General features: G+C 40.3%; 16 protein-coding genes and 2 long non-coding RNA genes across 32 annotated transcripts; 10 read left to right on the top strand and 8 right to left on the bottom strand.

The window, feature by feature from the left end:
- Nucleotides 1–2,546: 2,546 nt before the first annotated feature.
- bud13 (BUD13 homolog) lies at nucleotides 2,547–6,189 on the bottom strand. Its single transcript, XM_085289014.1, has 10 exons — nucleotides 6,009–6,189; nucleotides 5,766–5,856; nucleotides 5,243–5,327; nucleotides 4,709–5,152; nucleotides 4,208–4,512; nucleotides 4,006–4,114; nucleotides 3,699–3,837; nucleotides 3,415–3,596; nucleotides 3,182–3,263; nucleotides 2,547–2,949 (listed from the first exon to the last, which is right to left on the bottom strand). Exons 1-10 carry the CDS (start codon nucleotides 6,149–6,151, stop codon nucleotides 2,856–2,858), a joined length of 1,674 nt encoding a protein of 557 aa, XP_085145140.1. The 5' UTR covers nucleotides 6,152–6,189; the 3' UTR covers nucleotides 2,547–2,855.
- A 13,222-nt stretch (nucleotides 6,190–19,411) lies between these two features.
- On the bottom strand, nucleotides 19,412–21,166 carry LOC146565683 (uncharacterized). 2 transcript variants are annotated; one of them, XM_085289009.1, is made up of 4 exons: nucleotides 21,032–21,166; nucleotides 20,415–20,503; nucleotides 19,979–20,305; nucleotides 19,412–19,871 (listed from the first exon to the last, which is right to left on the bottom strand). In XM_085289009.1, the coding sequence occupies exons 2-4, from the start codon at nucleotides 20,449–20,451 to the stop codon at nucleotides 19,774–19,776; spliced, it is 462 nt and encodes a 153-aa protein (XP_085145135.1). In that variant the 5' UTR covers nucleotides 20,452–20,503; nucleotides 21,032–21,166; the 3' UTR covers nucleotides 19,412–19,773. The 2 variants fall into 2 exon arrangements, with proteins under 2 accessions (XP_085145135.1, XP_085145136.1); XM_085289010.1 differs by having other exon boundaries at nucleotides 20,415–20,471; nucleotides 21,032–21,150.
- Nucleotides 21,167–24,192: 3,026 nt separating this feature from the next.
- On the top strand, nucleotides 24,193–51,487 carry nectin1a (nectin cell adhesion molecule 1a). Of its 2 annotated transcripts, none has more exons than XM_085289008.1 (10): nucleotides 24,193–24,560; nucleotides 35,764–35,876; nucleotides 43,131–43,389; nucleotides 44,723–44,840; nucleotides 45,399–45,580; nucleotides 45,682–45,799; nucleotides 46,660–46,811; nucleotides 47,003–47,135; nucleotides 47,239–47,299; nucleotides 48,768–50,586. In XM_085289008.1, the coding sequence occupies exons 1-10, from the start codon at nucleotides 24,503–24,505 to the stop codon at nucleotides 48,804–48,806; spliced, it is 1,233 nt and encodes a 410-aa protein (XP_085145134.1). In that variant the 5' UTR covers nucleotides 24,193–24,502; the 3' UTR covers nucleotides 48,807–50,586. The 2 variants fall into 2 exon arrangements, with proteins under 2 accessions (XP_085145134.1, XP_085145133.1); XM_085289007.1 differs by having other exon boundaries at nucleotides 24,194–24,560; nucleotides 50,444–51,487.
- Nucleotides 51,488–56,950: 5,463 nt separating this feature from the next.
- vsig10l2 (V-set and immunoglobulin domain containing 10 like 2) lies at nucleotides 56,951–83,237 on the top strand. The gene is made up of 22 exons (XM_085289006.1): nucleotides 56,951–57,074; nucleotides 57,637–57,912; nucleotides 58,160–58,456; nucleotides 58,565–58,822; nucleotides 59,742–60,017; nucleotides 60,784–61,059; nucleotides 61,307–61,585; nucleotides 61,684–61,941; nucleotides 62,660–62,935; nucleotides 63,269–63,544; nucleotides 64,692–64,970; nucleotides 65,069–65,326; nucleotides 75,412–75,687; nucleotides 76,046–76,321; nucleotides 77,377–77,655; nucleotides 77,754–78,011; nucleotides 78,090–78,380; nucleotides 78,588–78,923; nucleotides 81,309–81,431; nucleotides 81,515–81,539; nucleotides 81,638–81,738; nucleotides 81,919–83,237. The coding sequence occupies exons 1-22, from the start codon at nucleotides 56,951–56,953 to the stop codon at nucleotides 82,065–82,067; spliced, it is 5,247 nt and encodes a 1,748-aa protein (XP_085145132.1). The 3' UTR covers nucleotides 82,068–83,237.
- A 216-nt stretch (nucleotides 83,238–83,453) lies between these two features.
- chek1 (checkpoint kinase 1) lies at nucleotides 83,454–91,786 on the bottom strand. The gene is made up of 14 exons (XM_085289005.1): nucleotides 91,631–91,786; nucleotides 91,333–91,398; nucleotides 90,179–90,293; nucleotides 89,277–89,385; nucleotides 89,015–89,079; nucleotides 88,846–88,915; nucleotides 88,548–88,736; nucleotides 86,760–86,864; nucleotides 86,592–86,675; nucleotides 86,435–86,519; nucleotides 86,184–86,352; nucleotides 85,840–85,971; nucleotides 85,631–85,732; nucleotides 83,454–83,761 (listed from the first exon to the last, which is right to left on the bottom strand). The coding sequence occupies exons 2-14, from the start codon at nucleotides 91,395–91,397 to the stop codon at nucleotides 83,669–83,671; spliced, it is 1,383 nt and encodes a 460-aa protein (XP_085145131.1). The 5' UTR covers nucleotide 91,398; nucleotides 91,631–91,786; the 3' UTR covers nucleotides 83,454–83,668.
- A 2,534-nt stretch (nucleotides 91,787–94,320) lies between these two features.
- On the top strand, nucleotides 94,321–115,652 carry LOC146565678 (complement factor B-like). The gene is made up of 18 exons (XM_085289004.1): nucleotides 94,321–94,453; nucleotides 95,204–95,410; nucleotides 95,495–95,680; nucleotides 95,951–96,127; nucleotides 96,469–96,555; nucleotides 108,950–109,089; nucleotides 109,869–110,013; nucleotides 110,106–110,231; nucleotides 110,395–110,493; nucleotides 110,690–110,824; nucleotides 112,413–112,519; nucleotides 112,914–113,043; nucleotides 113,164–113,302; nucleotides 113,412–113,485; nucleotides 114,258–114,358; nucleotides 114,452–114,581; nucleotides 114,703–114,752; nucleotides 115,250–115,652. Exons 1-18 carry the CDS (start codon nucleotides 94,396–94,398, stop codon nucleotides 115,421–115,423), a joined length of 2,265 nt encoding a protein of 754 aa, XP_085145130.1. The 5' UTR covers nucleotides 94,321–94,395; the 3' UTR covers nucleotides 115,424–115,652.
- LOC146565679 (uncharacterized) lies at nucleotides 97,341–103,564 on the bottom strand. The gene is made up of 2 exons (XR_014894143.1): nucleotides 101,634–103,564; nucleotides 97,341–101,332 (listed from the first exon to the last, which is right to left on the bottom strand). It is a non-coding gene; the product is annotated as an uncharacterized LOC146565679 (long non-coding RNA).
- A 4,386-nt stretch (nucleotides 115,653–120,038) lies between the features above and the next one.
- Nucleotides 120,039–126,685, top strand: layna (layilin a). Of its 2 annotated transcripts, none has more exons than XM_085289003.1 (8): nucleotides 120,039–120,343; nucleotides 120,469–120,486; nucleotides 120,757–121,054; nucleotides 122,268–122,425; nucleotides 122,504–122,548; nucleotides 122,627–122,686; nucleotides 122,790–122,886; nucleotides 124,436–126,685. In XM_085289003.1, the coding sequence occupies exons 1-8, from the start codon at nucleotides 120,268–120,270 to the stop codon at nucleotides 125,145–125,147; spliced, it is 1,464 nt and encodes a 487-aa protein (XP_085145129.1). In that variant the 5' UTR covers nucleotides 120,039–120,267; the 3' UTR covers nucleotides 125,148–126,685. The 2 variants fall into 2 exon arrangements, with proteins under 2 accessions (XP_085145129.1, XP_085145128.1); XM_085289002.1 differs by having other exon boundaries at nucleotides 120,466–120,486.
- Nucleotides 126,686–126,750: 65 nt separating this feature from the next.
- On the bottom strand, nucleotides 126,751–135,418 carry alg9 (ALG9 alpha-1,2-mannosyltransferase). The gene is made up of 15 exons (XM_085289001.1): nucleotides 135,262–135,418; nucleotides 132,651–132,786; nucleotides 131,854–131,988; nucleotides 131,411–131,481; nucleotides 131,107–131,195; nucleotides 130,676–130,811; nucleotides 130,297–130,384; nucleotides 129,442–129,547; nucleotides 129,069–129,191; nucleotides 128,657–128,811; nucleotides 128,392–128,521; nucleotides 128,164–128,311; nucleotides 127,924–128,053; nucleotides 127,705–127,835; nucleotides 126,751–127,519 (listed from the first exon to the last, which is right to left on the bottom strand). Exons 1-15 carry the CDS (start codon nucleotides 135,399–135,401, stop codon nucleotides 127,396–127,398), a joined length of 1,842 nt encoding a protein of 613 aa, XP_085145127.1. The 5' UTR covers nucleotides 135,402–135,418; the 3' UTR covers nucleotides 126,751–127,395.
- A 1,564-nt stretch (nucleotides 135,419–136,982) lies between these two features.
- On the bottom strand, nucleotides 136,983–141,020 carry fdxacb1 (ferredoxin-fold anticodon binding domain containing 1). Its single transcript, XM_085288998.1, has 5 exons — nucleotides 140,543–141,020; nucleotides 140,193–140,349; nucleotides 138,778–138,981; nucleotides 138,508–138,666; nucleotides 136,983–138,414 (listed from the first exon to the last, which is right to left on the bottom strand). The coding sequence occupies exons 1-5, from the start codon at nucleotides 140,718–140,720 to the stop codon at nucleotides 137,193–137,195; spliced, it is 1,920 nt and encodes a 639-aa protein (XP_085145124.1). The 5' UTR covers nucleotides 140,721–141,020; the 3' UTR covers nucleotides 136,983–137,192.
- A 256-nt stretch (nucleotides 141,021–141,276) lies between these two features.
- LOC146565674 (mitochondrial import receptor subunit TOM40B) lies at nucleotides 141,277–148,892 on the top strand. 2 transcript variants are annotated; one of them, XM_085288999.1, is made up of 10 exons: nucleotides 141,277–141,434; nucleotides 141,866–142,065; nucleotides 142,443–142,510; nucleotides 142,598–142,690; nucleotides 142,809–142,910; nucleotides 143,138–143,243; nucleotides 146,869–146,991; nucleotides 147,125–147,201; nucleotides 147,280–147,382; nucleotides 147,475–148,892. In XM_085288999.1, the coding sequence occupies exons 2-10, from the start codon at nucleotides 141,882–141,884 to the stop codon at nucleotides 147,612–147,614; spliced, it is 996 nt and encodes a 331-aa protein (XP_085145125.1). In that variant the 5' UTR covers nucleotides 141,277–141,434; nucleotides 141,866–141,881; the 3' UTR covers nucleotides 147,615–148,892. The 2 variants fall into 2 exon arrangements, with proteins under 2 accessions (XP_085145125.1, XP_085145126.1); XM_085289000.1 differs by lacking the exon at nucleotides 141,277–141,434 and adding an exon at nucleotides 141,485–141,774.
- A 1,083-nt stretch (nucleotides 148,893–149,975) lies between these two features.
- bicdl2 (BICD family like cargo adaptor 2) lies at nucleotides 149,976–156,478 on the bottom strand. Of its 2 annotated transcripts, XM_085288995.1 has the most exons (10): nucleotides 156,157–156,478; nucleotides 155,049–155,524; nucleotides 153,102–153,317; nucleotides 152,856–152,972; nucleotides 152,179–152,325; nucleotides 151,878–152,024; nucleotides 151,082–151,156; nucleotides 150,625–150,707; nucleotides 150,426–150,540; nucleotides 149,976–150,323 (listed from the first exon to the last, which is right to left on the bottom strand). In XM_085288995.1, exons 2-10 carry the CDS (start codon nucleotides 155,286–155,288, stop codon nucleotides 150,159–150,161), a joined length of 1,305 nt encoding a protein of 434 aa, XP_085145121.1. In that variant the 5' UTR covers nucleotides 155,289–155,524; nucleotides 156,157–156,478; the 3' UTR covers nucleotides 149,976–150,158. The 2 variants fall into 2 exon arrangements, with proteins under 2 accessions (XP_085145121.1, XP_085145122.1); XM_085288996.1 differs by lacking the exon at nucleotides 156,157–156,478 and having other exon boundaries at nucleotides 155,049–156,034.
- On the top strand, nucleotides 156,306–158,004 carry mia (MIA SH3 domain containing). The gene is made up of 4 exons (XM_085288997.1): nucleotides 156,306–156,840; nucleotides 156,925–157,058; nucleotides 157,219–157,329; nucleotides 157,412–158,004. Exons 1-4 carry the CDS (start codon nucleotides 156,723–156,725, stop codon nucleotides 157,433–157,435), a joined length of 387 nt encoding a protein of 128 aa, XP_085145123.1. The 5' UTR covers nucleotides 156,306–156,722; the 3' UTR covers nucleotides 157,436–158,004.
- Nucleotides 158,005–158,603: 599 nt separating this feature from the next.
- LOC146565671 (uncharacterized) lies at nucleotides 158,604–163,354 on the top strand. Its single transcript, XR_014894141.1, has 5 exons — nucleotides 158,604–158,839; nucleotides 159,044–159,130; nucleotides 159,830–159,898; nucleotides 162,207–162,378; nucleotides 162,779–163,354. It is a non-coding gene; the product is annotated as an uncharacterized LOC146565671 (long non-coding RNA).
- Nucleotides 162,027–164,397, bottom strand: LOC146565670 (alpha-crystallin B chain-like). 3 transcript variants are annotated; one of them, XM_085288993.1, is made up of 4 exons: nucleotides 164,277–164,397; nucleotides 162,795–162,956; nucleotides 162,440–162,562; nucleotides 162,027–162,364 (listed from the first exon to the last, which is right to left on the bottom strand). In XM_085288993.1, exons 1-4 carry the CDS (start codon nucleotides 164,277–164,279, stop codon nucleotides 162,173–162,175), a joined length of 480 nt encoding a protein of 159 aa, XP_085145119.1. In that variant the 5' UTR covers nucleotides 164,280–164,397; the 3' UTR covers nucleotides 162,027–162,172. The 3 variants fall into 3 exon arrangements, with proteins under 3 accessions (XP_085145119.1, XP_085145120.1, XP_085145118.1); XM_085288994.1 differs by lacking the exon at nucleotides 164,277–164,397 and adding an exon at nucleotides 164,031–164,269; XM_085288992.1 differs by lacking the exon at nucleotides 164,277–164,397 and having other exon boundaries at nucleotides 162,795–164,013.
- On the top strand, nucleotides 164,283–187,375 carry cfap54 (cilia and flagella associated 54). Of its 2 annotated transcripts, none has more exons than XM_085288986.1 (57): nucleotides 164,283–164,535; nucleotides 165,261–165,366; nucleotides 165,666–165,815; nucleotides 166,062–166,227; nucleotides 166,399–166,457; nucleotides 167,060–167,203; nucleotides 167,509–167,622; nucleotides 167,844–167,945; nucleotides 168,280–168,472; nucleotides 168,570–168,662; nucleotides 168,762–168,874; nucleotides 169,038–169,152; nucleotides 169,740–169,825; nucleotides 169,957–170,058; nucleotides 170,198–170,345; nucleotides 170,534–170,589; nucleotides 170,730–170,858; nucleotides 171,005–171,245; nucleotides 171,474–171,607; nucleotides 171,727–171,924; nucleotides 172,042–172,134; nucleotides 172,231–172,419; nucleotides 172,507–172,625; nucleotides 172,727–172,874; nucleotides 172,972–173,127; nucleotides 173,223–173,345; nucleotides 173,818–173,940; nucleotides 174,036–174,156; nucleotides 174,931–175,020; nucleotides 175,112–175,238; nucleotides 175,361–175,463; nucleotides 175,679–175,767; nucleotides 175,860–176,057; nucleotides 176,304–176,479; nucleotides 176,568–176,716; nucleotides 176,995–177,204; nucleotides 177,355–177,554; nucleotides 177,980–178,115; nucleotides 178,755–178,884; nucleotides 179,098–179,208; nucleotides 179,299–179,508; nucleotides 179,695–179,782; nucleotides 179,956–180,126; nucleotides 180,236–180,302; nucleotides 180,792–180,977; nucleotides 181,063–181,149; nucleotides 181,237–181,356; nucleotides 181,945–181,992; nucleotides 182,300–182,441; nucleotides 182,805–182,965; nucleotides 183,305–183,459; nucleotides 183,544–183,613; nucleotides 183,786–183,945; nucleotides 184,168–184,325; nucleotides 184,965–185,111; nucleotides 185,236–185,356; nucleotides 185,966–187,375. In XM_085288986.1, exons 1-57 carry the CDS (start codon nucleotides 164,390–164,392, stop codon nucleotides 186,022–186,024), a joined length of 7,536 nt encoding a protein of 2,511 aa, XP_085145112.1. In that variant the 5' UTR covers nucleotides 164,283–164,389; the 3' UTR covers nucleotides 186,025–187,375. The 2 variants fall into 2 exon arrangements, with proteins under 2 accessions (XP_085145112.1, XP_085145111.1); XM_085288985.1 differs by having other exon boundaries at nucleotides 179,047–179,208.
- Nucleotides 187,376–187,532: 157 nt separating this feature from the next.
- LOC146565668 (dixin-like) lies at nucleotides 187,533–201,841 on the top strand. Of its 7 annotated transcripts, none has more exons than XR_014894139.1 (23): nucleotides 187,534–187,781; nucleotides 188,504–188,633; nucleotides 188,834–188,959; nucleotides 189,196–189,427; nucleotides 190,566–190,667; nucleotides 192,911–193,005; nucleotides 193,112–193,215; nucleotides 193,611–193,697; nucleotides 193,974–194,027; nucleotides 194,173–194,223; nucleotides 194,327–194,431; nucleotides 194,554–194,607; nucleotides 194,733–194,804; nucleotides 196,039–196,110; nucleotides 196,221–196,286; nucleotides 196,577–196,726; nucleotides 196,979–197,042; nucleotides 197,125–197,221; nucleotides 198,588–198,696; nucleotides 198,834–198,913; nucleotides 198,992–199,111; nucleotides 201,400–201,601; nucleotides 201,686–201,841. XR_014894139.1 is itself a non-coding variant. In XM_085288988.1 (21 exons), the coding sequence occupies exons 1-21, from the start codon at nucleotides 187,719–187,721 to the stop codon at nucleotides 198,999–199,001; spliced, it is 1,920 nt and encodes a 639-aa protein (XP_085145114.1). In that variant the 5' UTR covers nucleotides 187,534–187,718; the 3' UTR covers nucleotides 199,002–200,194. The 7 variants fall into 7 exon arrangements, 4 of the variants coding, with proteins under 4 accessions (XP_085145117.1, XP_085145114.1, XP_085145113.1 ...); XR_014894140.1 differs by having other exon boundaries at nucleotides 201,400–201,538; nucleotides 201,686–201,831; XR_014894138.1 differs by having other exon boundaries at nucleotides 201,400–201,839.
- A 2,383-nt stretch (nucleotides 201,842–204,224) lies between these two features.
- Nucleotides 204,225–213,171, top strand: LOC146565667 (dihydrolipoyllysine-residue acetyltransferase component of pyruvate dehydrogenase complex, mitochondrial-like). Its single transcript, XM_085288984.1, has 14 exons — nucleotides 204,225–204,662; nucleotides 206,251–206,352; nucleotides 206,429–206,553; nucleotides 206,961–207,120; nucleotides 208,684–208,810; nucleotides 208,931–209,106; nucleotides 209,202–209,349; nucleotides 209,431–209,498; nucleotides 209,783–209,869; nucleotides 210,173–210,280; nucleotides 210,370–210,488; nucleotides 211,717–211,879; nucleotides 211,974–212,110; nucleotides 212,191–213,171. The coding sequence occupies exons 1-14, from the start codon at nucleotides 204,408–204,410 to the stop codon at nucleotides 212,318–212,320; spliced, it is 1,905 nt and encodes a 634-aa protein (XP_085145110.1). The 5' UTR covers nucleotides 204,225–204,407; the 3' UTR covers nucleotides 212,321–213,171.
- The last annotated feature ends 1,388 nt before the right edge of the window (nucleotides 213,172–214,559 follow it).

The raw sequence follows: 214,559 nt of genomic DNA, 5'->3' as shown, positions 1-214,559 counted from the left end.
TAAAGTATTTAATACCTCAAATAGAACATAAGAAAGACCATATAAGGTTAAATGTGAAAATGCTGTTATAGACACAGAGCATCTGGAGGAGTGATATTGTTTTCTCTGCTGTGCAGTGAAATTCCTGCCACTCTTACTCACAGACACAGGATTGGATTGCCCTCAGCAGTAATTATTTGTGTATGTGTTCCCGTGTCCTTCACACAGCTCTGCGACATCCAAAGCAAATGATTTATATTCATAAGAACATTTCATCTCATTTATGTATAAAGTATTATTCTCTCAAGATTAAAATGAAAAAAGCAAATAGTGTAATACATGTAGTATGATCAAGAAAGTAAGAAAGTTTATTTATGGAAAGTGTGATTACTGTTGATGAAATTCTGCCTTTAGCAAATTTCTGATTACCCTTCAGCAGGCTGTAACACACAACAGGAATCTCACCATTCTCCTCCTGCATCCTCATGATAAACAGGAAGAGGAAACAGACGCGAGGACAGAGAAGTGAGAGGGAATGAGCAAGAAGGCAACCGTGATCACATGTCAGCAGCAGCAAAAAACGAACAGGAAACAGCCCAGATGCAGTCTCAGTATCAGAAAGACTTCCCTCCCCCATCCTCCTGCCACAGGAGGCGGACACCTGCTTTCCCGCAGCCTGACAACATTGGCATCAACCCTGCGTTCAGGTGAGAGCAGGTTTATCATCATCACAGTGTCCTTCATGTAGGGAGCAGCTACTCTGTGTCTGCGTGCTCTGATTCTTCTGATTCACAGGATCAACTTCAGCACGGTCCAAAGAGAGACTTACCCAGGCTGGCCCATCGTGAATGTCGGGTACGGTGGAAGGCAAAGACCAGCTAAGCATGACTTCTAAGTGGCAGTGGAAATCATCTTGCATGTTTGCATACATGCATGATTAATATTAAATGTCAAAGTCATATTTAACAAATGCTTGAAATTTGTCTTGTCCCAGCATGTATTCCCAATAATCATACAGTAATAAACACAAACCAGTGGAAAAAAGCCTCAGTTTTCAGTGTGTTTGACGTATATGTGTTTGCACTAACTTCATTGTCTCTTCGTATAAATAACACTACAATTGACAGCTTACTACTCAGAACATACTTGGAAATAAAAGTCAGTTCTGCCTCTTGTTTTTTTCTGGTACATTAGAGAATTACCTTTTAATGAAATAAGAGATTCATTTCCCGTCATCTTTCATATTGATGACTTCAGAAATACTTGTGCACAGTTTAAGAATCCACCCAGTGACCCATAACCGAAAGCTGATTGACCTCACTGGGCAGGACCGAGGATCAGATGGCTGAGTAAGAGCTGAGTAAGCATTTGATTCAAATTCCTGAGTTGCATGTATATGGAAAAAGGAGTAAATGTGTTTGAATACTGAGTTTTCTTCCCTCAAGTATAAATCTTGCACAACACATCATTACCAACTCTGAAAACAGGGGTCACATGAGGCTACACTGGAAAACAACCCAACTTGGGAAATCTTAAACATGTTGCAACACTTTGACAAACAGTAACACCTTAGATTTCAAAACAATGACGAATTTCATTGTTTATGATATAATCTGATTTACATTTTTTAAAAAGAAATGGGGCTGACAATGTGCTCTTAAACGTATGCTTTTTTAAAAACAAAACAAAACTGCAAACTCATTTTACATTGTGAGTCACATATAGCCTTTGACATTGAGTGGGCCGGACCAGCGAAACTTCCCTTTCTGTCAGTGAAAAGAAGTTTAACTATGCATTTAATCCCTGGAATATCTTAATATCAGAAAAAGAAATGCAGTTTTGTTTGTCTCAGTTTATCTAAATGATAAACAACATTCTGTAGTAAATGGGGAAAAAAGTCTGTTGGGACTTAAATTGCAAGAAATAAAATTTGAATTGTATATGTGGGGTAATAATATTTATGATAACTGTATAAAAGTACAGTTCCGATTTCCCAAAGCAATCCAATTGGACTCTTAAGCAGTGATTCTGGCTGCTGGCCCATGTTTTGATAGTGCTGGTGGAAAGTGCCTTAAAACTTTTACAGATGTTAGACTGAATCGGACATTGCTAGAAAAAATATTAGAGCCCAACCTGATTCCCTCACTGTGAGAGTCACAGCATCCTGTCAGTGTATGTACTCCCTGATTAATATGGCAAGGAATGACTTATTTGAATGCCGCTTTTTTCACATCTCTGTAGGTCAGTCTTTTTAGCTACACCACAGAACTCTCAAATGTGCATTTATCTTGTACACAAAACCCTCACAGCTATACCATACCATCGACAGTCAGCTGTGGACACTCTCTTTCAGCATTTGGTTGCTGTGCACTACGTTTCATTTTGGAGTCATGAGGGACATGTCTCTATTTCTATGTCCAGGACCAAAATATGTTGGTTGTAACAAGCGGTTATTTGAGTTACTGTTGCCTAATAAAATGGGTGGTAAGTGTATAAAATTATCTAAAAAGACTGAATGTCAAATGCTATCCAAGTTACAGGTGCCTGAACACTCTTGGGACAATGCATTACAAAAACATTCTTTAATAAAACACTGAAACCACAACAGCTTCTGCTCCACGGTGAATAACTTCTTACAAAAATTGTGAACATGCTTCACTTCATTTTTCTGTACAGTTCCATCTGATACACATGGTACAGTATCAAAAGGGTTTGGAAAGGTGAAACAAATTCTTCTATGTAGTTTATTTAAAAAAAGAACTTTTGCTGCGTAGATGCATCTAGTCTTGTTGTTCTAACAGCATAACAATTATACATAAAGGTTGAGAAGGTGTGCTCTTTAGCTCTGCTCCAGATTCATCATTTTCTGAAAGCCTTTACATATCCTCCACACTCCATTTATAGGCCGCTTCCTGCACAGCCTTTTTATCTGCCATCCTCTGGTAGCGTTTCTGTTCAAAACCATTTGACCTGCAAGACACAAATAAAATAACCCTATTAATTATGATACGACAAGCTAAAAGGCCAAAGACAATCCATTCAATTAGGCGCAAATTTAATATAGACGTGGAAAAAAATGATCACAATTTCTTTACCATTAATGTGCAAAATGACAAACTGATGTGTGTATTAAAAACATTCAATATTAAACTACAGTTCTGTCCTCAACAGTTTTCCTCTGTCACCGATGCACAAACTCTACCTGTCAACTCCGTCCCAGCGGTACCCCGGTGGAATATTGAACCGGTTTGGAGGTGGAGCAGGGCCTTTATATCGAGGTTTCTCTACAAAAAATCAAAACAAACATACAAATAAATAAAAATACAAACAGTAGCAAAAACAAAACTGCTGCTATTTAAAAGCTTCTTACAAGGATTGACCTGGTGAAATAAAATAAAGTCATAAATAAAATAAAAAATATATAATGTTAAACACCTTGTGTTTTTGTGCCACGGTCCTTTTTACGCCTGAGCATTGCAGCCATAGGATCGCCTTCTCTTTCCTGTTCTCTCAACATGCGGTCAAGATCCTCATCGTCACGGTGACGTGCCAGTGGCTTCTGGGCTTCGTGCAGCGCGTCCTCAAGTTTCTGCTGATGCATCTGGCTCTGTGCCAACCTATACATACATTTTAACATAAACCATTGAACCACTTTTATAATTTTTTATGTGGATATAATCACATAAACTGTGATATTTGAAATGATCATGCACATTTACCCTTTTCCCCACTGAGCGTATTTCTCGTCTCTTGCCGCTTTTTCACCAGCTTTCTTTTTCTGTTCATTTCTCTCTGAATCCAGATCCCTCCTTTTGCCACTTTTGTCTCTGAAAATCGTCTGAGCGTTACGCGATTCATCTGGTCAAAGGGGATGAATGGGTAAGTATGTAGAAACTTCATTATTTAATTTTAGGACTAAATAAAATACGACAATATAGATGATAAGCTGAAATGAGATGCAAAGCTGTATGAAGCTCTTCAATCAATGGGTGTAAAAAAATCTTAAGAGAGAAAAGTTGATGAAACCTTCAAGTGGCTGATTGTGTTTTTCTCTGCGTCTGTTCTCCTTTTGCTCTTTCCTTAAAATGTCCACAGAAACCAGGCCTGCCTTTCCACCAGATAGCATCCTTTGGCCCTGGTTATAAAAAAAAAAAAGACAATTGAAAAATATAACATTTGAGTGAAATCAGATTTGACATTAATCTTTGTTCCAACACAGTCTGCTTACCTGTGACTGGCCTGGCCTACGAGGTGGTGACAAATCTCCATCCGAGTCCCTTCCACTCGGTGGCTGCCCCCTGGGTGGAGACTGGTCAGAGTCTGAGCCCCGTTTAGGTTTTGAGGGCCTCCTTGGGGGAGATTGGTCGGAGTCTGAGGCGTTTCCCTTCAGGGGCCTTTTCCTCGGGGGAGACGGATCCGAGTCTGAATCATGTCTATTCTGACCCTTCTTAGCCACCGCTGACCGATGAGGATCCGGTGAGCGTTTTTTACTTAACAAGGATGAGCTGAGCTTGCTTTTGTTGGAGGCTGAATCTGACAAAGACACAGTTAATTTGTTAATTTTCATTTTGTAATGCCTTTTAAACAAAAATTAAAGATTTATTATTAGATCAAGCTATGTCTTTAAAATAAATTTCAATTCAAAACTCATGTTAAATGGGTCTCTGCTTTTTACTTTTATTCATATGCCACACCAGATTCCACTTTACAATTTAAATGGATCACTCACCTTTACTTTGCATTTTTTCTGACTTTCCTGAACACTGTCTTGGTGGTGACAAGTCTGGGGAGTCATGGCGTCTTCTCCTGGGAGGAGAGACATCTGGAGAGTCGTGACGTCTTCTCTTGGGAGGAGAGACATCTGGAGAGTCATGATGTCTTCTCCTGGGATGAGAGACATCAGGAGAGTCGTGATGTCTTGTCCTGTGAGGAGAGACATCCGGAGAGTACTTCCAACTTCTCTTTGGTGGAGAGATGTCTGGAGAGTCATGCCGGCGTCTCCTCAGAGGTGAGACATCCGGAGAGTCATGCCGGGTCTTTTTGACAGGAGAATCCTGTCCTCTTCTCTTTGAAGACAACTCGGGTGAGTCATGTAGACCTCTGCTTAATGAGCCAGCCTCTGTACTTTGATGTTCTTTTCCATTTCCTTCCTCTGTGTCATCATTTTGGTCCACTTTTAGGAGAGGAAGTAAAACTATAGTAAACAACAGTCTTAACTTAATATTGCACAAATCCCCTCCTACTTCTGTGACTTCTTATTTACCTCCAATTACTTTCCATCTGTTGCTGGTCCTAAAAACTTCCATCTGTTTCACTTCCTCAGGTCGATCATCAATCACCTCAGCAATCTGAACAGTTAACAAGAGATTAAGTTTTAAAACAGAACTTGTTGACATAACAAAATTACCCAAACTACAAGCATACCCATTTAATACAATAGATTAGATTTCAGCATTAAGTAAACGGCCTGTATTTGTATAGCGCTTTACTTAGTCCCTAAGGACCCCAAAGCGCTTTACACGTTCAGTCATCCACCCATTCACACACACTGGTGATGACAAGCTAAATTGTAGCCACAGCCGCCCTGAGGCGCACTGACAGAGGCGAGGCTGCCGGACACTGGCGCCACCGGGCCCTCTGACCAGTGGTGTCCCAAATCATCAGGCGCATTTTTATTGTTTAAAAGAACCCCTCATATACAGGAGCGTATATAGCATATGTTTCCGTAATCATTTCAACTGAATGAATGGACAGGTTAGCCAGGTAGCTAGCTAACGTCATCTTACCACCGGAGCTTCTTCTTCATCCTCTTCCTCAATCTCCGTCTGCTGTGTGACCATCTGTTTCCAATCTATGTCATCGTCCACTATTTTAAGTCTTGAATCAAAGAAGTAAACACGAGTAAGTTATTACATTAGGCAGTGAGGAAAACAGCGCTGCACAACAACAGAGTCGTTAACTAGCTTAACGGCTAACAAATACAGCTAAATCTGCGGCAAAAGTCGACTAAACCGTCGCCACCGGCTCACCCCTTCTCGGGAACCTTGCGCCGCTTCTTTTTTGCCTTTCCTTTAGATTTCAGGGAATCATCGTCGGCTGATAAATAACGTTTTAGGTACTCAGCCTTGGAGAGTTCCTGTCCTTTCTTACTGCCTGTGGAAGCAGCCATCATTGTGTTGTTAGAAACTACGGGTGGCGCTGAGGTTCAAGAATGCCAGTTCGGATAGAGGATGCAAAGGATAGACTGAGATTGAGGCAGCCAAGCAAGCATGCCTAAATTGTAAACAATAATATTATTAATAAATTCGAAATAAGGGCAGTATAGTTAGCAAATATAATAATACAAATAAATTAATACAAATAAATCATGAAAGGGTTTTGAGGAATTTACCATTGTTAAATCCAATTTCACTCCAGGTGCAGTGCTGTGAAAGTATTTGTGTGATAAACCACATTTTTTGCTGAGGTGCAAAAGCGAGAGTGAAATAAGTGAACACCAACTGTGTAGTTATATAGTTTTAATTGATATCAGTAAGAGGAAGTTAAACTATCACCAAAAAATTGTCAGTCATGTGTTGGTATTGTTTCTATGTCATCAAAACAATGGTGGTCCAGGATTACTGACACTTACTGACACCATCACTTTATCAATGCTGGTCATCATGCCCTTTTGCTGCTAAAGTATTTAGTATTTAGTATTTAGTATTTATTTATTTATTGTCATTGTCAAGAACAATGAAATTGCGTTTGGGGCTTCCATACAACCCCAAAAAAAGAAGAAAATAATAAATACCCCTTAAAACCCAAGTGTACATATTTAACCCAGTGTGACTCCAATGCAATAAGACAATCCTTAGCAATAATGTTCGTAGAAATTCAGACAAAGACCTGAGAAACATGACAAAATACAACAATGCAACCCATTCAATATTATTGTACTGTGAGATATGATATCAGATATGATAGTTATCTATTTAAGAAAGAGGGGGGGGGGGGGGCAGGAGGGGGAAGAGAATAAAGATATGATGCACCAATGGAGACCAGTTCATTGCTATTAAGAAGTTGGATATGGTTATTGTCCGTGAGAGGGGGGCAGAGAGTTCAGGAGCCTCACAGCCTGTGGATACAGGCTGTTGGCCAGTCTGGATGTTCTGGCCTGTATAGACCTGTACCTTCTCCCTGAGGGCAGCAGATGGAAAAGGTGGCGCGCAGGGTGATGTTGGTCCCGCAGGATACTGTGCACCCTCCTCAGACAGCGAGTGGGGAAGATATTACTGATCTCTGGCAGACTTGTTCCAATAATTCTGCCAGCTTCTTTCACCACCCGCTGGAGTGCTTGCTGATCGGCCTTGGTGCAGCTGGGGAACCACACTAGAAATCCATACGTCAGAACGCTGCTGATGGCACAGTTGTAGAAGTTCAACATCAGAGATCTGGGAATGTGTGCGCTCCGCAGTCTCCTCAGGTAGTAGAGGCGCTGTTGGGCCTTCCGTACAACTGAGGTGATATGGTTGCCCCAGGACAGGTCCTCGGTCACAGTTACCCCCAAGAATTTAAAACTGCTCACCCTCTCCACCGCCTCACTGCCAATGAAGAGAGGCAGATGGTTGTTATGACCCCTCTTCCGGAAATCTACAATGATCTCCTTGGTCTTTTTGGTGTTTAAGACCAAGTTATTGTCGTGGCACCATGACTCTAGTTGTTGCACCTCTGTCCTATAGTTTGTCTCATCATTGTTGGATATAAGTCCGAGCACCTACTTTTCTATACCTATACTCTAGGGGTGCAACGATACTCGTATCGATATTGAACCGTTCGATACAGTGCTTTTGGTTCGGTACGCATATAAGATAAGATAACTTTTATTAGTCCCACACGTGGGAAATTTGTTTTGTCACAGCAGGAAGTGGACAGTGCAAAAGTTGTGAGGCAAAAATTAGAATACAATAAGAATAAATACAGTACACAACTGTACAGAATAGAATAAAATACTATATACAGTAGAATAAAATAAAATAAATATACAATAAGATAAAAATAGAATACAAATACGAATACTATATACAACTGAGTAAAAATACAACGATGACAGAAAGGATTATTGCACTTAGTATTATTGCATATGTATGGATGTGTGTGCTTAATCAGTTAAAGTCTTTGTTGTGGAGTCTGACAGCAGTGGGGAGGAAAGACCTGCGAAATCTCTCCGTCCCACACCGTGGGTGCCGCAGTCTCCCACTGAAGGAGCTGCTCAGTGCTGTCACAGTCTGCTGCATGGGGTGGGAGATGTTGTCCAACAGGGATGACAGCTTAGCCGCCATTCTCCTGTCACTCACCACCTCCACTGGGTTCAGAGGGCATCCTAGAACAGAGCTGGCCCTTCGGATCACCCTGTTCAGTCTCTTCCTGTCCCCAGCAGAGATGCTGCCGCCCCAGCAGACCACACCATAAAAGATAGCAGAAGCCACAACAGAGTCATAGAAGGTCTTCAGGAGTGGGCCCTCCACTCCAAACGACCTGAGTCTCCGCAGCAGGTACAGCCTGCTCTGCCCTTTCCTGTAGAGGGCGTCTGAGTTATGAGTCCAGTCCAGTTTGTTGTTCAGATGAACACCAAGGTACCTGTAGCTGTCCACAGCCTCAATGTCCATACCTTGGATGTTCAGTGGTTGCAGTGGAGAATGCTTGTGCCTGCGGAAGTCTACCACCAGTTCCTTGGTTTTACTGGCGTTGGTCTGGAGGTAGTTCTGCTGGCACCAGTCCACAAAGTCTTGGGTCAGACCTCTGTACTCCTTGTCGTCCCCATCAGTGATGAGGCCGACTATTGCAGAGTCATCAGAGAACTTCTGCAGGAAGCACTGGGTGGAATTGTGGGAGAAGTCTGCAGTGTAGATGGTGAAGAGGAACGGAGCCAGAACCGTTCCCTGTGGGGCCCCCGTACTGCAGACGACCCTGTCCGACACACAGCCCTGAGTCCTCACATACTGTGGTCGGTCGGTGAGGTAGTCCAGGATCCAGGTAGTGAGGTGATGGTCCACTCCAGAGTTCTCCAGCTTGTCCTTTAGAACCGAGGGAAGAATGGTGTTGAAGGCACTGGAGAAATCAAAGAACATGATTCTCACAGTGCTTCCAGCGGTCTCCAGGTGAGCGAGGGAACGATGTAGGAGGTGAATGACGGCATCATCCGCTCCAATGCCAGGCTGGTAGGCAAACTGAAGTGGGTCCAGTGATGAGCTTATTAGGCGCCGAAGCTGAGCCAGGACCAACCGCTCCAGGGTCTTCATCAGGTGGGATGTCAGAGCCACCGGCCTGTAGCTGTTGAGGTCCTTGGGGTGTGAAGTCTTTGGCACTGGTACAACACAGGAGGTTTTCCAGAGCTGTGGGACTCTTCCCAACCTCAGGCTCAGGTTGAAGAGGTGCTCCATCACCCCACACAGTTGGTCCGCGCAGGACCTGACGACCCTCGAGCTGATGCCATCGGGACCCGCTGCCTTCTTGCCATTAATCCTCCTCAGTTCCCTCCTAACCTGGGTGGTTGAGAGAGACAGGCTGGAGCCTTGTGTTGAGTGTGTATTGGATGCTGCAGTTGGGGGTGGGGGGGAGTGAGCAGGGTGAATAGAGGAGGTGTGAAGTGTCTGAGGTGGAACAGCAGCAGTGGGGGTGGGTGAGTCTGCAGCCGATGTTGCAGACTGCCTCATGGCTGAATCAAATCTGTTGAAGAAATGATTCAGTTCATTTGCCCACCTCACATCCCTCCCAGGCAGTATCGAACAATACACAATTTTTAATTTATTTTATCAACTTTCCTTCTGACGATGCTGTCTGTGTTGAGCGCTCAGTGGATCTGCGCTCGACAGTGCAGCCTAGGCGGAGTAGTCGAACGCAGATTCACTGAGCGCAGGGCAAGCTAGCGAGACAGAAGTTAAACTCTCCTTGCAACATGGCAAATTGAACCTTCCCCACCCTAATTCAGAATCAGAATCAGAATCAGAAAGGGTTTTATTGCCAAATGTTGAGCGGGTTTACAACATTAGGAAATTGCTGCGGTGCTTCAGTGCAGACATATTGTTATAAATTAAGCTTAAATAGACATGAAAATAAAAATGGGAATAAGAATTAAAAGTGCTAAGTAGATAGATAGATATATACATGATATATACATGAGTGCAGGTGGTGATCAGTGCCAAACATGGAATGATGCAGTGAACACAGCGTAGGGTCATGTATTAGTGGTGGGAACAGTCATACGGTTATTGTTCATGTGTTCAACAGCAGAGGAGAAGAAACTGTACTTTTGAGTTAAAATATATATATATATAATTTTAATAAATGACAAATTAAAAAGGCATGAACATTTTTTTTGTATCGAAAAAATATCGAACCGTGACACCAAAGTATCAAACCGAACTGTGAATTTTGTGTATCGTTGCACCCCTACTATACTCCATACTGGTACCCAGGTTGTTGCACTGTATTTATTTGTATTACTTTATTACTTGTTATTCTGTTTTTTAAATCTGTTTTTTTTTTTAAATTCTGTTTCTTCATTATTCTGTTTCTTTTCGCTTTTCGCTCTCTGTACGTAATTTTCATTCCACCTCATGTAAACTTGTGATGCAAATGACAATAAAGCTTCCTTGGATCCTTGAATCAGCATTTGCGACTGACCTGTGATAATGTCTGAGCATCCAAGAAGTTGGCTAATTCAATTATCACTGGCAAACCAATGTGAGTAAACTGTAAACTAATCTGGCTAAACTAAATAGCAAACCTAACTTAAAAATGTATTTACTATATTCTATAAATTAATAAAGAAAAAACTTATACTGACTATTTGTTCTAGGAGAGAGTTTTATATAAACAAGCACATATTTGAGGACATTGCAACGTTATGACATTACAACAAAATGATTGGTCAGTACCAATGTTGATCCTGGATTAGCATTATTATACGGATGCAACACCAACACAAGGACATCAGATACACTGTCACTCATCATGAAAAACAGCATGCCAGAGTCATGCCATGGCCTCAACATAAAAGACAATACCTCTTACAAATACCTCTGTCATGAGAGTGATAAACACACAGTGCAACATTATAGATTACAGATTAAGTTACTAAACTGCTGATCTTTTGTCTTGATGCATGCTCAGTCATCCAGGTAATGAAATCCCAAAAAATGGATTCTGTTCATTTGGATGTAACATTTTGAGTGGGAGAAACACTTCGTAACTCATCCAAGTGACTTCTTCAGTCTCAACTGTCTGCAGGTTTCCTCAATCTCAAAAACCGTGCCTTTGCAGAATTACTAAAACTAGCACCACTGGCAAACAGTGGGTTGTGAGGTAGTTTCTTGATCATTAACCATTTATGACTGTCACTGCTCAGTGACAGAAATACTTATGAGCCCCTGAAACAAGCCCAAGAAGTGGTAACAGGAAGAGGGTGATAGATTGTCTGAAGCAGTTAGAACAACTGCTTCAGCCATTGTTATACACAGACACAAATTTTCAGAGGCTTAGAAGTAATTGAACAAATTAGCATTGTTTTAAATATAAGAAAAGTCAATGACTGAAGTCTCTCTCTGTCTTCATATTTCTCAGTAACTTCAGTAAACACATGTTCTGTTGGGCTGAGATCAGGTGAATGGCTTAGCTAGTGAAAAATATCTCATTTCTTTACCTCAAGAAACTCTTGGGTTGCTTTTACAGTAAGCTTTGGGTCATTATCCATTTGCACTGTGAGCCACCATTTGATCAATTTTACAGCATTTGGCTGAATATGAGCGCAGAGTATTGCGCTGTACAATTCACAGTTCATCCTGCTACTTCTATCAGCAGTCACATCATTAAAAAACACTAGTGAACCGGTTCCACTGGCAGCCATATATTCTCATGCCATAACACTGACTCCACCATGTCTGACAGATGAAGTGGTGTGCTTTGTCACCTCGCAGTTTCAGACATGCAGATTTTCAGTAAGGTCAACAAGTTGTTGGACAATGACAGACCTTTTAAAATTTCCCCTCTCTGCACGATATATAATTAAAAAACAAAGCAAACAAAAAAAAAACAACCGAGATGTGATTGAAGTCCATACCACAGGCTATACCCAGGGACAGTCTATATTGTGTACCTTTAGGACCAATTGTCCTAAAACTCGGTCACCTATAACACCTTAAAGTTTCTGGCTTTGATCCTCAACCCGTTGGTAGGCAACTCTAAACATTACATCCAGAACAGTTAGTTTCGGTCATTGTGCAAGGGTACTGTTTATTCATGTTACAGCAACTCATGAGTGAATGAACATGGTGCAATAAAAGTACTTTTAAAAGTAAATTTTTCCAAACTCTTACATGTACTTAAATTTACTGGAGTAGGGTTAGGGGTTGCCACTTCAGCATGCAGTGAAATTCTATACTCTTGCTAATAACCTACTAATTTTATTCAGGCGTGTTGCAACAGGGACACATGGAAAAGTTTCCGGACACCGGTCCTCGAGGACTGGAGTTTGAGACCCCTGCTCTAGTCTAACCTCCCTGGTACCTGTCCTAGCCTGTGTAACACAGACTTCCTCCCACCCGTAGGGTTGCAGCAATATCTAATGCGTGCATCACCTTTTGCCCTTAAATGGTGTCAAATTTGTAAGGAAAATGTGAGTTGAGCACCAGAGTTGAGTATGTGGGTTGCGGCCATGAAAAATTTGCCAATAACAAACAGTTTATTTTGCTATTGACACTTGTTGGGTGTCATTTATAGAATTCTGAAAAAACAAGCCACATCCACAATTTAAGATTTTATTCTTTTAACAAATAGGGGCGTCAATAACATGTGGAAGAACAATACGCAGCCACAACAGCCTGGTATCTCAGCCTCATGCTGGTCACCAGGTTGGCCACACACTGCAACTCAGCCAGTGTGTGACCAAGTGCTGTGTTGGTCACTCTGTTAAATGGGGTTGTGTCCTTGTTTTATTTTGTTACATTTTTGGAAGAACCAAACTGCAGGTTCAGAGAGTGTTTCATTTTGCAACAACAGTATGTCATTGATATCTATGATCAACTACTTATTCCAAGACAAAACCAAGTTCCCAAAGGATGTACTAAAATATATTCTGTAGATACCATCCAAGATGTTGGGTCTAAATACCCCCTTTACGAAGTTCTACCAGAGTACTGCACTCAAGCTTGTATCTTTTTCCGACTTCTACAAGTTCATTTTTTTTGTGATTAATATTTTATTGTGCTTTTAGAACACTACAGTCCACTGCAGAGACAGGTTACATCACATAAAAAAAAACATCAGCATAGCAGCAGAACAGTAGAGAATACAAAACCAAAATGAGGGGGGACAAACAAAGCAAGAGAAACAAAAAAACAACAACAAACAAACCAAAAAAAACAAAAACAAAAACAACAACAAAAAAGAAACAAAAACAGCCAGCCTTTGACTATGTGGGTCTCACTGCATGCCACACTCTGACATCCCTGAGAGTGCTTTGTCAGAATTCCAATGTCTGTCCCACTCTAAGTTCTAGTCTGATCCTTTTATTCTGGACAGATATGGATCCCACTTCAGATGGAAACTCTCCACTTTGTTCAGAAGCCTGTATGAGAGTTGTTCTAGTGCAGCGAGTCTCCCTAGTTGAATATGCCATACAGAGACAGGTGGGGTGGAAGGGGCCTTCCACTGGGAGATAATGAGTTTACGCCCCAGCATCAATGCAGTCTGTACCCACTCAGCAGCTTTAGGCGGAGCATATTTAAGGAGTGATGGGTCCCCCAAAACAAATATAGTCTTGGTGAAAAAGGAATATCCCATCGTATGGTTGATTTGATAAAGTCATGTATCTCAGTCCAAAAGATTTGGGTTTTAGGAAAGGGCCAAATCATATGGGTCAATGTGCCCACCCCAGTCTAACATCTCCAGCATTCAGGGGACTGCATGAGGTTTGTCCTATACAGTCTATGTGGCGACCAGTAAATTCAGTGTAGTAATATGAATTGGATTAGTCTCGTTCTAAGTTCCCTGGACACCTTTTTACTATTCTGCAAAATTGTAGTCCATTCCTGATCTGTAAAAACCACATCAAGGTCAGATTCCCAAGCTAACCGGAGGGTGGGTAGCCCTTTACTCGTGCCCTTAACAAGCACTGAGTAATATTTAGAGACTTCACGACCTCCCCCAAAGATTTATTTTGATGTAGTTGAGATATTCAATAGTTGGAGGTGGTGTGGAGGAGGAACCAAAGGTTTTCAGCAATAAGTGCCGGAGCTGCAGGTACCTCCAAAACTGACTCTGTGGCAACTGAAACTGTTCTTTAAGGTCGTTGAAGGACTTGAGAGTTCTCCCCTGATTAGAGATGAGTATTGATAAGATTTTCACGATTCCGATTCCATTTTCGATTCTGTTTAACGATTCGATTCTTTATTCTTTTTAAAAAAAGAGAACACTAAGGTCGCTTAGCTTAGAACTTTGTTTTATATCTTCTCTTTGAACAAGATAGAAATTTAGGAGTAACATGGCCTTACAAACCCAACAGTGAGATCTTAAGAGATCCACAGCCTACGGCTCTTCAATGGGTCACAGGGTCCCCAGGAAAAAAAATTGTAAATGTAAAATAATATAATAAATATAAAGTGTAACATAAATTATTCTGTAGCAATTACACAAGAATATCCAGTAATGTCCCTGCCTACAATTAATCACATTCACTTACCGAAAATCGGGGCCATATGCTGTGGCAAATGGGTGCAAGCCTTTGACCACAAACTTAGTCACTGCTAATATGCTAATATGCACTGTTAGTTGATTATTTACCTGCCGCATTAACGGGAGAGGATGGGCAAACATTACCGCTGCTTCTGGGTTGAGATTCACGAGTCCGGAGCGGAATTAAAAACACGACATTCATTTAAGGTTATCACGTGTTTTGTGAGCAAATGCTTTTGCATATTCGTAGTGTTTCCTCCCTTAAATGAAATATCTACTTTTCAAGTATTGCAAGTCGCCCTGTTGTCATCCGTTCTCGTAAAGTATAAACAAACTTTTGAGCGTTTGAGCCGCTTAGGCGCCGTGTTTCCTGCCAGGTAAATGAAGCTCCGCAACATGGTGACGTCATTCGGGGCGACTGGAATCGATAAGGGAATCGTTTGCAAAAATGGCAAACAATTCCAAGGAATTGAAACAGTGGAAACCGGTTCTCAACAAGAGCCGGTTTTCGATACCCATCCCTACCCCTGATACAGGTCTCCGAGAACAAGTATCCCTCTCTGGACCCACAGTCTCCAGAAAAATGGAATACAAGTTCATTTTTAGATAAAATTAAAATTTAACCTCAAGGCCCAAACACAGTCATTTTAACCTGTTTTCCTACCATCAAAATATTTATAAATACATTACACAGCACATTTCGACACCCAGACTGTTGAATGCTTTTATTTTCAAACTTTTCAATCCAGGAAAGCCAAATGGAAAATACAAAGTATAGATTTTATTTGAACAACAGAGTCTGCGTCTAACTAATCAAAAGGTTTTTAACCCATGAAGCAGTTCAGCAAACATGTAACGCAGCAAAAATACACTAAAGGTAGAAAAGTGTTTTAAATAATTAATTAATGACGGAAGACTCACTCTAGTTTACCTGAGTTAATTTATTTAAATTCAGCAAGAAAGGGAAAAAAATTCACTGTGGTGTGAACATAAACCAAAAAGCCAACAAATGGTGTCCACAACCTGAAAAATGGCGCCATCTTGTGGCCTCTATCTGTCCCCGTAATTCCTTCAAAGCTTTGTGAACAAAACTGTCCCCGCTGACAGTTTTGTTCACCTGCAGAACGTTGAGCGGCTTCAGTCGATGACGTCACACGAGAGTCAGAACGCAAAACTAGCAAGGAAACCTATAACGTTCATCTCTGCATCATTATATTTGGATGTAATTGGTGGAGAAATATCAGTTAACACTTAGCAGCGTTCCTCACAGCATTCACTTGGCTTACTCTACATTTACATCGTGTTTTTAAAAAGCTTGCTAAAACGTTTTCAGACAATTTTAAACGACTTTCGACAGTCTGAAAGTTTTAAACCAGTCAGCTTAAAAGTTGGACAACTGTACCGACCAGTTTCCTTCAGACTGTTTTCATAAATCAAATGGAGACAGGAGACGGAGAGCATAACGACCCCATTCGAAGTAAGAGCGTGATTTCTCTTTTCAGTTTTCAGATGGATTATCTGACAGTTTGTTAGGGTTGCAATTGCAATTCGCCCGATGATCCGCTGGCTGCAAGTCGGTCTTTCACGTGGTGTCTTGACTGAAGAAAGCCTCGTTGTTTTGAGTCAAGTGATTCTTCAAGTGTCGCAAGATGAAATTGACGACAATCTTTCTAACAATGAAGAAGAGGCTGATATTCTTGCAGGAGGAATTGAAATTAATCCACCTCAGGAAGAAGAAGGACCCTGGGAAAATATCATAGCAGAGATCCCAGCAGAAGAAATTGAATTAAACCTGGCCCAGCAAGCAGTAGATCCGATAGTGGGAGAAATGAGATGGTTCTGGGAAGACGAAGGGTCTGATAGTGACAACGAAAGTGTCCCTGAAAATGACAATGATGACAGTGACCCTGATAACAGTGACAATGATGACAGTGACCCTGATAACAGTGACAATGAAGACTCAGACAGTGGACAGGCTGCCCCTGTGTTATTGCCCCCCAGCCCAGTACCGGGGGGTTCCAGGAGGAGACCAAGAGAAGAGGAGGACGATGAAGAGGAAGATGGGAGAGACAGAAAACATTTCAAATGCTGAATTTTGCTGCTGGACACTCAGCATTGCACCCCATCTTCCAATCCCATTGTCCGTCTTGTAACTCCTAAGAGACTGAATCTTGGCTGGCCTCCTCTGACCCACTGATTTAATTCCCTGCCACCAGGGACCTTTTTACCCGTGGCACAATATGATTGTGCATACAAATGGATTAGCTTTTCAATACTACCCAAGAACGAGGACGGCTCACACTGGAGCCGACACTGAACTCATCAGTGTCAATCAAACTCATCAGCAACCAGCTTCAGGTATGTTGCTTTGACTGATCATTATACCTTACAGTGATATCACCTATGATTGTAATAACTTGTTTCAGACTGATTCACTGTTTATTAGAATATAATATACATTCTGTTTCTTTCTCCAGAGGAGCTTGCATCTGATAAAAGCAGCAAGGACAAATCCAGGAAACAAATGGTTAGACGGAAAGAGTGAAAGGGTACACCGTGCACAAAGTTTTGAACCTCATTACAGCGCCAGTTTAAGATGGGGTTTTGGTCCACTGATCTGGTCTGGATTCTGCTGACTTCAATGAAGGGATAGATCCTTGCCATGAAATGCAGGAATGTATTCATAAAATATAGTTTGAGTTAGAGTTAATGGCACCAAATGTGATTTAATAGAATGAATGAAAAACTGATGTGTGTATTAAAAACATTGAATATTAAACTGCAAATCTGTCCTCAGTAGTTTTCCTCTGACACCGATGCATAAACTCTACCGGTCAACTCCGTCCCAGTGGTACCCCAGTGGAATATTGAACCGTTTTGGAGCTGGAGCTGGGCCTTTATATCGAGGTATATTGTGGGAGTAGAAGTGTGTTTCCCTAGATCAGGGGTGTCCAACTCCAGGCCTCAAGGACCGGCACTCGAGGCCTAGAGTTGCCTACACCATCCCTGAGCATCTAGAGCAGGGGTGTCAACACACTTGAGTCAGATGATTAGTTCATTCCCAGGCCTCTGGAGAACTTCAAGACATGTTGGAGAGGTAATTTAGCCATTTGAATCAGCTGTGTTGGATCAAGGACACATCTAAAACCTGCAGGACACCGGCACTCGAGGCCTGGAGTTGCCTATCCTGACATAAACCAAACAGCCAACAAATGGTATCCACTACCTCAGGGGTGCCCAATCCCGGTCCTCGAGAGCTACCATCCTGTAGCTTTTAGATGCATCCCTACCCCAACACAGCTGAATCAAATGGTTTGATTACCTCTTCAGCATGCCATCGTGTTTGGCAAAGGCCTGATAACAAGCCATTCATTTGATTCAGCTGTGTTGGAGTAGGGATGCATCTAAAAGCTGCAGGATAGTAGCTCTCGAGGACTGGGATTGGGCACCCCTGCACTACCTGAACAAACGCGCCATCTTGTGGCCTCTTTCTGTCACTATATCTCCTTCAAAGCTTTGAAGTCTGATTTAGGAAAAAGCCCAATTTTATCTGCTTTGCTTTGGTGTAGAAAGCAATGAAACATTTTCCAAAGTCATGCCCTTTAATTCAGAAAAGCGCATTACAAACATAAAGTTACTAAAAATGTGACTCAGAAAATTCACAAAAAATAGAAACAAACAAACAAAGCCCCAACATAACAATAACAGGATCGCCAAATGTATACTGCAGTTGAAGCACAGTACTGAACACCAATAAATAGTATCAATAAATAAATAGTAACAGCTTAGAATAACAGTGGCAAAACAGATCAAGCAGAAAGGTTCTGTTCTGTTTATTTTAAATCACTACAGTATGAAGCAGAGCTCACATTACCTGGAAGGGCGTTGCAGAAAAGTGGAGCATAAAATTCAAATGTAACTTCTGTATGTTTAGTCTTGACTCTTGGAGCAGAAAGTAAACCTTTTGCAAGTGATCTGAGAACAGTTCAGGGTAGCAGCTATTGTTAAGAGATTGGTGGTTGAAAGAGGAGTTAAAGAAGCCATGTATGTCCACTGTGAGCGACCATTTTTTAATAGAGGCGGTGGTTTACGACACCGTCTGCCATCTATAATCCAGTTTTGATATCCCTTCCCAGACGCCTTAACGCCCACTCACATCCTGGGCCATCTGACCTCAGGAAATCACATGATAGGGTGGGGCTAGGTTTCACAATGAGCTCACCCGAAACCTTGGCTGATTGTGACCTACACCCATTTTCACACCTTGGCTCATGTGATTAGGTAGAGGATCATTAGGGGGTCCATTGTCCCTCTCGGTGGGTTACTCCCACAGATCTTAAATCTGGGACTCTCCACCATTGGACCCTAGAACTGAAGAAGCTTCTCGGATGAGAGGTGAAACGTCTTCGAGGAACTTAAAGAAGTCCAGACGCTTTTCTTTCCAAGCTCCTTAGAGTAAAAAGACAAGCTTCTTATGAATCCTTAGCTTTTTCTTTTAGGAGTCTTTAAAGACACCACTTGAGGTTTTTTTCTCTTTTTAAATCATGCCAAGACATGACCCCTTTAAATCATTATTTAGTGTCAAGATGAAGGTAAGACTGATTTTATAATTAGAACCCCCCCCCCCCCCCCCCCCACACACACACACACACATGTTCCATTTTCTTCATCTCAAACTCTATCTCAGTCCAGTGAGCTCTGACTTCACAGTAAATTAGAATCAGGTTTTAAGTTGTATCTTTATTGAAAACACAGGAAACAAATGCAGCATCTTCCAAAGTAATATTTACAATAATATTAATATTTACCCAGAGTACAGTTGTGTTTATGCATACAAATAGCAAATCGCTAAATATTTATGTTGAACCATATCTGAGTCATCATTATTACCGGAAACATTCCAATATTGTTTCATTGCTTCTTGGAAGAAAAGATTAGACAGAGAGAGACGGTTACATCTGTGCAGCATGTTGTTCAGCGTTTTTTATGCAAGGGGTGTTTGTGGACGTAGACAAAAAGCAGAGATGGGTTAGATGTGTGTGCTCGTGCACTAGCCTGTATGTTTTCTGTAACATAGCTTTCTTAGCTGTGTGTATGATAGAAGAAAAGCAGCAGGTAGACCATCCATGACCAGGAGTTCTTCAGAAGCAGGCTTACAGCTGAGCAGCTGAGAATATTATCTGCCAAAGAAGAAAAGTGGGTTCACACAGACCTCTTAATATTTGTCTTCCCCTCATGCCCACTGCTTCAGATCCACCCATACATGCGCACTTGCCAGTACACTTACCCTTCTGAACAGTGATGTTTTCACCCTGCCCAGATATTTTGCACAGGAAGGTGGTGTTGTCTGAGAGTTTATCTCTGAAGTCGGACAGCGTCATTCTGTAGCCGACGGGCTCCAGCTCCTCCACTCTGCTTTTGTCTTTGAACAAGTTATTTGCTGATTCACCGGACACATTGGTGTTAATGGTCTCCTGCCTGGGTCCGATAGACCACGAGAACTGATAGGTGTTGATTTTATTAGGCTTGGGCTCGATCAGACAGTCTACTCTCAGTTCCTCATCATCTTCCACGCACACGGTCATACGCTTAGATTTTACTGGAATGAGCATCACTGGGACAAAAAACACAAAATTACATACTTTGTGAAGCAGTTTCAAACCTAAGCATTCAAGTGCTTTTTTCCCTCCTCGACAGTAATATTTCCTAAAAATGTTTCTCACCTCCCAACACTCCATATACAAATAGAGACTTAAGCATGTTGAAAAAGTCCCATCCACCTTTAAACAAAAAAAAAGAAGAAAGAGGAAACCTGAGGACAAAGAAAGAAAGAGCAACACATAAATTGTAAACAAGCTTGCAGTGACGCATCAAATTGTATTATGATCTCTGTGGGTTGGGCTCTCTGGGTACATATGAGGTCAGGTTGGGTGAGGTCATAACAATATTTCTAGTATGGATTTTGATTTAAAAAACAAAAACAAAACAAGGTTAAAATGCTCTGTCCTCTGCCTACATCCACAACTTGATCCACCTGTGGCAAAATCTAATGATGATGCAGAATAAAAAGAGGATGACACGGTTCTGGTTTTCCCTTGTTTGTTTAGCTAAACTGTTTCTCATGCCTTTCCAATTACATTGAAACACTTCATATTTATCATTATCACAAGCATTATCATTTTAATCTTAAAGGTTAAAGCCTGTTTATCTCTGCTCGCAGCTTTTGCCTCCTATCATAATCTGGGTATTTCCACAGTCTTGCTCATCTAGTACCATCCAGTGACCCAGTCCTCACATATAGTCCCTGAAGGTGCAGATGAACATCTTCTTGGGGTCTTACCTCCTGCCAAGGCTGAATGATGCAGCAGCTTCTTCCTGCGTGGTCTCGTCTGGCTGTGGAGCTGCAGGAGGTCACCTCAATGTGCTGCACCGCAAAGCCCGACAAGTCTGAGAAGAGATGGAGCAGCACAGAAATGTGGAGGGAGAGTGGGAGGGATGATGGTTGAAGAGAGAGCGCTGATTCGTCTTTCTCCTCTGCAGTGCCTGACGAAGGACATCAGTGGGCAGGCTGTCTATGCATGGAAAGGAAAAACTCAGTCATCATTTTTACCAGCACAGTGTGAGGACAGTGAGTCTCCTCCTCTGGTCATCTCACTTTTCTCGTACATTCTGAGTCCTCTCCTCCTAATTTGTCCTTCATTTTGTTATCTTGTACTCTCTGTCTGATTTACTCTTCTGCAACATTAATGACTTTCAACATGATGAATAATTCTTTTAATGCGTTTTATGTAACAAGAATATGACTATAACCTTACTGTACTGATCAGAGGTATGACACAAATTATTTTGCAGTATAGAGAGAACACACACACACACACACACACACACACACACACACACACAGAGAGGCTAGAAATTTCTAGCACCAGTTACAGTGACTCAGGGTCTCCATCCAGAGGCCAATTCAAGGAATTGCACAGACTGATGCAGATTTTATATAGTGCGCTTCTAACGTGACTGTGCTGGGTTTCCTGTATATGGACTGATATAGAGACTGATTTGTGAAGGGCCCTGCTGGGCACGCTATATTAAATTGCCACAAAGTAGCTACAAAGAAATGTAAAACAACTGATATTAGACACATAATGTCATACAAAACACTGGCAAAACACACAAAACAACAAAGAAAAGAGTAAAAATGATCCAAATGAAACAAAAAGTGATAAAAGTGGGACAAAAAATAGGTGCAAATGACCACAAAGCTACAAAGATTTGTTACAGATGCAGAATAACCGAAGTGAGACAAAAACTGTGATGCAAAATGAGCAGAGATGGAAAGCAATTAAAAGCAAGTAACAAAGTAACTACGAAGACATCAAACTAATATTAGAGTACAAAAATAAGTTTAAAGAGATGTAAAATGATCCCAAGGTTACACAAAACGTGAACAAATACACAATGTGAAACATAACTCTTTAAGTGTGGGTGTCCTCAGTCGTTTACATGTTGGTTCCCATGTTCATTTAATCATCTGTGTACATATCAAATATCAAAAGTACTGTGTAAAAATGACAATATGGAAACCATCTGCATCATCCACAGTCTGATATTCAGAGAGTAAAAACATAAGGAAACTTCTAATCAAACTTCTAATATGAACATTTTTTTTCGATACTTTTTTACTCTCTTCGCCTGTTTTCATGATCACATGGGATTGTGCAGTTCCCAGGCTGTAAGAACACATCTGGACAGGTTGCTTGTTGCTCAGATGATAACACTGGCAGATTATTAAAATTCATACTATAGCTATAGTCCACTTACAGCTGCATGAGCTGAAAGCATTGACCTCACAGGACAGTGCTCCCTCTTTCCCTTAAATTTTCAATTGCATTCTCAGTCTTGCTTCCTTATATGCTGTAATGTTGTAGATTCAATTTCGGGTGCCTTTCTGGAGCTGCCCTCTGCAGCAGTCACCCTGGACATACAGGCAAGGGTTTAATACTTCATTTTGTAATCATTTCACCGTGATGCAGACTCGTTCATACAATTAATGTTATCATTAAATAAAATTTGTTAAAATTAGTTTATGTCATTTTCTATAATGCAGGGATGGGTATTTCAGCATATTCACATATGACAGGAAACTATTGAGTCATTTAGTCTTTCACATTCTCGCCATGAATTACTAGGATTTAAAGCAGTTTATTTTTTGATCTTGTCTGATATAATGCTGTGCAAAACTCTTAAGCCACCCATCATTTATTTATTATTGCACAGTTTTAAAAAACTTCTTGAAGGACATTCAAAGCTTCTTTGGATATTTGGTTCCTTTTGTCTTCTTCTCTGTCAAGATGATCCCACAAACTCTAGGAGTACTTTTGTACATGGATAATTCCACCAATTTTGACATGATATCCAACACTACATCCAGACTCAAACAATGACAGAGTCTCCACTATGCTTTACAGATGGCTGCAGACATTCACTGTTGTACCTCCCTCCTGACCTCCTCAGTAACTGATGATGATTTAAACTGAGAGTTTCAAATTTGGATTAATCACTCAATAAGACCTGCTACCACTGATTTTCAGATAAGTCCTTGTGGAACTTAGCACACCTGTTTTTTCTCCCTGTTTCCCTTCTTTAAGAATGATTTCTTGACAGTTGCCTTAAGATCATTTCTGACGAGGCTTCAGTGAACAGAAAATGGATCTGCTTAAGGTCCAGATGCATCCAATTTGTAAGGACACGTTGCATGTTGAGATGTACCAAGTTTTTGGCTAATAGCTCGTCTAAACTTATTGATGTGAAAATACAATTTTGTGTCTGTTAAACTATGATATCTTGGCATTTTTTTGTAGACTTGACAAAAGAAATGAGAAACAAATGATGTGTTTTTGACAGACAGTTAGTAACAAAATGCATAAAGTTGGTTCTTTGCTAAGTTGCCTGTTATGTGTGGACACAACGCTGGTTCATCCCCTGAGTTAGGTGCTTTTGTATGGTTGAACGATTCATTGTACAGTACACGGACTGGATTAAAATGGGTGAAAAAGAAGAAAGACTTTAGAAGAAGTCTGCCTTCTTAAAATATAAATATATATTTATATACATACAGGAAAATATAAAGTAAAATAAAGAGACAGCACAAATCAGTTGGAACATTTTTTTCCTGCAAAACCTAGGCTCCATTATTATTAACTGATTGCTTAATTCAAAAGGTAGCATACAGTATAGACTACAAATGTAACTGTGGCTGTATCAATGTGTGCGGTTTCAGCTCACTGTTAAAGGAGGGTTGGCAGGGGTAAGTCCCCCCGGACCACAATTGCTGAAGCTCTGCTTCTGTCCTAGCGCTTAATTGCGTCAACTGAGAGTGCTCATTTAAAATAGGATGTACACACTAACAGTTTACGCTGCTCAGCCCTCACACAGTGGCAGATATCTGTCAGGCGGGACTGGGGGTAGGCTCTCTCGGAAATAATCTGCCCACGCGTTAAGCTGCTTTATCCCCGCCAAGCCTCGGTCGGACAGAGACGCCGCAGCTCCGCTCGCAGTCACAGCCTCAATTAGAAGAGGGGGGCAGAGAAAGGAAAAGTGACCAAAGGTGCGGAGCAAGTTTGAGAAATCGTTTTCTTTTTTCAGGATAACTGTGTGAATCAGAAGTGTGCGCTGCTGTTTGCTCGGATACATGACTGGACTCAGACAGACGCTCCTGAAGTCGAACCTACTGCTGTCTGGGAGGCAGGAGGCGTAAAACAAGTTAACAGAGGGAATTTAATAGCCACAGCCAGACGCTGGCAAGGGTGGCATGGGCATGGAAAAGGCTGGAGTGTGGATATTCCTGATAACAGCTTTTTTTAATCCAGGTGAGCTACTCTGCTTTTACAAAAGCCCGTTAATTAATGTTAATGTGATCCCGGTTCTGCTCAACCAGGTGAAAGAAGTGCTGTGTGATCATGCGAATTTTGATGTCGATCCGCTACCTGTATTGCCGACACCAAAACCGATACTTTGAACCTGTAGAGGCAGCTGTAATTTAAGAGATGAATCAGTCAGTTTGCTAATTCTGAACACAATTTAATGACTACTAAATCACTGTGATTTTTACTTTCTACGATAATTAGTTAACAGCATAAAAGCACACATTTCAGGTTCATGTACATCACAGTCAACATAAAAGGGTTCATAAAGTACTGGACTGATCATGCTAATATCAATTCAGTACCAATACTAGCATTGGTTTCGATACTGCCGATTTTTGGATTGATCTGCCCAACTCGAGGTGAAAATCATGATTTCTCCGCTCTATGGCGATCCCAGTGAATGGGATGAAGTCAAAAAAACAAACTCATTTAATATAAACAGGTTAACCCAAAAGATAGAGAACTAACATGATTTTCAGAGCTTTATGATATTTATAAACCCTTTATAAAACAGAGAATTAACACATCTCTGTTGTTTTATTAATGCACTTTTATTTTGGGTTGCCAGGTTGTGGATGGTTATTACTTCTGCTAAATATTAGTGCATTTTTGTATGCGTATACACCAGGTGGATATATTAATACCCATTACCATTAATTCTAGCATCATAAAGAGTTTGCATGTTGCATTAAAGGCAGAAATAATCTAGACATATTTGTTGCACCCCGGATCTTTTTTTCCCCACTGTGATTGACACGTTCACAGCCTGAAACTCCACTCTCATCTGCCCGTTTAAGTCTTTTCATCTGTCAAACCACAATCAGCAGTGATCAACTCCACAGGAAGTTGTACACAATGTCAGCAGGTGCGCTGCTGCAATCACACTAAAAACACAGGTGCCAGCAGAGAAAGTGTGCCACATATAAATGTGTGTATGTGTTTGGATGAACGGAGTAACTCTTGCTTTACTGTAACAGGTGCAGCGGTGTAATCACACTAAGCTAGGGCCAAACATACAGCTGTCATAAGAGTTGTGGTCTTGTAATATTGAAGCAGAGGGTGGGTGGGACCGAGGTATATATATTGCGTAATGGCAAAAGCTATTGTGGCTGCATATGGACGCTGAGCTGCTGTGATTGCTTTTTTCGCTCGTTCAGTGATAAACCCCCCAACTCCTGTGTGAGCTGAGCAGTAGTTTGCCTGTGTGCATACATGTGTTATTAGTGAGTATGAGGCTGGTGCATGTGTGCAGGATTGTCATGCTGAAGGCCAGAGCTGTGGATTAGAGCAGGGAGCAGAAGGGTGTAACAAGTTGATTGCTGCCAAGTCCCAGCCGGCTGACTGTTGCTGCAGTGTATCTGTCTTTTCTCTGGGCTCATGCAGACTCAGAGCACCTCTGCAGGTCTGTCAGATGGTGTAGGATGTCACCAGGCTGATGTGAGTGCTGTCGCCACACTGTCCCCCCCTTTTGGAATATAAAAGTTTGAAATCCGTGTCTGCGGACTGACACAAAAAAAGGCTGAGTGAGACCAACAAATAGACATCCTCATGAATTCTAGCATAATCCACTGTCCACAGCTGGAACACACAGACGCTACCCCACAAAAATAATCCATCACAAACACACAGCCCGTCTGTTCCCTCCAGTTTTTTTTCCTTTCTCTTCTGTGTACCCCTTTCTCATTAGAGTCTGCAAATATTACGGCTCCCCCCCGCCGTCCCCCATTGTCTCTCAAACATTTGCTCTTCCTTCACAGTTATTTTCCTCATTTCTCAGCATCTACCTCCCCCTCTTGGCTCTGTGTTCTCCTTTCATGTCTCAAACACAGATGCAGCAGCCATCATAATCCTTCATGAACTGCCCGCTGAACACCGGCCAAGCGTACTCTCCACGTTCCTGCGCTGCCACAGGGATTACACACTCGCATAGACACAAACATGTGTGGGTGTGTATTACACGCGCACAAACACACGTGCACACAAATTCCAAACAAACACAATGAGAGCTTATAATCGATCTGGGGGGAAATTAAAGAGAAGTTGTTGTTTTTTCATTTCATATTAGACAGAAATGGGCTGGAGCTCACACAGTTTAGTAAATGGAGTAAATGGAGGTCTACAAGTCAGTTTGATGCTGTGCAACCTTTTTGTTGGTGCTGCTGTGTGAATTTACATATAGTGGCATATATCATATCATATATGTTACTGTCAGGCCACCTGTAGTATGCACAAGGCAGGCTTCGGTGTGAGTGTTGTGTGTTTTTGTGCATGAGCACTCTACCTTTTAAAGAGGGCCTCTTTAAAAGTCTCACTATATTAGTTTTTTAATATCTGATTGACTTGAAATTTTGAACTTTTTATAGTAAATTTTGGCATAAAAAATGGACTTAGTGTCAGTCAAACCCCCAAAAAGAGAGAGGGAAATAGTTTGGTTTTCCTCTTTTGCCAGTTTAATCAGTCAAATGATTTTACAATGTGAATATACAATAATAAAAAAGAGACACAAATAGAGTGTATAATCCCCGATCAATCACAGATTTGATGGCCTAAAGATTAAACTGCTAATCTGTCCTCTTCCTCTGTCACATCAGGTCAGTTTTTTTCTTCTGGGTAGCAAAACACTGCAGCTTACTGCAGAAATCTTTATTAACAGAACCACGGCAGGTGATGAGATCAGTCTGAGTTTTTTTTAAACTCTCAGACACATGTTTGTAGTTACTTTATCTCTTTGGTATTGAGTTTGATCTCTGTGAACCAGTCATTCACAGAGATCATTTCATGAGTTAACCATAAGTCAGAAAGTTGTTTAACTGCAATTGAATGTTTAACTTGACCAAAATTGTAAAATAATTTACTGCTACCATAACTACAGATTTATGGCTACTGGTTGCTGCAGAGGTACTTTAAATTTAATGTATTGTCACATTAGGTCATTGTTTTTCATTGGTTTTGTGGTTTCAGACAGACTTTAGGAGTTGTTTTAATTAGAGTTTCAATAATTAGCAATCTCTTTAGGGCTGTATTTTACTGGTTGCTTACAAAAGGTTGGTGGGTCACTTCCAGCCGGAGACACAAATCCCCTTTGGGGTTGTGTCAGGAAGGGCATCCGGTTTAAACTGCTGTCAGATCAAACATGGAGAGCGACCTGTTTGGGCGACCCCTTGTGACAAGGGAACAACGGGGAAAAAAGGCAGCTCTAAAGAAAACAGAGATCAGCATTTTTACAGGAACTTAAAGTAATTACAGCAACAACTTGTACAATAATAAAACTCATGCTTGAACTGTTAATTAAGAGATTGATCGTGATAATACTCTTCCTTTCTTCCTTATTTTTTAAAAGCCTTCTACAACACCTGCAGGCACCTCTATTTTGAATTGTCACACATACAAGAAAATGTTCAAATTAGCCTCTCACGTAATGGCGCAGAAAGATGGGGATATCCACTCAGGATGCGAGGGAAAGGTCCAGCATGGTCTGGCTGCACGTTGCACATTCAAGTGTGAAACAATATTGGTATTGTTTTGTGCTTTTCCCATGCTCTTCTGTTGCCCATGCAGTGCTGTTTATGGAGTATTGCCATGTGGAGCTGTGAGGTCATTTCCCATACTCTAAACAATGGAAGAATGTGAATGGACGCAATAGGAAAGAGGAACGTGGGAGAGATGTAGGGCAAATGAGATATGAGTGTGGTGGGTGTGTGTGTGTGTGTGTGTGTGTGTGTGTGTGTGTGTGTGTGTGTGTGTGTGTGTGTGTGTGTGTGTGTGTCAAGTTGGTCTATCGGTTCTTACCTTAAGCCCATAATGAGCTCAGCTGCTCAGCTCAGTAGGGGGTGCTATCAATGGGAGGTGTGTGTGTTAAAAAAAAATCCCACATAAGTGAAAGTGGGTCACGCCATGGATGAAGTTACAATTACACTTTTCAGTGTTACTCGCCGTGTTGTCTCATATTAACCAGATCTGATTAACAGTGAAAGAAAATTGCCCGGTTAAGTGAACTGCAAGAGCAAATCTTAAGCGGTGGGATAAGCAGCAGGTTAAAACTCACTGCTCGACATCTTTGGGGTTAGAAGCAGGAATAATAGGTACATTAAGCAGATCTGTGGGGTCAGGAACCTTTTCTCTAAAAGGAGTCATTTTCATGCATGGAGCTGCAAACTATATGTCGGTTCGACCCAGTATTTTGAGTTTCTTATGTTTTGGTTTATTTTTGCATTATGGATTAGTTCTTATTCTCTGGTGATACTGTTTTGATTATAATTATATTCTGATTCTTTAGTTATCCGATGATGATGATGTTGATGATGACGATGATGATTATTTCTGGTTTAGGTTTTGTTATCTTGCCCTCATGTTTGGTTTAGGTTGCCTGTGCTTAGTCTTCTCTGCCCGTATGTCCCTCTGTCTGTCCATGACATCATTATGCCTGTTTACGAGTCTGTGTCTCTGTCTGTCGTGTGCTTTATTTTGTAGGTCTGTGTCCTATGTCAGTGCGTTCAGCTTTGTGCTCTCCCTGTCTCGTCAGTGTAATCAGCGTCAGCCGTGTCTCCCAGCTGTTTCCTCTTCGCTTCGTTCACCTCTTGTATTTAGTGTCTGTCTTCCCCTACTCGGTGTCGCGTCGTTAACGTCTGTTCACCCTCGCTTCCTCTGTGTGTTCCGTTTGCCAGCCAGCCAGCCTGCCTACCTGCCTGCCTAGTTATTCTGTTCTTCCAGTTTTGTTAGTGTTTTTCTGTTCTGCTTCTTACCAGCAATAAAGCTGTGTTTTGAGTTACTTCCGCCTCAGTGAGTCCTGCATTTTGGGTCCTCTCTTCCTGCCTGCCTACACACAGACATGACACAGGCTTTTTCATGGCACCACCACCAGTGTATATGCCACAGGTTAACCTACCAGTATGCACAACCTCTTTAATCAAAATTATATTTTTAATGCTAAAATAGAATTACTGGGTAAAACTTTATAATAGTGTCACACCATTAAGTGCTATTAAGGTATTAGCAAGTGCTTTATTCATAATTCGGCTTTCTTAAAAGTCAAGTTTGTGACAGATTTCTAAAATATTTGTTTGTTTTTTTGACAGTTGGTCTAATAAATGTGTTAAGCAGTGTATAGTTAAGGCAAAGACTCCTTGTTATCTTTGGCATGAATAATTTCTTGTCACAGCTACTCGAAATGTGTTTCCGCTGCCACATTCGTTTCCAGTCCTAAATGTATTTAGCATACCTTAGCATAATGACTGGAAACAGGGTGCAAGAGTTTTCCTGGCTTATATAGCTGGCTTCCCAGCCCCTCTGTTTATGTACAGTATATATAGTTATGGTACAGTATATTTCCTGAACTGTCTGGCTCACATAAATGTCACCACACATTTCATTCTTCATGATTTTGCAGGCTTTTTCAAAGTTTTAAGTGTGAGTTTAAAGCGCTAACATATGATTGAGCACACCAAAAGATAAATGCTGTGGCATTAGTGAGTCACTTTAGGATCCTTTTAAATGCCATTTACATATTTGTTTATAATTCTTTAGCCATTAGTGGCATTTTTTTTGCGACAAGCTGTTATTTGTTACTTTTAAAAAGCTTTGACTTGAAGTTGAAGACAAATGCTCCATTGTTACCTTTCTGAGGTGCTATATCATAGAATTACATGAAGTAAATGTACTCCATAACCTGTACTTATTCTTGTCGTGCTGTCAGGCCACAAAAAAAATTAAATAAAAATTAAGGGCTGTCGTAGACACATTCTTAATATTGTCATGATCAAATTCTTGTCAACAGTAAATCAAAGAAACAGCAGTTCTAATAATGATTTTTTTTCATTTACCTAAAAACTGGACAGCCAGTGTTGTATCATAGTGATACAGATATTTCATTCTGCAAACACACAGCTTCTTTATTTCTGATGTTCATCTTCCACCAGCTGTGTTTCAATATGTTGATTACCTTGATTCAATATGTTTTCGGGGAAATAGCTTGCATTCACTGGCAACACTTTTGTTAAAATTGAATAGGAGGTGATGGCTGAAATATTACATATTACCATATTTAGAACAAGAATCATGCTTCAGGTTAATAATTATATATATATATATATATATATATATATATAAAAAGTGAGACTCCAGTTACTGTAAAACCATCCAGATAACTCTTGTCTTGACTAAATGGTTAGTTTAGAGCAGACTCTGAAAATAACTATGCATTACTTCAACCAAAGCAGGTTATAAAGATGAGCTGTCTATATGTACAGTAGTAAATGGGTCATAAATTATGTAATGCAAACGCACTTTAATATCCTGAATGCTGTAATCTGACATTGCTGGCCTTCCCCCCTCCTACAGACCCCCCACAAAAGCACACAATGAATTAATGAAAATGACCTTGCAAAGCGCAGTGAACCCCAGCATTAATACAAAACTTGCTAATATCATAAAACACACAGCTGTGTTTGACCATGGAAAGATTTTGTTCATATTGTGCAGTTGGGTCCTCCTAAGAGATCTGTCCAAGCTCTTGAGTGCATGTTTGCATGCAAATGCACAAAAGCCTATTAAATTCTCTGCGGATTGGTTTCTGTAACGTGACAGGAAAATGACAACAGCCTTTTCTCTGTAAATCTGTGTGATTTTGTGTCCCACAAATCAGTGTTCACAATCAAAATTCAGTCTGGCAACGGCTGAAATTGAACATTTGAATGAGGTACTGATTAAATAGCTAAGAGAGGACGGTGAAATTAGACAGCAAATTACCTTTGCTTTATCAACTGTCTTAGTTCCTGATCGCACTGATTCAGCAAGGTGCTGGAAGATGGCTACACTGAGGTCATAAAGGGATGACATGGTCAGCAACATTACTCAAGCAGGCTGGGGTGTTTAAATGACTCATGTGGTGCTCATTTATGCAAAATTTTTGATGCTAATATCCAGATGTTGCAGATGAGATTGGGATTCATGAGACCAGACAACGTTTTTGTTCTATTATCCAAGTTTTGGTGAGCACACAAGAATTATGGCCTCATTTTCCTGTTCTTAGCTGTTAGGAGTGGCATCCCATGTGGTCTAAAGCTGCTGTAGCCCATCTGCATCAAGGCTTGATGTGCATTCAGGGGTGCTCTTCTGCATACTTTAGTTGTAACAAGTGCTTATTTGAGTTACTGTTGCCTGGTGAGCTCATCACTGGACCCACTTCAGTTTGCCTACCAACCTGACATTGGAGTGGATGATGCCATCATCCACCTCCTACATCGTTCCCTCGCTCACCTGGAGACTGCTGGGAGCACTGTGATTTTGGACTACCTCACCGACCGACCACAGTATGTGAGGACTCAGGGCTGTGTGTCGGACAGGGTCATCTGCAGTACGGGGGCCCCACAGGGAACGGTTCTGGCTCCGTTCCTCTTCACCATCTACACTGCAGATTTCTCCCACAACTCCACCCAGTGCTTCCTGCAGAAGTTCTCTGATGACTCTGCAATAGTCGGCCTCATCATTGATGGGGACGACAAGGAGTACAGAGGACTGACTCAGGACTTTGTGGACTGGTGCCAGCTGAACTACCTCCAGATCAATGCCAGTAAAACCAAGGAGCTGGTGGTAGACTTCCGCAGGCACAAGCATCCTCCACTGCAACCACTGAACATCCAAGGTATGGACATTGAGGCTGTGGACAGCTACAGGTACCTTGGTGTTCATCTGAACAACAAACTGGACTGCACTCATGATTCAGAAGCCCTCTACAGGAAAGGGCAGAGCAGGCTGTACCTGCTGCGGAGACTCAGGTCGTTTGGAGTAGAGGGCCCACTCCTGAAGACCTTCTATGACTCTGTGGTGGCCTCAGCCATCTTCTATGGTGTGGTCTGCTGGGGCGGCAGCATCTCTGCTGGGGACAGGAAGAAACTGAACAGGCTGATCCGAAGGGCCAGCTCTGTTCTAGGATGCCCTCTGGACCCAGTGGAGGTGGTGAGTGACAGGAGAATGGCGGCTAAGCTGTCATCCCTGTTGGACGACATCTCCCACCCCATGCAGGAGACTCTGACAGCACTGAGCAGCTACTTCAGTGGGAGACTGTGGCACCCACGGTGTGGGACGGAGAGATTTCGCAGGTCTTTCCTCCCCACTGCTGTCAGACTCCACAACAAAGACTTTTTCAGCTGATCAAACCCTCACACGTGCAATAAGACTGCTATATGTGCAATTCTTGTACAATTCTTCTTCTGACGAAGTTGTACTTTTGTATTTTCTTACTCAGTTGTATATAGCATTTGTATTTCTATTTTATTCTATTGTATATATTATTCTATTCTATTCTATTTTATTCTATTGTATATAGTATTTTATTGCATTCCAGTGTTTTCTAATTTCTGCTACATAACTTTGCACTTTTGCTGTAACAAAACAAATTTCCCACCTGTGGGACTAATAAAGGTCATCTTATCTTATCTTTCTATCACCTCAAGTTAGTCTGGCTACTCTCCTGACCCATCTGACCTCTGACATCAACAACGCCTTTTCCCACTAGATATTTTCTTTTTTCTAGACCATTCTCTATAATCCTTAGAGATGGTGGCGTGGGAAAATCCCAATATATTTTTGAAATACTTAGACCAATCAAATTTCATTCCCATTCTGATGCTCGATTTGAACTTCGGGTGGTCTTAATCATACGTCAGTGTATTTAACTGCTGCAATTTCATTGGCTGTTAGATATTTGAGTTAACAAGCAGTACATAATAAAGTGACTTTTGTGTGCCACTAGGTGACAGTTGTTGTGAATTAGCATTAAATAAATAGAACAGAATTATTGAATTATTGCCCTTAATGTTACCATTTGATTTGCCAGAAACCAGATGTAGTAGAGATGCTACTATCTATTCTTTAATTACAAATTCTCCCCTTTGTATTGCATAATCATCTGTTAGACGAACAGGTGTGCCTAACAAAATCCAGTGAGTGCCTGTGGGATTGTAGCTGCTCAGTTTGTCTCCTTCGTTGTATTTTCTTGTTCATGATGCTCCAAATGTTTTCACTGGATGACAGTGAGCCAACAAACAACCATGTTCCTCCATACCATCGCGTTTGCTGGCTTTTGAACTGTGAGCCGTTAAAGAGTCTGTGCAGTGATTTCCATTGCAGACTCTGGTGATCTCTGGATTTTCTGAGTCCTTTGATGATTTTATGCACAGTAAAATGAAATTCCCAAACCAGCTCTGAAGTTATGTTGAGAAATGCTATTCATCAGTCGTTGAAGCATTTGGTCGCAAACTCTTACCCAGAGTGGTAGAAACGCCTCCCCATCTTTACTTCAGAAAGACTCAGCTTCGCTCAGCTCTGATATTTTTTAGTCTTGTTACACACTTTATCATGCAACAGACTGGCGACCTGTCCAGGGTGTACCCTGTCTCTTGCCCTACGACAGCTGGGATAGGCTCCAGCGCCCCCAGCATCCCTGAAAAGGATAAGTGGAAGCGAATAGATGGATAATGTAACAGCCTATGAAAAAACAAACAAACTGTGAGGTTTATACCAGCAACTTTTTCTATATCCCATTTTTTAAAAATCAGTCCTTAGTATGTGCTTTTCAAAACCCAACAAATTCAGTTGCAGCATTTTAATACATATGAAGATATGTCCAACAAATTATAGGGGTTAAAAGTTTTGCAAATCAGTTTTCTGGTTATCTTGGTCTTAGGCCTTAAATCTGAGCCCTTGCAATTTTGCTTTGCTGGAGATTTTCAGTGCTAAGTGAGTGATTTCCCATGATGCTTAAAGTTCAGAGAGTGGTAAAACTATTTGAAAAGATTCTTAACAGTCCTGATTGAGGCAATTTAGTTTTGAACAATGCTCTGGAGTTCACTTTATGTTGGTAATGAACTGTGTCTACATCAGCAAGATCTCTGGAATTAAATTAGAGATACAGCTGTGTGTTGTTAGCACAGCAATGATAAAGCATGTAACAAGACAGTGCAGTCCAGGAGTAGTAACGCAGCAAATATCACCGGAGCACTATTCGAGCCCTCGGGAGAACCACAAAGCTGTATTCAGTCCTATCAGTTAGTATCTTTATCATAAACCCACTCTACTTCCTAATTCACAGCCACCTCTTTAATCATAAACAGACAGTTGAAATTAAACCTCAGTTCTACTACTTCAATAGATCCAAATGCACACACTCTGAGACTGGCAAGAATAGAACAAACAGAAAGTAAGATTTTAATAAAACAATGATAGGAACTTACAAGCAAATACGAAAGTTATTAGATCCTATTCTGCGCTGCTCCCTTATTCAAAAGCTGGTAAATATGCAGCTGATAGCGCTGCATATTTATTTTGGATTTTTACACTGCACGCCTATTTTTGCATGCCTGGGGATGTTTCACTTATTAGGTGAATTTGTAAATGGTTATTCTTAAGGAGTCACCAAGCTAAGCTGATAATACGTCCAAAGTAAATAAGGAAACCAAAACTAACTAGACTAAGATAACCAAAGGCAGGGAACTGATGAAGATAGATTTTATTTAAAGTTCTAATTATTTTTCTAATGATACTACTCAAAGTGCTTTAGACTACAAGTCCATAACCATATATTCATACAGTACTGTATACACTCCAAGAACTGATTTATTAATTAATTTATTTTCTATGGTAAAAAGTAAACTAAAGCATCTAATGGGCTCTATTCATAACATGAAAATAATGGCCTGCAGAATGAAATATGGCACCTCGTGATCTTGTTTGTTTTCTTCTTCTTTTAATTATTTCAAACACGGAAAGCCCTCCATGTGCAAATTATGTCTACGGTGTCTAATGTACAATGATGGTTTGGTTAGTTAGTAAGTTCCACTAACTAACTTGTACTTGTGTATGTGGTGGGTGTGGCTCTGTGTTGGATTTGTTGAAGGAGATCAGTAAGTCAGTGGGAAAAGTAACAAATCACGCTTATTTTTATCTCTCTCTAATCCACAACCTTCGACCTCAGCTGACCCGTTACGCTGCTGAAATCACCTCTCACAGCTCAGCTCACTTTATGAGCTCAGCATATTTTCTGAGTGTGAACAACTTAAAGCACACCAGTCTAACGCTGTCAGCGTGTATGTTTGTGTGTTTGTTCATGGGAGTGTTTGTGTGTCTTTAACCTCTTCTGCTTCTCCTCTAGGAATAAATGGACAGACTGTGGAAATGGATGATGGGAAGTCAGGGTATGTTGGCTCAAGGGTGGATCTGCTGTGCCGGTTCATTAACAGCTCTCCGCCTGTCAAAATCTCCCAGGTATTAATTGCTCACCTAAATGAATGTACTATGCCAAGTGTATATGGTCCAAAACGTACTAAATCACAAAAACACAGTATATCTGGTCCAGGGGGTGCCTCATTTGTCACCCTCCCATCAAGGATGGCAGATGGCTGCCTCTACTTGGGCCTGGTTCTACTGCAGGTTTCTTCCGGTGAAAAGCTACTTTTTCCTTCCAGCTGTCACTAAATGCTTACTCAGTGTTGATCGTCTGGTTGTTAGCGTTTTCCTTCTATTATTGGAGGGTGTTTACCTTCCAAATAGAGCACCTTTAAATGACTATTAAATGACTATTATTGGCAGTCTTCAAAATTGAATTAAAGACTTTGACAGGTGGGATTGGCTCCAGTCCCCCCTGTGACACTAAAAATGGATCGATAAATGGATGGATGGATATAACAGACAAATAATAATTATCACTGAGATGACAAAACCACAACTATATTTGCAAAACTAAGGCTAAAAGTAGAGTTAGCAGAGGTATAATAAACTCTTAAAATAAGGTTTTTAGAAACAGCCTCTTAAACATTTTAGTAAATGGGACACAAATCCAGTAAAACCTGGAGTAATTCGCCTTTGCATGCAAGCGTGGTGGATATAATAATAATAGTAAACCTCGATCTATTTTCTAAACCGGTTATCCAACCAGGGTCATGAGAGGCTGGAGTCTATTCCAGCTGACATTAAGCAAGCACCAAAGTAACACCCTCGTCAGCCACTTACTCTCACATCCTCACCTATAGCTAATTTAAACTCACCAGTACAAGTATTTATTACGACACAGAACAGGTTCTTACATGGATTTCTCAGTGGTGGTTTTCACAAATAGTAGAAATGCACTAACATTTAACAATAAGATAAGATGTCAGTTTTGTAAACTGCTTTTTATCCTTACAACATTGTCTCTGTAGTAAGAAGTCAATCTAAATCTGTATTTGAAATCTGTATTTGGTTGAATAAAACAAATAAATAAACACTGCTAAATGCAGTCTGTTCCATAGGTATTTGGAAAGTGGTGGAGTTTTCACAACTTTCCGTCTCTTCTCCATCATAGTTATATTTAAATGAATAAGTCAAGATGCATTTGAGGTACAGTTAAGAATTACAGACATTTTTTTAACCCCACGTTCAAAGTTAACTGAGCAAACTGTCATAATTACGCTCATGGATTTTTGTAATCAAGGCAGCACGGTGGCACGGTGGTTAGCACTGTTGCCGCACAGCAAGAAGGTCCTGAGTTCAATTCCACCATCAGGCCGGGGTCTTTCTGTGTAGAGTTTGCATGTTCTCCCCGTGTTTGCGCGGCTTCCTCCCACCGTCCAAAGACATGCAGCTTGTGGGGATAGGTTAATTGGATAATCCAAATTGCCACTAGGTGGGAGTGTGAATGGTTGTCTGTCCCTATGTGTTAGCCCTGCGACAGACTGGCGACCTGTCCAGGATGTACCCCGCCTTTTGCCCTATGACAGCTGGGATAGGCTCCAGTGCCCCCCGTGACCCTGAAAAGGATAAGCGGATGGATGGATGGATTTTTGTAATCACGTGAAGGTAAATCATTTGCAGCCCATGACTGAAACCAAATGCTGATTTTCTTCCTCTGAGATGCTTTATCAGGTTGCTGCTTGTTTATGTGTATTTCTAAATTCAGTTTTATTGCTAGTAAGTGACAGACATGCTTAGTGGAGCGTATCTTGGTTAAAAACAATATATCTTTTCTCCCATATGGAAAAGATATATATAAATCTTATAAAGTTTTTATCTGTCTTGTATGAAACTTGTATGAAAAGCATACAAGAGTGAAAACACATATAAGATCCCTTGAAAAATTATATAATGAAACTTGTATGTTTTGTATACTTACTAAAAAATATATGAAAGTAATGAGAAAGTGGCCACTTTCATGAGTAAATCATGTAAGCCTTAAATGATTTATATATGATTTACTCATGAAAGTGGCCACTTTCATGAGTAAATCATGTAAGCCTTAAATGATTTATATATGATTTGCTCATGAAAGTGGCCACTTTCATGAGCAAATCATATATGTTTTTACTATTTCTTTTCCATATGGGCTAATTGGCTCAGTCATTTTGGGGTCATTATCTTTTTGCACTGCATTTGATTAAATCAGAAAGTGTCATTTCGAAATTCATCCTGCTACTTCTGCCAGCAGTCACATTATAAATAAACACCAGTGAAGCTGTCCGTTTGGCAGCCATACCTGCCCACAACCTCACACACTGACCTAGCAGGTGTGTGAGAATCTCGTGTGCTTCGGATAATGAGCTCTTTCTTTCCTTCTCCCTGCTTTTCTTTTCCCATTATTCTGGTTAAAGCCAGTCTTAGTTTAATCTGTCCAATGAGCGTTGCAGACATCCTGAAAGGTGACTCTAGTTCATAGAGTTTGACTGTAATAAGCATACCACCTTGAGATTGTTCTTGACTTTGTAATAAACAGGAAAACAACTCTACAGTCATCCAGGTCACTTGTGTTCCTGTTTGGTGTTACTGAATTGGCCAGTGTCTTTCAAATAGCTAATTTTAGACACTTCTTAAGTTTCTCTCCTGTCTTTTGTCTTTCCTGCCTAATTTCACCCCATTAGCATCTCTTTGGACCTCATATTGAGAGCATATTGAAATTAACTTCAGACCTTTAGTCTCCTGAATTTATTAGTACTTCTTAGTAGGGCTGGGAGTTGTTTAAAAATATCGATATATTTTTATACAAGATAAGATGTGACAATATCCTTTATATCGATATAGTCTATGTTACGTTATAATTATAGTTGTGGAGCCACAAGTTTGCCTCTCTTTCGTCAACTTTTGTCTTTACGCAACGTTACTCGGCCTCGCCTCTCCTTCACTGAACACAAATCCCCCTCCTTCCCCATCGCTTCACCTGCAGGCAGCGACAAAATGGACACGGCAAATCTCCGTTTGGAGATCCTTAAAAAATGCATCCACCTTGGTCCCTAATGGACATAAATGTCCATTCCCCAAAAAGTGCAATAAAAATATTATGTATTAATATTTTTTTCCACTTTAAATTGGTCAGTCTTTTAAAACTACTTCTCCCTGAAATATTCATATAAAGTTTTAATTATATTTTCGTTGTTTTAACCCTTTAAATCCCAGTTGTATTACATGAGCGCCCTGTTTTTTTAGCCCCAAAAAACAAAAAAACTAAATATTTTCCAAAAAAAACATTTGAAGTAATATTTGATTGTTATTATAATTAGGCCTTTAGATGGGTCAAAGATTGGCACCAAAATTCATTTTGACCTGCCATTATTTTTTTTGCAGGAGCACATTAAAAAATGCATGCCTAAGGACAATTCCCCAAAAAGTGCAATAAAAATATTAAATATTAATTTTTTTTTTCACTTTAAATTGGTCAGTCTTTTAAAACTACTTCTCCCTGAAATATTCATATAAAGTTTTAATTATATTTTCGTTGTTTTAACCCTTTAAATTACAAAAAAACTAAAAAAAAAAACTAAAAAACTAAATATTTTCCCAAAAAACATTTGAAGTAATATTTGATTGTTATTATAATTAGGCCTTTAGATGGTCCAAAGATTGGCACCAAAATTAATTTCGATCTACTTTTAATTTTTTTTCCCGGAGCCCAAAACGGTCTCCAGGCGGTCAATGCTGCTCTTCTAGGCCGAAAATAGTGCTTCTTCCCGGGGTAAGTCGCGACGAAGAACCGGGGCATGTTGCGTGGGACTCCTTTCTCCAGCAGACACGTGCGATACCACGTGACAACAAATACGTCATTTCCTGTTGACTAAAAAAAAAATGCACCCTCTCATGGTCCTAGGGACCAAAAAATGGTCCCGCCCGATCAGCGGGCGAAGCCGCTGCTGCACGCCGGAGATGAGGCTTCATTTCCGGCAGGTCTGTCCAAGCAGCCCGCTGTTTTCCAGCAGAGGTCAAATGTGAAGCAAGGGCGCCACCCGGTGGACAAATAAAAAAATTACAACTCTAAGGCCTGTAGTCCAAAACGAAACCTAAGCTGGAAACCTGACGATCCCTTTGACCGTAATTTTTCTGGCGTGAAAAATAGCGTTTATAATGGGTTTCAATGTGGACATTTTTGTCCAAAGGGACTAAGGTGGATGCATTTCTGTAGCTTAGCCATTTTAGGCTAATTCAATGAATTTACACCACAATTATAAAATATAATTAAAAAGAAAATTCTTTGACAAATTTGGCTATATTCCACTCAACACAGTGAAAATGGTTTAAAATTAAAAATGCAAAAAACAATAAATGTCCCTAAGGACCTCTGAGGGTTTTAACGAGTTACTGCGCATCGCTCCGTGCGTGGGGCTGGACGGCGTCAACGTGTTAACGAGCTAACCACGCTAACGCCATGAAGCCCACAGGGGCTGCACGGCCTAAAATCCTTTCATTCTCTTTAAAAGTTGACAGTGCGCCTTTTGTATGAATTCTGGTTGTGCTTGATGACCGCGAACCGATTTTATGTGGTACACAGCGCTCAGCAATCTGTCAAAAAATGTTTTAGTACGACTTTGGTAAGCTACGGAGCTGCACCGCTTGATGGATTGTCGGAGCATTATGGCTACCGAGGAGCCTCGCGTAGTAATACGAACTAGTGATGTGCGGATCGATCCTGAAATATCGATTCCTCCGATACCAGTTCTAGAATCGATTCTCACATTAAAATATCGATATTTTAGTAATTTAGGGTAAATTTGTAGTTTACCATTAACATGAACACAGTGGAAAGTAACTATATCATTCAGATTGTCTACATTCGAAGGAACTACTTCCTCTTCCACCTTTCATAGTCATGTGCAAAATACGGGTGCATAAATGTCTGCAGCCCCTTGGCGTGCGCACTCACAACAATGGCTGAGCGTAATTGGAGTCATGTGCGGACTATTTTACCTCCACAAACAGCTGAGCTGGTTTGCGATACATGTGGCAAAAAAGTGAGGTGTTGTGGCAACACCACTAACCTTGTCAAACACCTCAGAGTAAATCATATCACAGAATATGACAAGCGTATGTTGAGGCGAACTGAAGAGGAGGAGAGGGACAGGTGCTGCTAGGGCGAGACAGACGTCTCTCATGGAGTCCTTTAGTGCTGCAGGCAGGCAAGGTGTTCAAATAGCGCATAACTTCAGTTTTTTTATTTCTATATGATTAACTCTGCATTATTAAGTGATAAGAACAAGTAATCTGTTGTCCTTTAATCATTATGACACTTAAATTTGAGATACAGTAAATAAAATAAGTTTTTGTACAAAGTATCGGTATCGGATCAGTATCGTCGATACCACCCTGAATTCTACTTCGTATCGGATCGGAAAGGAAATCAGTGGTATTGCACATCACTAATACGTACTCTGCTTCAACGTAATATTACCGTATTGTGTGTGTATAAGGACCATAAATGGCACCTGTTAAGAGACATGCTTAGGAAGCGGATTTCAAACTCCAGGCTGTCAGTCATGCAGTAGAAGTTGGGAACAGAGCAGCTGTGAAATCTGTCTCTTTGTTATTATGCTCAGCGTCTTTTAGTTTATATTTTGACTGCACAATTGTGAGCTCTTTGTTATACACAAAACCAACATAGTTTTCTTTTATTTATGGAGCCTTATTATTTAATAAATGCTCACAATTTATTTTTGAGTAATTCTTTTCATGCACATCTATGCTGTATGTTAATAAAAGTGCCCGTGTGACATCTGGGACACAGCTTTGACTAAGAACTCTCTTTTTGTTCTTACTTTATGGCTTTAAAAAAATATCAAGATATGAATTTTGGGTCATATCGCCCAGCCCTACTTCTTACCGCTAAGTTGTTCAGTGGGTGTTGTTCCTGAAAAGATGGGGCACTATGTAAAATGGGTTTAGTTAACAGTTAATGTAATGTTATTGAATATTTTGATCACATCCTGATTATTTGGATCCAGATTATTAACTGGATTTTGGACCTCCTAACAGACTGACCACGTGGTGAGGATGGGGAGCAGAGTCTCCTCTGAGCTAACAATCAGCACAGGATCACCACAGGGCTGTTGTCTCAGCACTAAACTCTTCACAACACTGTCATCATCAAGTACGCTAATGGCATCACCATCCTCGGGCTCATAAAAGGTGGGGGATGAGTCTGCATATAGGGACTTGGTTAAAAACAATGTCTACAGAGAGGAGAATAACCTCCTCCTCCTTAACATAAAAAAAACATCAAATAATTGCAGACTTCAGAAAACACCCCCCGCTTCTATAGCCATCAATAGGACTGAGGTAATGAGAGCCGACAGCCACAAGTTCTTTGGTTTTCATGTGACATTGACTATGACTGTAAACATCACAGCAACAGTGAAAAAGCTCCAGCAGCAGCAGCTTTATTTCATCATGCTGCTCAGGAAGGCAGAAGTGAGCATTCATGCCCTCACTCAAGCTTACAGAGAACTGATGGACAGCATCCTGACTCCTGGCATTACTGTCTGGTACAGAAACACCACCCAGGCCGAGAGGAAGGCTCTCCAGAGAGTCATAAAGACTGCAGAGGGATTATAAGGCTTCATCTTCCATCAATGAAACAAACCACTGTAAGATAAGAGCACTTCATATCATCAGAGACATCCCCATCCTTAATAACAATAAAAAAACAATCAGCACACAGCCTGAGACGCAGCACAGCAGACACAGCACACTTCCACTACAGCTTCGCTCCTGCCACAATCAGAATGATGGCAAGAAACAAAATAAGGACTGACTAAAATACACACAAGTGTAATAAACATTTCCATAGCATGCAATATGTTTTCATACTATAGTTATTTAAGTGTTTATAGTAATTTACAGTGACTTGCTGTTCCTTAAACTTGGAATAACTTGAAATATTGCCCCTTAATTGATCTTTGTTTTATTTAGCTTTGACTCTAATCGCTGCTCAATGTCTCTAGTATGTGGCAAATAAAGATTTTTTAATCTATCTTTTCTGATTTGATTTAATTTTAAATACGTTATGATGTACAGGGATACAATTACAAAACTTGTGCCACTGTCTAAAAAATTATGGGCCTGACCCAAGTGGGATAAACTCATTTCCTACAATAGGAATGTTGCCTCAAATCATATTTGTTGTGTGACATCTGTGGCTCATCTAAGATCTTTCAAACTTGAGCAGTATGATGTTCTCCGTCATGTCAGGCATCTTTTCTCCATCGTGAATCATCCTTCTTTCTTTAGGTAACATGGCAGAAACTGGTGAACGGCACAAAGCAGAACGTGGCAATAGCAAATCCATCCCTGGGTGTGTCTGTGGCCCCGCCCTACAGGGACCGCGTTACCTTCAAGAACGCAGCGGTGAGGCGACGAACTCCCACTCTTGAAGACACCACCATCACTTTCTCTTCACTTCGCCTCTCTGATGAGGCCACCTACATCTGCGAATACACCACCTTCCCCGCAGGAAACCGAGAGAACACAGTGAACCTGACTGTCTACGGTAAGGCAGACCTTTGATGGATGATCTGTCGGTGTAGCACAGGTGGATTGCCATCCTCCATCCTTGACAGGAGATGCTGGACGTAAAATTGTTAGAGTTATGATAAGCATAAAAGGTTCAGGACTTTAGAAACTGTAGACTCATGAACAAAAACTTGTAACGTGAGGTCCATATTCAAATGCATCTACTCCTCATATTTCTCTAATTTTAACAGACAACATCAATCGCTGTCATCATGTATCTGCCAGCAGGAAAACCAATATGAATGTCAGAGATGATGTGTTTGGTTATTTGAATATTTAGAGTGCCAGTGTATTGCTCTCTTAAAAATATCAACAGTCCCACCGTCCTTTAAGCTGCTTATTACAGAGTTTTTTGATTATCTGAACACTCACAGTCAGACATGCCAGGACATTTGAAGACATCATATTCAAATCAAGAAACAACCCAACTATTTCATAATTTTGTTTGGCCTAAATAAAATTAAAAAAAAGTATCATCAGTGCACCGTTTAAAAAAAAAAAATCCTGTTTTACTAGGCGGTTCTTTATTCATCTGTAACAAGTTTAGTTTTTTTCAAGGTCGAGAATGCACTGTCGCACTCATTTCTTCATTCATATAACAGAAGTTTTCTTGATTGATTTTGTTACTTTCCTAAATATACAGTGTAAACCAGCTTTCAGGTGACTGCTGTCGATACGCTATATGAACGAAAGCTTTCGCTTAATCGTTAAATTCAGGTGTTTTCATCCATACACTTAGCCTCTGCAAACATTTGTGAAAGAATCGGTTGTTCTTAAGGTGTTAAGGAAACACAGCAACTCTGGAAAAAAAGAGCCAGACCACGTAAAGCAGGGGTGTCGAACTCCAGGCCTCGAGGGCCGGTGTCCTGCAGGTTTTAGATCTCACCCTGGGTCAACACACCTGAATCAAATGATTACTTCATTCATTAGCAGGCATCTGGAGAACTTCAAGACATGTTGAGGAGGTCATTTAGCCATTTGAATCAGCTGTGTTGGATCAAGGACACATCTAAAACCTGCAGGACACCGGCCCTCGAGGCCTGGAGTTTGACACCTGTGACGTAAAGAATCACAAGTCGCTGAGTATTGAGCTCCATAGTGCATAAAAGTTGCTGACTCAGTAACTCCAGAGCTCCAAACCTCCTCTTACATTGACATCAGCACAAAAACTGTGTGCTGGGAGCTTCATGGCTCCTGTACATGTAACGTGTGGCCCGGTACTTTTGTCTATACAGTTTATATAAGGTCAAAGCCATAGTTTTACTTATCAGCACTTTCATCAAACATTGTGTTGTATTACATTTTCACAGTTCGCCCAACAACTCAGATGAGTCTGTCCACACCAACACTGGTGGCTCGTTCATCCAACCTAAAAACTCCAGTGGCTACCTGCGTCTCTTCCAATGGAAAGCCACCCGGTACAATCAGGTGTGTGGGAATTCACTTTTCCTTTTCACAGCGTGCTGTCCTCTGATTAAGGTTTGCCTTTGTCATCTTCAGATAATGGTAAATAGCCTGTATTTATATAGCGCTTTACTAGTCCCTAAGGACCCCAAAGCGCTTTACATATCCAGTCATCCACCCATTCACACACACATTCGCACACTGGTGATGGCAAGCTACATTGTAGCCACAGCCACCCTGGGGCGCACTGACAGAGGCGAGGCTGCCGGACACTGGCGCCACCGGGCCCTCTGACCACCACCAGTAGGCAACGGGTGAAGTGTCTTGCCCAAGGACACAACGACCGAGACTGTCCAAGCCGGGGCTCAAACCGGCAACCTTCCGATTGCAAGGCGAACTCCCAACTCTTGAGCCACGATCGCCCCAGATAATGAGAGTGTTACTGCTAAATCTGTCTCATCTCCATGCTTTCCTCTTTTTAAAAACTTCTACTTTTTGTCCACTAAAATAAACATTTAGGTTACATTTACTGCATACACATGTATTTGTGCATCTCCATTAAGTCCTCACTGATGTGAGCAGGTGGGAGACCAGGGTACCTGGAGAAGTGACCACCCGAGAGTACAGGAACTCAGACGGGACATTCACGGTTCAGAGCGACTACATTTTGGTGCCCAGCAAAGAAACGCACAAAGAGACACTCACCTGCGTCACCACCTACAACGAGGAAGTCTACACTGACAGCGTCACCCTCGATATTCAGTGTAGGCCTCTTTTAAACCTAACAACCACATGACAGTACAGGCACTGAGAGCTTTTGTTGTGATAGTATTGCCAGCTAAATGTTTGTGCATGTGTGCGACAGATGAGCCAGATGTTTTAGTGGATGGGTTTGATGGAAACTGGTACCTGAACCGAGACAATGTTCAGCTGAGCTGCATAGCTGATGCCAACCCGGCCGTCTCTCTGTATCAGTGGAGAGTGTGAGTATAGCTCTAACATTTATTTTCTTACTTTCAGCACTCATGCAGCAGAGAGCAGATCATTTTCACTGGCTTCACCAGCGTGGTGTCTGAGTGTGATTCCAGCTTCTGCTTATGCATTATATTAAACTGCCATTTGACTGATTAATAGTCACAAACACCATGTAAACTCTTTATACTATTGACCAAATTACAATAGTGTCAATTTAATTCAGTTTAGCTCATTTTTATGCCATCTTGGGTGTAATGGCCGACCTAACAGCTCATTCAAGAGCTATATTTTTATTTGTCACAGAAACCCTGTCCCACAGCGATGTAAGCAGGCTTTTATATAAAGAACCAGTTCAAATAATATAGACTGAATGTAACTTTTAAACTCTTGCGAGCCCTGAAGTGAGGTTCCCTCTTGGTTTTATTTCTTTCCCTTTTAGCTTCCTACGATAAAAGCATTCTTTCTTCCTTTTCTGGGGAGAGTTTACGTAGTGGTCTCTGTTGTCCTACTAGTCACCGTTTTAGCTCCAGATAGCTCCAGGAGAAACCTGTTTTGATTCAACAAGTCTTCATTTTCCTGGGAGATTTCATATCCAGTGGCAAATAGTGGTAGTGAGGCTTATAAGAACAGAAGGTGTTTTTATAATTTAGCTTCCACATAGGGAGATCAGAATCCGCTTCATAATTAAAAAGTTAAAGCCTAACAGCTGCTGCTGAGTGTCTAAGAAACATTGTAATATCTGGTCGTAGTTTATCAGTTACACAGGAGTCTATTATTCCTAACGGCTTTATATATTTTTGTAGCTTCTGTTTTGTGGTGTACTCCTGGGTTTGTAAACTTTGATTTCACACCACTGTGTACTGTTCAGGATTAATGGCACCATCCCGAGCAATGCTGAGATCCGAGACAACGTCCTTACCTTTAAAGGGCCGGTCACATATGACCTGCAGGGAATCTACGTGTGCGATGCAACGAACAGCATCGGGACAAGATCGGGCTCCGTGGAGGTCAGCGTTTTAGGTAAGATTACATGAATTTGTCTGAAATTCAACATTACTACTTCTGATATTGTTAATGCTATTAATAATAGTAATATATAACACTCCTTCAGAAACAAGGTTTTGCTTACTGCTTTACACTCAAATTTTCCGTGCTGCACAGTTTTTGGAGCTTTTCCTTAAAAGTGTGTTGTTGGGTTTTTTTTTCTGCAGAAAAACCATTACCGCAGATCGCAACGAGTGATGTCATCAGCGTAATCGCCTTATTATTGGCTGCTGGAGTGCTCCTGGGCATTACTATCACAGTCCTGGTGCTTAAAATAAGAAGTAGAAAGTACGACGCCTCGTACGTAAACAGCTCTCCATCTTTTTGCTTCACACGTGCCTGTTTTTTACGACACAGTTTAAAACCTTTAATACATCACTTATTTTGTTTTCTGCTTGATCAGTGACTCTCCATCCAGAAAATTGTCCCAGCCAATAAGAAAAAGGCCAGCAGATGACGTCCAGGTAACGTTTGCACTGAGTGGAATTTAGATAGCACATATTTAAAAAGTTTGTAAAATGTCCACAGGGATTTGGCTAATCCACTAATAAAATAGAAATAAAAATAAAATTGTTCCGGGCCACTACTGAGAGGACAGAAACTTCAGTGAGGACTTTTATGTCGTAAAGTATGTACCTATAGTTCAGGATTTGTACTAGCTTAGATACAATTACCCCTTATTTCTTCATGTTTTCCTTCCAAGAAGACAGACTTGTTTTTTTAAGTAAGTAAGTAAGTAAGTAAGTAAGTAAACTTTATTTATTAAGCGCTTTTCACAGACAGACAATCACAAAGCGCTGTACACAAATATTAAAATAAACAATAAATTCAATAGACATTATATACAATGTAAAAGATCAAATGTAAAAAATGTAAAAAATATAAAATATGTAGATCAACAAAAGGCTTGTTTGAACAGAAGAGTTTTTAACTGTTTTTTAAAAGAATCCACAGAGTCAAGCAAACGTAATTGTAGTGGTAAACTGTTCCACAGCCAGTGGGCTTGAGCAAGTTTTCCAGGTTCATAAAGGCCTTTTAAAGCTTTTCTTTGCTGCTTTTTCCACTGTTCATGACCATTTTTAGAGGAATTATTTGTTTGTTTGTTAAACCACTTAACACCGACTGAGTCATTCAAGCTTAAAAAAAGTCACTTAACTCAAGGGATAAACCAGTGTTGAGTGTACACACTGGTTCAAAAGAAAGAACCAATTTTAAATTGTACTGTTAGACACTTTATTACCAGCAGCCCCCCCTCAATTTAGTTATTTGAATGTCAACCTTAACACAGTTTGACAGGCATAAAATAGTAATTTGGCATCTAGATGATCCCCAAATAGGTTTTAGCCAAAAACTTTGATTGGTGTGCAGTATGTTCTCAGGAAATTTCAAGTAACTGGACAAGTGGAAGACAACAGAAGACCTGAAAACTATTTACAGCAGATAAACAGTATCTGACGCCGCTTTCTTAAGAAACAGGAAGAAAAATCCAGCAAAAACATGACACAGGAGCTGGGAGATGCATCTGGCCCCTCTCTTGAATAGTTTTCTGTTCACTGACGCCTCATCAGGATTGGTCTCAGTGGAAGTGTGGATGTTAAGAAGCTATTCTTAATGAAGGGAAACAGGGAGAAAAGGGTGGCGGTATGCCACATTACACAAGAACTGGCCTGAAAATCAGTGTCAAATTTAAAAATGTCATTAGATATCAGGTCAGGATAGAGGTACAGTGACTGTCTTCAGCCATCTGTAAAACATTGTGGAGGTTCTGTCACGGTTCAAAGCTGCATTTCAGCCAGTGGTGAACATAGATTATAGTAGATAGAAAAACATGAACATAGCAAATGACCACAAACACACTTCCAATTCTATCAAAAGCATACCTGGATAGAAAAACACAGCGGAGCACTATCAGTCATGGATTGTCCTCCCCAGACCCTGGACATCAGCATTAGCCGCGTGGGGTCATCCTGACAGAGAACGGAGGAAAAGCCAGCCGACATCCAAAGAAGAGCTTTGAGTACCCTTCAAGAAGCTTAAAGAATTATTCCTGAAGACTAATTAAGGAAATTACAATAAAGTTTGACTGAGAGTGTTCAGGCTATGTTGAAGAGTAAAGGCAGTCATACTAAATACTGACTGTAAATCTTATTAGAATTGTACAAACTCTGTTTTTGCCTTATATGCCTTATTTATGTATTTCCATGTAAGTTTGTACCTGTTTCCCATCTTCCTTCACTGAAAAAAAGACCATGTTGGATTTACTTAATTCAATAGTGGACATTGGTGGCACACAGTTGTTTTGCTTTGGCAGAAACTTAAACAACTTAGTTAAATCAACATAACTTATTCATATTCAATAAACCTGTGCATTTTGTGTTGATTAAACAGGATTGAAACATGTGTAGATGAAGTAAGTTGAACTCCTGGAATATTTTAATCGTTCACAATTTTGTCATTTTATTCCAAAACTATTCAATAGCTTTTACCCCAGTACTATGTGGTCACTTAAATACTACATGTTATCTTCATATTATATAATGTTCAACAAAGTCTAGAGTCTGGTTAACATAAACATTAAATGGATTTAATGTGTGTTAGCCCTGCGACAGACTGGCGACCTGTCCAGGGTGTACCCTGCCTCTCGCCCTATGACAGCTGGGATAGGCTCCAGCGCCCCCCGCGACCCTGAAAAGGATAAGCGGAAGCGAATGGATGGATGGATGGATGGATGGATGGATTTACAGCAATTACCTTCCTCCTATCTTTATACAAGTTGGAGGGGTGGCTGGGGCATAACCTTGAAGTGATAGATTAAGAGGCAGGGTACACCTTGGACAGCTCACCAGTCTATCAAGTAGAGACAAACAACCATTCATGGGCAATTTGGAATTAACCTAACTCTAATAATTGCATGATTTTTAACTGTGGGAGGAAACCAGAATACCCAGAGAGAACCCAGTGCAAACTAGCCAGATTGCAGATTTGAACCCAGGACCTTCTTGCTGTGAGACAACAAAATTGACAAAAGTTTGAAATCTCATGTGATCTTGTGAATTTCATAAGTCCAGCAACTAGCCACTCTTACTAGATTGTATCATGTCATCTCAACAAGAACAAATTAAGGTGTTGAATTTCATACAAATCCTACATGATTTAATTACGTTCACCATAGAAACATGAAATTATTTTGTTCAAATTACAAGTTAGACTTTTGTAAATGTAACAATCACCCAGCCTTCAGCGGCTGCTCGACTTGACTGAGATGGATGCCTTCCTCAAACCACGATCCAAAGCCGTCGAGATGAAATCACATGCAGTGTCGCGAGATTTAACATTGCTATATTATTGACTTACTTACTCACTCGAACATGATATGAACAATTTAATATACCATCTCTGCATATAATGCAGTTTCTACACTATACTGTATCTACACTTCACTTTAAAGCATCAGGCAATTGTGTTGAATACACGCAAGATGCTTACATAAATCCAAGAGATGGGCAATCCCTTTTTTTCAGTGTAGTGAAATTTAAACCCCCCCCCACAGATGATTCACGACTCACAATACTGTAGATCTTTAATAAACACGCCTCCTTTCTTCACAGCATTCAGCACGGTTTTACGAAGAGCTTCCAAGCACAGCTGACTATGTGAGCTACAGACTGGCCTGTAACAAAGAGGATTACCCAGAGCCCTACTCCCCTCCAATCAACCCTCCTCTTACATTTCTTCCCCAGCACCCCTACCACTCTACTCCTCCAAACCCTGCAACGACCATCAGCAGCACCGCCGCATCAGGAAACACCTTCTCTCCTCCTTCACACACCACTGCCATCTTTAAATACCCCTCTGTACCAGGTCTGTCCTCTCCTCCCCCAGGAGTAGCAGCGTACACTTTTCCCAAAGAGCAGTATGTCTGAAACGACATCAGCGAAACGACACGAATGAAAAAAAACAAAAAAAAACCCAAACATATTTAACCTGACTGGACTATGGGGCAGTGTCTCTGCACCACTGAGGATAAGGACAATAAAGGTTTGGCTATTGGACTTTGAATTAAGGCCAGTTTGGAAACATTTTCTCTCTTTGTCCTGATTTATTGTGCTCTACTTGTTCAATGAAAAAAGGAAGGCTGTGACCCTTAAAGGTGAATTGAATTTCTTTTGAAAAATGTCTATTTCATGGTTGTATTAGATTTTGATTATATCAAACTGAATGGATGGGGTTATCTCTTGATGTGGTTGATTACTTACTTTATCCTCTATAGCATCATTTTGTAAAAAAAAAAAAAAAAGAAAAGAAAAAAAAAGGAAAAAAATAAAGAAAAGAAAAGAGGAAAAAGTAAATGGAAACAAAAAGAAAAAAGAAAATACAGTTTCCTACTTGATATTTGATTCCCATTGTCTTCATCCCGTGGAACAACAGATATTACCTTTTGATTTTACCTCTTGGTTTAATGTAATACTACTGCTGTGCTTGTATTTTGTATAATCTACCTTTTTTTCTATGTAAAGAAAAATGTTTTTATTTACTGAGGAGATTATGTGATGATTTGTAAAGTTGATGTTTTTATTTGTGGTATCTGTGGGTTTTAGCATTCATTGACACTGGTTGTTATTTTGTTAAATAAAAATGATCACATAAATGTGCTTCAACAGTCTAGTAGCTGGGTAAAACAAACTCACCGCAACATGGCTGTGATGGTAGGACCCTCTTTTGACATTCAGATCTGTTTGAGATCTTCGTGGCACAGATTCAACAAGGTGCTGGAAACACTCCTCAGAGATTTTGGTTAATACCGACATGGCAGCATCACACAGTTGCTGCAGATTTGCTGCAGGTCCAGGATGGGAATATCCGGTTCCAACCCATCCCAAAGCTGCTCTATTTAATTAATTAATCTAATAATGGTGTGTTATCCTGCTGGAATCAGGAGCCTCAAGACGATGGATACACTGTGGTTATAAAGACAACCTGCGGTGTTTCAAGGACGCTCAGTTGGCACTTAAGGGCCCAAAAAGAAAAATCCCCCACCATCACACCACCAGTCTGAGTCATTAATAAAATCCAGGATGGAGTCATGCTTTTACGTTATCTACACTAAACTCTGACCCTACCATCTGAGACCCTTCTGACCGGGCAACATCTTTCAAATTTTCAGTTGTCCAGTTTGGTGGGTCTGAGACGCTCTTCTGCATACCTTGGCTGTAACAAGTGGTTATTAAAGTTACTCTTGCCTACCTAACAGCTCAAACCAGTCAGGCCTTTCTCCTCTGACCTCTGGCGTCAATAAGGCATTTTCATTCGGAGAACAGCTGCTCACTGGATGTTTTCTCTTTTTCTAGTCATTCTCTGTAAAACAGAAAGATGGTTGTGCGGGAAGATCAGCAGTTTCTTAAAATATTTAGAACAGTCCATCTAGCCAATAAACGTGCCAAGTTCAAAGTCACTTTATTCACCCTACAACTCCATTGTAATGCAGGTCATCTCGACAGTGTCTACATGCCCAAATTCAGTGAGTTGCTGCCATGTGATTGGCTGATTAGTTAACCAATAGAACAGATCTACCTAATCAAGTTTCTATAAGTAGGCGGCCCATTTAAATAATTGTGTTACAAACACTGAAGTCTGCAATGGCTTTCTTTCATTTTGGATTAAAAAAAAAATCTCTAACATTAGTGACCAATTTACTTTTTAACTAGTGAGACTGAATAAAAAGTTATTAAAATTTAACCTGTCAATGCTGAAAGGGTAACTGAATTTGTTTGTGTGTGATAGTTTCACACACAAACAAACTCTCCCATGTACACAACTATGCACTTACTCTGTGATTTAAATCCCTCAGGGATTTAGCTAATTATTTCAAAGAAGCAGATTAACAGCGGGATCAAGAAGTGTCAGCCCCACTAATTGTAAGAACAACCAGAAATGACACTTTAGCTTCCTAATGCTGAAGTCCTGTTTATTTAAAATGTGGATTTGGGCCAACAAGGCTTAGCACTGAAAGGAAGAGGATATTAGCTTAGTAATAACATCAATGTTACAGCTTTAAACATGAATACTTAAATCACTTAAATCTTCACCATTATGACACTGGTATCATTAACTATCATTAACTGACTGACTACCTAAACCATGTTAATTAAAACATTTTTAATGCTTAATTTGTGTGTTTTGATTTAATGTTATTTCCCAGAAGATTATAATTGCCATTATATTTACAATCTAGATGTTTAAAAAAACAGATCTATTATGGATTCTATGTCTGGCTCATAGCTCCCTCTCTCGCCTTGTCAGCTGCTACTTTCAAATGTGCAGTTTTTATAGTGAAAGCGAGTGCATCGACTCACTCTTGAGTCTGCTGCTGCTGCCGCTGGGCTTTAAAGTTGATGAATATTGTAATCAGTTTCTGATTGTACCAAGGGAACGCCTTGTTCCTCTGCATAAATCTGATCAGATTTACTATTAAGCTCTCAGACAATAAGTATATAAATGCATACGTTGTACTTCCATAAAACAAAACTGCTCCGAGTGGCACCAGGCTCAGATTATTTTCTTTTGGATTCATTTTCTGATTTATTATGAACCTTAATATCTTGTTGGGATTTGATGAACTGAAGCTAAAACTGATCTCATCTCACATTACATGCTACCTAAAAGTCCCTCCTGCTCCTCTACAAAGATAAAAACTTTCTTTAAAAAGAAGGATTAGGAAAAATGGACCCCAAGACCGTGCATACGTGCAGGATCCGTTTTTTATTAACTGGAAATATACATCTTAGTATGTGCAATGATAAAGACCATGCTACGAGGAAACACGGCAAATGACTGCATGATGCCAGATATCTAAATCAATTTCAGTACATCAGTACAGGTTAAGCTTCCCATTTGCTCCTCATATGATCCGATGAAGAAATCTGAAGCCTTTGATTTCACTGTTTACCTAACAAAACAAAGATACAATAAAAAAAACATTGTTTGATCATACTTTGACTATACAAATGAATATTTTTGCTGAGATCCTCACCTACTAAATCATTAAAACCTCTTGTTTTTTGCACAAGATATTTTTGTATTTAAGCTGACACTAAAACAAAAACAAAGGACAAAGAAAACATAAGAAGATATTAATCTCTTTTAATCCCCCCCCCCCCTTTTTTTTTTTTTTTATCCCTGAGCTTTGAGTGCATCCTCTGCGAGGCTATATGAAAATGACTGTTGATAACATTGATCAGCATTCCCACTTTGGTCACAGCTTGAAGAGGATGATGTAAGAAAATAAAAGAAAAACTGCACTCTATGAATATGAAAAAAAAAGGATTTCATTACAGTAAAACCTTTGTGAGATTTTCACATGTGAAAGACGTGTAGAGGAATGTCAGCTTCATCCAGTGCAGCCTTGGCTGTATGAGTAGTTGCGTGAAAGGCTAACCCATCCACTCATGCATATATCTTGCATAATAGATGATTTTGGTATAACTGATATTCTAAACCAGCAGGAGAAACAAAGACGGACAGAGAGAAAGGAAAAACCCATTAATACTTCGGTCTAAATCAGTTTACCGATCCTCCGTCCCTTCCTGCTCTCAGTCTTGTGAAGTCAGTCTCTGCAACTGGATTCCCCGAGAAACTCGTGCATCAGAAAGACAGAACGACGAAAGCCTCAGGCACCTGAGGGCAGGCAATAACGTGCTATTTTCAGGGCCACGAAATATTCACCTTTCAATCTCAAACACATTTTTTTGGAGTAAAGAAGTTGTTGGACTCAAGATCATCATGATACCATGGTGGCACCACTGCTAGAACTGGCTGTTCTGTTTCTAACTACCAGTCTGGTCACTTTGGGGGCAAATGGTAAGAGTTTTCCAGTGTCCGTGGATTAATTTACACTTTTATTGTTATTGTCTACATAACATCAGACACTGATTATTATAACATCACCTAAGTAGGTACTTCAGTACCTGCAATTCTGTTGGAATTATTGCATAACAGACAAACTAGTAAAGACTTATTACAATTTCTATGGTATTTTTTACTCTCTGTCACATTTCAAAATTCGTTATGCTCAAAAAAATTTGAGATTTTGGAATGTTTTTTAAACAGAAAAACGGATAAATCTGTTTGTATTTGTCTCACATGGATCAAATGATGATATACAGAACCTTGCAGATGAAATTAAAAACAAAGAAGAAAGAAAATGTGTTTGAAAACTGAATCTGGCATTAAAAAAATATTAGAATTGCTTTTTATAACATTACACTGCCTCTGAAACTGACTGTGTAATCAATCCTGCAACTGAACACTGACCAGGCATTTGACACCACCGTCTCCTGTTGCTTAATAGACACTCACAAACAAAGTGTTTGTGTGTGGGTCCATTATTTTATGGACCCACACACATTGTACCCACACACATTGGCCATTGTATCCTCTGCCTCCTCCAGATGTGCAGATCAATCATAAAGGGGAGGTGGTGTACCAGGACACCAGTGTGTATGGGGTGGTGGACAACGCGGTGACCCTGGAGTGTGGTACCACCGTGCCTGACATGTATATATGGAGCTTCACCAAACCCGGCACTGAAGCAATAAAGGCTGTGGTGTATAATGTGGGTCAAGGAATAAAGACCCAGAAGTTGGCTGAGACACTCGGCCAACCAACAGTCATCTCAAACAGCTCAGCTTTAAAGATCGAGAAGCTCCCTCTGGCATCACATGGCTTATTCACCTGCCAGGCCTTCTATGACATAGCACAGGAGGCCAAAGTCTACTACTACTATGTCCATCTGACTGTTCGAGGTAAGAACTCCCCTCAGAAACAATGTTCTTCCTAAACACTCTCAGATCACGGCAAAAAAGAGCTAGTCTGCACAAGGTGAAAAACTTCAGCGGCTTTATAGAAACTAATATTTGAAGCAGTTGCAAAATAATCTTGGAGAAACAAAAAACCTTTGGGCCATCTTTCATCTTGGTGCCCTATGTGTTGACCAAACTTTAAAAACAATAGTTAATGGACATAATTTTAATTCTATACATATGTACATATAAAGACAGCATTAACCAAGAGTCACGAAAGAGAGAATAGTACACCAAATGTGGAGGCCAAGAAAGTGAAGGCATAAAGTGACACCTTGATGTCCACACAGGTGTGGGCCCTTTTTTCATATCACCCTACACACAGTTTTGGAGCTCAGTTGGTCAACACAACCTGCCATAAATTCCAAGATGCTTGTCAGTGTCACCTGCTGTGATCAGTGATTCTTGATTCAAGCTACTAGCCATCAATGGCAGTATTTCGCTTTGCTGCTCAACGTAGTGAAAGATGTTTTTCAAAGAAGTTTCCAAAGAGACTTGCAGTGGAAACGTGGTTTCCACTAAAGCGATACAAGAGGAGAGCTTATGTATTTGGTTGCTCAGAAAATTACCAAGAAGGTAACTGTGAGCCAGGCTGTTTGTCTTTGCAGGCAAAGACCAGATCCTCCTCCTTGTGCATGCAGCAGTTATCTTGTTTGTTGTACTTGTCTCAGGTCTCTACTACTACAAGCACAGATTAAACAGGAGTTGCTGTTGGCCTTGTGACTACATCGGAAGACACAAAAACAGGCCCAGGTCCCAGGCAGTGAAGTGCAGATGGAGACTCTGAAATATGTTAGAATCTGACACGTTCTCTTAAACATGCCATCAAGCATTCCTGACAGAAGAAAGACAACAGCCAGAGTGCATTAACAATCAAAAATGGTGTGATAAAGTATATAATGGAGTTGAAGGGTGTGATGTTTGTGACTGGCCTATAAGTGCAAAAATGAGGTCCTTGGTACTGAGGGGGAGGAGCCTTGGGAAGATTAACTGATATCAAAGCCTCTTCGAAGCTGAAGATTGTGTTATTTATTGAACACTGTGACTCATTTTCAGTGAAGACGGTAAACATACCTTCACGTGTGTAACTTTATCTTAACCACAGTGCCTGTCAGCAAGCCTTACCTCCTCGTGAACAATGCTCCTCCAGTGGAAGGATCTACAGTGTGGATGAACTGCAGTGTGGAAAATGGGACTGGACCGATCCTGTATGTGTGGCACTATGAAACCTACAATGGTAACGCCACAACCTTTGAAATGGGCAACAGCAGCATTATTAACATGAACAAAGTTAACCGCAATCACACCGGTTGGTACCGCTGTGTGGCCAGCAACACCGTCAACAGCGAGAGCTCCAAACGTCTATGGCTGGACATCCTCTGTGAGTATAATTAGATCAGGCAGACCTATTTCTTCATTCGTTATTCATTTCTTCATTTAACAATTAAAAGAAAGCATCAGTATGTAAAAACTTAATGCACTGAAGGTGTTTTGAGCATTTTTCAGTTAAATTTATTTACTTCTGTATTGTTTCCATCTAAAAAAAAAAAGTAATGCCCTGTTAAGAATTTGGCTTTTATCCCCAAATTCAAAAAATGCTGATCACAGTACAAAAATTATGCAATTATCTGAATTTTTAGGGAATTACACATATTAGGGTTAATTTAGCTGCTGTATGTCTCAACTGCTAATGTAAAACTAAGTAAGAGTCCTACTTTAAACTGGATTTCTTATTAGCTTTCTGTAATCTGCATTTAACACGCCTGTGTTATGTGGGCTTGGGCTTGAAGCTTTCCTTGTTGATAAAGCTTGTAGTTAATGATGGATCAAGTTAGAGTTAGTTTGCTTTCTGTCGCATAAAACAAAGATTTCTTTGTTTCACAGGCACATAACACGCCTGTGTCCCTTATTTCTTGATTTGCGTTCATATTCTTTCTCCTCAGTTGGACCAGACATTCCTCAGATAGACGTGACTCCGTACACTATGACCAGGCGGGGTTACACAGCTCTGGAGACGGAAGCTGTTTCCTTGCTGTGTCAGGCCCAGTCCAATCCAGCCAGTCAGTACGTCTGGTTCTACAACAGCTCCCAGGTCTATACTGGGCAGAAGTTCACCATCACCAAGATCCTCCGTATGCACACTGGTGACTACACCTGTTTGGCACAGAACACCTACCTCAACACCAGCTCCAATAACACCATCAGCCTGACTGTCTACTGTGAGTGTGACCTCTGACCTCGTGACCATGCTATTAATCATCTTACTCCTCTGTCAATCCTTGTATGCTGCACTGACCTGAGCTGTTCCATCGCTGTACTGCATTTACCAGGATTATAAAACACTATAATGTCATTAAAATCACAATTTCACATTTTTAATAAAACACTACAAACAACTTTTATTTTCATCTTTCTTGTTCATGAATATCCTACCAACTTCTAACTTCATATGTTCTCCCCCCACAGACCCCCCAGATGGCTCCCCGTCCTGTTCTGTGGAGCCGGCCCTGAATCACACCTCTCTGCGGCTGCTGTGTTCCTGGCCTGGTGGATTCCCCTCACCTTCCCTCCACTGGACTGGAGACCTGATACAAGATCAGTTCAACACACCCCAGCAAACAAGTTCAGCCTCCAGCACTACCATCCTCATCAGCACTGCAATCTCGCTGCCCTCTGGAGGCCCGACTTCTAATAACAGCTTGTTTACGTGCCTGGGCTCCCATCCTGCCTTGAAACAGTCGACACAGTGCAGCACACGCACATGTGGGTGCAGAAATGTCAACAAAGAACAACAGAAAGTTAAACAAATGAGAGAGTAAATGTGAAGATTATACACTTTCAACATCACTCATTTGATTTATCCTCCATCAGATATTCCCCCTGCAGAGCCAGTGTGTTTTGTTGACGTGACTAATGACAAACAGTACTTCATGATGTCCTGCTCCTGGGAAGGAGGGTTCCCTAAAGCCTTGGTGTGGTGGGAGGGACCTGCGGGCCAGAGCAGGGGTGGAAAAGAAAACTCCAACATCCTGATCCTCCCGTACGGGACAGCTCACAGCGGGAAACCTTACACCTGCTATGCCAGGCACCCACTTCTGGTTCAATCCAAGACCTGCAGCCTCACACTGGGTCGGTGCGAGTGATGTTCAGCTTACTTAATCTGAGAACCATGTTATCACTTCTACACAAACATTGCACAAAGATTTTAAAGGATCCTTAAATTTTTAAGCCTTTGAATTGTGACAACTTCATGTACAAATCCAGACATTTTTTAGACCTTTTTAATGGAAGGAATAAAACGTAAATGCCATTATTAATTTATTTGAATTTATATTTTCTAATTCAGGATGTTACATAGAATAAGTTAAAATATGTCACGTTTATCTGAGTGATGCTTCGTTATAACAAATGCTCATCATACGAATTTGCTCAACCACACGAATTCAATTTAGTTTTATTTATAAAGCACCATATCACAACAAGAGTTGCCTGAAAGTGCTTTACATTGTAAGATAGATACTACAATAATACAAAGAAAGCAGAGAAAACTCCAACAATCATATGACCCCCTATGAGCAAGCGCTTTGGCGACAGTGGGAAGGGAAAACTCCCATTTAACAGGAAGAAGCCTCAAGCAGAAACAGGGTTACTAAGGGTCGGGCATCTGCATCGACAGTTTGGGGTGAAGAGAGGAAGACAGGAAAACAGGAAAGCTGTCATGAATAGAGAAACTACTGCATCCATAGAGACCAAAAGAATTTATTTTACCAGTTTGTAAACATGCTTTATATTTCCTATTAAATCTGCATTTTAATATATGAGCAGGCCATTACAGATGTTGTCTGGTCAAACCAAGAACAAAATTATACTGGTTGAGAAAAACTTTGGGACAAATATTTTGAAGTCTTTGACCCCTTTCTTAGGTTTGAACCTGGATTTGACTAAAGCTTACATACCAGAGGTTAACATATAATCCATATTTTTAGTCAAAAATGTGACAATATTCTTCTTCAACAGACCTGCATGTATGATTTTGTCTTAAACACAGTGCCTGTCAGTAAGCCTTACATCCTGATGAGTAATGCTTCTCCAGTGGAAGGATCTTCAATGTGGATGCGCTGCAGTGTGGAAAATGGAACGGAACCGATCCAGTACACCTGGCACTATGAAACCTACAATGGTAACGCCACAACCTTCGCACTGGGCAACAGCAGCATCATCAACATGACCAATGTCAACCGCAACCACACTGGCTGGTACCGCTGTGTTGCCAGCAACGCCGTCAACAGCGAGAGATCTGACCGCCTGTGGCTGAACACTCTGTGTGAGTTTTAATATATAAACATTTTTAAAACAAGTTTTCAGTAAATACATTAAAAAACTACAAGCAATTAAAAGCACACAACTGTTACAGACCACAAGTAAGCGAAATTTTTGTTTTCTATACTTGGATTTTTTTAGTACCCAGCATGATTCAGTTTTTTCTTTGATATTTTATGTCTGATTAAATTTAAAGAGAATGTGCTGGTATCTGGCACCAAGATTTTAGCAACAGATCCTTTAATTCCCATACGTTGCAAGATAGGGCCTCCATAGATCTGACTTATATCGCCGACAAATCCCACAGATGCTCGAAAACACCTCAGACTTCTTGCTTTCTGTAATATCAGGAACCAAATTAAAAGTCCCTCTACTCACATATAGCCCTTAATTACACATTTACATAACATCCTCAAAACCTAACAGTAACATTTTGACCCGAAAGAGAGTGCTCTCAGAGTGCAGGCTTACTTGTTGTTCCTAGATTTTCCTAAAGTACACTGAGAAGCGGAGCCTTTAGCTATCAGGGTCTCTACTGTGCAGCTCCCTCTTTGGGTTTGGGAGACAGAGAGCTACTCTACTTTTAAGATTGGGCTTGAAGCTTTCCTTGTTGATAAAGCTTGTAGTTATGGCTGTATCAAGTAAGGGTTAATTTTCTTACTGTAGCATAAAACAAGATTTCTTATCAGACTAATATGAGTTTTTCACATAACACGCCTGTGTCCCTTATTTCTTGATTAAGGGAAAGAATTCATATTCTTTCTCCTCAGTTGGACCAGACATTCCTCAGATAGACGTGACTCCGTACACTATGACCAGGCGGGGTTACTCGGCTCTGGAGACGGAGGCTGTTTCCTTGCTGTGTCAGGCCCAGTCCAATCCAGCCAGTCAGTACGTCTGGTTCTACAACAGCTCCCAGGTCTACACCGGGCAGAAGTTCACCATCACCAAGAGCCTCCGTATGCACACTGGCAACTACACCTGTTTGGCACAGAACACCTACCTCAACACCAGCTCCAATAACACCATCAGCCTGACTGTCTACTGTGAGTGTGACCTCTGACCTCGTGACCATGCTATTAATCATCTTACTCCTCTGTCAATCCTTGTATGCTGCACTGACCTGAGCTGTTCCATCGCTGTACTGCATTTACCAGGATTATAAAACACTACAATGTCATTAAAATCACAATTTCACATTTTTAATAAAACACTACAAACAACTTTTATTTTCATCTTTCTTGTTCATGAATATCCTACCAACTTCTAACTTCATATGTTCTCCCCCCACAGACCCCCCAGATGGCTCCCCGTCCTGTTCTGTGGAGCCGGCTCTGAATCACACCTCTCTGCGGCTGCTGTGCTCCTGGCCTGGTGGATTCCCCTCACCTTCCCTCCACTGGACTGGAGACCTGATACAAGATCAGTCCAACACAGCCCAGCTAACAAGTTCAGCCTCCAGCACTACCATCATGCTGCCCTCTGGAGGACTGACTTCTAATAACAGCTTGTTTACATGCCTGGGCTCCCATCCTGCCCTGAAACAGTCGACACAGTGCAGCACACGCACATGTGAGTGCAGCAATGTCAACAAACAGTAAAAGAGAAGTTAGTGGCAGTTTTGTGATCATGTATCTGAATGTGTTTATATCGCTCCTCTCCTTCATCAGATATTCCTCCTGCAGAGCCACTGTGTTTTGCTTATGTGACTAATGACAAACAGTATCTGACGCTTTCCTGCTCCTGGGAGGGAGGGGCCCCGAAAGCTTTGGTGTGGTGGGAGGGCCCCGAAGGTCAGAGCAAAGGTGGAGAAGAAACCTCCAACAACTTTACCCTTCGCTATAGCACTGTACGGTTTGGGAGACCTTACACCTGCCATGCTAGACATCCACTTCTGGTCGAAACCAAGACCTGCAGACTCACGCTGGGTCAGTGCACATTTTCACTTCATTCTTTTTGATCGATGCTGATGCAGTGCAGAGTCACATTTGTATACACGGGAAATTATTTGGAGTGTTCCTTCCACCTGGAAACAAATTATCTATCTTTCAGTAAACTAACATGATTTTAAAATCAGCATCTGAGGTCCTTTGATACAACACATGCAATAACTGACCACCAGCTAAAAAATCTATATGTGATGTCTTACTACCCAAAATTATACAGCAGTACAAATATATTCAAAATGATCTTATCAGTGTTCATAAGCTGGGTTTTTTTTTTTTTTTTTTAATTTTTAAGGTTCATTGTGCCTCTAAAGCTGACCATTTAAGAGTTGTCTTTACTTGATCTATTAAAAAAAATCTCAGCGACAACAATTTGTCCTTTGAACTCTGCAAAACATGACTGGTTAAGTCTGAGCATAATGACAAATGGTATACACATGTCCCTTTATCTTCATAAAATAGTATCACTGCATCAGCATTTATTAGTCATTTTGTATTAACATGCCCACATCAGATTAAACCTATACTATTCGAGAAACTTTGAGCCTCTTTCTCAGTTTGGTGTCCTGATTGGCCAAGGGTTTACACATACTGGAAATGAAATTATAAGATCATCTTTTTAGTGTTTGTTTACTGCCCTTCAGTTCTACTACTGACTGTTAACATCCAGACACATCTGTGTTATTCATCTTCATTGTAGTCCCCGTCAATAAGCCTTACATCCTGATGAGTGATACTTCTCCAGTGGAAGGATCTTCAATGTGGATGCGCTGCAATGTGGAAAATGGGACTGAACCGATCCGGTATGTGTGGCAACGTGAAACCAGCAGTGAAGACGTCACAACATTTGCACAGGGCAACAACAGCATCATCAACGTCACCAACGTCAACCGCAACCACACCGGCTGGTACCTCTGTGTCGCCAGCAACAATATCAACAGCCAGACATCAGATCGCGTGTGGCTGGACACCATCTGTAAGTATTGAAGCTGAGGTAGGGAATCACTGGACAAAAGAAAAAACGACCAAAATCATGATATTTTGGTCAATGGCTTATTTTTTCTGATCAGACTGAGTGAGTAATTTTTGGCATTATAGCTGCTTTACAACAAATGACCGCCACAGTTGGTGACCTAATGGCAACAGGATGCAGTAATTTTGTGTGTGATCCTACATGGATCACATGATAAAACTTTTCATTGTACCCTGGTTTGAATTTTAGCTCTTAACAACATTTTCTTGCTCTGCTTTCAGCATAAGTTGTTTGTTTCTTGTATATCTTACATGCACTGCTACGTTTTCTCATCAGTTGGCCCAGATGTTCCTCAAATAGATGTGACTCCACCTCGTACAGTAAAGCAGGGCTACACAGCTCTGGAGACGGAGGCTGTTTCTTTGCTGTGTCAGGCCCAGTCCAATCCAGCCAGTCAGTACGTCTGGTTCTACAACAACTCGCAGGTCTACACCGGGCAGAAGTTCACCATCACCAAGATCCTCCGTGTGGATGCTGGCGACTACACCTGTTTGGCACAGAACACCTACCTCAACACGCGCACCAAAAAAACCATCAGCATGACTGTCTACTGTGAGTGTGACCTCTGACCTCTAACCATTACGATCATTTCACTTTCAATTAAACCTCTCCTGTAATTAAACCTCTCCGCCTCTGTCAGTGCGCCCCAGGGTGGCTGTGGCTACAATGTAGCTTGCCATCACCAGTGTGTGAATGTGTGTGTGAATGGGTGAATGACTGGATATGTAAAGCGCTTTGGGGTCCTTAGGGACTAGTAAAGCGCTATATAAATACAGGCCATTTACCATTTACCATAATGCAGAAATCCTCATAGGTTCCTTTGTTTTAATTCATCCTTGGCTGTGGGGATGAACACAGTATGGGGATGACGTCTGACTCAGATACTAATTAAAGATGTCAATAAGAAATAACAAGAAGCAGAAGTGCCACACCTCAGTTTCTACAAAGACAGACCATGCTCCATGTTTATTGGACAAATATGGTAGAGAAATATAATGGCCATTTCATTGCTATAGCCCACTCCAAGGCGACTCCTAACCCATTTTAACGTGTTTTGTGATTGTCAAATGTGAGACAAGCTTTTGTGATCCTTTTTGGTCAGGAGTGGTTTTCTCCTTGGAGCATTTTTGCCTAGTCTCTTTGCTGTTGTTAAATCATGAAATCTGACCTTTACTGAGGAAAGTGAAGCCTCGATTTCTTTAGATGTTTTTCTGGGTTCTTTTGTGACTTTCTGGATGAGTTGTTGATGCACTACTGGAGTAATTTTGGTAGGCCTGCTACATCTGGGAAGTTTCATCACTGTTCCAAGTTTTGATTTGTTATTTGTGGATAACTCGCTGGAATCCGAAATACTTAGAAGTAGCTTTGTAACCCTTTCCAGACAGATAGATGTCAGTGACGTTGTTTCTCATCTGTTCTTGAGTTTCTTTAGAACTTTGATGTGTTGCTAGCTGAGATTTTTTTCGCCTACTTCACTTTGTCAGACAGATTCCAGTAAAGCAGCTTCTGGTTCTGTCAGTAATCAGGCCTGGGTGTTGCTCATGAACCTGAACTCAGCTTCCCAAAATATGTGTATATAATCAAATAATTTTATAACTTACTCATGCCCAACATTGTAAATACACAACATCTTTCTTGGGCCTTGATTTCACCGCACTTTAAACATCATTACCTTGTTACCTCTATCATATGCCCACAGACCCCCCTGATGGCTCCCCGTCCTGTTCTGTGGAGCCGGCTCTGAATCACACCTCTCTGCGGCTGCTGTGCTCCTGGCCTGGTGGATTCCCCTCACCTTCCCTCCACTGGACTGGAGACCTGATACAAGATCAGTCCAACACAGCCCAGCTAACAAGTTCAGCCTCCAGCACTACCATCATGCTGCCCTCTGGAGGACTGACTTCTAATAACAGCTTGTTTACATGCCTGGGCTCCCATCCTGCCCTGAAACAGTCGACACAGTGCAGCACACGCACATGTGAGTGCAGCAATGTCAACAAACAGTAAAAGAGAAGTTAGTGGCAGTTTTGTGATCATGTATCTGAACGTTTTTATATCTCTCCTCTCCTTCATCAGATATTCCCCCTGCAGAGCCACTGTGTTTTGCTTATGTGACTAAAGACAAACAATACTTGATGCTGTCTTGCTCCTGGGAGGGAGGGGCCCCGAAAGCCTTGGTGTGGTGGGAGGGCCCCGAAGGTCAGAGCAAAGGTGGGGAACAAACCTTCAACATTCTGATCCTCCACTATGGCACAGCTCGCAGTGGGAAACCTTACACCTGCCACGCTAAACACCCACTTCTGGTCGAAACCAAGACCTGCAGACTCACGCTGGGTGAGTGCACATTCTCACTGTACAACAAATAGCAGATATAAATTGTTAAATAATTAGTCTGTACATTGTCACACGTAGAGGCACCAGTGCTGCAGACACAGCGCAGAGTCGTGTCTGTGTACGAGGGGAGCGACGTTCAGCTTACCTGCAGTCTGAGAGACAACTACCTTCCTGTCAATGAAATCACCTGGTTTAATAATCAGGGTGTCGGTGTGCAAGATACCTCAAAGTACATGCTTCTGAGAACGTCTGCATGGGCCAATCTGACTGTGAGAGACACAGATGAAACTCAAGACAGCGGCGAGTACAGGTGCTCCACTTCCAACGCAGTGGGAGGAACCGAAATCAATATCACTTTAGTCATCAAGAGTAAGGACCTGTTTTATTTTTCTGATCTTTTTTGGGCTTGTTGAATAATTTCCCTGTTGAGAACTGTATTACATTCCTTGAGTCTGTACAGCATATGAATCTCAGTCAGCTTAGAATAAAGATGTGAAGCGAGAGGGAAATGTGTCGACTTCTTCTCCTGATATTTTCCAGTTAAAAACACCTTAAATCAGAATTCAATACACAAAAAAACAACATGGAAAACTCATTCTTTCACTTTTTACTTTTGTGCAGTTTAGACAATGCTTTCACTGTCTAAATTCAGCCGAGGGGTTAATATCTCCAGTTTAATATATTGGTAATAGAAGTATTACTTAAAAGTAATTAGTAGTCTGAGAATTGACTACACATTATTTAATGGAAATCCACACATTAATTGATTAGATATACAAACTGGATTGATGTCATATCGAAGTCATATTTATTTATGTTTGTTTTATGTGTGTATAAGAGTACCCCATGCCACCCAATGCAACCCTGGTCAGAGTGATGTACACCAGCCGACAGCGTAATGAGGTGGAGCTGGAGTGGGTGGTGGAGAATGAGGAAGCAGGAAGTTGGACAGGTTTCTTTTTGGAGCACCGATGGTTGTCTGAGCGTCCACGAAGGAAAGGAAGTGGGAATGACTCTTCAAGTGAGCGGATGGAGGAGAAAGTTGGTCCCGTAGTCTGGTACCGTAACATCCTCCAGGATCCAGCTGTCAGGATTTATACAGTGGGGAGCCTGACGCCAACGGTTACCTACCAGTTTCGCATCATACCGGTGAACCACCGCACTGTGGGACACCCTTCTACTCCAAAGAAACCAGGTACAGGAAATGCGAGACATATGAGACTGGCAAAGAATTGGGCAAAGTGGGTGGGGGGCTTTAACAAAAATGTATTAAAATGTATCTGAAAAATTAACCCACAATACTCTAGTTCAACAGAGTTTACATTAATGTGGAACCTAGTAGTCATTCCTATTATGGGATAACGGTACGGTGAACGCTTATCACTTTGCAGATGTGTTTTCACAGAGCTCAGCTCCTTTGCAATGTTTAACTCTGATGTGTTTTAGTGGAACCACGCAACAATTTGTACCCCGCTGTGATTGGAGCAGCTATTGGTGGGATGATTGCAGCCATTGTCACTGTTCTGCTGCTCATGTTCATCCTCCGTAACTGCAGCATCAATCCTCGTGAGTCCTCCACACACATGACCACCACCAGCATCTTGCTGACCTGTGCATAAAGCAACATTATGTAGCTTTAATACTCTGTATCTTCCCCCAGGACTCCATGACTTGCTGTTTGGCTTGTAAGTATATGTGTATCTGTTGCAACCTTCACCCGGCACTTTATTAGGTACACACTGGTAGTATTGGGTTGGACCATCTTTTACTTTCCAATCTGTCTGAATTCTCTGTGATATTTTCTGACCTGAACCATTTCTGTTATGTTTCAGTCTTGTTTCCAGAACAAAACGGCTACATGTTCATCAGAAGTTATTGTGGGTAACCTCTGCTTGTACAGCTTGCAAGGGATAACCTCGGGAAAACACAGAATCTATTCTAATGATCATCAAACCATGTCTTTATTGATCATTACTCAGGTGTCAAAACTTGTTATTAAAGGTACTCGAGAGATGTTCAAGGGGTAACAAGTTAAGTAAGGTCTTGAAAACATCATCCAGTGCTTTTTAGTTCAATTCAGTCCAATTCTATTTTATTTATACAGCACCAAATAACAACAGCAGTTGCCTCGAGTAGCATTATATTGTAAAGTAAAGAACTTACAATAATAGAGCGAAAACCCCAAAATCAAATGACCCCCTGTGAGCAATCACTTGGCTACAATGGTAAGAAAAAACTTCCTAACAGTAAGAAACATCTAAAAGAAATTGACTCAGGTTGGGGGTGTTTCTACAGCTTATAGAGGTCACCTGCCCCATCATGTCAGGTCCTCCAGGGGAAAAACAAGGCATTCTGTACTCAGCAGATATATAATTTCTTCAGTTTTTTCTAGTTCTGTGCCTTCCAAATTGTACAAAACGCCACCGTCAAGAGATGCCCGAATGGAGCTCTTCATCCTGCATTTGTAAATATTAGTGAGTCTTTTCTGCTTATACTTTTAGCTGTCAGCTGATTCAAAACACTGCAGCAAGAGTAATAACAAGGACTGGAAAGAACGAGCCTGAATAATCAGGCTCTATTAAATTCTAAACTCTTTTTGTACTATATCATCCCGATAGAGGCCTTCAAGCTCCGTTTCAAGGCTTATTTCTGATTCTGAGAATTTCCAGAATCAGAAAGCGGACAACTGCTCTACCTCCCTTTTGATTAAGATTGCAGTAAATAAAGCAACCCTCAAGCAGCTCTTAGTTATGTTGCTACAGCCTGTGTTTATGTGCCGCTCTTGGATAGCAGGAATGTTTGCTTTCTCTTTTCTCTTTCCCCTCCACCCCTACAACCACTCAAGACAGATGGCTGCTCTTCCCTAAGCCTGCTTCTGTCAGAGGTTTCTTCCTGGTAAAAGAAAGTTCTTGCTCTCAACTATTGATATTGCAATATAAAGTTCAACAAGACAATTGATGTCAATACCTGCAAATGGCGGGCCCACTGGTGGGTGGTCCCATGTGGCTATTTACTAAAAGTCTCATAGTACGTATTCACAGTATTACTTATTTTTAAATAAGTAAACTTGGTAATGGACCCTCTGAACTTGAGATTCTTTCATTCTAGCATTTATTCCCAGTTACTTGCATAGTACGGACTAATAATTTTTTTTTTTTTTTTTTTAAAGACTCACCTCAGATTCCTGCACATTCAGTATTTTTCACATGTGAACTTGTTTTTGTAATGTATATATACACAGTATAAGTCTAACAAAAAGAGGAACTTTGGGGGAAAAAAAGAGGTCGACATCAAGAGACGATGAGCTGCTTCTGAAGTTTCTAAGCAGGAAAGTGGAACTGAGACTCAGGTTTCATGCAGTTCTCAAGAGAAGGGAGCAGCAGGGACAATTTCATGGTTTGATGCAGCAGTTGAAACTGCAACATGGACACTTTTGTATATATTTCAGGATGTCAGTGGCGCACTTTGAGTTCGAGTTAGCAGAGATGGGCCCAGATCTGAGGAGGCAGAGAAATCATTTTAGAGACGATTGACCCGAAGCAGTCAGTTTTGAGTTTAAAAGCGCACTTGTTGCCAAAAGCATTAATCTGACTGATGAGATCTGTTTATTCTATACTGAAAAATTAGAAAAATCGAGCTTGATCCAAAAAGACAAATGCAGAATATTCATCATATGAAATTAACGGCTGTGAACAACTTTAGTAAGACAGGCGAGTATAAAAACTATTTGGACTAACGCTGGAAACATTAGCATGAATTTTACTAGTTAGGTTTGTAAAGGCCTTTAGACACAGAGACAACACTCATATATTTTCCCTTTTTAGACATCTACTCCTTGCCTTTAATCATTAGCTTGACATTGTATTCTACTGTTTCTCAGCTGCTTCTACTAAAATGAAAACATAAGCATTAAGCGGGTCAGCTCTAACTCACACTTATAGCCACAAATGCAGCGGGGCTTTGGCAGGTATGGCAAAAACCTGTTTATGCACAGGTAAGGACCCCTTCAACAATAAGGTGAACAGGTGTACCTAATGAAGTGTCTGGTGACTGGTAATGAAACATTTCCAGTTCGCAGCGCTGATGGTAACGATTACTATTTGTAATGCCTTTTCATCTTTGATGATGACTGCAGGCAGCACAGCCAGTCGCAGGAAAACATCAACTTCCCAGAGGATTAAGTGTTTGGTGGGTCAGAGGGAGCAACTGGTGGATCACCCAGTCCAGGAAAGTTGAATAGACACATTTATAGATTCATAGTCTCGAGTCCAGATTAAATTATTTTCTATTTTTAATTAATGAAAAAAAATCCAATTCATTAGGTTCTATTTTATGGATTTTGTTGTTGTTGTTTATTTGATTGTTTTATGACTTTATCTTTTAGCAATAATCAATGCCAGCACTCTTAGTTACCTATCTGCATAGATGCAAATGATGAATTGGACTGAACTTCATTTTCTAATAGATATGTGCTCATTTTTCCCTCATTATGAGCTTTGTTGAAAAAAACAAAATGCCAACAATAGTCTTTGATGTTTGTCTTTTTCCAGGTCCAGCAACGGCTTTACCCCGAGCAGCTTCAACCCTCACCTCCTCACCTATGACTGCCACCCCCATCCCCGCCACCACCAGCCAAGCCCCTCCCTCTGGAGGCGATAACAAGCCAGTCAGCGTCACCATCACCGTCAAGGCGACGGGCTCATAGTCACACGCCCCTCTCTTTCAGCTGTAATTCACATGTGACTATTTTTGTTGACAGTTTGCTTTTGAGCTCTTTTAAAATACAGTAAAAAGTTACGAGTTCCCCACATCGACTTTTCACTGCAAAGCTCACAGTCATTTAAAGCATGTTCGACACAGTAAATTAAATGTTATACAGAAAACTCTGACCAGCCTACTGTAGTTTTTTATTTATAAAATAGGAGAAATATTTTGAGTCCATCCATCCATCCACTCATCCATCTTCTGCTTATCCAATTCAGCGTCACCACTCAGGACACAGTGTGGTTCATCGACCAATTAGAAACAACTCCTCAAGTCTGCATGTTGAAGCATCCTTGAGTTGCCCCCAGTGTGTCTATTCAAGTGTGAATGTGTATTTGTGAAAGAAATCCTAGTTTCAGACACTAGAAAAAGTCACTTTATAAGGCACATCTCTCATTCAGATCAGTGGATATGTGCATTTTTACACCAATAGCTTCTAATTACCTGAAAAAATTCTGTGATTCACCTTTGGAGTTCTTGTAGATGTTTTCTGCATCAACTGATGTTAGGGTGATTTGGATAGGGTGGCCAGTGCTGGACTCACCGACAGTAGTTTGAAATTTAGGCCAATTTTAGATGATTTCAATGATTTCCCTTAAAGTAAAATGATTGATCTAAAAAAAAATCTTTTTAAAACCTCTTTTTTAAGCCTTTATTCTGATGCCTTACAGATCTCGGCATAGTCACACTGCACACTACAGTAGCAAAGAGAACATTGTAGATATCAGGTGATGTTACTGGAGATGATCAAAGAAGATTAAGTGTTTGTAGTCCACATACGTAAAAAAAACCAGCTTTTTTTATTTATTGAGACTTACAACCCGTTTCGTATCATTCTACATAACATCAACATAAATTTGGTCATATTTGGTCAAGACTGAAGCTTTACACACAATATCTTTTATAGCTGTATCAAAAGGTGTCCATCACTGGGAATGACTGGACAACATGGAGGCAAGAACATCTTGAATGGCTCTGTACATAAATCATGTAACATCTTTCAAAATGCTGAATTCTGTGTTTAGAATGCTAAAAAAAAAAGACAAAGCAAACTGATTGGAAGTCACCATAAACGTATAGGTAACAGAAATATAACAACCAATAAGACACTTTATAATTTGTTTATGAACATGTATGTGGATCAAAATTGAAATTCTTTTTGGGAAAACATAGGCACCTTTTCCTTGGACCAAAGAGAAAAGGAACCATCTTTTTTTCAGTGCTTATCTTCTTTTCTTTTCTTTTCTTCTTTTTTTTTTTTTTAAAAAATGTATTTGTTGTTTGATGTGTGGACATGCTGCAAATCAATTTCCCACTGGGGACAATAAAGTCACTGACCATTGACTCAGCTTAAAAGCCTGCGTCTCTGATGGCATGGTGCCTACGAACTTGGCTGCTGAAAAAGCACCATCAATTCTGAGAGGTGTATACAGGTTTTAGAGCAACAGGTGACATCTTTTTCAGGGAAGGCCTGAATATTTCAATAAAACAATGACAAACCGCATACTGCATCTACTGCAGCAACATGTCTTTGTAAGTAGAAACGTCTAGATGTGAAAACATTTGAAGTATCATCAAGCAGCTATATCCACAAAACTCCAGCAGCTGCTCTCCTCAGCTCCCAGGTGTTTACAGACTGTTGTTAGAAGAGGGGATGTTACACAGTGGTAAACATGACACTGTCCCAACTTTTCTTGTCTATATGCTAAATATAATACAAAAACAAAACAAACCAACAAATAGAAAAGAGCTCTTAGCCAAATTGTTGTAGTGAAAGGCTGCATCTGATTTGAGAAATTATGATTCTGAACGGCACATTTCTGTGCCTGAGGAATTAATTGCACGGGACTATAGACGCCTTAATTTCCCTAAATAAATCTCACGCTGGGATAAAGCTGCATTTTAACATTTGATTAGTTTCCCCTAAATAAGGGAGTAACCTGCTGTATTCCATCATTCTGTTTGTCTGCCAAGTGAGGGAAACTGATCTGCGCCCTGCATTCATTCATGACAAACGTCTCACATTACATACTCACGGCTCCACCAAGCATTCTATTCTGCTCTTGTATAAACATAAAAACATGTTGAAAATGGTTACAATTACTGAATAAAAGTGTTTGATGGACAGACTGTGCATTCTTGCAGTCCACTTTAAAGTGGAGATTACATTTTTAAATGTTGGCATGCAATGAGAGCATGCTGTGAGGCAACATGACGGTGAAATACTGAATACTTTTACTGAATGATTTTAATCCCACTGGTAGAGTTTACTCTGCTCCTTGGATCCTCATAAAACCTTTGAAATCTGAAGCCTTTAATCTCACAAGTCACCCAAGATGACTGCACATTACAAATGCAGTTTAATCGTACTCTGACTGCATAAATGTTTTTGCAGAGCTCTCCACCTATATATTTTTGTCTTGTATATATTTATACATTTACATATATAGAGAGAGAAATTTTATATATAGATAAAGATATATGTTTATGGCATTCCAGAGATCTGAAATTTGTATGAAATTCCAGTGTAGAGGATTGTGGTATTAAGTCCGCAAATGACAGATTCAGCTGCAACTGTGACTGCATTAGTTAATGTGCAGGTGTGTGTGTGTGTGTGTGAAAGGCCAGCCCATCCACTTACGTGGCTTTCTTGTATAATAGATGGTCTCGGTGTCAGTGTGTTATTCTAACCCAGCAGGAGAAAGAAAGAAGGATAGAGGGATAGAGAGAAAGGAAAACACATTAATAATTGAGCCTAAATCAGTTTACTGACCCTCCGTCCCTTCCTACTCTCAGTTGAATGCACTGGAATCTCCAAGAAGACCTGCAGATCAGAGAGTACGAAAGACGGAACATCAGGCATCTGAAGGAGGGCTGTAATGGTCAGTTAGGCTTCACCTTTTGATCTTTTCCACATTTTTTTGGAGTAAAGAGGTTGTTGGACTCGGGATCATCATGATACCATGGTGGCTCCACTGCTAGGACTGGCCATTCTATATCTAACTACCAGTCTGGTCACTTTGGGGTCAAATGGTAAGAGTTTTCCAGTGTCTGTGGATTCATTTAAACCCCTACTTTTTAAACATCCTTTAAAACAGCAAATTAAGAGAAGTGAATTCTTCATGATCTGGAATGCTGTTGCAAAAATGTAGGATTTGAATACTTGCATGTCATACATTTACATTTTCTGAAAGCACATATCAGTATGTAGACTGTATAAATAATGCAAAGTATTCAATATAACATTTCAAAATTCGCCAAGAACATATATTTGGCATTTCTGTAATCAAATTTGGGGTGAGCAGCAAATACACTGATGCATCTACAGTTATTTGGTTCTTACTGATTTAAATGACGGGTCACAGGGCACTGTAGATAACAAGCAGAAAGGCTATGCTAGCAAAAGCTGTTTTAGAACCTGCATGTGGAAATTAAGGAAAAGAAATGCCTGGAATCACTTGTAACAATGTTACGCTGCCTCTGAGACTCACTGTGTAATCAATCCTGTGACCGAACACCGACGAGGTAAACAACACCAGCGTCTCCTGTTCCTTTACACTCATATCTTTGTATCCTTTCCCACCACCAGCCCTGCAGATCAACCCCAATGGAGAGGTTGTGTACAAGGACACCCAGATGTATGAGGTGGTGTACCAGGACGCCAGTGTGTATGGGGTAGTGGGAAAAGCCGTGATCCTGGAGTGTGGTCCTTCTGTACCTGACATGTACATATGGAGCTTCACCAAGCCTGGTACTGAAGGCATAAAAGCTGTGGTGTATAATGTGGGACGAGGACCGAAGATTCAGAAGCTGGCTGAGACGCTGGGACAGCTGACTGTCATCTCAAACAGTGCAGCTATAAGCATTGAGAAGCTGCCTCTGGCTGCACAAGGCTTATTCACCTGCCAGGCTTTCTATGACATAGAGAACGAGCCCAAAGTCTACTACTACTACGTGCATCTCATTGTCCGAGGTAAGACTTCCTGCTGTCATGAATGCTACAAATTTTTAGTCAGTTTATAGCTGAAACAGAGACTGACATTCAGTCTTGTTGCCCAATTTCTCCAACATGGCTAATTTGTCTTATGTATTCCAAAATAGGACAGTAGACTTGTTGTGTTTACTTGGGTGTATTATCCTAAATTATTATACAGTGTATTACTATCCCTGTTGCCATGTGCATTGGAGAGAAAGAGGAAGAGATGGAACAACTGAAAATAAAAATCTGTAGATATTTCTCTCTTTTTTTGACTTTTATCATCTAAGAAACTCTACTGTTCAGCATGTGCTGCTTTGTCTTTTGATTATTTGTTGGTCTTTTGAACAGAGCATTTTAAAACTTTATGAAATAAAGGCTTCTTTACTTTATTTGGCAAAGACGATTTAGATTATAAAAGTCTAAAACACAATTCCCTATAATCAGGAGATTATAGCTTTGTATTAAGGCTGGCCATAGAGGGACCATAGACTGCATACAAAAGATGAATACAGGCACTACCGATTATTTCTCACCCTTTTTAAAGGGTGAGCTTGTTTTTTCAAGCCCACAAAATAGGAATTTTAGGATAAGGGGGTGGAGGCCCAGCTTATGTAAACTAGCTTGTTTGGCAAGTGCCTCCATAAACGGTATTGAGGTTTTGCAGACAGGTGACCACTAACCGCACAATTAACTTGTCAGCAAATTTAAATGTTTAACAATCAAGTTTTCAATGTAGGATCACATGAAGAAGGCCTAAGTGACATAGGCCTTGACCAACTGCAACTTAGCTAGTAGTTAGTGGATACTTGCAGACAAACACAAAAAACTACAAGCAACTGTGGCACTCTGATAGCAACCAAAGCAATCACACAGAGGGTTTTGGTGTAGCACTTTCTTTGCAACCAGATTCCACAAGTGAGAGTCAGCAACCTCCAGGAAACATCACCAACCACCCAAGAAATATGTTTGAGAAGCTCATTAAGTGCAATATGGTAGACATGAAAGAACTATTGCTAAAAAATTCATTCACTTCGACTGGAGCAGAGACTGTAGAAAAGCTCTTAGATTAAATACCGAAAAGGAAACATTATTTTGTCAAATGACTGCATTGAAAATGTTAAATGCTAACAGTGGTGAGCTCCTGTTTTGTAATCGAAATTAGCATAAGTAAAGGCAGGAGAAAGTAAAAAATTAGCCATAGGGCCCCTTTGTAGGGCCCCTTTTGACACTGGTCTCATGTTCAATCTCCAATGTTGCTGCTTGTGGGAACTTGCAGCTTTGTTCTGTTTGTAAAATGATCTTTCCAGTTACTGAACACTGTGTTTCTTCGCCGCCAATGCAGTCCCCGTCACTAAGCCTTACCTCTCGCTGAGTGAAGTATCTCCAGTGGAAGGATCTACAATGTGGATGCGCTGCAATTTGGAAAATGGGACTGGACCGATCCAGTACGTGTGGCAACATGAAACCCGCAGTGGTAACATCACGATCATCGCACAGGGCGACAGCAGTGTTATCAATGTGACCGACGTCAACCGCAACCACACCGGCTGGTACCGCTGTGTGGCCAGCAACGCAGTTAACAGTGAAAGCTCCAACCGCTTGTGGCTGGACACCATCTGTAAGTTGAGGAAGTTGGATCAATATGGAGATTTTTGTAAAACTTTTTTTTTTTAAAAAGAAGCAAAAAGAATAAGACAGTGGTTTAAGTTACAGTCTTAAAGAAACAGAAATTGGTATGACTTTGATATTTTCTGTGTAATTTAAACTTGTCTTTGGCATTTTCTGTGTGAGTAATCAGTAAATTACAGGTAAACTGTGCATCATCAGCATTTGTCACTCTCAGAGAAAATGTCATCTTGTGAATCTAAACTAACTTGGATGAAACATTTTGTTATGAGTCAGCTTTTGTGGACAATTTTTAAATGAAGCAGAAGGTCCATCACATTAAATTTCACAGCAATGATTTTTCTCCTCAGTCGGCCCGGACATTCCTCAGATAAACGTAACTCCGTACAGTATAACAGAGCGGGGTTACTCGGCTTTGGAGAGAGAGACTGTTTCTTTGCTGTGTCAGGCCCAGTCCAATCCAGCCAGTCAGTATGTCTGGTTCTACAACAACTCACAGGTCTACAGCGGGCCGCAGCTCACCATCACCAAGATCCTCCGCATGCACACTGGCGACTACGCCTGCTTGGCTCTGAACACCTACCTAAACACCCGCTCCAAAAAAACCATCAGCCTGACCGTCTACTGTGAGTGTGACCTCTGATCTCTGATCATGCTATTAAGCATCTTACTCCTCTGTCAATTCTACCCTAAAGCCTATTGTTCTCTTGTTACTGCAAGGAGTGTAAAAGAGTCAAATGTGATCAAACTGTTCAGATTTGACATTTTCAGTACAATACTATCAACAGCTTAAACTCCTAAGACCCAAACTCTTCCATGGCATGTATTTTTAATTTCTCTTTGATATTTGGGCATATTGGGACCCGATGAATGTAAAAACAAAGAATCACCAGAATTTTTTGTTCCTAAGAAAAAGAGAGCCACATATGAGGATATTCGTTTTTAATTTTGATAAAACAGGGGCAGTATAATGTCCTCATAAGTGGATATCAGGCCCTTGTAGAGCAAAATTACGTTTTTTGGTCTAGACAACCCAAAATGTGATGTCCACATATGTGGATGCCAGGTCCTAGGAGGTTAAACATCTTTGATTTTCACCCAGGATCTCTGACCTAGAAACATCTCCCTGATCATTTCACTTAATGCAGAATCCTTTTCAGTTTCTTTTTCTGAATGTCTTCTGACTCCATTCAGCACATTCATCTGATATACTTATTTCAAAAGCTTAAACACCTTCAAACTCTGTCTCACTCACACACACACACACACACACACACACACACACACACATACAGCAGATAATGGAAAGCTTGCTGAGCTGTTCTCCTGTTTGGACCATCTTGGAAGTTGATGGGACTCTCTGGCAGGTATCTCACTGTGACGTCACAATCATGGCAAGCACGTCATTCACTCTCCCTACTTTTGGTTTTGCACACGTCTTATGTTTTTGCTATTTGCTAAGATTACATTTTCAGAAGAACTCCACCACCAACAAAAGAAAAAAACAGCAAAATCATAACAACATATCTCTTCTTCGATAATTTATGTATAGTTATTTTAACCAAACATCCTTAACAATGTAGCAATAGTTGGAAAAAAAAAAAAGGTTCCGGGCCCTGATGACATCAGTTTACTCCACTCGGCACATCATTACCTTGTTACCTCTATCATATCCCCACAGACCCCCCTGATGGCTCCCCGTCCTGTTCTGTGGAGCCGGCTCTGAATCACACCTCTCTGCGGCTGCTGTGTTCCTGGCCTGGTGGATTCCCCTCACCTTCCCTCCACTGGACTGGAGACCTGATACAAGATCAGTCCAACACAGCCCAGCTAACAAGTTCAGCCTCCAGCACTACCATCATGCTGCCCTCTGGAGGACTGACTTCTAATAACAGTTTGTTTACATGCCTGGGCTCCCATCCTGCCCTGAAACAGTCGACACAGTGCAGCACACGCACATGTGAGTGCAGCAATGTCAACAAACAGTAAAAGATAAGTTAGTGGCAGTTTTGTGATCATGTATCTGAATGTGTTTATATCTCTCCTCTCCTTCATCAGATATTCCCCCTGCAGAGCCACTGTGTTTTGCTTTTGTGACTAAAGACAAACAATACTTGACGCTGTCCTGCTCCTGGGAGGGAGGGGCCCCGAAAGCCTTGGTGTGGTGGGAGGGCCCCGAAGGTCAGAGCAAAGGTGGGGAACAAACCTTCAACATCCTGATCCTCCACTATGGCACAGCTCGCAGTGGGAAACCTTACACCTGCCACGCTAAACACCCACTTCTGGTCCAAACCAAGACCTGCAGACTCACACTGGGTGAGTGCACATTCTCACTGTACAACAAATAGCAGATATAAATTGTTAAATAATTAGTCTGTACATTGTCACACGTAGAGGCACCAGTGCTGCAGACACAGCGCAGAGTCGTGTCTGTGTACGAGGGGAGCGACGTTCAGCTTACCTGCAGTCTGAGAGACAACTACCTTCCTGTCAATGAAATCACCTGGTTTAATAATCAGGGTGTCGGTGTGCAAGATACCTCAAAGTACATGCTTCTGAGAACGTCTGCATGGGCCAATCTGACTGTGAGAGACACAGATGAAACTCAAGACAGCGGCGAGTACAGGTGCTCCACTTCCAACGCAGTGGGAGGAACCGAAATCAATATCACTTTAGTCATCAAGAGTAAGAATTATTAATCTATGTTTAATTCTAAATTACTTTCTTGCTGAGTGTAAGATCAGAATACTATAACACCTCTGATGTTTGTACAATTATTGTCCATAAAGTTACAGTCAGCATGAAAGTCGATGAGCTATATAAAAAGTTACAAGTGGTCATCACAAAGAAGTCATACAGATGAGGATATTTCTGTTTGTGTTATCTCTGTAGAGTACCCCATGCCACCCAATGCAACCCTGGTCAGAGTGATGTACACCAGTCGACAGCGTAATGAGGTGGCGCTGGAGTGGGTGGTGAAGAACCAGGAAGTTGGAGGCTGGACAGGTTTCTTCCTGGAGCACCGAAATATGTCTGAGCAACCACAAAGGAAAGGAAGTGGGAAGGAGGAGAAAGTTGGTCCCGTAGTCTGGTACCGTAACATCCTCCAGGATCCAGCTGTCAGGATTTATACAGTGGGGAGCCTGACGCCAACGGTTACCTACCAGTTTCGCATCATACCGGTGAACCACCGCACTGTGGGACACCCTTCTACTCCAAAGACACCAGGTACAGGAAATGTGAGACATATGAGACTTTTAGCAAAGAGATGGGCATTTTCAGCTTGTTAAGCTTAAATAAAAAGAGGCAAAATCACAAAGATGAAGTAATATAACATGTAATATATAATATGTAATATAGATGATGCATATAGATGTAATAATAACTGTTCTGAAAGGTGTGTTCAGTTTCAAACTTCTCCATTAACATGACATAAAACATGATCACGATGAGCTCTAAAAGTAGATAAGACCCCAATTAAACAAATGATACAAACATATTAATGATCAGTTCTTTACTGAGGAAGACGATCCAATCCAATTGTGACTGACAAAGGTATGTGAAACATTGCTTTCTGTACAGACCTAACATTATGCAGAAGTAACTGCACCTTAAACATCGGTCTGGCATACAAGAAATTGGCTTAAAATTGGGACTTTTACTTTACCCGTTAAAAAAAAACTAGCATTAAATCAATTTGTGATCGAACAGGATCCTCATCTTGCTGCAACTTTCTCATAACAGGCGGGAACGAAGTGATCTCTTTTCTCCAAACACGCAATTTACAATTAAAATACAATTAAAATACAGTTAAACCATCTATTAAGCATCTATTTTGTTCTCACACAGTGGGCCAAATATCACACTAACAGGACTCTTATGTGCTCTGGACAGAGTTCTTTTTGAACAGCCAAGCACACCATGATTGCTTATTTACTCATGAATGTGAAAGAGGGCGTTATTGCACAACATGCTTTGATGTTCAACCACTTCGATGGAGTAAAACAAAGACTTATTATTCCCATTATTTGTGTACTGTCTGTTCATTAGGATCTGCCTAGGTGGTAGATAATATTTTGTGTCATTTGCTTAACTGTGTTGTCTTTTTTTTACACTCGTGTTAAAATCAGATGATGCTTCAGGTTATTTTTATACAGGAATATAAAAGATTCTTTCAAGCAGCATTGCTAATTATGAGATACAATCTTTAATGTTGTGTTATGATTAATGTGTCTAACTGTGGTGTTTTTTTGTTTTTGTTATCCACTCAGGTGAAAGACTCAAACAAAAACACATGCAAACAACGACACATACCTCATGCTTACACACCTTTCCCTCACTTCCTTGTTACTTTCTTCTTTTCTGTCCTCCTGATCTTCCCTCGAATTCATCCTGTGTGATAAATGTGCCACTTTGTATTATATTATTGCAGGAAACTGTTCTGAATAAGCCATTTGTTTTATTTAGGTTGCAGAGAAACCTGTGCAGTTATGGTCAGATTTTCATACACTCATCATTGGCATGAATGTAATTTTGGGTTTCAGCAATTTCTTTGATTTTTTCTTTTTATAGGCTTGTATGATGGTGCAGCATATGTCTTTATTACTGATGTAATAAAGAATTATTACATCTGAGGGCACTCCCTGGGTTGACTAATACTCACAACAACAAGAAAGTCCAAGAAATTCAGTGAAGAGATTTGCAGTTCGGAAAGTCTCTTAGAGCCATTTCTAAAACAGATTCTAAGATCATTGGTTCAAACAAGAGTGCATAAGTACAAGTTATTCTGATGTGCCTCCACTTTGCCAAGGACGCAAAGAAAACCCAAACGGTCACCCTCAGATCAGAGGAAATTGGTTATGTTGTTCAGGAACAACCCAGGAACCAACAAGGCTCAAGCCTCCCATTAACTAGAAACTGCTGGAACACCAGTATCACTGTCCACACTAAAGGTAACTATTTGACCACAATGACTAAGAGGTATGTTTGGAGTAAAGGTGAGACTTTCAAAGCTAAGAGCACTGTGCCAGACGTCAATGGTGGCACATAAAGTTCATAAAGTGGGTGGAATAGTGAAGAAGGAGGACTACCTCCAAATTCTTTATTTTCATCATTAATCAGCAGCTACATGGTTGAAAATGCAGATGAAACAGGCTAACACAGGCTAATTTCTATCATCTGTTGATTACAGAAAAAAAGAAAATTGTGCACCTAATTCTTGTTTTTTTAGTCATTAAAGATGTATGCTGTACAATCCATCCACCCTGAAAAAAGAACAGTTCAAATAAATCATTAAAACCCTTAATTTATCATGAGATTCATGCCCCCGATGAGTAGATGTAAACATCTGACTAGAACTGTAACATGGTAGGATGGTTCAGTGGTTTTCAACCCTTGTATGAATGAATGAATGAATCCACGTTGTTCTGTTCAACAGAGCTCCTTTTAAAGAAGAACCTAAGCAACATTTATTTACAGGATAATAGTAAAGTGATGTTTTCAAATCATGACATACACTGACCTGGGTTGAGAACCACTCGAGCGCCTGGATGTAGCTGCGGTGTTCTGACAGATATGAACTTTTTTGCAATCTGTAACTATGATGTGTTGCAGCTGAACCAAGCTACAATGTGTACCCTGCTGTGATTGGAGCGGCTATTGGTGGGATGCTCTTTGCAGCCATTCTTACGGTTCTGCTGCTCATGTACATAATCCGCAACCGCAACAACAACCCTCGTGAGTCCACCGCACATGAGCACCAATATCCTGCTGATCTGTTTAAAATCACTGTGATGTTAATGTCGTCTTCTTTCCACCAGGACTACATGACTTGTTATTTGGCAGGTGAGTATCTAGATATATGTCTATAAAACCAAGAATTAATGATTTCCTGTTTGCAGTTATTGCTACAGACATGGCGTTTTAACATTTCCTGCTTCCAGGCAGCACAGCCAGTCAAGGGAAAACATCAACTTCCCAGAGGATGAAGTGGTCAGCACGTCAGAGGGAGGAATAGAGGAGATTGGTGGATCATCCAGCCTAGGCAAGATGAGCTACCCTAAATGACCATACACCTATAAACACACATATAGACCCATATAGGACGTTGCTGATGGCCCACATGGAAGTGATGGAATATCTCTAAGCAGATGTTTCAACCGTCAGCAGGCCTAAGGATCGTAATGCACATCTGTCTTATCTGCTGAACTTTGATGTTTTGCAGGTCCAGCCATGGCTTTACCCCGGGCATCTTCACCCCTCACTTCTTCACCTGTGAGTGCCACCCTAACAACCACCAGCCAAGCCCCTCCCTCTGGAGACGATAATGAGCCAGTCAGCGTCACCATCACTGTCAAGGCGACAGGCTCGTAGTCATATATCCGACCCATCCAGCAGAAATACGCAAAACCCTTGAGCCATCTCCCATTTCTTCATATTTTGCTTCCAAGGAGACAATAATACATCTTCAGGCTTTCTGATGGGTTTTTCTTTGGACATTGGCTGCTTTTTCACTCATTTTCAGTCCAGTCCTTGTACCTGAGCATTTTCACATTAATGGTTTTAACACTGATAAGAAAGTTCACTGTTGTGTCACATGTGACATTAAACCCAGAAAAGAGTCAGTTTGAAATCATGTCTTTGGGCACCCTGTTAATATCAGATTTTCATGAAAACATTATTTGTTCATTTTTCTTTATTTCAATCTGTGAAAAAAAAATGGACAAGCAGAGGACAAAAGAAGTGGCAGGCCTAAAGGCTATTTACAGCAAATGAACAGTATCTGAAAGTCGTGTCCATGAACAAATCCAACAAAGACCTGAAACGGGACCAAAAGATCAGACTTGATCAGAAATGTGTCATCTGAAGCGTGGCTGTCAAAAAGCCATTCTTAAAGAAAGAAAACTGGGAGAATAGGCTGAGGTATGCCAAAATACACAAGAACTGGACTGAAAATTAGTGGTAACAGTTCTTATGGAGTCACGAATCCAAATTTGTCATGTTTTACTGAAATTGTCATCAATACATACAGAGGAGGTCAGGAGAGAGGTACAAGTGGGGTCCACAGCCATCTGTAAAACACCATGGAAGCTCTGTCATGGTTGGAGCAGCATTTCAGCCTGTGGTGTTGGAGCTTTTCAAAACCGACGAAATTATGATGAGCAAAGTACTACTGTTTTGATCCAACATGCAACATCATCTGTAAACCATCTCATTGGCAACAACTTTTCAAAAGGACAATGATCCCAAACACACTGCCAGTATAATAAAAGCTTACATAAACAGAAAAAACACACAGTGGAACACGAATTGGCTTCCCCAGACCTGTATCTTTATATTATTGAAGCAGTGTGGGAATCATGTTGACAGATATCCGAATAAAAAGCAGCCAACATATAAGGAAGAGGTTTGAATGTCCTTCAAGAAGCCTGGAGAACCATTCCTGAAGACTACTTAGCCTTGAGAGTTCAGGCTGTGTTGAAGAATAAAGATGGTCATACCAAATATTGACTTGTTAGAATTGCCTTATACTCTATATTTCTATTTATGTTTGCATGTTTCAATAAATAACACTTATGTCTGTGTAGATCTTCAGTTATTCTAGGCCGTGATAGCCTTAAGGTAAGACTAGCAAACTAGCACCTAACAAAGTATAAAGCAATGAGGTGTAACTCCAGACTTTAACAGTACTGTGTACTTGATTTTCATGGATAACAGCAAAGCTACAGTGTGAATTTATCAAAATACTCTGCGCACAACTTTGGTCTTTTAATAATTTATTCAAGATTTTGGACTGTTTAACATAATCAGAACACATCAGTCTTTAATAGCAGAAACACAAACGACAATGTAGACAAACTCATACTCACTCAACAGCAGAATACATGAAAAACATCAACAAAACAAGTAAATATATACACAGGTTTGCCTCTCTACAGTCCATGGTAGAGAGCATTAGTGTGAAGATCTGCTCACTAGATGGGGACCAAAATCTTTTGAGTGCTGATTATGTCACCGAGCTTGTGTTTGATCTTCACAAAGAGACGCTTGAACTCCAAACCATCACCCTGGAAACACACACACACACACACACACACACACACACACACACACACACACACACCTTGATTAGATGAAAGTGCACTGAGGACATTGTACTCTTAGACCTGTTCATTAGGTGACTCAGACCAGTGGGTTTCTCTGTATCAATTCTGCTACAGTTTGTCTTTCAGTAAACCCGTTTTAAACAAACATGAGTGAAACCAACTGACCTATAAGGATGACTGCATGCATACATCTATATAGATAGAGTTAAGTTTTACAGATATTTTACATGAATATAGGCTACAATCTAAGCCCTATATGCCTACATCTGTTTACCTACGGGTATCATTAAAAACAATATTGTTTTACAGACACATATGGATGAATATTAGGGGTAATATACACTAACAAGTTCCACTCCACTCACCCAAGGACACTGTACAAGTTTAAGAGCATGGGAAGTTATACAGAGTAGGCTATCTTAAACAGGCGGGTTTTGAGGGTTGACTTAAAAAAAGGGAATAGTGATGTTTTCGAGGTCAGAGGGTAGGCAATTCCAAAGTCGAGGGGCAGAGCGACTAAAAGCCCTGCTCCTTATTGTGATAAGACGAAAGGATGGAACAGAAAGAAAAAGAGGAGGATCTGAGGCACTGGGATGTGATGGAGATCTGTACCAAACCAGAACGGTATGGTGGGGAGAGAGAATGAATAGCCTTAAATGTATAAAGGAGTATTTTAAAATTAATGCAAAGTTTAACCGGGAGTCAGTGAAGCTGCTTCAGGATAGGGGTGATGTGGTGGGTAGAGGGAGTCCTAGTAATAATACGGGGAGCAGAGTTCTGGACACGTTGAAGCTTATTGATGGATTTTTGTGTAAGGCCAAATAAGAGTGATTTGCCCTGCTTATCCATGTAGAGGTTTTCAAGTGAGTTTATTGGTTCAGCCAGTTTGAAAAATCCTTATTTACAGACAGCTGAAACCAACTTTCCACCAGTCTGGGGAAAAGACTGAAAATGATCTTCATGTCTTCCATTGTCCAAGTTCAAAAGCACAAGTCACAATGTTTGTTGTAAAGTCATATGAAATAGAAAGCTTTCAAAAGGACTCCATGCAGTCCTGCAAAACACAAACTACATCCTTACTGCAAGTGCCAAAGCCCAAGAGCTACATCTCAGACTCTACAGGACTCAGTTTGCATGCTAAATGTTAAACAATCATTTCAAAAAGTTCTAGTTGAAAAAGACTCAACAAGTAAAAAAAAGAAAGAAAAAAGAACAGGCAGGTTTTCAAAGTCGCATCTAAACACACCACAAGACTTCTGGAAGAATTCTTTGGACAGATGAGACGAAGGTAAATATGTTTAACTATAATACACAGGACCATGTGTCAAGCACAGTGGTGGCGGTGTAAAGATTCAGGCTTGTTCTGCAGCCACAGGACCCGGGCACCTTGCGGTCACTGAGGTTTCTGTGTATACCAAAGTATTCTAGAGGCAGATCTGAGGCCATCTGGCCAACAGCTTAAGCTTAGCCAAAACTGGGTCATGCAACAGGACAATGATCCCAAGCACAGCAGTGCATTTACCACAGAGGTTTTGCAATGCTCCACTCAAAGTCCAGACCTCAACGTGACTGAATAGCTGTAGTGGGACCTTAAGAGAACTGTGCATAAACAAACCTCAATAAAGTGAAGCAGTACTGTAAAGAAGAGTGGGCCAAAATTCCTCCACAATGATGTGAGACACTGATGTAACTACTGAATCTGAACTTCATTTTTCACACGACTGCATGGACTGCAAGCTTGAGTGGTTAAGATGTCAGAACGTGCAGAAGGCAGGGGATAAATCGTGTTAGAAATAATATACAATTCATCTTTTAAATGATAAAACCTACCTTAGACAGTCTGAAGTCCAGCAGCACTCTCTGATTCATATCCAACAAATGAATTTTAAAGATGAGCTTATTATTGCGTTTGTCAAGCGTGCTCACGGTCACCTAAAATGTGTGTTATAAAAAATAAAAGTATGTTATGATGAGACGCAGAAGAAAAGGCTGTGTTATCAGGAAATGTAAAAATCTTGTATATTTGAGTATAGATATACCTGTTTGGTGCTAGTGAGTTTGAAGCCAAGTGCCAGGCCTTCACAGATGTCTTTCAGGGCAGTTAAGGAGGCATCAGCACTGACAGTAGTGAAGAAACGCGTCATTCTCCGCACTAACCTCTGCCACGGCGACTGTGCACAGAAAGAAGAAATGAGGACATGTTAAAAAGCTCACAGCAATAATGCATCAGAGTTTTGTTGATATTCAGATGCCTTTAAATCAAAAGAAACTTTGTGAAAGGTAAAAAAAAAAAAAGAATAATCTGCATCTTTGTGTGTGAGAATAAATACACATATAAACATTTACGTAGTGAAACCAATCCAGCACTGAGTATGTGAATTACCTGACTGGCTCCTGGTGTAGCTAGTAACTGACTACCCAGTAACATGTGCTCAGGTTTGGTCGGCTGGGAGAAGCTGACTTGACCGTCATTTTGACTAATTAACAACATGGCTTCCCAGCCACCGGCTGCAAAGTCAGGCTGAGAGCTTGAAAACTGCATCCTGTCATCACTACAGAAAGAGAAAGACATTCTTAAGATTATCAGACACAAAAAGAAATTGAGCTAAAATTAGAAAAGCGCAAAGTTCTGACCTGTTGGCCCGAGATATGAGTGACCCATCAGATCGAAGACTGTTGTTCCCTCCTGAGTGCAGAGAACTTGTTGGCTGCTTCACTCCTACAGAGACAGAAAGACCATTATGAGTACAGTGAACACTGAAGCTAAACTAAACCTGTTGCTGGGACTTGCCTTCAGTAAACCAGCGGTCTTTCTGGATGTCTGTGATGGAAATGCGTGCATCTGGACTGGCCAGCAGCAATTTGGATAACAAACCTGAATTTTAAAAAAGTTACACATGAACCAAAGAACAACATGTAAAACATGCAGTAACTAAACTTACAATAGCGTGCGACTCACTAAGAGGCAGTGGTTGTATTTTTTTCCAAGGAGGTAGATATGTTTTCTTCTGAAGCCAGTCTGCGTACTCCTGACAGCTCTCAGTTGGCTGGTCCCACGGCAACTCTAACAAGGAAACAACAAAAAGGTTTCCTCACATTAACTGCATGGACTTCAATGATGCACAACCTCAGAGAAGTAGCGTTTGCATTTTTTCTAATGATGTAAGACATGCTGTCTGATCTTTCAGAACTGTATACAATAAATAAACTGAATTTTTAAACAGACCTCAATCTCTTTTTTTTACCATTACAGTGATGTGACTGTATTTCAAGATAACCAAATTATAGACTCAAGGTGATTTAGTTAAGTTTACAACCAATTCTTAAGCGTATAAACACAGATATCTATATCTGTATGTGATATAAATATATCTATAAAACTGTAACTTGCCAGCGTCCATCGACCTGACTGATTTCCGCAGCGATGGGGCAAAAAATAAGCAGCGGATAACAGACATGTAGTGACAAAGTTTAAGAAAACATACACAGCTTTCACCTTAGAAATACTTTACTTTTTAATTTAGTCATTTTCCCCTTCACGTCCCTCCTGCTGGGTGTCACTGCTAAAGTAATGTGCCCTCTCACAGAGCAAAACTCAAGCATCTCAGTCTCTTCCACTGGTTGTAAAAGGCAACTTGAATTTTTGCCTCAATGTTTGTCATGTTCAACAACAAAAATAAAAAACAAAACATGTTTTCAATACACTGTGTGTCAACTCCGTACCAGCACTCTGGACTAAAAGTTTCACCCTCCTGGGGTAAACAACTTTTCTAGCGCACAACTCCTTGTCAGAGAGACAGAGTGTGTGTGTGTGTGTGTGTGTGTGTGTGTGTGTGTGGAAGCATCTAGTTGATCACTGGATTGTAGCCAACCTCAGTAGCAGTGCTGATTTGCAATGTGGAGGTTGGGGCAGTTAAACATAGAAGTTAATCTTTAAACAAGTTTGACATTCATGGTGAAATCAGAGACGGGTCAGAGCTTTGATGGAACTTAAAAAAAAAAAAGAAGAAAAAAAAAAAGTCAAAAACTGCTGAACAGAGGCCAAACTTAAATCCAGTAAGCGTTTAGATTTTTATGGACAGAGTGAAAGAACTTAAATGGCACCGTGTACAACAGTGAGAACCATGTGGACCTGTACATTCTCTCAACATCACCAGAAGGGCACAGTCAGGAAATCTGTCAAACGAAACGGATTAAGGGCTTTAATGTTTTGTTGTTGTTTTTTTTAATATATACACTAACTGTTTATACTTCTATTATAAAAATTCTAACCGCTATAACCAAAGAATTTCATATATAAGAGATAAATAAAGTATTTCTTCTTTTATTTCTATTACCATGTGATCTCCTAGCTTGTTTGTACTTCACTGTTGACTTAAAATAAGATGATATTCAGGTAAACAGGTCAGGCTGTAAAGATTGAAAACTGAATCTGCTCGACTGTAAAGTTCAGACAATGTCAGACTGAAGATGGAGACGAAAACTGAGGATGGTCCTGTCTGACATCAGGCAGAAATATGACAGCAAGTTACAAGACAGTAAAAATGATGAAAAATCAGCTATTTAATTTAGTAAAATTAGTAATTCAATCAAATGCAAATTCACACAAGCACAACAACCACTTGCAGCTTTGACACTGGCCCTGCTGACCTAACAGCTTTGTGATATCATCAACTTCTCATTGCCATTGCTGTCATATGGTATTGGACTACAGATGTGTGTATGATCTTCAAATTTTGGATCTTACCACCAGCCAGCATGGCAGTGAGGACTATGCCACAAGCCCAGATATCTGCAGGCTGAGCTCTGTACTCTGTTTGGCTCAGAAGCTCCGGAGCCACGTAGGGAAGAGTCCCACACAATCGATTCAGACGGCGCTCTCGGCCTTTAAAGCGAAACATGGTCGCCAGGCCAAAATCTGTCAGCTTCAGGTTATCTGAAGGTAAAAAAATAAAATAAAAAATCAACCCTAGAGGGCGGTGGTTATAAGAAATAAAAGAGAATCCTAAAAAGAGAATCCCTCAATAAAGATTGCATTTCCTCACCTTTGTCATCCAGCAAAATGTTCTCTGGCTTTATGTCTCTATGTGTGATGCCAAAATCATGGAGGTACTCCTAGAAAAGGTCAAATAAAAATAAAAAAACTTAAAAAAGAGAACAACAGCAGGAAAATATGCAGGAAGTCACATAAACACAAAGATGTTCTTCACTCACCACAGCTGCTATTAGCTGCTGGAAAAATCTATGAGCATCCTTTTCAGCCATCCCTACATCGGGCTCTAAAGAGAGCGTAAAAGAAGAAAGAGTAAGCCTGAAATCAAATACTTGCAAAGAATGATTACTGAAAACTCCAGACGCATTTCAGCTAAGTTGAATTCATGTATTCATGCTAATCATATCCGAGTCAGGAAAGCTACAGTTGGAAGAATAAATCAGCAAACAAAAGGTTTTTCTTGTATGACAGTTTACGGCTCACCGATTCGATCAAACAGCTCTCCCCCGGTGCAGTACTCCAGGAAGAGGTACACAGTTGGTCCTTCCTTCCGATGGCCAAAGAAGCGTACAATGTTGGTGTGTTTGAGCATCTATGAGTTAAGTGCACACACAAAGATCCTCAAAACAGTGCTCTCAGCTATCATTCTACCTAGCTAAGAGCTTAACGTTTTTAATTAATTCTACAAATCTAAAACAATTAAAAATAAAATAAAAACAACTTCAGTCTGTGTTAAATTGCTTACAATCAGTTTGTACCTGTAAACCAGAGGAACAAACTGGTCAGTCTCAGCCAGTTTATCTTTATGAATCTAACCAACATTAATAACAAGTGCCATTTCTTTATATTTTACTTTAGTATGAAGTACGACTTCATACATGTTTGCTTTCAGTTTGCCTCTTCGGTGTCTGTTCAGCTGGTTTTTGGATCTTCTGTCATCATGTCACATCATTTTAGGTGAGCCAAAACAAGCAGACACATCTGTACATCTGTATTCTTATCTGCATGTTTGCTTTCAGCTTGCCTGGAATAGCATTAGCTTTAACAAACTTTTCCCAACAAATGACACCCTCGAGCTGAGGGCTACCAACGTCCCCAGATCAGCTGAGGCTAGAGTTGGTTTTCACAACAGTAACAGTTTTTATCTAATTCTCACAGTCTGGAACTGGCATGAACAGGCTGTGTTCATGCCAGTAACTGATGCAAGGAAAAGGGAAATGAGAGCATACAAAGCTGTGATTCAGTTAATTAACAATTTCTTTCATGCAGCTGTTTACTGTATTAATATATGGATTTAAGAACAGCTGGACTTGTTTTACAACACACCACTGGTGAGCCGCTGCTTTCATTCATACTAACTGTGCAGGTGAAAGTGATGGATGTACCTTGTGGATGCAGACCTCCTTCTTGACATTTTCAGCACACTCTTTTGCCTGCGAGGTATCGATGACCTTCACTGCTACCGCCTCTTCAGTCTGTCTGTTCACCAGGAGCCTCACTCTGAGACCAAGAACACAAAGAGGACAAACCGGTTAGATCATAAAGAGAAAAGAGAACACAGAGGTGAAGAGAAGTGAGAGGAAGTCTGAATGGAAACAGGATGTACAAAGAGCTAAAGTCTTCCTAAAGTGTTTCTAGATATAATTTTCAAGTAATTTAAACTTTGTTAAACTTTTCAATAAAATCAGAAGGTCAGGTGTCAAAGTCCGTCTGTTTTAGTTGTTTATATTTTATTTATTTTTTTCCCCTTCTATATGTTACTACATCACTGTTGTGCATTTTATTTATTTTTGTTGCATTTTAGATTCTTAAGTACTTTGTGCAGCATGCAATGTTGAAAATGTGCTATATAAGTTAACTTGACTTTGACCTCTAGAAAACAAGAAAAGCATGATTGATATTAGTGATGTCATTCGCAGCTGCAGGTCTTTCTGATTCAGTTGATTAAATACCTGCAATCATCATACATCAGAAAAACAAAAACAAACAAACAGAAATATTTAAGATCATTTTAAACCCACTCAAAGAGTCAATCTAAAGTTAAAAGGTTCTTTTTGTGCAGTAGTTTTCTTCTATAACAAACTTTGAGCATTTGTATCTCTGGACACCTCATTTAATGGTGGCATAATGCCATAATTTAAGAATGATAGAAGCAGTCATTGCTACCCTGACTGTTTGATTTGTTTTCTAACAATTCCATTGCAAAAAAACATGGAATTGTTATTGTAAAAATGGTTAAACTTTCAAGTCTCATAACACTACATTAAACATGTTTTCGCATATGTAAGGTCTCATTTTTACCTACATTTTGATACCTGGTTCATCTACCTTTTTTTCAAAGCTAACTGTGACTGCGATGGAGTCAGGTGTCTCCTGTGAGTGATGTTTTTGGATTATCAGATGAACATTTCTAGTGCATATACATGCCTGTCATGATCCCATGAAACAAGAAAAAAAAAATCCTTGTCCGATGGCTAGAAGAGGACAGCTATTAAAGGCGATAAGCTAATGATAAACAATGATAAGGAATCTTTCATACTCTCCGTAGGCTCCTTCTCCCAGAGTCTGAACAACGTCCCAGTCCTGCACAAAAGGCACCGCCATGCTAGAGACAGAAACACACGCATTCATCACTTTGGCTTTCTAATATTTACTTATGTATTCGTTATTTTCACAACATGGGTCCTATTTCTTCTAACAAGTGTCTGTTAAGCCTTTACCGGTTTGCAAAACTGTTAACTTTGACAGCACTTTGACAGAGTTCTGTCAAATGTCATGATGCTCAAAAGAAAACCGCTAAGAAAACTAAAATACGAAAATATGAAAGAGTAACCTACCTGCTCAGCCTTTTCACACAGCAGCGACTGCCACATGTAGCTATCCTTAAAGCTCAGACGCACGTCTTCATCCTGCTGCACTGACTTCTAAAGATTTTTCACAAATTTGGCGCGTTGTTGTCTCATTGGCGATAACTTCCGCATTTCCGCCTTGTCTTCTTCTACGCCTCTCTTCTTTTTCTTCTTCTTTGAGTTTAGCCGGTCAGACACATATTGCTGCCACCTACTGTTCACCTACTGTTATCCAAGTCTTATTCGAATTAAACATGCCTGATTTACAATTCATTATTCAACATTATTTAAAGCCTGAATAATTGCCACAAAATTTTTAAATGGAGAGTTTATTGAACCAGCTGAAAGATTTGTTTATAAAGTTATTTAGATATTTCCCCCCTTATAGTAGTTGTAATTTGCGTCATATTTGCTACATCTGGCCTTTAAAAAATGCTTTAAAAAGCATTGCAAAATTTATTTATACTTTAAAACGGGTAACAAATCACACTGATGATGTAGAAGTCTCAAAGATTCACAAAAAACTGCATGTATTAAATACGATACACTAGGCATGAAAGGGTTAAACATCCATCCATTCTCTTCCGTTTATCCTTATTAGGGTCTCACGGGGTTGGAGCATATAAAGTTAAACATGTGGCATGTTTTTTTATTTTCTATGTAAATAAGATTTGGGTTTATGAGATATGCCAGTCATTGCATTCTGTCTTCAGCGCTTTGGACAGCTTCCCAATTCTTTTTGAATTGGGCTTGTAAAGAGCTGAAAAACATTTTAAATCTTTCTTTGAAATTACTGATGCAGGTGTTTCACAGTAATAATTGGCACTTTGCTGTTTTAAGAAGTATAATAAGAGATAGAAAACAAACAATAACATGAGAAGAAAACAAAAACCCACCCATCCACCCATCCTCATTTAGAGTCGCCCTAACTCAGGTCAGCACCAACACAGAAAGAATGACACCAAACTCTACCACTACCCTGACATTAAAAATGATGTCCTAATATCTATTCCCTTCTACAATATATTTACCAATATTTATACACTCACTTAATGTAATTACATGTTAATAATCTAATGTGACTCATTGTGCAGTGTAAAAAACTATGTAAGAAATACAGATTATGACATTTACAATAACATGCTAGCTGCATGTGGAATCCACAAGATCCAATTTTAGTAACAAAAAGTGCTACAATACACGTGGGTCAAAAATAAGGGAAATGCAATGCAGCTGTGAGTTTCATGCAAATGAATGTTCAAAAAGCCTTTCTTGCCATGTGAGAAAACATTTTCTAGTTAATGGATGTTACAAAGCTTTTATTTAAACCACTTTCAGGTGTCTGGAAGTGTGAAGCTTCAGCTGGAAGCTCCTGCAGATACTGTCATTTCAGAAGGCCCTTACAGAACTAAGGCTTTTCAAATTGAGGGCACTAAAGGGAAAATAATAGTGCCACAGGGTTTATTCCCTGGAGGAACTGATGTGTCCAGTATTCACACTGTAAAACTGCCCAGTTAGTCTGTGTGGCATGTAAATTAAAAAGAAGACCAAAAAAATCACATTTTCAAAACATAATCTCTTAAATGTTTTTCAGAAAACAAACTCAAAGCCAGAGAGAGCTTGAGGCACGACGGAGTGTTTAATCAATACTTGAATCAATGTGTCAACAAGCAAGCCTGGTGCTTTTGGGAAATGATGAAGTGAATGTTTGTACTTTGTCTTGATTTCACAATGACTTTGTTTTTCGTGTAACATGTGACAGCATGTGTACACATAACGGGAAATCCTGGATCCAGAAAAACCTTAGTTAAGGTCAGGACACACAACACAAACCATGCAACCCACATTTGTAGTTGATGCATTTAACTATTTCATACATAAACAATTGAATAAATGAAAACAGTTAATCAAAAAATCAAAAATCTGAGTCAAGAGCACTTTTGTTACTGTAGTGCTTCACCTTTTGTTTTAAGTGAAAGATAATTGCTTAATACAGCGGTTCAGCTGCTCAGCTGCTTTCTGTTTGTCACTTCTTACTGCACCAACCAGGTGTTATAACACAACATCACATAGTTTGGCATCTTTTTCATAACATGAGCAAAGTCTTCCCAGAAAAAAAGATATCAAGAAAAAAGACTGCAAAATATTCCTAGTAAAGTGTCAAGTGTGTCTTTAATGGAGGACCAGCTGGAGATCCAGAGATTGGGGGCATTCGGGATCCGTTCTTGGCCTCGTGCGTTGTGTACTCTGAATTTGTCAGTTTTCCACGTAGTCTTTCACAAAGTGATGAAGTGATCTTCATTCTTATTGCTGAAAGATACAGAGACTCTTTGTATAGCAAATCTTATTACTAATGAACCTAATCAGTTTGGTAAATGTTTTGCTACTGGTTGTATTTATTTATGTATTTAATTGAGATGCTCAGCACGTAATAAAAGTAAAGCGAAGTTTACAAATAATAACTACTGTAAATAGCGTCCCAGCTCACATTGTAAGTAATATATTAGATAAGAGATCTTTGCGTAATTCTAAATAAGTTATCAGTTGAGAAGGATTTATGTAAATGTAGAAATTGTTTGAGTGTTTTCTGTGATAAACATGTATTGATCCTCTTTTACGGGTCATAAAGTTAATAAGTACCAGGATGGTCTTTGTCCACTCCCAGTTTAAACATCACTCTCTATTCCGAAATAAATCGGCCACTTCTGCAATATACTCTCATTTTTAAACTGTCCCCCAGTTTAAGCTTCAAGATGGGATTTTCTATCCACTGGAGTCGGCTTGCAGCGCTTTTATGTGCACTTTGGATGGGTAAGATACTTTTATTTTAGATAAAAAATTATATACAGTTTTGAGTTTCCAATAATGTTTTTGTTGTTTATTTAGGTTTATGCATTGTATAAGGTTTAGTATTCATAACACAGATATAAAAACTGATCAATTTTCAAATATATTTATTTATTAACTAATATATAACTGAATATTACACAAACGTCCTTCTATCCATCAGGTTTTAGAGACTTCTATGCTTATTTTTCTTAAGGTACAATAGTTTTATGTTCTTAAAACTATGTTATGTTCTTAATTTGAGGTAGTTATATTGCCAAGAATTAAATAAAATAAAATCATTATCAAGTAGCAACATCATCAAATGTGATTATAGTGAATTTTAAAGATTTTTTTTTCAGAAAATGTAAGTCTGTTCTAAATGTTGTTCATCATCTATTTATGGAAATAAAGAAATAATGTTGTGTTAAATATAAAATATCAGACTTTTGCATTTTTACACATTAAAACATAACAATTTAAATTCTTGTAATACAAACAATACTTCGCAAAGGTAAGTAAAACAATGTATAAACCCTTCGTGATGATAAGATTTTAATAAAATAATAAAATGATGATTTTAATAAAAGAACGTTTATTCATTGCATACTGTGCACTTTAAAAAAAGGCAAGTTTTCAATTTTACACTACTTTAGTAATTGTGTAGTGGTACGTATGTAAGTGTATGATATACTTAAATTGTAGCCTCTGAGAACTGTGGACTTTTTTTTTCAGGAGCTGGTGTTCGATGTGCTTGCCCTGAGAGTAATTTGCAAATGCAAGGAGGGAATTACACACTGAGTAACAACCTGGAGAGAGGCAGCATGTTGGTATACCATTGTCCTGAGGGCTACTATCCATACCCAGCAATAACCCGCTTATGTCAGGCTAATAACTCCTGGAGACCAAAACCCAAAAGATCTCCAGCTCAGAGATGCAAGCGTGAGTGGCAAAGATGTTTCTCCCTTGCCTCACACTGCCTGATAACAACATATTAACTGAGGGTCCTTTTGTTTTGTTTCACAGGGATTGAATGCCCAGACCCCAATGTGCTGGAGTACGGAAGTGTCTCCCCCCCTCAGGAGAAGTACTATGTGGACAACGAGACCACGTATGAGTGCTACTCTGGATACACAATGCAAGGCTCAGTCACACGCGCGTGCTTAAAGAATGGGAAGTGGAGCGGCTCCACTCCAATCTGCAGGCGTGACTGTGAGTCCCAAACAGCAATGATTAAAACTTGATCATTGCTGTTCCAGCTTTCTAGATTTCATTCTCGTATTTAAAAAAATACAATTTATTATGTATATTTAGACAGACTGAAATTGACATTTTATACCTTTAGATTTGACAGCTGTTAAAACACACAGTATGATGAATGTAAGGTTTTTGTTGTAGCCCCACAACGGTCTTTTCTTGAGTAGGTGCTTGCATTCAGGCCTTCCATTGGGTTTTTGACATTGGGTTTTTTTCTTACCAAAGCTGGGGATCATTGTCCTAATCCTGGTATCCCACCTGGTGCCTCAAGAGTGGGGAATATTTTTGGAATTGATGACACGGTGAGATACACCTGCAATGGAAACCTGTTTTTGGTGGGCTCCAGTGAACGAGTGTGTCAGCAGACCGGCGAGTGGACTGGCATTGAGCCAGCATGCTACTGTAAGAATGACACAAACACATACTGTTTACACTCTGTGCCATCATCTTAGCCACTCTTTGCTCTTTTAAATGTTCTGGTTGTATGATATATACTGTTTTCCTTTGGAGGCCTTAATGGTGGGAAGCCAGTGTGGGATCACGTCCTGCTGTGACTTAGTCACTGGTTAAGCAAATAGGATCTGCAGATGTGTACTGACCATCTAAATATCACGTGTGCAGTGACAATATGATCCCTCACCAGCTTCTTATCTATAAATGTTTCCTGAAACTCCTGAGAGTCACCTTGTTATAAAGTCTTTCTTTAGTATAATTGTTATATATCACATACGTATTTCTTGCAGATAAACACACCTTCGACACACCACTGGAGGTTTCAAAGGCATTTGGCAATTCAATTAAAGAGAGCCTGACCACTTTAGAGTCCACAGGTAAGTTATTGATCAACAACTACATACTCTCACTGGACACTATATTAGCTACATCTTGCTAGTACCATTCTGGAGCCCAGGTACAGGATATCTTGAAAAACGTTCAGCAGAGAATTTGGTCTATATTCACATGACAGCAAAATGCATATCTGTTGGCTTCAGATGTGAATCATCCCCACATCCCAAATATCCTTTGTTGGGTTGATAGCTGGTGACTGGAGACCATTTGAGTTAATTTACTGAAGTCTTTGAGAAACCAGTTTGAGATGATTTGGGCTTTGAGACATGGTGGGTTTCCTGCTGGGAGCAGCCATCAGAAGATGGGTACGCTGTGATTGCCAATATTCTAAAAATGTTTTCTAAAAGGGAACGGGGATACAATTTGAGGGGGGAATTAAATTTAAAACATCCTCGTATCCGTACAACATTAAAAAGTTTTTGCATCTCTGTGTGTGGAGTGAAGCTGTGGAACAGACTAAGTAAAGATATGAAGCAATGTCCAAGCATGGCGCAGTTTAAAAAGCGGTTTAAGGATATGGTTTTTACAGGGTACAGGGAAAAGGTAGAGATTTGATAGGGTGTTCTTGTCTAATATTTTCATGTGTGTGCGCATGCACGGGTTTGTTGGTATGGGTATATATGTATGTGTATATGTATGTATGTATGTATGTGTGTATATATATATATATATATATATATATATATGTGTATGTGTGTTGTTAAGATTCAATATTGAGGAAGGGTACAAGAGGTGATCGAAGAATAACCACACCGATCCGGCCGGGTGAAGTCAAACGATGATTTTAATGAACACACGTGTGGGAAGACAACTCTGTACGCAGACAGGAAGTAGTCTTCGACTTAATCAAAGCATGAACAGATATTTTATAGCATCAGGGTTTGTTTACTGACGCCCCTTCATGCGTCACCGGTACATTTTATACATAGATCAGATCAACATCATCATGACTTTTCACCCAGAAAATCATCTTCTATTTTCATGGCTTGGTACTTTCCGTTCTTATCTTAAAATGAATTGTTCCTCTTTCTTGCCGAGACAACAAGGACGGTTCCTCTAAATAAATCTAATTTAAAGTGTGTGTGTGTCACGACCTCACTCAGCCTCGATGTCACCTCTCGCACTTCTGACCTTTTACCAGACCAGAGGCTCACTGAGACTATGTGTATGTCTTCTACTAAATAAATGTTTTAACCAAGAACCTCTACTAAAACCTTAATATAAAATGATCTGATATATAAGTGTTTTGTAAGCATGTATTGCAATTCCTTCTATGGCTCCAAGTCACTTGCACAATAGATTGTCCGAACATCGCGCCGAACAAAGCTTCCGACCCCCAATTAATTGACCGAGCTCCAACTCTTTAATAAGCACAGATATGCATTGTGTATAAAATAGTCATAACTGCTTAAGGCCTTCTTAAAGCTATCTGTTACATTGTTAAAGCCTCGTCTTAGCCTGCGGCTCAAAATAACTATCTGCTTTCACTTCTGCATACAACTTCCTGTCAGCCTGCAACTCAGTCTTTCTGAAAGAGACACTGTTTAACCCCTGAATGCAATATAAACTCCAGATTTTATTATTAATGCAATGGTAATGATGACAATTATTTAACTATAGCAGTAAAATAATTTCCCTTCTCGACACTCCCTCTCATGACCTCTGGAACACCAGAGGTCACAATACATTATGGTTCACCAGGCCTCGAGATCTCCAGGATCCTCACCCCTCCTGTGGTCGCCGAGATCTTCTGCAAAGGAAACAAAACACCTTTTCTTGCATCTCCCTAACTTATCCTTTTTGGGACTCTTTAATCAAAAGCATGATCCTAATTATGCTCTTAACTTATTGACTTGTATTTATGTATATTCTTCAACGTTACTCATCACTTTAAAATTCTTTAAGCGCTGGTTTCACGTCCAGTTGCTCGCTCTACTTTCCCTTATCTGATCATCAACATCCTGTGCACAAATTGTCGCTGCTACAAGTTCCTCTACTCTAAAAGAAAACAACCACTTTAATCAATTAAGTTTAAGCATATAAGCAATTACTCCTGTATACATTTCATCATAGCTAAATGCTGCCTTGAAACAACTCCTATGTGTTAACTTCATTTTAACCTCACCTTTCCTATGTTATAACCCATTTTGGTATAGCCTTTTTATTTCATTTGCTCCCTTTAATGTAACAATACCTTCTAATTCTAATGTATCAGACTTAACCAAAATATATGCTTTCCTTCCTCTTTGGTCCTTTTTTAAGTTCAGTTAAAAGCTAAATGAATTTAAGGCCTTTTGCCTGGAATCAATACTGTCATGTGTGTTTCTTAACTCTGTGTCTGTAAGCGTGTGCAATCCTTCATGAACTCATATTATCCTCACAGTAGATTGGCTAATCATAGCGCTAGCCAAAGGCTCGTGACCCTCCAGAGACAAATTTGAGCCACAACTCCTTTAAAAGCACAAAATGCAATATGTATAAAAATCATTTCTACGTAGAAGCTCCCCCTTTATCCTAAAAATACCTTCCATGTAATATCTGTATGTGTAAGCCTACATTATAACCACTTCTTCTAAAGATCAAAAAATCAAACCTGTTCTACTCCTTCAACCCTCACTAATTTTCCCTCTAAGATTTATTCACAGCTTTGAAAAACCAGCATTGTATCTTCTAAACAGGATTCAGTTCTGTCATGGTCCTGGGCCATGTTGGCCCAGTATTCTTGGTTCCTTGTATTTTCGCTCCTTATTTAGGCCAGGTTTTCTCAGGTGTCCTATTGTGGTGTTCCCTAAGTGTTTTTCCCTTTGTGACTCTTACCCCCTTGTGCCCCTCTGTGTATTTATGAGCTCTCGTCTCTCTTTGTATTTATTCCATGTTTCCCCCAGCCTGTTATGTCTATGTTCTCCCCGTACTTTCTCTGGGTGTATTTAAGTTGTGTCTTCTGTTATGGTAGTTGCTGGTTCGTCTGTGTTGTTTCCCCTCGGTCTCCCTGCGTCTCGTTTCTGGTTTGTGTTATTAGCTTACCCAGTTTAGGTTTCCGGTTTCTTGTTTTTCCACCAGTGCTGTTTTGTGCCCACCGTTGTAAATAAATATTCACCTGCACCAGAGCTGCCGCCTTTTGGGTCCTTTTCTACAACTCCACACGGCTTGCCTCGCAAACCGTGACAAGTTCACCTTTAATCCTTTAACCTTAACTTAAAAATAACAGTTTCAGTTTTACCATATCCAAATGATCAAAAACCCAAAAGGTCCTAAAATGATCCTAAATTATTAAACAATTAAATTAATAAACCCTAAACCCCCCTTTATCTTGATACATTTCATGTGTCAAGATACTATACAAAACTTAAAAATGCTCAGTTTCCCCACTCATGATCCAATCTATGTCATAAAAATAAACTTAAAACAGAACAGTTATCAGTCATGTGTTACTTCAATTAATGATAACTGAGTTTCATCAAAAATATTTCCCCTTTAGCATTTGGCATTCTCCCAACAATATACTATAATCCCATAATCTAACCCCAGTCAACAAAACAAAACAGAAATTTTCTCTGGTAAAAACAAATTGTTTGTCCACATTAATTCATCCTCACTCACATTCAGTCACACATTCACTCACATGCAGTCACACCATGTATTTGCTGATAGTGGAGCTTCCCGCACGATCAGATACTCCACCCTCAGCAAAATGAGCTCCGTCATTTTTTATTTTCCATAGGAAAATATTTCTTTATGCTTTTGGACTGGATTGACTCGCATAAAATCCTTTTTACAGGGACTTACGACCTGAATAGTCCCCACAGGTAGCTTTCTCCTCAGCCAATTGTAATCTGGAAAGCCGCCTTATATTTGCTCTTCCCGAGAATTTTCAGCGCCGTTATTCACTGTTGCAGGCCTGCTTAAAACAGAAATGAAAAATAGAGCTGATTGTTAGCTCATAAAAACAAAACAAAATCACCTGACAGGTTTTCTTTAAGTGCACTGTTACAAAATAATGGGCCCCTCCCAGACATGTCCATGTTTCCTAAAACTCCCTCTATTAAAAACAAAAATAACAACAACAACCTAACTGACAGAATCAACCCCTCACCACAACAACCTCAACAACCTTAAACACACAAGTCTTGCCACCACATAATTTCACCTCCTCAATACACCAAAAGTCTCATTAAAACCACACAATTTGCACACAACAATCACCCCCTTATGCTCTGTAACATACTTCAATTCAGCATAAAACATAACCCCCTTTGTCATATGGCTTCTTCTATTCCTCAATTACAAACACAAATGTATTTTATTAAACATTCACACCATTGTATCATTCATACAAAATAGCAAGCTGTTCTTCATTGCATATGTTTGTGTTCTTAGCCAAGTTTAATCTGTATCTATGCATTAATCTCGATGAGCTTGTCTTGTCTTCATAAGGTTAATGCATTTTCTGCTTGTGTATGTGAATTTGCATATGTTGCTTTTGCAGTGTGTCAGACTCCTGCACAATTCTCCACTTAAGCCGTCAGTTTCTTTCCCAAATTTGCTAACCCAAATTTTAAGTTCCCACCTTATTAACAGCTTTCATGCTCCTCAGCCAGAAGCTAGGGCCCACTTGTCAGGTTTATGGAGACATGGCGCTGTAAACAATTCAACCAGAAACTTGCCTTGGCATGTCCAGTCAAGTTAACCTACAGGTCTCTTCCGACCGCTGCACGTGGAAAATTGATCCAGATCTGTTTCGCCCCTATAGAAACACAACTGAGACATTTTCATTATTTTCATATATACTTAAACTACCCGTTTCCCTTTGTCTGGTCAGAAATCCCAACTTATGTTATGTATATACGTGTAAGCAGGTCTTCATTGCTTTTCCTATGTATTTTGTTAATGTTCAGTGAGTGTAAGCTGCTTTCTTCATTGCCTCTATATGTTATAGTCAGGTTTAATTCATGCATCTTTTCTCTGATTTCTTAATTCAAAACTATCTCACTTCTGATTCTTTCCAGAAATAATTTCACATGTAACACTTTGTCTATGTATGTTTTCTATTCTTGTTTACCTCTTTGTTTGTGACGGTGGACATCTCTAAACCATCATGAGTTCAAGCTTCACTTTCAGTCCGATTACACCCTGTATTCTCACAGTCGAAGTCGTCCAGCTTCACCTCTCACTGGTCACCGTCCTCTTCTCTCAGTGTCCTTTTGTTGTCTTGAATTCCAGCAAACACAGTCTGTTTCTTCTCTGTTTCTCTTCAGTATTTTCCTTTTGGATCAAGTCCCAGCCTGGCAAAATACCACATTCAGTGCCTTTAAACAGTCATGTCACACTGTTCTTACCAGCCTGCTGTCCACCGTGCATGGTTCATCACGTGGTTTCTTCTTGTCTGTTGATCCTTTCACTCGTCCCTTTCAAGATTACTCCAAGCAAGACAAATCTGACAATCAGTGTCCAGTGCTTTACCACCGTTCATTATCCCACTGTTCAACTGCCCAGCCTGTAATTTACAGTACATGTTTCCACCTCGTGGTTCCTTACATGCTGCTGCTGGTGTCGTCAGTGTGGTTTCCGTTGCACTGTCTTTTGCCTGCTAGTAATTCTTCTCAAGTCCACGATGTTCTGTCGGTCTTCATCAGGAGATTAACTGTCCTTTGAGCTTCTTCTCAGGATGGGGACAAGTGCGAGGTCAAGCTGTAAAATTTTAAGCCAAAATCTGGCCTGTTTTCCCCCAATTATGCTACTCTAGTGGTTTTGGCGCCGTACTCAAAATTCCAGGTTGAGAGAAGTCCACCTTCATTTATCTGTAATCTGTGTTGACACACTAAAACATACAATTAATATCCTTTTCATTTCTTTTCTCAAAACCTCCATTCGCTTTATCTGCCTAGAGTTTAACTCATCTGTTTCTCTCTCTGGGTGCTCACTCGTCACCTTATATGGGCATGCAAACTTCCTGTCACCCACACCATTTCCTGTTACACACACACAGCACGCAGCTGCTCAGAGCAGCTCAAGCTGCTTTGCTGTTTCTCCAGGCTAATCAAACTTATTTTGTATTTACAATCTACAAACCCTCTGTAATTCTACTAACTTTTGATCTAAAATGTAGCATCATTCACACAATGATTTCATAATCCTCTCACACACACCTTTTAAATAAACTAAACTCTTATAACATCACTCATGCATCTCTTAAATTAAAAACACTTTCAAACTTTAAAACATCCTACTTTACATCACCAAAGAAATACCTCTCACACCTTTATTCATCATTCAAAACCTTCTAGTCACCGCATTCACACAAGAAATTTGAAAAAATAAAACACACCAGCAACTATTGCTGGAGAGAAGTTACTACTGAAAGTAATATGTTAATCTTAAGTATATACAGTGCACTCAATATATTTATCTATCTACATCCAAACTCAGTCAATTACTATACATCCACTACGGCAACTCAAAACTTTATTTATAGTCCTCTAATAAACATAAATGGCATTTGAAACACACACTCAACACTGTTTGCAGCAGTATTTGTAAAACCAACTGTGGCTTAAACAGTTCACTGCTTACTCATTTGCATTTTCACTCACACACACACCGTCTAAAAATAGCAGCAGCATTGCCTCAGACTCCTTTCACACAGATCTTTTTATATTACAAAGACGTCTTATATTTACAACTACTGTCAGATCTGTCAGCTTTAGCGCCTAACCAATTTAGACAAATTTAAAATAACCGCCCACCAATTAACCAGTATCAAGACTTTAACTGTTTCTGGCCTCATTTCTAAAATCCCTAACTCAATTTAAAAGCGTCAACCAACCCAAACTTTGCCTGAAGCTCTATTTTTGGCATTTCACAGCCAAGGCTTACCTCGAAGTGTTAAGTTAAAGTTACACGCCCGAAGACCAACTTCTCCTGTCCAAAAAAGCGCAGGTACCGTTCCAAACGGTAAGGAGACTCTAACTCCTAGTTTAATTCCAGGCTGCCCTGTACCCCACAGTTAAACCACACTGAACTATCCCTCTTCGCCGAGAGGTCAATGTCGCGCGTCCACGACAAGGAGGGAGCGTAACCTCCGGGCTCTGCGCTTCCTAGAACCCCCTCGGTTCCGTTCTAAAATAATTTATAATACTTTGAAACAACAATCAACACCCAAAACAAGTGTATAACTGAAGCAGGTCCAACCTTATAACCAAAAAATAACCAAATTCCCTAACATACTAAAATCATTTCCAGCAGTCCAACTGCTTCCCGCGGTCCAACCGCATTAAATCCTTTCCAGCAGTCCAACTGCTTTAAATCCTCAGTACTGTCATGACATTCTCATCAAAATCAAAACAGACATCCACCAGTAACTTCAGTGAGTAGACTTAAATTTTATCATATCCAATTTGGCACACTTTGGAAATAATTCAACAGGTAGTGCCTTACCTTTTGGATAAGCCGGCTTATGCCCACTCACTTAGACCACTGGAATTCATGTCTGCCCGTCAGACCACCTAAGACCCCGGATTTCTCCGTCTAAACCTCCAACTCTCCCTCCTCAATAACCGGACGAAGCCCCCAAATGTTAAGATTCAATATTGAGGAAGGGTACAAGAGGTGATCGAAGAATAACCACACCGATCCGGCCGGGTGAAGTCAAACGATGATTTTAATGAACACACGTGTGGGAAGACAACTCTGTACGCAGACAGGAAGTAGTCTTCGACTTAATCAAAGCATGAACAGATATTTTATAGCATCAGGGTTTGTTTACTGACGCCCCTTCATGCGTCACCGGTACATTTTATACATAGATCAGATCAACATCATCATGACTTTTCACCCAGAAAATCATCTTCTATTTTCATGGCTTGGTACTTTCCGTTCTTATCTTAAAATGAATTGTTCCTCTTTCTTGCCGAGACAACAAGGACGGTTCCTCTAAATAAATCTAATTTAAAGTGTGTGTGTGTCACGACCTCACTCAGCCTCGATGTCACCTCTCGCACTTCTGACCTTTTACCAGACCAGAGGCTCACTGAGACTATGTGTATGTCTTCTACTAAATAAATGTTTTAACCAAGAACCTCTACTAAAACCTTAATATAAAATGATCTGATATATAAGTGTTTTGTAAGCATGTATTGCAATTCCTTCTATGGCTCCAAGTCACTTGCACAATAGATTGTCCGAACATCGCGCCGAACAAAGCTTCCGACCCCCAATTAATTGACCGAGCTCCAACTCTTTAATAAGCACAGATATGCATTGTGTATAAAATAGTCATAACTGCTTAAGGCCTTCTTAAAGCTATCTGTTACATTGTTAAAGCCTCGTCTTAGCCTGCGGCTCAAAATAACTATCTGCTTTCACTTCTGCATACAACTTCCTGTCAGCCTGCAACTCAGTCTTTCTGAAAGAGACACTGTTTAACCCCTGAATGCAATATAAACTCCAGATTTTATTATTAATGCAATGGTAATGATGACAATTATTTAACTATAGCAGTAAAATAATTTCCCTTCTCGACAGTGTGTATGTATGTGTGTGTATATGTATATATATATATATATATTAAATATATATAAAATTGTAGGTTGTGTATCCTTCAGGTGTTAATGGGGTTATTGAAAATGTGTATATGTGCGTATGTGTGTATATACGTAGGTATGGATAGATAGAAACATATATGTGTATATATTAAAAAAAAATAAAATAAAATAAAATTACACATAACATATAATGTAATTACAAGGAGGTATTTCTGTAGTCTATTGATACTAGATAGTGGAAAAGGGGTGGGATTAAATAAGCTTATGCTTCTTCCTGCTCCTTTTTGAACATGGACGTTATTTGGAGTTGTGGTTGCTCGTTTTCCTTTTGTTTGCTTTGTTCATTTGTCTCTTTTAATTCTATTTTTTTTTTTTTATACTTTTTCAACATGTTCAAAATAAAGATTCAATCAATCAATCAATCAATTGCAAAGCAGCAGACATGGTAAACAACAATACTTAGGCAGTGGCATTAAAATGTGTTCTGTTTGGCCCATAATTTGTCAAGAAAACCATCCCACATTATTGCACAACCACCAGCAGGGTGAATTGCTCATGCTTTCATGGAGTTGTTTACACATCATGAATGTCTTTGCACTATAATCCGAATGTTGCAGCAGAAATCAAGACTCATCGAACCGGGCAAATTTTTTCAAATCTTCTGTTGTCCATTTTTTGTGAGCCTGTATGAATTGTAGTCTCGCACTCCTGCTCTTAGCTGACAGCAGTGACAGCCAGAGTGGGCTTCTGTTGATGTGTCAGGCATTCAGAGATGCTCTCCTGCATACTTTTTTTGTAACCAGAGGTTTACATCAAGAGTAGCAAAGCCGAATTTGATGCTGAGATTCATTGCCTGAATCCGGCCTTTATATCAACTTTATATTGGAAATATAAATGTTTGTGAAACATCTGCTTACATCTCATTGAACTCAGTTTTGTAAATCCACGAAGAGCAGTAAACATCAGAGGAACAGCAGCAAGTCAGCTGATCGCAGCTTGTACACCAAGAAAATCTACAACTCACAATAAAAATTATACTGAGGTTATTGTTCCCCGTGCTGAGTCAGTACAACGGATCTTAGGGTACCACATCCACTGAATCCCACTTTCACCCCTGGCTGTACAAATTTTCCAGTTTAGGTGTGAAGGCAAAGTCACTCTCTAACACACATGTAACAAAAAATAGAGCTTTTTTAAAAAAAATTCTACTTTTTCTCTGCTCATATTTTACATATCTGATTCAAGCTTTAGTTTTTCACTTTTACTTGCGTAAAGAAGTTGATTCAGTACTTCAACTTTTACCAGAGTACTTTTAACACAAATATTTGTACGTCAACTTAAGTATAAATATGCATACTTATGCCACCTCTGGTTGTGACAAGTGGCTATCTGAGTTACTGTTGGCTTCCTATCAGCTCAAAGAAGTCTGTCCATTCATAGGCGGCTGTGGCTACAATGTCAGGGCGGTTGTGGCTACAATGTAGCTTGCCATCACCAGTGTGTGTGTGAATGGGTGGATGACTGGATGTGTAAAGCGCTTTGGGGTCCTCAGGGACTAGTAAAGCGCTATACAAATACAGGCCATTTACAGGCCATTTTTATTCTATGACCTCTGACCCCTGGATATTAGGGGTGCAACGATACACAAAATTCACGGTTCGGTTCGGTTCGATACTTTGGTGTCACGGTTCGATATTTTTTCGATACATAAAAAATGTTCATGCCTTTTTAATTTGTCATTTATTAAAATTATAAATATATATTTTAACTCAAAAGTACAGTTTTTAAATTTAACCCTAACCCTTGTGCGTGTTTTTTATTTTTACAGCGAATGCGCACCTGCGGACCACTTATGTGCAGCCCTGGTTATTTAGCTCGTCATATTGCAGCCACAGAAATTCTTTTGTCCATGAAACCATAAAGCTGCACTTTCTTTTTGCCTTATAGTCTGATTTGTCATAACTTCTCCGTTTTGTGGTAAGCTTTTCTTTGGCTGTCACTTCTTCACCCTGACCTGTCTTATTTGGCTCAGCAGAACTAAAATATATATCTGTCTGTGAAGGTTCTCAGTCATCCAGGTCATCTTAGTCAAATATAAATCCTGCTGCTTTTACACACTCACTCACATAAGCTCAGCGATTCTCTGCGCGATCAACCTCTCACATGTTTAAGCTGCGGGAGATTTCACTTGTCATGTTTGCATAGTAAGCTAACGATTAATAAGACGATGTCAGAGGAATTGGTGCGCAAATTATCATCACTCACAGATCAGTACTGTCGCTCTCTATACACAGTTCGCGCGATTGCAAAGTGAAAGCAAAAAAACAAGCGCAAATTCAAACGAGATTTCAATATGTCACATATTGACAGTGGCTCACCGATGCCAATGACATAATTACCCAGCTACATTTCTGAAAGAATGCAAAAGCATTGACATATATTTTTCGTACAATAGCCCGACGGGCAGGGCAGAGATAGATTTTGGTAGCCCGACTGAAAAAATCGCTAGCTCCAGGACGTCGGGCTAGCGATATTGCAAGCCCTGTATCTGATTGAGGAATCACTCATCTTTGGAAAAGAGAGTTTATTACAGAGAAATGTCTCTTTCCAAAATAAAAGCTATACTATCCGCTTCTTCTGGGCTATATTCTCAGCAGCATATTAAACAGCTGTCTAAATGACTCGGCTAAAGTTAGTAGCATGCTTGCTTGTTTTTTTTCTGCTTCCACTTGTCTTTGCACTAGGATGATGTCGGCGTAAATGTGCAGTCATATTCGTTGTGTTCCCACTAGTGCTTTCAGGTTAATCTCGTTGAAATGACCTTAACGCCACAACACGGCAAATCTCCGTTAACGAGCTACCGCCGATCCCCCCGTGCATGGGGCTAGACGGCCAACACGTTAACGAGCTAACTGCGCTAACACACTAGTTCCCACCCATGTAATTGAGCATTGCACGGCACATCCAACATACTGTTTTACTTTAGTCCATGACTCGCTTACCTTCAGGATCATACGTCACATGAAAACCAAAATAATTCCAAACGCCAGATCTGAATGAGGGTGGGGGAGGTCCATGTTACAAGGGGAGCTTAACTTCTGTCTCGCTAGCTTGCCCTGCGCTCTTCCTTCTGACGATGCTGTCTATGTTGAGCGCTCAGTGAATCTGCGTTCGACTACTCCGCCTAGGCTGCACTGTCGACCCTAGGCGGAGTAGTCGAACGCAGATTCACTGAGCGCTCAACACAGACAGCATCGTCAGAAGGAAAGTTGATAAAATAAATTACAAATTTTGTATTGTTCGATACATATGCGTACCGAACCGAAAGCACTGTATCAAACGGTTCAATATCGATACGAATATCGTTGCACCCCTACTGGATATGTAGTTTTTTCTATGCATATTCTAGGAATGGTTGTGCGAGAAAATCCCAGTTGGTCAGCAGTTTCTGATCTACTCAGTCACCTTTCTTCAGTCTGATGCTCGGTTTGAACTTCAGTGGGTCGTCTTGACCACATCTGCATTAGATTCGATTTTTGCTTTAATGAGCAGTTGAACAAGTGTATCTAATAAAGTGATGGGTGCGTTTTGCTGTTTAGGCATATTTAAATAACAATAAAATTACTTGTGGCAATGACTGGGGGTGTTATGAGAGAATTAATCATAGCATAATAATGCATGCTTCTTTGTTGTTAATTCAGCCCAACAAAATGTGCTAATATATGCAAACATATAGTGTAACAGAGTTGCTATCTGTATAATAATTTAACAATGACAGTGTTTATTCAGACTTTTGTTTGTGAGGTGTAAGCTGACAGTATCTTTTGTCATTCAGAGGAAACACAGGAGGGCAGAAAAATCAGGATTTCAAAAAATGGCACACTTAACATCTACATTGGTGTGGATATTTCTGACAGCATCAGCGAAGATTATGTCAATAAATCCAGAGACGCTGTGGTGAAACTCATCACAACGGTGAGAAACAAACAGCTTTTCTTTCAAAAATTGAGAAAAAAAGTCAAAAGTAGAGTTTTCCAAAATGATATGAAAGCACATTTTACTGGAAGCTTTTTGTTTTTTATGCTGCTACAAAACCTCCTTTTGTGCTATAGCGTGCTGATTTTGCAAACAGTCAGCAACATTGGGCTTGGACTGGAGTTATATTAGGATTGCTTTGCAAATTGCAGGCTCAGTTTGGAGGTCTAACACTGTGCATAGGGTGAAGCTACAGGCTGCTGTTGAAGGATGCTGGCAACATATTCGCTGAGTCTTTAGAACATTCAATCAGATATTTGATAAAATGACAGGCTGCAGTTTAATTATTCACGTGTCACTGGTTTATTTCTGCCTTTAAATGTGGCACATGGACCCACAGGCGTACGTGAGTGTGAAGCTTTTTACTCTGACACACTTTAAGGAGCGCATCTTCCATGATGTACACATAACGTACACACTAAATCTCATCCAATCTGGCTGCCACCGCAACGGCCCATTAGAAGTAAATTTCATTATGTATTACAATTCATAACCGTGACTGATGCTTCTTGGCATGAGTCCTTTGGCTGGTTGTCAATTTTCAGCACAGGATACGCTAGCTGCTGATTTATGGACCAATTACTAAACAAAATAACAAACATAAGCAATCTGAAATGTAAGGAGGTGTTGCATTAAGTTTACACGTGTTCACAATGGCGTGACAGAAGTTCATATGAGATCAACTCTTTATGTAACTGATTTCCTTTATGTATCAACAGATTGCCTCCTTTGCCGTGACCCCAAACTACGAAATCATCTTTTTCTCCTCTGAACTCTATGAAATTGTCAACATTATTGACTTTATGGACGGCACTGCCAAACTATCAGATGTCAAAACTAAATTAGAAGAATTTGATATTGGTGGTGAGTAAAGCACGTATTGCTATTGTACTCTGTTAGTTTGTTTCTAACAATAAGTTAAGGAATGTGCGTTTTGTGCTTCTTCCTGCTCAAAGACAGAAACACGGGAACAAATCTGAACCTTGTCTTTGAGGAATTCTTGGAGAAAATGGCTCTTATAAAGATTCGAGCTGGAGAGAATTTTAAGGAGCATCGTCACGTCATCATCGTTTTTACAGATGGTATTTCCAGCCTCTTGATTAACTCTGCCGTCAACAATAAGAAATGCTCGTTAACTTCTTGTTATCACAATGTGGTTGTTTTGGTTTTTTTTGGCTCTAATAATATCTAAAAATATCGTTTTTTTAAAAAAAAAAAAGGTTTTGTCATTGTTTTTCACAACAGGGGCTTATAACTTGGGCGGTTCACCAGCACCCACTGTAGCGAAAATAAAAAACTCAGCATATTTGAACCTGGCAGATGGATCCAGAGACGACTATCTTGGTGAGTTTTCCATCCAATTTGTGCATGTTTCTATTTTTATACAGTGTAATCATTCCAACTTGATCCTTCTTTACAATAACATTTTATTGATACACAACAGTTTCTTGTTCGATGCTCACTTTAATGCATAGCGTGCTCAATAGCATTCTGTATATATTGTATATAAATAAACATGTTATGCTTCATTCTGCTACAGACATTTATATCTTTGCCATTGGAGATGACATCTTTGATGATGACCTAATGCCCCTCACAGCAGGAACTGGAGGAACCCATTATTTCAGAGTTAAGGACTTAGAAAAACTACAAGACACTTTTGATGAAATGATCAGTAAGTTGTGTTTGAAGTGAAGCATGAACGTCCATCTGTTTGTAGTTCAGCTGTGTGTGTATTTGTGTGTTTGCATTCACTCCAGCATTCATCATCCAGCACTAATAAACACAAGGGAGACAAATGATCATAACTGGAGGCCTGCTTGGTTCTCTCGTTTCCTAAAGTACCTGAGATCAGAGCGATTACTCTTTATCTAGCCTGACACCAGTGATGTAGCCGTGATAGAAATATGATCATGTATCCCTCTGGACCTGTATAATGCAGTTTAATGTAATGTAAAGGGTTTGAGATACTGAAATCCAAACTGAATGCAGCCTAATGTTCATTGTTCAACTTCAGTCTTCACTGCTGCTGCTACCAACTACTACTAACAACAGCAGTACTGGTAGATTTATAAAACCAATTTAGAATTGAACAAAATTGCAAAGTGCTTCACAGAACAGATGAAAACGAAATTTTAAAAACTTCAATAAGAAAATAATGATAAGTCATGAAAAAAACATCTTACTGTGAAACTGCACACTCATTGAGCTGCAGTGTTAATGTGGACTGTATTTTACAAAATATAGATGATGTTGTATTCAAGAAGAGTTTAAAATGAGGACCTGCGAGCATAAACTCATTAGGAATGGGCTCACTGTGCTTACATATGCAAGCACAGTTATTATAGTTAACAAATGCTCTCCACAACATAAAAACTAAAATGAAAGCAAACCCACTACGTAAACAGAAATTGAACTTTAATTATTTCAGATTTAAGGACTTAGAAATTAAACTGAATTACAAACAAACACATTAGAAAATACAAAGCCTGGGGAATTTTTCCCATTCCCTTCCATACAAACAAGCTGCTGACCAATGAAAAAATCCAAGTTGCTCCATGTCACTCACAGAAGCTACGTGCAGTTTTACATGCAGTCATATGTGAGTCCATGAACATAAGCAACCTACGACCAGATGATTAATGTAACTATCGCGATGTCAACCACTGGCTTTTTGCATCTTGCAGCTAAGATGTTGATTTTGGGGACTGGAGGGGCAGGTCTGAATGGGAACTCGCACACGCATTGTTTTTTTTTTTTTTTTGTTCTTTTTAAACATACTTAATATTTCAATAATAAATTACAGAGATCAAGACAAAAAGCCTTTTCCCCTGTAAACTTCTACAGCACCACAATTACCCCAATCTGGTGGCCCTCTGATAGAATTTAGGCTTAAAGCACTTCTGAATTGGCACTTTGAAATTAATTTTTCCAATCTGGAGGCTACATCCATGTTGTATACTTATGCAACCTGTCTGTGCAGCAGGCCACAGTCCCTGTCTGCCTCACATCCTTTATCATTTTACCTGTAACAAAAAGATCAGCTGTTTCCTGCCTCAGTGATTACCGCGATTACTCGCCCCATCTCCCTGACTATTTTAAATGGTAAGCTAAGTGCCACTTCTCTTCCGTGCTGAAAGCTGCAAAAGAAATTTAATTGATAAACACATAACAAAAAAATGTATTCCTTGTCTTCTGCTATCTACATGAACAACACTGGATTTTCTATTTTTAAATATCATTCATTTATTGTTTTCATGCAGATGAAGATGAAGTCAAGGGTCTCTGTGGACTTCACAAAGAGTATACGGATAACCGCAATGAGCTGAAGAGGAAAATGTATCCATGGATGGTGTTTATTTCTACTCAGGTGAAAAGTTTCGCTGTTTCATTTAAACCAGTAGAGTAATGCGACTGAATATATAAATCTCTATCCTTACATGTTTGCTAGTGAACCATCCAAAGACTTATAGGCATAACTTTGTGCTGAACATTGGGGAGGGGAGGGGGGGGGGGTCTGTCTCATTGAATAAATAAATCTGAGTAAATTCCCATAGCCCCCCTGGAAATTACGCCCCTGCAAAAACTCATAGATTTAATGAATTTTTATTTTTAGGTGAACAGACATCAGATTCATCTACCATGTTGCTATGTTCTCCCTACCAGATGTTTTACATAGTAGATTAATTATGTAAATTAAGCGTGTCTCGCTTCAGTGCATGCAGCAGTCTAAGTATATGATTGTTTTTTATTTCAAATTTTAGGCTGACGGTCACTCGAAGAAATGTATGGGCTCTCTGGTGACGCCTGAGTTCGTCCTGACTGCTGCTCACTGCGTGTTTGGTTTTTTGCCTGACAAAGTCACTGTTGAAATTGATGATGGAGATAACAAAAGTAATGAAAACTTTATCTAAAGATAGCATGATACCCTGTTTTATAAATTTGCTATAGATAAATATGTCTAATGTTTTTGATTGATGATATTAACAATAATACAACTGATTTTTTTTTCAGTTAAAAAAGCAAAAACTTTATTTTATCATCCACTCTACAATGTTACTGCCAAAAAGAATAAAGGCATTAACGAGTTTTATGACTATGATGTGGCTCTGATCCAACTGGAGAAATATGTTGTCATATCCACTAACGTGAGGTAAGAAATTAGGCTATGCAAATTATTCTGTTTGTACTGTACTGATTTACTGATTATTGATAAAACACTTTTTATTGTTTGGAATGTTTGAAATAATACATTTTTTCAGGCCCATTTGCATACCTTGCACCCGGGAGACCAATGCTGCTCTACATTTGGTGGACCAGAGCTGCGAGTCACAAGGTGTGATAACTTTGTATGTATGCTGTATAGCTTCATCATAGAGCCAAGTCTGTAAAAACAACAAAAGATATAGAATTTTATGTAGAGCTCGGTGATGTTGCCTAAACAGACTGTGAGTTATTGAGCTCAGAGCCACACTGTCCTTATATATTTGTACAATTAGTTTTGTCATTGTCTTTCTGAAATAAGCAAAACCCTTAGAGGAAAAGTGGATAACTGGACTGCAAGTGGTTGCAGACCTGGTCCAGTTTTAGAAGCAACCATTGCAAAGGTAGCAAGATCGCACGTTTATCACACACAGTTGTGCTGCAGTGTCCAACCACTGTTTTTCTTGTGTTCCCCACAAGGAAAAAAATGTGTATCTCGTGACCAGCGTTTAGAGGAGTTTGCTGGTTCTTGCTCCTTGTATTTGCTTTGGCTGCTCGCAGGATGCAGCAGACAAAGTGATCCAGTGTTTAGGGACTCACTTTGCAAATTTTCACTGACACGCGGATGTTTGCTACACATTTCCATTATTCTTTTTCTTCGTGCTTCTGCTTGTTTTGTTTTTTTCCCTAACTACTACTTATGTGTCTGGTGTGCATTGGCTCCCTGTTTGATGGTTCTTTGTTGCTTTTTAGCTTTTCCCTCTGTTTCATCAGAAAGCTTTGTCTTTTGTTGGGTATACACTGTGAATAGGTGTGCTTTGTTGAAAAAAAAAAAGGAAAAAACTGATGGAACGGGTTGCAGAGTGGCTCACCTGTATTCTTCTGTCTCTCTCTGTTATCTACAGAGAGACTTCTGTTAAAAAATCACCTCGAAAGACTGAATTTCCTGACAAGGACAAGCAATGTAGTGGACCTGAAAGATGTCCATGCTAAGCTTGGTGATAATGTAAGTTTTACACTTGTGAGCTGTGTTGTGCATGTGTCTTTGGGTATGTAAGCACAGGTTCCTTATTCTTCTCCTAAAACCTCTCCGATGTAGAGATATGAATGCATCAAACATGCCGTAGGTGTAGAGGGCATAACGGCTGATACACTGAGAGATGCTGTGACGGATAACTTCATATGCACTGGTGGTCGGGAACCTTTCAGAGATCATATTGCATGTACCGGTAAGTTCCTAATTTTATATCAAATTTTATACTCCAATACAGTGACAGTGGTGCAGATGAGTGACTCGGACTTTGTTTTCTGTTTTTTTGTATCTCTGTGTGTTTCTATTCATTGGTACAGGTGACTCTGGAGGTGCTGTGTATAAAAACTTTCAACAACGCACAATACAGGTAGGCTGCAATATACACGGTGCAACCACTGCACTCAAACGGTTCTGCTGCACAGCCATTACAAACAGAAAAAACACACATTTTAAATTTGGCTGACATTCCGTGCAAAAGTCCTACTCTGAACAGACAGACATCCAAACAGCAATTTTAGCAAGAAGAGCAGGTAGTGAGCAAAGATTTCCTTGGTTTGGTGGTGTGAGTGGTAGCACATTGGTGAGTTGACAATTTGCAGGACTCAACCCCGTGATTGTCAAGGAGAAAGCAGAAACAGTAAAGCGATAAGTCGTGTACGACCGCTCCATAAGGCTATCTTACATGTGAGGGCAAATCAGTGAAATCTAAATCAGCTACTTTGTTTTGTACATCACAACCAAGTATAACCTTAGGGAATAAATTCACTAAGAAAATAAGTTCATGTCATTTTACCTTGTACATTCTTTTTTAAATAACCAATATTTTAAATAACCAATTGTTTTTTTGTTTTGTTTTTTTGACAGGTCGCATTGGTCAGCTGGGGAAGCCAGAAAGTGTGCACAGCCGGTGGTGTTAAAGAATCAACGTCAAACTCCAGAGACTTTCACATTAATCTCTTCAGAGTTATCCCTTTCCTCAAGGGTGTACTTGGAAGACAAGATATGGACTATGCACCACTTGTGTTTTTGGAAAATTAAACTCTTTGACATGCTGCAAATTCGTTTTGGGATTTCTCTTATACAATGTGTGCTCTGTTTAAAACGCTGCCTTGGTTTATTTTTCTAATTGAAGAACATATGATTGAACCCACTGAATCATTCATTTATTCTTTTTGTCACACTGTAAATTCACAGTGAAAACAGACTTTCACAAAGTCTGTTTTCACTTTTTTACTCAGAATTTTCTGAAATAAAACCAATAATTGAGGTTTGAGCTGTGCTTTGCTATGTTTTGAACAGAAGCTTGTTCAAGATCAGTTTGATCAGGGTAAAAGATATGACCGTATGCAGGAAAGAAATGAACATTTTATTCGACGCACATAGTTCACAACCTGCCAAAACAAACTAACAAACAGACTTTAGCTTCTGTAAACGTTACAGACCCAGGTCACAGTTCATGAACAGGTGCCTGTGTACAAAAGGGTCGATAAGAGAATCTTCACTAATACAGCAGATGGGCATTGCAGTATGGATACCAGGGGAGGGGCTGGGATTAATGATGAATGGGAGCTGCTGTGTAATGTGACTGTGTATAGATAGTTTTTATATAGGCGCTTCCTGCTGTGGAAGGTAACTCCATTGAAAAGTGCAGAAATGCATTTGTTATGGTTTTAATTTCTAGTTTCAAACACTTAAGTGGCTGCATTGTTAGTGATTGGGTTGATCTTTATATACACAGACACATTAACCTCATGCAGTCCCACTGATGCAAATATTATGGATTCAATCGGCAAAACTAAAAAGTGCCTTGTAATCTATTTCTCACACACACACACACACACACACACACACACACACACACACACACACACACTCAGAATACAGACAAAATTAGGACACAACATTTCTGCAGTATCAAATATGATGTCAGTGGCGTGTCACACACACACCTGCAAGCAGACATACCTGAGCCTTTTTTGAAATAATTAAAAACAACATAATGACAACAGCATAGATGTCAAAATTTTCTATCATTTTCCAAACAGATGCCATGATCGCATGATCTTTGACACATCCCATGTAAACAGCTTGAAATCCTAAGGTTTTTATTCAGACTGAAAACTATGTATATACAGCATATCTGCAAAAAGCCTTTTTGCACCTCCAAAGCTCAACATTTCCCCAAAACTGACATAATGTGTGACACAGATCGCAGGGCCTCTGTACAAATTAGCATGATAATAAAATTATTCCTGACAAGCCTTTAAATCCCACCTGAACTGTAACGCTCTGTCTACAAAGCCACAATAATAAGAAGGATAGCGTATACACAGTGATGCTGCTTGGTAATAAAATAACAGAGAGCCCTTTTTTTAATAAGCAGGATGCTTTTTGTTTCTTTGCAGATATGAACAGAGATCTATCACACGGCTAGCACACAGTTTGGTTAATGGTAGCGCTTTCCGTCCCTCAAACACATTTCCAAAACCAGATTAACAAAATGAATGACTAAAAGAATTACTTCAGCTATTTAAAAGGTTTCATCAAAACTCTTTTATGGACACTCAGCTCTGCTGATAGAGCCGTCCGGCTCCCTCAGGTCAGTGACTCAGGGCCCATTTCCAGCTCTCTGTGCGGGCGTACGCAATGCGGACACTTGGTGTGGGCAGCGTGCCAACCTCTGATAATCCAAATTGAATTTAGTGGAAAGTTGAGTTCTTTTGTAGCGTGTAATTAAGTTTTTTCTTTCTCTTTCCTGCTTAAAGACTGGAATTAACTGAGTTTGACAGTCGTCGTATTTTTACAGCCGGCAAACAAACAAGCTCATTACATTACGAATGATTTGTTGTGGTCAGAGCCAGTTTATGGCTTCAAATCATGTTATTTTAACTACGTGGCTTTGTCTCAGTGAAATGTGCGTTTAGCAGTTCTCTCTGCTAATGCATATTGGCTTCAACATCACAGAACAGAGGTACATTTTCAACATTAATGCTAGGCTTCTTTATGAGGGGGAGTGTCTGCACATGTGTGGTGGTGCTTTGGGCTAGTGATGCACTGGCTTCCCATGGGAATATTCATCTGGTTTCCCTTTAACTAAATGGTAGAGAGGGTGGAGGCAGAGAAAGAGGGAATATGTGAGAGGAAGATTGAGGAAGAGAGGCTTAATTTAATGAAACCCTCTTCTGGTCTCAGATGCTATAAACAAGAAGGAAATTTAAACCAAGGCCCATTCCTTATTGAATCTCTCTTAAGGACCCTATAACCCCTCTGTCTTCTCTTTTACCATTCAGAGCACAGGGTAATGCAAACGTCTCGTACTCCTCCTTCAGTTTATACAAAGCTGAGCCCCTGACTGAAATCAGTCTACACCTAAACTGATTAGCTGTGTTTAGATAGCGCATCTTGCATGAGGACAGTACTTTCAGAGCAGCCCCGCTGCCCCCGCCCTGGCTCCTTATTCAAAGCTAGCACACACAATATATTCCTGATGAAGCATCCTGCTGTTTAAACTCTGGCTGATCTGTCTCTCTGCGAGCCTTAAATCAACCTTATGGGCCATTTCAGAAATTACTACCATTAAGAACTGCATACATACACTTTTCTTCCATTTGTGCTCTGAAAAGCGGGTCACGTGCACATGCATCCTTGGCTTCAGTTCATCCTGCTGACTGAATATAAAACTGCAGCGGTAAAAATGCGTCTCAGTAATTTGACATGCTAATGCCTCTGCAATTGAGCTTGTCTACAAAGTTGTTGTTTTTTTTCTACCAGTCTTGTTATCTGCAGGTTTCCTGTCTGTAACTGGAAACAGCAACAAATAGCTAGTGGGTCTCTGGCCATGTAGCAATTCACCAACTAGCACCTTTAAAATTCCTGGGCTAGAAACCACAATCTGTATTCAAAAGATGGACATAATCACTGTGACATCACCCAGTGGTTTTGGACTACTTGAAACTAATCTGAAGTTTAAGATTATGAACTTGTTTTTGTTTGTTTGTTTTTTTCAAAACAAAGTTATTCCACTTTGAAAAGGGAGGAGTGGTGAGACATGAGCTAACAATGTAAATATGCATATACTGTTGTAGATCAGAATAACAGTGTGTACAGAGAGCTGGCACTGAAAGCAGCTACAATCCCTTATCTCTTTAGTGAGTAAAATATATATACTGTAACTATTCAAAATTAGTGCTGCACTGAGTATTTGACATGGGGGACCATCAGTTAATTACACAAACGTTCTTAACCACTAAAGAGTGCATGAACAATTCATATAACACACCAGTTTACAACCCACACTGTCTTAAGCAGGGAAATCATCACAACACACAACGATTTGTGATACAAAAATACTTTTAACACTAAAATATTTACAAAGCTACGCCTCTGGGCAGCAAGCTACTTATAACCAGGCAGCATGGAGCCTTTTAATCACTAAATTCAAGAACATTAAAGACAGATGGAGGAGGAAGGAAAGATATCACAGACCCACCAAAAGTTATGTCTTAAAAACGGTGAAGATGACACACATGAAAATGACCAAAACAATAGATCAAATTGTTAAGTCAAAATTTTGAAATCATAACCCAGATTCTTTTACTTACACATGGCAAAAAATGTCGTTTTTAGTCGCAATGAAGGGAAAAGCTTCCATAATAGCAGACAGGCAAAGGTCTTTGACTCCCGTAGTGCTTTTTCTGATTAAACAGAGTCGCTGCCCAGTCAGAGCTTGATTGTAATAGACACCTACAGCCCCTTGTTGGCTTCTGTCTCTCACTTTGGCTGCAGATAACAGCAGTGGTGGTTACAGGATGCTAGTTTTCACACTGTACTGCATGTTGCATGTTACTTTAAAGGAGTTAAAGTGTTAGCTAGTGGGCTTTAGCAGCCCAAACTTTTTCTATGTCCCTGTTTTTTTCCTGGTTCATACAGTCTATGCACACTGCTGCAGAAATGCTGGCTCTTTGTTGATATGTAAAATCACTGTCAGAAAAGAGAACTACTCCCTGAGTCCTGAACTTACATTACTATTTTTTTAAAGACTACTTAAAGACATTAAATGGTCTTAATTATCATGAAAGATGCTTTCCTTCATGATTACAGGGGTTATTTGGGGGGTGGGGTTGACTTTGCTTACCATGCCTCATTAAATCTTGAAAACAGTTGTGAGGTTGTTGATATTCCCTGAGCAGTACACTTCAGTCTCACCAGTACACAGATAAGACCTGATAAAAGAGATTTTAATAATAAAGGCATAATGTGTTGTAGGGCTTGCCTGCTGGTTGTACGTGTCTGCTGTGTTTGGCTCTGTCTTGCTTTGTAACGAGAAACAATCAGCAAGAATGCTGCGAAGTGGACTTGAGAGAATATCTTAAAATATCCCTGATTGAGTTAGAGGGGATCATTTTCATGTAACACTTTTGTAATGATAATATCCGAAGCTTAAGTAATAAAGGAAGGAGTGAAATCTGCCTCTTGTCAGCATTTACGATGAGAAGCACTTGCATGATTAGATGTCTTGCGATCGATGCAGCCTCTTCTCCCAATCATTAAGACTGCTCTTAACAGATTACAGCCCCCTCCCAAACATGCAGCCCTTCCTCCTCTTCTCCCTGCTCCTCCTCCTGTCTCACACACTCCCCTTTTTCAGCAGAAAGAACTGGAGCCGAGACGCTCTCGTACTTCTTAAGCTTTATTTTTTTAATTTTAGCCTCTTTTTATAGCATTTTCTTACACCTAAAGCTGAAGCTCACCTCCTTTGGTATAGGTGGCCGTTATCTGCTTTCACATGAGCACTTCTGATGACCTGGCACATGAATGGACAGCAGAATGAAAAAGACTAAACTGTAATACAAGATTTTGTGGTTAGAGAAAAGACAACAAAGATGGATCTGCGGACAATCCTTTATCACCTGCTGCTTTTCTGCTTTGATCCATCTACAGCCACAAGCCTCATAACAGGTAAGACGCACTCACACACAAAAATGCTGCAAAGATACGTCTGCTTGATTTAAGTGTGGATCTATTTTTGCTTCCTCATGTGCTGAATATCTGATTGTGTGCTGAACTTTGGGCTCCTGAAGCAGATATATTTGAAGCCAGAGGTAAGCACTGTACTTCTACTGAAACTGAAACACTATAAAGACGAATAACTAAGTGTATTTTTGTAGTTTTCCTATATTTACTATTACAAAGTAATTTATTTGTTAGTGTAATACAGACTATTTAGTGAATGCAAATGTGAAGCCAATTCAGTTTATATCCAGCATGAACAATGTTGTGTGTGTGTGTGTGTGTGTGTGTGTGTGTGTGTGTGTGTGTGTGTGTGTGTGTGTGTGTGTGTGTGTGTGTGTGTGTGTGTGTGTGTGTTATAGGCCAGCGCGTGTGCAAGGCAGGAAAAGGGAAGCCATGCTATAAGCTGGCCTACTTCTCCGAGCTCCGCCGTAAGCTGAACTTCGTGGAGGCAGAACGCGCCTGCAGACGGGATGGGGGGCAGCTCCTGAGCGTGGAGTCTGAGTCCGAGCAGAAGATCATAGAGCAGCTCATCACAGAGCTCCGCCCAACTGATGGAGACTTCTGGATAGGTCTCCGCCGAAACCATGGAGGCGAGGATAGCAACTTGGACTGCTCTTCCCAGTATTACTGGCTGGATGGTAGCAAGTCCACATTTAGGTCGGAACAGAGTCAGTTTGTGAAAAGTTCATTTTAAAGCAGAGATGTAAAAAAAAAAAAAAACTCCACCAGATGAGAAAACATAGACTGTATAAAAGATGGATGTAGCTTGTAGAGATTTTAGCTGAATTCTTTTTAACGGCATGTAGGGGTTGAACCATCTTATTAATACTTGCATAGAAATCTATGAGTAAACAGCCTCTAGCTGACTTTGTGTCCTCAGAAAATACTTCATGCATGACTAAATCGGCAGTTTTGGATAGTGTCAAATAAAACATGAAGTTACGACAAACGTGAAGCTATGTTCGTTTTTTGCGTCATTAGAGAATAAGTGTGTGTACCTCCCCTGCACATTTGAATTTAAATGACCAAAAATTGTGGTGGTGCAAACACTCATGGCTTCTTAACACGACTTCACTAATCAGCTGATTGAGTGGCTGCGTCCATCTCTTTATAGTCTGTGTGAGAAGACAGGTTTTTCTCATTTGTCTGATCTGCTCAAAGACTTAAATGTGTTAGTGTCAATGCTACCTTTTGTTATTTCAGACCTACTTATGTTTTTCATTTTTGTGTTAAACTTGTTGAGTTTACCTGTAATGAAATGTGCTATATAAATATAATTGGCCTTGCCGTTGTCAAAACCAGCTTGGTAGAAAAAGAAGAGAAAAAAAAACAGGACAAAAAATCTTTATTTCAAGGATTCACGTGAAAAAGGTTAAATGCTCCCTTTTTTGCAGTACAACTGATATTGTTTTAGGTCTGTAGTGTAGTACAGCACAAAATCTTGCAATTAAGTTTTGCTGTAACATATTCAACAATTATTTTTAACTTGAAACCTTTTGATGCCAGCTTTAAATAGTGTACAGCTTAATAAGCAAAACACTAAAATATCTTTTATTTCTTTCCTTCATTGCGACTAAAAAAAATGATTAATTAGTTAAAGCATCCATTACTCAGTCTTTAAAAAAGTCAGACTTCAAACACTTTGTCGCTTTATCACATTGTCACGTTTTATTTCATTTTTGTTCGTTATAATACTCCTATGTGCTCATATCTGGTGTTAAACAATCAGCAGCGGATCAGCAGAGCTCGACGAGGTCGAAGGGACACTAGTTACCTCTCAAGTTACTTTACAATACCTTGAAAAGTCATTATAGATTTTTTTTTCTCCAGTGATGCCAAAAATATGGTTGCTTTGTGTGCGTCTGTATAGGAACTGGCACTGGGATGAGCCATCGTGTGGTTATGAGGTGTGCGTTGTAATGTATCACCAACCATCCGCTCCTCCTGGTATAGGGGGGCTCTACATGTTCCAGTGGAACGATGACAATTGTGAAACCAAGAACAACTTCATCTGCAAATACACTGCAGGTATTACTCAGAGGTCATTTAATTTTTGTTTGACTTGAAATTGTTGTTACTGCTGAATTAATTTTTTTTTCTTTCCAGAGGAGTCACTGGATCCTTCTCCTTCACCTAACTCCACTCAAACAGGTAAAAAAAATATTTATATTAGCTTTTAGGCTGATGTTGACATTTTGAATGTTTAGAGACTGATAGCTTTCATTACAGATGTCTTCCCTTCACCCGTGGTGCCGTGGAATCCAAATGATCACAACCACAACCAAACAGGTCACGATGATAAACATTTCAATCATTTGTGAAAAAATCTGACAGATTTCGACCTACACGACAATTACTAAATCTGTATCTTTATTGTCTGCCTTTTATTTAGTTCTGAATTTGGTTTACATCATCATTCCCACCATCCCCCTCATACTGCTGCTGCTGACAGTGACAGGCGTCTGCTGCTTCAAGCTGATTGTCCGACGGTGAGGATCCAAAATAAAGGCAAATACTAAATGCAAGAATACTAAAGACAGCAATGTCATGCGGGTTATGGTGACATACACACACAGTGGGCATGAATCTCATGGTAACTGGGAGCAAAAGGTGGAATTTATTTGGGATTTTCTCTAAATCCACACAGGGCCAGAATTATTCATACATCCCCACTAGTATTTGACCTTTCCAAAGTTCCAACCTCAACCATATTGAAGTCTACCAAAAGCATCTGGTTGCAGTGTAACTTGCTAAGGGAAATTTAACCATTTGAGGAGATTAATGTTTCCCAATTCAGTTTTCAGTATATTTGAGATCATTGGCCTGTTGGGTCACCCAACTGTGTCCATGTTTCAGTTCATGGCAGGTTTGATCCTTCAAGCTTTCTGGGTTCTTCCAAAAAATCCTAAACAAATTTACTCTCATCTGGGTTTAAAAAAATCTGAGTTTCTACTGGACCTTGGCAAAGTGGTGGCACATCAGAATAATTTGTATTTGTGTACACTTGTTTGAACTGATGATCTTGAAATCTGCTCCAAGCAACCTTCCCAACATCCTTCTCAGATATTCACTGAGTTCATAGGACATTCTTATTATTCTAAGTATTGGTCAATCCAATGAGTGCCGTTAAATAAATCCTTTATATGCTGGCAAAGGAAACTACCAGTTTTAATCAGTTCTGATCATTAACAAAATGGTAAATGGTCTGTAGTTGTATAGCGCTTTACTAGTCCCAAAGGACCCCAAAGCGCTTTACACATTCAGTCATCCACCCATTTACACACACATTCACACACTGGTGATGGCAAGTTAACAGACACTGTAGTGCTTCAGCAACTTCAGCACAACTTATTAAAAGATTTAAATGAGTGTATGTATATATTTGAGCCTGTGTGGATTAGAGAAAATCCTAAATAAATTTAAACTTGTGCACCCAATTATTGTTCTTTAACGTTATTAAAGATTTATGCAGTACAATCATATTTACTCTGGAAAACAACTGTTTAAAGAAATCATTAAAAGCTCAAAATGACTGTGATATTCATGCCCATGATGACTGCATCTAAACGTCTAACCACAATTGCATTGCTACTTTCCCTATTTCTACCTCTAATGGTAAAAAAAAAAAGGGGTTTCCTCTTTATAGCATTATTTGAGCTCTTCTTCCAATTACATGCTCACTTTTCTTCCCTATCAGTAGCACTTAGTCCGCTATAGATTGACAAATCCGAAATGGTTTAAAAATGTAATGTTTTTTTAATTAAAATGTCTGAGAGATTTCTAAACACAGCTGAGATGTGCAGTTTTTCATAGACATGACTCATACTGAAGTACACTGAGGAGGAGTATTTTCAATGTTGATTAATACACAATATTAATTTATGGCAGCATTCACAATGATGTATGTGGGGTGTGCTCATAACACACAGTAACAATCCATAATGGTGGAGATAGATGGATGGATAGAGTCATGTTGTTTTCTGTATGCGTGAATGTTTTAAGGTGTCTTGTTTGGTGTCTTCTCTCTCTGTGTGACAGGAGGAGGAAACAGCAGAAATCCGAAGTATGTCAAACAGACCCAGGACTGTGCCCAAGCCCAACTTCAACTGATGTCTACAACGTCATTCGTTCCCAGAAGGATGACGACCTCGTGTCAGCTCGCCCGCAGACCAAGAACACCTCCTTTTTATGCCCCTCCCCTGACACACCAACTGGTGACTACGATAATCTGGGGGGCCGGGACACAGAGAGCGGCTTTGTGACACTTGCAAGCACAGAGAGCTGTTTCCTAAACTTTGACCTCAACGACCTCAGCCTCGGGCGCCGTGGCACTCATGACTTCTGCGACACCAGCTTGGGCCGCTCAGGGAAGAGGGACGTGAGTGGCAGCAGTTTGGGTCGCACGGGTCACAGAGAGTTCTACGACAAGAGTCTGGGTCGTCGTACAACGAAGAGCGAGCATTTCGGCAGCAGCCTATACAGGGACCACGGACTGTATGATGGCAGCACCACAGCGGGGAGTGACCTCTATGATCCCAAACTAAGACCTGGAGGTCACACACGAAAAGCTGACCTGTATCAGACATACTTCACCAATGGAAAGGAAGACACTTACCGAACCAGCCTCGGAACCTACGGAAACCGAAAGTCCTACAACGCAAATGTGGATTGCTACAGAAATGGGCTGAATTTGGACGGTGGAAGAAGATACTTCAACGAGCATGAATGGATCAACAGGGAAAATTACTGATTGCCTCAAAATCTCCTTTATTATGTGTACAGCACTGAATGAGTGAATGATACTGAGAGAGTGGCTAAAGACTGTGCATGGTTTTAAATGTTTCTAGTCTGTTATGTTTAAAGGACTGAAAATCAGGTTGAAAAAATATATAATTTATATTTTATTGCTGGCCCAATAATTCAGCCTGTAGCCTGCTGGTAGACTAGTCTGTGTAGGTATTCGTTTTTAGTAAATGAACACAATTTTGTCTATGAATACTAAAGTAACCAGGTGGCGCAAATAAGTTATATTTGTTTATGCAGATAGTTTGATGTGCTCCCGTTTCGTGATGTCTCAGCCTCTTCCTCTACAGTGATGCTTACTGAAAGAACGCAAATCAACGAAAAGATTTGGGTTACTCAGAATCATTCAGACCTACTGTAATGAATTTCTTTTGAAGACAAGGTCATAGGATTATTTGTGACTTTATTACAGGGAGGTAGGGGCAGAAATACATCAAAGCAACAATTACAAAAGGGGAGTCTGTTACTGGCATTTCCACAATTTTACGCATTGATTTCTGTTTACAGTTTACCCTGAACGGGCTGCGTATAATGCCTTAAACGATGTCCGTTCAATCTGTGCCGTTCTGTGCTTTAAAACTTCCAAAGGCGGAACGAAAAGTGTTGTAGGTTTGGGGTTAGAAGAAACAAAAATGCATGGAATAACAAAGACAATGTCTCAGGTTAAAGTTTCGTCCTATTTAATAATGATCCAAAGTGACAATATTACACGAGATCAATTCCAAACCACCGGAGTACCCTTGACACAAAGGTCACCTAATGGTAAAGCCTCCAGATTTTATCTGGACCTCACTAAAGCATCCAAGCAAATATTTCAATATATGCATGCATAGGAAGTTTTTGGAAAGAGCCATAATACAGTTACATTACAGAAATGACCCAGTAAAGAAGCACCTACTGTAAGCTAAGCTCACATTTTCTTGTGTACATGGCATCATTACCAAAATGTAGACGTTTACAGTTGACTCTGAGGATTATGAGCATCTCTGTCTATAAAAGCATGTGTGTTTTCATGTGTGTGTAGCAGCCTGTTTTGCATGGTCGTGTCAGGTAAGATAACTGAGGTCTTGAACTGTTATGTTTGCTGTGCTTGAAAACTGTTTTGTACACCCAAGTATACCTGAGAGATGCGGGCTACCTCAAACAGATTAAACACAATAAACCAGTACTGCTCGTGGAAGGTGGTTGTATTTATCTCCTGTGTGGTTTTATATTGCCTTAAATTGTGACGAGACCTTAATTTTACACACTTATTAAAGTATTTATCAAAGCCATTCTTAAAAAAAACAACAACAAGTGCAACGGTAGCTGCTACAATTTAGCTTGAGTGCCTGCAGCCTAACCAAACATTACGGCATGCTATTACAGTGTAATATAAACCAAAGCATCATCATTATTACTATTAATTCAGAATGTATTATGTCTTGATATCTCTCCTGTAAGTGAAAGTGGTTTGTATGTTTGCTACATAAGGAATATTCCAATAAAATGAGATGAAAAGCCAACCTGTCAAAGAGTGACTTTACTGCCCCAATAAAAACAACATCGGATTTATATTCACAGTCAATCATGATTTTATTAAGTTAAATTACTTAAGCATCCTTAGTTTTATTTATCTTCCACACTCATACCTGACAGAGCACACAACAGGACACTGTTCAAGCCCAGACGCGAGAGGATTTCTGCGTTTCACTGGTCAGAGAAATTCCTCCAGTCAGGCCACATTTTCAAGTTTCGAATACGGGCTGAATTAATGCAAATATTTTGTGGTGTGCATCCCCTTAAAGACATCCGGCTCAACACAGGCATACAAAATAAGATAAAACGTCCAGCTGATACCCTGCCAAGCATTTTCTTTCACTCTGACATGCACTGTCTCACACACAAGCTCAAAAGCAGACTGATGTCTTTTCCACATATTTTTCTCAACTTTTTCTAATACGTTTCTGCCTTTCATCCACACGCAAACACTGTTTGGTCACCAAAAAGTGGTCCAGGGTGGTGATATTCAGAGAGTCTGTGTAGTGTTGATGACAAGTAAACAGGGGGATTGATGTCTTTAAAGGGTCTGATAGCTTCAAAGGTTTCTTGAGACAACATGCACACTGACACACAAATACCAGCTGTTTTGAGAAGAGGTGATTGACGTCTTTTGTTGGGATTTTGTACAACTGTACAGGTTCGGGTGTAAAAGGTCAGCCGTGGCTCCGCTTACGAGGCTGCTTTTGCCGCCGCGGTTTTAAGATGGCGTAGCGCCTAAAGGTGATGTGGTGGTCAGATATGAATGGGATGTAGAACGCTCTGAAGAGAGGAGATGACCTGAGAGAAAAATGCCTTACATGTAAACAATCTGCTTCACATTGTAGATCTCCTTAATGTTTACATTTTCTCAGGATGTTTCCTTTTCTTTTCAACTGCAATACGTTATGCTTTTTCCTTCATTTACAGATTTTAATTTTACTGTTTTTTACACTTATTTGTAAAATATTTACTTGTAAAACTACCTTGATGCTTGAAGAAAAGGCTTATAAGCGATGATAGTCCACTCCTCTTTGCTGGCTGAGTAACGTGGCTCAAGCGGCGTCTCTTCATCTGTGTCTAGGTCCACTAAGTAGTGGCACTGTTTTAAATCAACCTGCACAGAGAAGACAAATACATTTTTAATTTATTTGCTCTTAACTACAGTATTAGTTAGCAAACATGTCTGCGTCTAAGGAACTTACATATCTGCTTGGCTCCTCCAGGTTCTGATCGTTCATATTAGCTGGGATGATCTGTGTGGCCAGAGGACCAGAGGCATACGGCTGAGGCAGCTGCCCCTTAAACTCAGACTGAATGAAGTGCAGTTGCCAGCTGGAGATTAAAAGAGAGACTTTTAGCTTAGTGAAAACATAAAAATGAGAAATCACCCTTACAGACTTTATCAGACACTGAAAACCTGTGCAGATTTTCTGGACACTGACTTGTGTGGGAGAAGAAAACTGCTCGGGAAGCGATACCACTCTTTGCCAACACATACGCTGACAGGCCTGCTTTCGGGGACCGAGTGAAGAGTCGGATCCTTGGCAATGCGGTGAAATTCTGGGTACAGGTCCAGAGGGGCATGGTAGCCTGTAAACAGACCAAAATATCATAAGCCTTCGCTCAATGCTGATGCTGGTGCTTAGGGAAAATGGGACACACACACAAACCTCTGAAGAGGGCGACAGAACGAGACAGTGACAACACAGCAAAGACCACCACTGCGCTTAAAGCCAACCAGTTCGAGGAGACGGTGTAGTGTTCCAGTCGGTATCGCTGGAACAGGAAGTGGTAGCATTTCTGTAAATAAAATGAATAAAATCCATTTCATTTACGTGCACATTTGTGACCAAATGGGCCTAAAAATGCTGAAATCAACTAACGCAGCAGGCTGTTTTGCTTTGAAAGCCAAAATTAGACAATGGTAAACTACACCTGTAATGAGGAGAGGGCAACTGCCCCGCTGAGGCAGATGAGAGGGTAAATAGGAAAGAGAAAACGCTCTTCTTTATGAGGTCTAGTGAAGAAAACCAACATCCACAGATACATGGGAGACAGAGTCAGCCAGTACGGGCGGCCCAGGTTCTGCACTGAAGAAAACACATGTGTGTACAACGATGTGAAATCACAAAAGGTAAACCCTGTAAATGTGCTGGAAGATACTGAATATACTGCACTGTGGAGCACAGTGACTTAGAAGAGTGCTAACCGGAGTTAATGTGAGATGAGGGTAACTACCTGGACTAAATCACGAACAAATGTATATAGGTGAGTGAATCATTACAAGTGTAATGTAAATGTAACAAGCCAAAATCAACATATTTTGTGCATACGCAGGAAAACACACCATTGAACCTGTGTAACAGTGTCTCCATGAGAGCAGTGAGTGGCAGGGAAAACAGTGCCAGAGCAAACACCAGGTTGAAGTTCAGGACGCCGTTTACAAAGTAAAAATGCCACGGCTCCGTACCTGGAAATTAAACAACAGAAAGCAAGTGAAGTTACCCTGTGCCCAACAAAAACTGCAGCGACAAACTGTTAAATCTTAATATTTGCTTGATATTGTCATTGACGTATTATCAGTCCAACAGTTACTGTAGTAAATTAGGCAATTCATAAAAGGCATATCCAACATTGTATATCCTAAATATCTCATACTTTATATAAATATCACATGTGGATGTATTGAGGTATTAAATGTGACAAAACAGGTCATTTACCATATAGATCAGGCCCATGTGGTGTAAAGACATTGTACAGGAGAATATTGAGTGGCGCTATGACCAGTTTGCCATAAAAGAAAGAGTCCACCGCCACCAGAGGTACCTGAGAACACAAGATGAGAAGGAAAGTGAACTGATGCAGGTCACATAAACATTAAGCTCCTGCATAAAAATATGCTATAATTCACAAAGAACTACAGATACAGATGGACAAAAGGGTTAAGCCACACCTCTTAAATCTTTGAATTCAGGTGTTTTTCGTCCCATTGCCACAAACTAAAAGAAAATCACCAACCTAACTATGCAGTCTGCTTTAAAAAATATCTGTCAAACAGTGGATCATTCTGAAGAGCTCTCTGATTTTGAGCGTAGTGCTATAATAGGATGCCATCATTTCAACAGATGAATTCGTCAAATTCCTTCCCTACTAGATATTCCACAATCAGCTGTAAGAGGTGTTCCTGCAAAGTGGAAGGATTTAGGAACCACAGTAACTTAGCCACAAAGTGATAGAGGACATAAAGTTACAGAGTTAGGTTAGTGAGCGCTGAGGTGCACAGTGTGCACAGTGTGTCATCCTGACTCAATAACCTCCACTGGAATAACCATCAGCATAAAAACTATCCACTGAGAGTGTCATGACATGGGTTTCTATGGCCGAGCAGCACCTGTAGGTGTATGTGGCCCAATATTTTTTTAGTATAGTTTACATATGTTGTGACAATGTGACACATGACAGCAAAATGCATTATTATATTCCTGCCCCTGTGGTACGTCCACAGAGATTTTGTGGGGAATGCTCTACCTGTGACAGAAAAGAAACCCATTATTCTAGTAGTTCTATATTCTTACCAGCAGCAGAAGCAAAGCAATAAATGACCAGGTGATGAAACTCTTCCACTGCCTCTTCAACACAAGCAAGTCGAAAGCAATTGGAAGACTAACAAGAGAGAAGAAACTTCAATGACACAGTAGCTGATCCGGCTCACATTCATCCCAGTTCATATGTTATTGTAACGTGATACAAGTGATACATTTTTTGTTGTCAATGGTTGGCTGTATTGCACTAACTAAAAAGAATTAAACTCCACTGAAAATTCAAGCAAGCCCGTAAACATTTATATCCAGAATAAAGTAAAAAAAAATTTTAAGGTGTAAAGTTTTTTCAAAAAAGCTGTATTACAATTAACACATAGTTAAAAGCCTGCAATGCCAGTATTTACAGTCATACCCGATCAATGCAGAGAATGGCCATCCAACAATGGCGCCGGCAGCCACGCCGATGATGGCTAACGGTGTTGAGTCTTGGAACCAACCCGTCATGGCAACCAGTGTTGTGTACATACAGAAAGACGAAGGTAGGAAAGCTGTAGAGAAAGAAATAAACTTTAATCAGAAAAAGACTAAGCACAAACACAAAAATGTCCCTACAATCCCTACAGCGTTAATGGGAGCACAGGAGAAATAAATCATAAATATGAAATGTTCCTTAGAGGCAAACACTGCACACTGTTCGTGTGGCAGTTCTGCTCTTCTTGATCAGTGATCTGCCAAAAGGCCAGAAAAGCAAGGCTTTGTAATGAGTTGCTCGATGTAAAAACCAACAGATGTAAGGATGGAGGCAACTGATAGTCCCCAGAAATGTAGCTAAACACGACCAACCTGCAGAGGAGCAGAACATTCCTGTGCTCAGGACGAGGAATGCCAACATCAAACGACCCACGTGCAAACCAAACTTCTTACAAACTGCTCTGTGGCACACACACACACACACACACACACACACACACACACACACACACACACAAAATAAAAATGCTTAACTTTAGTAACATATCTTAATCAGAAAAAAACGCTGCAGGAAAATTGCTTTGTAACAGATGATTCTAGACATCTACAAAATTATCCCAAAATGTGAACACCAAAGTGCTAACATGCCTTGCATTTAAGAGGAGGGTAAACTCACTTGTAGAAATAGAGCTCACAGACACAGCAGGAGAATGCTAAGACACATCGCACAAAGTAGAACACCAACACCTGCAACACAGTCATAACACAAGCCTGAAACTACTGCACATGTCCCACTATAACGTTACACACACCTGTGTGTGCACGCATGTGTGAATTCATGTATTTTAAACTTTAGATGCCCCGTGGAGGAATATTGAACTTTTTAGTCTATCCAGATTTTAGTTTAAAGCTTCTTCTAATAGAAGTAGCATGTCCTGCAGGTAAATATAGTTTTCAATTTTAAAAAGAAAAAGTATACTGATGATGAGCTTGTTAGATTTTACACAGAATGCATTCACTGTGGTGTTAGGATCAGCATAGAATTTCAGAATCGGTGCATCCCTATTATAAAATACAGGAACGTCAACACATGGCAAAATCCGAGCTTGCGATACTTACCTTGTTTGTCTGTAGAACATGGGCGTGCAAGCAAGCAGGAAGTGCATGTAACCATAAGTAAGCATAGGACCGGATGGCATACAGTGGAGAGTATTCCCATGTTTGCATTCCTGTGCCGTAGAGCAAGTAGTGCATCTGTCAGAACACAGGAATAAAAGACAAACATAATCCATTGGAACAAGAGAGAGATGCTACAAAATGATTCTGAAGCAGGCATTAGAAAAACTGTCACACAACACACTATGGTAGGGCTGTGCGATATGACCAAAATCTCATATCCCGATATAACACATTTATCGCTCTGACAACGATATAAATCACAAAAATGTAACATTTTCTGTAAATTCTGTAAATCTCTGGCAACTCAACTTGCGTGAAGTGTTTGCTTCTCATCCGTAAACTCTCTGCATACTCTTTCACGTGATTCAGTTTATTTTGAAAAGTCTCAACAGGATCTTGAGCTTTATTGTGAAAGGTTTACGAGGAAAACAAACAAGCCACGCGGTGGTTTTACCATCATTGTTGCTAAAGACAACAGGTAAAAACAGACGCTTGTTCGTCCATAGTGTGGTAAGAGAAAGAGAGAACTTTAAGAAATTAATATAGCCACTACAGTGACCATCAAAACAATGAAAAAACATTGCTGTAAACAGTTTATTTTACGACACCACAAAACAAACGATAGCGTAATAGGAAACGATAGATGTTTTTATATCGTCATCCGATATATATCGTTATATCAAACAGCCCTACACTATGGCACTTTCAAATGCCCCACAGCAGAGATCAGTACTCACAGGCTCCCAGTAGTTAAACGTCTCATCGCAGTCGGAGATGTTGCTGAGCAAAGCTGCACAGAAGCGTGCAGAGAGCAGGCATTTAAATGCAGTCGAACCTTCTGGAGCCCATACCTGCCCCCCACGACTTATTGACCTATTACAAAAATAAAGATTAATATGAACATTCATTCAATGCATATGTATATATTTATGCTAATATAAATCAGAACGTTCCCTTTACACAAATAAAAAATAAATTGTCTATATCTTAAATAATATAAACATTTATGTGAGCACTGAGTGGGTGTTTTATCACATACCAGTTTAACTGCTTTACTACACTCGTGTGCCTGCTTTTAATAAAATACCAATTAAGATAACACAGATAATCCCAAAATGTGTATGTGTGGTATCAAATTGTTGTGTATTTCCAGCTCACATTTCTGTTCACTTTTACAAAACACTTAAATATTTTCTCCAAATTTATTCCAGTTTCAGATTTACTTTAGGAAATACTCTTTAAACAGTTTCTCTCTTTTCCAAACCAACATTATTAGTACTATTGTGAATAACAATTTCAAATGTTTTTATTGTTTCTATATTTTTCTCCAATTTCTTTTCACCTTTTAGGTTTCTTATCCTGCCTCTGGATTTTGTATTTTAAAAGTATCTGATAAATTATTTAAACCAATGGTTTTTTTGTGAGTTATTAACAACAAAAAGAGAGCCAGTGTGATATTTATTTTAGTATAAGAAATATCAGCATCAACAAACTTTTTTCACACAAAAATTTATATAGTTCCATATTTCTCTGTATTTTTTTTTTTTTTTTTTTACAATGGCTAATCAAATATTGGTGAGTTAAATAACAGAGAGGGCTGCTTTTCTGTTAATGACATTAATAACGGGTCCACTGAGGGACAACAATGAGACTTGCCTATAACAGGAATGTTTTACATGGTGGAGGCTGCTGACATTTTCCTTAGTCATGTTTTCTGACTGTTTTTTCACTAGTTTTGCATTTGGCCAGGGTCAGTGTCACTACTGGTATCATGAGGCAATACCTGGGCCCTACAGAGGTTGCACAGGTAGTCCAACTGCTCCAGGATGCACATCAATATGTGGCATTGCCAGAAGGCTTTTTGTGTTTCCCAGGACAGTTTCAAGAGCATGGGAAAGATTCCAGGAGACAGGCAGCTACTCTAGGATAACTGAACAGGGCTGCACAAGGTCCTTAACCCATGAGTATTACCGGTATCTGCTCCTTTGTGCAAAGAGCAACAGGATGAGCACTACCAGAACTACAAAATAACCTCCAGCATGCCACAGGTGTGAATATATCTGACCAAAAAATCTAAAACAGACTTCACGAGGGTGGCCTGAGAACCCAACGTCCTCTGAAGGATGAAGGAATTGATATCAATGACTGGCTTTGTTTTAGCCTGACCAAAACGGGACATTATGTTTTGGTCATCCGACTCCACCAGGTTGCACCTTAGACAGCTCAGTGATGCCCTGGTCCAGCTCTGCAAGGACATCCCCCAGGACACCATCCCACATCTTATTAGCACCACATAGGACCATACAAACTCCTAAGTGGCATTTTGAGTTGCTGCAATGGAATTTCAGCAGCAGCAACTATCCTGTCTCATCAATTTATCACTTCTGGGTGTCTTCCATCAAACAATGTGGTATCATTTCATTCCTAACGCATTATCCAGTCCATCTGAGCATAGATACCCAGCTAGATTTTTTCCCATTGCGATTTGATGTTTTTTTCTAAGTGTTAGTTAATTTTTTCTGAGCAGCGTATACATATGATTCTGGTCTGAGCAGATATTCTCATTTCTGTCAATTATGATCACTCCCAGTTAAAATGTTATCATTTCAACTCTGCCACCTCCAGATCTGACTCCGAACCACACATCACAGCCGATCACACCGTCATCTTGTAAAATATATAAATAATGTGCACTTTCTATCGGTTAGGAAATACTTATATCTTTATTGTCTAACAGTTATAATAACTTCTCGTGTAAAGAGAACTGTGTGGATGGTCACACTAATACAAACGTGTGATTTGCGTTCACAGTGTTGCTTATGTGTTGCAGTGTTTCCTTTGTTCGCGCCCATCATCAGATTAGTCAGATTATAGTCGGCTCAGCTGCAGCTCAGCCCTGACCCTCACGTTGCGTATTTTATGACACGTCACCTTACAAATTGTCACTTTCCCCAACAACAACACCACCCAATCGTCTCAAACAAGTGTTTGTGTCGGTCCAGAGCACGAGTTTACCCACGCCACAACTGGCACCACAGCCAGTTACCACATATCTGACACTAACAGAATGAATGGAGCTGACCACTGCGATTTACTGCTCCGCTAAAACATAAACAACGCAACTTAGTTAGTACGGTGGACACACAGCTAAACAGCCACTGTGGTTCATATTAATGTAAATACACACTGGTGTAGTTTGTTCAATGGTCATTGCCAGGCGTTGTTATCGTGTCGTTACAGTCAAAACTTACTAAGGTATCAAAGTAGCTAGCTTAGCTAGCTTCCCCTGCTCAGGCTGTCAGTCACACCTCCTCATGCAGCTTGTGTCTCATCTGGATTCATACTCACTCTTGCCGAGTCTCTGTGATTTTGCTGTCATCGGTGACTTTCTCCTCTTTGGGTGCCCGAGTTTCGGCGGGGACGTTCACGTTGTTTGCATCTTGTCTGCTGCCTCGCCTGGTTCGCTGCCGAAGCGCCTTGGCCGCCATGTTTACCGACGGTCCTGCTCCCGAGTCGCGATTCGTTCATTTTCGGCTGTGTCCGGATATTGACAGCTCTAATCATACAGTTCAATTAAGCGCTTAAGTTACAAGTACTCTTTACTGCGATTCAGTAAAGTTTCAGTTCGCTTTAGATTACTTTTATTTATTTAAACGTATTTGTTATTAAAAATAAATAAATAAAAACGTTTAAATAAAATAAGGAAATGTGTGTGGGGGTAAGGTCAATCAAAGAAGTTCAAATAAACGCGAACTCAGCACTCTGTAAAGGCAATAAAATATGCATCAGTGCTTACTGAAAATTAGACCTAAGATAAATTTTTAGTTCCAGTTTTAGGTCAGTTCACAGACTAAACTTTCAATGAAACCAGGAGGAATTACAAAAATTACATTTTGACCTCTGAATTTTTGGCAAAAATCACCAAACTGGGCTTTGTTTCAACTGTTAAAAACCTTTGTTAATTTTCAGATCTTATGATATTGTCTCTATTTAATCTTTTCTCCGCATCTCTTCCCTTGGATTTGATCTGTGTTGCTGCAAAGTAAAGTTACATTTTTTTTAAAACATCTTAAAAAATCTCACAAGTAATAATTTTCATCACATTTTCCTTGCTGAAAGTACCGTGACTCATAGAACCTGCTCTAGTGAAATGTATATAACCTTTGCATTTGCTGCCCCACATGTGTGACCACCTTTATTTTTTTAAATAGCCTGAACGCTTTTAGGTAAACTTTCTTGTCATGTCATGTCTTCAAAAAGTTTGAGGCATTGGGGAGACCAATCAGTGAATGTGAGTTTTTCTATCGAGCCATGGTTTCACTGCATTAGCAGTGTTTTTGTTATCATTGACATGCTAAAAATAAAGCTGTTGGCAATCAGAAACTTTCCAGAAAGCATTGCATGGTGGGTCAGAATCTGATGGTACTTTTTCTGTGTTTATTATTTCTCCAGTTTTAACAACACCAGTAGGTGAAACTCAGCCCTAACAATGAGAGAGGCTCTCGTACATCTCTCCGGACATCCTCCGTACATATGATTAAAATTTGAGTTAAAACATTTTTTTAATTTGGATTCATCACTCCATAACATCAACATCATGTTTCAACTAAAGGAATGGCAACAAATTATGTGCTTTCATAAAAGGCTGCTAGTAACAAAGTGCCTAAAGGTACAATTTAAAACAGTTTTTTGTTAGGTTGTCTATTATGTGTAGATACAACACTTATTAGGTTTATTTTTTTATGTTTGAATGAAGTCAGAAAGAAAACAAGACTATTTTAAAACTGCAAGAAAGTCTGACTCCCTGGACACAAAATATAAAGAAATTATGGGTGGCTGAAGACTTTTGCAGAGTACTGTGGTAAGTGTTTATTCTTTTGTGACACAGTTAGATAAAGGAATTTATTTTATTTTTTTTACATCTTTACAACGTGTGTGTAATGTGACCACTAACTAATCTCAGTCTGTTCTTATTGAGAATTGTTTACTTTATGTCAGTGTCACGATGTTGCCATGTGGTGCACCATATGTGTCTTTTATGCTTTTACAGTAACTCCAGAGGCCAAAAATTTACATTAAATAACAGATTTATTGTTTCCTTGAAGCACAAACATATACACAGAATTACAATCACAATGTAGACACAATAGAGCAAACAACACCTCAACAACTGTAAACACTGTTTAGCTGCAGATTACACATTTATCATTTTCTATGCAGATATGCCTCTTAAAGGTAAGAGTGTAAATCGCCGTTCTTCTCTGAGTTTCAAGTGATGGCTACCTGATGGTGACTTGTAATCGAGAGGAAAGTAGAGTCTCCAAGTGTTTGTGAAACTGGAGTGCTCGTGTGTGTGACAGAGCATGTGTGTGTGAGTGGTAGATGAGTCTGTAGCAGTAACTGGTCTGGCTCAGATCAGGATGTGAGAACCTGTCAATGAGTTTAACTTGCTCCACGGTCCCACAACTAGCCTCTCGGACCACCGCGTGGAAATTCTTCTCCTCCCACGTAGGCCCAGTCCAGAAGCTGATGTCAAAGGTGAAAGGTTCGGGATACAGGCAAAAAGGATGAAACGGAGTCCCCGGCGATGGGTGGGATGAAAATTGTTTTAAGAAACGTGGGTCATGTGACCAAAGCAGCCTCCAGTCAGGGAGCGAGAACAGGAGCACGGCGAGTAGGTCCAAATTTAGAGACGCAGTGATGCGGACATGATTGTTGTTGTCACTTACATCGCTTGCAAACACCTTACCAACCAAACCCACTGGCTGCGCTTTCAGACGCAGACCTCCCTGCTCTGTTACTATGGAGACGCCAAAAGGAGCAAGTAGCGTTTCCAGCTTTTCTCCGAGCAATTTACCCGGCTCACTTTCTGAAGGAAAAACACCTTGGATGAGGAGCTCGTGAAAGGCAGGCATAGCCCAGAGGCTGATGGGTACATTTCTGAAAACCACACCACTAATTCCATATAACAAGCTGGTAACACCATTACAGCTCCCACAGGACTCATCCTTCTCATTTCCTTCACTGTCATCACTCCCCTCACAGTCACCATGACCATCGGCGTTAATTATCGCCTCTTTTTTAGCTAGAAGCTCTTCCATCTGAGGGAGCAATGATGGACGTAGCATGTGCATACCACTTTCCCCTTCAGGATCAATGTCAAGAGAGCATGCTGACCTGAAGCTCTCAACTCCTTTGATTCTCACCCTACCTCCTTTATTTGAGGCAAGACATGTGGGCAGCAGAGTTTCTGTGGGTCTCGGATCATTTTCTTTGTCTGCAGAGGTATCAGTGTCAGAGGTGAGGTCTTTCTGAAGCAGGTGGATCCAGTAGCATTGTGCGCCATCGATGCCACAGCAGTGTGTCTGCAGCTGTTTTGCTGTGAGGAGGAAGGGGATGGTCTCTGTCATCATGGAGACCGGCCATTTCTTCGCCAGACCTTCGAGAAGAAAATCTTGCACCAACTTGACAGGGTGGACAGAATCTGAGTAGAGAAATCTCCTGATGAAAGAAAAGAGGTTGTAATTATATTTATGTGATTTATGTGTGTGTGTTGGTGGTGCAAACACCCGGGTAGCCACTGTGTTACTGTACCTGAATATGTAATCACTGAGCTCTGCTGGTATTTCGTACTGCACTTTCTCTCCTTCAACGACCTCCTCCACCTTCAGCAAATGAGCAGGAGTGTAGGGGATGCTGCGAGTAAACATGTGGACCAAAGCTTTCTCCACATGGAAGCCTTTATCCTGGCTCCTGTTCAGCAGCGATATCATCATTAGTGCCAGGCATGCAAACATACAAGGAAAACAAACAAAGAGATACAGCTGGGTTGCTTCTATACATAGACTCACCTTTACTCCTTACCTGTATCCAGTGCACTTGTAGCTCTGGTGCTTATCACTTTCAAAAGGGTGGATGGCACTCAGAATTAGATCTGCCTCCGCTGCCATGGCAACCGCCTGCCAGCTGTTGTGCCACTCTCGCTTCGGCTGGTCCGCTGGTGTTCCTCCTTGTCCGTTGCACAAGGAGACGTGAACCTCCCCACTTTCAGCCAACACTTGAACACAACTGGAAGAACAACAAATTCACATTTTAAAATGTCAATACATGTATGACACATACATAAAGGATTATTTTCTAATAACCAAAGAAGCAAATATTATTATTCAGTTACCCTGCAATAACACAGCTCAATTTCTCACGATAGCAGGTTTGTTATTTAGTGATCGCAAGAAAAAAAAGTTTATTTCCTCTTTATTTATTAGAGATCAAAAGAAACAATTAAGCAAGGAAAAACTTTAATAAAGTGCTAGACACCAAGCGAACTCACAGGCGGGCATGCTTCAGGGCTGCTAGTGAGACTCAGTGAGAACCAGATAAGAAAACCGGATAGCAGATAATCAGATTTTGATACTGGCATTGAGGGAAAAGCAGTTTTCTCAATAAATCTGCCTTTTTTTCCAAGGTAGCAAAATAAATTAACCTGTCACCACAGGCTTTATTATTTTGTGTTTTCTGCAGAATTATACTAAATAAATAAAAAGAATTTCAAGCACGACCATTCACTATCCGATATAAACAGTTCCAATTTTTAATTTAAAAACATGTTGCAGTAGGCACAATAAACAAGGTTAAATGATGATATCATTTTGAGATCACAGTGCCAAGCCAGAAAAAAAAATAATGAAGTGCGAGACTCCCAGTCTCCTGACAGGCGGGTGCACCTCCTGCTGAGACTGCCACAGAAATCAGAAAACCAGAACGAAAAACTGACCTTTTGATAGTGACAGTGGGGGTAAAAGGCTATTTTCACAACAAATCTGCCCTTTCCCCATGGTAACAAGGCCTTACCACAGAGAAACAAGCTTTATTATTTCAGGTGGTTCTCTCCGTTCATTGTGCCATTAAAACTGTTTACATATTTATTTAAATCAGTAACTATTCGATCAAATAACAGCTAGAAGGGTCTGAGCATCCTGTAGAAGCTTTCATAACCTGGTCATTAGTTGCCTAAAACACCTTAAGTAGACACAAGAAGCAAGATTAAGTGATGATATCAATTATATTGAGGCAATAAATTGCAATTATTCCAGTTCATGTCACATAAAAAGGGATATAAACTGTTATAAAAACAAACTGAAAAACACATACAAACTTTTAAGCCCCAATAATGATGAGCTTGAGGCATCAAAAGCCTCTTTTAGGCTTCTTGCATAGATAGAAATGAATGCAAGTGATGCATGTGATGATGTTGTGATCATGGCATGATGCAGTCCTACCTGAGGAAGAAGTTTCTGAGAAGTTCTCTGTTCTTTTTAACCCCACTCTTTCGCCCACAGTGAGGGAAGTTGAACACCACACGGTCAAACAGATGGCCCTGCAGAGAGGCGCATTCCCCCAGCTTTGTGCAATCCACCTCAAACAGCACAGTCCCTCCTGAAAGAACAAACAGTGTTAAAGATAGCATGCAAAGAAAGAAAGAAAGAAAGATAGATAGTATGCAAGAAAGATAGTATGCAAGAAAGATAGTATGCAAGAAAGAAAGAAAGAAAGAAAGAAAGAAGGGGGGGGGCACAACTCCATAAAACTCAAAATAGCAGCAGTTATTACAGCTGGTAAAAAGCCGTACCAGAGTCCTTGATGGTCTGGATGTTATCAGCTGCGCCTTCGTGCCGCAGTGCCTCCTCCTGATGCTGCAGGCAAGTGGCCGTTACGGTGGTCTCTGATTCGGAGTACAACTGACAGGCAGAGGCCGAAAAGGAGAAGTTCCCTTCTCCCACCATTAATACTGCCCGCGAAGGAGACATATCCAGGGTAAAGCGCAAACAAAGCTGCTTCCCAAAAACTCAGCTCTGTGAAAACTTGTCCCCAAAATCTGTCCCTGAAAGGGATGAGCCGCGTGTGCGGGTGACAGCGGCCACCTTCAGTCTTCTTCACGGGTCAATATTGTGGTTTTGGAACCATGTTTAAGCTTTTTGTTTGTTTTTGTTGCCTGAGACAGGCGCGAGCGAGACGCTGTTAGTACCGCTGCTGTTGGAGAATAAAAGCTGATGACCTTCTCCAACTCGAGCTCCGCAGTACGTGAAAGCCGAGCTCACCTGTAGCAGCTTGCGTTAGAAGCGGCGTCGCAGATAAAATAGTCCGACTAGAAACAAAAGGCTCCCCTCCCGGGGCCTCAAAACATCAAATCAATACAATAATAATAATTGGCTGAACGGGAGCCAATAGTCAATAGCTGCAATTTTAATAACGCGGCCACAGAAGTGCCAGTTTTATACAGTAAGGTGTAAAAGTGTGCAGTTTTCAAATGTGCAGGGTTCCCGCCGTGGTTTCAGAGGGACGCATTTGTGGGGTGGCACACGAGGCAGCTATTTGCAGCATCAGTGAAGCTCAGCATCAGTTGGCTTTGCATCTCAAGTTGGTATTTGTAAAGAAATTAAGGGAAAATCCGCCTGACAGTTTTCCTGATGTGCGGTTCTCATTTCCGCTCGGGATTTTAAGGTCTTTCGATCAAATCGGAAGTAGGTAGTAGAACAGTTAGCACACATACATGTCTGTTTTTACCGATGCTAAGGTCATACTAGCCGACGGATCTGCGGCACCTGCTCATATAAACCTCAGAACAGCATGCATGACGTGCAGAGCCATGCAGACCTGGTTTTAAAATCCTTGGAAACCAGTATGATGAGACATAACAATACAAAGCTCTCATACATTTAAAATGTAGGTTTGTGCTGTTAATGTTGATGCAATTTGTAATTCTGATATTGAGGTTTTCTAAAAAAAAACAAAAACCCCCAAAGCTGACTAAATAAAAATAATAAACATCATTTTTTTCCCCATCAATGCACTTAAGAAGAGGTTAGTCCTCTTCCCCTGTTGTATCCTTGCACAACAGAGTTTTTCTTTTTTAGCAGGTATGAGAAATAAATCTTGTCTTTGTGTCTTGTAGGGAGTGTTGCACCCACATGGGCAGCGTTCTGGCTTTGTCTTCCAGTCCGGGCCATCAGAACTGGCCTTTCTCCACAGACCCACCTCCTTCCCGCTGGGACGCACACCCTGCTCACTGGGACAGTCCACCGCGCTGGGAGAGGAGGGATGGCCGCCTTCCCAACCCAGGCAGCTTTCACTCGTTGCACAGGAGCTGCAAAGGTATCACTGGTTAACATAGGAGAAGTGAGGAGTGCTCACCATGCTTAAAGTGAGGCAAAAAAGACGCTTCTTTCATTAGAGTTGCAACTGTTTTCCTGTAAGGTCAAATGTCAATTTCAATTTTACTTCTATTGCACTTCTAAAGCAGCAAGGTTAACCCAAGTTATTTTAAAGTTATTTAAAAAAAACAAGATAAAACCATGGATAAAACTCCATGTTTCCTTGTATAATGTGTGGTTCTAGCTACTCATAATCCTTTGAGGCTAAATAAAGCAGTCCTTATGTTTCTAAATTCTGTTACTAGCCGTGAACAGCTACAGAAATACAAATTCTATTATCTAAATGTTTCTTGACATGATTGGTTTTTTCCTCTTCAGATGTGTTTCCTCAACAGATTGAGGGTGTTAAGATGATACTGAATAAAACCCTGAGCAGCTTCTTCAAGGTGATTTTTTTCCCATTCACTTTAATTTAGATGCAAACAGTTTGTAGCATTTAAAGGTGATAATTATTAACCAAGGAATGTTTTCAGGTCAGCCATACGCTCCACCTCAGCGCTGTAAGTCCGTCGTATTATCGATTTCACGTGGAGCACCTGCAAAGTGACGACTATAGCAAAGACAAGGTCAGGCGTGAGTCATCACAAAGCTATCTTCATAATAAAAAAATTTAATGGTAACTGCGAGGGAGCTGCTGCCTTTTTGTGTTCACAACTCGCATTCTGTTCCTTTGTCAAATCTCAGGATGCTCCAGCGTTGATCGGGGAGATGGACTCCTCAGGTAGTCTGAACGCCCACGCTCTGCTGCATCTCACTGAGCGCGTGCGAGCCAGAACAGTGTTTCAGGTGTGATCATAACATCTGACGTCTGTAAACATGGCATTCATTCATTCATTCAGTTCCCTCCTACAGCTATTACAAATCTTGACACCTTTGACATCTTTCTTCAGAATATTTGTCTTTACTTTCTCTGTTTGTAATGTATAATGCTCCATGAAAGGATACCTGTTCTGTTTTCTGTTATAAACTTTATCGTTAGAGTAACATTTTTTGAACTGCTCAATGTGTTTTAGACCCAGCAGTCCCAGTTTGTAACGTGGCAATTTGAAACTGAGTACAGAGGGAACGATTTTACTGCTGCTGTGACGGTGGCCAACCCAGACATCCTCAGAGAGTCAGGTGAGAAATGGCAGGTGGAAAAATGAGCAGAGGATTAACCATCAGGGTCTGATCTATGGAAAGTTGGAGTCAGTGCTCTACACTGGAGTGATAGTTCCCCTCTTTCTAATGTGGACCTGGCAGAGGGTGTGTTTCAGCTTCAGGGGGATCATAGCCCTCACCCTACCTGCAAAGGTCTTTGCCAGGGTCCCAGAGAGCTAATTTATACACAAAGAGTCAGTCAGAGCCTTTCTATAATTACCCGCACTAATTAATGTTTGAAAAATGAGAACACCTGTTGAGGGAGGGCAGTTTAGATGCTTGGAAGGAGGTTGAAGAAGAAGGAATATGCCTTCTACAAGGGTGAACTGGTCTGTTAGGAAACTGCTGTGAGCTGTATGAGGTCCTGAGGACTGAGACTCAGGTGGAACGCAGGATTTATCCATAGGAAAGCTGCATCATTACAAACTATTCCACCTTACAAGCATCAGATCTGTGTGGAACAGCTGACCTGTACGATGTGTAGAAGAAACAACAAACTAATCTCAATCTTTTTTTAATAAAGATATTGTTGCTGTGCTCTTTTTTCTTACTTTTTCTGCAGAGTATAGCAGCTTATTAAAGTCAATATTACACATGATTTTCACATCAATAGCTGAATTTGGATGGACATTTTCAGTATATACTGTAGGACTCATAGATAGTTAGAGAGACGTTTTTAGAAAAGAAGAAACTACATAACTACAACTTTCACAAATCCTACACCAAATAACAATTTTTTTTACCCTGTAGCCATAAAAGACTGACAGGCCATTGTCGGCATAACTTTATAAGAGCAAACCTTAGTAAATCACATTTGTTTGATTTGTTTAAATATTTTCCCAGCATGTGTTGTAACCTCTATAATACATTTGCCAAAAGATCAGCGACCAAGTTACCTGCTGTGTCCCCACCTTTCAGCTACAAAACCGACACTGTGGCTACTCTCATTAAATCCTGACAGTAGTTTCTTAACCCTAAAAGAGGACTTTGTTGTAATGCAGTGTTAGGAAATCTGGTCCATGGACACAGTTATTTGTGCCCTTACTTTCATTAAATATGTATTTAGATTTCCTTCCAGAGCCTGCTGGGAGTCACAATACAACATCCATGCTGCCATTAGAGATACTTTTTAAAGTGAGCCGATGGATTTGCAGTGTTCAACATTTTTCGTCAAAATATGCAAAATGGTCCGCAATGAACGCGAGTGCATTCATACAGCTCTGCAGTGCCAGAGATCACTTTCATGTAGTGTGTTTTTCTTCTTCTCTCAGATGTAATATTGTCTGACAAAATGCTACCGTTAATATGTCTTGATGCATGCTCAATCATCCAGGTAAGGAAACCCCAAAAAGTTGATTCGGTTAATCTGGATGTTGTAGTTGAAAATGGCTACCAATAATAGGACTCAAAGATCAGCAGTGTCTTAGATTAATGTCTGAATTTTTCAGTATATAATACTGACTTTAATAATATTGTAGCATTACATGGTGTACAAGAAAAAATAAATAAACAATGGCAGTTGACATTGTTATATTCTAACTTCAATACATAGACGGGTCAGCTGTAACACAGATTTCAAGTTTACACGGTGGAATATTTGAATCCTGCACTCCGCCTGAGCTGTCAGATACGTTTGTAACTCTGACGGTAACTCTGTGAATAGCAGAAGAATTCAAATTCACCAGAGAATAAATAAGGGAGAGACATGGCATCAAAGTTAGATAGAGCACAGTCCCACAGGTTAAGAATGAAAAAGAGAAAATACATCCCAGGAGGCGAGAGCTAAAGGAACTGATGGACATGGTCAGACAGATGACTTATGTTCCTAAATTCAGCCTGACATTTTATCACTTTTGCTCAGTTATACTTTATTAATGTAAACTTGCTGCACTTGCTGTGTGCATGCACATAGATGTGTGCATGACCAGTCTGCTCCATTACTTAAGCAAAAAACACTCCACCTCTGGTCACAGGCTGCCCCAGTTCTTGTACATCTGTAGTGAGAGCTTACTCTGGATTATTGGCAATATGCGAGAATTTCTATGAGCAGCCATGGGGTGGAAGTTTGAGGGTTGGCAGGTCTCAGAGGTTTATCTCTGCTTTGCAGATCATGTCATTGATTTCAGGCGGTGGCCTCCAGCTTGCCCCTTGGGCAGTTTGCAGCTGAGTGTGAAGCGGTTGGATGAGAATTAGCTCCTATATGTCTGAGGCCATGGTTCTCAGCCAGAAAACAGAGGTGTGCCCACTTTGAGTTGGGAATGAGTCGTTGCCTCAAGTGGAGGGTTTTAAGTATCTCTGCATCCCCTTCACGAGTGAGAGGAGAGTGGAGTGACAAATTGATAAACAACTTGCCGTGGAGGGTGCAGTGATGTGAACGCTACACCAGTGTGTTGTGGAAAAGAGAGACATGAGCATGAAAGTGAAGCTGTCATAGGTGACTAAAGGAAGAGTGGAGCAGTGGAAGTGCTTCCTCCAAACAGCTTCTCGATTCACCCTGAGAAGCTTAGTCATTCAGGAGGGTAGTTACTCTTCCACATTAAAAAGAGCCAGTTAGGGTGGTTCAGGCATCTGAAAGGATGCCTCCAGGGCACCTCCTAGGTGAGGTGTTGCAGACGTGTCCTATTGGGACATGTCCCAGCTTGCTTGGGATCACTTAGTGTATCCACATAAGAGGTGGGGGAGGTGGTGTGGAGAAGCAGGTCTGGGCATCTCTACGTAGAAAGCTGCACAAGCTGACCATATCTTGGTCTCTTGTGTTCTGGGGGCCTCTGGATGTCTGGAGTTTTGATCTCCTCCATACCTGCTTCATGCCCTGGAGGACGGGGCTGTGGCCCCCCCACACCCTCTAGCAGATCATTACATGAAGGAACCTTTTAAAAACAAACGCGCTCATACTCACAGGTGTACACACAAGTGATCACACACACAAACTACACCTTTTTTGGCTCCTACCTCTAAGCACACTGTGCGCTGTCAATCGTACGTGCTGCACAATAATGTTTAATATTTAGTATTTACTGTCATATTCCCATATATCATTGTGATGTTGTTTATTCTATTACTCTCGTTTTCTTCTGCTTGTTTTCTTCTTTCTTTCTCAACAGGTGATCCAGGTGATCGATATATGTGGTTTTTTTTCTGTTTATTCTGTTGGTTTTTGTTTTTTGCCCTTTTTCCCCGTCCCTCTTCTCAGCTGTTTTTCTTTCCCTCCTTCTTTCCCCCAATCAAGTCTGTCCCGTATTCAGCAAGTGAAAATAAAATAAAATAAACAATAAAAGGTGAATCAAATAGACCATTACGGCAAGGCTGGGATGGTCCATTTTGTAAAGTAAATCCGTTGGGCATCTTTCTTCGCCTTTAGACAATAATTCTGATGGCAAAAGAGCCAAACGGGACAGGCAACAAAACAAAAAAAGAAAAAAGAAAGGAAAGCTGCACATGGACCTGAAAGAGTGGCAGGAAATAGATGGATGGGTGGATGTTGGCTTTTCTTTGTTATCCCACAACATGAGAAGAAAATAATTTAACACTTTTTCTGGTATTTTTCACTGATGTGCCCCTTGATGATTTTTCTGTTATCTTGCTGTGTGTTTTTCCTGGACAGTTATCCTGGTGGCACATTTCCTGCAGAGCGTGTCTTCTGGGCTGGTGTTAGGAGGAGAGCTGGTCTACCATCGGGGACGAGCAGAAGAAGGAGGCATCCTTACTCTGGCTGGACAGTACTCAAGTGAGATGTTGTTTTTACTCATGAATCTGCCTCGCATATCATATTTTAACAGAGCTGGTATCATCTCTCCTTTGTTGAGCTTTGATTTAGCCACAGTGGGGGTGGTGGGTGGGTGTTCTGTCTCTTCATGCAGGACCAAACTGGGTGGCAACATTGAATGCTGGCAAAGGAGGTGCCCATGCAAGCTACTATCACAGAGCCAACAAACAGGTACAGCCAGTGCCACCCATAAGCGTAAACACCATTTACCTTAGTGGCATATCATTAATGTATGTTTGTGCTTTGCAGATACAAGTAGGGGTGGAGTTTGAAGCCAGTACCAGGACACAGGAGACCACAACATCCTTTGGGTATCAGATGGAGCTCCCAGAGGCTAATATGGTCTTTCGAGGTAAATTTCCTGATGTAACTTTGAGTCATGCGCGATGTTAACTATTATGAAAGCACAATGCATGAGTCTTTTGTTTCTGTGTGTGTATCCAGGTATGATAAACAGCCGGTGCATAATAGGAGGTGTGTTGGAGAAGCGCCTGACTCCTCTCCCAGCCACACTGATTATGGGTGCCTTTGTAAATCATAAAGGTGATAAACTGCAAGTGGGTCTAGGCATCAACGTGGGTTAATCATCAGCTAACCCCCGCTGGAATTACACTGGATATCCGTCCAGAGGCACGTTTCAGAGGCTTCATTAACAACGTGACCTTGCGAGACTTTTTCAGCCTCACCAAAACACTTCCTGTTTCTTTAAGTCACCTACCTCTCTAAGTGGAGGCGATGTTTGTCTGACTGAGTGACAACAAGAGGATTGCACTAAGAGGAGTGGATGAGCACCTCGAGTGCTCCAGTACAGTATGTGACTACACAAATGTTTCAGTCTCCCTAAACCCAAACTGTGCATCCACTCCTGGACACTGAACCAAAAGGATAAAAGGCATACAGTACTGTAAAGTTAAAATAAAGATTTTATATTATGGGTAGTCCTAAACAAATCTAATGGAAGTACACTGTATTAAAGAACAATAGTCTGTGAAGGTTCTCAGTCATCCAGGTCATCGTAGTCAAAGGAGCTTGCAAAGAAAAGCGTCTGGACTTCTTTAAGTTGCTTGAACAATAGTCTTTTTAATAGTCTTTTTAATGTTTTTGTTCATCAGCTATAATTTTAATAGACTATATACACAAGATGCTTACAAAAGATGTTTGCCCATCTAACAGGCAGTGATTGGTTTACATCAGCGCCAGTATCAATTAAAAACAAAGCTCATCAACTCACCTGCCAAAAAATTAAATTTTAGCTTGAATGTACAATCATTTGGTGCTCTCTAACCACGACACAAACAGAGAAAGCATTAAACTGAAAAAGTTCAGCGCTTACTCATAAAAAGACAGTCTGTGTGGGCTAATCTGCACACAAGCAAATGCTTAGAGGAGCATTCCAAATGGCAGCAAATGCTGCATCTGAGTATGAGTAAATGGGTCGGCTCACGTTAAAACGTCAGTAAGAACCTTAAAAAATATGCACGAGTAGGTGAATGTTTGTTTGATTGGGTACAGATCTTTTTTTTGTGTGTGCCGGCATATTATATAGTGTGCAATCCACACAGAGAAAGGTGCTGCTTCATACTGTATATAGTAATTTAAGGTTCTGAGGGTTGAGAAAGAGGCTATGCACCAAGTCTGCTGATTGAGGACTGCGCTGTATGTATACTGTATAGATGAAGGCATTTGGTAACACTGACTGTATGCAACCTGCACTACTCGTACTGCGTTCGAGCATTTACGGTCCTCTTCAACTGGGAAATGTTGCATATATATGATTTATTCATTATATAAAGTCAGCACGGAGAGAAATGGAAGGGATGGCTATCTTTTTGAACTTAATTTATTAAAGATGTTATTTCTGTCATTGTTTCTTTTGACTGTATGTCATGCATTTCAACAGACAGTTACCTACCTACAGTAAGTCTGAACCTAAACTCAGCACCAAGGTACCTTTTTACGTCCTGTTGCTTATTCATAGCTCAGCAAGACACAAACACGAAAGCCAGATAATTTTCACTTAAATCATTAGAGCTGAAGATTGCAGATTCATTAAGAATTTGCTTAAACTGAACATTTTCCACTCCCTGATCAACATGCAAATATTCCTTCCCATTAACTTCCATTAAGTTGTGATGATTTTCCCTGATATACTGTTTTAGTGGTGGATGTCCCTTTTAAACAAGGCCAAAGTTTTAAATACCAAAATCTGCACAAAGATAGATGGAAGCCCAGACCTCAGACTGCAATAAGACGCTACATTTTGGGAAAAAAAATTTCTGTGTTTGATTTTGGATGATGGCTATGAGAGTGAATACCTTTTAATATGCTTATGGAAGGCACACAGCTCATGCTGACAGCACAGAAATCCCACTTTCTGTTTGTCAGGGGCAGCTAGTCATAAGAAAAGTGGGTTCAAAGGAGAGGGTGTGTTGTGAGATTGCACTGAGGTCTAATGTGTGTGAGATTTAAAAAAAAAAAAAAAGAAAGATTATTTTTGAACTTTGAATAATGTGTAACATAGTAAAGGATAAGACCTGAAAATGATAGGTCCTTTTTAATCTCTTATTCCTTCGTATTTGCATGCTGCCTCTAAAAATCTTGTAAACTTTTGTCTTTAACCTCCTAAAATCTGAACTCTTCCACGGCATGCATTTTTAATTTCTCTTTGATCAAAAAACAAAGAATTACCAGATTTTCTTTTTATCTGATTTTTGTTTCTAAGAAAAATGAGAGCCACATATGAGCATATTCGTTTAAAACAGTAGCAGTATAATGTCCTCGTAAGTGGATATCAGGCTCTTGTAGAGCAAACTTGAGTACTTTGGTCTAAATAACTCAAAATGTAATGTCCACATATGTGGACGCCAGGTTTTAGGAGGTTAAAAAACTAGAAGTGACTTAAATAATGCAAGAAAAGATGATAACATATCCAACACTCAGTTGAGACTTTTTTTTAATATAAAGTATGAAATTAATAATACACTGTACATACATATATACAAATATAGGTATGTAAACAAGTCACTTGTTGCTAATATGGCATTAGTGTCCATTATCTGGCCACAAAAGACAGAGTGGCAAAGAAAATTGCGGATAGTGTCCATTTAAACCTGGGAGTCTTCTTGCTGTTATATATCTTTGAAAAAAGAGAGGAATCCTTTCGATCCTTCTCCCTTCATTCTCAAAGACCTGCTTCTTTGGAATCCTGTAGCACCTTTTTCTTGCTGGCTCTCTTTCTTCCTCTCCTCCTCCCTTTGCTGAACCTGTTGATTTATCACCACCCGCATGTCCTCCTGGAGCAAGAGCAAAGGTTCAGATTACAAAAGTATAATAATTTTTTAAAGTCCATTTTTCCAAAAGAGACTATCTGTAGTTTTGTATCCAGGTACACAAACCTGCCAGGCCTCCAGCTCTTGAGACAGCGCCACCTTCTGCTTGATGGTGTTGAGAAGCTGCTGAGTTAGTGATTCTTTCTCTTGACGCACCGTGACCAGTTCACTTTCTAAGGACCTAAATGGAAATTTTAAAAACAGATTTATCTTAATAAAATCTAAATAAAATTGAGAGAAACTAAACTAATCAGCATAGCATTACCTGTAGCTTGGCTTTCCTGAACTGCGGCCACACAGCTGAATTTCCTCCCTCAGAGACTCGAGTTCTTCTCTCTGACCTTCAAGCTGATGTGTAAATACATCACTCACATTGATCAGAACATTGCATATTAGAGCATGATTGGCCTCCAAAATAAATGTGATATTATAAAGTCGTGCACAGATAAAAGCTGAGCAGAGAAAAATAGGCTACATAATGTCACACAGTTAGCCTCAAATCGTCACATCACACACGTCTTCACAATTTAATCAACACATGTTGATTAAATTAATCCAAACTTAAACATACTGATTCTATAGCACATTATTAAAAAATGTAATTCCGTGACTTCAGTTGGTGCTTCCTATATTGTCTGTTTTTGCTAGACAAATCAGCAAATATGTCTTTTTCTATTCCTGCAGCAGTAAGGACAGTATATACAGCATACAGTTTCACTGACCTGTTCTTTGAGTGCCTGTATTTCTTCATCTCTCGCTTGCAGCACTGTGGAGTGAGCTAGAAGAGCCTCTTTAGCCTGTAACAGGAGAGATATACACCGCATCACAAAAAGTCAGAGGGGTCCAACACTTAACTAGGCATTTGTGCTGTTAATGCAAATTTGTCCTGCAAATATGTTGCTTTTTTTGGCAGACTTGTGCACTATATGGGCGAGATTAATGTATAAGCAAGGTAAATTTGAAAAAGTGAGATTTTTTCAGTGTGGAAAAGGACTCTTTTTACCTGCCTAGATCACCACATTCACTTATGCTGAATACATAAGCTGATCTGTACCAATTTATGTCAGTGTTTTCTCAAAAACGCTTGGACGCTCACAACAGATGGCTGAAAAAGTAATATGCACTAAGATGAAACAGCTAGGGGAACATTTTGCAACTAATTGGGTTAACTGGAAAACAGGTCAGTAAAAGACTGGGTTTAAAAGAGAATGTTTTAGAGAGACAAAGTTTCTCAGGAGCAAACAAAGGCAGCGGTCACTAATCTTAAAAATACTGTGCCTACAAATTCATAATAATGTTTGTCAGTGTAAAAAAGTGAAGACATCATCAGCTACAGAACAATAAAAAGGTTCAGTGAATCTGGAGAAATCTCTGTGCTCAAGAGACAAAAATCAATATCGGATGGATCATGTAAACATACACGAGTACAAGGATTATCCAGACAAGCTTTGGTACACAGGATCGGTACACACTGACTTAGACTGTGGAGTTACTCGGTGGGTGTGTTTCTGTGGGCACCTGTGACTGCTGAATTTCACTCAGCAGAGACAAAGGTTCTGCTTGTGTCCTGTCCAGGATGCTGTCTTCATCCAGGTTCAGAGCTTTTTGCTGTAGAGAGCGATTCAAGGTGCGCAACTCAAACACCACTCCCTGCTCCTGCTCTATCTACACACCAAGCACATGCACACACACAGATCGAGAACGTGTTAATGACCTCTGCTTGTGATGAGCAATGCTTCCTGCAACAGATATAACTGCCTCAAGTTTCATCGGTCAACACCACGGCTGATCCTAAATATGCCTCCGATTTATTGCTCACCTCTGCTTCTTTCTCTTTGAGTTTCATCTGCATTTCTGACAGTCTGTCTCTGAAGCGCTCTCGCTCCATGCGAAGTCTTTGGTTGTCTTCCCCTGAAGCTTTTAGTTGCGTCTCCATGTGTGACCGCCACTCTTGCAAAACTCTGTTCTGTATGAGAAGGATCAAAAGGATAGACTAGCAATATAAAAGCATTGTCAGCCCAGATGTCACCCCAAAGCCTACTTCCTGCACACCTCGAGGTTGTTAAGAGGTTTATAAAATCAGCATCCTGATTGTTGGTTTACACCTCAACTGAACATTTTAAGAATTTTCCACTATTTCTCGTTACAGTTATTTTGTAACCAGATTTTCATGCTTCATGATGACACAAATTATTGTGACTGAAGGCTTGTCAGACCTCCATGACGTTAAGAATTTTACTTATTTTTGCTGGTATTTAGTCTCAAGCCAGACTCAAATTATCCGAACATGAGATTTGATTTTAGCTTATGCTATATGAAAATTGACTCCCAAAAGATGTGGTTTGTGGACTTTTCATTGCGAACTTAAGACTTGCCTCTAAAAAGCAGGTCTTGTACTTTCATGTGGTGCTACTGCTGCTCTTTGTGCTTTTTGGGTGTGCTGTTCATAATAAAACCAAAACTTTTGTGTATGCAATGTTTTACTTATGGGTTTACCTCTGCTTGTATGTTCTCTAACTGTGTAAAGCTGATGTTTCGGCTAAAAGATGATTCTTCCATTTCGTCTCTGATGGTACGCAGTTCAGTCCTCAAGGAATGCTCCAGTGTCACAGCCTAGATGTGTGAGAAATGGGAAGGTGAGAAAGGTGTGAATAATAAAGGTAGGACTATCTAAACCTGTTAGTCTGCATTTTCCTGTGATGCAACATACGTGCAGAGATTCACTGATCCATTAAAACAAACCTCTGCCAGCTGCTCAACCAGTCTCTGGTTATGGTTGGCTAACTGGATCATCTGCTCGCTTTCATCTTTTCGCCGGTCACGCCCTTGACTCTGATGTTTCTCCACCTCAGCCCGCAGAGTTGTTAAATCAGCAGTTAGCTCCGCCTCCCTCTGTCCAAATGCCAGTTCATTCATCTCCAGCTTCCTCTGAAGAACGTGCTTCTCCTGCTGTAAAGCCTGTATTAAACACCATATGAACCAGCTTCAATAACCAGACTTTCCTGATGACATGAATGGTGACTCCAGTCCTGGACATGGCAGTGTGACAGCAAGCCAGCGTGCTCAATAGGAAGACTCAGAAAAAAAAGGTTACATGTAATCAAAAACATTCAAAGAACATTTAACATTGTATTTCATGAAAAATACTTTTCTGTTTATTTCTCTGTGCTTGTCGATTCTGCACTGGGGGCAGATTTATTAATTAAAAAATTAAAAGCTGTAAAAACAGTATAACTAACACAAAGCCACGTGAACCTGATATATGGTGAAGATCTACTTAAATGACTTCTGCTAAAGTTAAATGTACTTAACTCACATTAAGTTGGAGCGCATGCAGGTTAAGTAATGCATACTTATCAGGAATTGGAAGCACCGTGTTATGTCCCATACATTGCACTGTAGTGCAAAGTACTGAAAATTTTTGGTATCATCTGATACCAAGTAAATAAAAGGCCAGTATTGTTGATACTGATACTGATACTTTAATTCTGAACACATTTTAATGACCACTTAAATCACTGTGATTTTTACTTTGCACAATTATTTGTTGACACAATAAAACACACCTTTCAGCTTTGCATGTATTTTCAAACCTTTTTAGAGCCCTGGGATGTAAATTTGCCTGTCTCTAAAGCACTTTGGGTCAGCTTCTGTTTGAATGTGTTATAGGCTATAAATAAAACAGACACTACAGTCAACACAAAAAGGTCGAGCCATTTTTCATAGTGCATGTTTGGGGTATATTTTCCAAAAATATGTTTAACCCAATTGAGAAGGCTACATACTGAACTTAGAGGATTGAAACAATACATTGATCTCATCACTCTAGTATCAGTCCGATACCAGTAGCGGCATTGGTATCGATACTAACGATATTTAAATTGATTGGCTCACCTCTAATGCAGTTGCAGAAACACTATTTGGAATAACAGTGGATTAAGAAATCATGACATGATGGCTGCCATGTAATCATGGATCATTATCATAGCCAGCATAAAAGATTGTTGTGGCTGTAGAACATTTGATTACATAACTGGGTAACTGGGGGACATAGCTGATGTCACATGCTTTGACCATTTTTAATGATTAGACTGCATACTAGAACTAGAATGATAGAATTAGCTTTGTACTGCCACATTTAATGTTAAATGTATTGTTATCTCTGTAGAGAAAAAACAAATGGTTTAAATACTTTATATATAGATAAAATCTATCTATATATCTATTTCTGATAGCATTTTCACACTGTGTAACTTAAGTTATTTTGTAAAGCAGTAGTCAGTAATGGTATGTCTGCAAGTCCCTTGGTGATCTATGGCAGCTTTATGAGACAAAGTTAGCATTAGCTTCCTAACAGCTAACCAGATACAATCTCCTTCAGCACAGTGAACTGATTTGCCAGCTAAAGGCATTGGATAAGTTTCAGTCTGCGGTTATACATTGTTGGAGCTCTTTCTCCTCCAGTGGGGGTGGTTATCATGGTTGCATTGTCTCCTTGCAATCTGACAAATCTTCTGCCCACAGGTGGAATGACTGTGCACTGCAGGCCACATCCAAAAGTTTTGCCTTCATGCAGCGATTTGCTTGTAATTTTAGCTAATCTTACTTCCCATTTCATTTTGTGTAAAAATGTGTTTATCAAATATGACCTTTTGGGAGATTAAGGGACAACAGTAGCTTTAATCTTACCTCCAGCTCCCTTTCCCTCTGCTCCAGAGAGGCTGCCAGCTCCTCATTCTTCTCCAGTAAAGCCCGTCCCAGCTCAGCAGCTAGAATCAGGTCAGTCTCTATGCCTCCTCCACTGTCAGTGCTTCCAGGGGAGGATGTGGATGAGGGGAGACCAAAGGAGAGAGAGACCGAGGAGGAGGGAGAGAGAGGAAAGAACGAGTCCTCCAAGCTGGGTGAGGGAAGACTGTTTTTGCTGAACATAGCTGACAGTTGAAGGATCAGTTAAAAAGTACTATCCCAAGTCCTGCAGTTGTGATTCAGTCTCTCTTCAGTGGAAGAGAATGGATAGAGAGTCAGGACTTTCTGTTTCCTGATGGTTTAGTTTACAGGTGTTTGGGTTCCACTTTTGTTATCCAGAGTATTCCTTGTGCTTCAGTGTGTGGTCCCAGTGCTTATATCATTCACTTCTTCTTCTCTTCTGGTCTTTACCGGGACATCTTTGGGCAAGAAAAGACATTTAATAACACAGAAAACCTTGTGTGAATATCACACTAGCTGCTTTCTGGTAACATAATCCAGCATGGCCTAAAAGGAGATCTTTTGTCTGACAGGTGCTTTTGTAGCTCTGACCGAAACACCAACCTGCACTATTATCATTGTCTCCTCCCTAAATTCCAGAGGCACTGTGAACTGCTACTTCTTGTGATCGCTACAATGTGTTGAGTATTTCAAGTAGACTCTTAAGTAATACGTTTAGGTCAAATTATCAATAAACAATCAGCATAGGCTTAGTCTTAAAAAAAAGCTTTTTGTTTGATAATTCAATGCTATCATGAATAATTCCCAGATTATTTTTATTCAAATTTAGACCGTATAAGCTGAATTTCAGTCACAGTGTAGCAGTGTCAGTATCTGGAGTCTCACCAGCCTCAACTATCAAGTCTGTCACTATTTGCTTCTCACCTGTTATTACCTATTGGTATCATGAATCTGTGCTGACATGCTATTTAAAGTCCTTTAAAATACAAGTAATAAACTCAGTCCTACTTTATTGCCAGTACGACAGTTGACAGAATCCGTGTTAACCTATTTTCCACCAGACTTTGAAAAATGATAAGTTAGGTCTTACCTGACAGCTCTCTGCCACCGCAGGCTAACAGGTACAGTCTTCCTGTTTGGGAGTGTTTGCGCAAGAGAAGCTCAGCTGGTTTCCTTGGTAGTGGAAACGTTCATTATGTAAATAAAGCACATGGCTCCACCTACTGAGTTCCAAAGGTGAAGCGAGGGAAAAAGGAAGAGGAACTGACAGAAAGAACAGGGAATACTGGAAAAGTGGGGTAAAATTAATAGTTGCTGATTGGATATCAGGCAGTTAAACAAGGAAGTGATTAATTCTGGGGAATTCACTGGGGAGGGGTTTGCATTGCGTGACAGATGGAAAAGTCTAGGACACAAGCAGGGGTCTGTCTACTCCCCACCCCCTTTGCCCCATCCTGTTTACCTGCTTGAAGAATTTCAAAGGAGCTCTGTGTGTGCTCATGTGACGAAGGGTTGGGGGAAGAAGAAAAAGGGGACTGCTTCTGCTGCACCTTCATTTTAAGAGTGGCCAAACAGACTTACAAGAAGACTGAAAACCAGGACCTTCCCAGCTGAGAAAAAAGGCTTTTCCATCAGTAGGTACATTGACGTAAAGACATGGCTTTTGAACTGTGGTTTGCTCTTTCCCTGTGCCTTGTGTTGGGAACCTCTGAAGCTGGAAAGCAAATGCCTAAACTCTCTGACAAGAAACTCTGTGCTGACTCCGAGTGCAGCTGTAAGTATCAACTGTTTATTTTGCTTCGGAAAAAAAGGTCAGATTCATATCACATTATAGCTCATGACATTTGTCCCTGCACAGATCCTATCTTGATAGCTCGTGCACTGCAGGACTACTACCCTGGAGACTGCAGGTTCATCCCCATCAGGCAGGGGCAGCTTGTCTATGTTTATGCAATGCTAAAAGACAGAGGGAATCTCTTCTGGGCTGGCAGTGTGAGTAAAAGTGACATATTTATGTGGCTATAAATGGCCTGGGCACGGCTCTAACCATAAAACTGTGAAAACGTCACAGGCTTGGGCTTCCATGTGCAGCAAAACATTTAAAAGTTTTGAATGTTATCAAACAAATGTTATCTGCGTCATCTTTTCCCAGGTACAAGACGCCTATTATGGACAACAGGAAGCTCGCATTGGCCACTTCCCCAGTAGCATAGTGGAGGAGACACATGCTCTCATGCCAGCCACAACTGAAGTCAAAACTACTGTAGGTGAACACACACACATGCACATGTGCATATGAATTATTTAGTGCTTTCTCCTGATTCAGTGTATCTTCTTTTTTCCAGAAATGGGACTTCTACTGTTACTGATAATACACTTCCCAAGAAACTTAACTTGATATGATGCACACTGCTGACAGTTTATTTTTATGCATCTAATAACATGAGCGCCAATAGAAGTATGCATAAACTCTGCACAGCAATGAGTGCATGTATTATTATGAAAACGTATTATTATAATTTCATGTCTCCATTGATGGTCTTGCTGTCTTTCGATGACTTAGACATCAGCAGCGGTTCTGCAGCCTTGCTTTGTTGACAGATGAACGATGTACATTGTCTGTAATGCTCCTGTTTATCTGAGGTTTTGCAGATAATAATAAAAGTTGTCCATCGTGTACTTACAAATGAAGGAAACACGACTTGTGCCCTCCTTTTCTCTGCTAAAGCTATTCCTTTTTCGTGAGCGTTGTGTGTCTTATCAACAGGCAATGTCAGATTGTAAAAACTGTTTTAAAAGCAGCAATGAAGTAAGAAATTTCAATTTATTAGAGGGGACTTTTGCATTGTTTAATAAATAAAGCGTGCCGCAAAGCATTTATCTGGTGCTTTTTGAGGCCAGGCTAAACCTTCATTCCTGAAAGCTCCAGTTCCCCAATATTAATAAAGTGTCTGAAAAAAAATATCAGCAGCTCTACATTCACTGTACATAACCACCCACACCTTTTGCTGCATTGTTGCATTGCACAGGTTCAACTAGTTACTGAAAACATTCTTCATAGATTTTCACATGATATCATCAAACACTTGCTGCATATTGGCTGCACATTCATGACGTAAATCTCCAGTTTCACCACATCCCATTGAGATCTGGTGACTGTGGAAGCTATTTGAATACAGCAAACCTACTGTTATGTTCAGGTAACAGGTTTTAGATTATTTAAGTTTTGCCACATGGTGTGTTATTCTTCTGGAAGCATAAGATGGGTACGCTGTCATAAAGGGATGGAAATGATCATTAACAGTACTCAGAAGGCTGTGCCACAGCATCCCCCAAATTGTTACACCACCAGCCTGAACAGATACATGGCAGGATGAATCCATGCTTTCACATTATTTACGTCCAATTCTGATCCTATTATTTTAGCTACACCTTTATACAGTGTACCTAATAACAGGGGCGGAGCGTGGGGGTGGCTTACTGGGCTTAAGCCCGGGTTGTTTTGTCAGAAGCCCGGGGTATTTTGGAGTGCAATTTTTTCATAGTTAGATGCCTGGCTGACAACTGTATAAAACAAAAAGTACACACAATATTCGAAGCACATAGTGCACACTGTGGGAATTTACGACTGTGCGTGAATCCCCCCCTGATATTGGTATGATCCAAGCTCAGGCACTAAGCGACTGAGCGAGGGGGCGGGGCAGCTGCTGCCCGTCAGTGCGCTGTTGGAGAGACGGAGCCAGCCATACTAAGGAGAGCTTAAGTTTGACCAGGTACCAAAGCAAATCATTCGTACCGTACAAATAATGTAAATATGACGGTGCATCACGAAAGATTGATATCAAACTGATCACTTGACCAATATTACGTTACTTGCTCTTCAAGTGAATCAACAAATGGCGAAATGAAAAGCCGAACAAATGCTATTTTTTTTTTTAGAGATTCTTAGCTTACGTGTGTTTATTTCATATTTTCAGTTCTTACCCTCCCCGACTAAATCGGTTTCAGTTATGTACTGAAATATAAGAATGGACATTAGAGGGTTCTTTCAAAGAAAAACTCAGGTAAATGTTATTTTATATATTATGCTTTGTATGTTGTTCAGTATATTTGTATGCAAAACAAGAGGAATTTCAGTACACAGCAGGATATTCACATTTGTAACCAGATATTTACACTTTAGGGAGAAAACATAAAACATTTTTACTGCACAACATCAATTTAGAGTAAACTTTTGTTTTAGATAAATATTGAAATATCTTTTGAATTAGTTAAATGTCACAATAAAGAGAGACAGAGCTTTCTGTTTTTTATCACTTTCATCAAATTTAGGAGTACATGTACACTAAGTTTATTGTTAATTAATAAGAAAACTCCAGACGATTCCATTCTGAGCTGAAGAAGCTTCTGATAGGTTAGTAGAGTCCATGTGAGTAAACAGGTGGCACAGCTGTGGATGCATATAAGGCAAAACACAGAGCCTGTTTCTGTGACATGGGAAAATCAAGAGATGTCAACCAAAACACCAGGAAAAGAACTGTGGAGCTCCATAAGTGTGGCTCAATTTTGAATACAATTTGGTGCCATTTGCAATTAAGAAATACAGACGATTTCTCTCTTTACTCTTAAAGTTAACAAATATGTTTTTTATATTTATCAATCTAAAAAAATAAACATTTAGTCTGATTTGATGTTACAATTAAAAAGTGTTTGTGTTTTTATCTGAAGAGTTTGTAAATATTTGTATATTTGATGATTGTCAGCACAAAGAGGGAGAGAGGAACAGAGAGGGAGATGGAGAATGAGGACAGAACAGAGATGAACAAGAGCAGGTGAGACACACATGTTAGTCAAATGGTTGTTTACCAAAAGTATCACCGTATCATAGGTACTCATGTATCTCATACCTAGTGTTTCTTTTTAGGTTTGTTATTTTTCAAATTCTATATTTATTAAGTTATGAAGGCTTGTTTGCACAACAAGGCTAAATAATTATATAAACCTTTCTCAATCTAAATATTGTACTTTGGTAAAATTAAAAAATAAATGTAGTGCAGGTCTATGATGATTTTTAGTGCTACTATCATCTAGTTCTGATTCTGGTTCTGTCTTGGTTAAGTCCCAAGTAGTGCTGATTTTGAACTGTTGTAGTCCTGTTTTAATTCTGGATCAGTTCTTGGTCTGGTTGAATTGGGGTTTAGTCCTCGTGTCTTGATACAGCCCTGATTTTGTTCTGCCTTGCTGCTTAATTAAAAAACTAGTTTAAGGTGTTCTGCACATGTGATATATATTTTTCCCTATATGAAGTCATTCTTTTTTGAACAAAACTCAAAACAGAGCCAATTAATCTTTCAGTCATTTCTACCCCCCCCCCCCCCCCCCCCCCCAAGGGAAAAAAAATCCCACATGCATACTATCCTTTTGGGCTAAGCCCCGGGTGTTTCAAATATCTGGCTCCGCCTCTGCCTAATAAAGTGGCAGCAGAAATCAAGACTATTAGATCAGGCAACATTTTTCCTTCTATCTTCCCTTCTTTTACTATTGTCCAATTTTGTCAAGCCCGTGTGAATTGTAATTGACAGGTGAAGGACCTAATATGGTTTTTTGCTGCTGTAATGGCCTGTATTTGTATAGCGCTTTACTAGTCCCTAAGGACCCCAAAGCGCGTAACACATCCAGTCATCCACCCATTCGCACACACATTCACACACTGATGATGGCAAGCTACATTGCAGCCACCCTGGGGCGCACTGACAGAGGCGAGGCTGCCGGACACTGGCGCCACCGGGCCCTCTGACCACCACCAGTAGGCAATGGGTGAAGTGTCTTGCCCTTTTCTTTGCTAGCTCCTTTGACTGTCTTGCCAAAGGACACAACGACCGAGACTGTCCGAGCTGTAGTTCATCTGCTTCTGATTCCTACTCTGAAACTTCAGCAGATCATCTGGACCATGACCATGAGTTCTTGCCATTTGATTGGCTGATCAATATTGATGTTAATGAGCTACTGAACACCTCATTAAGTGGTCAGTGAGTGTACGTTGTTATTTGAAATCCATTTGAGAACAGCAACACAATAGACAGAAGAAAACCTTGACAATGATTCAAAAACACACACAACCGACCTGTGAACTTGAATCTCCATATTTATTCTATTTGCTGTTGTCAGTGTTAATATTCCAAAAGGCTTAACAAAGATAATAGAGTTGTAATTCTTGCATCTACAAGTATAAATGCGCTCACGTACATTCACAATCATACTACCCTTAGCAGCTCAGAGGTCATGTTCCCCAGTGAAAAAGGGGCCCTGTCTGTTTCTCTCCTTTGTCCACAACTTTGCTTCTTGCTCATTCGCTCTCATTCTCTCAACACGCCTGGTCCCGAGGCCTTTGGTGGCTTTTTCTTCTTCTTCTGTTTATTTATTTAGTTTTTTTTTTTTTACTAAAAACAAACGGGCTGTCTGTGCCTCCAGAAAACCTCCTCCTCACACATGCAGAAACCAATGCTCTTCCCACAGAATGAACACAGCACATTTGGCATCTTACTAATACCCGCTCACTCTGCTCTGTGTGCTGAAAATACATCTTTGGTTAGTGTGTTAGCACCTTTAGTGGATAGTACTGATTAGTATTAGTATTTCTCTGCAGAACCAGTAGATGCTGCAAGCTTCTCTGGGTTCAGTTACTAACTAGCACATTTGCCACTGAAATGAAAGGCTGCTAGAGACATTGTGTTTCTCTAAATGCCTGATGGTGGTTATGAATTTGTCTTTGGAAATACTGTTACATGTGCGACTGTATTTTGCGTAGAAGCCTAATCTGTTTGTTTATGATAGGGAAATGAACTCTTGGGAGCTCAATATCCTGGAGCTCACCATGATGTGTCTATAAAAGCTGTACTGTCAAAAACAGACTGTTACACGAGCTCTACAGTTTTGCTGAGACAACACAATAATAGTGAGTTAGGGGTTAGGAACTGTTTTATTAGACAGCAGTTTTAGACATCTAGAACTGTATGACTACTCTATATATATGTACGGCACTGCCAACATAACAGACAATATAAAGGGTTAATGGTAAAGCAGCATCTGGTGCGTCAGGCTCTGCTCTACATTTTCTGTTTCTGTGTTCCATCTTCACAGGAAATAGGAATATTGCGCTCCGGCCCAGGAGATGACCGAGGTGCTGTGATTGTCAGTACACCATCACACGACAGACTGGAGGTGACCTCGGCACATGTCACACCAGAAGGAAGCCTGTACTTCCTCAGAAACTCTCTTGACACATAGCCGTGGTCATCCTGAAACAGAATTAGTGAGTGCATCAGAACAGTGTGGCTAAATTTATTTTCTGGTGTTAAATTTGCTCCTCTGACCTGTCTGTCTTCATGTTTGCCGTGTACTGTGATGAAATCATCACTAACGCTGACAGACAGCTCATCAGGGGAGAAATGCTTCACATCCACATAAATGACATAGCGATCCTTTTCCAAGCGCATCTAAATACATACAGTAGAGCAGTGAGTCAGCCTGGGATAAAAACCCATACAAATCTTGTTTAATGAAGGACTGGCACCTGAAAATTACACAAACACTCATGATATCAGTGGAGGTTTTGACTCTGATGATCATTAATCCAAACCTCACAAACGAAAGGCCATAAAACACTGACATTTGTGCGTAACTCCCATGATGTAATAATCTTAATTACACAGGTGAACTGTACTCTACCTCACTGTGTCCATTGTCGGGCCAGTTGAACCAGCGCATAAACAAAGGGCGCATCCAGGGGAAGGACCAGGAGAATGGCCACATCATTGGCCAGTCAGTGAGAGGTTCTGCCATGGAGAGGTCAGGAAATCGATGTGGGAACGCCCGGCGGTACCAGGGATACTGGATGGGGATATCCATGGTGAGATTCCAAGAGGGTTGTAATAAATGACGAGGCAGGCTGACTAGGTCTGATTTGGTTTGAGATGGGTGCTGGTGTGCTCTCCTGCACTGAATTTATAGGTCTTTCCCTCCCATCCAAGCCAGACTTTGCCTCTGTTCACCACCTCTGCACCTCCTCCCCTCCGTGACCTCCCATGCACACTTGCATATGGACTCTGCCAACAGCCTGATCTTTCTGGAACAATGATCTCAACTGTTTATCCCTCCATCACTCCCATTGTTTTATCTGTCTGACTGAGACTGGTTCTCTCCCTCGCCGTTACCCTCTATCTGTCCCTGTTCTCTCGGTCATGAGGTGACACTGGCTAGGAATACTGCTGACATCCTCCATGCTCATTCCCCAGGAAATGCTCCTGTCTGGTGTGTGTGTGCCTGTGTGTGTGTTTTTGTGAGGGTTTGTTTGAGGAATAGCTGCCAGAGCATTAGCCTGCTGTGCTCTGAGTGCCAGGAGCTTTAGGTTTGTGTGTGGAGTGGATGTGTGACTGAATGGGAACTGATGAGTTTGTAAGGGCCAGCATTAGATGACACTGTGCGTATCATTTTGCTATGAGCTCAGATGTAAAATATGAAGTCCTTTGCGTTGGTTGTGCCAATAAATTTCTTTCATCCTCCCAGTCATGTTAGTACTGAAGGCTATATGCATTAAATTATATCTGCAAGCATAGAGGTTCATCAGAGGCTTTTAAACCATCACACCATGAATTTTAGTTTTAGTGCTTTGCAGACCAAGCCCAGGCACTGTGCCTGAGCCAAAGACCAGTCCAATCAAAGCTGGAGTTTTTATCTATCATTAATATAAATGCCCAATATAAATGTTAGGTTTATGGACAGGTCGAAATGAATTCAAGTAAGAAAGCAATAAAGACACTCCAAGGTACTAAAGCATGAGCATGGCAGGTAGCAGTAAAAGCCCTGACTGTAGTGAATTAAAGGATTTGTATTTTACTGATTATAAATGAAAGCTTTGTAAGTGTAAGACATTATATGTTTAATCAGTCTTTGTTAAACTGTTACCTTTTTAAAACTGTCCAAAAGCTCAGCAGAAATATGTGCTGAACCTTTTTCTTTTCTTGCCCTTAAGGCCTTTCAGGAAGGCTCTCCAAAACGTGGTTAACGTTGTTTATCGCAAACTATAAGTTTTCCCTAAACACGGGAAACTAGTTTTCATTCTTAAACCCAACAAAAGAATAGAAAAGAAACAAAGAAAAAGACAGGAAATACGGTATCCACAAAGTCGGCCCTATTAGCGTCGCTTGTTACCATGGTGATGTGTCTTGTCCCGGTCTCTTAGACTGGAGCAGTTTTGTTGGTGTAGTTGGAAATAACCAACATAAATGTGCTAGCCGGTCAGAATCGTTTTTGTGGACGCAGAAATGGATTTACCAGCGTCGTATTATGGGGAACTTGATCAAAGAAACCCAGTACTTTCAGCTTTTAAGCGAGAGATTAACTCGTTTATAACGCTGATGAAACAAGTGGCTTCGTCGAACAACCAGGACAACAGCACTTATGCTAAAGGGTGAGATGCTAAAAAGCCAAGTCAGCGCTAGCTTATAAAGCTCATATTGACTGATTATAGGAAACTTTAGCTTATTAAATCAGGCTTATTTAAATAAATTTTTATAGCTAGTTGCGTGCAGTTTTTATTACCGTCATTGTTCCACTAAAATGTATTTAGCTAATAATAAATGATACACTGTGTAGCTTATAATTATTATGGTGTTTATGATTTGACCATAATATATGGAAATGTTTGATAAGGTCCAGTTACTAGTCTCAAACACTTGGCTTGTACTTAAGAAAAGTCTTGAGTGCACCATTTACATTTTTTGCTTTGCTATAACTGCATGTATCTGCTGTATAAAGCAGGATTGCAGTGGCCTTTAATAATAACTTCAATATCATACTGCAAGCTATACTTTTTAGGAGACGCTGACAGTTGCTGCTAGCCAGCATCATTTTTTTTAAAAAAAACCCAGAACAACCGAGTCGTCAGCGTACATCACAGCATAATTAAAGGCTTTTTCCTATCATGCATCCACTGAATGTCCTTGTTTAACTTTTTAAAAAGATCATGTAGAAAATGAAAATAACAATGTTCAGTTTGTCAGTATCCCAAAAAACAGATTTGAACATATTTTATATTACATAGATCTTGAACCAGTTAGAGATCTCTTGGTGTTGATGTTTGCTTATTTATGTTATTTATTTTAAAGCTATGCTTTTCTGAATTCATTTTCAAAGGATTAAAATTCTGGTGGAGATATGGAAAAAGTTCAAACATCGACTGCCTTTGAAACTGTACCAGGAGCACATGTTGCAGATTGCAGATTTTCTCTTTGGAATAAAGGTATTTGACAAATCCCCCAAATTAGAATACCTACTAATATTTGGTTACCACAGACTTTTTCTTTGATTAAATATTAATTCAGTCTGTGAATTACACAGTTTTTTCAGTCACTATTGTCAGTCTTGGTTGCTGTGAATTCTTTGTTTTACTACTTGACTCATTGGTTTTGTTCTCAGTATTTGCAATCTTGGTTTTGCTGCAGTAAAACTATAAGAAGCCTTTGGATATGTTGTCTTCTGCGCATTAATTACATGTTAACACATTCACAGTGTTATTTTTCTTCCCTCTGCTTCTTCAAGCTGTACCAGCTGGCTCTAAGGCAGGGCTACAGTCTCCACCTGTCACAGTTCAGCTCAGTGAAAATAACTGACATCACAAATGTGGATCAGTTTATGGCCTGCTTCTTCCCCGAAGGGCTTGATACAGACCAAAATACCTTTGCCATGAAGGTAAGGTACACATCACTGTGTGACTGTGTGTGTCCTGTGTATCTCTGTTTAAAATGCTGTGTAATAACTGTTTCCAGGATTTGCTTTGTTGTTTTATGCTACAAAGAAAGTTTACTACATTGGCTGAGGTCATTGACATTTTGAGACATTTTTGTTAAAAATCTGCTATTATTCTGTATGTATCCATGTGTCTGTGCCTGTGTGTCTGTCCTCTATATGTGTGTGTTTGTGTCTGTGTGTGTACAGGTACGTGCCATGCAGGGCTGTGCCCTGTGTATATTTGAGCTGGAGAGACAGCACAGTTTCCTCAGCCAAAAGGGGCTCTGTAAACTGCTGCGTGTGCTGAACTTCATGAGGACCATGATGCAGGCATTTCAGCAACACGAGCACCTCTACTGGCAGATATATAATGGTATATTAGAAGAACTTGTATAATTCAGTGTGATATTTCTATCTAGGAGTAATCTTGGTAGAACAAATTGAGCTCTCAAAATTTGAAGATAAAAATGAAAATGAACTGTTCATAAACTGTTTATCTACTATTGTATTAAGTAGTAATGTATTTCTATCTCTTGTCATCCAGGTTCATTACACATTTACAATGTCTGCCGTTATTTGATGACTATGCAGTGCAGTGCGCAGGTACTGTTCACTCCTGCCACTTTTCACTTCTGCTACTCATTCCTAAAGCAGGGATGTCAAACATAAGGCTCACAGGCCAAAATCAGCCTGTCAAGGTCTCCGATCTGGCCCACTGGGTTACTTTAAAAAATGTGAAGAAAGGCATACATTTGGGGTTTTTAACTGTGATTTGTAAGTTTTACAACTTTTCCTAATGATAAAGACCTCATCTATTGCCATTCATACTACCGTACATCAAAGTAAGCAGTAGATAAGCAAACAAGTTCCAAGTTTTTTTTACTCAGTCAAAGTGGGCTGTATCTGGCCCACGATGTGAAATGAGTTTGACACCCCTGCCCTAAAGGAAAATAAAAACATGAAGGATGGTGAGAAAATCATGTGTGACAGAGACTGAATGTCTAACTGAATGTTGGAATATGGCTTTGGACTGATCGTGAGTGACAATATTTCAGTTTTAGTTGATTGAGCCTCTGCACATTGCAGAACACACAACTAAATCTGTGTAATATTGTTATATAATGAATGTAGTGTATAATAAAATTGTGTAGTTGTCTTTTTAATACTTTGTGATACTCACAGCCGCCATTTGTCATCCTATTCAGGCACTGGAGTACCTCCTGTGGGCAAGCATCAGTTTGGAGTTGTCCATCCCTCTGATGACAGCTAAGTATCTGCCAGTGATCGTCACACTCTACTGTGCCGTCTGCCAGTGTTACTATGACAACCATGCTGAGGTGCAGGCGGAGGTGAAATACGTCAGCGTCAGACACCTACAAATACACGATTTGATCCATCACAGGCTGATCTAATCAGTAATAAATGCTAATTGTAACTTGGTGTTGATCTTTATGTAATTTCCTTAGCCTGCCTGCTGTTAATCAGCACAAGGCACTAAATTATTCCTCACACTTGACTGTACAAAAAGAAAGTCTTGCTGGTATGGTTAACCCATGAGTATATTTGCTAACTACATTTGTTTGTATAGTTTATTTAACCATCATATTGTTGCAATAAAAGTTAATTGGATTTGTGTGTCCTCAAATGCTCTCAGGAATTTGCCCGGAGAGCCCTTGGAAAAATCAATGAATTAGCAAAACTCGGGGAGCACAGTGAAGTTCCTGCCACCAGAGAGACTCAGAGAGCTTACAAAGATGCCTCCATCAAGGCAAGAAACTTGTCCTTGAGATACATCAGCACACTATGTTGTTGTGATAAAATGCTGTTGTTTCTCAGTGTGTTAGATACAGCAATTTCCATACTTACATGCTCACAACTGAATATAGTCACTTCTGAAGAAGCTTACTTACCTTGTCAGTGTTTTACAGTATTGATGTGCTCTTCTTTGGTTAACATATGAAAGGTGATTGAGAGCGTTCTGTTTTTCAGCTTGGTGCCATGATTTTCAAGCGAGCAGCATTTGAGACCCGAAAGAGACCCAAAACCCTGTACAAGACCAAAATCAAAAGCACCCTGAAGGACATACCTAATGTAATGGGATCTGCTTTACTGCCATATCATCATATTTAATGTTAATTCTTACTTTTAAATGCAGTATAATTTAGGGGCTCTTGTTAGTTGTTTAACGCTGTATACTGTGTTATCACCTTTAAATCTTCTATCACTCTATGCATTGCCTTTGTTGGATTTCTTTAATAATAATAATAATAATTAAATAACCCCGTGCCATATAGTTTAATTGTTTGAACCCTAGATTTCTGTTTTAGTTCTGTTTGTTTTTTACAACCTGTTTGCTTCTAAGGAAATCTAATGTTGTGAGTCGGTGTTGTAACTAAAATCACATGCCTATGTGTGTGTACTGTAGGTGCCATGGCCTCGTACCCCAACAGAGCGCCTGCTAACAGGCTTGTTTGAGTGCAGTGCAGCACAGTTCCTGGGCATTTTGGAAGCACTCTGGGACAGCAACACGCGGCCACTTCAAATGAGAATGCCTGAAGATCCGGAGCTACAAGAGGTCTACCTGGAACTCCTGTCTGCTGGAATTAGTTTGTTATCTGGTTAGTGAAACAAGTACACAATAAAAAACATTTTGTGATTTCAGTAAGGTGAGGGATTCTGAGTGGGTAATGTACATGTATGGCCGTGTCTGTCAAGGTGTCACTGGTGAGCAGAGGTATGATGACCACCCGTGCCTGTCTCCTCTTGTACTGACACAGAATTCGACTCTGATAGATTTAGCCATTTCAGGTGAGTCATTTTGGTCCTTTATTACAATGAGCATGTGTGTTTGTTTTGTGCATTGCTTTAAAAGTCAGTATGAGATAAGGAGATGTGTTGTGTTGCTAGGAGAAAACAAAATACCCGTCATGTCTGCAGTGAGGTTCATCAAACTGCTGTTTCAGTACAAGCAGCAGGATGCATTTACTGAACTCAGCACAGAGATGCTGCAGGTTTTGACTGTAAGTAGCACACAAGCAAAAATGCTTTAATTCATATTAATGAGAAAAGTGGAATACATCAGGTTTCACATGCATTTCAAGATTGATGATTCGGTTTGGGGCTTCCACTGTTTGAATGATCATCAGGGAAGTTTTTATTTAATTTGGCTTTCTCTAATCACAGAGTTTGGATGGCCAATCATTCAGGAGGGGAAAGCAGGAGCTTGCTTTGCTTCACAGTTTCAACATTTTGCTGTCTACCCAGAGGAGCCCTCCTAAAGAAGACATCACAAGCAAAGGTAGCAATATTAAATCTGCCACATACAGACTTATTAAATTTTTCAGGCTCCAAACTTTTATTTTGAAAAATAAACCTTATTAATAAAGGATTCATTAAATAGCTTTCTGCCTCCCTGTCCTTGAATTTTGTGCTTTTAAGCTGCTACAGAGTTTATCAGTATTTTTACCGCATGTAATACATCCAGTTTTTATCAAAATTAGCCAGCAGATTAGTATATCTGGAATCTAATTTTTCAAATCAGCTAAAAATTCAGCATGCTAGCACAAAGTCTGAGTAATGTTCAATCAATATTGTGAGAATAGAGCTGGTAAAGGTTTAGATATTTCACTGAAAGCAAGTAGGTATTATGTAACTTCTGTCCAGGGATCACCACTTACCTAAATCAAATAGAGTACATATGAGAAATGTCAACTGCAAAACATGTCTGGATCTATTTTTTCGTGATGTTTTTAGGTCAAATAATGTACTAAACATTGATTAATTGTTAGTATGGTGGTCAGTGGTGAGCTTTGGTTCCTCAGATTATTCCAAACTAATCTCAGCAATCACAATATAAAGTGGTCATGTTCTTTTATGTTTCCACAGACCAACATAAGGCTTCACTTTCTATGAGTGATAAACTGATGGATCTGGTAGAAACCCTTCACAAGTCCGTCTGTGATTCTGCTCCTGTAAGTTTCTATGCCACGTACTGTTTGCAGGTGTTTGTGTTGAGGATAAAGGATTAGGGTTCAGGCTAAAGTTAGAATTCAGAGGAGGAGATTTATAAGCATTTAAGCTGTGTGTGTTTGTGTCTGTGTAGGAGGTGCAGCCAGATGCAGACCTGATTTTGGATATTGTGTTGTTCCTGTGGGGTAAGATGAAAGCGGTGATACAGAGAGATCCTCTGCAAAATCATGACAAGGTATGTGTTCAAAAAAACATTTCCTGCGGCCGCTTCCGACTTTATTGCTGTTAAATATAAAACTTTGCATAGTACATTCATGAATTTTCATTGTTCTGTTCATTTGTCTTTTTTGCTGTTTGTAAATCTATTTTTGCAGTGGTTGTGGTGTCTTTATGTGTTGTATGAGGTGGCCCTCACCTGTGACCTGGCAGCTGTTGACTGTATCATGATAGCAGAGATGAGCCACACACTGGGCATGCTGCTTGAGAATGCAGCTGAATATTTTCTTGAAACTTCAACGTCAGGTGCGAGGTTATTTTCTGCCACTTGCTCTGTTACGGTCTGCTGGAGATTTAAAGCTATTGTTGTTTGTACTGTATCTATTTGATCTTGCACCGTCACAAACACATACGTATGCATACGCATACGAACATGCACTACAGACACAAACCAAAGCTTTGAGAATATTTTTATTCTCATGTCTTATCTCCAGCAGTTTGCGAAAGAGACTGTGATGATGCAAAGCCAAACTCTTTCTCTATTCTTGAGGTATGTAAATAGACTGGTTGGGCATACCATCAAAATGTGAACAAATGACATCATACTGCATGGTGCTATTGGGCAGTGTCCTGTCTCTTGTTTACTGAAAGTATGAAGTGAACTTTTTATATGTGTGTTTGTGTTTGCAGAGTTCAAGCACAGAGCTGCTTCAGAAAGTGTGTGAGGTGGTAAAGAGGGGTCTCGAAGCTTTGGCAAAGGGTGCGGCTACGCTGGCCCCCCAGGACTGCTCAGCTTTCACTGACTTTGCGTTCATGCAGGTACACAGTCATCTTGTCCCACACGCATTTCTAGCATGTTGGTAAATATTCTTTCTCACATTTACTGAGTTTATTTACTAAATCTTGTATGGGCATGCAGTTTTTCGTTTTGTTTTTTTAAATTGCATGTGTTCTTCTTCTGATAGAAATTTTGTCCCCTCCAGTCATCGGCTTTTTCCACAACCTCTCCAAAATCATCAAAACACAGAAATGAAGACGATGAAGTAAATCTGAAAAAAGGAGAGGTGGAAACTCAAACAGAATCTGACTTTAATGGCTGTCGACAAACTGAAGCCACATGCACGTATCTTCTGATCAAAGATCTCCACCTAGAGTTGGACATTATCCTCCACAGGGCTTCCCTCAAGTTGCTGCAGCTAAATGCAGGTCAGAGTTGTTCTGGTGGTTTTACTCACCAGTGATTTTGGACAAGTAGTTTAAGCTCTGCACTGACTGAAATGGCAAAATATTGCTACTTCACACTTGCACATTTATAAACAGAAGTTAAAATCTGGCAACAGTAAATCATAGTTAGAGGGAATTAAATACATATGCTTACCGACAAGTTGTATGTCTGAATATAATATAAATTGTGAGTAAACTGTCTTTGTTTAGTTGTAGAGTCTGAACTGTTGGACCGGATCAAAAAAAACAAGGTGTCCAAAGCTCTGTTCCTGATCCAGAAAGCTTTGCTGGTGTACAACAACATGGAACAAAGTGACATCAGTGAAACCAAAAGTCTGCTGGAGGTTAAACAAGCAGAATACTTTCACGACATTTGGTTGATTATAGCCACATTTTGACTTAGTGGTGTTTAATATTAGTTTTAAGGACATGTGAAAATTATACTGCTGTGCGCTGTTGATAGGATGCTGCTACCCTCATAGAGAAAGCAGGTATGGAGGAGAGAAAAGTGTACATGTCCTCAACTCCTAATACTACATCTGAAGATAAAGGCAAAGTAATCAAGGAGGACGGACAGAGCCCTCCACCTCCTCCTGTCCTACTCTCACGCAACAACCACTCCATGACCTTTGCCCCAGCACCTCATAACTTAGAGGGACAAGTGAGATTTACATTTAATTAGGCCATCATTTTACTAATCTTAATAACCTAACAGTGAGCAAATAATCCACACATGTTCAACACTTTTTGAAATCTTTCCTCTTTTGTTTCCTTTGAGGTGTGCTGGTACCAGCTTTGCAGTCGGGTAGCTGAGGGCATAAACCGGAAAGTCCGGCTTGGAGACTGCAGCCTGCCAGGAACTGGAAATATGGTGCAGTTTATTTCTTCACAGAAGAAGAATATCAAGTGTAGTGAAACTCATTTTTGTCATTATCACTTACCTCTGTGTATATGATTTTGTTTCAAGGTACCTGCTGTATCTGGTGAGTGTGTGCTGAGGGTGGAGGGTCTGGAGCCCAATCAGAAGTATGTGTTTGCTGTTGCAGCATACAACAGTCAGGGAGAGCTACTGGGCAGCACTATAGGGGGGACAACATTACCACTGTTGGCATCCATGCCTGTACCACTGCTCTCTGCTTGGGCTCATTTGGCTAAGGTACAATTTCAAGCTACTCTACACCTGTACCAAGTAGACAGAGAAAGGTTTGGGCTATGTTTTTAGCCTTGTTGACTTTTTCCTCAGGTGGCTTTTCAGACAGAGCAGTATGCTATAGCAAAAAGAGCCTGCAGAGAACTTTGGAGCCACTGCACCTACCCTGACAGTGAGTCCAACAGCACAGAGGGTAGACTAGCCACCACAGGGTGAGGAGGGAAACACACACCACACAGTACCTGTCAAGGAATTTTCTTTTTTGTTTTGTATTTACTTACCTCCTACTCTGTCTTCATTTATCATGCTAAAGACTACGCAAAGAAATCCTGCAGTACTCCTCTCTTCACTTGTGTCAGCTGTTTCTCACGTCCATCTTCATAGAGACAGAGATCAACATTCAGCAGGGATCACTCTATTGGGACTCATTCAGTGACAATGGACCATTTATCTGGGAAAAAGTAAATACCTGAGTCTTGTTGAGCACTGTGCAGTGACACTAACTTATACACTTATTTTGCATTTTCTAAATGGAATGCTCTTCCTGTTTGTACGCAGGAAGCCAGACTGGAAGAATGCAAGCGAATGCTGGTGGCCATGGACTTGGCGATGTGTTTGAATGATGCGGCTGCTGCTTTGCAGGCTGCAGTTAGCTGCTACGGGCTCCTGGCACCTATAATGTTCCATCAGATTACTTGTGACTCTGTGGTGCAAGTATGCAACCACCACGTCCATAAAAGTATTAACAGTATAACATAGTAAGAACTATAAATGAATAATCATACCTCTGTTTGTGTTCTGGTGTTTAGGTACTAAAAAAATGCTTGATGGTTTTGGAGGAGAATTCAGGTCTTCTAAAACAAAAATGGACTGGAAACACCTCAGAATCTTTTATCCACATGATAGCCTGCATCACCTACTACCTGGCAAAGGTGTGTGTGTGTGTGTGTGTGTGTGTGTGTGTGTGTGTGTGTGTGTGTGTGTGTGTGTGTGTGTGTGTGTGTGTGTGTGTGTGTGTGTGTGTGTGTGTGTGTGTGTGTGTGTGCGTGCGTGCGTGCGTGCACATAGTGTTCATGTTAATGTGCGTACAAATAGATAACCTTTTCTAATTGTATGCACAAGTTTTAAAGTGTTATACATAAAAGTTTTGATTACTTCTTGCACTCATTGTTTGCATGTATATATTTGCACTGCATATTGGTTGACAGCGCTCCGTTGGATTTACCACTACATAAAATCTTTTTGTATAGTTTGAGACCATGCTACAATGCCAATCCATTTGTGTATTTATTATTTTGTGTTGACTTTTACTTACATTTACAGTGACTCACATGGAATTTAAAATAAGAATAAAATCAAAACTTTGTGCAAACTAACTGGGAACTCTTCTGTTCTTCCTGACAGACGTTGCGTGTGCTCAGGAAACACGAGATGGCCAAAGCACTGATGGACTGTGGCTGCAGGCTACTTCAGGATGTCTATCATGCCCAGCTGCAGATTAGGAGACTCACCAATCAATCTGAGGGTGTAAGAGCTGTTTTCTGGATGCTGTTGTGATATATTATGTATATACTTAAGTAAAGTACGACTTCTAGCATTTTTGTGCATTTCCATGTGTATAGCGTAAAACGGCAGATCAAGCCACAGTCAAGAGTGAGATGAAAATAAGTCGTCAGCTGAAGGCACTGGAAAGAAAGAACAAGAAAATAACAGTTTCAAAAGGAACACACACCCCAGAGCCTGGTAATAAACACATGTACTCACACTGGTCCTGTTAGTGGTGTGCAAAAGTCTCAAACCATTCCTTATTTCTTTGTATTTTGGTACGTAAATGGGAAATTGGTGCAGTAATTTAGTGAAATGTGGAAACATACACTGAAATATAGTAAATAATGAACATCTTTATTCTTCAACACAGCCTAAACTCTCTTGGGGAGGCTTTCTTGTGATTTGTAAGTAGTCAGGAATTCAGGAATCGTTCTCCGAGCTTCTTGAAGGACATTCAAAGCTCTTCTCTGGATGTTATCTGCCTTTTGTTCTGTTCCCTGTCAACATGACCCTACACTGATTCAGTAATGTTGAGGAAAAGCCAATCCATTAGTGATATTGTGTTTTTCTATTCAGCCCTTACTGCATTGACGATGTGTTTGGGATCGTTGCTATCCTGAAAAATGATGCTTTCCAGATGATAAGCATCTGGAAAAGATACAATTTAAAATTATTTGCCAAGTCGTATGTGGCTTAATAAAAGCATTTTCTGAAAATGGTCATGTACAAGCACTAGACTGAAAATGAGTGACAAAATAGCCAATGTCCAAAACCCTTCAGAAAGCCTCGGGTGTTGTTCAACAACACTTAAAAAATTACAAGGTTGACTCTTTGAAACAAATCAGGAAGAAATGAGGGATGGCACAAGATTTTTGCACAGTAATGCTTATAGAAGAAAGTTTGCATTTTTGTTATAAATCCTGTAATTTTTGGACTGATTTCTATGTATTTTTTCATATATTTTTCCAGAGACTTCTCAGACACTAACCGTCTCAGAAGATCCAAACTTATTGTACGAGCTGATCTCCAGTGGCACATTAAAGGATGCCTACATGCACGGTAAGCTGTATAGTCTTTCATATTTTTTTTATGACGTAATTATTAGTATTGCTAATTCGTAGGTTTGTTCGTGTGTGTGTGTCCTTGATAGTAATGAAACTCCGACGCAAGGTGTATTTTACTGAGTTTGCTGCACTGCTACTCCAAAGAACCATGAAAGAAGGCCACATAGACCTTGTGTTGGAATGGGGGCAGAGCATGTTTCAGTTTCTTTCCAGGTGTGCTTTTAATATAAAGCTCTTCAATATATTTTTAAAAGCTAAAGACACCTAAAGATATCAGAAAGATATGAATGTCAGTTTCATTAAGTAAAGTTCGTGAATAGTTTTCTCTTTGGCAGCCGTGACGAGGCGATGGTACTGTCCACTAAATGTTTGGAGGGGCACGGTCAGATTAGAAAAAGAAGTGGAAACCAGAATGCAAAAGGAAACGAAACCTCCCAGGTGATGATACAACATGTGCACACATGCATGTAGTTAATAAGGGCAGGAAATATCTGAGTTACACTGACAAAAATGTACATTACATCTCTGAATCTTTGGCTCACCAGGCTCAGTTTTAGTGCCAAAATTATGCTGCGACTTGAGAGAAAACTTTGTTTTTACTTTGTTGCTGCAATATCAACTAAAAACAATAACATGTGCTGCCCTTTAAACAGCACAAGAACGCTTCTTCACATGATGATACAAGAAAGCAAGCAAAGCATAAACTGGCACAGAATATGCTTTTGAAAATGAGGACTCACAGGTAGAGTATCTGTGTTTTTGTTTTTCTGTTTTCAGGAGGTTTCTTGATCATTTCTGTAAGTCCATATATAATAAGTGTGTTCATGTTTGTAGGGAAGTGCTGGCTATGGAGAACTTGCTTGCTATGATTTCATCTGTGATGCAGCGCCAAAAGAAGAGGCTACAGCTGAGGCACACTTGCGCTGTGGAGAGGGTGTGGAGATCACACCTGAACTACTACATGGCTCAGGCCCATTTAGCAGTGTTTTACCAGCGTCTGCCCCAACAACACAGAGGAGACCTGGAGCAGAGGTTCACACACAGAGATGCCAGATATTATTCTTTACTTTTTCATTTTTTTTTCTCTTTGTAATAAAAGACTCACACTGAATACAAACACTAAGAAACAACATTTTTCTGATTGATGCTAAGCAGCTTTGCCTTGTTTTTGGGTGGCAATGTATTTACTTTTATGTGTATTATCTGAGCTGAGATACTGTAGTACTTCACATGGTTGACTAATTATAAAATGTCCTGCACTGTTTGTTCTTTTAACAGATACAGCCAGTTTCACCCTTTGTGTTTTTCTCTGGCTTACTCTGGTGTCCTGGTATGGAGGAACAACTCGCAGCAACATGAGTTGGAGTCTTCAAATGAAGCTGTTTTACATGAAGACTCATCTGATCACATGGACTATGTGATGACAGCTCACAAAGATAGAGGAAGAAAGGATGGTAAGAAGAAAAAGGCACACGGAAAATAAAGTGAAGAGAAAAGCTAGCATCTGGTCTGTCTGTCAACATTTGTCTTAATCTGTTGTAGCAGTTGATGGCTCTGTCGCAGAGGACAGATGTAAGGAGGGAGAGGGCTCTCCTCATTCTGTGGAACAGCAGATGGAGGCACAGAGGTGCACTGGTGCCACACTGCTGGAGTCAATTAACAAAGTTGCTGTGCATCTCCGGAGAGCGATGGTACCATTGATACATATGTGGATGTAAACTTATATATGACTTTACAGTGACTTTACATCTACATCCAACTCCAACCCCAGCATCCTCCTGTGTTACACCAACCCTCTGCATGTCCTCCTTCACTACATACGTGAATATTCTCTGTGGTCTTCCTCTTTTCCTCCTTCTTCAACAGCCTTTGTCCAGTATATCCACTCCCCCTCCTCTGCACAACTTACAGTCCAACCTGAGCTGTCCCTCTGATGTACTCATATCTAATACTGTTCATTATTTTCCAGGTGTTGGCTCATCGTGGCAACCACTGGACCACTCTGCAGTGTGTGTGTCAGACACTGTGGGACCAAAGCTGCAGAATCACTGTCCTTGTACAGAGAGCTGCTCAGCTTGAAACTCCATGTACGATTACAGCAGAACAGCTGCACAGTATTCTCACCCCACTGCTGGTGCTGGCCACTGACTTTATCATGGACATGCTGCAAAAACTAGGGGTGAGCTTCACATATTGCTATTTGTACTAATAGCTGCTTTCTAAAAACTTGCACATAGTTTTATTCCTAGGAAAGTATAAAGACAAAACCACAGCTTACATGTCACTATGTGTACTTTTACATTTTCATCTGCATTTCTGCCCCTGCTAGCTCTGGAGTTTGTATGGCAGTGACTTGACTGAAGATGAGCTAGAGTCCAGTCTCCACTTCTCAGTCCCACTTGATGACAGCACCCAGGTGGATCTGCGTTGGGTCCGCACGTTGGTGTTGCACACTCTTGAGTGGCTCCATGACAGTGGCAAGTGGGAAAGCCTGGCCCACTTTGCTTTACTTTTCAACTCATACACACGGTGAATAAGACGTACTACAAATCTTCTTCTTCTTTTGGCTGCTTCTGTTAGTGGCTGCAACAGTGGATTATCTGCCTCCATCTAAACCTATCCCATGGATCCTAATCTATCACATCAACCCTCTGCATGTCCTCCTCTCAGGTCTTCTATAAGACTTATTACAAATAGAAACATTTGTTAGGGAGAAGTAAATCAAATGCTCTTTGAGATCTTGGCATTGCAGGAGATTTGATTGGGGTTGTTGTACTTTGCATGAAACATAAATTCACCATAAGAAACCAGGAAAACTCAAAATCATGTAATATAGAGAAACTTGATGAATACTGTGTTTTTTCACTTGTTAATGACCAAGACATTTAGTTCCTCACAATCTATGTTCCTGACAATGTTTTGTGTGTTTGTTTCCATCTATGTAATGATACTAGGGATCGGTATACTGTTATCGTAACTCCTCTGCTTGTCCACGCCCAGAGGATGTTACTTGAAAGAATAAACTCTTTTGGAGGCCCTTCAGTCCCACAGCCACACCATGTCAACACACAGAAGGCCACTGGAAAAGAGGTAGCACAGACCCATACACAGAAACGCACACACAAAGCATAGCAAAAAAAAAAGTGCTCGTGTGCATGGGTGAATGAGGCAAGTCGTGTAAAGCGCTTTGAGTTCTCAGATAAAGTAGAAAAGTGCTGGTCTATTTACCATTTACACTCCCATTTATTGTAACTGTGGCTCACGTAGCTACCACCTGAGATACCACCTTTAAATCAACCTCAGACTCCTCCTGTCCATGTGTCAAGATATTCTTGGAGAAACCAAAGTTGCCCCTGATGCATTTATCAGAGTGTGAGTGTGTGTGAATATTAGAAATAAATGCTTAGGTATAGCTAAAAGCACCTTATGAATGTGTGTGAATGAGATTTTAGTGGGACGCTCTTTGAGTAGAAAGGGGCTATAGTACCGGTCATAATGTGTTGGTTAAAATCAAAGTGTAAGAAGTAAAACTAAGGCAGTACAAATGGTTTTATACAGAAATATTGTGGAATATTTGAAAAACTTAAATTATTTCAGTTAAATATCTCATAACTCACAGCACCACGGAATCTATGTTTGTTCTAGTTGCAGTCCTTAATTAATCTCTTGTGTCTACAATCTTGCATTGTCTGTATTGTGCAGTAAATGAGTGTATACTATGCTTTTCAGGTGACCAATAAAAGTTATGCAGGCTGCCAGCTTCTCAGTGGTCGGATCCATCACGCCGCACAGAAACGGCACCTTCACAAAAAAGCAGCACTGACAAACTCGATTCCTCGAGAAGCGGTTGATCTTACAGGTTTACACAGCCAAACAGCTCATCTAAAATAATGTTAACACTGGTTTGTGTACAGTAAATAGTAATGACTAAATACCAGAGTAAGAACTAAATGTTAGACAATAACTTATCAATTGCAGCAGCGCAGGTGTCATATTTTCATGTACATGCTGTATATTTAAGGTGCAGAGATACAGCACTCCATGTCCCTTGTTTGTGTCCCACTGGATGTAGAGGACACGCTGAGCTGTTATCATCAAGCTCTTGAGAAAAAAACATATTGTCTTCAGATGTTCCAGCACAGTCGCTCACTGCTTGTGCTGCTTCTGGCAAACACACAACCCTGTAAGTTCTTCACTGTTTGAATAACACATACACATGTCGCACACAGTATTTTAAATTAATACTTTTTGCACTGCTTGTGTCCCTCGTGAGGTTTTATGATACCGACGCAGCATTGTCGGAGCCGAGGTCTCAGCCATTCAGCGAGCTTTGTGAATTTCAGTCCTGTTGTTATGCCCACTCCAAACATCCAACCATGTGACCTGACAGAGGAGGACTACAGTACTCCAGATGCTATCTATGGCTTGCCTATCAGCCGTGACCACTTGCAGACTATCATTTCTGCATACTCCACTTCTATAAGTACGAGAACAAAAAATGTTTAGAAACTGTCGAGACTTTTATTGCACATTTTACATAAATAAGGCAAATATCAACAAATGCAGACTAAGTGACCTTACAGCAATATAGGATGAAGACATATGAGCACATATTTCAGTGGGTCAGATGGTTTACTGTCCTTATAATTATCATTCACCTTTTCCTCAGAATACCTGAAGGCTAACAGCCGTGACTCCCTCAGAGTTCTGGCTCTGCATGAACTGGGAAACCTGCAGTTCTACAGTGGAAACACACGGTTAGCAAACTGTTGTACACGAGTGTGTTGGAACAAGTCTTCAGCCTTGTATTTAAATGCATTTACTTGTATTTAAATGCATTTTCAACCTTTTATCAAAAGCAAAACTCAGATTGGCATAATTTATGATTTATTATGGTAAGAATTTTATTCCTGGTGTTTTTTATTTCCAGAGCTGCTCACTCATGCTGGAGTAAAGCTGTAGATTGTGCCTTGAAGAGCTCAGGTGTTTTGGAGAAATGGGATGGCGCGTCGCTTGGGAATGGCTCCCTGCAAGAAATTCTAAGGCAGGCTGGAATGTGGGGATGTCTGCAGGCGGCTGTGGTCACCGCTAAGATAGCACAGTAGGTTTCACTGAGGTTTATCATTGACTTGATGTGTTTTTTCATGGGTTTTCCAAGCATACACCTTTAGGTTTCGCCAACTCCTGCTGCATGTTTTTTGGTTCTGCAGGTTTATCTTAACTTCTGATATCAACCAGCGGACAAAGTACTGTCTCCTGTCTGCTTACCTGTTTAAGGTAAAACACATGGTTTGAGCAGATATACTGTTGCGTGTTTTAATATGTAGGTATGCATGCGTATGCATTCATTCCTACATGCCAAGGGCAAAGCATGTAATAGACACCCAGTTCTCTTTGTCTCTCCAAAGGGTGAAATGGACACGCATGCATAAGCTGCATTACCAACAGGGGGAGATAATACATTTAGGCCAAGACATCAGTAGTGAGCAAAAATTGTATAAAGTGCATTCTAGAGCCTTTAATCGCCAGAAACGATTAAGCTAGGTGCCTAATATGTATTTACATGTAAATATGTTAATAATGTCTATGTAAATGATTTCCCCTGATTGTTTTAATGTTGTCTTGAAATAAAATATCTCCCTCTGCTGTTATTACAACTTACTGCAACTTCTGCACATGTGTCCACTTCATGCTTTGGAGAGGCAAAGCATGAAGTGGACACAGTGGACTGGAGTGTCTATTACACATTTTTGCTTCCTTCTTTAGAGTTTGCTGTGTTGCTCCATGGCTCAACCCCAGGCAGACCTCCAGTACGCCTCCTACAGCATCGGAGATGAGTTGCTCCCTGGAGTTGACCTTTTCTCCGAACCCCACAGGCTTCACCTCGGCACAACTGTGTCAAGCCTGAACTTCATTTGCCACTGGCTTTTAACCACTGGCTACTGCATCATGGTACACATACAAAAACACTGCCCGCTATTCATCAGTGCTTATGATAAATAACTGGCTTTGTGTTAAGTTGTGTTTGTAATTTCAGCTGCTTCCTACACTAGCCCTCTATCTACATTTTGTTGGGACTGTGTGCAGAGACGTACAGCACACTGTCAAAGGCAAAATATTGAAGGTCAGAATTTGTTGTTTCTCCTGTGTTTGTATTCAAGTGTTTTGCTTTCATGATGGATTTTCTAATCTACCTGCGTGTTTTCTGCAGATACGTGCCCTTACTGAACTGTGTCTGTTCGCTGAAGCTGTGAAGGACGCAGTTCAGCTCACACGTGGAACAGGTGTCCTTCTGCCTCATGGACAATACATTGCCAGTGCCTGTGTCCAAGTAAGAGCATTTTGTTTTTAGAAGCTGAAAGAGAATTTTCAGTGTCTTTCCACATTTTCATTTTTTTCATTTTCAGTACACTCGTGTCCTTTGTTGTCCTGGTACTGGGAAAGGTTTTGTTAATGCATTGAACTTATGGAATCATCCATATGGAATTCTTAATATAGTAATAGTAATGATTACATTGTTTTTTTTGTGTATATGGAATATTTCACTGTTGTTGAGATTATTTCAGTTACACTTCTGGCCTTGTGCAGTTTTGGCCTTCTCCTTGAAATGTCATGTGCAGTACCCTCTCAGGAAGCCCGTCATATCTGTTTTAAACTGTGAGCTGGTCTGTCTTGTGAGCACTGCAAACTTCTGGTTATCACGTGGTAAAAAACTGATTTGAAACACTGCAACATGCTGTTTTTCTCATAGCACAGTGATTAGCACTGTTGCCTCACAGCAAAAAATTCCTGAGTTTGACTCCACCACCAGGTCGCAGCCTTTCTGTGTAGAGTTTGCATGCTCTCCCCACAACCCTGATAAGAGAACTGATGGATATATGTCATAATTTCACATATGTTTTTGCTTTCTTTTGTGCAGCCTACAAAGACATTCTGTAGCAACGAGTCTCTTCTGGACAATGCAGAGGTATTCTCCACATTACTGTAAAGTCACACTTCAGAGTTTAAGTCTCTTAGTCATACTGAATTGGGTCAACCCCCTTGCCCATTCCTGTCATTTTGGCCTTCCAGGCAAATTTGAAAATACAAGTTAACCAGATATATGCACATGAAGTCACAAACATATATACACAAGTACTGTACTAACCTCTTTTTTGTCTTTGTGCTGCTCTTTTAGCTGCATACAACTTCTTTTAAATAGATGCTCTCTAAAGTGATCTACTTCATTGGATTCTTATGAATGTAATCTGTGTGTTTGCGGTGCTTGTGTTAAGGCTTTGGAGGAACTTGTGAACTGTGACTTTACTCCAGAAGTCTGCACCCTGTATGGACCAGCACTGTGCCTCAGATTTAACCTTGCTCGTGTTCAACTAGTTCTGGCACTTACTAATGCTATCGCAGGCTATCCTGTGCCAGGTCTGTAATAAGAATAATTCTTTCTTTTGTTTTGTTTCTGTTTGAGGTGATTTAAACAAGAAGATTAGAGGTAAAATTGACTCTAAACTCACATTTAATATATGCGTTCACATGAAAAAATTACATTATTGTATACATAGTGCTGACTGTTAGCAAAAAAATTGCAATCTAAAAAGATGATTTGTCCATTTTTTATGGGAGTAATAAATTTGCATACACTCACATTAAAATATACTGTTCTGTATTTGTGCCCTAAATGTTCAAGTTCTCTTTAAAAGCAACTTCAGTGATAGAACAAGCTGAGGATGAGGCAGTTTTGATGCTTTACAATTGTGAAATTTCAAAAGTGTGGATGTTTTGCAGATTCTGTGGAGGGAGAAGTTTGTATCAGCGTAACAAGTTGTTCGGTGGACCCAAAAGATGATGAGCAGGACAGTCCAGACACTGATGACTGCTGTCCAAAGACAGGAGAGCAGAAAGTTCTCAATCTTGATGCTAAGAATCTAACCTCAGAAAGGATAAAGGTAAGACTCTTGGGAATTTAAGTTTTCTGTATTTCACACAGTAAATAAAGGACTCAAGGTTGATCTGCAGAATGTGAACGATGCCAAAACACACAATAATTCCACATATTTTTTCCTGAATTCCTCTCCTGCTTTTGTAGTCCTTTAGGTAACATTTACGCGGACTTTTTGATAAGACTTTCTAAAACCTCACTGAAATGTATGAAAACAATATGACCGAATTATGTCAGGCTTAGTAAAATAATTATCCATTCACAAGTACAGGGTAGGATGAGGTGAGGCACACCCTTAAGAAATATGAAGTCAATTCTCTGCCATTTGTCATCTCTTCTGTTACAGTTCCTTTTGCTGGAACGTGCCTCCTCGTGGTTAAACACCATTTCAGAGCAGCTTGAATCTCATTCCTTGTGCAAAATGGAAACCCTGGAACTGACGATAGAATCCAATCTTCTAAAGGGCAACCTCTACATGCAACAAGGACATACGGCACTTTGGTACGATGACTTTATGCATGTCTACTGTGTACATGTGTATATCTTACCTATCCTAACCATTTTTATGTCCCCCCCCCCCTTCAGCTTTGACACGGCAGTTTCATCTTTGAAGCTGCTCCAAACATCACCTGTGACTGTGAGAGGATCCTGGGCTGTAAGTGATTGGGCAAAATATTTATATAAAGCATTAACAGAATCGAGTAGGTTGATCCTTGAATGCTTGGTTACAGCAACTGTTACATTACAACCAGAATTGAATTTTAATTCTTTAAGTAATCATAATAAGACAGCAGAAATGATTTGTTGTATACATGATCTTTCTTAAGGATGATAAAGATTTTGGTGAGTCAGATGCCCAGAATGGAGACTGTCCCGGAGTAGTTGAGGCCAGTGAGAGGATTGGAGTTCATCTGTGGTTACATTGCCGCTTGGCTCTGGTCAACAGCTTGGTTGCCCACAACCTTCGCACCATTGAGCTTTTACCAGGTCTGGTCATGTGTTTGCTGTCTTTTTTTTTCAAAGTGGTGGATTGTACCACAACTTACTACAAACATTATTACTATTACAGTCACTAAAAAAAGATCACAAACTCTTTCTCTTTCTCATTTTTCACATTATAATTTTATTATAATTATTAATATTCCTAATATTTTTATTATTATTATACTTTTTGTTAATTTACGATGTATGTGGCACCATCTTTTCAAGGTAAGAACATTAATGAGGAAGCAGCCCGGGTGTTACAGGAGGGTCTTGATGAGTGTGCACTGTGGGGAGACCTTGACATTCAAGCCCTGCTGTTGGTCGAAGGTGCCAGACTGGAAGCCCGGAGAGGCAAGACTGACAACAGCATGACAATGCTGCAGGTACCATTGCACACAAAGACAAACACATTTTTTTCATTCTTTTTTGCAACAAAAGTAACGTGTTGAAAAAAGCATTAACAGAGCAGGAGACCAGAGCATGCGGTGTACATGTCTGATGGGTTGAATTCCAAGGCCATGCAGTCCTTGATTTAACCTAGATTTATACATGATCTTTGAATAATTCGGATCAGTCTATACGTGATCCAAGTTTGAAGAACTCCCTCAAGACGTTCCAGAGATTCTTGTGTTCAGCAGAATGGGACAGAGGTCAGTTAGAGACCCCATTCTCTGGTCTGCTGAGACAGTGGCTGTTAGTCACTGTTTATAAATGCAGGTAAATATAAAAAAGCTAAGAAAAAAAGCTAAATGAGATTAGATTTAGGTAAATGCAGTCACTCTTTTGTTCTCAAACTAGAAATAGAACGTGGACACTCTTGAGTTGGTGGCTCACATGATCAAAAATCTTGTTGTTTTTTTGACTTCATTAAAACGAATGAAGTGTGCACATTAGAAAGTGTGATTTTTGACGTCATGGATTGAGCCTGTATTTGTGATATAATTATCAGCATGGCTACACTGAACGTGCAGTGAATTAAAGTAATCACAGTCTCGGCATTCGCCGTTTGTCCCTGTGTGTAGAAAGCAGTGAGCCTGCTATCAGGACGGACACGCTTGCCACAGAAGTCTGTCATTACGCTGGCTCAGGCCACTTTGCTGCTCAGTGACTTAAGAGGGGCACAGAGTATCACACCTCTACAGCTGATGCAGAAACTGCTGAAAAAGCAGGCAAGTGAAGACACAAACACTAACACACACATATGTGTACATCATATTATCGCTGTATATTCTGAAAGCAGACAAGCATAACATCATAACATTAACATTGATCTTTTTCCCCCTCTTCTTTCAGCTGTGTGATTTTGGTGAAAGTGTGGAATTAGTTGATGGAAAAATGCGTCTCTTTCCTCCCGGACCAAGAAACATCTACCTCCCATACTTCAACATACTAAACCAGACCAGTTTGCAAATTGGTAAATGAGGAACATTCTGTTTATCATGCACCACAAAGTACAACTTGGTCTTATGAATGTCATGAGTTTTAAAAGTATATATTTACAGACCAGGCGACTGATAGGCAGACGGCAGCCCTGGTATTTAGAGCTATGCTGCAACAAACAAAAAAATAAAAATAAAAAGTTCATAGTTTGAAATTTAAAATTCAATATCTCTGAAAATGGATTTCATGCAGAAGGTGTGGATCGTGAACCCCCACCTAGGATTTTACACTATACTCACTGAGGACATAGATGATGTTCTGTTTCCAAAATCTTCACCATTAATTGATCTGGTCACTGTTTTTTAAATCAGGGATTTATTATTCAGACTTTGAGTATTTTACAAACATATTCCGTTGTTTAATGGCTTTACTGGAAGCCCCAGGTGATCTTTTTAAATTACTATTACTAAGATATTTAATTTGCTGTCATTAGAAGGTTAGGAAGATCACTACTAATATTTAGTTAGTATCACTACCAACTAATAGTAATATTAAAAGTTTAAATTACTACATTTTGGGTAATTTTTCTGTGAATAAATGTCTAGAAATGTCATTATTCTATCTTCTGCATCGCTTTCTGCAGGCAACATCCTGGGTCAAAGTAAAATGGAGACACAGGTTTCTGCAAGCCAGTCATCATAGTCCACTTCAAGGCAGACTTTGCACCACTCTATCCAGAATGAGAGCGACTCGAGCAATTTCATCTCCAAGCAATCCAACCATCTCCAGTCCTAAATTACTTAAATGCATCTTTTGTGCATATTTAACGATAGAGATGGATGCTGAAGGCTTTTATTTTCCTGGAGACCAAGAGTCTTGTGGACAAGTTTGTGTAGCAACACATTATTTTATCAACTTAGTACATAAGAGCCAAAATACTGTATAGTTTCGCATTTCTGGATATTTTAAGTCACTTTTAGTTAAGGTCTAGAATAAAATGAAATGGTATGCATTAATTTAGCGCCTTTTAATCTAAGGTACTGAAAGATCTACAAAGCAAATGAAACGCAAATGTTCATTTATCAAGTCACACACACCAAAAAGATCAGCCATGGGTTTGGTGTCTTGTCCGAGGACACTACTATGCGTGAAATTGCACAGGCTTGAACCACCAACCCTGCAAGCTACCCCACAGCTACACGGTGCTACCAGAACTCTGTGTAGTTTTTGTTGTTCTTCTTGTATGTTTATCTGCATCAGTAAATGGGTCAAATAAAAAAAACACAAAAGAAAAGAGTAGTTTCAAACTGACGTATGAAATATGGGAGCCAGACATCTCTGAAAAGATGGACACAGATGTTAAGTGACGACTATTTGGTATGGCAATGCAATGATACAGATAAGTAAAAGTATTCATATTTTGATCAAGTGTGGGTAACAAGTGCTTTCTGTCAGAAAAGGAATCCTTAATCTCTGAATTGACTTTTCTTTTTTGTTTCACAACAGGGTTGCACCTTCACCTGGATATTCTTCTGCTATAATTACACACTCTTTCTATCTTTCATTTCATTTCAGCACACAAATAACATCAATACAAACAAAGCATCAGGAGTATCAAAAATAGGTGTCACCAAACATTAATTCTGCCTTTTAAATAATTGTAACTAAAAGTTAGGAAGATTTTCATTTTTGTTTTCCTGTGAACATTTGTACACCATTCAGCCACAAGCTTTTGACCACAGACAGAAAAATAAAAACAGTGATTATCTTATTAAAATACATTGTTCCCCTGGGAAACCTTGGGTCTTCCCCTTGCTGGATTTTGACGCTAAAGCCATCTTAAATACTGCACTCCCTTAATAACGATAGCCTTTCCTGGTAGGACAACACCTCAGGGAACCTGACCCAAACGTGTCAATCGACAGGGCTAAAGGATCTTTGACAGATAAAGAAAGAAATCCTGAGAGGTGCCTTGATTGGTTTTGGCAGCTCCAGTTTTAAGGTCAGTTATAAGGCCTAAACAGTTCTGAAGGTGTCTAAAAACAAAACGTAAATCATAGCGAGGAAAGTAAAAATGACAGTGACTTAGAGGTCATTAAAATGTGTTCATTAGTACTTGATCTGAACGCTTCACGACTTCCGGAAGTCATGTGCATTTTTATTGTGAAACGTTCAACCGGATGTTCCGAGTGTCTAATCTTACTTCACACCGGTCTGCATGCCCGAGTAACGGTAGTCGTTTCCTCAGATCCCCCAATTGTCTGGGTTTGTTGACGTTTGCAGAAGGGCAGCAGTAGTTAGTAACGGGGCTCTGCCCCATGTTTAGACCAGCCGTGTGACAGTCAGCGAAGCTAGCCAGCTAGCTGGCTGGCTTAAATGGGTTTTCGAGTGAGAAGATGATCGCCTCACTCTCGAGAGGAAGTTTGATGGATGAGGTTCTTCACGGAGGCTTCAACGAGGTAACTTTACTCGGCGTTACTACTGCTAATGTTTATTACGTTGTGTTTGTTGTAAATTGTAAAGCGATTAAATTTCTTAAACGTCAGCCGGTAGGACACTGAAGTTAACCTTAGATAAAAATAAAAAAGCATCCTTTATTGTAGTTTGTGCAGCTCAGGTAATGTTGACGCCGTTTTTGCTAATTTCATATGACGGTTGTAAATGAAATAATTGGACAAATAACTGACGTAAGATGTAGTTTTATGCCTGACTTGGATGGCTACAATAACGTTTAACGAAACGGTTGACAGGAAGTGAGACTCGACTGCTACCAAACATCGCAATTAAACATCACAATTAGCGTGAAATGAGCGTTTCTGGTTTGTGGAGATGGGTAGGTTCTTTGTGGCGTATCCCGGACAACGGGGTGTCACGTGACTGACCGATACCGGTAAGGATGTGGTAAACCCACGGAGTGTACGAGTGAACCGTGTGAAGTACAATGGGGGAGTATGGTGAACTCTGCACCTCTACTCTGAACGTGAAGGTACATGACTGACTTCACGGAGTAAAAGTAAAATCCATTGGGACAATAGGCGGACCCTGCCCCCTCTCCCCCTGACCCAGTGGCGTAAACAAAGGCACCCGTGTGTTATGCCGTTGTCGCAGGCTTCTTTGGCAGCCAGTCTAATGTGTGTGTTTGTGGTTTGTCGGATTTGTGCATCTGATTGATGGATTGCAGCAGCAGCTGGCAGCATATGTTTCCTGGGTGAACTCTCAGCTGAAGAGGAAACCAGGCTTGAAGCTCATCGCAGACCTCAGGCATGATCTGCAGGATGGGGTTGTGCTCACACAGCTAATCGAGATAGTTGGTAAATACAATTCTGCACACTGACACACAAACAAATGGATGACATGATGAAAAAATAATAGAGGGAAAAAACAAAATAAACCATCAATAAGATGTTGTTTAATTTAGGGTTGAACACAGTCTGTGCTCAACACCTGTTCGTCTTTTTTAACACTTGTTCTTTACATGGCCGTTAATGATGTTTCGTATTCTCTTTGGGAGCTGGGGAGGTGCTGGAGGGAGTGTATGCTGCTCCACAAAACAAAGAGGAGAGCAGGAAGAATGTGGAGGAAGTTTTGCGCTTCATTTCCTCCAGGCACATACGCATGCCTCACATATCCGCAAGAGGTAAACTTACAGAAAACTATGTATTTCCGCTCTTTTTTTCTTTTCTTTATTTCAAGAGTATATGTTCCTAAACTTTCTGTGGCTCATTATTCACAGTTGTAGCCAGGAAGTGTTATTAAAATTAGAACTTAAAGTCCATAAAACACTTGTATCAAATATACGTATTTGTCTATAAGTGTAAACAGTGTCTAAAAGTGTAGGGAAACTCTTAACATGTGCTTCTTTTGTTTTTGCAGACATTGTCGATGGTAATCTGAAATCCGTAATGAGGGTAATTCTGGCATTGGCAGCCCATTTCAAACCAACAGCCAATCACAGGAATGCTTCTGGGAGCGGGAGGAGGTTGACGAGAGGCCATGCCAGTCACAACCCTCTGTCTACTGTTGCTCTAGCTCAGGGTGCCGCTGCTACTCTGGCATCAGCTCGACACGATGCCTCACTGCCCACACATACCGCACGCCTCCACAGGTATGCTGGCCACATGTTGTAAATATAATCATGGGTGTAAACTCTTATCCCCATAGATTACTGTTTAGAATCATGCAGAGGCTGCTTTCCTGTCATTTGCTTTGATGTAGTTCGGACAAATGTAAAGTTTTTGTTGTAAAATTCCTCTGTCCACTTATTTTAATTTGCACCTGAAAGTGGTTACTCTTTTCATGCAAGTCAATCAAATGGGCCTACAGATCTAACAGACTAAAGTTAGCCGGCATTGTAGAAAACACCTCAACATCTGCAGAGGACTTTCACTCACTTTTATAAAACCAACACCATGGAAGTGTCACATGCTTAACTAGTAAATTTTAACCCCACAAAGCCAGTTTTTTTAATGATCATACAGTTGTATGATTGAGTTGTTAAATAATTAATGCACCGCCAGATGTGCAGTGCCTGAAAGCTGTGTTCCAGAAATAATTAAAGATATTTATCGTCAAACTATTTAGCAGCTCTACGTATTTTTTTTAGATTTGAGTGCATTAGAAATCAATTGTGTGTCTTTGTGGAAACTAGCAAATGCATATTTTGAAAGAGTTGTTTTTCAGCACATATGGCTTAATCATTGATGTGTATTTGATAAAAGTAAAGCTGCTGATCATATTTTTTTTATTTGCACAAGACTTCTTATGTCTTGAAGCTCAAAAAGCTCATTGGTATAAACAGGGCTGTAGCATACAGTCAGGTATGTTATTATTGTTTGCCTGTTTATGAAGTCTGTTGATTTATTTGTGCATTTTTCTTGTCTTAGTTTGTCAGAACTGCAAGAAATTATTCATATTCTAATTAAGTAACTAAGAATCTGGTATTTCAGCTCCTATTCTTTATCTGTGGAGGAAGCAAATAATTAAAGCTTCCTTTTAGTCACATTTCAGCTGAACCTGTGCTCTCTATGGCAGAGTACAGTTGTATCATAAGCCCTAAAAGGGCTGATTCTTAGCTTTAAATGGCACCAGAGATGGTCAGATGTGGAGTGACAGAGCAATAGCTCTGTGGTCTTTGCTGTCCTCTGGTGGAGAAACACCGATCGTCACGTTTCCATCCTCACAAACGCTATAAAATAAAGAATGTCTCTGTGTGCAAGTTGAAAAGCTATTCGGTTGTCTTTCAGTGGCTGTGGATTGGATGGGGAGAAGAGTGTGTGTGTCCGTGCACTGGTTGAACAGTATGAAAGAGGAGCCCCAGATGAACAGGATAACCCTCAGCATAGCAGGTAATTTTGCACAAGCCTGTGTTTGCCATTGCTGTTATAGTCATGCAGGGCAAAAATAAATTTAGCAGACTGAAATTATATTACTAGAAAGCTGTCATATTGCCATGTTTACATAACTCGATGCATATAAAGAGTATTGGCTTTGCTGGCTGAAAGTCATCAAGAGGTTTATTAACCTCCACTATACAAGGTAACAGAGCTTTATTTCTAATTAATTTTATTTGTAGACATATACTTTGTTATATTATCAGGATGAAGCCTCTTACAATAAAATGTTAGAATTATACTACGAGTACTTTGGAGAAGTTCAGCTCAAACCCCAGAGATCACATGAGATTCCTTCTTTCTTTCCACAATTTTTTCCTTTAACAATATACTCAGAAATACTCAGTCCACCTATCTGTGCATATATAACATTATAGTATTATAGCTGATATCTAGAAGCTTTAATACTATAAACATCAAACTTCAATGAAAGCCCACTCAGAGATGTTTACACAGGCACTCCCTGTTTTTAATATTATGAGACATGTACATCCAGACTAGGCCTAAATTGTTTGTGTCAACAATGCCCCTGACCTTTATCAGAGACCCCGCTTCTGTCTATTAGTTTTATTTGACAGAGTGATGTGATTAAATGTTGTTTTTTAAAAGTATTTTTACATTAGAGAGGGCCTTTTAGCTGCTAACTTATTTAGGGTTGTTACAGTGATGGATCCACAGTTTGATTTTACGCTGAATGCTCTTTCATTCATACTTGGGATCATCACTAGGAGTAGACTAGCTTGTGAGCCTCTGAGGCTGGGTGTGTGTATTTTCAAGGGATCAGTAACTTGAAAGTAACATTTGAAGATCAGCAAATCTTTCTAATAAAAGGCCGACAACAAACTATTAGCTATATAGTTAGGTAGCCATGCACTACAGGCTTGACTTAAAACACTACTTTTCCAAGTTTTCTCTCCTAAATTTGCCACTTTTATCTGTAAAAGTATCTGAATGTTAGTGTTACATGCAGCACTGTTTATGTAAATTTGATATCTGTCATTTTTAAAACTTATTTTTCAGCAGTTTAAAAACAGAAAACCACATTTTTGTGGTGTGAGTGTTTTACTTTGCAGAAACTGCCTGACAGAGCATATGACTTTGGTCTTAGCGCTGCAAGTTTTGTTCTGTGTGTGTGTGTGTGTGTGTGTGTGTGTGTGAGAGAAAGAAAGAGAGAGTGTTTTTGTCTTCTCAAATCACATGTCCATTTTGAAGTTATGTGATCATATTTTTAGTTACAGTTATTTTTAGAGTGAGGGTTGAATTAATTGATTATTTGTAGTCCAGTGGGGGTTTGTCTTCTCAGAGAGACACTGATTCATCAGAGATATAAATAAAACCCGATGCTGCCATCCTTCCCATATGTTGCTCATTTGAGAGATACTAAGCTGCTGCGCTGATTGCCATGGTTACCCTTAGCTAGCTAGAGGCTGGGGAGCGGATGTTTCAGCATGAGGAGATTCACAAATTGCCATTAGTTTGTCTTAGCTGTAGATGCTAGACTCTTGCAGACAAAGTCAACTACTTGGAGTTGTTAAGTACCAGCTGAAGCGGCCATAGCTCGCTATGGGGGGTGCACAGATAAAATGGTAAGGCAAGACACTGATGCTGTGTGGGTTTGTGGTGATTCCTGAGGTTTGTGTGACGTTATGTGTGTTGTAGCATAACTGAAAGTTTGGTTAGTTCAAGTGGATTTTGACCCCTTCAGGCTCCTTTTCCTCCAGGATGTGAGACAAGACATTTATCTGCAAGGATTTATAAAAGAGACACCCTGGTAGCAGTTTACATGCTTTGCTTACGACATGTTTACAGTGCTTTGTGCATGATAACTGTCACTTTTGTCTCGTGGTTGTTGTGTTTTTTTTCTCATGCTGCTAAAAATGCAAATATGTGTTATGAAGGACATGCAGTAAGAACCTGAAACAAAGATATGTGAGTCAGCATTAAATGGAGTGTCATACATGGTGTAAAGTAATATTTTATATATATATATATATATATATATATATATATTTATTTTCTGGAGAGGAGGCTGTTGGTCTCTGCTATCCTACAGAAAAGTGTAGCTTCTCTGTAGGTGTGCAAAATAGAGCTGACAGAGAGTTAAACGAATGAAAAGTATTTAAAATCTTTATGTAGGTGCACAAATCTACATGCTTCTGTAGTGCAAGATGATTAATAAGTGTTTTGTCCTTTATGAGCCTCAGCTCTGTTAGTCCGCTGTCATCACCAAGAGCTCCACCGAGCAGCCACTCAGACAGGCAGGAGCAAGACCAGGAGCAACAGCAAAGCAGTGGTGAGACACAACTCGTCACTTCAGGTTCATTTCTAAATTTCTCCAAATTTCCCACTGACATCACAGTGACACTGTGTTATTTGTTTGTACACGTGTGCGCGTGTAGCCGAGTCATCTCAAGTTGCAGTGGAGATGGCGTGGGGGGACTCTCTCAATGATACTTTGGAGAAAGAGGTGCAGGAGACACGAAAAATGGTGTCTGCATTACAGGTGTGTTCATCATAAACCTCCATGTTTGATCACTGATGTGCTTCTTCGCATATTGTGAAACACTGCTTGTATTTTGCTCATGTTTTCGTACATATAGTAAAAGAAGGCTTCAGGTGATTTTTGAGATTTCTTGTTAAAAGAACTGTGTGGGGGTCATGGTTCAGTTCCCTGCACTGGGCCAGAACACACTACCCTAAACAACATAAACATGCAAGGTCCTGTTTATGTTGTTTACCTACTGACTTTTACTTGATGCAGGATTGTAATGCAATTCTTAGTAGCTTTTATTTTAGTTCTTAACATACACCGTGCACACAGCTGCACTGCCTCATAAGGCAACCTGCCAGCTAATGTAACACCGTGCAAACTGCTGTCACATGTGTGTGCCTTTGTAGGCTCTGCTGCTGCGTGGTTCGCTGCCCGAGGACGAGCAGGATGTGTCTTTGACTTTGGAACAAGGGAACACGTCTGAACAGCAGCTGGTAATAATGGTTTCTTTTTCTTAGTTTTTCCTCTCACATTTGTTGCCTTTATTTCATCCCTGCTGTCTGCTCTCTGTCTTGCTGTCTCTCTTTCTCTGTCATTCCTGTGTCATTTTCGTCTTCAACCCTTTGTGTTCACTACAGATCACGTTACTGTTTCATAGCTGTGGTTTTTGTGTGCGCGCATGTCTCAGAGGGTGACACGGGTATCAATTTCACTGTTTTCTCACTCCATTGCAGTTCTCACACACATTCCCTCTTTCTCCTTTTTTCCAGGTAGTCATTCGCAGTCGTTTAGATCAGAGTATGGAGGAAGCTCAAGAGCTGAAGGTACAGTTACTTTTTACAAGGTTTTTTTAATGTCACTGTTTTCTCCTCTTGTTTTTGTTGGGAAACATGACACCTAGAATGGATTTGTGGCGAAACACACTGCGATTAATTATTAACATTATTAACGATGTGTTTGCTGCTTCAGAGGGAACTGTTGTGCTGTAAGCAGGAAGTGAGGAGCCTGCAGGGAGTCAAGGTGGGACAAATCTAGACCCAGTTAATGATCTTAGTGCTTAGTTGAAAATGATTCTAGTTGTATTGAAAAAGTGCCGACTTTCTGTTGGGTTGTTGTTGTGCAGGACGCCCAGCAGCAGAGACTGTGCACTCAGGAGGCGCTGATACTGCAGATGAAGCAAGAGCTGCTCAGAGCCAGCATGACGAAGGATGAACTCGACAGCAAAAATGTACAATACAATACGATTCCATTTTTATAGCATAAAGTCAGAGTCCTGTTTACAAGAAAGTTGGGCACTTTGCATTATAGATGTGTAATGCACAGTCCCTCATCCGTGGAAATGTGTTGCAGGCAGAGCTACAGTGGAAGCTGGAGGAATGCAACAGGCTGTGGGCTGAATGCAAGGTGAGCTACTCTAGTTTATTATTTGAGTCTCACTTTAGCATTTATCATGACAACACATTTGTGCAATAAGGTTTGACTAAATGTAGAGCCACATATTTCCTCTTTGGTTGGTTGGGCGTGAGCAGAAGGAGGTCGCTCAGAAGGACAGACTTCTACAGCAACTCAAACACAAGCTCGAAGAAAGCCAGGACATGCAGGTGTGAAGCTCTCTCTCTCTCTCTGCCTGTTGACAAGATGTCTTGATTAATGGAGAAGTATTAATCAGTCTTTTTAACCACATGTCAATTAAACCACTGCCTGAAACATAGCTTTAGATAGGAAGTCCTCTTAAGTAGATCTATGAACTCACCCTTATAAGTAACTTCAATTTCCTCCTGAAGTTTCTTTAACTTAAAATAAGATAACAAGACTTTCTGTCTAGCATTCACAATGATGAACGAATCTTGGGTTTCAGACCAAGTATACCAAGGCATGCAGACCGGAGCAGTCAGAGAACCAACGACCTTTAGATATTCCTTGGAGAGTCAGCGCTTGTTTGCATGTATAGCTCTAGAATTGCTGCAGTTATCCGAGTAATGGATGAGCAATCAAAGGAACCATAACTGATTTAAAGAAACATTTGCAGTTTCACTGTATCAGCGGTGCGTATATGGCGCACCTTTGAGACAAAGAAAAGCAGCAGTTAAATGGTGAGTGGTGAGTTTGGAGTTATCGGACAAGAGGGCTGCCTGCTGCTGGTGTGTTTCTGAGCCAGGTGCTGAGCCGTGGTGAGGAAATCAGATGTGTCTGTATCTTCATAGAGATTGCCAGGCCTGGCGATCTCTATGAAGATTTTTGGTTACATTTTTATATGTTTTGGAGATGCATGCAAAGGTGGCCAATCACAAATGTTTGTCCTTCAAATGAGTTGGCAGTGGTGTGTGACTTCCTTGGACTGACCTGCTTGAGGTTTAAACAGTACATACATATTTGTACTTTTCATATCATTTGTATTCTTATAACATCAAACATCACAATTTAATCTGTAAGATTCATCAAGATGATACTACTTGATTTTTAATATATTGAAGCAAACGATCATGTTGAATGAAATTAAAGATGGTGTTTGCAGAAAAGTTTCTCTCAGTTTATCAGACTGTCGCATATCTAGGATATGAAACTGATTCTCCTGGAGATTAGTTGTTAAACCCAGTGTCAACAGGCTTGAGGTTAGCCAAGAGGGTGCTCTTAGGCATTGTGGTCATGCTTGTTGAATATTGAGCTGATCTATGCAAGTTGGAAACAGAAGTTCTGGCTTCCTGGGGTCATAAAATGCTTACACATTCTTAGTTTAAAGAAGTCTTTGTGGCTATCACAGTTTATTCAGGGCTCTGTCAATGATTGCCTGCAAGCACTACATCATATTGATTACATTAATTCGTGATTTGGCAGAATGAACTACAAAGAGAGTTGGAGCATAAAAACAGCATGCTGCAGGAGCTGATGAGCAGAGGTCCACAAGAGGTAGTATTTTTCTACATCGGTCCTTTAAGCAGGATGATTTTATGTTCTGTCTGCCTCAAACATAAGTTCAGAGTTGCAATAAACAGCTGATTATTCCTCTTTCTTTTCAGATTCCCACCAGTGCAGAAAATAATGGCTGTTCTTACCCTGGAAATCCTGCTCCTTCTGTGTCTGGCGTAAATATTATTTTTTGTCAATAAGACTTCTCAGTATTTTGGCTGATTGCTTTACACTTGAAATGTCATAAACCCGTATTCTAAATTTTAGACCAGCAAGTTCTTTGAAATGCTGAGATAATGTGATAAGATTGTTTGAGCATTGATCACTGCTGATCAAATGATTACCCAGAAGGCACTATGCTTCAAAATAGTTTCTGTGATATAACAAACGTCGAATATATGCAGAAATAGCAGTGTAAACAAGCACGAGGGGGTTTAGCTCAGTTTGTTTGTTTGTGCTCTGTCAGCAGGCAGAAGAAGTTCAGCTGCTCAGAGATGCACTTCGGAGTTTGAGGAACAACTTCAGAGACCACGACCCGCAGCATCATACACTGGACACCCTGGAGCAGGGCATTGTATCACTCATTGACAGGCTGCATGTTCTGCACACGCAGAGGGTACAAATACCATGCATTCACAGAACACCTGATAAATTAGTCTTATGAGTTTAGTTAGTACCTGTGCCTTGTGGGTTAAAAGCTCAAACTGTGTGGTGTCACGAGTCGATTGGCGAGTCTGCTGTAACTAAAAGTAGCTGCTGACTTGTTAAACTATCAGCTGATGATCACTTTAAAATCAGATTTTTACCCTGAATTTTTATTGAAGATTCAAAGAGGGTTTTTGTTTTTTGTTTTGGTAATTTTATCCAGGGAAGGGGGAAATCTCCGAGATGCAAAGCCCAACACGGAGATTTGGACTCGTCGTCTTCCACAAGTAAGAGCCTTTAGTGTGTCCTAGCTTCACAGCCATACACTGTAATCATTTTACTGATTGTGTTCTTGTTGTTTTGTTATAGACAATTGTCAGTCCCACAGTGGTTCATCTTCCTCCACAAAAATCCTTTATTTTACTGGAAAATCCCCAACGCCTTCAATGATCACTATACCGAAGAGGTTTGTGTGTTTATAGACGAGTGTGATAATGTTACACAGCAACAATTGAAAGAATATACTAACTGTACTGCTAGCTACACTGACTGAAGTGCTTCACACCTTAGACTGTATTTAAAAGATGGTTATTTTGGGTCTCTATAGTGTCATAAACCTGCAATCTTTCTAATGGCCAACAGGAGGCATGGTTAGAAAAGAAGTTTGATTGTGTAGAAGTCTGAGAACACAGACCCGCCCTTTGACCTATGACCTCAGGAAACACTTTCCCAATGAGTTTATGACTTCAAATCATTAGTTTCACACCTTATTGAATATAACATGATCATTTTGGAAATTATGGACTCTGTTGGCCTCCGTATCCTTGTCAGATCCACCTTTTACGTGCCACATCATATTGACAACGAACAAAATGCTTCTCAAATAGGGCTGTGCGCTATGACCAAAATCTCATATCCCGATATAAGACATCTATCGTACCGATAACGATATAAATCACAAAAATGTAACATTTTCTGTAAATTCTGTGAATCTCGGGCAGCTCGTCTTGCGGGAAGTGTTTCCAGCTGCGCGTCATGTAGCTGGAGTTGAGTGTTTTAACAGATGTATGAAACGATACATTTTTAGACATAAGTTGTAAAGGCCGCTGTTGTTATTACACGGCGTGCTGCGGGGAAAAGCCTGTTCTAACATTTGAGTCTAAGGTTTATTTTTTAGCACCTGGCGGCTCTTTTTTAATTCTCATCCGTAAATAATCTGCTCTTTCACGTGATTCAGTTTATTTTGAAAAGTCTCAACAGGATCTTGAGCTTTATTGTGAAAGGTTTATGTGGAACATAAACAAGCGGACATGCGATGTTGTTACCATCGTTGTTGCTAACCACAATGCATAAAAACAGGCGCTTGTCCGTCCGTAGTGTGGTTATATAAAATCTAAGAGAAAGAGAGAACTGTAAGAAATTAATATAGCCACTACAGTGACCATCAAAACGATGAAAAAATATTGCCGTAAACAGTTTATTTTGCGACACCACGAAACAAACGATAGCGTAAAATGAAACGATAGACGTTTTTATATCATCACCTGATATATATCGTTATATCGAACAGCCCTATTCTCAAAATGCTTAACAAAATGTGGCTGCTTCCATCTTCTGTATACAGTCTATGCCCGAGACTTAGTATTTCTATTCAGCGTACTCTTAGATTGGCTTATCTGATTTTGTGAAATCAGCCTGTGAGAGACAACGTATCCAATCACCTGCCCTTTCCAATTCCCATATGCTTCAGTGTAGTAAACTGTGTCAGGTCAGGCCAAGAAATTCGAAAATTATAATTAGCGTGACACAGTTTCTTTGCTTGTGTTGTCCAGGCTGGGTGAGGTGACTCTCAAGGACGTTAAGGCAGCTGTTGATCGAGAGGGAAACTACAGGTATCACTTTAAAGCCCTGGACCCAGAGTTTGGCACTGTGAAAGAAGAGGTGAGAAAAAGCAGCACAAGTGTAAAATCAAATCTGGTGCACACTGCTGAGGGTTTGTTGTTATTATTACCTAATATGCTAAATAATCCTAGAATTTCTTGTACTAAAAACTAATTAGTCTTTACTCTTGCCTGCAGGTATTCCTGGATGAAGCAATTGTTCCAGGTTGGGAAGGAAAAATAGTGGCCTGGTTAGAAGAGGATTGTGGTGAGGAAAGGTAACGGCATGATCCATCTGTCTCTGTTTGTTCCCCTAAATCTCAGTGTTGGGGAGCTAATTATGTTTTCTGTCTCAGGCCGCTGTAGGTTCAAACTGAGAGGCTCTCGACACTTTTTACTGTGATCCCAGTGGCACATTAAGGCAGCAAAGGCACAAGTGGACTGGACCTTCTATCAAAATACTGTAGGAGCACCAGGTTTGGGTTCATTGTAACTGATGTCCATAATAGTGTAAAAGTCAGTGCCTTATACGGTGAAGCTATTTATGGACTCAGAAATAACATTTTAAAGGACCCGTCGAAAACCACAGTAGCGTTGTTGTTTCACCACAACTACAGAACATTTACTGTAGTCACTGTTTAGTTTTTATTACTTGTTCATCAGTGTTGCCTTCAAAGAGACACCACCAGATTACATGTTACAAATTTATGTTTTCTGTTATGTCTTCAGGTACGTTACAGTTTTCATTACTATAAGCTGTTACCTTCAGATAAAGAAATGGGGGGGGGGGGGGTGTTGTTGTACATGTTTTGCGCTCTGATTTGTCTAAACTGTGGTCGACAAAATATAGAGAGACAAGACACGGCTGTATTTCTGTGTTTCGTGTTAGTTACGTATGATGGCATGGCAGTCAAAAGGACTCATTTGTGAACTAAATCAAGAGGAGAGTTGAATGTGGCTTTGTAGCCAATCGGCGTGCCTTGTAAGCATGCTCAGATTGAACTTCTGATAGTAAAAACGCATTTTGTGTAAATTTGTGTCTTCACTATGCCTTTAAATATATTCATTTTATGCCTGCTGTTTGTTTAAAGAGATTATGAACCGAGGATGTCCCTCCTCTGGTCGAAATATGCTCTGGATGTGAATTTTACATCAGAACGTTCACAGGATCCTTGTTCTGTAACATTTAGCCATCTTTCTTTTTACTGTGTGCGGGTGTATGTGTGTGCGCACACACAGATGTGTGTGTTTGGGAAGTTAAACTGGTTGTCACACATGTCATTGTTTCTCCCTGCCCCTGTCTTGCCATTTGGAATAAACTCCTACAGAATCCAGCAGAATCCATGCAGACGTCTGTTTATTAACTCCTGCTTGAATACCACGACTGGCTGTACTGTAGAATGTAGAAATATACTGGTGAGAGGATTATTGAACACCTGAGCTGTTTGCTAAAAGTTGTTTTTTTAAGTGAATACTGTCTGTTAACAGCTTTTATTGTACGTTAGGTATTTTTGAAATAAAACCTGAGACTGTTTTTTTTAAAGAAATGTGTTGTTCCCGTTTTTATATTGCACATGCAATACATTTCCATGAATATCAATGTCTTTATTATTGATTTCATCTGAGATGAACTGGGATTGCAATGGGTTCACTCATTCCAACTGAGACAGAATATTAGGTTAATCTCTTTCATGATTGGTCAAGTTCTGATTATTTTCTTCATTTTTTCGGTGAATAAATGTCAAGGCGTTGCAAGTTGTCTTCCTGTTTGTCGGAGCCGAAGGTGATTTTAATTAGTGAAGTAAAGCAGAGAATGATGGTCTCAAATGCATTTTCAGTTCATTTAATAGTTTAATCATAAATTATAATTGCAAGTCTGGACTCAACCCTAAACACTGTGAAACGAGGACTAAAATAAAAAGCATAAAACCAGAGCTTAGAGGTTAAAAACTTAAAATCAGTGTTACCCTCATTGTGTTGACTACTATCACACAGAATTGGATGGATTGAAAGATTTGCTAATTCTTGAAAAGAGCAGAATTCTTGAAACAGAGTTAATTGAACAGATTCATATAAACAGAAAAACAACATCTTAACACAAAGAAAAGCAAAACAACCCCGGGGTGAAAAGCCTTAAACACATGTAGGTCAAAAGTCAACAAAGACAAAAACTCTCGGGCATATCAGGGCTCTTATTTATTTGTGAGGAGTCACCAACTCCTCCTCCTTTTGTTTTGTAGCTTTGTATACTTTGCATTTAAATTTATTAAATTCCCATCTTTTATTTCCCTGACTGAGTCCAAATCTTTTTCATAAAACACAGTTAGCTAGTACTTTGATCAGTATGTAATTTTACACCGTTTTGTGTCCTTCATTATAGTCGACACATCACTTTCTGGACACTCCTGCTGGACTCTATCATCCATTGTCTTTAAAGTTATTTGACAGGTCTGTGACGTGTTAGATATGAAATGATGATTATTTCGCTTATAATAGGACTGCCCCATCCAACTTGGCAGTTCTTCACTTCTTAACCCAGGTGCACTGCCAAGAATAGACTCTAAATCTCACTTCTACCACTTCAGTCAGTCTGTGCTATAGAAACAGCCGATACAGCACAAAAAACGACCAGGTGCATCTTCATATCAGCCATATTCTACCAACCATAAGGCATAATTTCCACCAGGTTCCTCTATGTTGGTAACTGGTTGTTTCATGTTTGTTCTCTTAAGTGCTCTGCTTATGCTGTTATCTCTTGCTCTAGTTGCTCCCGGATACTTCATGGCGCATGATTGAGACTCACCTCTGGGATTCTGTTTTCATACCTGCTCTCTGGGAATTCCTTGGCGCCTCACCTGCATGCCCTCCTGCCCACTCATCACCTCAGACCCAACTGAACTCAGGTCAGCCATCTCACACTCACGAATCCTCCTGGACTCACGCCACCTCTATCACTCCTCCTGCAAGTAAGCTAGGAAAAACTGTCATACTCACCTTCTCTTAAACTCACCCTTGGCTCCCGTTCTAACTCCATTCTCCTCTCTCCCAAGTGTGACCATTACATACCAGCCATGCTCCAGTTACCTTCACTGTCCCGTTTCTCTGGTTGCTCATAGCTACGTCACCACGCCATGTTTACCAAACCACTGTATTTTGTCACTGCTAATTGTTACCTCTATCCTCTTTAGTCCTTTCTTGTGTGATGAAAATAAAGGCTTTAATATTCTTTGTTGTCTGGGTCTGCTTTCTGGGTCCAACTTGAGGCTTGATTACGATACATACAGTATGTCAAGTGTGGCAAAGGAAGTGTTTGTACTCCTGGTGCTTCATGAAAACTGACACGACAGAACGTTTATCGTCTGTGGGATAAACACTGAGATTTCCTGGAGGTTTGGATGTACATTTAAAATGGAGTACAATAAAATGATCAATTATCAAGATACACAGAATAAATACAAAGAAATATAAAAAACGACAGTAAGCAGTGTGAAGCCACTTATGAAAATGTAATATATCTTATTGCAAAAAAGTGTGTGGGGTACCGAGTCTATAGTGAGTAGAAACTTACTGTAATGTCACAAGTGGGAGGAGGGTTCAGTGATAGCCGCTGGGTAGAAGCTGTTCTTTAATCTGGCAGTGGGTGAATTCAGTAACCTGTACCGTTTCCCAGGGAGGAGCAGAGTGAACAGACCAGTGGATGTCCTCCAGAGGCGGCAGGTGCTGGCCGATGATGCCCTGAACAGTTTTTATCACCTTGTGGAGAGTTTCTCTGTCTGCTGCTGAGCAGTTCCCAAACCAGACTGTTATACAGTACGTCAGGAGGCTTTATATTGAGCAGAGGTAGAAAGACTCTAATAGATTTGCAGACAGGTGGGCCTTCTTTAGTATTCTGAGGAAATAAAGTCTCTGTTGTGCCTTTTTAATAATAGGAGCACCGTTCGTTGTCCATTTAAGGACCTCCCAGAAATATAAAGCAAGCACCCTCTCTACGTCAACCCCTGATTCCAGTGGCCTGAGCGCCCCTCGCTGTCGCTTGAAATCAATGATTTCTCTCTTCTTTTTTTTTTAATGTTCAGGGAAAGGTTATTATAACAGCACCAATCAGATGCTTTAATTATTTTGTGGATATGTGATATCAACAGAGATGGGAAGTAATGAAGGACAAAGCTTAAAACCATTCAAGGTTAAGCTGTGATTTTTTCTGTTTATAATTAACACTTTGTGAGTTTTTATGTCAAATAATAGCTGATGAGCTTTATCTCCAGATTCTACCAGTTGGTGGTGGTAATGCATCATCATTTGAATATACTAATAACAGAGTTACATTAACTGATGATACTTAGTTTAAACAATCATTCACCACACATTTATTTAACTCAGCTTGTTAACTAAGCATCACTCCATTAGCAACTGAACTAAACTGTATATTCTGAGTAAACTTAACTTTTTTATTTCTTAAAAATAAAAATATACCTTTCAATCAATAGAGGTTGGTGGTGTACCAGGGGCAGGGGGGTGACTTCTGAACTGGTTTTTCCTCTTCTCTGCTTCATCTGTGGGGGAGGGAAAAGAAACAGAAACCCCCAAGACAACAGTAACTGATTTCAAGTTTAGTTGTCCTGGCAGTTGAACAGAAATTGTAATGTCGGTGAAATGGATTCAGTTTTGTTTACTGATATTTTGCAGTATTGAAGGTCTGAAGATTGGCCTCCCTCCATTCGCCAACCTCTAGCTCCCTTGTTAAAGAGAGAATGTGTAGTTTTAAGCCTCCTATTATTTCAGCAGACACGTTTCTGCTCACATAGTTCATATTTGTGAGTTACCTTAGTTTCATCTATGAGCTCACTGCACACCAGATTTTGTGATCGCCGTACACAAAGGGTTGTGCGTTTTATGAGACTGTGGCATCCCAGTGAAAGAGGAATCTAATGTGATGCTTAGGAATGTCTGATTTGTCCCATCAAGCAAGGCGCACATCAGCCTAGGATGAGAGGCTGGAGCTTGAAACAGGCTTAACTCTTCCTTCGGTTGATGTGTGTAGGCATGACAGCAAGATTTCAGAAAAACTCATGGAATTTTTTAACAATACTTTCAAATATTGTAGATCGTGCTAGACACTCAATGAAACACATGGAGATTGTATTTCGTTCTACCGAAGTCCTCTTTTATTTGAAGAAAACTCATTGCAGATTCATGCTAATAACTTTGAAACAGTTACAACAACATATATAAAAAGTGGGCTTTCAACAGTCACCTACCTATGCTATGATGGGTATATGTAAACTTCTCACTGTGATACATTCAAATCAAGATTCACAGGCTGGCTGAACCCAGGCAAACTTCCCAGTAAAAGAATCTACTGCCATCATGTGGTCATTGATGTGATTACAGCACAATTACATTTATCGCTAAAAACAGTTTGAACAGTTCTTATTATAATTTTTTCTTTGCGTTACTTTGTTTCTTTAGCATTGCACTTATATTGACAGTGGTGGTGTTTTTTTTTGTTGTTTTGTTTTTGTTTTGGGGGTATTCAGCGACTGAATTTTGAGCCGCTGCGATTTACGACACCAACGACAAAGCTACGACAGCACAAGCAAGAAAGCCGTAAATGGTTGTGTTTGAGGCTGGAGGAGGTCATTAGAAAGTGAGGAGTTAAATAGGGGTTGGCTGTCAGGGAGAAGAGACCCCTCGGTGTAGGTGTAGTTCTCATGCTGGTGTAAGTCATACATATTATTCACCAGCTCTGTATAGTATCCCAACCGCTGCAAAATGCTTCGTCTGATCCTGCGGCTCAGGCCGTCCTCCGGGCTCCGGTGTCCCCGTGCCCTCCCGGCCGGGCCTGCTGCGCTCAGCTCCCGCTCTGCTCCCGGAACCAGCTGTCTGAGACGGCTTCATTATGGAGCGGGGTCCCGAGCCGCCTCTCTGGACTCCGGCTTCAGCTACAGAGCGACTCTTCTGCGGTCTCCCCAGCTAGCAAGTGGATGTCAGTGCAAGCGCTTCTACAGCCTGCCGCCACACCAGAAGGTAACGCTACCGGAGCCGGTGTCAGGTTGCTATAGCACCCATGTTCACCGCGTTAGCTGGTTTGACCTCCCTGCCTGTTACAGAGATCTGTTCGTGGTTCTGTTTATTAGCTGGAAATCCGGCTCTTCCCTGTATGAGGTTAGCAGGAACTGTTGAACGATTAGTTTCTCCACTGTTCACTGGAGACACTGTTGTGACTGTTTGTGCTGCGGTTCTCCTGAATGACACCAATCCGTCAAACCTGACTTGTGTGCCCCAAACACGGAGGCCATAGGAAATACTTGGGCTATAAAAACGTAACACATGCCTGATGGTGCTGAGCGATACTGCAAAATTTGGTATCGATCCCGATACCAAGTAAATACAGGGTTTCGGATTGCCAATCCCGATACTTGTAACCTATAAAGACAGCTTAAGTAGGGAACAGCAGTATGTTATTGTTTATGAGGTGATTCATCATAAATTTGCAAATTGTGAACAACTTTTAATGACCACTAACTGACTGAGCTTTACCTTCCATAATGGCTGTATTTTGTTTCCACAACAAAGTACAGCTTTCAGCTTGTCATCTATTTTGAAACAGTTTTTTTAGACTTGGAACATAAATGTACCTTTCTCTAAAGCACTGTTATTTAAATGTGCTATAGCTTACAAAAAACAAAGATGTGACAGGTACCGCGAAAAGGTTCAGACACTTTTCTGAGCAAATGTTTGAGGTATATTTTACTTTCTTCAAAAATAATTTATCTAACACAGAACTTAGATCTTAGACATTAGAAGTAAAGTACAGGTTGTATCACAATCTGATCCCAATATCAGTGTTTGTTTCAGTACTATCGATATTTGCCTCTGTCTGAGACATTTTAACACAGCGCATTCATTGTAAAGTTTTAAAAAGACTAGATTCATACTTTGTCACTTTCCCCAAGTGTATTGAAGTCAGTTAGAGCAGGTGATTTGTGTTCTCCTTTACTGCATCAGACAGAGGACTTTGAGGGAGCTGATGGTTAATTGGTTGTGGAACAACTTCAGGAACTCCTGAAAACATGAAACAATTATAACGTGGGAAGTCTGACATGCTCGTCCTCCAATTTAAGTGACCTGCTGGTTTATACCTCTTTGTCAGTCAGGAGTGCTGCATGTGGAAATTACATGCTGTCCCCTAAATCATGAAACTGGCAGCTTCACTTTCCCCTTACAGTCCAGAGGTGTGCTTGTTAGGTTAATTGAGCATAGGTGCAGATTTGAGGCTGTGAGCCTGAATGAAACCCTCTATTTTTGACTCTAAAGTGGAAGGCTTCTCAGTAGTCCTTCCACCTTTGTGTTACTCCACCAATAGCATGTCATTCATCTTTGCTGTTATATAAAAAAAACTCAATAAAAATCAGCTGTGGTGAAGTGGATGTAGGTCATTTTATTGAGCAATGAATGAGGTGATGATGATGATGTAGCAACAGCAGTTACAACACCTGACTTATGGCACTTTTTTGACTGGCCTTTTGGATACTCTAAAAGGATGATGCAGATCATTTTTTTAATTTTAAGTTTTAGGTTAAACTTTGATTTTATTCATTTGCTTGTTCTTCAGGTGGAGCTTCCTGCACTGTCGCCCACCATGCAGACAGGAACGATCGCTCGCTGGGAGAAGAAGGAGGGGGAGAAAATCAGCGAGGGTGACCTCATAGCTGAGGTTAGGAGCCGCGTGTGCCCACGCTGCCGCAAAACATGATCGTGGTGTACATTTCTAATGTTGCCTCTCTCTGTAGGTAGAGACGGACAAGGCCACTGTGGGATTTGAGATGCTGGAGGAATGCTATCTGGCAAAGATCCTGGTTCCTGAAGGAACCAGAGATGTCAACGTTGGAGCCGTGATTTGCATCACAGTTGACAAGTTAGTGTGTTTGGACAGTCCAGATTCAGAGCTGAGGCCTGTTAGTTCACTGGTGGTTGTTCTTTTATAGTAATGGGACGAATTAATAGTTGAAAAACATTAAATGGGGAGCACTCTGTTTTGATAGTGGCAAAATGCTGCTTTTATTTATTTTTTTTCAGTCCTTTAAGTGCATCATTAATCCTAGAGCTTTAACAAACATGATGAAAAGACTTGAATCTTCAGAAAACCCTTAAAATAAACTTTAATGCTGCTTGGTTTACGTCTAATGTAATGAAATGTGCTATATCAATAAAATTGCCAGGTGCCACAATCAAATATGGGAGGTTAAAAGCTGACAGGGTGCCGTATGGCTCGATGCAGTTGTGTCAGTTTTTACTCATTTGTGGATATATTTTCCTCTGCAGCCCTGACTTGGTCTCAGCCTTTAAGGATGTAACACTAGATTCGATCAAAGCAGCCGGTGCCACTCCTTCACCTACTGCCTCTGCTCCGCCTCCGCCACCCGCTGCTGCAGCGGCAGCTCAACCTGCAGCCCCTGGAAGCTCTTATCCCGCACACTTGAAGGTAAGCGAGCTCCTCCATAAACGAGTTCGGTCAGAAAGCCGTAGATTTGTGATGTGCACACTGCACAGCATCTGTTTACGATGCTGTTTTGTGCGCGTAGTCTTGGTTTGATCAGGGTTGTCCAGGATCACTGTGTATCAGGGCAGTGAAGCGGGTACCACTATGGACTCTTCTGATCATGCGTCAGATTTTACTACTTTGTGTGGCATTAAACAGTTTCCGTGGATGTGTAGTTTCCATGTATCTGTTATATCGCCAAAAGTTGATTCTGTTCATCTGGACATAGCGTTTAGTGGGAGAAACGTTTCGTCACTCATCCAAGTGACTTCCTCAGTCTCAGCTGACTGCAGGTTTCCCCAATCTTATAAACAGTACATTTGCATAATGACTGAAACCAACCCACTGAAGGAACAATGGGCTGGGAGGTCGGTTCCTTAATCTTAATTATGCAAATTCTCATGACCCTTGATCAAAGCCCACTGATCAATGGCCATGAGTACCATTCACAGAGAGTTGGGGAATGGCTGCAATCACAGTATTGTAAGATGGTGAAAGATGTACCCTTATGCCCCCTCCTCGATTCAGAGAGGGTCTTTCCCGATTCACGTAAATGGCCTCCTTGACTCCATGCTCAAACCAGCATTCCTCCCTGTCCAGGATGTGTACATCCTCATCATTAAAAGAGTGTCCACTGGCCTGTAGGTGTAAATAGACTGCAGAGTCCTGGCCTGACGAGTTAGCTCTTCTGTGTTGTGCCATCCGCTTCGCCAGAGGTTGTTTGGTTTCTCATATGTGTAAATCCTGGCAATCCTCCTGGCACTTAACAGCGTACACTATCTTACTCTGTTTGTTTCGGGGGACCCGATCCTTGGGGTGGACCAATTTTTGGTGCAGCATGGTCTGGGGTTTAAAAGCCACAGACCCGGTGTTTAGAAAAAATGCGTCTCAACTGCTCCAATACTCCCAGCTTTGACAAATGTCCAGCTGGGATAACCACATTTACTCAGGGTCTTCTTGATGTGCTGTTCTTCTGCTGACCTGGCTGCTGTGTCTGTGTTCGCTCTGTGTTGTAGTGTCCTGATGACACCCAATTTATGCTCCAGTGGATGATGAGGGTCAAACCTTAAATACTGATCCGTATGCATAGGTTTGTGGTATCAGCTTTTCGATGTCCACCATTACTGATGGAAATCTCAGTCTAAGAAGGCTAACTTGCCATTTTTAGACTGCCCTATCTGTTATATTTTTTAACTTTCTCTATTTGAAGGACTATTTTCTTTCTCCTTATTTAAAAAAACTAACAAAAATAATGTCACACCACGTCATCATTTAATCAGAGAGAGGTTAAAGGCTTTAATTTGCTGGAGGCTGTGCCACAAAATTGTCCCTGCCCTTACTTCAGCTGTGAATGTCCCTGTAACATCATTCAGTGTCTTCAGTGGTGATCGTGAAGAAATTTTCTCTAGACCTTTAACAGTGTTTGTTGTAACTTGACTAGATGCTTAAGAGGTTGTCAGTCTTTTTCAGGTCTATTGTTCACATTTGTGGGAATTTGTGTTACAGATCGCACTTCCTGCTCTTTCTCCAACCATGACGATGGGAACAGTGCAGCGCTGGGAGAAGAAGGTCGGAGAGAAGCTGAGCGAAGGAGATCTCTTAGCTGAGATCGAAACTGACAAGGCGACCATTGGTAAATCCAAATGGATTTGAACACATCGATCCTAAAGCGTGTTCACTTTCAGCACTACAGAGGAAAAAATATTTATGATCTTACTTTTAATATAGCCTGGTCCTGTGTGTTTGCATACAGGCTTTGAAGTGCAAGAGGAAGGGTATTTGGCAAAAATTCTGGTGGCGGAGGGAACCCGTGATGTTCCTCTGGGCGCGCCGCTCTGCATCATTGTAGAGAAGGAAAGCGACATTGCCGCTTTCAAGGATTACGTTGAAACTGGGGTGGTTGAGGTTTCCACACCACCTCCAGCACCGGTGAGACTCACAGAAAACCTGCACTTTCAAATAAGAAGTCATTTGGCTTTTGTACAGTTTTAAGATGCCTTAAGAACACTTTGTTTATGTCGTAGGTCGCAGCTCCAGCTGCTGCATCACCCAGTCCTGCTCCACCAGCAGCAGCTGCTGCCCCTGCTGCACCCAGGAAGGGTCGTGTGTTCATCAGCCCGCTTGCCAAGAAACTCGCTGCCGAGAAAGGAATTAACCTGGCTCAAGTCAGCGGTACGTAGCTGGACCTATGTGATGGACAAAGAGCGTTTGCTGAAGCTTTTACATTTTAATTTTAAATACTCTTTTGTTCAGGGTCTGGCCCTGATGGACGCATCACCAGGAAGGATATTGAGAACTTTGTTCCACCAAAAGCCGCACCTGTAAGGGAAACCCATACTGTTGAGTCACATTAGTGCCCATCAGCCCAGTTAAATCATGTGTACCCATTCTTATTGTTTAATGGTCCTTTTCTTAATACCGATGTAATACTGACAGTCTGATCAATAAGTCCGTGTCAGTCATGCCCATTTTTCTTTTAAATGATACATTTAGCTGTTGCAGGACAGTGATTTATCTGTTTTGGCAAATAATCACAATTATTAATTAATTTCCTGTACCTCTGTTTCTGTTGTCTGTAATGCAAATTAAATCTCTACGTCTGCAGGCTGCTCCAGCTGCTCCTGCATTTGCACCAGCCCCTGCTGCACCAACTGGCACCTTCACAGACATCCCTATCAGCAACATCCGCAAGGTGAGCACCACCACACACCTGCCTCTTGATGGGCCATTACATTCTGTGATGACTTCCGCTGCTAGCAGTCGGTGCATTAGCGGCTCCTTCTGTGCGGGGTGCTGTGCTGGTGTATTGAGAGCTTGGAGGCAAATGTCCCGAGGAGATCTCAGTGTAGCTCTGTTATCTCTGACCTGTGCTAACACATTTTGCCCCACAGGCGGGCACTCCATTTATCAAAACAGACCCAGCCAGCACACCTCATTCCTCTTGGTGATGAATAATGGATCAAAGCTAAAGTGCATATATTTGTCTCTCCTGCAGGTCATTGCTCAGAGGTTGATGCAGTCCAAACAAACCATCCCCCACTATTATTTGTCTGTAGATGTCAACATGGACCAAGTGCTTGAGCTTAGAAAAGAACTCAACGCTGTGAGTTTGTGCTTTCTAATAGAGATGTAACTGCACTAAAACCTCATTTCCAGCATCTCATAAACGATTTCACCCTCTTCTCTCTGCAGGAGGTGAAAGCCCAGAATATCAAACTTAGTGTGAATGATTTCATCATCAAAGCTAGTGCTCTGGCCTGCCTGAAGGTTCCTGAATGCAACTCGTCCTGGTTGGACACAGTCATTCGTCAGTGAGTAAAAACTCATTAAGAGCCACATGGAGTTTAGTTCCTATAAGCAGCAAACAGAAAACACGTTCTCCTGACTGTGGAAATATCCATCTTGCTTTGTATTCCCAGCCATTGTCTCTTTGGATCTTATCTTTAAATGAGTGCATGCATCACAGAGTGTGTTTACATGCCGTTGGGGAACATTACGCCAGTAAGTCATTTAAATGATAAAACCTTGTTACTGAAGGCAGAAACCATCACGGCCAAAAGCAACTAGTGCAGACTGGTGGTTCTCTCACAGCAGCCGAGACGTGTACAACCACAAGATAGATGCAGAGAAATGAAGTTAACTTGATAGGGAAGTTTAAAATTTAGATTTTTAATTTCAAGATAAATTAACTTTGTTATTTTGTTTTAATTATTGCGCTTGATTGAAACATTTCAAAGTTGGGCAGCATGATTTTAATAATCAAAGACAAAGTCTCGTTAGCACTGGTGAGGTGTCAGTTTATTTGCAACAGAGGGGAGAGTAGCAAAATGAAATTAACGTTGCTCGTAGCTGAAATTATTTCCATTTTCTGTGCTGTTTAAGTGTACATGAAGTCACTTGCACCGTTTCTTACACTGCGTGAGACTTTCTTTATTTTAGTTGTTAAGATGAAGTGTGCAGTATTGATTTAGAATAATAGTGGCCCTATAGTGCACTCGTTTACACATTCGCCCAACAAGCAAAACATCCTGGTAGGAGACGCAGATCTCTTTGGGTTTGTGTCAGTAATGGCATCTGTTATAAAAATGTGCCAAATCAAAACACGCGGAGCTACTCGCTGTGGCCACCTTTTGTGAATAACAGAGTGCCTGAAAGCAGCTTGTTGACTTAGAATAATAATGCAATATCTCCCTCAAGTGCAATAGTTGCAATGCCTTTATTAGACTTCCCATTATATCGGTGTGTTCCACTGCCTACTTGTATCATTGTTAATGCTGCTATTAGCACTATTTACCTCTCCATTTATAGTTATTTATGGTAGTATAAAACATATTGTTATACTTTTATTCTAATAAGAGTGCCTGTCTGTAAATATAAAGTTCACCAATGACTGTTATCTTAATGATGTGATATTTCTCAGGTTGGCAGTTTCAGTTTTGCCAGCAGAGAGCGCTCGGAATAAGTTTTTCAGTTTCGAAAGGGTCGCCTTGAAGAGAGAACTGCGCCGGCATCTGTAATGACTTTATTTATGTTTTCCAGGAATCACGTGGTGGATGTGAGTGTGGCCGTGAGCACAGCCAGTGGCCTCATCACGCCCATAGTGTTTAACGCCCACATCAAAGGACTGACCTCCATCAGCTCAGATGTGACGGCTCTCGCTGGCAAAGCAAGAGACGGCAAACTGCAGCCTCACGAGTTCCAGGTAAGGCTTTTTAATATTCTGACTGAGTGATAATTTTTTTTTTTTTTGTCCTTTCTTCGCAAACCTAAATTGTCCTCTTTATATTCCCAACCAGGGCGGTACATTCACGATCTCTAACTTAGGCATGTTTGGCATCAAGAACTTCTCGGCGATAATCAACCCTCCTCAGGCTTGCATCCTCGCTGTCGGTGGCTCAGAGAAACGTCTCATGCCTGCTGACAACGAAAAAGGGTCTGTGCATTTATGTAGTAATGTAACAGAATGGCATGGTATCATTTTAAACTGCCGTCTAATGCAGCGGGTCCTTGCAGGTTTGACGTAGCCAACATGATGTCGGTGACGCTGAGCTGTGACCACCGGGTGGTGGACGGCGCGGTCGGTGCACAGTGGCTCGCAGAATTCCGCAAGTTCCTGGAGAAACCCGTCACCATGCTGTTGTGACGAGACTGTACTGCCATCAAACTGCAGCAACAGGCAGAGGCTTCTCACTGAAGCGATCCGATTGGTCTAAACTGGTCTGGATCCTCCCGTGATTGGCTGGCCCTGGCACCAGGTCACTCCCTGTTACCCAGAAGGGGAAGAGGCAGGACTCACTCCGCTTACTTGTCTGTCTCGCTTTCTTTCCTACTGATCTGTCTCCCCTCTTGCGCTTTCTCACCTATACTCTATTTATTGTGGCCCTCATCTTACACGAGACCAGAATTAGGAGCAACTTACCCTAGAAGAGCAACTGACTGTGCGTCACTAAAAAGGGAAGTGTTACATGTCAAACCAGAGAGCAAATCTATCCCGTATACCCCTATTTCTGCCAACTTACATACGGGAATCTGTGAATGTTAGAAAATAGGAAATGCTATTTGTGGATAAAAGATTTAAGATGTTTGTATGCTTGTTGGGGATCTAAATGTTGAGGCTCACACAGATCTACACACCTGTCCCTGTTATGATCCCAGACACTCAAAATACAAGATGTTTTCTGTAGGGAGGGTGAAGCTAGGGTTATGTATATTGACTGTGGATGAAAAGAGTTGTATGTGTATATTTGTATATGGTGGTGAGACGTTTGGATAAAAACAAATCAAGCTCTTGGAGACCTCACCATAGAACTTAATAACATTATAGCTCAGAATGAAAAAGGCTGCCCTTACAGGAAATATCCAACAGTTTTGCCAATTCTCTCTTCAGCGGGGATGTTTTGTTTTCTAGTCTCAAACATTCTGTATTTCACAGCTGGAACGCACAAAGGTGGTGCTGGATGCTATTTGTAATTTGAATAAACTGGGTGAAGACAACCTTGTGCCATAAGCTCCTTTGTTTTGTGTCGTCGTTGTTGTTGTTGTTGTTGTTGGAAGACTTGATGTAAGATTGTATTCACACACGGTGATCTGCCCAAATCGAAGTGCAAGTGATGTACCTTTCTTGGGCATTGGTCTGATTGCAAACGACACCTGAACCTGGAGCCTCAATGACCACATTGGTTCAGGTATGTGGATGACATCTAGGTGAAAATCAAATCTCAGGATGTGCCACAGTTCACTGATCACATTAACTCTGTGGACCAACACAACTTTGCCAGTGAGGATATGAAAAGTGAAAGGTTAGCCTTCTTAGACTGAGATTTCCATCAGTAATGGGAGACATTTAAAAACTGCTTTGTACCATAAACCTATACATATGGATCAGTATTTAAGCTTTGACTCTCATCACACTCTGGAGAAGAAACTGGGTGTCATCAGAACGTTACAACACAGCGTGGATATCATTCCCACAGATATGGTGGCCAGGGGAGCAGAAAAGCATATCAAGAAGGCCCTGAGTAAATGTGATTATCCCAGCAGGACTTTTGTCAAAGCTGGAAAGGCACCTAAAGAAAGCTCCAGGTGATCCAGGAGAGAACAAGGACAACTGCTGTCTAAGCAAAAACCTTTCGTGATCCACAACGTACCATTTCAGTCAATTTTTCATGTTAAAAATACAGGTGGATGATGAATCAAAGGAAAAGCCTGAATGTTTGACTCCTACAGTGAGTAGAGCTGGTGGATGTGTCTTTGTGTGTGTGTGTGTGTGTGTGTGTGGTAGCGGGGGAAAAAAGAATGAATCACTGCACATCTGTGTCTAATATCTGTTCCCTATCATCACCTTCATCCTTCGAAGCATTTCTATCTCAGTGGGAGTGCCTCCATCTGAAGAACTTAATAGTTTAATGATGCCATAAACTTTGTAGTCCATATCTTTTTTTCCCTTCATATGTTGGTGCTGTTCTGGGTGCGGATGGTGTAGGCATTTATTCAAATCCCCATGGTATCACAAATCTCTCTCTCGCTCTCTACATACTCTCGCTCTCTACATATATATACATACACATACATGGAGCACCACTCTTCTACAGCCCATCCGATTTCCACAGCACAGTTGGGTCTTTCTCCATGAACCATCACAGTGAAACATGGCAGCATTTACTTATGTTCCCATATGAATTCCATAAATGTGACAACAGTTTATATGTTTAGACGACGACTGCAGAACGTGCCCGGCAGATCGACTTGGTGAGTCATTACTTAGTGAACACATTTTATGTAAATGCATCAAAGAGGAGCTCTGGTGGATTTTTATTTTGCCTGTAGGTCATAACGGAAGGATGTCATCATCTGATGACTCTTCTAGTGTCAAAAACACGCCT

This window comes from Mchenga conophoros, linkage group LG10 (genome assembly GCF_057382185.1).
Source record: "Mchenga conophoros isolate Kocher_MC1m ecotype Shallow Benthic linkage group LG10, M_conophoros_male_GT1.1, whole genome shotgun sequence".
In the NCBI taxonomy this organism is placed as follows: Eukaryota; Metazoa; Chordata; class Actinopteri; order Cichliformes; family Cichlidae; genus Mchenga; species Mchenga conophoros.
Note: the sequence above shows the minus strand (reverse complement) of the source record. Positions and strands in the feature narration are given on the sequence as shown.

Coding starts and splice junctions, on each gene's coding strand:
- bud13 (XM_085289014.1), bottom strand. CDS start 6,151: ATGATGGCTGCTTCCACAGGCAGTAAGAAAGGACAGGAACTCTCCAAG. Junction 4,115..4,207: donor GTAGGCCAGGCCAGTCACAG/GTAAGCAGACTG, acceptor TTTTATAACCAG/GGCCAAAGGATGCTATCTGG. Junction 3,838..4,005: donor ACACAATCAGCCACTTGAAG/GTTTCATCAACT, acceptor CCCTTTGACCAG/ATGAATCGCGTAACGCTCAG.
- LOC146565683 (XM_085289009.1), bottom strand. CDS start 20,451: ATGCTTAAGTCTCTATTTGTATATGGAGTGTTGGGAG. Junction 20,306..20,414: donor TGTATATGGAGTGTTGGGAG/GTGAGAAACATT, acceptor TTTTTGTCCCAG/TGATGCTCATTCCAGTAAAA. Junction 19,872..19,978: donor AAACATCACTGTTCAGAAGG/GTAAGTGTACTG, acceptor CTTCTTTGGCAG/ATAATATTCTCAGCTGCTCA.
- nectin1a (XM_085289007.1), top strand. CDS start 24,503: ATGGGCATGGAAAAGGCTGGAGTGTGGATATTCCTGATAACAGCTTTT. Junction 47,136..47,238: donor AGTAGAAAGTACGACGCCTC/GTACGTAAACAG, acceptor CTGCTTGATCAG/TGACTCTCCATCCAGAAAAT. Junction 47,300..50,443: donor GGCCAGCAGATGACGTCCAG/GTAACGTTTGCA, acceptor CTTTCTTCACAG/CATTCAGCACGGTTTTACGA.
- vsig10l2 (XM_085289006.1), top strand. CDS start 56,951: ATGGGCAACAGCAGCATTATTAACATGAACAAAGTTAACCGCAATCAC. Junction 57,075..57,636: donor TCTATGGCTGGACATCCTCT/GTGAGTATAATT, acceptor CTTTCTCCTCAG/TTGGACCAGACATTCCTCAG. Junction 77,656..77,753: donor ACAGTGCAGCACACGCACAT/GTGAGTGCAGCA, acceptor CTCCTTCATCAG/ATATTCCCCCTGCAGAGCCA.
- chek1 (XM_085289005.1), bottom strand. CDS start 91,397: ATGGCGGTGCCTTTTGTGCAGGACTGGGACGTTGTTCAGACTCTGGGA. Junction 86,865..88,547: donor CACTGCCATGCTGGCTGGTG/GTAAGATCCAAA, acceptor TTTCCTTGTTAG/AGTTGCCGTGGGACCAGCCA. Junction 86,676..86,759: donor AATACAACCACTGCCTCTTA/GTGAGTCGCACG, acceptor TTTAAAATTCAG/GTTTGTTATCCAAATTGCTG.
- LOC146565678 (XM_085289004.1), top strand. CDS start 94,396: ATGGGATTTTCTATCCACTGGAGTCGGCTTGCAGCGCTTTTATGTGCA. Junction 113,303..113,411: donor GTCATATCCACTAACGTGAG/GTAAGAAATTAG, acceptor ACATTTTTTCAG/GCCCATTTGCATACCTTGCA. Junction 114,582..114,702: donor AGATCATATTGCATGTACCG/GTAAGTTCCTAA, acceptor TCATTGGTACAG/GTGACTCTGGAGGTGCTGTG.
- layna (XM_085289002.1), top strand. CDS start 120,268: ATGGATCTGCGGACAATCCTTTATCACCTGCTGCTTTTCTGCTTTGAT. Junction 120,344..120,465: donor AGCCACAAGCCTCATAACAG/GTAAGACGCACT, acceptor GGGCTCCTGAAG/CAGATATATTTGAAGCCAGA. Junction 120,487..120,756: donor AGATATATTTGAAGCCAGAG/GTAAGCACTGTA, acceptor TGTGTGTTATAG/GCCAGCGCGTGTGCAAGGCA.
- alg9 (XM_085289001.1), bottom strand. CDS start 135,401: ATGGCGGCCAAGGCGCTTCGGCAGCGAACCAGGCGAGGCAGCAGACAA. Junction 131,196..131,410: donor TGTGAGCTCTATTTCTACAA/GTGAGTTTACCC, acceptor TGTGTGCCACAG/AGCAGTTTGTAAGAAGTTTG. Junction 130,385..130,675: donor CCATTCTCTGCATTGATCGG/GTATGACTGTAA, acceptor CTCTCTTGTTAG/TCTTCCAATTGCTTTCGACT.
- fdxacb1 (XM_085288998.1), bottom strand. CDS start 140,720: ATGTCTCCTTCGCGGGCAGTATTAATGGTGGGAGAAGGGAACTTCTCC. Junction 138,982..140,192: donor CTCAGAAACTTCTTCCTCAG/GTAGGACTGCAT, acceptor TTGTTCTTCCAG/TTGTGTTCAAGTGTTGGCTG. Junction 138,667..138,777: donor TACAAGTGCACTGGATACAG/GTAAGGAGTAAA, acceptor GCTGCTGAACAG/GAGCCAGGATAAAGGCTTCC.
- LOC146565674 (XM_085288999.1), top strand. CDS start 141,882: ATGGGCAGCGTTCTGGCTTTGTCTTCCAGTCCGGGCCATCAGAACTGG. Junction 143,244..146,868: donor AGACATCCTCAGAGAGTCAG/GTGAGAAATGGC, acceptor TTTCCTGGACAG/TTATCCTGGTGGCACATTTC. Junction 146,992..147,124: donor TCTGGCTGGACAGTACTCAA/GTGAGATGTTGT, acceptor CTCTTCATGCAG/GACCAAACTGGGTGGCAACA.
- bicdl2 (XM_085288995.1), bottom strand. CDS start 155,288: ATGTTCAGCAAAAACAGTCTTCCCTCACCCAGCTTGGAGGACTCGTTC. Junction 153,318..155,048: donor AGAGGGAAAGGGAGCTGGAG/GTAAGATTAAAG, acceptor TGTTTAATACAG/GCTTTACAGCAGGAGAAGCA. Junction 150,541..150,624: donor TCAGGAAAGCCAAGCTACAG/GTAATGCTATGC, acceptor ATTTCCATTTAG/GTCCTTAGAAAGTGAACTGG.
- mia (XM_085288997.1), top strand. CDS start 156,723: ATGGCTTTTGAACTGTGGTTTGCTCTTTCCCTGTGCCTTGTGTTGGGA. Junction 156,841..156,924: donor TGCTGACTCCGAGTGCAGCT/GTAAGTATCAAC, acceptor GTCCCTGCACAG/ATCCTATCTTGATAGCTCGT. Junction 157,059..157,218: donor ATCTCTTCTGGGCTGGCAGT/GTGAGTAAAAGT, acceptor ATCTTTTCCCAG/GTACAAGACGCCTATTATGG.
- LOC146565670 (XM_085288992.1), bottom strand. CDS start 162,974: ATGGATATCCCCATCCAGTATCCCTGGTACCGCCGGGCGTTCCCACAT. Junction 162,563..162,794: donor CCGACAATGGACACAGTGAG/GTAGAGTACAGT, acceptor GTATGTATTTAG/ATGCGCTTGGAAAAGGATCG. Junction 162,365..162,439: donor GCAAACATGAAGACAGACAG/GTCAGAGGAGCA, acceptor ATTCTGTTTCAG/GATGACCACGGCTATGTGTC.
- cfap54 (XM_085288985.1), top strand. CDS start 164,390: ATGGATTTACCAGCGTCGTATTATGGGGAACTTGATCAAAGAAACCCA. Junction 168,473..168,569: donor TGGAATTAGTTTGTTATCTG/GTTAGTGAAACA, acceptor GTGTCTGTCAAG/GTGTCACTGGTGAGCAGAGG. Junction 177,555..177,979: donor CTTTTCAACTCATACACACG/GTGAATAAGACG, acceptor TAATGATACTAG/GGATCGGTATACTGTTATCG.
- LOC146565668 (XM_085288987.1), top strand. CDS start 187,719: ATGATCGCCTCACTCTCGAGAGGAAGTTTGATGGATGAGGTTCTTCAC. Junction 194,608..194,732: donor GGCTGTGGGCTGAATGCAAG/GTGAGCTACTCT, acceptor GGGCGTGAGCAG/AAGGAGGTCGCTCAGAAGGA. Junction 194,805..196,038: donor AAGAAAGCCAGGACATGCAG/GTGTGAAGCTCT, acceptor GTGATTTGGCAG/AATGAACTACAAAGAGAGTT.
- LOC146565667 (XM_085288984.1), top strand. CDS start 204,408: ATGCTTCGTCTGATCCTGCGGCTCAGGCCGTCCTCCGGGCTCCGGTGT. Junction 209,350..209,430: donor TAACCTGGCTCAAGTCAGCG/GTACGTAGCTGG, acceptor TCTTTTGTTCAG/GGTCTGGCCCTGATGGACGC. Junction 210,489..211,716: donor TTGGACACAGTCATTCGTCA/GTGAGTAAAAAC, acceptor TATGTTTTCCAG/GAATCACGTGGTGGATGTGA.